Raw genomic sequence first — 288358 nt, forward strand, 5'->3', positions numbered from 1 at the left:
CAAATTGATAAAACTGCCATTTTTGCCAAATTGCCAAAACATTTACAAAAGTATTCAGACCCTTAATTCAGCACTTTGTTGAAGCCCCTTTACCTGCATTTTCAGCTTCAAGCTCTTGTGGGTAAGTCTCTACAATTTTTGCACAACTGGATTTTGGCCGTTTACCCCATTCCTCCTGACAAATCCTTTACAACTCTGTCAGACTGGATGGGAAGTGCTGTGAACTGCTATATTCAGGTCTCTCCACAGATGTTTTGTGGGGTTTTAGCCTGGGCTTTGCCAGACGGTGTTTGGAGTTCTGCCCAAAGGGTTCAATTATTCAATTTTTGAGTCATCAGATCAGAGAATCTTTTTCTTCATGCTCAGAGAGCTCTTTAAACGCCATTTAGCAAACTCTGGCTGTCATATGCTTTTACTTTAAGTGACTTTCATCTAAGTACTCTACCATAAAGGCCTAACTGATGGACTGCTGCTGAGTTGGTTGTTCTTCTGACAGGTTCCCCCATCTCTGCAGAAGACTTCTGAATCTCTAAGTGTTGGGTTCAATTTCACAATTATTGAGGCCACTGTGCTCCTAGGAACACTCAAACTCTAGAAGTGATTTTATATCCTTGTTCTGATCTGTGCCTAGCCACAGTTTGAACATGGAGGTCCACAGAGAGTTTCTCAGACTTCAAGACTTTGTTTCTTTCCTGACTGTAGTGTGAATCGTGGGACCTTATAGGCTATCGTTGTGTGCCTTTCTTAACTATGTCCAATCAATTCAATTTGCCACAGGTGGACTCCAGTCTGGTTCCAGACACATCTCAATGATAATTAAAGCAAACAGGATGCACCTGACTGCAATTTGAAGTGCCACAGCAAAGTGTCTGAATACTTCTGTGATTGTGATTTAAATATATATATATATATATATATATATTGTATATATTTTTTCAGCAACATTCCAGAGGTTAATGCAAAATAAAAATACATATGAATTGCTATTAAGTTCAGGGTTAGTGTTTAGTGACATATGGTCACCTACAGTGCAGGAAATTAGGCAAATATTTCAGTGAATGGATGTGTGAGTGGGTTGTAGAAATGTGCTTGATGAATACAAACATGTTCAATTAACTACAAAACTATTTACAGTGGAGTTTCTTGTGTAATATGTTCAGAGTCCCTCCAAAGCTTGACCACTGCTGTTCTACTTATTTTACAGGACTGGGAGTGTTATTACGTCTGGATCCTTCCAGACACTTCCACATTCTCTATGACCACACAGAAGTGCTCTGGTTTAATCCTATTACACATCAAGCACAAAGGGAGATAAGAGGTTTATGCTGGGGTTCCTCACAGACTGAGTCTCTCTCTCCCTTGAGACACCAGCAGACCTTCTCATTCGGTCATTTTGACACTGGTGCTGACACTGGTTCTTATATCTGCCACAGCATCTGTTGTGGTGTGTTGAAAATAAAGACATATTGATAATAAGATTGCCTGTGAGGACTGAGGAGACACTGATGATGAATGAAGATCAGGTGAACGATATAATCCAGAGATGGGTAAGTCAAAAATATTCTATACAATTTAGCTGTAGCAATCACACTTGTGATCAGTCATCATAATGTTTCTGTGGGGTATGACCTTTTGAAGTGTGCAGTTTTAAGAAATCAGACAAATAACACACCTACTTGGATCGATTGACATCAAAGTGAACTGCTGCTCTGTCTGCATTGTATCTTGTGCCATCCTCCTCTCTCACTATGGTAACCCATCAAAATAAAAAAGAAAACATGGTGATACCAGACAGGAGTTTTGCCTTATCTTAATTCATCTACCCTCAAATTTACATAGGATTGTCCTTTTCACAATCTGAATGATTAATGTAAGTTTTGTTACACTTTGGTGTAACATTTTCTGATTAGTCATTTGCAGATTTTTAGAATGTTAATGTTTCTCATACAGAAACACACATGAGAACTTTATTAATACTGTGTATCAGACAAAAATAAAGCAACATAATTTGATAGTTCTTAATCCTGTATTTAGAGAGATACCCCAGAAGAAGAGCTGAAGCCAGAGGACTACCAGCAGTTCAAGAACATAGGATCTGCATGTCTCAATGGGGGTGACAGTGCACGACTACTGAAATTTCTTCAGGATAAGAAAAACCAGGTATTTCTCCTCCACCACCAACACAACTGATAGAGACAGACCTGCTCTATCATTTCTCTGAACAAGCAGCAGTCACACCGTGCAGTTATGAAGTGACAGTAGATCGACAGTGTTAATCTGTCATACAGGCCTAAAAGCACGCACGCAGTGACACCACAGCCTCCTGAGTATCAGCAGCTACATACACTATCTACTGACAGGAACAGCAGCAGCCACATCCCTGCTACACAACTATGCTAAACATTAACGTGCAGCCACCACTATGTGCTCGCTGGCCTATTGACCTGGAGGTGTAGGGAGGAAACAAGCAGATATTCAGTCAGGTTTCTCGCTTCACTGATAACCCTCCTCAATACGGCATTCCTCTAAGTGCCCTTGGTTGTCCTATCTATCCATGCTTCATGCAGTTCTGTGTAGTGTACTTTTAGTAGCATCCTACTCATTCCTCTTTCTGAGGCTAAAATGGTCTCGAGGGGTTCAAATGATTGATTATCAAATGAGAAATCCCTGGCTCGCAACAAGGACGTAGAGCATAAACTCAGACATGGAGGGAGATGTAGGCAGTGCAGAGCAACACAGTTTTTCTATCAAATACTGACTGTGATGGGATTGCAACCCTACACAATTTAGGCAACCTTTTGGACACAGTGTCACAGTGTGGGCTGGTAACTTGTTATGGCCAGAGCCATATAACACCTTCTACTTTCATCTCCCCAGAGCTGCCTCTCAGGTACAGTGGCAAACATCTTGATGACGTATCATATATTAGAGTCCATATATTGTCAGCATTGAGATTCATGGCTTTGAAAAGATCTGCAGCACTTGGGGACTTACCCTCCCTCTGACAACCCACAATCATGCTTTTTTTTTGTCAGTCCGACAGATCACACTTTAAGCCTCACTTCATTCGGATGTAAAGCAAGTGTGAAACTGCAGTTGCTGTTGCATGCACCTTTTTATGCAATGACACATGCAAATGGGAAGAAAGGGCCCAGCAAACATGTTGCAACAGGGTCTTTGTTTTTCTGATTACTTATGAGGTATGTCTGTTTTCTCTTACTTTAAGGGAATTGTGAAGTCTATGGGTTGTGTCCTTGTGGCACCTCTTGTAAATGAAGTAGTAAAAAAAGAGAGGAGTCTTGATCACTGCCAGGCTGCCATCACTCATCTGACCAGGGTAGGTCCATAAAATTCACCTATATAATGAGACAGGCTCTCTTTACATTAAGTTAAATGTCTGTCCTTTTGTTTAGACTTGTAGGCCAGAAGATCTTCTGCATAGTTCGCTTGAACTAATTGAAGGCATTCATCCGGGTGCCATTTCTGAGACCATCATAGCCCTTGTTCCACATCTTCAAACAGGTGAGACAGCTCTGTGTGAAGAATTTCATAACACATACATAAAGTACAAACAGCTGGTATGTCTCTATTATATATTAGGATGTCTTACAACATTAGACAGCACTACATTGTTAATGATATACTAATTAACTATTAGTGTTACTATGAACTATTAATGTGTGTATGAAATATTAATATAAACACTGTCTATTACACAGGTGTAGCACTTTTGGTGTAGTCATGGTCATTTTACTGGTAATTAAGCATGGTATTGATTTTTTACAAAAAAGGTATTTGGCTCCCCCTGCTGTACATTGATGTTAACTAACAACAACCTTGTGTCTTGAACAGCGCTGCTTCGACTGGAGGACAGGAGAGCAGCTTGTCTGGGTTTGGTTCTGTCTGCTCTGCAGAAGCAGGTTTCCCAGCTGCCTGTGCCTTACACCAAACAGCAAGAGGAGGCTGATGAGTACGGTCTGTGTCGCTGCTGCATCGCCTTGGCCAAATTTACAAAGTCTTTCATAGTGGAAGTGAAGAGGAAAGATGGAAACTACACAGCCACTGCTGAAGATGAGGAGCTAAGGACTGAACTTCTCAAGTTGTACGCTTCTGTCTTTATTTATGTTTGTATGGTTTAAGGCTGATCAACCAGATATTAATTATAATAAATGCACATGGCCTGTGTGTTTGACTGATCAACAGAGTAACAGATTTTTCACCAATTTGTAGGCTTTACTTTATGTATCTATCCACCTATTTTTGTTATTTTCCCCTAAGAAAGAGTTTCTCTTGTAGATGTATTAGTTTGGAAAGAGTGGTTTTTGATTTTTCTTAGAATAATGCCAAATTATTTTTAAGTTTATTTGTAAATTATAGCACATCCTCCAATTTAGGAACTCAAGATTCTCTGTCTCTAAACCCTTTAAGTTTTTATTCTATTTTTGTAATTCTGTGAGACAGTAATTGGTGTTAGGGTCTTTCAGTTGATGACAATTTAGATTCAACAGGACAAAACCTTTCACTTTAGAATTAGTTTACAGTACTAGCATTGTAAGTGTAGTATTAATGATGAATGGTTTTAAAAGGCTTGCTGATGATCAGTTTTTCCTTGCAGCTGCATGAGGAGCTTGAGAGAGCCTTTGCTAGAGGCTGAACTAAACCGAAACAGGAAATCATCACTTTGGCTCTTTGCAACAGAGATTATGGTAAAAGTTAATTTAAAATCTATAGAGAAGCAATACAATATTACTAATATTAGGTTTTTTTAGAGGTTAATTTCTCTATCCAATTCTACAGGTCATTCTACCTGCTATCCAAGAGTCCCTCTCAGAGCTCCTGTTCTTCAACTCTCTGAAGAAAAGCACCCTGATGGACAACAGTCAGTCGAAGGAATCAAGAGCATGTCTGGCTTATCTGCTGTTTGTCCAGCTCATCACTATGGACAGCTTTCCAGCAGTGTTCAGGTGTGATGAGAAGCTATTATTGTATATGCATGTTCACTGACATACAAAGGTGACAGTGTTCACTGTAACTGCACTGTAGAAACGGTTTAAACTGCACTTTTTCCTGCTGTTTCAGCCCTGTATTTGTCCTCCAGTGCAACATGGAATACATCAATCAGCTTCTTAGTAGGTATGCTGCCAATGCAACATAAAGTGAATATTGTTCTATATTGTTCTAGTTTTAAAATCTTTTTTTTTCTTAAAATAATTATTCATCTTGCTTCTTTGATAGTAAAAAGGAATCCCACTTGCTTAAAGGACTGGTAAGGGCACATCAATACTATAGATACAGTAGTAATATAGTATCATCTTTCTAAAGTTGAGATTAGAACAAGTATGAAAGCTGAAAACTAAGGTAATTTTTCTTGGGTTTAATTGTGTTTTATCAATCAGGCACTATATTCAACAAGTTTGGAAAGAGTGCAGGACAACAGCCTTCCAGTGAGTCTACTGGAACTGAAGAGCTTTTATAGTGTACCACAGGTAAGACAAGGATGACATCAGCCAATACAATTTTAAAAGCTCAGTTAAGAATTTTACAGTCACATAACACAACATGACCACAGTTACATGAATACTTTTCACCAATCAGTGACTTGTGGTGCTTTGTAATCCACAGAACCTGGTGAAAGTACTCACTGACTGCCCAATGCAACATCTGGTGAGTACACAAATGACTTTAATGGGAGGAATGTATTCCACATCTGTGATACTGTTAAAACTTTGAATTGAACATTGAACAGACATTGAATTTTCCTTTTTGTGATCACTCCTTCCCCAGAGGGAATCAGGACTACAGGTTTTCCAGCTCTTTATCAATAAATTAGATGCTGAGGCAAAGCACAAGTTTTTCAGGTGAGAAACATCATCACGGGAAAAGAGAAAATATGTGGTTTTGTAAACTTGTTATGTTTCAGGCTTTCTGTGGACTAGGTAATGTGTATATAATGCACATTTTTCATAATAGTTATAGCTAAACTTACATAATTTTTTTAGTATTTTATTAGAAACATCTGTACAATCAGCTAATCGTGTGGCAGCAGTACAATTTGACATCGGCAGCATGAATCCATGGACCCAACATGCCTTGTGTCAACAGTCCAGGCTGCTATGGGGAATGTTTTCTGGGTGAATTCTGTGGCATTCAAACCAATTAATCATGGTTTGAATGCCACAGCCTATCTGAGTATTGCTGCTGACCATGTGCATCTCTTTATGGCCACAGTTTACCATCTTCAGCATGATAATGCACCATGTCACAAAAGTCATCTTAAATTGATTCAATGAATATAACAATGAGTTCAGTGCACTTCACTGACCTCCCCATACACCATATCTGAATCCAATAGCACCCTGTTGGGATGTGGTAGAACAGGAGATTGGCAGCAAGAATGTAGAGGTAATAAATCTGCCAAAATTATGTGAGGCAGTCATGTCGTCATGGTGCAGACTCTTACAGGAATGTTTCCAACATCTTGTGGAATCTGTGCAATCCATAATTTAGGCAGCTTTAAGAGCAAAGGAGGCCCTATCCAATGTTAGTACAGTGTTTCTAATAAATTGCTCAATAAATGTATAATCGTTATTTGTTCCATCCAGTAATACTCTAAACTGTTTTTTTTTTTTAATCAATATATAGTATTTGTTGTTGCCATATTGTTTCTCATACTCACCAACTAATTGAACTTTATTGACAATTTCTTTTGCAGGTGCATATTAAAAACAAGCAACCATGCAGGAGTAGAAAGTTATATAGTAAAGAACATCAGGAATCAAGTGGCATTTTCCATGAAGGTGAGATTAAAGATGACACATGTGGGCTCTCTAAAGTTTCATTACTATTTTTGAAAAGAATCTAGAAGCCTTTGTGTTTAGTCTCGATGGCTTGGACACTGTTTAATCTGATGATTTTATCTGTGGGTGTTTCATCTCTGATAACTCTTCTCTAGCCTGGTAATGCCAATAAATGGTTCCTGGGAGAGGAGTTTGTCTCATTGTTGGAACTGGTGCTGTGTTTGCCTCAAGGTGCCGAGACAGATCTGCTCAACAGTATGGACAGGTGACTAACATTAAGATGAGCTTACTTCACAGACAGGCTACACTATGCACATTCCAGTAACAACAAATTAAAGGGAAACCAATATAAAGTGGATGGATGGGAACACTCTCCTGGTTCTCTACACATTTTTCAGATTTTTCTTTTAATTTGTCACCCACCTGTGTATATAAAGATGCAAGCTCTAGATGTACATCTGCTGTAAATTTTGGCCTATGGAAAACACATTGAAAAAAATATATAAAAAATTTAAAATTAAGGATGCATTTCATGAACTATGGAGCTAAATTACTGCAGATTTACATGTAAAAATGTATGTGACATTATTAACTTCATATCTAAACAGTTATAGACCTCTGTGGCTACCAAATGCAATTTTATCAAATTTGGGTTTCCTGCAGCAATCCAAAGCTCTGTACACATAAAGTGTGAATCCAGCCCAATACATTAAGCAATGCCCTGTCTTTGTCTATCCAGGATAATGGAGAGTCTGAATCTTCTACGCTATCTCCTTATCAGAGACAAAGGACTGTGGAGCAGTGTAAGTTAGCATTCAACACTTTCACTGCTCTTCTGCAAGCCAGCCTGGTCAATGCAAAAAGCTGATGATCTACTCCTCTTTCCCTCAGACTGATGTGTGGGAGGAGCTGGGCAGGATCCAAGATGAATACCTAAAAATGCTGCGTGTGTGTATCAGCATATCAAGAGCATATTATTCTGCTGAACTGAAGGCATTGAGGGAGGATCAAAAGCTAAAAGCAAAAGGTAGGCATCAGTTGCTAATCTGTGTGACAAAATGACAATGAAATAACCTTGCACAGACTGCTAATGGAACAACAGCCTCATAGTCTTCATTCTGTAAACTATCTCTATTGTCTTTCCCCAGAAGCCAGAGATGCTGCTAGATCCACCAGATTAGTCAAAAGCATAACAGTGAAACACAAGCAAGTGTCCAATATGTCCCCAGACGTCCAGAACCAGGTATAGAAACGTTATTTCCTATGAAATATCTTTTTAACATTTTTCTTCATATTTCTTCTTATTATTATTTTTTGGTCTTGGCAGATAAGTTGACCATTCTCATGTGTCTCAGGTTTTGCAGAGTGCTTTGGTGACATTTGACCTAATGGAGAGTCTTATAGTCCGCATCGAAGAGATCACAGAGGAAAAGCTGAAGATCTCAAACTAAGCAGAGACCGCTTGTGCTCAAGTGACACTTCAGACCATTTCTTTTCTGGTTTATTTTATGACTGATAAAAAAACATGTATTCAATATAGTGTGCACTTTTCTATGCCAATGTTATTGTCAGAAATGTCAAAACATAGCAAACTGGGCTGAAACACATGTTTTACCTTTGAATTTCTATGTTCACCAAATAAAGCTCACATCAGATAAAACAACACAAGGGTTTGTGGGAACATGCTGGATTGTCCGCTGAGCTTTTATAATATGTCTCTTAGCATCTCCCACACAGGACTGCTTTCAGTGATGTGAGCCTGAGCCAGAGACATCCTGTCGTGGATATTGTCTACATGGGGCTTACTGGTGGCCTGCAGACAAAGGAGCCTTGGTTTATTTCAAAGTATCAGAAGGGAACAACAGCTAGTCTGATTTATTACTTAGCATAACTTTTGTGTACTGCCTTTATATTTACCTTGGCAATTGTCAGCATTCCTTTAACAATCTCAGCATTGCTTCGCACGGGCAGAATCCTGAGATTGCTGCCAAAGAATCTGAAAGAGAACAGGAGTTATTAGAAATATTGCTGGACAAGTAATATTAATCTTAGCATCACAATGCCTATAGTTACCAGAATCCTGGTTACATTGGTGTCAGTCAAGCAAAACAAGTGGGAAATGCACCCTGAATTTGCAGAAAACACAACAGCCATTAATCTACCTGCACTGAATCCCTGACAAGAGTTCCAGTTCCTTTTTCCCATTAAAGGGAGCATATAGAAGTACAAAGCTGTTCCGGTGTACTTGCATAAACTTCTTTATCCTCTCAATGAGTCCTGATTCCTCAAAATGCTCTGGGAAGTCTTGAGGGTCAACCAACAGAAATGCAGTGCCTAGGCAAGTAAAGTTATAAATGCCTTATATTGAACAAAACACAAAATAAGAATATTTGAAGAGTATTTATGGTCTGTGTTTTCAGGGTTACTTAAAGATCCAATAGCAGCTTAACAAATAAAGTTTCTGGCTGTGTTTGTGCAAAGTGTGTTGTATAATGGGTTAAAATGTGAGGCAAGTGTGTTGGAGAACTCAGTGGTTATAGAGTCATCTAACAACAGAAAATGCAGCAGATTTACCTGACAGAGGAAAAATAAAGGCTCCGGACTCAACAGTGACTGAAGGTCTGATTCGGTGCTGTTGTGCGCTGAGCATCCGGTTTGTTTCATGGCTCTGTTAAAAAATAAATAAATAAATAAATAAATAAATAAACAAATTAGCACCTTTAAACGTTTTAACTTAGCTTCTGAATTAGATTTAAAGGCTGACATGGTTGAATAATTCATATTTTTCCGACTGTTATTATCTTAACGCATATTTAGCAGTGCGCTAGCACTGTAGTGTGTTAGCTGGACAGCTAGCAAACTCATATTATTAGTGGTATTTATTTGACCGACATCTACAACCAAACTGTTAAAATGTGCGACAGTTCGAGGGTTGACCCTAACCTGGAGTGATGTGCTGACTATAATCGTTGTCTTCCATGGAGGAGTCGCTTCTTTGAATGCTGCCATTGTTTACTGGTCTCAAACTGATGATCGTTCGTTTGATCAGCGTTGCCCTCGCGGTGCATTACCACGACACAACTACCTGTGGCACGAGCGACAGTTTCGTCACACTGAAAGACAGCCAGACAGAGGCCGCTGCGGTGTGATCCACATTATCTGGCTGTGAAATACTATTTCGGAAAAAAGAAGGGGCAAAAGAGTGCGCGCTGGGCCCCTTCAAATTCCATCACCTCACGCTCTTTGTGCATTATGTAGGCAGTATTCCCATTCTGGCCTCAGATTTCTGTGAGGTTATTTTATTAAATGCAAAAAAAAAAAAAAAAAAAAAAAAAAAAAAAAAAATTGTGACGTTATTGGTGCTGTAGTCATAATGACTATACATTTCTGTTACTGTAATCAGTGCAGTCTCAACACACACAGCTGTACTTGAGCTGTGCCTCTCTGCTCCTCTTGTATGTGAAGTGTTATTTATTTACTTCACAAAAATGGTTTGTGTTGTGTTATCATCCTTTCAGCTAAACCCAGAGGATGAAATAAATAAAAAAGAATCGTTGTTAAAAGCATTACTTAATTTCCTACTTCAGAAACAAGTCATTATGTATAACGCATAACATTACTTCCATGTTTCTGGATGTAAATGATTGATAGGGATAAAGATCTTTGGAATCACTGCAGTAATGAGTAAGAACAGTGTACCTGGCAACTGTGAACAGCTGCTGCAATGTAATCCACTGAGCAACTGTAAGACATCAGAGTAAATCCATGTGAATGTTTATTTTTGCCACTGACAGCCTCAGACTGTTATAAGTGTGAAAAGTTATTATTCACTGTGTATAAAGTAGTTAAACTAGCTTCAACTTGCAGCTACAGCAGTAAAATGATACTTGCACATAAATGCATCAGTATTAAAATATATTAATGTAATATACTATAATAATGTAATTAAGGTCATTTTACTGTAAAACTTACTTTTAGTTTGATTGCCTTAAGTGCATTTGGTGATATTTTATTTCACGTTGTTGTTAGTTTTTTCAAGGGTCTGTATACTGTGCCCTCAACCAAGCTACACCTAAACCCTCCCACCCTCCTATTTATAAATATTTACTTTTATACACATTGTAATATTTGACATGTGATGAATCAAATGGGGAGCTGAAGTGAATGTAGCATTTTGGGAATACAGAAAAGAGACAGTGCTATAAATGGTTAAGATAAGCTTGACTATACAGACATCTATATATTGGACAGATGTTAGTTATGTTTGGCAACATTAACAAAGGCTCCACTCCTGCAAGCCAAACAAGTGAGTAAATATCAGAATCAATTAATATTATTAATTACACCTATGCTCTTCCTGCTGAGTAAGGGTCTTATTGTGTGCATTGTATAAAAAAAGCAAAAAGGTAAAACTGGTTCAAGTACAAAAAAGAGTGAAGCTGAACCCAAATCACTGTTTGTGACTCAAACAAATAATCCTCAATGACAGGACAGTGAGGAACACTTCTCATTTTTTCAGAAACACAAACCTTTATTTTCAATATCACACTAAATGCAAGCCATCAGGCCAATATTATTTTTCTTTAAGAAACGTCAGTCAACCCTATTATCAGAAGACTGAGATGAGAAAGAGATAATTTTTTTGTTTTACTCATTCTTTTCTAGAGCTTTTGAAGCAACATCAATTAAACAGTCAAACATACAAAAATGTCAGCATGCATAACAGCCCATCAAGAAACAGTCCACTGACGGCATGATGGGAAATGCAAATAAGCTGCTGCAAAGTCCAGCGTTCTGCACAGTCCAGGACAAAGACATGTCATAACGAGAGACAGAACAGGATTGTAAATTATAATAAATTAAGACAAAGTTGATGTCAAGACGTTGAAAGTTCAAAGAGACGGCGTCAACTGTCCAGTAGGCTCTCCTCTGTGCAGTCAGTGATGTGTTTCCAGTTCCACAATGGTCCACTCCCCCTGTGGAGATGCAGCGTCTTCTGGGGAGAAGCTAGTCACAGTGATGCTGGTGGAGGAGTCCTCCATGGGCGAGATGAGCTCCGCCCAGCGTTTGAAGGTCTCCTTCTCCGGGGACAGGAAAGCCTGCGAGTCCAGGCAGTCGCGTGACAGGGACAGCGTCTGCTTGATAAGGTACTGGGCCAGGTTGAGCTCCTCAGGCACAGGGTTTATGATGCCCAGATTGGACTCGTGGTCTGAGAGGAGCTGCCTGAGCAGGCTCCAGTCCCGCTCTGCAAAGTAACTGCTTTTGTCATCATCCCCTCTTAGCTTTTCTTCCTCTGCTTGCAGTTTAACATTCCTGTCCTTGTCCGAGCAGTGCTCAAAGGCTTCTCCCACATCCATCTCGTAAATGGGAGAGAGGGCTTTGGATGGTCGGCGGTCATGTTTGCAGGTTTGATCCAATCTGTCACAACCATTGTCCCCTAAAAACAATTGACAATACTGCAAAATGACAAACTGATTCACTCCTCCACAGTTCTTTTTTTCATCATTTCACTTTAGACTAGTTACTGCCTACTACAATAAAACACTGATTACTGAAAGTTTACCCTTACTGCAACTGTGTCCTTTAAAATATATTCCATAGTGAAGTCAGGTGAGGACAGCACAGTGGGGAAGCAGTGAATTGGTCACATTATGGTCAGTTAAATAGTGAAACCAATATGAATATTAATTTGAAAATTCACCAACCACTTCAAATATGGATGTCAAGGGTGGACAGTTGCCTTAAAGGTAATTGCACAGAGGAATGCTTTTCTGAATGCATCTCTTTATCCACCTGTTCAAACAAAGTAAGCCATGCACTGCCAGCACCAGTGAACTCTGCATTTGTCTTTATGTAACAGTGGTATGTTTTGAGATTTACATGCACGTCTTTGAAAGGGTCGACCCAATCAACTTAAATATTATCACATTTGACATTATTTGAATTTTCTATTTTCAGTGATTTCAAAATGGCAGAGGATGAAGTAAGTGATCGCTGTTTGATGCTGAAAACAAAATAATTTACATGTTTGCATCAGGATAGACCCTTAGTGACGGTGCAGCGGGTTTTCTTTTCCTGTTTATGATAGTGAAAAAAGAGAGACACGGCAGAACCATGACAGCTGCTCTGAGGACACATCACATACTGTACATAGGAGGCTACTGACACTACACAAAGCCTACTGAACAGAAGCTTATAGACAATGAAACATAGTTTTCTTTAAAGGTGGACATACATGTATCTAGACACAAGTCTACTGGGTATGACAAAGGTAATGGGAAAATGGAGAAAAAAAAAACAAACACAAAAATAATGGATGGCATAGGAGAATGACAAATTAATTTTAATAGCATGCATGTGTGCAGTGCAAAAACAAAAACAAAACAAAAATCAGGAACAGGTACATTCTCAAATAGAAAAAGAAAAACAACGAGGAGATGCAAGGGAAAAGTTTCCAAGTATAACACACTTTTCTGACAAGCAGTGGCAGTTTAGTGTAGTCTATCTTACACAGACATTTTGTATTTGACCTTTATGTCATGTAGTCAGTTTCCAGAAATTTGAAAAAATCATTACTTCATGGTAATTCATCTTAACACAATTTTTTAAAGGTGCTACATATAGTGTTTTAACGTAAACACATCCTTTAAAATTAATTTTGAGATGTTAATATAATTACTGTAAACAACAAGACCATCACTGAGAAGCCAAGCAGTGTCCATTTAACAATGTGAACCACAAGGTCAAGATTAGTTTGTGCTTATGGCACAAAAGACAAGCTTATGGAGCAAAGAAGTTTGTGTTTCTCAAAACTGCAGTGGTGCAGCGAATGAAAAGCTGAACACATTTATCGTTTACAATAAAGTAAAAGAAAAAGGAACACAAGGCATAGTCTAACAGCATCCTCTAAAACAAGATGTGATGGGATTTCTGGGAAATACATTTTAAGAAGCACAAACTTCAATCAATATCACTATGGCGAAAAATGATCTCATGGCTGGTCTAACTGTAATAGTAATTACAGAAACAAGTCACTATTAATTTGGTAATGATATGCTGATGTTAAAATTGTATATATTATAGTACCTTCAACTATGTCAAATGATCTATGGCTTAAAAAGGCCTGACTGCTCCACTGCATAAAAGAAATGACAAAAATAATCCAAAAATCTTATTTGTATGTACATAAAAGTGCATTGGTGTAACTATGTCACACGCCTTGTCACAAGGCAGATTCTTTTGGACAAATACAATTCTATGATCAGTCTTAGTGAAATATACACTGCTTTCCCCTTTTTTTTCAATGTAAACTGAGTTACCAAGGCCTAAATGCCTCTGACTAAAGGTAGTTCAGTTGTTTAAAATGTACAGTTTAGGTTAAGTGTTTTGATGAGGCCAATCTCCATCTTTAAAAGGATATTGACTTTGCAAATTCAAATTTACAACAGCTACACAATCCATGGGTGGAGATGAGAGCAAGCCTTCAGTCATGAAAAAATGATGACCACTGATTTCATTTGAATTTGAACTTGTATTTATAACTAGTTACTAAACTAGTGTGTTCAATAATATCCTTTTTTTCTGAAGGAGGGATGGGGGTATATTTTGGATGTAGATAAGGTCTAGGAATCAGAGCAGAGAATGAATCTTGCAGGGATAAGCTATACCTTCACTGATGGAGTTTGGGGAGATAAGATGGGTTTGGGTTTGGATTTGGGGTCTAGGAAGGATCCGTAGATCATACATTACCTGCTGGAGATTGTGCAGCATATACAGGAGAGTCCCCTGTCAGCTGAGGCTCATTTAAGTCAAGATGTAATTCAGCTTTCTTGCTTTCTGAGGGATTGGTGTGATTTTTGCGCGGCCCTCCGTTGTATTGTTCGGTGTGCCGCAGATCCAGGTGGCATGGGCGCTCCTGGGGAGGGAGGTCTTTAGTGTCTGAGTCCACGGTAAGGACACTGGACTTCATGCCGTCCACCTGGATGTGATTACTCTCCTCCCGCACAGGTTCTTGGATCTCTGTAAGGAATACTGAGGATTTTTCTTCCTGTTCCTCCTCGTGTTTCTTGTGCTTCATACCTGTATTTTCAAGATGGCTCGGCAGGTGGTTCTGCTGGTCACTGGAAGGGACACAGTTGGACTGAATAACTGTGGAGTCTGACTCAAAAACATCGCAGGGAGTCACCGCATCGTCAGGCTGTTGAGGTGGAGTTTGGACGCCACCCTCCTCTGAGCCCAACTCCTCACATTCATCAACAGAGAGCAACACCGACCGACGGAAGTTAGAAGTTGACTGGTAGTCAGGCTGGTCATTCTCCTGGTCCACACCATCGTCATCGAAAGCCAGGTTGATGATCCCCTGAAAGTGCGGTGAGGGCTCAGTGGGTGGCAGCGGAGCCTGGCCTCGGATCACCTCAACCTCCGACCTCTCATCTTCTGTCTCCTCTTCGTTATCATCTTCCTCTTCCTCCTCAGAGGAGAAGAGCTGGTGGTCAGGGACACTTTTTACAGTCACGGTGGCCTCGATCTCCGAGTGTTCCTCCTCTACATGAATCTCATCTCTCTGCAACCACGAACGAGGGCGTCGTCTCACTCCCTCCTCCTCGCTGGTAGTCTCTGCCTCTCTCCCACGCAGCCGCACCTCCACTCTCAACCCAGCCCCGCCCTCGTACATCTTTAACTCTTCCGGGGTGCTCGTGTCACTACTACTGCGGCCCAAGAAGTCATGGCAGCGCATGGTGCCGCACTTGGAGACACCTCGGTCGTTGGAGCAGTCGTCGTCTTGTGAGCCTCCTGCGTCGTAGTCCTCTGAGCGGGGCTTGATGTCATCAGAGGAAGTGGTGTGTGTGCTGCCGGTCTCAGACTCTGGGCTGACCTGGTGGTGGATGCCGCTCCAGGAGTCCTCTAAGGGGGTGTGAGTGCTTCCCATGCTGCAGGGGGTGTCTATGGGAGGTGCAGTGTCTCTCTGGGAATTTGGGGAGCTGACCTCGTGAACTTGCCCTCCACTGATGTGAGCGGGGATGACACCACTTGGAGATTGTTTCACTTTACTCCCATCGGTCTGTCTGCAAGCATCTGCATCAGCAGGTTTAATGTGCGGGATGCTGTTAGCTGCTGGTGTAACACTGGTCTCATCTCGTCCACCGTTAGCGTTTCCTGACTGTACTTCAGCCTTCTGGAGACTTGAGTCCAGTTGAAGGCAGAGTAAATCCCCTCCACCCTGGCTTGTTGACTGTGTACTGCGTTCTGCAGGCTGATCAGAGGGCACTATCTCCTTACTATCTTTATGCTCTGCAACATGACCAGTGATTTCAGAAGGACCAAGCTCAGGTTTACAGTCTGAATTTTTACCATTCACTGCCTCTTTTCCTTTAGTTCCTGATTTCTTGGTGGCAACAGCAGCTGAGGTTTTGGAAGCTCCTCCAGATTTTGGTGACGCTTTCTCAGTAGATGATTCAGTTGTACTTTTCTGCTTTGGTCCAGACTTGGGAGCTACAGCTGATGACTGTTTGGGGGGGACTGAAGAGGCTTTTGCTGATTTAGCGCTGGTTTTAGTTGATGGTCCAGTAGCTGAAACAGGTTTAGTGGTCTTCTTTTTAGGAGTTTCGCTGCCTGTCTTGTGTGCTGTTGAGGATTTCAACCCATCCTTACTGTCCTCTTTCCTGGGTGAAGCTGGCTTTTTCATGGAGGATCCATGCTTGGAGACTAAATCAAAGATAGAACAAAACATAAAATTAAGACTCTTCCAGAGTACATTCACAGACATTTGAATTTAACAGAATTTGAACATCTCACCATGATCTGGTGTGCTTCTTCCTTTGGTGTCTGTTCTTGCTGCTGTAAGTGCAGTAGCTTTCTCAGCTGCACCAGTTTTGACTTTGCCACCTTCTTTCACACTTGACTTATTGGTAGGGCTGTGATTGGCGAGACACACAGGCAAAGCAATAAAACAACAAGGTGACCACAAATGTTTTCATCACAATATCCCAATTACTGAACACCTCTGGCTCACATCATTACAAAAATATTAATGAGAAGAGCTGTAGGGACTGTTATCATGAATTCATATTTAGCACCAGCGGGTGGCAGCAAAGTTTTTTCTCCCATTTTGTCTAGGACAAGCGTCTCAGACATGAGCTGATTATCAATGCAAAATATTTCAAGTTGACACTAGTGTCCTTGTGAAGGATTCTCTTCTCTGGTCTTTAAGAAAATCTGACTTCAGAGACCACAGTTTTACACTTTGAGATTTGTTGTTGCATGAGGTCAATGGATTTTGAAATCTCTTCATCATTTGACAATTTTGAGCGAGTTTACAAGTCCAGTTTTATTGAATCTAACTTAGACATTATACTTGGCAATATTACAGGTCATGTTTAAAAAATACACATTGTACAAATGACTAGCCACATCACCTAAATTTAGGTTAGAGGGGAGTTCAATGCTAACCTCTCTTCCAGGGCACCTAATTTTTTTCTGACTTAATTATACAACTAACTTAACTAGAGCACACAATGTAGAAAAATAAAATCTGGATACTGTGTGGATGAACAGTTACCTGTACTGTCTGTTTCTTTACAAAAAAATCCACTCAAAAGATGCAACAGAGATCTGTTTTATGAGGCTATCAGCTATTTATTGGCTAACTTGCGTGGTTGCTTTCCAGGGAGTTGAGTAAATATTAATGTGCTCCCAGGACAGATGGAGTTTGGCTGATGCTGTTTGTAAAATGGATATTTTTAACATCTTTGAAGGACAGATAAGAGGCTTGTCAGAAAATGCTACAGAGCTGCTTTCATCCCCCTGACAGACACATGTGGCCTAAAAACAACCAGGTGATACTGAACAGCAACATACCGCTTATTTTTCCTACAGCTACATTACTGAACATACAGTCTTATGTATGTTTGTTTAATTTCCCAAGACCTGAATACATATATTAAATAAGCGTATAGCTTATTTCCATGTAGGTGATTGTATTATGGCCAGGAGTAAAGTATTTTTGACAATCTCTCCAGATAACAGGAACTGATCAGCTATTCTTCAGGATTTGGATTTTCAGGATAATTCTTTGGGTTACTCAATCATTTTTGTCCTTCTGTAACATCTTCAGTATTTTTGTTAACATTGGTATGTGTACAGGACCTTATCATCAACCAAAATGTTTGCTGGATTGTTGAGTTACTCCCTAAACTTAAGAAATAAATTCCAATTTTGGGAGTTATGTTTTGACTCGAGTGACATTTTTTAAGGACTTAGAATGGCAAGTCCAAGGGGAATTAGAGAGCCTTTAAATGTTACACTTTGTGTTTCATTGAACACAAAAGAAACAATGACTGATCATACTTTAAGCACCGTGATGCTAGGAGTAAAGCTCACCTGTTGGTCTTTGTCGTATCAGATTTCTGAGGAGGTTTTGTCAGTGGGGATTTGTTCACTGCCTTAGCCTGGTGTTTGGGCTTTGCACCTGAAATGCAGAACATGTACAACTGAGAACAATCAGACAAGACTACGCTTCACTTCCATACATATAACACTTGATTTACTGAGGAAGAAACCAAATATTCTTCAGCATAGCAGGCGCACATAATGCACTGTGTATGAGCTCACATCACAGATGTTTAGCTAGTCACTTTGAGGGTGGGGTAAAGGGATGCATGCTGCACTGGTCCCAGCAGGACAGACAGCTGAGGCCCACTTAAGCCTTGAACACTGGTATGAGATGGGATTACTCCACGTCCCCTAAACCAACCTTACCACTACAGTTGAAAGTGATCAGTCACAACCCCCTGTGTGACAGCTGTATAGAGCTTTGACCCCTGCTGTTAGTCTGATGTCAGCAGGCTGCCAAAGGACAGTCTCATGTGCTTTGTTTCCTGACAAATCAACATTCATACATGACACTGTCCTTGTCTTCCAAAAATGCCTCTTGGCCATCACACAGCATTCATCATACTAATTAGTCTGCAGGTCCTATCGTATTTCAACTACACTATTACTCCTGAAGCTTGCTGATACTTCAGCTTGGCTGCAGTGATGTACTACATTGTAATTGGTGTCAGTCACAGTGATGAAATGTTAAGAAGTCAATAAAGACTGTAAACCTGGAACAGAGTGGGTGTCGTTGCGAGGGCTGCTGGCACCATTCTCTGGCGAGGTGCTGCCTGATGTGGTTGTAGCGATGGGCTGTGTTTGGGCGGTGCCAGCAGTGCTGTCAGCCTTTCCTGCTGAGCTCTTCTGAGCCTTCATTACTGCTGTTTGGCTTGCAGTTGTGCAGCTTGGGGGAGAGGTTTTAGGCCTTGCACCTGGGTTTGGCTTCTTTTCTTGCTCCTTAGCCCCATGAGAGCTTCTGGGGCCGTTGGCACTGGCTACATCACGTCTGGCTCCTGCAGTTGCCGTGCCATTGACAACTGGTGTACCAGCTGATGCTGTTTTTCCTTTTGCTGCTACGCTCCGATCGCCGGGCTTCTTCACATTCTTTGCCTTGGATGTGTGACCATCTCCTGGTTTGTTAGCTGTCCCCAGTCCATCAGACTTCATGGCTGATGCAGCACTACGGGAGAAAGAAGCTGTGTATTCGGACGCCCTGTGGCTCCTTTGCACAGGAGGACTCTCAGGTGCAGATGAAGGGCATTTTACAGCCCTTTGCTGCAAGAAAAACAAACATAAAGTCACATAACTATATTAACTGGCACATAACCAGGGGACGGGGACATTAAAACAGTTTACCACTGGAGCATTCTTACTACCAGAAAAAAATGCTGTCTATCACCTGAAGAATGTTTTTTTTTCCTTTACTTGTCTAACAGCTGATCTCTTGCTCTCTGTTCTTTCAGCAGATGTTAAAGAACAAGAACAATTACATCTGTGAATTTAATCTCAGAGGTTCAGGGATTCAGCACAAAAAGCCTTAACAGAGGCAAAGCTCCTGTTCTCCTGTTCCATTAAACCACTTCCGGAGAGACCTGCAGCAGCTCCACTGCTCTCAGCCACTCATGCTTCACATCTTGGCAATCCCTATCTGGATCACTTCAGGCAGGCTTATCTCAGCTATACATCTGTTGAGAGAGGCCCTGCTGCTCATTTCATGCTATATCTCTTTACTGTGAGGGTGGGGCATTTATGACATGTGGCACTTGATGGCCATGAACTATAATCACCTGCAGGGATTACACAAACTCAAATGGATTTCTCTGAGGTAAAAATCTAAGTTCTGGAAAACAAATAAAGTGTAATGCTTTCTCACATTTGTTCCAAAAATAAAACTTTAAATCAAAAACTGTGCTGAATAATAATAATATTACCTGTGAGCTAGTGAATACTGGCTTTTTACCAAGTCTTCTATTGTCCCCTTTATCAATAGCATCTGTAAAAACAGAATAAAAGCAAGATGGAATCACCAGTAAGTCAGTTAGTATCTTGCCTGCAAAACAGATTATTCAAATCCAAGCATAACACAGATGAAAAAGGCTGTACCATTTTTTCCCAAGACACTGCTTAGGTCCTTCATTATCTGAGCTAAAGGAGCCATTTCTTTCATTCACAAATTCCCATTTCCACACCCTGGGTTTACGCTTGGACCATAAGGACACAAACATTGAATCAATGGATTGATTAGTCAGGCATGTCTGGTAAGCACAATTTCAAACAAAGCGCTGCCATTTCTATGCTTCATATATAAGAACCTAACTATTTATTGTATTTAACCAATGAAAACAAATACAGTGAAATTTCCTCCATTTTCAAAAGTGCATGTGTATGTTTGCATGTAAGACCTGACAATCTGATTACACTGCCAAGAAATGTACCAGTAATAGGCACACACTGATACCTGCTGAATAAATTATTCATGCAGTGCATTTCAGCACATTACTAGTTCAACAATGAAGAAGCAGCATATTATTAGTATTTATACATGCTTCTAATCATGCACATCCACAAAGACAGGAATCAAGCCTCTTACTTCCACCCATTAAAAACAAGCATGGCGCATTTACCACAGAGTATTTACCATGTTAGCCCCAGACAGTTGAAAAGGTAGCTCAGAAATAAAGCAGAAATGCATAAGAACAGCTCTGCACAAACAATGAATAGGTTGGTAGTGGCCAGGCAGCTGTTTAGAATGAAGCCATTAAGTATTAAATCAGCCAACAGCATATGCTCCTAGGGGTTCAGTTCATCTCTACTGATGCAGTGTCATGGCTTCAGCGCTAGGCTGGGTAAGGGAGGGAAAGGAAAAACCTCACATCCACACTGCAGTGTGAGTATCATGTATGTGTGTGTGTGTGTGTGTATGTGACTGGAGAAAAAAAGAGCTAACAAGTATCTTTTCTTACCCGCCAGTATCCTCTCTCTGTGTTTGGGTGACAGAGTTTCCCATCCCTGCGTGTGGCGAACTGCGTAAAAGGTCTGAAGCAGGAAGGTCCACAGCCGACCACGTAGCGTACAAATCTCCTGCCTGAACGGCTGGCGGTAACACAGAGGAGAGAGAGAGGGAGAGGAGAAGAATGGAAAGGGGTGCGCTACAGCACAAGCGAATCAGCAGCTGCTTGAAGAACCTTTCACCATGGCAACAAATACCCCTCCCTCCTCCATCCCTCTCTCCCTTTCTCTGTCCCTCCCTCCCCCTCTGTCGCTGTTGCAGAACCCGCTTGAGCTCCCTTGAGTGAAATCAGTGATGTCAGCGGCTGATGCCCATACTCCTGTTTCCACGCCTGATTATAAAAACAGGGCTGGAAGGTTGGGAGGAGCTACTCCTCCGCCGCACTAACCACAACACACCCCTCACCAGTAGATACACAGCCAGATTAGTGAAGGCCGTTGGCACACGTCACAGTCTCCCTCAGCCTAATCCATTCTTCCATGCTGTACAGTATTTACAGAGGTTATGCGCTTTAACTTGTGCAGCCAGGTCACTTTCCCCTGGAAGACAGTTCACAAGCTTAACCTGCCTGCTCACACAGTAGATTTTATTAGTCTGTATTCTTTTAATTGTTTTACAAAATACTGACTGATCAGACTTTTTTCACCACCAATCTTGTGCATAGCTTAGATTGCGAGCAAGATTTTAACTGTACAATTTAAAACATAGTGAACTACTTTATATCACCATTTCAATATTTCTTGATGTATCAAGTCAGTCTGAATTCACTCAGATTGTGCTGCTATTGTAAGAATAAGGCTGTTGTGCTAGTTCTGTATCTCAATACTACTCTCATTTTTCCAGCCTAGATGCCTCCAAAGATTTAAAATCTTTAAAAATGTCACTTCAATTTTTTAAAAAGGCTTTTCAAAAATGGCTCATTAGCTGGCTGGATTTTTCAGACATAAATTAGGTGCTAGTAAGCATTTACGGCAAGGATAAACTTAAATTACACTACAGTGCCCATGTTCATCATAATGAAATGACATGTCAACCAGTGCGATGGTATGGCTCACTGATGTGTTTTAATTTTTCTCCATTGTTGATGCATAATTTTTAATTTTGTATCAACAATGGAGGTCCAGAGCACAGAACAATAAGTTGCATCAGCTTTTGTTCACTTAGACAATACTTTTTTGTAAGATCGATGGTATGGGGTTTGTTGACAGTAAGAAAAAGACATATCACAAGTCATACAAAGTAGCTGTAATCAAACATCTTCTAAAAAAGGCCCACTCTAGATCCAGACATATTAGCCAATTACAGACCTATATCTAACCTCCCTTTTCTTTCCAAAATCCCAAAGAAAGCAGTTGCAAAACAGTTGTCCAACTTTCTACAGGATAATAGTTTATTTGAGGATTTTCAGTCAGGATTTAGGCTGTATCACAGCACAGAGACAGCACTTGTAAAAGTTACGAACGACCTCCTGATCGCATCAGACAACGGACTTGTTTCTGTACTTGTCTTGTTAGATCTCAGTGCTGCTTTTGATACAATTGACCATCACATCCTTTTACAGAGACTGTAGCACTTTATTGGTATTAAAGGAACTGCACTAAACTGGTTTAAGTCCTATCTATCTGATAGGCTTCAGTTTGTACATGTTAACTACTCCTCCATGTACACAAAAGTTAGACATGGAGTTCCACAAGGGTCAGTGCTTGGACCAATCCTCTTCACTCTGTATATGCTTCCCTTGGGCAATATTATCAGGAAACACTCCATAAATGTCCATTGTTATGCAGATGATACACAGCTTTATCTGTCAATGGAACCTGATGAAACCGATCAGCTAGCCAAACTCCAGGCTTGTCTTAAGGACATTAAAACTTGGATGACAAGCATTTTTTTACTACTGAACTCAGATAAAACTGAAGTCATTGTAATCGGTCCTGAACACATCAGAAATAAATTCTCTAATGATGTAGTTACATTAGACAGCATTGCCCTGGCTCCTAGCTCCACTGTAAAGAATCTTTGTTCTATCTTTGATCAGGATATGTCCTTTAGCTCACATATAAAACAAACTTCTAGGACTGGCTTCTTTCACCTGTGTAATATCGCCAAAACTAGACATTTTCTGTCTCAAAAGGATGCTGAAAAACTAGTCCATGCATTTGTTACTTCCAGGCTGGACTACTGTAATTCATTATTATCAGGCTGCCCCAACAAGTCTCTAAAGACTCTGTAGCTGATTCAAAATGCTGCAGCATGATTACTGACAGGAACTAGGAAAAGAGATCATATTTCTCCTGTGCTAGCTTCTCTACATTGACTCCCAGTCAAATCCAGAGTAGAATTCAAAATCCTCCTCCTCAATTACAAAGCCCTCAATGGTCAGACACCGTCACACCTCAAAGATCTCATAGTCCCCTACAATCCCACTAGGTCTCTGCGCTCCCAGAATGCTGGTTTACTGGTGGTTCCCAGAGTTTCCAGGAGTAGAATGGGAGGCAGAGCCTTCAGTTATCAGGCTCCTCTACTGTGGACCTTCTCCCAGTTTGGGTCTGGGAGGCAGACACCCTCTGTATCTTTAAGAGTCGGCTTAAAACTTTCCTCTTTGATCAAAGCTTATAGTTAGGGTTGGCTCAGGCTTGAACTATCCCTCAGTTATGCTGCTATAGGCCTAGACTGCTGGGAGATCTCCCATGATGCACTGAGCTTCTCTCTCTCCTCTCTCTCTCTCTCTCAGTATGGATTCATATCCCATAAATACATGTCACTAACTCAGTATCTTCCCTTTCCTGTAGTATTGTGCTCTTCCGTCTCTCTCTCCTCTTCTGTCTCTTTCTGCAGGTATTTCTGCCTCTGGAGCTGTAGAGTCTGATCTGTGATGACAAGTCTCCTGCTGCTCCTACAACTCCACTCAACACCTACTGCTACAATTAGAAATTACTAGTACTGCTTCTAGTTTTATTGCTACGTTAGCAGTTAATACTTTAATTATTACTATTATCATTACTACTACTGTATTATCAACAGGCAGATGGCCGCCCACCCTGAGTCCGGTTCTGCTCGAGGTTTCTGCTCTATATGAAAAGTGCCTTGAGATTACTTTTGTTGTGATTTGGTGCTATATAAATAAAACTGAATTAAATTGAATGATATCTAAATTGAAAATTGGAGTTGGAGGAACCTTGGCACAGTGACCTGGCACTTAAAAATTACATTTCTATAAGACCTCCTTTTCTAAGTCTGAACAATAATAACTGCTACAAGTCAAACTTTGATGAAAGGAGAGATGTTCTTTGTGCTCACTGGCCCACAGGGTGGCTAAATGTTTTGAACCATTGTGTGTCATGTGTTCTTAGACAGGAGCAAGAGGCTGTTTAATGTACAGCTTAGAGTGGATGAGCTGAAGGATGCACTAATAACACTAATTCTGTTTTTGACAGTTGTATGTGAAAGTTTGTAAGTAAATTTCACATGGCTGACAATGTGCCAAAGTGGTATATTTCTTAATTTGCTCAACTCAGCAACTTGGAGTCAACATCCAACAGTTGATTGTATCTGCTAAGAGGGCTAAAAGTCACCATTATTCCATTTATTATAGTGTTTCAGTCACACTATAGCAATGCAATAGTAATTTCAGAAACCTTATTCCACCCTTTCAACTGAAAGCTAAGCAGCATCAGATCCACATCACACCCTGGTTAGGAAACCATGTTGCAAAGCCAGGCTACACAATGCATGCTGTCCCATTCAGACCAACCTTAAACATATATTTACCCCAACGTCCTTGCTTTGGCCTGAAAAGCCAAGTAACTGAGGCGTTTGCTCATCCAAAGCTGTATGATACCCTGCATCCAGAATGAAGTAAAGTAATTAGGAAAAAGGCCAAACATTTCAAAGAGGAGGTCAAAGCTGTATTCGTACCTGTAATTCAGTTCACTTGGTCGAGACCAAAGAAAAAAAAAAAAAATCATAAGTCACACTGACTGGCAGGTCAAAATTGTCATGTTGTACTACACTACAGAATGACTTATTCTGTGTAGCCTAAATAAACTGGACTCAATGGGAAATCTTACTTTTAACTACACTACACTAGATGAGGTGTGACACAGCTTCATGGTCACAGTATGACGTCTACTGAAGAGACAAAGACAAAAGAGTCAGGAAAGAGAATCTGCTTCATTTCACCTCCTCTTGTTTTTGCCCTCTCTGCTCCAGGAGAGAGTCGTCCTCCATGTCATCTCCACACAGGGAGTTCACAGCAGTAAAAAGATCACAGCAGTTGTCCACAGTCACACCTTCCCTGATGGATGAACACAGCTTCTTCAACAGTGTGGGCTCTCGGGTAAACTCTTCCCTCTGCAATGGAGTCAAACACTGAGAAACCATAGAAACTTATGCTGAAGGAGAATGCATTAGCGTGTCAGCAGCACCATCTTACCCTGCGAAGGTCCTGGAAGGCCTGAGTTCGGATGACTCTAGGAAGGTGCTGGACAATGACACGCAGGCTCTCCTCCTGTAACTCTGTTGCGAGACTCCTCACCTGTTGAGCCCACTTAACTTCTGGGAGACTGCCAATCAACTGCTCCGTGCCACAGAGCATGGTTACTGCATTCTGCACAGTCTGAATGGAAACCTCTATTAGCTAAAGAAACTCTCTACGTGAGGACACAAAATAGAGTCAAATGAACAGAATCCTTCATGAATCACACTGTTACTCCTGCCCTGGACCCGCTGATCAGTGGAGGGAATCCCCAAATTGTTTAACAGTTCTTGGCCAGCTCTGAACCTCAGCACTTGCCAAGAGAAAACAATAGTACATTTGTCTTGCTTTACTCACAGAATGCACACCACCTCTTTTGTAGCGATGAAAGACAGACTCAAGACTCAATTATCAATTACAAGCCTGGATCACTCCCCATCTGTCTGCATCCACATCATCTTCCTAAATTAGCCTGTCTTTAATAACTGAGAATTTAATAAAGGTCATCTTGATAGATCATGTTTGAATTTCCTTCCTGTGGAAAAACACTGCAGTATTTGTACAATTACATGAATACAGTACGGCAGGGGAAAAACTCACCATGCTTTCAGTTACAGCACTTAGACAGACTCTGTGGAGCTCAGCGGACAAGAGGGAAAAGTTTCTCTCACACCAGGTCTTCACAAAATGCTCAGCAACCCACCTGAAAATACACATCATAGAGTAACTGGACAGTTCAGTTTCTGGGGAAATTTGACCATTTTGGCCAGTCAGAGTCAGAATCCTGACTCAAAATCCTGGTGACCTTTTCTACCTCTCTGCAATCTAACCTTGAGGAGTCTCAGGCTCTGAGGCTCCAAGCAGTGGTCAGCAGAGGTTTGCTTGAGGGAACAACAGAATGAGTAAGGATGAGAAGGTCAGTAACGCACCACTGCACACAGCAGCGCATCGCGGTTCACTGTCATACTCGCGTGACTCATCAGACTCAGCAGAGACAACACAGCAAGACCACATCCCCACACCCACTCACACCCCACTTCAAATCAGAGCAAGCTTACAGCCTTGCTCAACACATCCTATCCCCCTGACCTACATTCACATTCTTGCCTGCTCACTGCAGTGTGCAAGAGTTAGCTGGCAGTAGTATCAGCTACAGGAAAACTCAAAGTGAAAAATTTTGTGTGCACACAAATATAAAGGAACATGATGAAAAGTGTATATATAAACGTAGCACATTAAAATATAAAAACATGTTCAGCTTACAGATTTCTAATTAAATCTGATCCAAATGGACAAACAAGCCTCTTAATGCAATGCAATGCATACTACTGTCTATGAAACTTCTATTAACCAGCAGTCTGTGTAGACACCTTAACCTTGAAAAATGACATATTAATTTAAATGCAGCTCTTCTGTCAAGCAAAAGAAGTGAAAAATAATACCTTCTATAAAATCTTTTGCCTTTCTCGTCTTTTTACTCAAAAGAAGAGTGTTTTGAATCACATTAAAGCAATCTGCATCATAACCCTAACCCATGGCCACTTAATAACACAGTACGCCCACAGGCTGGTTACCTAGCAACAAGATGCTGATATAACTTACAGTGGCAAAAGGGGCGACAGGTTGGAATTATGCTTTTTAAAGTCAAGCTTAACAAAAATAAAAATTCTGCAGTCATTAATTAAATGCAGTGACATTTCCAAATATTTATTGTTAAATGGCAGCCATTTGTAGAAATGCAAATTGCTCAGCTAGTGCTAAGTGCAGATACTCACCTCTTACACAGCAAGTGGAGGTTTTGAAGACCTAAGGCATGTGTGAGGGACAGGCACTCTAGAACTGTTCTCTGAACTCCATCAATCGGCTGGACACGCATGGAAAAAAGCAAAAGGTGCATTTAAATTCACACAGGGATTTGATCTTCTGAGGGATCTGTGAAGTGCAGGAGCTGGAAAAGTGACATACTAACTAGCACATGGTGCTGTAAGATGGTAATGAGGGAGAAAGCCTTTAGCAGAATGAAACAACATAATTATTGACACTGGGCGTGCAGGCAAAGTACAATATCAACAAGAGTAAAGCAAAAGGGAAAACAGAGATTTGTTCTTGGTGTTTTCAGCAATGATCTCAGATACTTGTACTGCTACACGTCTTTCACTGTTGTGTTGAACTCTGGACTACGAGAGACCACTACGCTGAACACAGCAGATATTTGACAACTAAAATGATTAGTATTAAATTACTAATAATGATGGAATTAAAAATGTTTGATTTGGTGCAATATTGACACTTTGGCTCGGATTTACTAAAGCTTCTTAGTGCCATTTTTTCAGATGTGTATGTGACACTTTCTGCCGCAAATACAAGCTGTATTTACAAAACAGACACAGTCCATGTCATATGCTTTTAGGGGAAAGCCTGCAGTAATGCTGAAGTGTTATTATATAATTCTAATTCTATAATTCTTTTTGTATGTGTAATTCTTTGCACAAACCAGGTTCACTCCAGGAGCTGACTGTGTAATTATTACATTAACTGGTTTCTGCTTCATAAACTCCGCTACAACTACACGCAACACAAGTTCCAGCATAATGTCATTACAAAGTCTAATTTAATTTATGGTTTAAGCTTGGGTTAAAGCTCGCACACTGATTTGCAAAAAGCCTTATTTTGATGTAAAGATTTATACATTTAAAATGATTTTTAATACGTAAGTACAGTATGAAGGTGAAAAATGTTGTGTAAATTTCAAAAGTTAAAATTTTATTGAAATTTCAAAATGGAAGAACAATCCTGAGTAATTGTCAATACTGACAATAACTTAATATTTAATCATACTTGTGCACAACAAAATAGCAACACATATGAAACTTCTCTGCACACACATACACTACATAGAGAAATGTAATAATCCTATGATACTCTGTTCTTTAAAGCATTCAGTAGCTTTCCTCTGCATAGCTGACCTTGGGGAAGAAGCGGCAGTAGTCTCGGGTCAGAACCATCTCCACTACATCTTTCAGCCCCTCCAAACCCAACATGTCTGCCGCCAGTACCACCTGACTGTGGGACAGGAGACACCAAATGCAGGTCAGTTTGTTTTCTGGGCCTGTATTATAATTTGGGACATTTATTCACACACACAGTACCTGGCACTGGCTCCAGAGGGTAGATCCACAATGGCACCGTACATGTACTGGAGCAAGATCTCCATCTCATCTGGACCTAAGCTGAAAGGGTTAACTCAATCTCTTTACAAACCACATTTGACAGGTTATTATACAGAACTGACACCAGTCACAACAGTCTCTTTGTGAGTCCAGGCATACAGTATAAGTGAATTTTATCTGTCTACTTTGCATATATTTCTCTTAGGGCTGAAAACACAACTGAAATTGGCGTAAACAAAACCCATATATCATGCAGCAGTCCACGAGACTGCAGCCTGAGGGCCACTTCACAGGTTTCCCCTCGCACATCAACACTGCCGCTCTCCATTCTGACAGCCTCGTCTTCCCCCGTTACCCTCAGATCAGTAAAACTGAGGCAAGAGACACGTCTCTCCCCGGAGGAAAAAAAAGGTTTTTGTTCGCCTCTGCCGCTCTGAAGGGAGACTGCGGGTGGTAGTGGGGGTGACAGGGGCTCTTCAGCAGGCAGTGGATGAGAAGACATTTATGTGCCTCCTTGTTGGGTAGAAATCTGAGTGAGCCATTTGAGCTTTCAATGGCAGTGGGTGCTTGTGTGTGCGTGTTTCGGTATGTGGAGATCAAGCATGGTATTGTGAGCAAAACCTCATACTGCACAAAGCCACCTCTGTTACAAGCCATGAATATTTAATGAAGTATATACAGTAATTCAGCTGTATTATTAAGGAATGAAATGCAGAATTGTTAGACCAGAGTGGAGGTGTATTGGTGTATTGATCCCTGTGACCTGCTGCTAGATGATGCCAATGCACTGGTCTTACCCTTGCAGAGTGATGCACTGTCTGGAGCTCTCCATCCAACTCCCGCTCAGCATGGCTCGGAAGTACTGAGACCGTGCACACAGAATTGCCCTAGAAACCAAGTAAAGAAGGCAGTCGCATGTCAGATCCACCCACTATTTAAATATTTCACATCATCTGGTGGGCCAGTGTGTACTTAAGTGGCTTTGAAGTGACAAGCAGTATTCTGTAGTCTCTGAAGAGAGAGAGAAGTGATATGGAAATACAATGCCACTAAGGTGTTTAGAGCACTTAATAAGTTACATTAAAGGATACTCTGGTGATAATCTATGTTTTGTAACTGTCAACAAAACCAGTGAACTGATCCTAAAATCTGTATTTTCTGTATACACATCCTGATATATCTCATTCCTAAGTGTCATTGTTGTCCAAAAACTATTAAAAGTACATCAATGATCCACACTGTTGCACTGGATGACATGTTCCTTTATTACTAAAAACACCACTGTGGTCTATTTTGACTCCCACATACTCCATCCGCCTGCCATTAATACTCACTAAATGTGAATGTTATTTATCCAAATGTGGATTAATATCCAGCTGATAGTAGTTCCTACCAACTACAGAAAGCAAAAATACTTGAAAACTCTACAATTAAAAACCTGCAATACTATTATAACCAAGTAAACCAATAATTAATCTTACATCATCAATATTGATTTTATATCCTAGTTATTGCCTAGTTCTACTGGCAGATGTATTTGTTTCTTGAACAATTCAAAGTTGTGAGCAGCAACAACAGGTTTCTTCAACAAACCCAAATAAGGTTTTTATTTTCATGATTTGAAGTACTCTACCTTTGCAGCAAGAGGAAAATCTTCTTCAGTCCACATCTTATCTGTCCTGGATTATGGTAACTTCTTGCACATGCATGTGTCAGACTCAATGCATATGCTTGATCCTGTCTACCATTCATCTCTCTGTTTTATTTGCAATTTTGGATCATGAATGCATCACTGTAATAACCAGCTTTCAGCTCTATTACACAGATCAAGAGGGATTTTTTTCAGCATCACCGAGAATCTTGTGTGAACACTGCAAAACTGCACTTCTGTTGTGTCTGGAGTAACTTACAGGACAAACTTACTTTGGAAATGCTGCCTTCAGACCAAGCATTCAATATGCACCTTCTTTTAGGTTATGTTACTGTGCTATATTCTAGTGTTACTGGGGTTTTATGTGTATGACTATGCGTTAGCATTAACCACTGCACACTTTCATTTTAGCCATGTATCTTTTGTGAAAGGGATAATATATCTCAATTCATTGAAACAGATAGAAGCATGGGCTGGAGAGGCCCTGGTTCAGCCTCTGAATGAGAACTGCAGCAGCGAACACTGTGCTGTCATATAGATCACTGCTGCAGAGCAACCGAAAAATAGCCCAGCTTCTTCTCTCTGACGAGCTTTCGCTGCCTGGCTGCTCCCCTGAGCACGAGCTGGGAGAAACCCGTCTCCATGGTTACTAGCTGCTACTACTACCTCTGCATCACTGATTGACCACCCACCACTGCTCAACAGCAGATGTGCAACCTCTGTAGTGTTTTACATGTGGTAAATATGGCTGTGATGTACTGAAGTGAACATGTTCTCAACAGTTCAGCCACCCCTCATGACACTTTTAGGAGAACATAAAACAGACTATTTTTGGAATCCATATGTATCGATACAAGGGGCTGAGATGCAACCAGAAACTCTTTCACCTGTGGCAGGAAAAGACCTGCTCCGCTACTTGGATGGTGATGTCACACTGCTCTCCCCTTTGGTACAGATCCAGCAAGTCAGCTCCGAGACCTGAGGCTGGCTCAAGAACAACAGCTGGAGGGAGACAGAGATGTAGAGAGAAAAGGAGAGTAAATGGACATTTATCTCAATCTAAAAAGCAAGTGAAGCCTTTGGAATTATCTGTATTTAGATATAGATTTATCTTCAAAAGTGGTCAGACCCTCACCTAAGTTACAATCATGAACAAACACAATCTATTTTAATTAATAACACACATTTATAGTACTGTACCTGTCCATATTGAATACATCATTCAAACTGGAAGAGGTTACAAAACAATCAAACTGTTTAGAAAGTCATCAGCCCACAGTTAGACAAATTGGTCTACAAATGCTAAATCTATTACAGAATTGCTTCAGCCAAAGAGAATCTGCCATTAGTAGTGGCCCTGTCAAAGCCCAAACCTTAACCTAATAGAGACGCTGTGGAATAACCTCAAGAAAGCCATTAACACCAGACATCCTAAGAATATGGCTGAGCTGAAGAAGTCCAAAATGGTTCCAAAATTCCTCCTGAAACATTGTACAGGTCTGATCTGCAGCCACAGAAATCTCTTATTTGAGGTTTTTGCTGCCAAAGGAGATTTGACCACTTATTAAATCAAAGGGTTGACTCCCACCACTTTTTCCACCACTGTGAATGTTTCAAAGGGTGTGTTTGGTAAAACAAGAGAGATGAGAATAGTTTGTGTTTTATAAGCTTAAGGACACTGTGATTGTCTCTGCTTGTGACTTAGGTGTCATTTTAAAACCAGGTCATTCTACAGGGTTCACATCCTTTTCTTGTCACTGAATATTGGTATTAGTGTGTGTGAAAAAGCAGAGCCAGCTACCATTACACCACTCATTACACACCAAGTAAAATACTGTAAATACTGAAACACAGTTTGTTAAAGCAGAGCTAAATCTTCAATTATCCATAGAATGGCCATGCTACAATTAGCAGTAATAGCAACAATGATCCAAATGCGATTAGCTCTTGAGTGGATTATGACTGACGATAACATAATGTGAGGTGGGGGGTGGGGTGGGGGGGTTGTTGGCTGGACAGTAACATATCCTAGAATAATTCCTCCATGGAAAAACGTGTTGATCTGTTTACCTGAGTCGGTGGAACTCTGAAGGTCTGCCGGGTCAGGAACAGGCAGAGGTCTTTCTGGCATAGAGCCCTCCATGTCTGGGATTATTTCAGCTGAGCGCATGCTCTGGTCTGCTGTGTACACTCGCCTGCAGGGGGGAGACTCTGAAGGTTAATTAAAACTAGGTCTTTCATAACTATTTAAATTACAAACTTGTTTGATGCACTGTGACGTCAGTGACACAGTGGCCAGCCCCAGCCTGAACTATGCAGGATTCCCTGTTTTTACTCAGTAAAGCTTTTTAGAAAATGACTGGAAAACTTGTTGAATTACTCTGTGTATCTATCAGAGGCAACCTATTACAGGACTTATACCCTGACTACTTCTGAAATTTGCTGCAGCACCGTGGCTTATTCTGCCAGGATGCACTGCTGCTCACTTTCTATTCATCCATTTTTCCAAAATCCTTTCTCCCAGGAGATTGCTCCAGAAACTACAGTGGAATCCCCAAATGCTGCCAGTTGGGTGATGTAATACTTCTAGTGAGTCTGAGGTCTCCTCCCAGGCAGTTGTGCGCAGAGCACATCTGAGGGGAGCCAGCCCAGGGAAGGACTACTATATACCAAGTAAAATGTGTCTGTAAAATCATGTACTGAAATGAAATTTAGCACCTTGGTGGCCTGAGGATTAAAGAATCTGTTCACATTTTTCAAGTCTGTCTTAAAGCAAAACTCACATGAACCTGCTGTAATCATTCTTCTTGTCCACACGTCCTAATGAGATACCACTGAAAGAGTTGGGAGACAAAATCACCAGTCCTCACTCTGCAAAAATGATATTGCAAAGTTACAGAGGTAACATGTCTCTATCTCTCTCTCTGTACAGTGTTTCTGTGCTGCAGGAGTGGTAACAAAGTCTAAAAGGACAGTGCTGTGAGACAAACTTGAAAAATCATGAACTTATCCTTCATAGGGTGACAAGTCTGGGACACTGCGTGTAATTTCCCATCACCCTCTCCACCTGCTTACTGTCATGACAAAGCCAATTTTGGTATTGGTAACATATTGACACCTTTGTCAAATTTGAGATGACACCCTGGAGTCATGCTAACTTCAAGCCCAAACTTCCTCAGTGTGTTCCCTCTTATGATGTAACAGTGGGTCTAAACCAGTATGATCTTCAGTCACTGCATAATACGTAATTATGGTCACCACCCAAAGGTCCTGGCCATCCTGACCATGTGAAGCAGATGTGGGTTGTAATTTTTTCATTTAGGTTTCAAGTGTTTGAAGCAGACACCTGGAGATTTCTATTTCAATGTAGAAACTTTCTCAAATCTGTGCTCATGAATGAGATTGTACAAAACCTGACTTCTGGAACTCTAATTTTTTGAAAGTGTCATATACATAATAAGATTATTTAATTGATACTAATGCTAAGTGTCAAATAATGGCAGTACAGCTGGGTATGTCTCCTTCCTGTGATGTGACTCCAAGGTGTGATTTTCTAACTTGCTGCTGTTCTCCAGCAGAGCTGCAGCAATGATGAGTTCATAAAAAGATGAATTTAATGGAAATGTCCTGTGGTAAAAGAATCAACATAGATCTATTTCTAATTTGGATAACTGAACCCAGCAATGTTGCAATTTCCAAGTGTAAAACAAGCTCCAAAACAAACTTTTGGAATCAGCGGTAGTGCTGCCAAAATAGGTCGACTCTTTCTTCTGGTGCTAATTATAAATTGCTAATGAGACACACACACAAACCAGTGGATCAAAGACTTAAACACTCCAAGAGACCACACTGTACAGCCTTGATAAAAACTACGCAGTTGCTACACTGGAAACTTAAATGATAATTAACACTCCTAGAGTTTTTGAATTGTGTGTCTCAATGCTAACATGAAAATGAGATGTGTTATTTATTATTTAATAGATGCAGCATTTGCAGTGCTCCTTGAAACAAACATGCAAACACCAGCAAACTCTGCAGATTAAAGATGTTGTGCTTGGCGCCCTCTGTCAGTGAAACTGTAAAACGTAGAGGGAATGATAAAAGATGTCTTTTAACATCCTCTGTTGCAAAGCAGATATAGACTTATAGCCTAATGTGAAACTACTGAGTGGGCAAACAGAAGTTGTCTAAATCCTAAAACTGCCTACCTGAGGAAATCTTTCAGTCGCAGACAGCTCATAGCCAGGCAGGTGAATGATGACGGGATCTTTGTGCGTCTGTCCCCGAAGGACATGAGGAGCTCTGGCCAACAGTACGGCTCGGTGTGCTCGGAGTGAGCCTGAGCCTGCATACAGAGAAACATCAGCTTCCAACTCCTCCTGCAGCAACCTGGAGAAACATTATGACACTGCATCAGGGACAGATCCCTAAAACTCATTTCTATTAATTGATTAAAAAAACAAACAAAAAAACAAACCAACAATACACAGCAAACTTTGAATCAAGCCTATTTGGCAAAAAGTTAAATTAAATGCACATTTAAAAGCCAACCTAGAAAACAGAAAATAAAGAAAGGCTTCCATAACCAACCTCTACTGTACAGTCTGTAAGATTCAAAGATTAATCTAATGGCCTATTTTTCCACTTCAGAATAACACAAGTAGAGTCCTGAGGCAGTCCATTTCCTCTTCACCATCATTATCTCTCGTCCTGCCTCAACGACTGATCTGGGTGACCCAGAAATCAGTCGGCTTAAGGCCAGTTGGGCAGTATGAGTTCAGATGCTGGTACTGTGTCCATTTCTGTGACCCCCTGATGAGAAGTGCCTGAATGCAACACGGAGACTCACATCCCAGTCAACTCAAACCCAATGACCAGTTCAAATCCACGTGCCTTCCACTCAGCAGTGAAATATACTGACACTTCGCTCTGTCTTTTATTTTCCAAATTCACTGACTCGATTATCTGAGGAAAAACCTCGCCCTTGGCTAATCTTATACTTTTATATGAAACAAATGTGTGGCTGATTCTAGGAGGTATTCTGTGACTTTTTATCACACACACGTTTTGCTCATCTGGTTTGTCTCCTTTTACCATCATGGATCTAAAAAACTAGACGTAAACTTGCTTTTGATCAAATATGGGTAAATGGCATTTCACAGTGGATCTTTTCTGTATAACGGTTTGTTTCAAAGGAGTGAACAAGAGAGAGGTCATCACAGACAATAAAGGCTGGTTATTTCACTAACTTGCATCTGTGCTGAGAAATATCTCTGTGTGACATCAAACCTGTAATCAAGGTAATAACCTTGCAGGTTATGCTAGCTGCTGAAAGACTCAAAGTATGTGCATCTTGTTCTAACATCCCTTAAATCTACTCTACAGGATCAGGTAGTCAGAACTGCAGAGGTATCTACATTCTACAAAATAGGTTTTTACTGTGTTTAAGAGGTGGTGAGAGCTATTTTATATACCGCATGTACTCTTTTCACATTAGCATAGAAAACTTGAGTGCAAAGGTATATTCCTGACCTTGGAAAGAGTGGTTTTGACAGGAAAATCTTTGTTTAAGTAAAAATAGTAGTAGAGGTAATAATAGAATTAAAGGTAATAGGAAGTAGTAAAAGTTACTTAAAACTAAAAGTAATTTTCACAATACTTAGGCAAACTCCTTCCTCTGAGGAAGACTTCAAGATGCAGTAAAAAAGTACAATTTAGTATCATACTTCCAAAAAGCTGAAGGACTCAAGGAGAGAGATTTAAAAAGAATGGTCAAAATCAAAGCTAAAGAAACTGAGATATCTTGACTTTTAATCTTCTATGCATATTGCTCAAAAGCAAAACAAACAAACAAACAACAGTGTATTTGATTTGTTCCCCTCTGCCAGGTAAATCTGCATGAAATAAACATCAAATTACAAATCATGTTTCCATCAGGTTTTCCACTTGATTCCAGTGTTTGAGATTTGACTAGTGCTCTTTTAAAGTGTATCATTGCATTGTGTTGTTTTCTTCTGCAATGGTTTAATGACACCTGACTGGAGAATTAGCACCACCAGCAGTTTCACAATAGTGGATACTGACTGGGTGATGGCAGACCATCTGAGAAGCTACAGAGTCAGCAAGAGTTTTTTCTTTTCCATTTAACAATCCTGTATTGCTTTGACTGCAGGGAGAAAATGTCAAGATATGGGTCTTTGTAATTGACATTTGTCACAGGCCTCTGCAGCTCAGCGCCTGCTGTCACATGCCTTACCTGTGAAGGTCTGCAGACAACGCAGATGATAAACATCTCTTCAGCTGCTCTTTGTATCTGCGCTCTTTGGCCTGGAACTCTCTTGCAGCCTCAGTGGTGATCATTGTTTATTACGGTTTTCTAAGACAGAGACAAGATAGAGATCAGCCTGTGAATTTGTTACATATCTCTTGGAGCAGAGGACGAGATAAACAGGTTGTCTAACAGCTTGCAAAAGTTACACGTTGGGACAAATATGCCAGTATGCCATGTATCATACACAGCTTATGGCTGGAACGTACCGTAATACTACTGTAATGCTATCTGTTTTGTCATACGTCACCAGGCTCTTCTGGGTGACCTCATATGATCACCTCTACTGCACTGAGGGACACCATCTCATTCACTGACCTGCCACTGCAAAGAAGAGAGGCGCTGTTTTACCACTTCAAGCAAAATCAATGAAAATGGGACGCAATGACACAATTGTCACAAATTGGTTCACGCGACCAAGAAAATTAATTATCCGTATATTTAAAACAGCAGCGTTAGTTTCGACAATAGGTAACGACCGCTCCTCTTTGGCTTCCAGGAGAAAACACCAAAGAATAACCAGTTTCTCCCCATTTGACGACAAGTTTTTATTTATTATCAAGCAGCCCTTATACTAAATTAAATACACTCAGCCACAAACACACACTAATGCTGCTAGACGCATCTGCTTCCTCCTCAGCCGGACACGGTCTGTGCTATAAGCTAAATTACATTTTCACTCTCATTTTCCTGTCGCGCATAGCAAGCTAGCACTAGCTAACATGAGCTGCCGCTAGTAGTTGCTATCATCCCGAACTGTGAACCCGGAAAGCCCGGTGATAAACGGACCTGTAACAATTGACTGCAGCCGATAATTGTCTGTTAGTAAGAGGCTCGGTTACAGGCATTAATAGACTACCTTCATTTACAGGCTGACCCACTGACCGATGTTGTTGACATCACTGCTGCACGCTGTTCACCACCCACTAGGACAAGGTTTGCAAAACAGAGAAGGAGTGGACCAGTAGTAACGGCCGGAAGCTGCCGCACATGCGCTGTTTAAGTGGAGAGCTGCGCTGCACTTGAACGTTGCCTTCATGAACTCCTCCTAAGCTCAAATATCATAATAAGCATTCAACACAAACGCATTTGGTGGGGTCAGTGACAATCCTCCAAGTATCCGGGGCTACTCTTGAAAACGTGAAGGTTAAGTGATATGTTGACGCCCTCTGCTGGTGGTGTTCCTGGCTCAGCGCAGAATGGCCCATAACATGCTGCATTGTTGTAGGGTGGCGGGGCCAATACGCAGTTGATATCACACTAAACTTTGTCCATTTATTGTTGCGTACAACAAAACATCCTGATAAAAAAAAAGCCGATAATAACTAGAATATCACCTATGCTTTTAAATGTATGTAATATTCATTTAAGACTGTATGTAAAATAACAAAACCAAAAAACACATTTGCTAGTTTCTCCAGACGTAATTTACTTGCGCTCTCCTGGTAAAGTTTGTGTTTCTGATTGTACCTGAAGGCAGCAAAAGAGCCTGCCCCCGGCGTTGATGTCACAGTCCCCTCCTATATCATCACGCCTCTACTATGATGTCAGTGCAAATGTATCTATGCATGTTTAAATCAGCAGCTAAAGCCAGAAACACAGAGGATGTCAAATCTTGCTGGAGAGTGAGATTTGCTGCAGTGATTTGGTGCAATATTTGTTGCACCAAGTGGGTTTGTCAATGGTTGATAAATTATTTAGTAATGCTTTATAAATGATCAACAATAAGTTATTAATAATGATAACAATTAAGTAGCCAGGATATATTAAATGAATTAACTGTTAATAAAGGGCATGTGTACATCTGGCTAGTTTAGTCCTCTGTGCTACAATGGTCCAATTTGGTATAATTTTAAAATCCTTTTAATGTCTGGTGTGAAACTTCATGAATGTTCTCCTCCCCAACTGGAGCAGCAGTGAATGTGTGTGTGGCTGTGAGTTGGCACAGCACTAAAACTTGTTTATGTAAGACTGAGGGTCTGACAGATGAATACACACCTCGATGTGATTCTACATCAACATTTCTGTTGGCATATAACCATGTGGTAAAGTTATAAATATGAAGCTTAAAAAAAGAATATCAAAATGTTTGTTCCACAGATAGAACCAGCGTAACCACCTTCAACTGCTGTGTCACTCAGCTCTGTGCTATATTTAACAGCACATCCAATATTATTTCTGGTGTTTTTCATCTTTTTGGTGTAAAAGCATCAAGTGATTGTTGTGAGACAGCGCCGAACACATGGGGTCATTAGGTGCACTGCATAGCTTCAAACACAATACTGTTATTATTATCTTAAAACAGGCTGGAAGTTTTAAAGAGCAGTGTAGCCTATCAGATTGACATTTACTCAGTTTATTTATAAAATCAAATGGTGTAGACCTGGCTCAGTGAATTTCAAAATGCAGTGTGTAGGAAGAGATACAAAATAGTACAATAGTCAACCATCACTGACATTTCTATACAGGATGATTAAGATAACAACATTCTCTACATTTGAGCAAGTATCTTTGAGGAAGAAAATACAAAAAAGAAAACTCCTTTAGACAACACTACCTGATAAAGGGAGTGGGAGAGTTATGGCTCCCAAAGGACTGTGCCCAAAGTAGAGTGGGGCAACCCAGTGAAACATACAAGTATAGCAGACGTGCCACATCCCAGTCTCTCAGGACATCTTTACACCGCGACGACTCAAAAGTTAAAAGGCACCACACAATACAAGTCACAAGGAGATTTTGCCACACATTTGTAATGCTGTAACCGACAAACTTTAAGGCGGATGTCATGTGCAAAAAACATCTTGAATATGTGTCACATGTACTGCTCAGTGTCCTCTCTGGTGAAGTGTGCTTTGATTCTTTCCTTTACTGCTGACCTTGTTAAAAAATATTTGAAATGTGAAAGATTTAAAGAATGATTGCATTATCACTATGTTGCTTGGTATCACAGGCATATTCCAGGCTTCCAGGTGTGGCAAGTGAAGAGGGGGAGTGTTGGGAGGAGGCCGCACTGTGGATTTTAGTTCCTGTAGCTTTTCCGTCCCTCGCCCTCCTTGAGGAAGGTCCATATGAGAGTGTTCACGATATCAGGCTGGTCCTGCTGCAGCCAGTGACTGGCCCCGGAAATGATGTTGAGACGGAAATGATTCCTGATGTAAAGGCGGCATGCCTCTGCCATTTCCTGCTCCAAAAACGTGTCGCGCTCGCCCCACAGCAGCAGCACCGGAGACCTGACATGGTTCTGGCTCAGAGGGAGGGAGCTATGGAGAGAAAGGAGAAAAGAACCTCAGCTGATCAAAAAAAAAAAAAGTTGTATGAGAGACTAAAATAGAATTTACATTGTTATATAATTACTTTCTTTTTAACTCCACTGACTTTACTTTTCCTACTATGATAAGTCAGAACTTCTGCTGTGGAACAGGCCTACTGATTTCATAATCTGTCTTTCATCCCTCTCTAGATCTAAGTTGGCATTGTGTATGGAAAAAAAGGGGAAAACAAAGGAATTAATTCGTTTGGCAGATGCCTTCTGTACTTGTCTGACCCTGCTATACTTTTATCGGCTGCTAAATGATCAAAGAACAACTTATCTCTTGGTTAGGCTTTTAATCAGAACCAAGAGCCCCTTTATTCTGGCCCACTGTGCTTTAGAATTGATTTTAAGATTTTACTGATTACTTTTAAGTCTCTTCGTGGTCTCTCTCCTGCTATATCTCTGACCTTTCAGTACACGACGCGCCAGTTTGTACTTTGAGATCCTCGAGCAGAAGTCTTTTATCTGTTCCTGAAACCCAGATGAAAACTAAAGGGGACAGAGTGTCTGTAGTCAGGGCCCTGAGGCTCTGGGACAATCCGCCCGAGGAAATCAGGTCGCCTGACTCAGTAATCTCTTTTAAGTCCCCTCTTAAGACATACTTTTATCAGGGAGCCTTTCCAGATTTTACTTGTGTTTTAACATTTATATGAACTGCCTCCTTTAATCTCCTTTAAAAAACTTTCAATGCTCTAAAAATAAAGATGATTATTATTGTATTATTATGCTGATAAAGAAGTGGTCCCTTGTCAGGATTCAAACCAGGCATGTGCCGGTTACGTACACCCCTGACACCTCATCTTCATATTTTGGACTTTTGGAGTCTACAACTTTTCAATCTCTGCCAGGTGTATAAACATTTTGACATATTCCACCTCTCTCTTCCAAGTTTCTGGCATTTTCACCAACTTAAAAAAAAAATCATATATAAAAACTACATAAAAAGGAGGATGGAAATCACATACAGTATGTAAAGAATTCTCTCTTGAATAGATACTTTATGAATTGCTGATTTATGTCTGTGTGCTGGAAACTGCCCTAGTCTCTAGCACTCAGGACAGGATAGGTGGATATATATAACATAGATGGATGGATATATAACATAGATGGATGGACGGATGGATGGATGTTGCTGTGTTTTTATCTATTTTTGTGTCCCTAGTGCCTAGGTGCAGTATGCTCTTGTGGAGAGACTAATTGGGCATGGGTCAGTGATATTTCTTTTACGTAAGCATATAAAAGCTATTCTGAGACAACTCATTGCTTGAGAAGGGAGCAGTAAGGGAGCAGATGGCATGTTCAGCCATGCATGTACAGTTCACATGTCAGAAATGCATGCACTGAGATCTTCTTTGATCTGATTTGTGTTGATCACTCTCGGCCAGCTAGTTAGACTGACATGTAAGAATCAACGTGTACGTAAATACAAATATTTGACAGAGAGAGATGCTTCGTTTTCTGCTCCTTCAGAGTTCTGACAGTAGATGGCACTACTAAATTTGCATTAAATGATGTACCTGTATATGCACCAGGCTTAGAATATAACAAAGTATTTGGTACACATCACATATAACTGAAGTGATTTTGTTATTCCACTCTACAATAACCAACCAGGACCAAACACAGATACTGCCTAAGCAGCTAAAAGTGCCATAGTAACAGGGAAATGATCTCTGATGGTAACAGCATACTTCCTCCAATAACTACTTTACATTTTATATCTTATATATGACTAGTATTACTATATCATTAAATATTTTTAATATTCCCCACCTGAAGACATTCCTGTAATAGTTGAGGGCTCCAGTCAAAGCTCCCGGCTGTGAGAGTGCGTACAGATAGGCCTCCAGGTCCTCCTGCAGTAAGCCACCGGCCTTTCCTCCCAATCCCTGTGCTGCGGCTGGTGAACAAGGCCTTCAGAGCCTGCAGCAGAGACAGCAACAAATGCTGGGGTAAATTTATGTGACTGGTACAATCTGATCTAGAAAACATTCACAGGAGGACGCCCATATCATTGAAATCTGAGTCAGAAAAGGAACTTCAGTGGTGAAATCAACTCTCATGACCTTCAGCCACAGCTCTGGCTCCCTGACTTACTGCTGGCTCAACAACAATAAATACTGAGCTTCCACTTCTGGAAATTCCAGCAGAGGCATATGGGAACATTATGTAATCTTACATTCAATCAGTTTTTACATTAACTAAAATGTAAAAAATGCCTTGCAAAGCTTGATTATTACAAGAGGGGGTCATTTAGATTTAGTTAGCTTAGTTTAGTTTAGCTTAGCATAAAGACTGGAAACAGAGGGAAGCAGCTAGCCCCACTCTGTCCACATGTAACAAAATCCACATAGCAGTACCTCTAAAGCTCATTAAGTAACACATTATATCCTGTTTGTTTGATTTGTGCAAAATGTAAAATGATAAGTAATGGTTTTGCTGATTTTTTTTTTTTTGTCCTCGTTATGCTAAGCTAACTCTCTCCGGGCTGTAACCTTACATTTCATAGATAGCTTACTACATGAAAGTAATATGGCTATGATATGATCTTGTCATCTAATTCTTCATTTAGCATGAGTAAACTGACAGAAAAAAATTCTGTTTGTATCCCAGATTTAAGGGGGGTATTTGTAGTTTCTGCCACTGTACATGGTTTCTTATTAGAAACAAGGAAACAAATAAAATTGTGAATTTGGTGATTATCATTTGCGTTTCAGCCACTGGTGCGTTAACAAGGGTTTAGAATACCTGAGTCACTACTGATAAGTGATAACACTGGCCAGCAGAGCTGGGGCTAACTGGTTAGCATGCTAAGTTCAGTAGCACAAATGAATGGTGATGAAACTAAAAGTAAAACATTTCCATTTCTTTCCACTGCTGGCTACAACTCTTGGTGAGTAATGAAGTTTGCGATGGTAAAACTTACAAATAGCTCCTTTAAAGATATACTAAAACCCATAAAAATGAACTGTGCTTTTAGAAGAAAATTGTGCATTTACCTTCACATGTTAACAAAATTGATGACAAATCTTAAATATCATAAATGAGAGTACTAAATTTGAATGGCATATTTTTAAAATAAGCAACAGTAAAGCCAAGGCAATCAACAACTACTACCTCATGTTTAAAAAAAAAATAAAGAGTTAACAAAAATGTCAGCCTATGATCTGGTAATAATCTATGATTTCACATCTCCCACCAGATTAATTGCTCATCTTGTTTACAACAAATAACCTCTTTCAAAGCAGTCTGTTTTTGAGTTTGTGCTGATGCTAAGTCTAAAAATAGACTGACACTGTAATAACATGCAATATACACCAACCCGCATGCATGCCTGCACACACAACACACACAGAGACACAAACTCATGCACAACCTTGACCTTGAAACCGCTTAAGCCCACACATTAACAGACCACCTTGAAATCATTGATGGAGAGCATGAGTTCTGGGAAGCGGGGCAGCTGGAAGAAAAAGAAATGACTGGATTTCAGCAGCTGGCTCGGGTGACGCAGAGCGTAATCTGGGAAAAAGGAGAAGAGAGGAGAGGAGAGGTTAGAAAAGTTCAGTTGTTCGATAGTAATTAAAGACATAGTTTGCACACACTGCAGGGTTGTGGATGTGATAACTCTCAATGCCTCTCTGTCTGCACCAGTTAAACCAGCTGCTCCAGCTTCATATTAGCCTCCTGTAATTAGCTTCTCATCATCTCCCCCTTAAGGCAGAAGAGGACTTGCCAGATGGATGCAAACATGGAACTGAAGTAATAATACTCCCTAATTAATGATAATAATTGCAGTAATAATCCAGGAGCCAAACCAGAGACTCTCTAATTACTACAAAGAAAATTGGTTTTCCTTCACAATAAAAAGAATAATGTCTGAGGATTTGTCTGTTTGCACATAGTGAAATCACACCTGTGAATACAGAAGGATGGGGACAGTTGAGGACGATGAGTTTCGTGACCATCTCTGGGTAGTGAATGGCGAACAGCCACGCTATGGTCCCGCCCCAGTCGTGGCCCACCAGGCAGCATCTGTTGTAGCCCTTGGAAGAAAAGCAAATGCATATTAGACAGTTTTGTGATAGGAGCTGAATGTTCAGCTGATGCTTTGCTGTTTCTGAACAAAGCATGTCAGTGCTTAAAATCAATACCGTTCCCACTTGATTATTGCTGGCTTCCTCCCTTGACGACATTTACACCCATCAAGAGGATGTATTTCATGACATACAGCCAAATGCAGATCAAGGTCAGGACATCCGTCTGAGGGATTCTGATCACATTACTGCTCCAGTCCCAACAAACTAATCCCCTTACCTATGCTAGCACCATTTACACCCACTGGTATGAATCATCTCAGCACTGATATCACATTAGCTTTAACAGATTTTGTCATATAAGCTAAATCTGGGAGCCCCTTTTGGAAAATGACAGAGGACCACGACTGTTTCTGCTGCCAGTCTTACTGTGTTTGCGGTGAGCACTCATACTTGTTACCAAAATAAGAGAAGGGGAAACTTGCTTGACATGCATGGTTAAAGGCCAAACCTCTGATTGGTGTTGCACCATTAGCAGACTGTGAATGTAGACTGCAACGTAAACCATGTGGGATCTTAACAGTTGGTGTAAAATGGGCTCTGTAGTCCAATCACAGATCAGAGTACAGCAGTTATCATATGATCAGCCTCCTACTTCCACTGAAATGACTAACGTGTGAGACATTTGCACAGCAATATGCATTATTGAACGCTTAGCTCCTAAAAGCCTGTTAAGAAATAATTAACAGTGATAGCTGGAACAAGAAGCTACAAAACATCAAACTAAAAAGCACTCTGTAAGAGAATGTAAATATTTTATCACAGATGTGTTCAAAAGCTGCTTGAGAATATTTACATATTTGTATTATATTTGCTTCTGCGCTGGACTTTCACTGGGTTAACGTTATGAAACATACACCTGAGGCGTTATGTAACGTTGCACTATGGACTATTTTTCTAATAACAATGGATCAAATGAGTATGTGTAATATGAAAGGTGTTAGGTGTAGCAATGAACACCCAAAGAATCACAAATCAGTTCTATAGAGCATTTAGTGTCAGTTTCAGTTTTGGTTGTGTTTTGGTTTTATGACCCACAACTTTATTGTTCTGGTTGAGTCTCACTGCTCTCATCAACATTGTTTCTACATGCAGCAGTTAGCAGTGAAAAAGTGCTGATGAACAGATGCTCTAATGTGCCACATGTACAGCACAAAACAACTTATCAAGTTAGCAACTATCTGCTGAACACAGTGGAGCATTTAGCAGAAGAAGCAAGAAGCAGATATTTCTAAACAAAAACAGTGTTTATACTGGCATTAATATTGGACTGTCATTAGTGACAAGGCTAATATCACTCCATGTTTGCTTGCTAGGTGATAATATGTGTTCACAGCCTCTTCTCCTGCTTCCAAATTATCAAACCTTTTTTTTTTTTTGCTTCCTTATAACTGTTTATGTCTGAGAAAGATGCCAGACGAGTAATTCCACTTTATTAACTTGAGCATCTTTGTTTTCTCTGACCAGTCAGGTTTCTTGGTTCATCTGACTTAATTTTAGACCTATATCTGTGTTTCTATATCTACTCCTACAGTAAAATGTCATAAAGATGGTAAAAAAAACCCAATGATATTAAGACACATGTTATAATAACCATACTTTTCTTTAACACTGAACAAATGAGTGAGTCAGTGTCTCAGTGTTAAAACTCCTCAAAGTCTATACAGAAAAACGTGAACATCTGAATTATTTGAAGTTTCTTGTAATTAGCTGAAACAGTAACTTTAACACACATGAATATGAAGTGACAGGTGTGAAGGAGAGGACAAAGATAGAACTTCCAGACACTATCTACTGAATACAGAATCTTCACTCCCACACATTTCAATGCTAAGACAGGCTTTCATACAGTAGGTAACTATTGCTAAAATGACAGTGAGACTGTGATATTCTGGCCAGTAAAAGCATAAAACTGTCATTCTGGCCAGATAATTATTATTATTATGCTGGTGTGTGCAGACAGCCTCAGGCTAGCTTCCTGCTAGTGTTAGCATGCAGTCAGCAGGCTGTGGGCTCTGTATCTGCACAATGTCCCATGTTCAGTAAGAATGAGTCACAGGAAGTTTGTCATGCCATGCTGCAGGCCCGAGGGCTGTCCACAGCTTAAGACTGATAAACAAGTTATTTTTGACTCAAGACTGTCAAAACAGCGTCCCCTCTACAAAGTTATTTCAGATTACAGACACATAGTTCTCCTGTATTCTCTCACCTAAGTACTCCACGATATCCTTGACATCTGTAACCAGGTACTCGAAGCGGTAACTCTCAGTAGAGAGCGGCAAGTCAGACTCCCCGTAGCCCCGCATGTCGATGGCCACCACACGGAATTCACTCTTGAACTCACGCAGCTGGTAGCGCCAGGAGAACCTGAGGGACACCAACAGATGCAAAGATTACTTATTTTCCTAATTTCTTCTAATTACTGTCACACTTAAAACAGACAGTCCTCAATTTGTCCCCCTAAGTCCTACATTCCCCATAATGCTATTCAATAGTGTCTGACATCTCTGTTTAAAATTCTGAATCTCCAAGCCCAAACATAAATAACCCTGATGACATCATTAGGGGTATTTCCCTTAGAGTTATACCCAACACTTTATATAACTGTTCACTGGCTGAGTAGTATTCCCATTACAATTTAAACTGAGCTTAATATGTAAAATCGGTGGAATACCCCTTTAAAAGTGCCCTTTAGTATCCCTTAAAAGTCTTACGCTGTACAAATTTGAGGCAGTTACGAATTAACTTCACAAACTTTTTTCTAAAGCACTCAGCTTTCTTTCCAGCTGAGTGAAGGTCACTTCAGTATAATAGAAGCTGTTCTAAATTCTAATCCGTCCACTGATCATGTGGACCTAGATGACTTCCTAATTGAAGATCTTGTCTGCTGTAGAGGCTCGCCATCATGAAATTCCCCTCCTCCTCCTCCTCCTCCTCCTCCTCCTCCTCCTCACTCCTCTGCTGTGCGAGGGGGAGCAAAATGCAGAGCCCTGGCTGTGATTCTGATGAGTCAGGATAAGATCCCTGCAATGAACCTTCAGATCTTGGAATACAGATGAGGTTTAAAGCAAAGTAAGCCCCTCGGACCCCTGCACCCTCCCTATGACACATGCATACTCTCTCTTCCTGCTCATCTCTAAGAGGGAATTAGCACATTTCAAGAAGGTGTTAGGAAGTTCTTTCCAACCATCTCACTCTCAGCACAGTTCATTATTCCTGTGAAGAATGCAGCAAGTGAAGCAGAAAGAACTCCCCTCTACTATTAATCAATCCCTGTCTTGTCTGCAGCTTAGATAGTATGTTAGAGATACGGACAGGCTTACAGCTCTTGACAACCTCTTTGGCCCCAATCCAGGAGCAACGCTCAACGCCATTTTTCATTTCATATCAGGGCTAAGAGATCCTGAAGGCTTTCGACCCTTTCCCCCCCGATGGCAAATCATGTATGTGAATGAGGACTCCTTGCTGGTGTGGATTTGTTTTTGCAGCCCAGGAGCCAGGCAGCGCAGCTGAAACATTAGAGCTGAGGAATCCTCACAGTCAGGGGAAATTTTAGAGAGGTGACCGATGAAACAAACCCGCAGCAACTAAACAAAATATAATCATGTCTGGTTCTCTGCTGCTGCTGAGTGCAGTAAATGTAAATGCCCCCCACCCTGACTTCTTTTTGACCTACCAGAACTCAGGGAAGCCGTGTAAAAACAGCATGAGTGGCTTTCCTCTCTCTCCAGCAGCAACATAGTGAAATCTAAGGCCAGACTCCTGGGTGGGAAGAAAACACAGGTGTTAACACAGAAACGTCACGCTGATAGTCCCATCCAAAGTCACTTAGTGGACACAGTAGAACAAGTCAGTGTGTTTAAATGACTCAGTTGGTGGTATCATTTACACAGTGTCACTTTGACTATGCCTGTTTTGTTTGGTACAATAGGTTGACAGCTAAACATACAAATACAAATTGCAGGTGATGCTAAATATTCTATTTGTTATAATCAGTTTGGAGGTGCAGGGCAGCTGCCTGCACAGCTCAGGGGCACTGAATCATGTAGATATGAGCAGTTTTTTTCATACTGGTGTTGAAACACTCCTTCAATAAATATGAAGTTGACAAAAACAAGAGGAACTTCTGGAGACCAGGTCAGAGCTTATTTATGGAGTAAGGTGGCAGGTTACTAATGAAACTGCACTTGAGCTATTAATCTGTTTTTGTTGTATTTTAGCATATCGCTGAGGATACTCATTTTCTGGTACAGTTTGTACTGATGTAGGTTTAGTTTTAAGACCACATTGGTCAATTTTATGTCACATCCTTTATGTCTATCTTTTAACACTTGGAACCATGCTGGAAATACGTGTTCTCACTTTAACATGCTATTTGTAGAATCAGGGTAGAATCACAAGTCATCTTTATCTTAGTCTCGTAAGTGCATCATGTATGATCCCAACAAAGTCAAAAATGGGCTGGAGCTGATTCATTGCTCTCATAAAAACTCATTTAGGACTGAAAAGCAACCAAACAATAGCATAGTTCTATGATCCTACAAGAAAACATAGGGTCTGTATGTTTTAAAATGTGGTGGAATGTAACTAAGAAGATTTACTCAAGTACTCAAGTACTTGAATATAGTTTTGATGTAACAGTACATTACCTGAATATTTCCATTTTCTGTTACTTTGCGCTGCTGCTTCACAACATATCAGAGGGAAATACTGCACTTTTTAGGCCACTACTTTTACACGTCACTTACAGTTATTACTTTGGAGATAAAGATTTGACACAGAGGAGAAATGATCAATTTGTTAGACATGATGCACTGTTATAGATCAAACTGCCCAACATGCTACAAGCTACAACTTTTAAATGCTTCTGACATACTAATGCATAAGTATAATCTGGTATTATAATGTATAAAACAAACAGGGACAATGACAGTTCTGTTGCATAATGAGTGCTTCTACTTCTGATACTCGTATTTTGCTGCTACTTCTGTGCTTTTGTTAAAGTAAGACTCTATAGCCTGTGTAGTACTGCAGTACTGTACTGTAGTGTTGCTACTTTTGTGGATAATTTTCCTTCCACTGACAGTATATGCGTTGGTTAATAGACTTTTGTGACAGACATGCCTTGGTATTTAATTGCATAATCTTGAACACAGGTTGTTAGTTGGAGGCTGGCAGCCCGCCGCTGATACTCTTGCATGTGGAGACGTGAGGCGGAGGAGCTGTTCTTTCAGCACCACCTGAGCGCAGCGCCAGCAAACCGTGGTTTCACCGAAAACGTCTCAGAAAATAAACAGACGCCTCTTGATTTTGCTCAAAGATCAGGCCTGTTTGGCTTTTTTTCACGACGCGACACCAAGGAAAGGTGCTGTAGCAATTTCCATATGAACATCCTTGCATGTAAGAGAGACACTCTCTCTCTCACACATACACACAATGGGCTTTTTCCCTTACAGAGACCAGACACCTCTCATGTCCGAGTGCATGTGTGTGTGCGTGTGTGTGTCTTACCTTGATCCTAACATAACAGTGGGTTCCCAAGGACGTGTCATTCAGACAAGCCGGAGGAGTTTCACGAATCACCCATTGGAAGGTTGTTGTCGGCCTTAAGATGATGTTCCACCAAAGTTTCAGGAGGGCTACGATGGTGCAAAGAGCACAATAACCGTATATCAATGACCAATACCCCAAAACTCTGATTTTCTGCGCAAGTCTGATTAGAAATAATAGCAAGTTGTGGAGCACTCTCGCCATCTTTACATTGCCGCAGGAAATCAATCCAGATCACGTTACCTATTGATTTTGTTCTGTTAATTGGTCGTTTCTGTTTAAATACTGCTCTGACAATTCCGTTGTTTCGTTACCAGCGCATACGCACGACTGTCTGAAGGGAGGATCCCAGCAAACGGCTGAATGGGACGGTGGCAAGAGCATCACGTCAGATTTCACGCTTGCGTGTGACAGCAGTGGTTGTTTAGCAGGAGACGGTGTTGTTGACTATACAAGGCAAGTCCGAAATCAAGCCAAAAAAAAAAAAAAAAAAGCCCGTCGATGCAGAGCTTTACACTGATTTCAGCACAGCTAAGAGGCGCTGTTATGCACAGCGAAACCCTGAAAATCACTGCAAAGCACCGGAGCTTCATTCCGGTGTTATGGCAACACTGGAGCCTATTAAAAAGACAGCATGCACATGTTCACAGTTATATCACTGTTCATCAATGGAATAATTCTAGTTATTTTTAATGATCTCACCAGCCTATCCATATAATAACTAGCTGTTACGCGACTTAGTTAGCAGCGCATTGATATTTTAATAAGCTGTAATGCGGTCACAGGTGTCCATTGCCAGGTGCTGTGTGAGCCACACACTGTGGACCAGGTCAATTATATGAGGAAACACAACTCGAGCCAAGATAACACACATAATAAACCAGTTAGCCATCATCAGATTAGCCTAATCCCTCACGTGACTGCATGTAACAGATTAAAACCTTTAAACTCTTTAGAGCTGAAATATGAACGCCCAAAATGTTATTAGCCAAGTCACAAAAAATCAGTAATACTTACTTAAATATTTTTAATGGAAAGTCAAAAGAACTAAACAAAAATCAAAAACAAAATCTTTTTATTTCTTTCCCTACCACCATCTTATAAAAATAATCACGTATTAAAACTTAATTGCTGTTCTGTGCATCTTTCACTCTTCAACTCAATTTATTTTATTTGTCTTGAATCACATTATTTTGCTTTTCATCCAAACGAAGTGGAGGTGAAAGTACAGAGCATTTCTTTTCTAGTCTATTTTAATTGTTTAACCAACTGTGTTACTTATTTATGTATTTAGTTATATTTACTATATTTTGTCAGGTTTGGGGCTCTATACAGAATAAATAAATTTTACTTGCAGTAAAATTAAAATATCATGCAACCCCATAGGCTATACATCAATGTCAGTATTCGTAAACCCACTTGACATACAACAGGAGACATGCCCACTTAGAATACAATTATGATGCCAATTGTGTACCAACACGCTGTTCTATTTATAAAGCAGGAGCAGAACCAACAATTCAAAAACAATGATGGCTGTTGTGCATTAAACAACAGCTAAATGGCTGGACACAAATGAATTGCTATGACATGGAAAAATGAAAATCCACACCTTTTACTTCCAAGTGGTAAAAGTGCAAAGTCTCATATGGCCTCTGACAAAATGAGGTTGAATTTCATCTTAAAGAGTTATTTTAAACAAGTTAAACAATATTTTGCAACCATCTCAGCACCACTATTAGTGTGACAGGTTATGATGTAAATTGTTTAAGTATTGGCTTCAACAGCTTTGTATATGAAAACCAAAGCAGCTGTTAGCTATGGTTGAAATTGAGAACAGTACCACTACAGTCATCATAAATGCCCACGTCCCAAACAAATGAATGAAACCTAAAACTACATTTATCTAAAATATGAGACACACTGATGAGAAATATTTTTCACGATCCCACAAAGTTCCTCACCTTTACTTATCACCTGCTGCTGTCCTCCTCTCCCGGAGTAAGGTGTAAATTATATGGTCCCAACAGAGCCCTGATCTTAACATCACAGAGTCAGTCTAGGATTACAAAGAGACAGAAACAGTTGAGACAGCCCAAAACCACAGAACTGATTCCAAACAACCTACCTGCAAAGTACCTTGAAAAACCATGGGCAAGCGAAGGAGAATTGGTGCTCCTTTAAAGGCACAGGGTGGTCACACCAAATACTGATTTAATCTAGTTTTCTGTTTATTGCATTACATGTATGAGGTTAATTGATAAATAAAATCTATTCCTGGCATTATCTTTTAAATCCTCCTCTCTTAACAGTGACTAGTTCATTAATGCCTACAACACAGTTAAATGGTAGGCAGTTGTATATTTTTGAACCTCTAATATTCAAGCGATTAAAGCAGGGAAACAGGGCAAGCTGACATTAGAGTACTAGTGTTTTGTGTCTAAGTTACTGGGGGTTAGTACATGGGGTATGAGGCAAAGGTTCCAAGGGATGGAAACAACTAAACAATTGTATGAGCCTATAAATTAGGCTGTTCTTTCCACCAAAACCACTGACCTGAAGGATACTGCTGTAGTCTGAAAGGAGAAAAGTGCACACTCATAGGATTAGCCTCTAGGACATGCAGGAGATGGTTGCCTGGACAAAATTAGTAGCCATTATTTCCACTCTGAAGTGAAATGATCAAACTTCTTTATACATGAAATCAGTTCCACAATTCTCTAAACATGATGCACAATTCATAGTCTGCACTACACTGCAATTATAACTAGATGCAGTGATGAGGTGATGTAAATTGCTTAGTGAAAATAGCTTTATTATTTTGAGTAAAAAAGAAAAAAAGAGAGAAAGAAATTCTTATTTATACTGGCATATACAGACTGTAAAATACAGAATATGCTGATAACGTCCAAAAACAACTTTGGAACAGCCAGAACTGTATGAACAACAAAGTGCAGTGCATATCCAGTTAACACAATGTATGGCATTTTCAAGTAGTCAAGCAAATGGGGAACTGAGATTATTAAATCAGTCCCACATTGGAAACACTGGTGAGAACTACAGCTCCAATCTCTGTTCAAAACATACATTTTTCTTTTGTGCAAAAATGTTTTATAAAGAAAAAGAAGTCACAGGACTTCTGTGTGTAACTTGGACATATAAACCAGTGTTTTGTCTACATTCAACATATTTTTGAGTCAGGTTTGACTGAGGCATGGTGGTTAGGGTTTGTTAACTGGGATAATCTAAACACAAGAACAAAACAACACTGCACATTTCAGAAATCAAGACAACAGTGTAGTATTTTAACTGCAGTATGGGTGCATTAATTAGTCTGTCATACACAACTGTCAGCTGTAAGAGGACTCGACCAAATGTGAAAAGAACAGAAAAACATGCATGCTTCACATGCTTCACCCCAATCACCACAAATTTAAGAGTGCATCAGTGCAGACATTTAACAACCATTTCAAATACAATTTAAGGGCAAGACACATTCATATTTTCTTTAATGTTTTCCCCCACCATTAGCCAATGTGAAATGACACTCAGAAGTCTTGCACAAAGGACACACTTTTCAAGTAAATCCCAGTTAATTTTTAGTCCAGGTTGAGCTCAAATGAAGTCATGATGTCCCGCTGCATAGTCATGTCAATACCAGACATCTAAAAAGAGAGAGAAAAATATACACCTGTCAAAATGCCTTTTTAACAATACCACAAATGTTACACTAAAACATGGACAAAAGGTACTCACAGCCTCTCGCCTGCGACGCTCTTGTTCCTTTTTGCGGGCCACCTCTCTTTCTTTATCTACTGACAGAGGCTGTGGTTCCTTGGGAGACTTTGCCTTTTGTTGCTCATCATCTTTGAGAGCATCAAAGGTAACGTCTGTGCAAGTGTTCTCTGGTGAATCAGGATCCTCTTTAACAGGTTGTGGGTTTTGTTCTGCCAGGCTGGATGGAAAATGTCCTTGTTACTTGGAAGTTGCGCTCTTTAAATCAGTTATCAAGCTTCTGGAGAGAAATACTACTTTGGATTATCAGTTGAATCTGAATGAATCTGATTTGAACACTGAATCATGCAGTGTAGTCTTTGTATCTTTTTGTGAGGGCAGTAAATTTAGCTTGAGAAATTGAATGAAGAAAAATTCAGAAACACATTTGTTGCAGTTGCTGTTAATGTGAGAATACCTGCTCTTTTCAGGAGCCTCGCTCTCCCTATTTTCTTCAAACTGTCTCTTCTTAAGAGCTTTTTCACGTTCCTCCTTTTCTATGGCAGCCTTACGGAAATGCTGGAAGCTCTCCTTTGAGGATTTGACTGCAGTTGGAGTGAGTGACTGTCTCACCAGTCTCGCCCATGACTCAGCATTTTTCAGAATAATGTCCTAAACAGGACAAATCACTATATTAATTTACATTTACAGAAGGCAGCACCAACATGGATCAACTTTAAACCTGTGTTTCATTTTTGGCCACTAGTTGGGAGAAAAACATCAATTGCATTAGTTGTCATGGATAATACTTTGATGCCCTCTAGTGGTGGAAAGATAAATTGTATGAGGTAAGTCTGAAGTTAATCAAAATACATAGTATATGCACTATTTTCAAATTATATAATAAATTAAACATAAATAATTAGAAATATGTGGCCCAATATTTTGATTTAAAAAAAATAATATATTGCCCAATTTGCAATAAAAAATACTATATTGTAAAGTAGTGTTTTGATTTATATATATATATATATATATATATATATATATTTTTTTTTTTTTTTTTTTTCAATAGTTGCCCAATTCATTTTTTAAATGAATGATCAGTCAATTGGTCTTACTTAACTAAAGTTTAATTTCAAAAAGTGTGACAGATATAATTTAAATAAAACTCCACTTTAGTCCTAAAGTTTAACTGAATCCTTGTCAGTGTATCCTGATCTGCAGAATCATTCTTCAACAAGTCAGAAAGAATATTTCTTATCTGTAGTAGTAAACTAAATTAAAAAGTGCTAACCTTTCTGGGAATTTGGGGTTTTTCCTCTTCAGCAGTTTTACTTGCTGGGTTGGTGTAAGGCACATTAGTCAAGTGACTGTCAAGGACATCCTCTGTGTATCTGAAATCTGGGATAATCACTTTACAAATTCATGTTCTGCTAAAGTATTTTTAATGTAAAAAGAGACTGAAGTAAGGGTCTACGAGTGACTTACTGGACGTTGTCTCATCTTTGGATTGCAGTGGGCTCTCTGTCAGAGGGGACAGCACTGGGCCCTGCTGAAAGATCAGATTTAGTTTCAACATTTAAAATCACGCCTATAGAGTAATTTAACACCCCATAAAAATTTTGTTTTTGCAGACCTCTCGTGGTTTAACTTCTCACATTGCTACAGTGATGTATGGGTGCACTCTAGACCCCATGACATCACTTTTGGATGTGGGTACAGGTGCAACAGAACACCTTTCTAACTACAACCAACCACATCAATCAGTGATGCTAGGTCTGGTTAATGGGTGAAATAGGCCTGAAATAATCCAGAGGGCAGCAAAACACTGCTTTTCAAACTGGGGTTCAGAGCAACTTAAATGGTTAATACCAAAGCAGCAATTAATTGAAAATACTCCATTCCAAAGTAGCAACAATGTTATTGCTGTACAAAACATATGCATGTAAATGCCTTGACAGAAAATTGTGAGAACAGTATGGTATAATGAATTGATACAATAGACAAAATTACTTTTGGACCTTAGTTTCATTTGTTAAAAAATAATAATAAATGACTGAAACTGATGGGCTAAATTTGTTGACATTAATACATTAAAATACAATTTAATTTTTTCAAGTCATTGAAATGAAAGTAATATAATGCAATACAGTAAATATAACGTAAGATGCATGCCAATAACTAACTGACTAACTGAAAAAAATAGGAAGACTTTATTAGTCCTGCACATCTAATCCTATAGAACAGCTCAAGACAAAGATAGCCTGCATTACAAAGTGCAGGACGTAGAAAATGACAGACATGAGTGTCACAAAAACATGTTCTTGAGTTGTGTGGAAATTGTAGGATTCTGTTTTTCATGAGCTCGAGCATAAAAAGGACTAAAATTCAAGATAACTTTGCCTCTGCAGTTTTAATTATTTTTATATATCAGTAATTTGAGCATCCTCCAACACTATGGGAATGCAATACTAAACTGCCGGAGCTTCCATTTAAGCACTACTCATTTGACCAAAACCAGAAAAATAGCAGCAAGGCAGCACATGCACTTTTGATTCAGACCATTTAAATATTATACAGTATGTACAGGGTCCCTGCTTTCCTGAACTATACTCCATCTGGAAAATGCAAGATAACTGCATTAAATCTCAAGATTTCTGATGATCTAATGTAATACAGCAAAACAATGAACTGATGGGTTTTTTTTCCCAACTTTTTGTTGCTGGCTGTACTTAAGAGTCCTCTCTAAATGCAACTTGTGTGATGTTATTAATACATCCTGGCCTGTCTAATTAAAGGCACAGTTCAAAGCCAACAGTCTATAACAAGATTCATCTTAAGAAGACACCTCAAGTGTGTCACATAATATAAAAAGTTATCCTTTAACAATCAAAGCCAACAGTGTGTGTGGAGTTCTTTTCTTTTTCTCCAATCAGATGTACCTCAAATCTAGCAGCAGCCCAGTCCAGCAGAACTCCTGGAGATGCCATAGGGGACAAAAGAGCAGACAAATCTGGCAAACAGTAAATGACAGGACAGATCTTCAACACAGTTACTTGAGAGTTAAGGAACTACTGCAGGTTTATACAAACATACGGAAGGCAGTGTATAGTAAAAGCAACAGAAGGTAGCAAGAGGCAACATGACATAGAGCTTATTTGAAACACAACAAATGACATAAAACCAGGAAAAATGGAGCTACTGTTGTACTATTGTTGTATTGATGTGTTGCCATCGGCAGTGGAGATATTTGAGGCTGATGTGTCTCAAAAGGTTACTGAAGAGGCCTCTATGCAAAAATGAGCAAATAACGCAAAATAAAAAAAAAAAAATCTAAATGGACATTTGAACTTTCTCAAAGGCTTTCACTTCATCATAAAGAAATAATAGTATATTCATTTACACTAATATTAAGATGAAGCAAAGGCTGACCCAAGTTTTCCATGCCCATGGCTGACTGTCTCACATTTCCTCAATGAAAATCATAATTTTAACAGAAAGATACTTTAAATTGCTGTAAGTGAAATTAACTTACATGTTTTTGATCAATCTTAATTCTCTTAGTTGAGAGACAAAAATAATAGACATAAGAATTACCTGGAGGTGATATAGTCAGCTCATCACAGGTCTGGTCTGTAGTACGATGTGTTGGGTGGCCATTAGTTTCTGCTACAGAGGACTGCGGAGCAGGGGGAGGCTGACAAGTCTTCACCATGGCTTTTGTCAAATCTTTTGTCTCTGATATCTGCTTACTACGAGCAGCACTTGTGACCTTTGACTTAAGAAGAAATTAGTCTTACTTTTCATTATAACCTGCAAGGCTATCTCACAACGAATCTTTCCAAGCAAACAGTGAATGTATTTACCTTTGTCTTAATCTTGTGGCAAGATTCTTTGCTTTTCTGCTTCTTTGTTTTTGGCACTGAAAAACATGCACATTAATAATTCACACTCGACAGAGGAGGGCATCAGACCTCTTCCCCTCAAAACTGTGATGTAGAAGATATAAATATAACATGACAGTTAAATCTTGCAACACCTCTTCACAAAAGAACCAAATAATTTGTAATGATTAGCATTTCACAACATTTTCTAAAAATCAACTATTTACAAACACCAAAGAACATAAAAAGGTAAACGCTGATTGACAATTCCCTCAATCCTCTATTTAATATGGACTTACATGGACACTTTTGTGCATAAACCATCTGTTAATCATTTAATTTTCAGTACACCACCACTCACCTGTACACACAGCCACATCCTAACGTGACCAAAATTATGATGTCTGTTTTATGTAATTATGTTAATATCATACATTAGAGGTCTTACACAAAATATTTGAAATGCATTGCTTTCCTCCATGTTGGAACAGTTTCTATGACAAGAGCAGTGACTGCATATCAGTGGGTCACTGCACTACAATAACAGATTTTAAATGTTTTACTGGCATTGAGGGAATATAGAATAGAGGGAAAAAAGTGGTTAGAGGTAGCCATTTTGGAGGAAAGGACAGCATTAACATTCTGCGCAAAGCAAAAAAACAGTGAAATGCGTTCATAAGGAGCATGGACCATCTTCGGTAAACACTTGCTTAAGTGCAAGTAACAGTAGCTGTAAATCTTGTTTTTGATGACCTTCACTATTTAAATTTTGCATCTTGCTGTGGTGTAGAATTGTCCATAATGTGAGCACACCTCTGACCACACCCAGTCAAATCCATCTGTGATGCTGAGTGAGAAGAGGTGCAGCAAACTTGGCAGTAAAACATTACTCATCAGCCTGATACTATTATACTCATTTTTTTTTTTTTTTTGTCACATTTGTTCCACTAAATGAGGCATAAAAGAATGTCCACCACCCTGTTAAATATTTCACTATAGTAATCTCAGATGTCTTTGGGATAATCTGTCTTCCATGTAAACAGATTATAAAAAGTGTGGAAAATAAACACAAAGATCAAACACCTGATGAATGTGCAAACATATAAAACAATTTAATACTTGGTGTGCAACCAGCAGAAATAGGGTTTGAAATATAGTAGTAAGGCACCCAGGTGAATCATGCCCATAGAGAGGAGAGGAGGTAGGGGTAAAGCAAAGGTAGATGAGGGCAGAATGCTGAGGAGAGCAGCTAACCTGATTCAGAGTCACTGCTATCAGAAGTGCTAGAATGACTACTACTATTGCAGCTGCTGTCAGAGCTGGGTGACGAGCTGCTGCTGCTATCAGAGCTGCATGAGGAGCTGCTGCTGCTGCTGCTATCACTGAGGCGTGATGGACAGCTGAGGTCAGGAGATGCCATAAATTTTTCTGTTAGTGAAAAAAGGCAAATAATTTTTATGCTCAGTGCCTCACGCATGGAAGCATAATTGTGATGATTACAGTGTGAATGAATTTCAGGTCTTACCTACTGCCTTTTTTTTCTTAGTGAAGTGCTGCTCTTTACTGTCAACTGTAGGTCTTTTAGAATCCTTTAGCTCTCCAGCTTTATCTTGCTTTATAATCTTTTTCTCTGCAGGACAGAAGAGATGATAAACTTACATTCTCAAAGTAAAGGTAAATTACAAAAGCCTTAATCCTACCAACTACATCCTAAGAGTAAAAAGAGCTGTACATAGTGATGGAGGAAAGTTGTAGCAAGGCAGGACTGAGTAGTACTTACTGCTAATGTTCTTGCTGCATCTCCTCAGACATATTGCAACAAACCTCTGCAGGGCTCTCAGTGTGGAAGGCTTGAGCATCTCAAAGTCAACCTCAATCTCCTCTAGAGTGGAATCACGCAGACAAGACTCCCTGGCATGGATGATGTTCACCAACTTGCCCAGTTTGTCACCAGGCAGCTTGTCAATGTCCAATTTCAACTGCTTCTTCTCCTGGTAAGTCATTGGTATTGATGGGACATCATCCTCACATTCCATTGGCATGGTGTGAATACTGTGTCTGTTGCTGTGCCTAGACAAACAACATATTATCCACAGCGCATATTGTAGCATACTCAGTTCACCATTACTTATTATAAAATATAAACCATATGAAATGATCACTCACAAAGTAGAGCCCTTGCTGTTGATGTTTTTTTCTACAATGGTTTTGTACTTTGAAGATTTGGATTTTAGCCAAGCAATATCCTTTTCTTTAGATCTTTTTTCCTTTTTCAACTTGTCTTTTTTCTTTGGTTTCATCAGGGGGTCTTGGCTAAGTCTCTTCAGCTGATCACTGACAGCTTTTAACTGAAAAGTCAACAATTAGTGAGACAATTAGGTGAAATGAACTGAAGTGAAGTGAATAACTCCTCAAAAGCCATTTGTACCATTACTGGAAGGTACAATACCTACCCGCTCCTCTAGGTTGGCCAGCTGCATGGCCACCTCTTCTGATGAACTGTCGGCCTCAGAGGAACTTTCACTTTCAGAACTTGCTGAGGTTGACAGACTGCCAATTCTGTCTCCTTTTCCCATGATGGCTCGCTGACGAGGTATGGAGCAAACCTCTGGTTCTTGGGGAACCTTCAGGTAACGAGCCTCAAAAATGTCCTGTTGATTAAAACACAAATGTTTTTATAGCATTAATAGACATTATAATGTTAATGCTGATAGGTCAACTCAGGGATGACCCAAGTCAGCCTACATGGTACATCAGCATGTCAATCCATTTTCTAATTTTACAATATTTGTTATATAAAGCCCAAACCATTCATCATCCTCTCTTTATTATAACCCTTTGTGTTCAGGTATGCCAGCTTTACAAAAATCAAACATATAAACACCAATGACCACATTCACTTAATGACATCTAAACTGACAGAGTGCATAGATAAGCTAAGAGAACAGAGGCAGTTTCCCCATTAAAATGTAATAAAATGCTCACTACTATAAGCCAACATGGAGGTTTCAAATTCTTCCAAAAATGATTTTTGTACATGTTTTATGAGGAAGCTTCAACACGTTTAATAGCCATTATGGATACGCACAATGCATTTTTTTTTTTTTGAGAAACTGTGAGAATAAAGACAAGTGACTTGAACAAATACTGTGCAGGGTACCTCTGAGTATCGCCTTACTGATTTGGTAGGACAACAAACAAAGAAATAAATGAATAAATACATTTATACCTGGAGTTTCCTTGCCATGTAGACCACCTCATGCGAAGGTGGGTTGTATTTGTAACAGTTGGAGAACATCAGTCGTACATCAGCAGCAAATTCTTTTGCATTTGCATAGTCTCGTTGATCCATTTTTTTCTGGAGAGAAAAACAGTTTATATCAGGAAAACTGATCTGACATCTGAAAATAATATTCACGTGCGCTCCAATTGATCATCATCATAATCGTTTTACCCTGATGGTGCTCAGGTCCATAGGCTGCGCGATGACGTCATGATAGTCGTGCAAACCCAAAGCAACTGCATCAACAGGGGTATAAAAGGGCCATGCATATGCATAGTGCCTCTTTGAGAGCATCTCCTTCAGGATATCACTGCAGTACCTGAGTGGCTCAGACAGTCTGGCCTTCTTGCCCTCAAAGGCAGGCAAGTCTTTCTTAGGAGGTTTGATGGGCCTGCCGCTGCCTCTCCTGTAGAGTAATGCACAAGGTGCTGAATGCTCATCAGCAGGGGATGCCTCACTGCTGGTGATTGCTGAGGTGGTAGAGGTTGTGGGATTTGCTTTCCTCTTAAAACCTTTTTTAATCTGAATATTTAGAAAAAGGTTGAACATAAACATCTTATCAGTTTATCAGTTACTCAATGCAGTGGGATAAAGAATTCACTATTTGTTTTACATCTTGACATTTAAAAGTTGGGTTCAAGGTAATAGAATTTGCAGTGTAATTTAACATTAGTATTTATTTATGAGATACTGCCACTTTTTTCCTACACAATAGAGAAAGTTTAACATGATACAGCATTTATTGTATTGTACGGTATGAATGCAGCACAAAGTTTTCAGTCCAACCACCACAGAATTAGCTAACAATAATGCAACTCAGATGTAAAAACATTTATTTTACTTTTTAATAAAAACTGAAAAAAGGCATTTATGATAAAATACGATTTGATTTTCCTGTCAACATGCTTTGATTTTTTTCTTACTTGAATATCAAGTCAAGCCTCAGAATTGAGTCGTAAATAGTACCCAATCATAGCAACACTCTAGCCAAAATAACAAACCTCTTTTCTGTATGTTTTCACAGTCTTAGACAGTTGATTAAAGTCAGTTTGTGTAATGTGTGAGCTGCTTGCAAGCCATTCAGATACTTACTGTTGCATCAATTTGTGCAGAGAGTTGCATGGGTGGGGTGAACTGAGGCACATCAGGGGGGATGACTGTCACCGTCTGTTGAAGAACAACTTCCGACACAAGGGATCTCTGCTTTAATGAACCTGCATGACAGGAGGTATAGTGAATGCATTTTTCCAGAACTGGGTTCAATTTTAGATGCTAAATCAGCAGAGTTACTGTCCAGAAAACATGACCAGTGTTTATGGATGTTTGCAGTATTCATTTCTCATTTGTAAAAATGATAACATAGGACAAATGTATGAAAATCCACTTATATAGCCCTACAATCTAATGTACCATTTTCAAAAAATTTAATATGTAATATTAGACTGCATCTGCACAATATACCTGCATTGGTCTTTCTCACTTTCACTGGTTCCTTTGTAGTGATTTCTGTAATTTGGCACTCTTCCTTCGGCATTTGGGATACCTTTTGCAAAAAAAGCTTCTCCAGGGTCTGTGCCATAAAAACAATGTCATCTCCAGGCTATGGAAAGAAAAGCATGGTATATACTATAATAAAGTGAAAGCACTAAATGTAACATGCGCCCTAATGACAATCTTATCTAAACTACACAAAAACTTTAAAATAATCTTCAGCACCGTGATAACCTGCCAATCTGGCATTCTTGGTGGGTGAATGTGAACTACCTTATTTGCACAGAGGAATCAGTGAACATTATGTAATGCACTTTGCAGTTGTACATACGTTAGTGTGTTAACAGCACAATAAATAATGTTATCTTACCCGATTGTACACATAGCAGTTTGTAAACATGGTGTTGAAGTCTTGTATACATTCAAGTGCTTGAGAGTAATACTTGTTCTGAAGACGCTTCTTAATAGTGCCCAGATCCATAGGATTTGTAATAATTGTATAATAATCCTGAAAGACAACAAAGACACTTGCATTAATACACCAAAGTCTTTCCTACCCAGACTGTAGTCTAATGGAACTTAATCCACCAAGATAAAGTGTGTTACTGTAGTTTAACACTAAGAAGAAAACTTGTGATTAAAAACCTTAGAAAAACATTTACAGTCAGGCTGTGATTCTCCAACTGATCTGTCAGTGAGATTTTTACAACTTACAGGGAGACGCAGTGCTACTGCATCAACAGGCTGGCGAAAGGGCCAAGAAAAGTGATGCCTCCATAAAGCTTTGATCACCACCTTCTCCAGATACTGTAGCTGATTGGTTACACATCCAAGTCTCTTGGGATTTATGACCTCCGGTGGAGGAGGATTTCCACTCACTGTGGGACAGGCTTTTATGTCAGACATGGTGTCCAAAGGCCAAGAGGAAGGAAACTGACTTGAGTATGCTTTGCTGCAACTTCGTGCTCATCACATGCTTTCCTAAACAAGGAGTGAAGAGTAGTTTTCAGTGCTTCAGTAAAAACATTGAGTAATGACATGAAAAAAAAAAAACAAACAAAAACAACAGTGAGTTTCTTCTTACTACTTTAAGTGCTGAAAATTACACTGCCTTTATGCTCCTAACATCCTTAAGAATATGAACAAAAATTTAATCTTAGTGTTACTGATTTGTTAATACATTTATACTCCTGCCACTCAACATTAAACACAATATGTGGATGTGAAGCTTAGGTCTGGAGATATTCTATATTTCTTATTGTCAAAGAAAGAATCATATAAAAAGATCAAAACTCACAAGTAAGGGATCTTACTAACAAGTATTCCCTGTCCACAGCTGAAAGTAGTCCCCAACAAATCTACTGTTTAACAAGTCATTTAGCAGCAAAGTCTGATGTATAGTCTGAGCATAATTCAGTTAAAGACTGAGACTGGTGATAAGTGAGCCTGCAGGTGGGATGTGATTGGCTACATACCAATCCTCTGTTGTAATGCCCCAATTGCCTACTGATGGGTTTGCATATACTTTGAACAAATCAAATGAAGAGGGAAAAAATGTCCCAAGATGTGCAGTGTCAGTACACATCTCCACCTGTCTGACATGGCAAAAGAGCTTGGTGATTATAATGGTCAAAATTGTTTACAATGACATATTCAAAATGTCACTGGTCAAATGTCATGGGAATCAATACTGAAGAGTACAGTGGATGGACAGGAATCTCTCCAAAACTTGAATAATACTGCCACCTACAGCATATCTCAGAAACTGTACCAGTCAGCATTTTAGCTCAGCAAAATTGCACAATAAATAAATCTTTCTTAGAGACACTTAGTATTTGAAAAGTACTAAAACAGTAAGAGAGGATATATCATGCCCCACTGTGGGAGCCTACTACCCTTATAATTACATAAAAAATGGTGGACTGAGCTACAGATTTGTCTCACTGTATTTCTATATGAGCAGGGGTCATCAAACTTAAGATTGTTTGTATATATAACTTGTTGTACAGTTGCAAGGAAAAAACATAACATTTGGTAATAAACTTACACCTGCCCTTTACAAAATCAAGATCTTTGTTAAACAATGAAATATTAAAACAATTGAAATTGCCCATTGGTTTATTCTTGTAAGTGCCGTCAAAAAAGCAACTGCGCTTACACATAAGGTGGTAATAATCCAAACAGCCTAGTAGTACAACCTGCCTAGATCTGCATGTTAAAACAGTTTTTCTGTCTCACATACCAATTCTTTTCATCTGTAACCCAACCCAAATAATTTACATTGCAAGTTCTGTTTATTTTAGTTGTATTTTATTTTATTTTTTAAAAATGACAAATGAACACAACACTTTGATACATGAATAAACTTAGTGAAGTCCAGTGTATCTTACTTTGGTCCTTCTGTTGAGTGCATGTAGGTGTAAAAGTGGTGAATTTCAAGTAGTATATTGCCAGATACTGGTATGGAAAGCAAATTATTATTATTTGGGGCACTAACAACAACTGTTAAGGGATTAGACTAAATGATAAATCAGTTAATTGATAACACAATCAGTAGATAATGTATAATGAAAATAATAACCTGGTGTAGACTTTAATAAATTACAAAGTTCAGATGTGTCATGGTCCTATTGTAACAGCATGGCATGTGAAGGTGATCACAGGTTGTCTGTCTGACAAACAACTATTCATCCAGATGAACCAAATCATCCTTAGACCACTGTAAAACTCTTACTGCCTAATAATCCAAAGTATCATGGTAGTAAATACAAACAACTCCACTACCAGTCAAACCTGCTTCGACCATACAGACAAAAATACCCTTTTCAGGCAGCATGAAGGAAAATAGCCTGATAGATTAGACTGATAGAAAGGCATACATTAACATGACTGTGTGATGATGTGTGGTTTTGGCAGACTTTATGACAACATAAAATACCCTGTGTTATCAAACTGTAATGAGGGATTCTTTAGTAATTAAGATAGCTTCAGCACACTCAAAGCAGTGACTTCATCACAGATATTGGAGACATAAAAATAAGTACTGTGGACAGTGCACTAAGCAAAGAAAGTGAAAAGGTCAGCATATGTGCCATTAAATATGAATTCAAGCAAAAACGATGAAAACTTCTGTGGCAGCTGCAATGGAAGTCAACCAACAGAAAACCATTCCACAGTAAACGTTCAATTACAGACGCTCTGAATCAATTTGGTTTAAACTAAGCATGAACTGTTGCATTCTGTTATAAAATGACAAAACCTGGTCTGGAATAACATTTAAATTACAAACGAGGAGAAAGGAGCTGTTAAACACTCACACTAACAGCTACTACTAGAAACACACTGCTGTCTGACATTGTATGGCTGGCTGCATTTAAGCCTGAACAGATTTCAGTCACTCTGTCAGTCCTGTGGTTATGTTACACACCGTTTGAAAGCGACCTCTCAGCTTTACCCGCCTCCTGTTTAGTGCTTAAAAATGACGTTGATTTGGGATATCAGTATTTTAAACATTTGGCTAGCTAGTGATTACAACAATCGAGTGGTTTGTTAAACACTGAGACGACACTGCAGATTAGGCTTGTTAATTTAAAGATCAATCTGACACTCGATTTACGGATCAATCTGTTAACTCGGGAAATGTTATGTATTGTTTTGAACTGCACGCATGGCTGCACGCCGCACTGTTGACAGGACTCGGGCCAACACGTGAAGCCACCGCCACGCCCACTGGTTAGTTTAACTTAGAACGTTAGCCACTTCCAGTCTGTTCAGAGCATGGCTGTGTTGTGAAACATGATAGGACTGAGACGGCCATGAAGCTAGTTGTCTGCACTTCGCGTTCAAATTTCCGTGGCTTCAACGTATTATGTAGTTGACGCAATGATAAATTAGCACACGCAGCATCATTAGCTAACATTTTCCACTGTATGTAGCCTACCAATTTTGAAAAATGCTAGCACTGCCAGACGAGTCTGGCCGTGAGAATCTTAACCGGCTTGCTAGCTGCCGGCCAGCCGCTACTAAACAACTAACGACAGTCATTTTCACCTTTCCACCAGCTGAGCAGCTCTATCGAAACAACGTCGACACATCGTATCGTGCATTTTTCAAACACTTCACGCTAAGTTAGCTATGCTAGCGATAACACAGCTAACGCTTCATTCTGCTGTTAAATCGTGGTTGCGTTACATGTTAACATTATAAGCTCCATGTCAGCCTAAAGTCAACTTTCGCTATTGATCGATTCATTAGCTAGTCGAAACATCAGTTACCTTATCAGAAGTTTACGTTTGGCGAACATGGCATTTGGCGAGCTTTACCGTGCTAGCATTACCTTCAAAGATTTCACAGGCTCTTGCGTTCAACTCTTCAGTAGCAGACGTCTCTACGGCAACCGCCTCAAATTTATACCCCTCAGCTCAGGCCTCCAGAACTGATTGGTCAAAACATTACTTACACGTGTTACAGTTCGTTTTTCTGCAAAGCAAGGCGCTCGAAATAATTTTCTTTCATGCAAATAATGTGCCAATTGTGTCTCCTGCAAATTCTTAGCTAACTGTACCTTTAAAGAGTAAGGTAAAGATTTTTGTTAAGTTGTTCAAAACAAAATAGCAACTCGATGTCACGGAAGGATTCTAAAGAGCATTGTCAATCGACGCGAATACTGAGTGACAGATGCAACGTTACCAATCCTCTAATAAAGTCACTTGACTGAATATCCGCCTGTAAAAGAGGTTGTGGCAGCTCACAGGTAGTGGCTCTGTGACTGCTCACAGAGAGGTAATGTGTCTGTGAAGCGACGGGAGCGGAAAACTAAAAACTGGGCGGAGCGATGATTTCAAGTGCTAACACAGAAGCGGAAAACCGGCATTTATTTTACCACATAAAAGCTAGCGTTCCCTCTCCATCAGGAATACATACTATATTAGTTTTATGGTGCTGTATAGGACTATGTACCTCTTTTTCAGGTTGCAAGTACAAGTGATAGCAAGTGCAAGACCTGTGTGACATTTCATTGGTTTGAAACACTATTGCATAGAAGACGTTTTAGGGAACTGGAGAAGCTTAATGGAAATGACATTATTAACCAAATTATAAGATGCCAAAAGGTAGAATAAGAGTTTTTGTTTTGGAAAGTGTCGATATTGTTACAATGAATGGAACGAGTATGAACTTTACCAGAAGCGCTTGAACTAGACATAACTTTACTTCCTGTGAAGTGGAAATTTGAAGAACTCAGCCAGATCTAGGAGTCTGCACCTGTACTTTTATATACAGTCTATGGTCTGTATCCAGACTGTATTACTTTTATTATCTTCATGATTGAACATAATGTAAATACAAAATAAGAAGTCCTGATTAGCACTTGCATTAAACATAGTGAGATCAGTTCAAGTGTAGGACATTTGTATATACCCCAATATGACAATGTTTCAAAGGGTGGATCAAGAAACATAATTAAACCTTAATACAGTTTTACTCAAATTAGAAATATAAATATCAAACATGTTCACCCAAGGATGTTATGGAGCACATGCTCTATATAGCTACTACATGCAAGGTATGGTGAACCAGCTATAGGCTTGATGGGAAATACTGCATTCATGAGGACACATACAAATCCTCAGTCAATAAACTCTTCAAGAAGAGACATTTTAATCACAATTTAATTTGTTAATTTGTTTTTGTTTTTGATTTTAGTATTTGTCTAAGGCCCTGTAGCCTTGACATGAATAAAAACAAAATATATAAATATATTTAGGCCAGTAGTCGGGGTGTTAACATCAATGCAGAGCTCCTTAAAATGTTTAATTCTGATCTTTTAGTTTTCAATTAACTTTTATATTCTAAAATGAAAAAGACCTTTTTCAAAGATCAGCCTACGCTGCAAAAATTATTTATAGCTGTGACTGCTTCCCAATTTTTCTTTTATCACAATGAAAACATTAATGTATCAAAATTGCTTAGTTAAGTTGCACTTTAAAACAGCCAATATTTTAGCTCATGAGTTTATATTTTCTGCCCACAAGATGGAGCCATGGGCTAAAATGTAGAGTTTACTGAGGAGGAAGCCATAGTGGCAGAAATGTGAGGGAAGTTTAGTGACTTGTTCATATGACAGCCAAAAGTGATCAGCTGACTTATCTGCAGCTTTGTGTAGACGGGCACAAATATTAATCTTGACACAATGTTATTTTATTTCTCAAAGCAAACACAGGAAGTTGTGAAGACTGCGTAAGGAATGGGTTCGATGGTTTTATTAAAGAAGCAGCTGTACACCTTTGAATGTTTAAAGGACAGTATACAATTAATTCAATGGCAGGCTAAATATTTGCAAAGAAAAAGTCTATATAATGTTTGTTTATAGAGATAAAAACAAGTGATAACTTTTTACAGCCATGTCCTACATAACTGGTGTATATTTATTTTCTCTTCCATTTTGAAATGTTTAATGCAGGACTTAAAAAATCATACAACATATGTCTGCCAACTATATTTAATGTAATATTGTAGCAAGAACAGTAAATTATTTATCCAAATTTGGAGGTGGAGAGCAGTAAAGATAAATTAGAGGAGATGAGGCGCATGTATAACGTGGCAGTCTGCAATACAAGCAGTATACAAAAGACAAAGTTGAGGGAAGTTTAGAAAGGGAAAGGAATGTGTGGTCAGTCAGATTGTCAGATGTCCTAAATGAGTTTTGAATCAGACCATAAACACTGACACAGTGTCTGTTTCCCAGACAATGGCAGGAAGCTTGTTCAGAAGGGAGGAGGTCATAGAGGAAAAGGCTCTGCCCCCTGATGTTTCAAATGTGAGGAGTAACAAGGGGTATTTGTTTTTCAATGAATAAATATAAACTCCTCAAAACAAGTGAGGGAACTATAGTTTGACATATACTACCTCTGCTACTTAGTGGTGGAATGTGACTAAGTACATTTACTTGGGTACTGTACTTACATTTCAGGCACTTGTAGTTTAAGATATTTAAGAATTTCAATTTAATGTTAATACCTACCTTGCTACTTTTCAGAAGTATATTCTCTACTTTTTATACCACTACAGCCCATTTAACAGCTGTACTTGCTTGTTGCTTTTCAGATTAAGATTTTACACATAAAGCCTACAGTGATCTCATGAAATCTGATGCATTTCTGTAAATAAAAGACCCAACAGTAAATAAAGTAGTAAGAATTAGCTCCACCTTGAACAACCACAGGGAACTTTCATCCATCTATTATCTATACCACTTATCCTTAAGGTTTACGGGAGGTCTGGAGCCTATCCCAGCTGACAGTGGGCAAGAGATGGAGTACACCCTGTACAGATTGCCAGTCCATCACAGGGCCAACATATAAAAACAAACAGAGTCACCAGTTAACCTAACCTGCATGCTTTTGCAAGGGAGGAAGTTGGAGAACCTGAAGAGAACCCATGCAGGCACAGGGAGAACATGGAAACTCCACAGCAAACCTGGGCAAACTGGGGTTTGAACCTGAACCTTCTTGCTGTGAGGTGACAGTGCTAACCACTGCACCAGGAACTTGTCCCAGTAATTTTTTATACTTTCATGAGCTCCTTCCATCTCACTAAGTAAATTAATTTGCAAATACATCTTTACTTCTACTTCTGAATGCATACATATACTTGCAATGGAGTATTTTACTGTTGTGATATTGCTGCTTTTACTTATGTAAAGGATCTGAACACTTACTCTGCTGCTGCTGCAACTACTACTAATAGAATATGCTACTACTGCTATGATAACATGTATATTTATAATTGTATGAATTCTTTGATAAAGCATATGTAATAAGAGATGTGGCAGGCTTATTTGTCTGAGGATAACTGTCATTAAAAGCTTCCAAAAGAGGGCAACAGAAACCACATATTTGTGTTTACCTAATGATTAGAGTGCACTGTGTGTAGGCTGGCTGGGATAGATATCTTACAGTTTTATTATACAGTTTACTGCATGTGTACAATGCTGAATTATGAATTAAGAACTACTTTCCAGTACACATGAAGGCACTTGAAAGTGTACATACATTGAAAGCAGATGGGGATAGCACTGATAGAGATGGGTCTGACTTACAAGCTTACTCAAAATTGACTGCAATAGACACATGAATCACACAGGAATCTGTTATTGGAAGGCTTTTCACCTGCTATGTTAATGCTTAATATGCACCATATGTTGAGAGAGATGAGGAGTTTAATAACTTAGTTTAATAACTGAAGATGTTTGGAGTGGTCCAGTGGCATGTGGTTTGGTTTTTACATTCAAATGAGTTTCTGTAATGATTTAGGCCATAAAATCCAGTATTACAAAAAATGACCACTATACAACAATGAAAATCATCCTGTCTTTCCTGCTACTTGTAGGTATTTTGAAATCAAAGTGAGATTATGTGAGAAACGGTTCTGGCCCATTTAAAGTTGTGGTGAGATATCATGAGCTGACTAGCGTAAAGCTTAACACTGTTTTTTTTTTTTTTTTTTTTTTTTTTTTTAGACTTTATGTTACTCAGAAAGTATGAAGCAGCAGATCCCTCTTTGTTCTGTCCATCTGATAACTCCCTGTGACTCAAGTCAGCAGCAGTCCAATAACAATCCCTGCCCAAATCAAATATTTACAGTGTCCCAAAGACATTGTTGGAAGAGGGACAAAGCAAAGGGGAATCTTACTGTGATGAGAAATAATTCTATTTATTAGAAAAGATCACTGCAACCTGAGTCAAAGTAAAACAAGCAATAGACATTCAAAGTAAAGTAGTTTGTTACAAATTTGTATCAGGCATCAAGAGCTATGGTTATTTTAATATTTAACTACCTCATTCGAATTAAATATTTGACTCAGGTACTTCACTTAGTTGTACTTGCAAAGCTGTAAATGATAACAAGTCTGCAGAACAGCGCAGCACTATTGAATCTACTGACAGCATTTTTGTTTTACTGGTCACCACAAGATGTGCATGTAGATGATTTATTCTTTAAAGATTGTGTGGCTGCACATGTACTGCACATGAACATTATGTGATCAAGATTCTAAATGAAAAACTTTTTTGTCCATTTCATTCTGATTACATCTTTGTTATAACTCATTTTCTACAGTTACATCACTTTCAGTGGCTTTTGGATGAGACTGTGCTATACACTTGAACACACTTGAACACAACCCAGCTGACATTGGGCTGAGAGGCAAGCTACACCCTGGACATATCACTAATGCATCACAGGGCTAATTCCCTCAGAAACAATCTAACCTAATACTGAGGTCATCTGTTATTATATACGGCAACATGTGATGGTGTTTTCACTGAGACTAGCATGATATTTCTGTCAGAGCATGGCTGAACTTGACAACTAGAGAAATCAACTGGGTCAATAGAAACCCAAAGACTTGAGTTACATTAATGCAATGTGAAGATGCTGCAGATTGCACATATTTTTGATGCACTGTTATGCTTTCTATTCCCCTTCATCTCAGCTGTATTCACAACCCTAACACAGTGTAAATAAACAAAGTGGAACGCTTTAATGGAGACATGCATATGTATGAGATGTAAAATCATTTGATCCCTTTGAGCGTTTCCTTGTCAACTCTCAAAAGCAGCGCATGAGTGTGTTTTTGTGTGTTTTCCACAACAAAAGTTTCCTTCCCTCTTTTCACAGGTGCCATCTCATTAGTGGTAAATCACTAAGCTGACATTTATGTTGTACCCAGTCACACTGCATCTCTTTTTCAGTGGAAGTCTGATATCACAGCAAAGCAATGCAGTGTTTGTTCAGGAGGGTGCGAGAAATTTCACACACAGAAATCATTCTGCATACAGTTTAGTGCTTGTGACTGGGGGGTTGTGGGGTGCTGAAATAAAAAGATGTGACAAAAATGTCTTGTGAGAGCTGTAAAAAATATTTTACATCCTAATATTAGAAGCCATCTCAAATTTAAATGTGGGAATGGCTGAGACGCCAAATATTCAATTGACATTTATTGTGATAACATACCCAATATCTGTCCTCGTGCTAATATGATCATAATGAAAACTCTCTTTCTTTGCCTTTTTATTTATCACTCATGAGGTTGAGTTCACCTTTTATGGATGTTTAAATGAATTTATTGCAACTAAATACTTATTTGAACAGATGCAATAAATTTACAGTAACCTAGGCAAATGAAGCCAAACATTACCTACACATTAATTTGATCAATCTATAACAACGTGATGAGGAAATATGGCATTCCAGCTTTATTCACTGGCCACTGAAGCATTTCAAATTCATAATGTTTAAAAAATGTCATTCCAGCAATAGTGTTCTTTAAGAATTTGTTGTTGTTCTTTAGAACCTCAAAGTAGTAAATAGTACATAAGCCTATACTGTATCATTAGAAACCATCACAAGACCTCCTATGTGCTTCCTCTCACATTCCAAAGGCACTTGTTTAAGGTAGATCAAAAGAAACAGAGCTGTCTCTGTTTTAATAGCATTGGAACCACAGGGTCACAAGGTCAGTTTTGGCTAGATCATGGCATTTGTCATACAAATGCATTATATTATATAGGCATATTATATATGCATTATATTATAATCTTAAATTTATTTTATTGCATTTTCTGTTATACCTCTTTCAATACTGAACACTTTAATATTTTGTCTCTAATAATTAAACAAAAAATAAACACAGTTAACTGTTATGATAACAGATGTTTGGATTGACAACAAGGACAACCTGAGTCCAAATCCAGCAGGCTGCTGCTCTGGTCACCCTGCCTCTCATCCATAGTTGGCTGGAACAATCAAGGCTCCAATCATAAGTCCTCCAGGATAAAAACTTCAGGTCTGAGCCCTGCAGCAGTCAGCCTTTTTACATTAATTATGATTTCTACTTGTTCACACATAACACACTGGATAAAAATGTCAGTTGGGTAAAAGTGTTCAGATAATTTACTTACATATAATAAATAATAGTAGAATTACATTAACATTGTATGTAAAAGTCTTTTTGAGCAAAAGTTACAGTACTCTTCATGCATCATACACACTTTAAGAATGTTTATACATATTGTGAATTATTAACTATTATCTATTATGTGTAGAATTTGTAAGGCTAGTTGCTATTGTATCTGGTTGATGCAAATTTGTACAATTTTATGTACTTTTTAAACACTTTTTCCATTGCAGCTTATCTCACTACATTCCCATTATTTTCAAGTCTGTGTGCTGCAGCATTAGGTGCACATCACAATGTCAGTGCTTGGTGAAGCATTGAAGTGTGCAGTGATTAGTACCACCTCCTTGCTCAGCCAGACGTTTCCATAATCTGGCATCAAGGACCCCCATAAAGATAGAGATCACTCCATGGGCCCTCATGTGATAAGCTCTGGCTGGTGGCAACCTTATACAATACTAATAAGAACTGCACACCTGACTGAGTGTAAATGGGGACTGAGCGCTGACACATCTGAACTCACAGTCATGCATTCGAAGATTTGGACTAAACTGTAAATAGGTAACAGGACCTCCCTAAACCTCCAGCAGGGACTCCTGAGGAGACCGTGCACCCCGCTTTGGGAAGCTCTGCAGCAGCCCCATCTCTCGCGCGGCTCAGCCTCCTGCCCCCAAGCCCCGCCCCCAAATGAAGCTCTCACTAAAAGGGGAGACAGATAGTAGTAAACTGTTTAAACTTTTGAGCGAGAGGGGCTGTGTATCCGCACTCTGGTAAACTGTCACGTCAACTTCGTCTTCAGCTGTCTTTCCCCAAACAACGGAATGTTGTGAACGTCCAGCCGAGAGAGGAACGACTCTGATATCCACTTCCAACCGGAGCGACTTCAAACTTCTATCAAGTTTACTTGCATTTACGGGAGACTCTGCATGGTATGTCCGCTCCTTCTTAAGAGCTAATGCTATGATTAGATACCAATTCGCTTGTTTCTACCAGAGTACATTTTTATCAAAAGACTGTCATTCTATCAGACTAGACTGTGAATAGAGAAAAAATAACCGTTTGCAGCTTGTTAGTGTTTACCTTACCGCCCATAAATCCAGCTGAACATCTGTCTCTTGAATCCGTTGACATGCAGCTATCCTCCCTCTCCTTGAAGCTACAAGCTGTTAGCGTATAGTTACTCACGTTGATATCCACTTTCTACAGCCGAGGCCATGTTTTATTAGATAGAGGGAAATAAACATGAAACACAGGTAGACAGTGAGTGTATCCAGCATACAGAGGTAGCCGTCTCAGAGAGAGAACACTATGTATGCTCTCTCCTCTCTTGGCAGTACATGCGCTCCTGTGGGATGAAACGTGACTGACAGTGGAAGCATGCATGCCGTTAAAAAAACAAAACAAAACAAAACAAAACAAAACAAAACAAAACAAAAAACTCGATAATAACTGTTAATAGCTGGTGAGTTTCTGTGTATTCTGAGCGTCTAATGTTAGTCAGCGATGCCGTGAGTGTATGAGGTTTGTAATTGTTTTGGTACTCGAGAAAAACAACAGAATGAGGATGAATGTGGTTAATTAGCACAACTACCTGACCCTAAACTAAGACAGATTATTGAGGTTCATTTGAACAGTCAGTTGAGAGCTGTAACCAACTTTTAGTTTTACTATTGATTAATCTTCCAGTTACCTCCTGAATAATCAATAAATGGTTCAGTCTATATACAGTGTCAAAGAACCATGAATAAATGTCCATTATAATTTCTCAGAGCCCAAGCTGACATCTTCTCATTGCTTATTTTGTCCACAATCCAAAGATGTTCAAGTTTCAAAACAGAGAAATACAACAAAGCCTCACATCTGAAAAGTTAGAACCAGTGAATGTTGGTCATTTTTGCCTAAAACATGATGGCAGAGATGAAACAGGTATTGAAATAGCTGCAGATTAAGTTGTTGTCAGATAACTAATTGATTCATTAAGTGATATAATAATACTTGTTTGATAGAACATGTTATGTGACGGACTTACCTATGATCTTAAGTCACAAAAATGCAGTACTATGACTTCAGTGAACTGGTTTTATGTGTGCAGGATGCACAGGTATCAGGGTTTAAACTCAGACCAGGATGTTTGCAGCATGTCACAGCTGGAGGTGTTTCTGTGGATGAAATGTGTGTGGTCGCGGTGACTAGCTCTGTGAGAAATAACGCTGTGAGAGAAACTTGCCATCAGTCATTCAGAGCTGTCTTTTTGTGATGAGAGGGGTGAGAAGTTTGGTGGTTTGCCAGCTTGAGCTGACACAGATTCACACTGAGAGGGGAGAAAAGCTCATTTAGGATTATTCACCAAGTCATCTGACCACATGAACATTCTGATGACTGACTGTATGAAGCAAACTGGTGTCAGATTAATCAGTCTTTATATCTTACTCATGTAACACACAATGCAGTGTGCAAAACATACATCCTCAGCCTTTTGTGTTGCTGCTGTCTTCACTTATGGCTTAGTGATTATGGAAACATAGTATATGCCCTCTGAACTTAACAACACTCAAGTGCAGTGTATGCATACACAATGACACAGATACAAGCCAGGCCTTTAACACTGAAGTGACCACAAGTATGTAGCTTGGTTTCAGTAATGTACAGTACATTCAGTCTGGGGTCTGCATGGTCTGATGTACTTTCCAGATCTCCTTTGCTGAATTAGTTGCTCAGCTTAGACGGTCAGGGTTAAAGAGAAGTCACATGAGGTGATTTGAGTTGTTGCTGCAACAAAACCAGGACCATGGCATGGAGCTTTAGGTGTAAGACCATCACACTCAACTCATAACAAGTTTGAAAAGTGCCTGGGTAAATCTTTCAATGTAATAGGAATGTCTCTCCACCAGCTCCTTTAATCCTCTACCTCAGTCTGAACCTTGTTTCAGCCAGGGATGCATCAGAAAAGTAAAAAGCTATTCTGTTTTAGTCCTGAAGGTCACCTTACTTTGCTTTGGTCCTGGTATTGCAGCACAGTTTACCTTCAATTAGTCATGGAGAGGATGAATGTCAAAGAGGGGCATAAATCAAACAGGAGGCACTGGCTCTCCTTCACTAGCTGAAAGTGTAGTATTTGTCATGATCATCCAAAATGACTTCCCAGCCCCTGCAGCTTTGACTCAGTGAAAGGCCCTTTTGTCCCGTGCAAGCTGCTTGCACTGCAGAGCAATGCACCTTGGTGCTTTGTGCATCACTTCCCATGCACCTTCTGCATGAGTCAGATAGGTGCAGATCTCTTTCTTCCACATGGTACTTTACTAGTCACACTGGCAGCCTTTTAACTGTGAACATATGTAATTTCTGTCACAGTACTTCAACACATGGGTCTGACATTAGACATGAGTTACAGTTACAGTTTTGTTGTCATAAAGTATCAGATATCACTCAAAGAGGTAGTTTGTAAAACTTTGCCTGTGGACCGCATCTTTCTAAAATATGTTGAAGTTGTAGCTGCAGAACATGCCTGATAACAATCTAGAATTAGTGCCAGCATGCAAGCATGGTGTTAAAAATGATTCTCCTGAATAACGTGGTGCCAGCTTAAGATACAATCCACATTTAACCCCTTTGAAAAACACAGGACTGATTGCAATGGAGAAGTTGTATTATTTTGGAATTTACAGGCCTTAAATTTCTAATTAGTTTTTAATGCTTCTCAGAGAGTCAGAAGAGCTACTGTTTGTATTCCTAATCTAACTTTCCTGCTCTAAAATTGTGAACATCCTCTTCTTCTCTTGTCTGATCCTCTCAACTCACTGCTGATGCAATGGTAATAATATATTTCTATCTGATGTCCTTCCTATTTGTTGCAAAGCTTTTTGAAGTGTGATAAAGAAAAAAAAATAAATTAACATATTACTTATTTTAGGTCAATAGCTGTTTTAATCAGTTTGCCAACTGGCACATCAAGTTTTTAAAGATACATTTCTAATGGTCAAATCAAAAAATGAATGACCTGCAAATCAATCCAGTCAAAATTACTACCTGTATAGAATAGTACATAACTGGCAAATATCGACATGACCTATTGAAGCAAGATACACTGGTTAGGTGAATATATAAGCTGATAAGAGCTTGTTGCTGATATGTTGTATTAGGGTACATGTTGATCAATGTCTTCAGACAAATGTCAGTACAGAGATACTAATGATATTTTTTGGGGTAATTCAGAAACAGTGTCCTATTTTTCAACAGGGAGCACTTACGACTTTATCTTTCAACTGCAAATATCCCACTCAGTGCATATTGTGTTACTGTTACAATTTAAACAGCAAATTTCAGGGAACTTATCAAAGATACTTGTTGATGTTGGCATCGGCCTAAAAACTCCAGTATTGGTTGGGCTGTAAAACCTGTATTTTGGCTGCCAACTCATGAGAATGAAAAAACATATTAGAATCATGCACTACAGATAAAATCATATCTTGTTTTATTTTTTTGCAATTTTTATAACATCCTAGTTCTAAGAGCTCTATTTGCCACATTTCGTACTGTCACTAGAATGCAGTGCTAGCTAAACAAAACATTTGAATATTTATCTCTTCTGTTTTTGTTTAAGGAAATAGAAACTAACGCTAGCCTAGTGTATGGAAAAAGCATCTACGCATTAAGCCTCTGGGTGGGTTTTTCCCATGGCAGCAGGTGACTGACATGTGAGGGGTGGTGTTGCTAGGAGACACGCTGACAACTTCCGTGGCATGCTACTAAATGGAGCATGTCATAGCCTTAAACAGCCTACAAATGTTGATAAAAGACATTTCTTTCATTTTTTCAACATGACTCATTACACAGCTGTTCCACTTGTATTTTGCTGTAAATAAGCACTGATTCCCACTAATTACTACTTTTTCTTCATTTCATTTCAGCATCTACTCAGTTTTAGGTTTGTTCCACACTGTAGAAGAGAGGAGGTCTAGATAGTGTTAGCTGTCTCTCTTTCTTGGGTACAGATGTGATGAGGGTAAATGACCAGACTTACAAAGCTAACAGTAACCAACCCGTATTCTCGAACATCACTGTCTGCATGGCCAAACTTAAGTGGTATAACAAACAATTATTAGTGGCTGCCCCCACGCTGACATTGCTGTCAAATTACAGCACCAGCATTGTCAGTTGTTGCCAAAAATTCACGCCCGCTGGAGCACTAATGTACTAATGCCATCACTACAGAAAAATAAACCAAACTTCAGTTTCTTCTTTGTGGCGGTAACAATTTCTATCAAATAAAAATACAAGTCCAAACAAATACAGAGGACATGCTGCGTGTGCATTTCATTTTTAGTTTAATTCTTAATTATTAAAGTCACTTGAAACTGTATTATTGCATGTTCATATTGTGTTTTTGTAGATTCAGATAAACTCTGTGTGTGTAAAAATGGTGGACATCCTTAGTGTATAATCACACTTTTTTCCCCCTGTCATGGCGGTCAGTGTTTGGGGTTAGATTAATAAAGTTAAAGCTTCAGTCGAGGTCATGCTGATTAGCTTGGTGGTACTAAGCTGCTTACTCAAGACCCCACTGGTGCATCCAGTGTTTCCTCATGCTTTCAGGTAAGTGCATTAATAACCTGTGGCATGTTCCAAAGTGTTTCACACCCAGCAAGCCAGTCAGCCATCCCACACTACTCATATAGTCTGACCAGCCACGGGCATGGGAAGGTGTGTGCACCACAGTCCTCTGAAGCATAAATGACTTCCAATTAACCTTCCCAGATTAATCCTCTGGTCTCCAAACCACTGCTTCTCTTGTCTCATCTCATCACGCCCACAGAGTATATTAAGCAGAGCCTGGTTCCCTGCTGTTTGTCCATGCTCAAACACAACCTGCTTCTTCTGGTTGACTTTCTCTACTTTTGTTCATTTTGCAGCTGGAGCTTGAAGCTGACTTCCTGTGGGCCGCTTCATAGAGAAGGAAACCTTTGTGGAAAGCAGGAGAAAGGCCTGTTCACCCACCTTCCTCATACTGGAAGCTGCAGGATAATAACAAAATGGCTAGAAGATCCCCCATTCCTGTTTTACTTCTTGCAATATGTTGCCTGGCATCTGCAGGTAAGTTTCTCTCACTGCTTATCAGTATCTAAAAATAATGCATTTTTCAGATAACCATGACTATTGTTTGTTTCTAAGCATAAAAAAGATTTTTTATTGGTTTGAGTTGAATCACAGCTATTCAAATGACACTGACTATGCACCAAGGCTTGTTGTTTTGTTGGACAATCCCAACCGTGCCCATACTCTGGGATTTTCCACTCTTTCTCCCAGCATGCCTTTCTAGACAGTGCTTGTCAGAGTTGTGAGTCAGGGGGATTTACATTTAAGAAAGTGCTGACAAGTTCAATCTCAGAACACAAACACTCAGCAGGCCTAAATGTATCTGTCAGATTGATCACAATGAGACTTAGATACTGCCTAATACCCAGTAATTTACCCCCGCAAACTAAAGAGAAAGAGAGAATAACCAAGTAAACAGCTGCAAGGTGAATACAGGAAATGTCTGTGTGCTTATCAGTGTTTCAATTCATTTCATGTAGGACTATGAATGATGTCAATTACTGCCTCAACCCACCCTGTAAACCTTATCTAACTGATGAGAAATACAGAGCTGTACCTCTCACTTTGAGGAATGTGAATGTTGTTTATGACCTTTTATAGTCCAGTAATTCTTGTCAGTGTGTGCAACAGTCTCATAGAGTGCTGAGAATTTATATCTGTGACACGTAAACACTTGCTTTACTTGGTCACAATCACCTCTGTATTCTTTAGATTGCTCTCATTGTTTCTGCAGGATGCAATGACTGGCTGCAACTCTGCTAAGATTGACGACTAAAAGGGATCGTGCTTTTGCTTTTAGGGCATTTTTGCTCAAATCACTATCCCCTCATAAATCACTTATTAAAACTCAGGTTATCGGCTAGCCTTTGAATAATTTGAATGTTTTGGTGACATTGTATTATGTTTTATAAGCTGTATGTGTAGATATGTAGTTTATGTTCTGTAAAGCACTTTGTAACATTTGTTTTTACTGATTTTTGCCTTTTTATTTTATTCCTGTATTTGTGCTTTATTGTTTTTTGTGTATAAAGCACTTTGTAACATTGGTTTTGAGAGGTGCTATACAAGTAAAATGACAATGCTTGCATATTGATGTCATCAGGTAATGTTGATCATGTTGTCTCAGCATCTTAAGCATGTAAGCATGCTAACATTTGCTAATTAGCATTAAACACAAAGTACAGCCGAAGCTAATGGGAATTTCACTAGGGGAAAAGTAAAAAAAGTTATAACAGTGCATCCTGACAGTGACAGGAATATCTGTACCAGATTTCATAACAAATCTTACCTTCAACCAAAAACAAAGTCAGACTGTTGCTGGTGCCTTGAAATGTCAAAGTCATTAGATTACACCTCTTTGAACCAGTTTGAAATTATGTGCTGGAGAAATTTCACTGCATACAACTAAACTTTGACGTGCCTCTGGACCCAGAAAGGTTAAGGGAACCAAGAGGGGATCAAGTTATTAGAATTCATCTTCTGGGGATCTGGATTATGTGCACCAAACATTCGTGGAATTTCTCCAATAATTTTCACTCAAAACCTAAAAATTTTAGCCTTATTGTAGCACTAGAGTAGAAATCGGGAGATTGACAAAGTCATAAGGATTCATCCGCTGGGGACCAGTAATGTCTTTACTAAATTTGGTGCTAATCCCTCCAGTAGCTGTCGAGATATTTCAGTCTAGACCCAACTAAACTGACAGACATTGCCACAGAGCTCTGCTGACTAAAAACAATATAAATATATCAGATTCTCACTCTAATCTAATAGTCTCACAAATTTTATGTTGTCACTGTCATAGAAGTGTAATATTGCTGCCACATTTGATGTGTCAGTTAAACTCCCAATGGCATGAAAGGAGGGTGGCACCATGGCAACCACGTTGGTTTGGCCCTTGTTAAATATAATATGGGAAAAATATGGAAAAGTCTAAGACAATGGCACAATTATTAAAAAGATAATTATTTTATATATAATAAAATGGCTATATTTTATATTTTTTGATATTTCCATATAGTAGAAAAAAACACAGATTTTTTGTGTGTGGAGAGAAGTTAGGTTGTGGTCATATCTGTACTGACTAGAAGTGGGTGGAGTCTGAAGTTGTGGAGTTGGCCACTAATTAGTAATTAAAGGAACTGTCACTCCTGTAATGTCCACATTGGCTTCAAAATTCAGCAGTGGTTTTTGTTGCTTGGTAACTTGACCAAAATATTACATTTGCCCAACTAATCCTGTGGATGCTCAGAACCACAATTTGATGAAAAACCTGTCAGTTTGGCTTGAATCTGGCATGAACCACACTGAGATTGTAATGCACATTCCTCTTCTATTTTTCCAGATATGTCCTGTTTACAGAGACGGGTTTTACAATGTTCGACTTTGAATTTGAACTCACTCCAGCTTTAATTTGCAACATCCCGTGTTGTTTTTCTGTGGTAGCACAGGAATAATTACCCAGTAGGAGACATGCTACATAACTAGCACTGCAAAAAAGTGTGGTTGGCATTTTTCATGCTGTCAGTCTCATTGCCGCCATAGGTTATTATTTCAAAAGTTCTTCTCGATTCTCTGGAGGTTTGAACCGCAGTCCAGAGAACTGACTTTTACTCAAACAATAGCAGTGTAGTCAGTATGTGCTGTGGGTAGAGCAAACATAATTTCTCCCACAATGCCAGGATCTCCAACACAATGAAGTCACGTATGAAGTTTTCCTCTAAATTCTTCCTTGTACGGCAAGAGGCATTGTTGTACTGTGTCACAAGGGACAGATATTTACAGTTAGACAACCAAATGCCCTTTCCTCCAAAGTGCACTGGCAGCCAGTGTGCACTGTGATTTATGGGCAAATCTTCAGATGCTCATTAGTTATCCAAACATAATTCTGAACAGACAAAATGCAGGCCAGTTAACACGTTTTGACTAAAATTTCAAGGTCAAAAGACATTCTTCCATCTCTTTTTGGCCAAATTAGCTTAATTTCAAACTGTGAGTGGTAGGCTTGTATTTTTCTCTTCATCTTTTTTATACACCATTATTCAGGTTATCTTCTGCCTCTCTCTTTTTCTGTTGATTTCTATCATCGCACAGCATCTGTGTAAACAGTCACATCTGCCCTCTAAACTTGTCAGGAGAGCTCTTACGTAATGTTTAGATTAGTCTGCAATGACTCTCCTCTCAGTGTAATGCAATCCAGGATCTGGGCCTCCCATAACTCTTAAAAGTCAGACTGAGAGCACCTTGACGTCCATATTTCAAATCTCTGCTCTGCTGCTTCACTTTACATTTTGGTGTTTATAACTTTTTTTTCCATATCCTTACTACCATTTTGTGGTTGTCTCTCCCCAACTTGCCAAAATGGTTATTTTATGAAAGATATATTGTGGACCTTCGGGCTGACTGTTGGGTTCGTAGTGAAAAAGAGTCTTGCAGGAGCCATGCCAAATATTAATTTGAGGCACTTGCCAGAAACAGCTCGGGCAGGATGCTGGTTATTCTGGAGGCACAACGCCGGGCTGGTCGCTCACTGAAAAATACACCAGTATTATTGAGTCAAGAAGTACTTTCACCTCCCCGTACAGCCTTTCCTGATTTTACTTATGGGCAGCTTGATGAATGATGAAGCAATTAGAACAAATCTGTCTTCATCTATTCATTGTAGAACCATATAGTCTTATACAGGGGCTGTGAAACAAAACAATAACTGGAAAAAGGCATTCAGTTGTGTGCATATTCATAGTCCATATGTTTAACTTGAGCATTTTTAAATCTACATCCTTACAGTAAACAGCTTTCTTTCTGTCTGCATTTTTGTATAGTCTTGGCAGACAAGAGTCACTGTGATGCCAAAAGTGGTTGTAATGTTTTTTTCCCCCCACAGTTGAGCAAAAGGTTCGTCTCTATATCCACAGTGCTTTCTTAGGGCCAGCAAAAGGGGGACTGCCAAAATGCATTGTGCAACCACTGTAATCTGAGAGGTGGGATAGCTAGGGGGAGGAGAGAGGCAGGCGCAGGCGTGGGTCGTCTGGTCCAAATCGACACACTCCACACACGTACAGCGTGCCAAACCAACAAAGTCCCTTCCAGCATGCTAAACCAGATGTTGCCCTGTGATTCATGAGAGGAGCTTGAGCAGCGCAGCACAGAGGCTGTGTGCTGCTAGGCAGAGTGGTTGGGATGTTTACATAGCAACAGGAGTCCCGAGTGTGTCTAATTACAGGTCTGCTCTCCCCCATGGTGAGGCCTTTATCTTAACACCACTGTCAAGGAGGAGACAACCATTCTGGCCCTGTCCGTTTATATCTCTTGCTTATTAAATGAAGGTCACCCCGGTATTACCAGCTTTAATTAAAAACATTGTATAAATTGAACTTTGGAGTACTGATTAACTTAATCTTACTCACTTGCTTTGTTTGTCTCTCCCTCACACACACACACACACACACACTTACTCAACCAAGAGCACTTGAATAAACTGCAGCAGACAGATCTCGTATCTCATATCTTCGTCCAGGTTCATCATTTCTTGTCAGCTTCCCGTTACGAGGACGCTTACGCAGATCTTCAGGAGTAAATCCAGCCCACTTTCCTCTCTATCTCTCCATAGTTCCAGTAAGCAGGCGTATAAATAATTTCGTTCAGAGCCAGTAATGAGAGACAGCTGGGGTGATCGTGCGTTTTCCATTGTGTTTCACAGCCCTGTTAAAAAAAAGCCACTGGAGCTGGGGAGAGTTAGAGTAAGAGAGTTATGCGGAGTGTGACTTCATTGAAGAAAGAGTGAGTAATAATAAAAAAACGCTTCCTTCTGTTCAGTTAACCTTCGGAAGCAGCAAGCAAAAAATATGTTGTACTGTCGTGTTGTATTGGTTGAGGTGTAGGTTTTATTTCACAACCATAGGCAGTGAAAGTTTATTAGAGCCTTAGTTGCCTAATCACTTTGCAAAGGTGCCAATTTTTGAGCGTGTGACTCTTGATCTGCAAAATGGGAAGCTAGGTGAAGGCCTCCAGGTGGTGTCTTTCATCAGACCAGCCCCTCTTGGGGCCTCACCTTCCCCACTCCATTTCCACCAGATGAGTCTTGCTGAAAGACCATGTCCCAATTTTGGAATGGTCCTTTGGAAAACAGAGTGTCTGTCCAAAAAATGACAGTGGGCCCTTCTCTCCCTGTTATTTGCCTTAGATCACAAACACACACGCTTGGAAATGCTCTCATTTTCCACTTGTTTTTCAACCTTTGATTTCAGATATGTAGACAGTAGTTCATCTAGGTTGCTGTAGGAATAAAATACCCATTAGATGCAGTGGTTCACCCTTAAAAAACAGTGTTTCTAAAGAGTTTATCACTATGAGGCTGTTATGGGAGCTGGCATATGACCTTGCCCTGTCATTTTCTGATGCATCTGCTTGACCAAAAACATAGAAAACACTTCAAAATTTAGCAACACACCCTTTTATTGCAAATTTTGAAGTATTCACTCATATTATCTGCTGTCTTTGTAGTTTTTACAGAAATTCTATTCATAGTTCCACTGACCTTTTATTCATCACACTTTCCATTTGTTAACTGTCGAGTTAAGAGGCCCTCCCAGCATCTTTTGTAGGAATAAATACACAAGACAGCATGGCATTTGACAAGTCATTCTTCTTCTTTGCCCTCTCTTTTCTGAAGATGAAAAAGCCCAGTGGAATGTAGCCCCTTCCAGCTTGTGTGAAAACGCTGTCTGCCTTACCCTTTCTCACCTCTCTGACTCCTTCACACTGGGCTCACACACTGGCACAAAGGCCCAGCATTGTTTCACTCTTTGCTTTCTGTTGATGGCAACCTGCTGCTTCTCAAAGGCCCCTGTTATCACATCTGAGGGGTGATGTTTTTGTAAAATATCACAGGAACAAATACATCTTTTTGGGCTGCTTTTTGATCGATGCCAAAGAAAGAATGTGCAGTCTGACTTATCTTATGAAATGTGAGTATTCAAGTATGAGGGTTTTGTGATTTAGAGTAAGACCAAGTGAGAGAAATATTGCATTTTTTATGACCAATATTGCAATTGTGATTTTATTTGCAGTTATTTTCTTTAGCTGTATTTGTTGTCTGAAAAGTATTGAGCAAGGTAAGTTTGAATCAAGCATTTTCACAAATTTATCTTGATTCTACATCAGTAGAATTATTCAGTCAGCTCTCAAGTAAACTTATTTATTTTATTTATATAATATTATAATATTAGCTCACAATATCAGTTTACCAGATATATACTTTTTCACTTAATAATGTTAGCATGACACAATCTAAATATAAGATTCAAAAATTAATTTATACTTATTGACAATATATGTAATATAAGTTGGCCAGTTCTGTCATTCACAGGGTGTTTTCATATTTGGGACAGTTGCTCCACCGTGCCTGAATATGATTGCCCCCATCTCCACTCCCCCACTGGTCAGCTTTTGCATTAGTAACACAGTGTTCACCCTGATAAAATTAACTGAACTTTGGGGGCAAGTGTACTCTGAACAGAGCCCAGGTCCCTGATGTGAAAGCCCCCTAAGAAACTCCCGTTAAGCCATGTCTGGCAATGCAAGGTCCTAATTCCAAACCTTTCCTCTTTCAAGAGTTTCTTTTTGGTTATTTCACCAATTCACTGGTAGGAACAGTCATCAGCTTAAACTTGATACAGCCTAAGACACTTACATCCTTGGACTGTCAAGTTATTTTGACAGTCCCAGCTCTTGCAATTTGAAAATCGCATTCTTTCAAATTGTGGTTTTGTTGAAAAAAACTATAAATTGTTTAGCTTTAATTGACAGCATTGTGTAGACTCTACAAGATGTTTTCTAACCCTTTCACATCAAGTGTCCTTAAAACTCTGAAATGATGATTCCCCTCCCTCTCCACCGGAATGACTTTTCCTTACTTCTGTGGATAACATTAAATACTGTACACTGAGGAGATTCAGCAGGGCAGATGAAATGAGGTTGATTTCAAGTGGGACAAGATAAGTAACCCCAGGGCACACATCCCTGCTTCCCCTACAGAGTCTGAATCTTTGTGAATGAAGATGAAGCGTCTGCTCCTGAACCCCTACCAAGCTGCTGTCGAAACCATGGCTTTTGCAGGCATCCGTGATTGATGAATGATATGCCCTTGAAGCAGCAGGACAGACATATGTCTCCATTGCCCTATTTACTCATGAGAGGCAGCTCTGCTTGGGTACTATAACTACTGCTAAGTACCACAGTGTGCTGAGCGAGCTGATGCCTCATGCGCTTAACCTTATGATATAGTCACGTGTAGCGGAACCCTTCCAACACCACTTTTATACCCTTTCTGTCATTACCAGCCATGCTTTCACTTGTTCTGGTTTAGGTCAGGATGGTACGATAATTCATTTGTATCTGATAGTTCCCTCATAAAGAATAATCCATGTTTTAAATTCTTAACTAGTTGACTACATCTGTAGTGTTAAGTCTATACTCTTAATTATATTGGTGTACTTTACTGATACTGGACCAGTGTGTGCAAATGACTGTCAGTTGGTGTTATCCATATACTACTTTTTAGCCAGTTCTTGTTTCGTGACTGTGCTGACAACATTTTTGTTCTTTGATAATATAGGTCCAGACAGCACATGTCAGCACCCATCAGTAAAGACATACATTGGTAACACAGCCAGTGAAGTCGTTATTCATAAGCACACATTCTCGGTCTCTCCCAGCTGTCTCACTTTACACAGTGGCTCCTGTGTTCCTTTTGGGAATTAGCCTTGTCATCTATCTCTTCAAAGGCCTCTGATTTACTGTATGTCGGCATTTAGAGGTAGAGAGGAATGTACCCACTTCTTCTCTGCTTGCCTGTTGGTTCATTTGCTGCTTGTAATTTCTCATGTACTTTTTTTTTACAACTAATGCTGATGGTTTAGCAACAGGTGCCCACTCCATCTGTCAGGGCTGATGAATAATAACCATCTGATAGTAACAGAAAAGGTTTTCCCCCCACCTTTCGTTGCACAGAATAAACAAACTACTTTATCTTTGTCCAACAAAGTGGATAAGAAATAGATAAGATCAGCTAATAAAATGTTCATTTTTCTCCTCTAACAGCATCTATCATTTTCAGTTCTTTTGCCTACACTTTCTCTAATCTGTTTAAACCATCCAAAACATTGGTACAAATTGAACCATGATTGAATTTGAGCTGGACTGGGACCATCTCTTTGGTCAGATGAGATGTTGGTCCTTTGATCCAGCACTTTTCACACCTGCTAATTTGATTCGGACCAAAACAAGGTAGGTGTGAAAGCACCCTAAGAGGCACATTACAGACACAGAGTTTAAAAAGATACTCCAGTCTCCTCAGTATGTTTGTTGGGTAAAAAAAAAAGAAGTCTGTTTCCATTTTGTCTGAACATAAATCAAAGACAAGACAATAAAGCACAGTGTTCTTTTTAGAAAAAATGTGTAAAAACAACACTATTTCTCATAAAGTATCAGTAATGTGATCATACATTTAGTGCATTACCAGTGAAGCAATAGCATTTGTAATTTGTAGCCAAGCTGGTAATGTGTCTCTGGGGAAGGGAGTGTAATGAGAACCCTGACTTTTCCATTGGCTACTAGTATGGCCCAAACCTACAGCAGGCCTTTGCAAATTAGAGGTGCACTTTTCTTGGTACTTTGTTTTCCTTTGTGTTCTGTTGCTGAAGTTTTTACATCCACTGAGATGTAATTTATTGTCTGAACACCTGTTAACACACTTAGGCTTTGCCTGCATATCCATAGTTGTATGTGTCCATATCTCCCACGTAAATAAAATAGAATCCATTGAAACTCCTGTCTTTTAACTGTTTTTTTCAATTGTATGCCAGCCGACAAGATTATGGTAGATGAATCTATCAATGAAAGCTGTTTGAGTGATACTGAGTTACAGACAGGTTTGTGGGATAGCTGACTTCAGATTTCACCCTTTGATGGGGGAGTTTACAACTTCCCTAATGGAGCTCAGGTTCACCCTTGCCCTCCACCCTTCGTCCCATTCCAACTTCCTCCTCTTTTGCCTCCAATTTTACAGTCCAGAGATAAATCCTTTTCATAGGCAGGCCAATGAAGTGAACTTATACTACCCTTATGAAAGGCTTTACTCACTTCCTGTAGTAGTGGCTCAAGGTTCAGGGGTGAGTGGGCTGTGCTAATGTCAACACTGCAGAGCTAGTGGTTCTTTAGTCCAAAGCCCCTTAGGAAAACAAAAGCGGGCAGAATATTGCATTCCCTAAACTGGTTTGTGTGCTTCATGGTTCATGGGAATCATGCCCTGCAGAAAGAGACCAGAGGATTCGTGTAATCCTGTGGTTCATATGGGAACTGGGATATCATAGATAGGGAGCAGATATTTGAAAGAGGCCCCTCTGTGCTACTTTGTATTTATTGTAATTAAATTGGTCTTATTATATCTTTGCATTATTGGAGAGGAGTAATCGAAATATGTTAATTTTCATTATTGTCTTCCTCTGCTCCATTTTTTTCATACAGGGAATTGTGGCATTGTTATATGAAGCAAGTGTTGACATTTGTGAAGTTATATTCACTGCTTTGACTGTCTTATGCATATGAAGAAACTTAATCAGCCTGCTTGCTGGAGGATACTGGGAACTGAATATACGAGGATGTGTATACACATACAGGGGGAAGGCTCTGTTTGTTTATCTTCGGAAATGGCTTTGTGGGAATATCAGATTTGTCCCTAACTGGCACACAGACTGACATCACTTCCTGTACCCAAATCTTGGCTCAGTGCCACAGTGTGGAAAGCAACAAAGTGCATTCTCTGGAAACAGAGGCATTTATCTCATGCAAGATATGAGAGGGTAGTATTGATAAATGCACCCAGCAGGTTCTACTCTTGCACTCTTTCAGTTTGAAATTTAGATAGATAAATGGTCCACATGGTCCACTTTCCAGTTTTATGTCCAAAATAAGTCCATTCAATCTTGGAGTTTGACCAGAACTTTAAAAGTGACAGAAGCTTTAGTGATACAGTATAAAGGACAGATACTTCTGTCTAGATCTGAAATTATCAATTGGTTAATCAACCAAAAGAAAAGAAATAAAATAGAGTAAATTAAAATTAAACAGTAAAAATTGTTCCAGCTTTTTAACAATATGGATTTTATGTTTTTCTTGGTCTTATCTGATGCAAACTGAATATTTTTAGAGTTTGAACTATTGGTCAGACAAAACAAATTGTAATCAGAAATTTTCTATATTTTATAACATCTCATTAGCCAAACAAAACAGTTGGCACCCCAATATCAGATACTGATAGATTGTATGGGCATTCTTCAGTTCTCTTACCCCAGGGAACTAATTTCTGTTCCATCCATTGTGTTGATGGAGTAATCATAGATTCCTATTCTAAAAGATGTGATAATGTGACATCATCCTGCATGACAGTAAAGTACTCACTTTAACATGTTAGTGCTCACATGGATATATTCAGTGAAAATACAAAGACAGACTACCTTGCAGGATTATAGGCTGATTACACCATTGATCTGTTAAGGATGAAGGCCGTCTGACTTTTTAAAGTCCTTTTTTTCCATGATTGTTGTAATTCTCCTCCAATTTCTCTGGTGTTTTAGCAATTATTCGTGAGTATGAGGCTGGTTTTGTTTCTTGAAAATGACAGCCACAGACAGACAGTTTCAAGAACTGCAAGACAACCTGTAGTCCGCATAATGTCAGTTTACATAGTGATTAATTTCTTCCCTTAAAACACGGTGTGGCTGCATTTTGTAGTCTGAAAGGGTGAAAATGAAAGCATGACTTTTGATCACCTTCATTTTATTATACATTATGATAGTCTGGAATGGCAGTCTTTTGGACTTAACAGCGTAGCTGAAAGAGATATTGGTGCTTAAATCACAAAGGAGGTTATGGTCCAAAAGTAGCCTGCCAAAGACTGTGAAAAGTGTCTAGTGACATCACTGCCTGGACCTCACAGTGTTTAAATATATCAAAAGTGAGTATTTATGCAGCCTCTCCCCCTTTGATTTGGATTTACTCTGTTCACTTCTTGACTTACCTCTAAGAATATCACAGTCAAGCCTAAATGCATTTTAGGCGGTGTATAATAATTAGAGAAAATAGTTAATATCTTTTTGCAGAAAATAAATTCCTCTTGCACATGGTGTTGTAATGTCAGAGTTTCTGTTAGAAACTGTGTGTGTGTATTTGGTGCTAATCCCCAAAAAAGGCATAACTGAAGAAATAAACATTTAAGTCACGGTGGTTCAGAGAAAAAGAAACAGGTTAAGGTGCACGTTAGTCACTGGTGTTCAGTCTTTCATGTTAATATCCTTTACTCATTGTGTAGAATAAGTCACATTAACTGTGCAGGAATGGATTACTATTTAAGAAATGTAGCTGATGCATACTAAAATAAAGCACCACTGTATAGTCAAGAGGTTAAAGCTTAGAAATTTTAACTTGAAGTGAATGGCTTCAAGAGAGTTTCAACTGCTTATAGAGGTTAGAACCACTTAAACTTCAACTACTTTTAACATCTATATGTAAACTGACTTCATCTGCTTTCGTTTTACTCTTCAAATAACAATTTAACGTCTTTCATTTTACTCTTCTAATGAAATTGCAACCAATTTCAGCACGTACTGGTCAACTTGCAGTTCTCCTACTTTCATCTCTTTTCTTATTTTTTAGTTTTCAGTTAAAGAATAAGAATAAGTCTCTCTCACTTACACTTTGATGATTTTCAACTCCTCTCTGCACAGAAGAGAATCCAACTGATTCTGAGCTTTATTCAGTGCCTCTACCTAAATGGAAACTGAACTCAACATTTTATTTCTCTACATGTTTTTATTAAGATATGACATAACAGTACAGATCAATTCACCTAAGATACATTGCCTTGTTTCTTATTTAAACCCATCCCAACCCACCAGCATACTGCCTTGAAATAGTAGGAGGGAGATAAATAAATCGATAATAATAATAACAGTAATAAAATAAAAGAAAATAAACAAATCACAAATTAAGCAATGGGCTGCTGTTGTTTCTCTGTGTTAAGCACGTGTCATACATTACAAACAAAACATGTATAGTGGTTGTCAGGGCCTTGCATTGTCACCAACTCTCCTCAATCTATGGGGAGAGTCTTAAGTCATTCTTCAGAAATAGCATGAGGTTGCTAAGCCAGAGTGATATACTTGGTGATTTAGGAGATTTCCATTCCAACACTATTCTTCTACAAGCCAAGAGTTGACTTCAATACACCTCTAAACATCATCATACATGTCCATTGAAAAATTATACCACAGAGTGATGCAAATGCAAATACATTTTCCAATTTTACAATACGTGACAATAAAAACTCATGTGTCAGTACTCCAAAGATGGCTAATTCGGGGCATGGTTTTACATTTGTATCAAATACTTCATTTAATATTTTGCGAACAACACGTTGTTCCTGTTACAACACAGGAACAGTGTTTTGTGTGCATGTGAACCACAGAGCACAACAAGCTATTGGAGGGTCAATGCGTGGTACCAGTCTTGTTCATATTGCTTTGTATTTTTTTTCTCCAAATTGACAAAATCTTTAATTTCCACAGCATTGAAAATATTACACTTCAAAAAAAGGTGATGTTTATAGACCTTGACCTCTTGCTTTTAAACTTTGTATAAAGTGCTTACTTACTCAAATCATTTCAGCTGTATTATTTTGTGAAAATGACTTGACCTCACTGCAGGGCTGAAGGGAAGCACTATGGCAATGATGAGATGTTGATGTTGAGTCTGTTCAGCCAGATCAGGAACTGGGTGTTTTGTCCATGTTAGCTTTTGGTCGTGAAGCCCTGTCTCTTGCTGATTTAGCCTGGCATAGACAGTCTTCATGAGAACTAGGCTTCCATGAATGTTAGCAAAATGAACTATCAGGATTCAACATTAAAAATTGATAGAAAGAGCTCGTTTGTTTTTCATTGTTGTTCAGCTGCAGGGTCAGTTTGCCACGGTTGGCTGGATTGATAGTGATGTATGGTATCATGAAGATCATTCATCATTACACAGCGTACAATATCTAAGATATCATGGGTCCAATTTTGCCAGATCCTGGGGAAATAAAGAATCTAACCACTTTATTCCAGAATTTTCAAAGTCCCAATGGTATGTTGCAATTAGCCCGTATTTTCTAATAGGTGGTTAGGAGGTAAAATACTGTGGTGCAAAGGGATCTAGAGGGACACAACTGATTAACACAACTGCATATTTTATTGTAGGATATAGTTACGGTTACACTGTCTGATGTCATCATCTTTTATTCAGTTGCATTTCTCTGAAGAGGTTTATTACATTTTAGAGGTTACAGCTGGAATTCCAAATTTACCATCAGATTTAGTTGTATATGTTGGGCTAAGGAGGTATTTGTAGTATAGTCTGTAGAGTGTCTGGTAGGCTCAGACTGGACTTGTTTTTCTGGCAGAATGAACAACAGTTTCTCTTATTCCTCTGCTGTGGGCGTTTGGCCTGGCCAGCTAAAAGGCACTAGTAGCAGCTGGACAGGACATACTCTGTACTCCATCGATGACCGAGGAAACAGAAAAGGTGGCTAGAGTGGAGGGGAGACAGAAGCGGGGGAGAAAGGCAGGCAGACAAGGTGACAGAAGACACAAAGCTGTGGCAGGGCCAACAGATGCAGGCTTTATTTCCTCTATAATTTTTTTTCTGTCCTTGGAGGATGTGGGCTAATGGCAATGGCATATGTGATGGGATTAGAACTCAGCTGGTTTCAACTTGATAGAAGAAAAGAAAGAGTGATGAAAGCCTTTCTGTTGCTATGTATCATTTTGAAAGTTTTTTACAGACTTGCGATAGATTATCATAGTAAAACTATGTCTGTGTAGCTCATGATTGAGCTACTGAGTAACCCTGGTTAATTTAAAAGTATTAATCAATTTATTCAAAAAGATTATTTGACAATACACACAATTTCTAAAAAATTAAAGACTAAGATCTGGGGTATGAGTTGTCCAAGCACGAAGCAAAAGTGTCAGTACCTTTTCTGAATAGCCACACTTGGAGACAGAGTGGAAAGCACTTCTGATGGAGTATACTGGCACTTTAAACCTCCCATAGATGCCCATAGAGGCTGCAGTACAGAACCAATACAGAAATACAGAAATACAGACAAACACAGAAAGCTTATTAGCTGATGAACATAGTGAAGCATTTAACAACTCAAGTTCCCAATATTTTCCTCAAGAATTGGTGGAGACTAAACCAGAGTTAACAGAAGAGTGAATACTGGCCAAAAACATGACTCCAAATAAATGCTAATGTTGCTCTGTATCTGCTGGATGGGTAAATAACTGATCGGTTTGCTTTCAAGTTTACTTTACAGATGGTAAAATAACAGGATTGTGTTTATGGCTTATTCCTACTTCCCTCAAGTGGCTTCAAAAATTAGTTTAGGCTAGCACCAGAGAAATATCCATAGTCATGAAATTTAGAAGGCCATTTTACTTGCTCAGTGGTAGTCCTGGCCATCTGCCTTGGAGATTTGAAACTGTGTTGTTCTGAAATTGAATTTTGTTTCCAAGGGAGATGCTAAAAATGGAGGGAGTTCATCCTCTAAGGAGCATGAACATGCTCAGTGGACTCTCAAAATCTGCCCATTAGATTTTGTAATTTCCTGTACACTAGTGGAAACTGTGCCCTAATGGTGGCACTGGAGAAGGGGTCGGAGGATAAAATTAGCACTCATCCTCTGGGAGCCATGAATATGCACTGTATGTACTGTATGTATTCTTTGAAAAGCATTAGAAAGTCATAAAAAGTAGTGAACCTCTGGGGAATATTCCAAATTTCATCCAAATCTGGGTACTATTTGAGACTTCTTTCTCTGGAGCAAAGAGCAAAGTGACTAATATTGCCTTTCATAGGCTTGGGCAAAAACGAGAGCACGGAACTTTCAATGGCCTACTTTTCTATCCATGTGGTATCTTCTTCTCCTATGCCTCCCTTTTCTGTTTGATTTGTAAGCAATTAGAAAACCAGATCATTGCCCAACACGTATCGTAATCTTTTGACAGCCTTCCAGAAAGAACTACATTTTTCTTTGTTTGTCTGGCAGTTGTTTGTTATTCTCCATGTGTGAGGGGAAAAAGTGAGTTGGAGTGCCCTCAGACCTGTTTGTGGGAGTGAGGCGTGATGACATGGTTAGAGAGGGAATAGGCTTTGGCCCTCTGGGAGGAAAAGGGAGGTGGGGGGTTTAGGCGGGGGCTGAAATACTGATGCACCACAGGTTTTAGCCATTAAGCCCTGTGTTTTTATCACTATAGCAAGACCTTGCCATGTTTTAATATATGTTTGCCCCCAATAAGAGGTTCAACGTTAATCTCTGTGGGCTTGGAATTCACAAGCAACAAGAGGCAGTAGAAAGTCTAGGTTGGGATCTGTCAAGGACTCAGAATTTGTCTCTAGAGACAAATATGGTAACAATAAAGCATCTGTGTTTTTCTCACAACAAAGAGAGGGGAGCTATGCCATGATCTATGGCTTTATGCTGATCTAACATAGGCTTACTGGAAAGCACAGAAAGGGAAAACAATAGCTATGTGTTCTCAGAAAAAAAAGGTTCTCCCCTTAGCTGTACCCCACTGCTGAGGCACCATGTTTTTGGAGTCAGTTGGAGAGAATTTAACATTGTTATCTAGCTGTCTTTCAGTTAGACTTTAATTATTTCCAAATGTTCCATCTGATTGCTATTGGCAACCTTTGCGTCTTTAGTGTGATGTGTTTGAAATGTGAGCAGGCCTTGGCTGGCACAAGGGTGTGGGGTAAAATACGAGGTCTGACCCCGAGAAAAAACCTGGACGCAGACTTTCTCATCATGTACATGACTTTCTAATGGAAAATAGCTGTTTTGGTACGTCTCTCAAACCTCAGTGCTGTGTTTTTGTGCCACCCTGACTTCATGTGAGATGGGTGTATCTGCAAGTTACATCCTGAAAGTATTTAAGTGGGTCATACCTTTACAGTAAAATGTAAGGGAGTTTACAAACAGGAAGATCTCAGGCTGTGGTGAAACTTGTTAACCACCTGAAAGCTTGTGGCAGAAAAAAGGAAGTGCCATATCATGCAAGGGCTAATGTGTATATTAAATGCAATCTTGTAAATATTGTGTGAATAGTGAATCTGGGTTTAAGTAAAGTAGTCCAGACATTTACAAATCACTAAACTGTTCATTATGGCTGACCATGCAGTAGACACAACATAGATAAAGACCTAACAGACTGGACTTCAGTGTCCTAACATCATGCTGAGTTCTGCTCTGCTTGATTGACTGAGCTCAGTCACTGTTTTTATTGTAGTCGTGGCTGCTGTGATGTCTGTGACTGACTGAAATGAGAGCATGCCCTATAAACACCAATATGGTATTTCATGACTGATAAAGATACCTGATAATTAACAGTTCGTTATGACTGACGCACAGATACCATAAATGAACTTAACATTAAAAAAAATGTTAAGAAGCCAATATAAGTTGATAATTATATTAAACTTCATAGTTTTACATTTTAATTCCCATCATTACATGCTCTTTACAGTTCTTGAAAACATGCAGCTAACAGCCATTTTTTTTAACAGACATTGTTCTTTATCTTTTGCTCTATTAAAAGGGCATTGCCCTAACTTAGCTTTGCACTTCTAGAACATTTCTTTATCCTTTCAAGTGATACCACCTATACAGCTTTTTTCATATATGCAGTAGTGCTCGCCAACACCTGGAATCATTTTGATTTGTGATACCAATCAAACAGGTCTGCCTCAGCTATTGTGATTGTTCAGTGAGTTTCCCTATAGTATGCAGTATGAAATATGGAGAATTGGCCAGTGAGAATTGGATCACTACTATAGACCATGCTGACAGGTTTTTCACCTCAAAGTGTCCAGGAGCTTGTCACACCTCCAAGGCATCGAGCAAACGTCACTGCTAATGGTTAGTTACAGGCTTTACAAGACTTGCACTTTAAATGGAAAGTCTGCTTGAAAGTGATTAGATAAGGTCAAATTTAATCATTCAAGGAAAATAAAAACGGTTGAAGTTGCCTTAAGGAAACTTTAATTGGGACATTGTGTTGATTACATGTCTCACACCTTGTGCAGCCTACAGATGGTCAGACAAATGTAAATATTTTTAAATTCTATGTTTTGAAAAAAGGATGACTTTCAGCAACACTGACTTTTTCCCTGGAGCTTATGGCCATGCGACGTCACCGTGTGAACACAAATAAGACAAGATTATGTGAGATAGGGCATTTATACTGTTGCATACTGCCTTTGACACTATTATTTTTTTTCCATCACTGCAGGGCCTTTGTTTCGAAGCCCATGTGAGCTGCTGCCGGTTGGGGTGGGACACCCAGTGCAGGCCACACTGAAGAGCTTCACTGCCCTGTCAGGCTGTGCAAGCAGGGGCACCACCAGTCTCCCTCAGGAGGTCCACATCATCAACCTGAGAGGACATGCTCCAGAGGGACCAGACAACACCCCAGCAGAAGTGAGTCATATCTAGTAAAAGAAACTGAACATGAGTTATATTTTCTACCACTATAATTAACTCCTCCCTCACCAAAACCAGTGAAGATTCAACTTTGAGTCAAAATAGAACAGGAAACAGTCATTCAAACAAATCTCTTATTGGGGCATAGTATAGTTATATTTACTCTCGCTATATAGTGCTGAGGTATTAATGATGCTGTATAGGCAAAGTTGTTAAGCCTGATAAAGAGTGCAAGATCTATTGCACTCTGTATTCTCTCTATCCACCTTTCTGTTTTAGTCAGTGACTCTGATAATGGCTCCCAGGCATTTTCCCTTTACCTCAGAGGAAGCATCTTGGCCAGAGCAAGATAGTAAAAGCATGGTCACATCAACATGGCACAGTTTATTAAGACATCCATGTGACTACTGTAGCTGGGGAGCTACTAGCTAACATGCTAGCAAGCCAGGAACATGCTAATGTTAGCGCTAGTCGGTCACAATAGACCTTTGAGCTTTTTTCAATTTTTTACTCCATAATAACAAGCCATCAGTATGGCTTGTTATTTGTTAAAGGCACAAATTTGTGTATCAACATTCACCAAAAATGAACTGGACATGGAAAATATTGCACAGATTTACTTTGCCCCCATGAGCAAATCCAATTATTGTGGTAATTTCACTGAAATGAATTTATTTCCCCGCAGAATGTTGTTGATTAAAATGCTGGTGTGACACAGTAAATTAAGTTCCTTTAGGCTTACCCTGCCTAAAACCTAATTTTCTGGAGGGTGAGGAAAGAAGACAGTGATAAGTCATTTTAATTCTTGGCATTTTCCAACCACTTACTTGTTTTGAGCAGATCTCATTCAAACTGTCAGCACATTTCCTGATAGTGTTCCAAAAGCTGGTGTTGGTTTTAAAACCACTCCCTGTCTTCAGGTGTTCTACAGCATGTCTCATGACTCCTCAAAGTTCACCATAGTTTGAAGATGAATCATGGGCCCACGGCCCTTCTAAAAAATGCTGTGTCTGTATTTTAAACTGTCCCAAGTTCCCACCCCCTCAGTCACAGCAGTGTGAAAAGCAGCATGTATAGACTTGCCATTGCAATTTTGCTGCTGATGTAGGCTTAAGCGTTGCCAAGGCCAAATATACAGAAACACAGTGTGTGAGTGTGCTGCATCAGCAGGCAAATAGAGAAATTACTCTCTGGTTTCAATTGACTGTGCTTATTCTGAAGCTTTACTACATGAATTTAAATGGTCATTTTTGTGATCATAACAATGAGAAGGATTTGTCTTTGTTGTAATCTGTCATGTTTACGCCACACAATGTAATGTAGAGAAGTTGAAGCAGATAAAAGGTGTCTTTGACTTGAGAGATTTGTCAGATTTTTATATTACATCTAAGCTGAGCCGTAGGTTGTGTCAGCAATGACACTGCAATGGATGCATTTGCAAAAGACATATTTTTCCCTGCAAAGTTTATGTTCATGGGTAATCTTAAAAGCAAACAGAGTAATCCAGCTGATAAATTACACAATCAATATTCACTTTGTTATAGTGTGGCCTCTGGTTTTGCACGCACAGAATAATTTTAAGGAAAAAATGTTCACAAACATTTTGTGAAATACATTTATGCATCTAAATCTAAAAGGAAGAAGACAAAAGAAACTGCCTAAACAAAGAACTAATTGTAAAAAATTCTTGTATTTAGAAGTTTTTAACAAAGTTATTCAAAATGAATGAGGCTTATAATGCAAGGATTTGAGGTGGTGTACTTATCACCTCTTAAATCAAAACACATGCTCCTCTGAGTGCACTGTACTATCAGCAGACTATTAGAGTGTCCTGCCAAGTGAGAAGGTTTTGCTGTGTTTCATCTAGCTACAGATACACTTGTGTCAAGGTGGATTATGACTAGACATAGATAGATTTTCATACAAAACAAACTGAATACGGTTTTGTCCGCACCTGCTGTTAGATAAGATTGTTGGTCTCATGCATTCCAAACCTTCATGTATTTCTCAAACCAACTGTCTAAGTGGCTTTTTATGGGACAAATCATTGACTGCAAGGCAAATACAAACGCAGTAAGGATTTTTGACATTAACAACAAAGATCTGTCCAGTTTTTAAACTTGTGCAGACGAGAAGACTGTATTCATGTCATGACAGTATTTTAGCTGATATTAAAGCTGTAGCAACCCATGAGAGTGACGGACTTAATCTTGTTTTTACTTGCTCTCAAGAGACCCTTCTTCTGCTGACAGTGATGAACCAAATAGATAGAGTCCACTGACAAGCTTTGGTTGTAAAACGGATTCTTGTCTGCTTTTCTTATTTTGGCCAAAGTTAATATTTTCAGTCGTCTACAGAGTTGAGATTTAAAGCAGAGTGGTGAGTGCAACAATGAAGAAACGTTTGACTTTGTGAACTTTGACTCAAGTCTAGGAGCTAAGGACTTTATGCTTTTTCAGTGTACCGCTGGCTCGATTTTTTGTCTAAATAAGACTGAATCTTCTGTGTAAATTTGTAAATGATCACTCACAGCATTACTGTTATGAATAGCCCAACAAAAACTCTAGTTTAAGAGTCTGTAAAATCCATCTATTCACATCAATTTATCTACCTTTTAGTAAACCATCACTTGGTCAACTGAGGACTTATGCGGAGGAGGCCGAACTCTAGCTGTCTGTTTCCTTGCCGACAGCCTTGGCTGCAGAAGGTCACTTAAGCTCTGGCTAAGATTAGGTGGCCCTGCAAAAGCTCATTCTGTGAGTGCAGGATTCTGTTTGTGATTAGATAAGATCCCTAAAAGGACACTCTGCCCACTCTTTGTTCCAGTCCTTGATGACTTTTCCACCTGAGACGTGGGCACAGACTGGCCTGTTCGGACACAAGCAACCTCTTCCTAAGTGCTTAGCCTTCATCAAGACTGAGTTGGAGGACACACTGACTGCCATTTCATTGATGCAATCTGCCCCTGATCTTTTGTGACAGGAAGAGGTGATAATCCAGTGGAAAAAGGAATTATATCTTAAAATGAAGGGGATCTTAAAATGTTTAACATCCTCGCCAGATCTGGCCATGGATACTCTTACCTAAAAGGCTGTGAAAAAGGACCATGTTGCTCTTTTTATTGGAGGAAGAGGAATATATAGTATAAAACCTTTTCCTTATTTTCATGAAGCAAGTTTTACTTTCTAATAGCAAACTTTCTTTTCCAGACCATGAAACTCCACAACCTCTTCTCTTAAAGGAAAGTTCCAAAGAAAGGTGACTCTGAAAAGTTTGTAGCTTGCTCCTTTGCATAGTAAAAAACATAGTCAGTTTGGATTCACAACAGTTACAGAGGATTCTGATGGCAATCCAGTTTCATTATGAAATTAAGTATCAAAATATAAACTTCTTGAACCATTCTCACAGCATTGTCCATTTCTTGGGGCTGACGGCTGTAAATTTTAACCTCCTTGGCAGATGTAATATATTCTGGAAACTGGAACGTTTCATTTACAGTTGCCATTGAGGGCACTTTCTCAATTTTAGTGTTTTAACCCAATTTAATCCCATGATTTGGAATAGTGCAAATTGATTTCACTCTGAGTAATGGGTCTTTTCCCATGTTTGCTTTGGCACGTGTGTCCTTTGCTTATTTTCTAAGTCAGCAGAGAGGTGCCTGGTCAGTCTGTGATTATGTAGATTTTCTCTGACTTCTCCTCTTCACCTCTGTTATTGGGGGGGAGGAAGTGGTGTCTGGGCCACAGAAAAGACTGTATTTGGATGTTTTGAACGATGGCTTGTAGTACAAGAGGTGCCTGTGGCTGAGCTTTGGCTGTCTGGGTTGAGGGCCTTCTGGAGAACATGATGTGCCCCAGTGACTTTCTTACTAAGTGCCTGCAAAGAAAAGCCTTGACCCGGTAGGGAAATAAATCTGCTATTGTACATGGTGTGCAAGGACTAATATGGATAAGAGGGATCACATGGTCAGTTTCAGACACATACACACATAGGCACACACAGATCCTGCAGCTGCGATGTGTGAGGCCTGCTCCACATCTCTTTCACGTCCATATAAGAAAGTCGCGGCTTGCAGTTTGTTCATATTTTCAGCAAAGACGTGAGAGCAATGAATTGTTTCCGGCCTGCACTAGTGAACCCAATCTGCATGAGTATTAACCAAAGGGTATGAGCTGTTATCCACAGAAAGAAATGCACAGCTGGACCTGACTCAGACTACACACTTTGGCTCCTGGCCAATCTCCACACCAAAGCAGAGTTATTAAGTGCAACAGAACACCTCAGTAGTGACTGTGCATAGTGCTTTGTCTGGAATATACTCACATTTACAGGGCTTGGAGTCACCAAAGAATAACAGACCAGAAGGAGAGAGCATGATAGCCATTTATTCAAGAGGCTAGAAGTACTCACAATAATATTTTTGGTTAGTGATGTGCAAGCCATGTGTTGATATCTGCTCAGATGAGGGTATAGCTGATCTGAGCGTATGTCTGTGCTTGATTTAAAGTCATGTGATGTTGTAAGACTGAAGCTAAAAAAGAGTAAATGTCACATTTCTTCTCATTATTCTTGATGTATCAATAATAAATGTGTGATCTTTAGAATCACTTGTGCTGCTGATTTAAATTAACGAGTAACAACAGCTGTTAGGCTCTTGTATCAGCATGAAAGAATTAATGTGGAAATTGGTTCAGCCTAGCTTTGCAAGCGTTCCTTCACAGAAATTGAATGACTAAAATCAAGCACAGCTGCCTAACAACTGTGCTCAAGTGCAGTATTTAATTACTCGGTTAATGTCTATAATTTCCACCAGCGGGCAACTATTACATTTACGTTTAATTAAGTTCTTATTGTTGTGGTGAAGAGACATGATCAAAACGTGATCAATCAGAAATTCATATCATCACCTATAATTGTCATGATAGTTTCAGTCTCACGCTTGTGCTGCTTTCACAGTATATTTGCTGTTCCTCTACACTGTGATGAGAACACGTAATTTGGTGTTTCTTTTTTATATATATTTCATTTAAATTCTATGAATGTCTAACATTAAACTGCTTGACTTGATACTTCATCTTCCATCTGAAATTTGCTTTCCATTCAGTTTTTGAGCTGATACTTATTTAGGTGCAAGTTTTGAAGAAGGTTCAACTATTGGATGGATTGCAATGTAATTTGATACAATTCAGTTCAATTCAATTTTATTTATATAGCACCAAATCACAACAAACTTCATCTCATGGCACTCTTCATATTGAGCTGGTCTAGACCGTACTCTTTAGATTATGATATTTACAGAGAGAGACCCAACAAATCCCACCATGAGCAGCACTAGGTGCCAGCCACAAGGAAAAACTTCCTTTTAAGAGGCAGAAACCTTGAGCAGAACCGAACTCAACATGGGTGACCATCTGCCTCGACCAGTTGGGTTAAGAAGGAGAGAGAGAGGGGTCAAAGGGAGGAGAGGGGAGGGAGGTAGAGCATGGCGACAGAAGAACATAGCATAACATGGATTCCATGTATATGTTCCCCTGGGATAAATTATAACTGTAATTTGGTGGCCCCTTACTTTCTGTCATCATCAAGGAAAAATTCCAGTCTGTCCAATATGTTGCCTTATGACCAAATACCTGCAAAACTAATTACACTACCATCAGCCTCAGCTGTACCTTGTGTTTAGTGCTAATTAACAATCATTAGCATGCTATCATGCTAAACTGAGATGATGAATAAGGTAAACATTAATATCAACATCTTAGCATGTCAGTGAGAGTATGTTAGCATGTCAATATTAGTGTTTAGCTTATAGTGCTGCTGATGTGGCTGTTGCACCTCAGAACTGATTTCAATGGGAAGTTCAGGAGAAACTGAATGCTTCCAGATGAAGTGTTTTTCTTCTGTGTTATTATATTAAACATGATGCAGCAGCAGACAAGCCAGTGCTACATCTGTCCATTTACATAAAGAAGAATTTGTTGCTATTGCATTCATTTTATGTTTATCCTGAGATGACAACCATTCTGGACGACAACCACTGGGTATAGCCAGAACACACAGAGAGAAATTTATGAGCTGGTTTTACATGGCTAGTTTGTGATTTAAAACCAACAGTTGTTTTATTTATTTATTTATTTTTTATATCATACTCTGGCTTTTTACTCAACATTTCTTTTAGACAGTGGGCTGTTTGTTTCATAGACTCCTAGCTCTCCTTTTTCATAAATGACCAGTATGGACACTGGCTCGCCTGGATAATAATTTTTTTTCTCCTTCTAGTGTTATTCACATTTGTCTGAAATAAAGAGTGATGATTTCTTCAGCTCCAATGGCCCTGATCAAAGTAACAGAAGCCTCTCTCTCTTATACCCATGTGGGCCTCTAAAGAGAGACAGGCCAGATTGGAAAGGCAGTAACTTTGGATAGGTCTAAAGTGACTGTTGGAGCTGTTTGTAGTGCCAGGTTGAGGCTTTGTGTTTCAGAAGGTAGTGATTTCCTCAAATAATGGCAGAATAATTTTCACATTTTCTCAAAATTCAATCATGCTGTATAAAGAAGATCTAATCATCTAGAGGAAGAGAACAAATGAGAGTTACAGTCAGAGTGAACTGTGCTACAGACTAGACTTGGTGCTCATATTTCATCTAAACTTTAAACCCCTTCGGGTTTTGAGGCAAAATATCTTTTCATGGGTTGACTATTGACCTGAAGGTGTTGGTGTTTTGCCACTTAAGCTCTACCAAAACAATGACCTCATCCTGGTGTGTTCTTTGCTGTTCTCCTTGCTCTGGTTCGATGGTGTAGGTATCAGGTTTGAACATTTTTCCATATGTTCCCTCTATCACAGGCCAAAGTGGCCTTTTGCACCCTGCTAACAACCAACCGCCACATCTGTGCTGATGCAGAGCTTGACGTTGTGGTAGACACCTTGCTCCCGAATTGCTGCAAACTGTAGAGCAAAAATAAGCAGCTCAAAAAAGGAGGCCTGTCTGGGCGTATAGTCGGATGATAGGGTGGAAAATAAACAAAAGGGGCCGGTGATATCTCGAATCGGCCATCTTACTCTAATCAGTTTACCAAAGGCAAACATCAAACATGGACACTGGCTCTGAATCAGGGTGAGGCAGAGCAGAGGATTGTTTTATCAGCTGGAATTTGCAGATATCTTTGTGTGAGCGACAAGCTGGAGGACCTCACCAGGCACAAACAGCCGGCGAGAACACAGTGTCAGATATGAGTTGAGCTTGCACATAAAACAAGCTGCATACACAAACTGCTCACTAGGACTACATTTTCTTAAAGGAGTTCTCCTGATGTGAATGTATTTTATAATAATAATAATGATGATGATAGAGGAGTGTAAGGCCTTCGCCTACTTAAAGGTGAACTGAAATTTCACTTTTGAAAGAAAACAACAATAAACTATAAAGATAATATAAGAAGTGTGCATGCTTTTAAATTTTGAATATGGTTTCAGACATAGTTGTGGAGACAGCATCTATGTTTCAGTCCTCTGGGTGGATGTTTCCGTTGGCAGCTGCTGACTCATATCTGAGAGCCCACATTGGTAAGAGACTTGAGACCTCTCTATAGCCTATGTATTGTCACTATATTTTTTTCACTTTTACATGAAGCTGACATGATGTTAGTTTTCAGCTGTTAGTGATTTAAGTCAGGTTTTTTTTTCCACAACATTCAACATAGTGCATGCTAGACTAAATACTTTAGCTTTCCAGTCAGAAATCATCAACAGCTCCTGCAAATTTAGCATTATGTTTGTCCCACATCAGTCTTAGTGCTAGCATTAGCTTTTTATCTTTCATGGGTCTAGTTGTAGTGATGATAAATGACCACACTGTCAAAACTAGCAGCAGCAGGTAGTCCTGTAACCTCAGCATGATGTATGTTATGTTGTGATTCAAATAACAACATGGTGGAACATCCTGAATCACAAGTAACAGCAGGCAGTGTTTAAATCACAGATCTGACTCTGTAAGTTAGCAACAGGTAACCCCAGGCTGGCTAATTGCCTGTGCGGCTGAACTGATGTTGCAGCTATTTTCAGTACCCATCCATACACACATATTGTATCAAAAAAAGTTAGGGAACCAAGAGTTCATCCCCCCTTGAAAACACTAAATTAGGCACTACCACTGTCAAAAATAGATCAAAATGTCAAATGTCAAAATTTTGCCTTAAATATAATCAGTGTAATCTCAGTCTGTCCTCCTGACTCTCTCCTTATTGCTGTGTTATTTTCTTCAGGATGTCCTGTTGTTCCACCATATCACTCAAAGACTTCTATCCAGAGGTCCCATCTCACTTTGACGTCTTTTCAGGCTGTTTTCTTGTAGTACGGCATTTAGCTGAGTGCAGACTGATTACCATCACAGTTCAGGTAGCATCCCCATCACGCTCAAATATGTGGCACTGATAAGAGCAGTCAACAGGTTTTGGTCCGCCTCCCTTCTCGTCACTGAGCTCCTTTACTCCGGCCTCCCTTTCCTCTGTACACCCTCAGTGATCCAGAAAGAATCAAGATCCAGACAGACAAGACACACGCACATACACACACATCAGATAACACAGTGTGATTGGTCCCAGACAGTGTGCCTTTCTCCTATTGTAGTTCTCAGCCAGCTCTCTTTGTTTTTAACTTTTGCAGTGTTCCAGGATTCACCATATAGCAGTTTGTCTACCAAGTTAAGTATGTTTAGTTGCTTTATATTTTTATTTTTTATCTTAACTCATATTTATTCCTATTTTAAAAATGGATGGTGGTTGTGTTGTTAATTAGACGCTGCTCAGTATGTTTCTGTTTCATGCCATGGAATACATTGTGCTCTCTTTCTTGTGTAAGGTGATTATTATTTCCTGGGAGGGAGAGTGTGTTCCCAGATTAGTTTTACTTTTAAGCTAATTAAAGGATGTTTTGGGTTTTCTCTGAATCACTAGGGATCATCAGGCACTTAATTAGCTCTGTCAATAAAGGAAACTCCCTTTTCCTGCAAGGACACTGAGCCGTACTGATACTGAGCTCTGGCTGCAGGGTGACTGCTGCTTACATTACTGGGCACAATATTTGTCTATGAAAGTGTCACATTCCTGTGTTGATGCACAGTGTTGATGAAACACACTTGAAGGTCATGAAATTGCAACCACATGCTCAAGACAGACAAACAAATCGCCCATTACAATTACAGTGTCACAGGCATCAGCTGGATCTAAATCTAACCATGTGGCTTTGTTATACAATAAAGGCTTGTGTGTGATTTATCTTCTGGGTTTTCATTCCAGTTGGCGCTATGTTTGTTGTTGGATCTGATTTAGAGCTTAAAGTTGAAGCTGTATTGTTGTTTTTTTTGTTTTGTTTTTTTTTAACATTCCCATTGTTTACACATGCTACCACCACTAATGGTATGCTCTGTGACGGGCCGTGCTTATCCCGCTACAGCTGTCGTCCCTTGTGTGGAGTTTGATTTCAGTAATGTGATAGGTCTAGACAAGCCTCCATCCCCCGGCTGCTGGCAAATGTGCCCCTTAACTGTAATGTACACTGGACCCCCAAATCCCTGTGCCAGCCTCCTGATAATCAATCAGGCGTGGCCTCCTGTCCCCAACAGACTCTCTCTCTGTAGGTACTTTGATGCCTGGTGTTTCTGCACCTCTTCTCTCCACACCCTGGCTGTGTGACAAGGTCTGTTGCTATGCGCACCAGACTTACCAATCCTCATCACAGCAGCTCCATGGGCAGAGATACGCATCAGCTGCTGTTGAGTCCTGATCATTGAATAAATTGTGTACCCCAGTACTTATTCAGATTGATATTATTACTGTTAACCTGTGAACCCTGAAAAACACTAGTTAAAATGACCACAATTTTCCGTTTTTCACCCTCAGTGCCTCTTGGCACTTCCTCTCTTCCTCCTCTTCCTCTCTGTTTATGCGTGTGTTTGCAGGTGACTCACGTCTTCTGGAAATGTTTCTGTCTGGGTTTAAAATTCCTCAACTTTTACAACTCTCTCCCTCACTCTCATTCTTTTTCGGCCTCCCTCTTCCATCTCTCAAAGCCAGCGGCCTCAAAGCCAAGCTAGGTATGATTATATCTTGGTTGTTGTTATTCTCAGAGGAGTGATGCACACACTTTTTCCAGAGTCTCGACTACGGAGGGAAGTAAGAAAAAAAAAAGAGTCTCAGTGAGCCTCGGAGTCTCTGATGTATTTGTTTGGATCACCATCCAGTTTGCCTCATAGATAAGTGTTCAGTAATTTCTTCCATTTTCGTATCTCTGAGGGACTCTTTAATGATTTTTGCAGCACTTCCATGGACCACATCACTAAACACTCTCTTTTGTCTTGCTCTCCTCCAGGGCTTACATCTGTGGAGGTCTGATAATTAGGCTTTGATGCTTCATGTTCTCTCTGTCTGTGCTGTTGGTGTCTCTTGTTAAATGGCTTCATGCAGCATTACAGTGACAAGTCTTTGAACGCAGAGTATCTGTCAGATTATACAGAATATGAGAATCGCAGTTTCCTGGGTGGAATACATCTCTGCTAAGGGAGACAAGAGCCTAGCATGCAGATGCCTCAGTGAAGTACAGAGAATGTGTGTATCTTTCTACTGAGTTACAGTTTTAAGGAAATATCTAATTTATTTTATGAGTGTAATTGTAATCAAAATTGTGATTATTGTCTGTAAGTTAAAGCTGAAGGCCTGCATATGTGGTTTACACAGCAGTGAACAAGATAGGTTTATACAGGTTTAAAGTTCGAACAGCTCTCGAGAAAATAATCTCACCTGAAGGTCTGTTTAGGTCTGTTGTAGGAGCCTTTGATCAGATCACATGACCCTGATGAAGTTTGCCCTGTTAAAAACAAAAATAGGGGAAAAAAAACGGTTTATTATTTAATTAGGGCAATCAGTAGGTGAATCTATCCAAACACAAATCAACATTATCAAGAAACAGGAAACAACAAATCCTGTTGGTATTGCCAGGCAGGTGACTGCTGTATTTTATCGTAAAAGAGGTGGTTTCCCAAAGTATTTATTATTTGAAATAAATCCATTGGTATATGGATATGTGCCTTTTTGTCCAGTTGTGATCCAGGTGGCACTTTAAGGACTTTAGGACTTTGTTTTTGGCATAATAACAATCTTATCTTGTTTTCATACACAAGAAATCTGTTTAAAGGCTGCACTTGCTTGTGGTTTATGTCTTTCTAGGATTCCTGAACTTTTACTACAGAAAAACGGACAAATTAATATCATAACGGGAATCAGTACTGACACTATAATTACAACAAACTGATCTGACGTGGGTGGTAAGTCATGTCTGTCAGTGTCACTAAAACTCTGGATATTTGACTAGAATATACTAGACAACAGCAAGAAAAATCACAAGGTAGTAGTAGTAGTAATCAACTACATGTAACTAAATTTGCCATATGCTGGTGACAGTAGCCAGCAAAAACAAAGGTTTCCGATTAATTGTTTTCAACTCTTAACTGTTTGTTGGGATACAGTTAATGATTTGTAGTAGAGCTGATTTGAAAATAGCTCTGTTTCAAATTTCAGCTCTTCTCACAGCGTATGAAAGTAAGAGTGTAGCACGGAGACATAAGGAAAGTATCAACAGGATGAAAGTTTTTTTTTTTTTTTTTTTTTTTACTCTGTTCAGTATATAGTCTGGTCCAGACTGTTATATAAGTGGTTAACTCTGTCCTTATACAGATCAGTCTAAAAGAGAACAGAACTATTTGTAAATATGGTTTGTAGAGACAAAAATAAAGAGCATATGAACATAGCAGAAATCCAGTGCACCACTAAAATGGTAATGGTTTCCATTTACGCTAGATTTCCATCTTGGTACTGATATACACACCATAACCACATCCAAACAAATTATTGGTATGAATGTTCTCTTAAGTTTTTAATGCTTCTAACCCATTCAAACACTCCTAAACTGTCAACTCATTTTTACAATTTCCATCATTTTAATTATAGATCGTTTGTTTCATTCTTAGCGCCAATGGAATCACAAAGGCTGTATTTGTTGTTAAAAGCAAAGGCCAATATTTTTGCAAGCCTTAACTGATTAAGTTACTCAACGAGTTGTTACATGTTATAATGTGAATCCTTTTGGGTTGAATTAGTGATTTACAGGCTTTTGCTGCTGACACACAGGATGGGGCTAATATGATTAGTCTGGGAATACAAAGGGAAAGAAGTTTAAAGAAGAGTGTCAGAAAGAGCACTCTACCCTCCAGAGTATCAGTTCTTGAGAGTGCTTGAGAGACCAACTGAAGATGAACAACTCTTAAGTACTGGTACCAACTACAGAGAAGTATTCAAAAGTTAAAAGAAGATGATGGAAAGCCAGATCCCTGCCTGAGATGTATTTGGGTTTAGTGAATGATCAGGCCCTTAACCACCTGACTAGATTAGGTCCAAATGATCCAGACAAGTCTAACACAAAACAAAAAAACAACGGTGTAGGTCCCAAAACATCAAGTTTGTTTTCCCTGTCTCACCAACAGACTGTGAAAATCTATTTTAATGGCAGTCTGAGAACCAAAGGCATAGTTGCATGCTGTAGAGATGGCAACAGAGCCCCGCCACTTACTATTTTTTTCCCTCTGTTAACAAAGACTCCACTGTGTGAAAGTTCAGATCCCGCTGAGGCTACATATCAGAGCTAAGCAAGTGCCTTTTAGGGAGAACACAGCATGCCGTCTTTGTGAGTTTATCAGCAAAGTAAGTACATAAACAACCACAAAGCCTGATAAAGAAGAACAATCTACAACATGACAGAGCTGCAATTACAACAGGATTGTAAATGTGTATCACCTGATATTTTTGGATATATTTAAGTGAACATGAGAAAATCAAAGCTTTGACATTTATACTCTGTGTGAAGTGGTATCATGTGATATACTGTGACTCTTGTGGTGATTTTTTTCTCTTTACGCCCTTATCTTTTCCTCAGTTTACTGATACTGCTATACCAGTGTGTTGTTCCTTCATGTGCTTTTTTATTTATTTATTCCTTTTGCTTTATCCAGGTTGAGTTGCATTTGAAGCCCATCCAGTCTCTGCTGCGCCACCAGAAGCCCCTGGTCTTCGTGCTTAACTCCCCCCAACCACTGATCTGGAAGATCAAGACAGAGAACCTGGCCCTGGGCATCAAACGTACCTTTCATGTGAGTCCAGCATAACTAAAAGCCTTTAAATCCTACTTCCCAAAACTGTGCATTCATTTCCTCACAGGCTCAAACATATTCCCATTTCAGTAGCTCTTGCTCTCTGAGTAAAATATTTCAAGTGATGTAAATTTGTAAAGGACAGCTGTCCACACTTCAAAACAATTTCCTATGATAAAAGTTTGATCTGGATGGCAGACATGCACAGTCATTGTGGCCAGGCATTAGTCTCTATATATTCATGCATAATGTTTAATCTGCTAACTGTGTACTCTTCTCAGAACTGATGAATTCATAACATTTTCCTTTGTACCTGTATGATAAATTGGGAGGTAAATTAGAGTAAGCATCTGTTCAACTCATTCAGTGCATATCACGAAAACCTACACGGGAATGTGTGGTAGCAAACACTAAACCACTAAAGCTCGGCTGAGGAAGCAACCAGTCCATACCATCACCTACTGATAATATGCTGGTCCTGAAATTTTGTTTGTAAAGAATATGGATCTTAACAGCTGGTATTTCATCTGCACATGGAAAGAGTGATCCAAATTTGAGCAAAATTCAAAAAACATCTTCATCGCTGACTGAAAGCAAGCCTATGTAACTTTTGCTGAATAGTGGCTCGTGTGTTTCAGGACAATGGCACATGGAATTTCCCTCATTTCCCAAGATTCTTTTGCCTAGGATGCTTTAAAGACATGTTTATGTTGTTTGTGTGATATGCTAAATGTAACTTGATGACAAGTAGAGAATAGTTATAAAGTCAGCAACCTGTTCCACAATGTCTGTTTAAAGTTTGCTAACATCAGTGACCATTACTGCAAACATTACTGTTGTTAAGGCCACTGGTTATACCAGACCAAACTAAGGCTGTAGCTGCTAAATGTTTGAGTGTATTTAATTGACAAATTATGTGTTTTATTGTCCACGACTTCAGCTTTTCACATTAAGAGGAAAAATAGGTTTTGCTCTTTCTTCAAAAGTTAGTGTTACACTGTCTTGTTTTAAACTTGTCAACAATATCAAAATAGCTACATAGTTTGTATTAGTACCAGGGTACATGAGGGGGAGGAAGAGAAGGAGTTTGGTGAGGGGTATCTCAGTGTAGTTGGAGCCAGGTCCCCTGGAGAGCCAGCCATATTTAGTAAAGGTACCAGGGGGCCTCGCTGGGAAACGTAATAAAAAATGTAAAAATGGGCTGCTTCAGTGCCCTTGTTCAAAGCCTGTGAATCGCATGAGAAAATCACAGCAAAATGAGACCCAGCAGCCTCAGCTGTGGCTTAACTATGCTATATTGCTATGAAAACCTATGTCTTTGCCTTTGTAAGCTCTGTGGGCTCTTTGCTTCCCCGAAGTAATCATTTTCAATTGTATGTTAACACCACAGCAATCTGCAAGAATGCAGTATCAGGTACACAAATTATTTCCATATGTGGTCCAGTGTTTTTTCTTGCTTACTTCTCATGAGCAAAACATCCTGCTGTTGAAAGCCAATGTGATACGGAGAAGATACACATGTACTGCGAAATCCTTGCGTTATGCACAGGCTCATCTATACACACATACACACACATGCATATTATATAAAGAGCTATGTGTTCCTCTTAGAGATCCTCTGTGTTCCCGCCCTTTTGACATTTAGAACAGTCAGTTTATTAATATGTCTCCTAGACCTTGAAACCTTTTTAGGCTTATCTGACATGTGACTTTTATCAGACATATTAGTACATATATCATCACCTCTGAATCGAGAGTGATTACTCCACGCTAAAATGTTTGTATAGCTAGTGGACAGGGTGTTGGTTTTTAGTCTTTCAGCATCCAAATGAATCTTTTTTTAAGAGAAATCTTTGAAACTTTGAAAATTTGTTGTTCCAAACAAAACCTCTTCCCTACAACATTTTTGAGGTCCCTGCAAAACTGAATAAGTAATATATGAATTGAAATGGAACGCACCAAAAATTTTCTTGTGCGTGAGTGGGATCATAGCTTTCAGAGAAATACACAACATATGAGGCCTGAGTGCCAGAAAGTCCTTTTAATTATTATTTCCTGTGGCCATGGAAATGCTCTCATGTCAAAAGAAATTGTGCTTCATTTCATGGAGATGGATGTGCATCTGGCCTGCCTGTATTTTCCTAAGCTGTGATAATGTGTGGCCAGAGAGATGAGTGTTTCTGTAGAGACCAGCAGGTCAGGATCACAGTAAATGTCTCCCCTTGTCAGTGGTGGCAGACAGAAAACAGCTGACAACCATCATTAAAATGTACAGCCCAGGCAGAGCTGTTGCTATGTGACTAATGATGTTGGACATCAGTGCTTTTGCAGAGTAAGGAGAGTTCACTCTTTATCTCAAATGAAAAAAGGTCACTCTGAATTTACTTTTGAAACAATAAGATTCATGTCTGTATCAGAGGAATGTGTGTCTTCAGATTAATTTACAGTAGTTACACATACATTGCTATTCAACTGACTGCACATACAAAAAAAAATCTTTTTGGGGACAAAACTGAGGTATTTTCTTACTCTGTTCGTCTTCCAGTTTTTCAAGTGGGGTGAGGAGAGATAAAGAGAATCTTAACAGTGAAGAAGGAGGCCCCTGCAGTCATACAAAGCTGAGCTAATGGCTTTGACTGACTGTAGGAGCCCCTGCTGAATTAGGTGTTGAGTATTTTTGTGTTTGAGTGACAGCACTGAGCCCTGTAAGCTCTTGGTATCTTATCCACCAACCTGACTGCACATAGCGGTAACCTAGAGGAGTCCCAGATGCTACTCCTCTTCTCAGGTTCTCTCCACAGTGACACAAAACTCAAATACTACACAACATCCTGCCAGAAGATCAATTGCTAGCCTTTGTCTGTCAAGATTCCCTCTTTTCATAAAACTTGAAGAAATCGCTATGCCTTTAAAGCGTTCTGTTCTCACACAGCACATAATGCAGTTTATAATGACAACAGTCACAAATTAACCACTCAGGGGTGGTAAATACAGCCCGGTGGATGTCATATTTTATATGTTTTTATGTTTTTAAGTGTAACCCCACAGACTAATGTAGCTAGTTGATGATGTTCTCCTTGGCCCTAGAAGTAATGGTCTCATTATTACTTAAGGGATTAAGCTAGTTTGCTGGACATGCTAGTAATCTACGGTTACGTTAGAGTCAATAAACACACCGTTTAATGGATTCTATACACTCTTGGTTTTCTAAATGCTAGACACCACCCTTCAAACTCCTAAAGTGCTGAGTATCGTTGTTACCACAACCCCATGTGCTCCGCTCCAACATGTGGTGAAATCTGAAGCTTGGCAGGCCTGCTGTACCTAGTTATGGTTGCTATGCTATGATTGGATAATTGTTTTGGGGAGGGGTTTAGCCAACAGTCAATTAAATCAAAAACTTGGATCAGCCACAGAAGCATGCATGTATCACGACCACAGACGCAAAGAAGTCGGCGTATTGGGGACCTTGCCAATTCCTGCACTTGATCTTTGATCGGTACCTCTCAGGTGGAGATGAGAAGTTGCTGTGGTGAGTGCGAAGGGTAACAGAATCAAATGGACCTGGTTTTGGGCTTAACACTTCAGAAACAGAAACCCATTGCCAGACCTCCCTCACTCTGCCTTTCCATCGGAGAGGCTGTTTCCTAGGGCTAATTGGAGTCTGAATCAGGCCTGCCAGTCCTTATTTCCTGGTCCCAGCTCTGGGCTCCATGGACACAGATGGGCTGCCTGGAAAAGCTTCAGAGACGTTGAGCACACTGTTGCTGTTGGCCACTGGATCCTGTCGGCTTTTAAAATGCCAGAATCCAGACTTTTATTGTAAAACATGTTCTCTGCAGTACTCCTTGTCAATCAGCAGCAGGCAGGAGTCATCGTGGGTCTCAAATGACATGAAATATGAACATTGAAATCAGGCCAAATTTTATTTTACCAGGGGACACAAGGATTCGAAGTGAGACACATGTGAAGAGTGTCCTATGTTGACTTTGTGGCCAAACGTATATATTTCTTTTGGAGGGTTAGGGGAGGAGGGTTGTGATGCATCTCTGTTTGAAAGGTTTGATGTGGAACAATCATTTTATGACTCCTAATGGAACAACACTGTAAAGTTTAGCTGTTGGCTTGAGTTGCCTATTGTTTGTTTGCCAAGCATTGCCTTCTCACTCCTGTATTTCTTTCATTAGTTGAAGGCTTGTAAGTATGAGTTCTTTCGCTCTCACACACATGCACACTCTCCTCGGTGTAATTGTTGATGGAAACCATGGGTAGCCACTATTGGTTTTTATTTGGAGACGGGAATGGCAGAGGAACGCTCCAGAGTGGCGCTGAGACATATGGTATTGTTTTCTCCACAACAGAGCCTGCCAGTTCACAGGAACACATGCACATCTGCAGCAAGCAGCGTGATTAGCTCCCTGTATCTCATCAAGAGAGAGATCAATTCAGCCACACAAGCATTTATCACATTAATATCACCAGAGAATTATTGCATGCTCATATTATCTATCAACCCCTTCTGCACTTTCCATCACCCTCCTCTGTTTGCAACACCTCTGAATTTCCAAACATCCATTTCCCAGGCTCAGGGTGTTACTCAGTGAGAATGCAGTGGAGGATTACAGCTCTATGATAATTGATCTCAAACATTTGGCGTGCTTTCTCCTCTTTACTTCACATATGGCCTTAATATGTTGTTGCTTATAGGCTGAAAGGGCAGGGAACATACTGTTAGATGTTTTGGACCATGCAGAGCATTCAGCATTGGCAAATGTCCTTTTATCCCGACAGATAATGAAGAAAGCAGTATCTTACAATTTAAAAGTGCAGTAGAATAGTACTTCAAACATGTATGATACTGAACTAACACAAATTTTATATTATTGAAGTCAACAGTCACAGTCACATTAGAGTTGCAAGAGCAACATGCCTGCCTGCAAATACCATTACAAACATGAGTACATGAGTTTCTACCATTATGCACATGAAAGCATGAGTTTCAGTCCCCATGGTATGTAGCTAACCTCTCCTCTACATTCTTTGTTTGATCTCAGCTGCCAAGTCCAAGAAATTCCTATTAAGTTGACGTAATATCCAGTTTTCATGTATTTTAACTTGAAAACACATTACAAAGTTAATCAAGAGAGTGTTTTGGCAATAACTGCAACAGATTGCTTAATAAGAGATGAGCTATATTTTCATATAGTGAGGCTATGGTTTACTTGGCAGAAGGCTGCTGCTTGCTGCTCAGAAGAACACTAGATAGACATGAGACCAACATGAATCCAACACAAAGATCTTTTAGATGTTTTCTCTAGAAATTGCTGATATGAGAATAAACAAAATAGATTCAGTGGGGCACACTTTCCTCTAGTTTAATTTCAAATAAATCAGATTTTTATTATTTCTGTGTTTTACCCAAAAGTACTACGGCTTTTTCGCTTCATGCAAGTGCATTAGCAACAAAAGTAACACTATTGAGTGACAGCTTATGTAAACAGTATGCAGTATAGTATGTTTATATGTATATATTCTATTTAAGCCCATGACAGAAATTGTTCTTTGCTTTCCAGCACTTTAAGTCTTTTAGTCTGTCAACTGGGCATGTTAAAGGGGAGATGGAGAGAGGAAAAGAGAGAGAGAGTTTGTTAAAGCCCAGAGTGAGTGCCTCACTTCCCTGTTTCAAATTCCTGAGGTTTTCAGTGCTCTGGAAGGCCTGGAGCTAATTTGGCTTTCAGGCTTTCCCCTCTAATTCTTTGCGACTAATTACAGTCGTATTCCCGCAATTAAACTGATAAACTCTGCTGAGCTTGGCAGGGTTAGCGAAGAAACCCCAGCCCCTCCTCACTGCCTCAGGGCACCACACCTCTCCTCTTTGCCATTTCTTTCTCTGTGTTCTGTGTTTCCTTGTCATAGTAAACACACTAAAAATAAAATCAACGTGGATTCTTCGACAGAGTCCGTCTCCTCGGCCTCAGTATTTACTGCCTCTGGTGACAATGCCAGGAACATCAAGAGGAGCTTCCAGAGGTCAGACAGATGTTGCGCATGAGGGGATTCAAATAGTTATGTCTGAAAAACCTAAACACCCCAAAGGGATATTGTTCTATTATCATTAAAGCATGATCACAATTTAGGGACAACCTCATAACATCATCACAACGAAGTGGTCTTACGTATTCCTCTTGGATTCAAATGGATTTAATGTTTTAATTGGGCTTGCCAGCACTGTCTCAGCTCATGCGTACAGATAGGATACCTTGGGAGAAAGAAAACAAGCATGGAAATAAAATGAGGTAGGCTGTCTAGACCGTGTGTTTGGACTCATTTGGTCATTCGGTAGGTTTTCAGCACATGTGAATGTTTATCTCTCTGAAATGAAGCATATGGGCTGAGCTCCATTAAGTGCCAAAGGGGTGGTCCCTCCTAAATATGACCATGACAGTTTCCCTGTCAAATGCAAATCAGCACTTCTTTTTTGTCCATATCGTTAAAACTCTTTTGTGATTTACTGCTGGTTTCAGTACATCAACCACCAACAGTATCACTATAGTATTCAGTGATCCTAAAGGAATAGGATTAGGTATTTGCAGAAAGTTAATGTCCTCTGGCACAAGTATTCATACTATGTTTTTAGAGTGACTTAACCCTAGGAATACTAGCATGTGGTTTCAACATTTGTGTGTGAGTGACCACTTGCTTTCTTGCTGTCTGACAGTTTGTCTGTCAAGTTTTTGAGTGTTCTCTGTTAGCTCTTGTGGCCATTTTGAAGCAGACATACACATTTGTGATGACGCACTATAACACAGTACACTGTATAAACACTGGAAACCAGACACCTTATTGTGTTGGGGAACATGTGTAAAAATACGCAGAGCCTATTTGTAGAAGCTTTGGAATAACGGTTGGGATGGAGTGTGAAAGATAGGTTTTACCAGTGTTTAGAGAGTGGGTTTAATTTTGGAAGGGCTGAGCTCCTTTTTAGTCTGCCTGCAGGTTCTCCATTTTACAGTCTCAAATTTCTTGTATTAAACAAGGATACACTTCTATGTGTGTATCATTCTCAAATGAATAGTCACTCTAAGTGGAAATCTTGAAAAGTTGCTCTTAAATATTTTTTCTGTTAACGCAGATTAGTATAACTCCCTGTCTAGTATTTTTTTTTACTTAAGTAGATAACTGAAATGGATGCTGGGCATCACTAAAGCTGAATAGACAGAATAAAACATGTAGTTATCTCTCCTGTATTTTGGCATTTGCTATCACATTGCACAGAACTGAGATAACAGCTTATCACAGCTGCTCCTTTGTCCTCTAACACTCCTGCCTTTTCTCCTCCTCAAGGTATCTGAGGGCTCAGAGGTCCACTTTCAGCCGGGAAACTTCTCCCTCTCCTGCCAGATCCAGAAGGAGACCCTTCCCCACGGCAATGAGCACCTCCTCAGCTGGGCCCAGAAGAAGTACAAGGCAGTCACCTCTTTCTCTGAGCTCAGGATGACTCAAGACATCTACATCAAAGTCGGAGAAGGTGTGTGCTAGATTCCCAAAATTCCCAAACTTAGCTCTAGGCTCCAAGGCACACCTCCCCATTCCTCTTCAGTTCCCACAACTTTACTTAGCTTTTATGTTTGAGCCCTGGCTAGAGGTTCACATGCACTACTCTGGTAAAAGAATTTCCCTCCCTTGACAGGCATTTCATTTACCCTTTCACACTGTTTAACAGGCTATCTGTGGTCACAACATACTAATGAAGATTAGTTCCTATTAATAATAACATATATGATTATTTAAAGCATTAACATAATTAATTATATAATTAGGATGGATATCTGTCATTGACATTACTTGCAAGAGAATGAAAAGGTAGAGAGTTGAAAATTACACCAAATCTGGCCTTTGTTCAAGGTTACTATGAAGTTATAATCTTAAAGATTATCACTTTGAATATATAATTTATAAGATTATAACTATAAATCAGTTTGTCTATCTCTTTACACTGCAGCCAAACAAACTTGTTTCAGTAAAGAGGTCAAGTGACATATATACTGCAATTCCTGTGACTGGTTAGCAATAAAAGTGACCCTGGGTTCGACCAGTATGAACTGGCAGCAATAGGAAGTGTTAGGTTTAAATAAGCAATAACTTCAACTATAACTCTGATGCAGATGTAGGAGAGTGAGTAGTGAACAGGGTGTTATTAATGAGAATCCAACTGTTGTATCAAAAACAGTCTTTTATTTTATTAATATGATAAACTCAAACTTTTGTCATTTGTAATAATGAAATAAGAACAACAGCAAAATGTAATGTAATGTCTCACTGTGGAGGGCATACATAGTAAGTTGACCAGATGTCAGTGGAAAAAAAGCAGAGGTAAGCTCTAGATAAATCATGCCTTTCCAGTTTTTCCAATAAGTAAGATAAGGAAGGATAAGCAGTCTGAAGTGGAGAAGCACTTGGGGATTCTCAGGGGAGGCTATGATTGATCTTCACACGTTAGAACTGTAGACTTTCAATTCTTTATTCTCTACTGGCTGATCCACACAGTGAGCAGACAGCATGTCCGACTTCACAATTCGTCAGCTCCCAGACAAGACTGTTTTTAACGAGCATCTTTCACTACATGGAAATAAAGCAAAGCTCATGTCTGGAAAGACATAATGGCTCCACTACTCCTAGTGATAAGTTCTCTCTCTATGTTGTTGGTTGCTGTGGAGAGCAGAGTGGTTGCTCAGCCTTCAAGCGTTTGGCTTGTGTCATTAGGGGGCTGTGGTTTGGCAAAAGCCCAGAGTGCCATGATGTTTACTTCAAGCAAAGAGCTGTAGATTTCCACTCCTTCACAACTTCAGTAGTGTTTCATGAAGATGGACAGATTCTCACTTTGCTTCCTACCCAGGGCTGTGCTCCAGGTCTCTCTTCAGCTCTTTAAAAGTGCCACAAGAGTTCCGGAGAGGAAGGTGCCAACCTTCAGTTTACACTTTGTCCAAGGCTCTGTTTGCCAAATAAGGAAGCATCTGTCTTGTGTTGTCTTCGAGTGCTGAGAAGGAGCATAACTTTTAATGTTCTGAGAAGTTAATGAATTTTTGAACAGTTGTGAAAGTGGAGGAAAAAACACTATAAAGTTTGATTAAATGTGTTTATGAATATTATTGTCCTCTTATTGTGGATGTTTCTGGTAAAATACCTGGATTAATTTTCCCACGTAAAATGAAAAGAGAAAGATCCCTGTTGATAGGAAGACAGGTCATGCCAACCGGATCACCTCACCCAAGAAAGGAAGAAAAGGCTTGTCGTTGTTAGTAGTGCATTTTGGATGAGAGACAATGTGAATACCAGCTGCTGGGTTGCAGGGAAACTGTTCTTCAGCTGGAACAGCTGGGTCAAAGCAAACATCCACCCCACTGAAGTCTCTGTGAGCAGGACGCTGAGATCCTCTCAGAAGCAGGGGGTGCTGTTCTTTAGCTGACCTCAGACTCTGACCCCTCTGTGGTGGAGGGGGTAACAAAAATCCATATTTCTCCTTTGGGAGATCAAAATAGCCTCAGAGAACCCCCGACCAAGTAACACAAACATCTTTCTACTTTCAGACCCAGTGTTTTCTGACACCTGCAAGATTGATACCAACTTCCTGTCTCTGAACTACCTGGGCGGCTACGTGGAGCCACAGGCATCAAAGGGTTGTGTCCTGTCTGGACCTGACAAAGACCAAGAGGTCCACATCATCGAGCTCCAAGCCCCTAACTCCAGCAGGTGAGCAGCCAAAGCGGCCAAAGCCAAGAAAACATGTTGTCATAGTTTATTTCTGAGGTCAAGATGCTCTCACCAACCTCAGTGGAGTTTGTTTTGGATGGGAACTAACATGAAGACAGGGGGCCTACTTTTCACTTAGTCGTGTTCTTTTGAGAAAGATATTTCAAAACTGGGTCTCGAAGTCCAGGTTGCCAGATAATCGCCTCACTCCCCCAGTGGAGTGATTATTCTGTATACCCAAAAGACTGCAAATCTGGGAATGTGTTGGTAGCTGTGCTGTATCTCACTCTAGTGCTATCTGGTCTGTTGTGCATATGTCTGCTTTTTTTCTGGGAATGCATCCAGCTTTTTAATTAGTTGGCCAGACACTGAAGGTACGATAACACTGTGTCGACCCAACCATCCAAAATTCTTTTTCTCTCTTTCCGTCCCTGCAGCGCTTTCCAGGTGGACGTCATAGTGGACCTACGGCCTCTGGAGGACGATGCCCCCCTGCATCGTGACGTTGTCTTGCTGCTCAAGTGCGCTAAGTCTGTCAACTGGGTCATCAAGGCCCACCGTGTAATTGGCAAGCTGGATGTAGTGGTAAGCTAGTAGCATCACAACACATAAAAGCTTTCCATCCAGAGATGTCTCTTTTTTTCCCTTTACAGACTTCACTACTGAGATCTGATATAGTCTTATCACACATCACTGTGCTTGTCACAGACAGAAATGTCATCACTTTGCTCCACTGACCCAAAGAATTTGTTACACCAGAGTGTGTGTTGAATTGGCGCCTGGTCCCTGCTGCCTGAGAGGGTGGGGATAACAGGTTAGGAGGACCTGTGAAATTTCATTGCGGCAGCTCCAGGGACTGTCATCACATTCAGAGAGCCAGGGGCAGGACAATGGGGACATCACATATTTTCAGAGCCAAGACTACTGCAGTACTTTAACTGCACATAAAGTCTGAGTTGCTTCCCATCAGTCATAATGTGAATTATGAGCAGCGCTTGCCTCAGGCACTTTGTTAAGCTGTAAGCTGTTAGGATCTCCTCGCCACACACAAAAGATAAACCCTGGCTAATTACTGTAATATATCAGAGTTCCCTTTACTTCGAAAAACGGTTTTATACATATCAACGCTGAAGGTGAATATACAGATTTGATACTAAATCTTCATTAGTGTTATTCAAGTCTCTCAGGACCCTTAGGAACTATAAGAATATGACACCTATGTACACTTTGGAAGAATAGTTTAACTGTAGATCATGTTGATAGGCAATTGGCAGTTGTCCAACCACCGTGATTGCTCCAGGGATGGAATTTTAAACCCTGTTTCTGGAACAAAGAATTCAACACAGTAAAATGGGGGAAGACCAATATTCTTCGTTTCACAACACATTTCATTTTTGCTGAGTCTGGTGACATTTCATATTCACTCAATGGCTGACCCATGTTACCCATCCATTTTCTGTTGTCTTGTGCGTACCCCTCTGCTCAGCCCTTTACTCATTTCAGTGGAGGTGAGCAGGAGGTTCTGTGTTTCCTCAAAATGTAATGCTGATACTCCTACAGGGCCGCTGTAGCCATGACACAGCGCTTTTGCCAGGCACAGTGTGTTTGTACAGCTGCGTGGTCACTGCTGTACCATAAGGCAGTGTGAGTGTAATATAAGGTCAAAGCCTGTGAAACATACAGAACAGCACAAATGGATGGAAAAGCCTCTGATGGAGGTGCACAGCAGAAAACTTTATATGTTTTCTTATACCCACAACATGCAGAAATGGATAATTTGTTCCACATGGCACAACAGATTCATGGCTGTTACTAATTTGCACATAAGGCCTGCAACTAATAATTATTTTCATTGTCGATTATTCTATTGATGATATTTTTAATTAATCATTTGTCATAGAAAGAAGGTTCCAAAGCTGAACGTGAGTGTTTTTTTTCTTTTTTCAGATCAACAGTTCCAAATCCAAAGATATTAGATTTGCGACATAAAAACAGCCCATCTACATATATATAATATATATATATATATATATACTGCTCTTCGTCTATTCATCTATTCTTCTTCATCTATGTTAAACCACTGGTCACCAAGATCATTTAGGTGTTCCAAAATAGCTGACATTATGACTTTGACTTGATAACAGTGGTACACAGGACGCTGTGCTTGTGCAACCACTGTTTGGGACAATGTCAACTATGTGATATGATAGCCTCATAAAAGTGAGGCCTCGCTTCTGTCAAACTGGGTTTTCCTCAGCTTTGCTCAAGAGACTTTAAAGTGTGGGAAATGACTGTGAGAAAAAGTCAGTCCTCCCTCACACAGGGAGGGTATGCAGCAGGGCAGAACATGAATTTTAGGAGCAAATTAACATGTTGGTTTTTTCAGCATTGATCGAGCTGTGACACGCCCATTACCTCACACTCACGCACATGTCTGTGCACATGTCTGTGAATATCTGTGATAATTCCTGAACAGTAAATCATGTCCTTTGTGTCTGAAGATCTTAAAGGAAGTTTCATGTATGATCTTCTAGAAGCAATACTTTAGTTTTGGTTAAATGAATATACAGTAAGACAAATTAAATTGTACCTCTGCTTTCTTGCCCACAGGCCTCTGATACAGTGAGTGTTAGCTCAAATACAGAGAGACTGATGCACGTGTCAAAATCCCCTAAGCAGCACTTGCCATCAGGATCACAAGCCTTGATCAAGTGGGCAGAGGAGCATGGCTACAGTCCAGTCACATCTTATACAAGCACTCCTGTGGCTAACCACTTCAATATCCGACTCAGAGAGCCAGGTAAATGGAGGAAAGAGCCTCTGAATTTTCTCCCCAGTATAGATTATACTTGAACTAAAACTGTAATATTGTGTTCAATTTAATAAACATATATGGTAATGGTTAAAATATAGTGTGTTAGACAGATATTTTAGCATCTGTTCCTATTTTGTTTGTGACTAATATTGCACATTTCACTGTCCTTTTAGAGACACTAGTGTGAAATTGAGAAATGGTTTTATAGTTGTAGTCCTGTGTAATTTCCCTGCCTGTAAAATCAGCCTCATGAGACTATAACCATGTGTGACTTCCAGATGTGGTGGATCCTCTGGAGAGCATGTTGCCTCCAGAGCTGTCCATCCTGCGTGACTCCAGTCCTCATCCAGAAGCAGGAACTGCTTCACGACGCTCAGGTCTGCCCTTCCCCTTCCCACCGTCTGTGTCCGACAGCCTGCCCTACCTGCCGCTACCGTCCCCCTTCGATGACCGACCCTGGGAGAATGGAGAGCCTGAGGAGCACCAGGGCACTCTGAACGTTGGCCTCAGTGTGCAGTGTGAGGACACAAGGATGGTGGTCAGCATCGACAAAGAGAGCCTGCAAGTGAGTGGACAGCATGCCTTTACCCATCATAGATCCTGCCTAGAAACATATACAACCACAATAAAAAAAATACACACATAACACACTTTCCCCAGCACACAAAACCAGAAACACACATTCAAGAGGTCGCACATCTGAAAATTTTTCACCTGGCTTTTGTGTATTTTGCTCTTACAAGTCCTCTCATGCGACACAGACTTGATGTGACAAACTGTGACCAGAGGAATAGAAAACAACAAAGACGGAGGACACTCAAAGAGAATACCAGTGTCTGGACCAATTAAGAGGCTGAATAAATGTCATCTGCGTTAGATTAGAAAATGCCAATATAAATCTCCATATTGCGAGGCTGCTGCCTTATGAGAAGTATCCAATATGTGCAGGCATCTGTTAATACGTATTATATGTATTATACATATTACTACAATGGTCAGTGTAATGATACCAAATAAAAAAAAAAACAGTCTAAACACACACATCTAATAGTCACTTTTAGATTAATTGAAATATCAAAGTAGACTGAGAAATGCTGTTTTTGTGCTGTTTTTTGACAGTGTCGGTGGTATACACAGGCTGACACTGAAGCAAGCAGGACTGTTCCCAACATTTGGCATCTGTACACAGGGACAGCTCAGTCAGCCCACATCACAGAATGGAAACTGGCATAGACTGTAATTACGAGAAGCTGGGGCTAGAGCTAGACCACCTTGTGGCATTTGTTTATTCCTGGGAACTCACACAACCACTTTGACTTTTTTTTTTTTTTAACTATTCTGAAAATGACTTAATAAAGGATTTTTTTCTTTTGATCTTTATCGAGCTTTGCCATTTTTTGATATTTCCTCAGGCAAACGGGTTTATTCATGCCAACCTCACGCTCCAAGACCCAGAATGCAAAGCAACAGTCAATGCCACCCACTACACCCTGGAAACTCCTCTGACTGGCTGTCAGACCACCATGTATCCCATGCAAGGTAGCCAAATGGCCCTCTACATCAACTCTGTGAGTATAATACCTGTTATTACATTGTTTAAAACAAGTTGTGTCAATAGACTCCTCCTTGTTTGTAATATAAATACATAAATGTGTTTTTAAAGTTGAACTACATAAAAAATTATAAGTTCAGTTTATTTTTCTGCAGAGATAGAGCTCCTACATCAGTGCTCTTCATAGGGTCTGACATTTATTTTCCAACCAAAGATGTTCATACAGATAATTTAATGTGCAATATCTGTGTGGACAGACACCAAAAATAGTTAGTAATTCCAAGTTGATGTTGTCAGCTGTTGCTGAGTACCATCTATAATTTGAGCAAAGATGACTCCATGACTCTGTACACTTGTCTTTGGTATGATTTGAATCACAAGGTAACATACTGAGTGCAAAGGTTATCAAACTACCAGTTCATGTGAGTTTTGACATTTTGGTCAGTTGTCATCACTGCAACTTAACCCATGAAAGAGAGACAGCTAACACTTGCTAGACCCCCTCAATTGTACAATATGGGAAACACTAACTTTGGCAGAGCTATTAATGACTCAGTAGATATTAAAATAATGTGAAGCAAAAGTAACAGGAAATGTGATGAAAGAGAGTAGGGGATTGACCCACAGTAGAGTTCACTCGGCTGGGAGGCTAACTGAGAACTCTTTATTCATGTCATTTACACCCATGTGGTAGGCACCCTAACTACTAAGCTATCAGGTCACCTCTTGGTCCCTCTTTCTGACTGGAACAGTGCTTAACCAAAGCCATGTGAGCTTGTTGAAAAACAGGGAAAAGAAAACAGCTTATGTCCATAGGCTATACAGGGCCGTGATGTTCTATCAGTCAGTATCTCACCACAGAAGTTGACAGTGTGTCTTCTAGCAACCGAAGTCCTCAAATGTCAGTCACAATGTAAAATGCCCTCTCAGAAGCCTGACATCTAGATCAACCTGTTTTATCCTCTTTTGTGGATGCATGGAAATTAGAAAAGTATGTACTGCTGCTGCAGTGTCATGTTTTATATGTCTTACATGAAAAGTGAGAAAAAGAAGGGAAAGGAAAAAATGAGAAATCAAATTTCTGTTTGACTTTAAGGTACTTTTTCATGTAATGGTGAACTCTAACGTGTTTTTATGGGGTTCAGCATTCTCATCTGACATTCCCAGTTATCTTCATTATTATGGAATGCATTCGTTCAGCATGTTTGTTCTAACAAGCAAGGATGAATCACTTCCTACTCGACCTTGTGAAATCTTGTGGGGGAAATTTGGAACAACACATATTCTGTGCAGTGCATATTGAAAACTGGGGCACATGTTCAAGCCCATCCTTTGTGTTAGCATTTGCATGGAGGAAACCTCTGCTCTCTGGTCAAAAGAGATTAATTTTCATTGTCGAGGTCACCACACATCAAAGATAATCTGTCTTGGCTGTTGTTTCTCATCTTGATTTAATTCAGCAGTGGCACCAACAACAGGTCAGCTAACATTTGTTGCAGACTTTTAAAAAACACCGTTAGTGTCACTGACATTTTCTTCTTACCTCATTAAATCTAAATTTTCTTAAAGCTGCATGTACTCATCCCAGACTCTGACATACCTCTGCTCTACTGAGAAATTAAAAATATGTTTTCTGTTTTTGTCCAGTGTTAGTCCCACTGCTGAAACCACAGGACATTCCCACATTTTAAATCCAACTCATTGGTTACAGAATGTTTTGGAGACCCCTCTCAAAGATTCAAATCTGTGCCTGAATGAGGCAACACTACTTCCAACTGGATCTGTTAAAAAAAAAGTCTGGAAATGATTTTTGTGAAAGTTTTCCTTCCACTTACTAACTGATGTGGCCTTAGGTTTTGTGAGTAACAGACTCCTCTGTGGATCACAGGTCTTAATAAGTCAGGCTGAGACTAAGGATGGGAGTGGTGGGCCGCTGGGTTACGAGGATCTGGAATCGGGAGACATGCTGTTCCCGAGGGACCCGGTGGAGATAGGGAGGACTTTAACCGAGCCCACAGAGCACCAGTCTGTCATAGAGGTAAGAGAGTGCACTTAGTGTGGTTCTTTGTCAGTGAGAGCTGCACTTTATCACAGGGTGAAAGTTGACTACTGACCACTGATCATCTACATCTCTATGTAAATCATGCACAGTTGGAAAAAACTCTGTTTCCCAGAGTCCCTTGGTGCTAGTAAAGACTCATCTGGCTCCTGAAATCTCCCTATCATTCCATGATGTCTGTTTTATGAACTTGACCTGACATTTTCCATTTTGAAGTTTCTCCATCTTCTTCTCTCTACTGACTTATTTTCCTTTGTCTCATCCATTCCTAGTCTCCCTCTTATTGCTCTTGTTTGTACAGTATCTCTTAGGTTCCTTCCCTATTTTCTGGCCCATCTTGATGTGGTCAAACATTAAGACACAGTCATGAAAGGGTGAGGGCACTTAGCAATGGAATCTGAGGTCAGATCCCTGCTGATATTTGTGTTGGCCTTGTCTTATTCCCCTCCTAGTTCAACTGCACATACAGAAATAACCAGGAAACCTCAGAAACACTTCCCAGGATCGTACCGGGACCAGCCAGGCAACCAGTCAACAACATGACGTTCATTATGGAATTGTACAACACATTGTCATCCAACAACCCCTCACGCCAGGCCTTCTTCACTGTTTCACAAAATCAGAAAGTCTTTGTGGAGGTACGCTTTGTATTTCTAACAGATTAATTCTTATTTCAGTGTCATGTGTTTTGCAGATAAATGTTCTGTTGTCTTATGTAACTTTGTGTTTTTTGTCTCTAAATTGAAACTTTCATAAGAGCAGAGAAAACTGTTCTGTGTGTACTCTGTCTGGGATTTTAGCTCTTCCTGCTTTGATCTCTTAGTGCAGCAACCACAAGGTCAATTTGTATTTTGTCTGGTTGGGGCTAAAAAGCTAACAGTCACTTTCACCTCTCACATTCATCGTATCTCCCCTCTATGTGTCTATTTGGCTCAAAATCCTTGTTTCGCAACAGTAATTATGGAGGTCATGTAAGATGGCAAAGACTTGTACTCTGAGGTCCTTTGAAGGGATGATTTATGATTATATCAGCAGGAGATGCTTCAATGACAGTGTGGATGCAGAGCCAGCAGGTTACAAAGAGTTTTCTGTGTGTGAGGTTATGGCGTAAGCCTCTCCTCAGAACTCACACTGTGCTGAGACCTGACCTGAGGCCATGGCCGAAAGGTGCACAAGTGCACTTTGATGCTCATAGAGTGGCTTTTTGTTCATTCAAAACACACCTCTCACCAGCTGTGCATATATAATATATTTTAAATATATATATATAATCAAATTTCAGCTCTGTTATACATTTTAAGATTGAATTTGTGTCATTTAAATATTCAAAATGTTATAAAGTGTATGTGTGTGGTTTTCACTCTGACCAAGACCCTTCTAATGAGGATACCATTACTGACAATCCAAAAGGAGGAAAGAAGAGGAATAATAACTCAAGGGACTGTCTTGTGGTTACGGATGGAAAGATATTACTACCACCCTAACTGGAACTGAAATACAATTTGAAGAAATTTGTCTGAGTTTCTGCCTTGTGTCAGTGTCAAGGCAGAAGTCCATAGTCCAAGTCCATCCACTATTGTTTCCATAGTGACAGCTAGATTTTGGATGAACACAGTGCATATCTTTCTTTCAGTTTAGGACTGAATGAAACAATAATCTTTTTACTTATTTTGGTCTTTTCCTTAATATTAAAGTTGGGTTGTAAAACCAAAACAATAAGATAAAAGATGCTGTAGGCTGATGGGTTACACTCAGAAGATTGTTAGCTAATCTGAAACCATAAGGGAGAAATTTCTATGCTCTGGTTTCATGATGGCATCTCATAGTTTTGCATTAATTTGACAGAATACCATTCCATGACATATAGACTACAGCACCAGTCTCTCATTCCTTACAGTGAAACTGGCCTTACAGCGATACTGGCAGCCTGCCAGCTACTGTCAATCAAGAAGCACAAAGACCTTTTTCTTCCTTTTAATAATAAGAATAATTTAAAAAATACAATTCAGAAAAAACAATTCAGAATTCAAAAAAGATTTGAACTGAAATACAAAAAGGATGACTAAATGTGATTTCAGTTGGACTTTAATCTGCACAGAAAGTAAACTTGCTGTTTTGACAAAACATGGTTTATTTGCCAGACTACTTTTTGGCTAGGAGCAGTGACCTCCTGGAGTCTTGTTGACTCGCTGTTTCTCCCTGCTTCAAGTCTTTATACCAAGCTAAGTTTCCTATCTCCTGGCTGTAACTTCATTTATACAGACAAATATGTGAGCAGTGTGAGCACTGACCATTTCTTTCTTGACTAAGCAAAAAAACAAAACAAAACAAAAAGCAATGGGTTTATGAATAGACAATCATAAAGTGGGTGTAAAATTGCAGTATATTATGTGTAAAGTATTAATGTTTGTAGTGTAACAAAAAAAGCAATTCAGCTAATCTTATCAGAGCAGCATTGCAAATGAATCCTAACTCCAGTCGTGAAGTTGCATGTGAAGTAGCTTGTCACGACAAATGACAAATGATCTATGTATTTGAAGAATAAATGTTTTTCTTCTCTCTCTCATGTGCTTCAGGTCACATCAACCGCATCAGATCCGGATCTGGGGTTCACTATTATATCGTGCTTCATTTCTCCCAACTCCAATCCCAGCGTGGCCTCAGACTACACTCTCATTGAGACAGTCTGTCCGACAGATGACTCTGTCAAAATCTATCCTCAGAGGGACTTCCCTGTCCCTCACACGCAGATGGATAGGAAAAGTTTCAGTTTCACCTTCAACTCAAAGTTAAACATGTCCCTGCTTTTCCTGCACTGTGAGATGTCTCTGTGCTCCAAGAGATCTCAGATCAACCAAAGACTACCGCCGGTATGCTGCGTAATCTTCTCCAAATCACCTTTATTCTTTTGCATGTCATTGTTTAATGAGTTTACTGTACAAGCTATCAAGGCTGTTGTAGTCTCTCCAGAGCCTATATGATATTAGTGGAGTTTGTTTTAGTCAAGTCAAGTCAAGTCAGTTTTATTTATATAGCACCAATTCACAACAGAAGTTAACTCGAGGCACGTATAGAGCAGGTCTATACATCTTATAAAATTTACAGAGAGAGACCCAACAGATCCCACCATGAGCAGCAGTAGGCGACTGTGACAAGGAAAAACTTCCTTTCAGAAAAAGTCAGGCTTGTAGTGCAGTACCTTTACTCTGGCTGAGCAGTATTAACTCTGCACTCAAAGCTAGGCAGGAAATATGGATCGATGTAGAGTTTGCCAAATATCCAGCTGCAGAACAAACTAAGCATCCGTCTCAGCCATCATTTTCATTTTTCACTTACTGTGTTATCTGTCCAACTTCCAACTCATACAATCTATTGCAAGCTCTTTCCTCTACTTTTCTGACCTCTTTTCACCTGGAAAAAGTAGTGATGGAGTAGTGGTCTGTAGTTGAATTGTGACTGTGAAGCTAACTGTTATGCTGTGATAATGATCAGAGTCAAGTTGAGGCTAATGAGTTAGTCATTTGTTTAATTTCCAGTTTCATACTTTTGGTCAGTTATGACAGAGGGCACTTGCTTGAGGTTGAGAAATGTAAATGTTTGCTTTTGCTTTCACAGAACCCTTTTTTGTAGAGAATTGCTCAGAATAAATGCCTTTTTCCGTACTGTAAATTTTTTAAAGTTTTTAAGTTCTTAATTCTCTATGTTTTCTCTAATTTTATCCGCACAGTGCTTACAACCCAGTGAGACCTGTGACTCTCTTGATGTGGACAATATCATCAAGATGATGATGAATCACAGGAGGTCCACCAAGCCACTGGTTGTGGTGAACGGTCCTGGTCAAACAAACAAACCAGGTTAGTGAGTGGAAAGACCTTACACCTTGAGCTCAGTTGTGTTCTGAGGTCTGATTTCCGTGATTGTGAGTGTAAAGTGTGATTAGAAACCTGAAGTGAAGGACGATGCCGGTCTGAGGCAGAGGGAGCCAGAGAAATCTTAGTCCGGGTCAGACCACAAAACACTGCACATCACTTCCCCACATCTGGTCATCATTAAGTGTGGTGTGCGTGTTGTGTGATTGTGTATGCAGGTGTGTGTCTATGCACATTTGGTGTGGGTGCATACATGTTTCTGTTTACATTAAGCATATGTACACAAGTGTGTGCGTGTGTGTGTGTGTGTGTTTTTGGGTGTGTGCACATACTAGCATGTGGTTGACAGCAGTAAAGGGGAGTGTGCTAACGCTGAGGCCCAGTTCAGTTGCTCTGGACCAGTCCATGCTTAGGAAGAGATGCAAAAAGAGGAGTCATACAGCATCGAGCTCCAGTTGTTTTCACTTAGGACCTTCACTGTGGCCTCCCCTTTCCAGTAGAGAAGGGGGATAAGGGAGGAGTGTGTGTATGTGTGCATATGAGGGGGAGTGGTAGTCCTCTCATTGGTTTTGGGAGTCCAGCCATAGTCTAAAAGCCCCTCGATCATTTAGTCAGTCATTCATTGACTTGCTGTATCATCTCAGGGGCTGTGAGCTTGATAGGTGGGGAGGGAGCAGCCTGCAGGGAGGGCCTGAGGTCACCACCACCACATTTTACTAATTATGACCTAAACTAAGATGGGGTGATATCATGAGTGCCAAGTCTCTGATGGACTGCCAGAGCTTTTGAAATCAGCATCCCCTCTGAGCAATGACACCAACAAGAGACCTGTGGTCAGTTTGAGTCAACATTATTGACTCATGTGTTTGATATAAATCACGTCATTTTAATCCGTGTGAGCCAGAGCCCGAACGATATATACCAGTATGGCCGATTCAACCTTACTGCAGATTCGTTTATTCATTTCAAAGCATTGAGAGAAAGCAGTGGGGACTCCAGAATTTTAGAAGTGTGTATCTTGATTTGTTTATTAGCTTTACTATATCCCAACTTGAGGGATAAACCAGCACCCTCCAAGGAGGCAGATGCCAATGATGTGGAAGAAATTCTGTGGTGGCATCTTGGGTAGCCAACCAAATTCTAGGGATGACACCCTTGGATCTACCCATATTGAAGTTAATTTTTTTTGGCTATAAAATATCCCACTCAGTTAAAGCTGACACAATTTGTCAGTTCGCTGGAACAACACTGGAAACAGTTTGGATAACTGATAGATTTTTGAAACAATTTGATTTTCAAAAATACCAAAAGTGACTCTTGCTCTCAAATGTGAATATCATCCAGTTTCGTTGGTGTTTTGTGATATTAACTCAATATCTTTGACTTTTAGATTGTTGAATGAACAAAATAAGTAATTTGAGTGTGACAACTTGGACTTTACAGAATCATGAATGATGAGTATTTTTCACTATTTGTGACATGAGTCTATATGTCAAGGAAAATAACAGGTAGACTGATCAATATTGAAAATAATTGTTAGTTGCAGCCATATGCTCTGCTTGATATTGGTCACAACTCAAAGGATTTTAATCAAAATGTCTGTATATATCTTCAAGCATACAAACAGAGAATTTTCAGATTTTTTTTTTAACTCTCAGATATTGATACTGGTAACAGCCTCAAAAATCCAACATCAGTCAGGCTCTAGTGTGAGTAGTCAGAGTTGGACAAGAAAATGCTGAACACAAGTGGGCGTATTTATTACATTTTAACTGGACATTGGGTTTCACTGCTGGGCAGAGATACCTTATGGATGTAGTCACTTTTTAGCACAGAAGTGCTAGTGTTGATGTTGGAGAAGTTATTGGTGAATATATTGGTCAACAGAGACCCTAAAATTTGCAGTAATGAATGAATGAGTAAGCTAAGCTAGTCCAAAGTAGGCAGCCCACACCAAAATGCCAGTGCAGCGGGTTTACTTTCCATGGAGGAGATTAAGTAAACACTGATATGCAATAACCAGAGTGAAAAAAAACTCAATTTCAAAGTGTTTTCTAACACAAAGGCATCGCTTATGCTAGGATGGCAAACAAAACAAGCAGCCTTTTCAAGGGCCACAGTTCTGCCCTGGATAGCATCCCAAAGAGCTGAACTTGATCTACAAATCAAAGAGGGCCACTTGTGGCCAACTTGGTGCATGGAAAAACATAACAGCCTCAAAGCCCTGCCATCAAAAGTAAATTTACTGCTTCACAACATCAATAAATTATATCCCTTTTTTATGGATCTGGTAACGTTCAGGAAAAGTTGAACAGTATCATTTATTTGAGAGGCTGGCAGTTTAGATGGTTACAACAGTACTAGTGGTATTACTTTAGTGTAAGACTGCAGAGAATAGAGGAGGAAAAAAAAACATTAATATCAGGGTTATTGTATTAAAAGTTTTGGACAGGCTGAGACTCCAGAGCATGAAATATATTCTGTAAGTGAATATGTTGAATGTTCAGATTGCTTATCTTATTAAGTAGCTAATTTCTGCGAAAATATCTGTGATGATGCAACACCTTAAAATCTGGGCAAGGTTTTTTGTTGTCCAGATGGGCTGCTGCATTCATTGCCCACATCACGTAGCTTACTACTTATAACTAAAACGATAAGGATGTTTCTGGTTGTATGTAATTTATACATACATAGAAAATATTCTTTGACACATCATTTTTCGTCATCAAGTATTTTTTTGTCATCAAGTATGTACTGAAGAGGACGTGTGCAAGCAGATGTGTCATAAGAGTCTTGTTAAAGTCCTGTATATTATCTGTGGTACAGTATATGGTGCTAATGGCCTTATGGAACTCACTTGATTACAGCAACAAGCTTTGAATTGTTGAGTTCAACTGTAGTTTGTTTTATAAGTATGAAACCCCAGTGTCAGGAGTCATGCAGAGGTGACATTAGTGGCTTCTGCTCTCCATGAGGAGAGGTCAGAGTTGAACAAAAGCAAATCATTAAGCAGGGGCGCTCTCTCATTCCATAGCAAGCACACTTACATAAACAAATGACATTCATAGAGGTATCAATGCTGTTCAGCTTTGGCAGCAGCTTAAAGCTGCAAACACAAAAGTCATGAGTTTAACCTGTAGAGCACTGCCTGGTTCTGTGAAAGTAGGGAATATAAGTCAACATCTGACAGACGCCCAGCAGAGTATTCTTCCCCATAGACATGAAGGTATTATTTGAAAACCTGAGGTTTCAGCTTGATAAATTCTCAAACTGGAGTTATATACATTTTATTAGTCTAGTGTAAGTTTAGTGTTTAGTTTAGTTTAAGTTTAGTGTGCTTTTTCTCTCTCTGCTGTTTATTGGGCTGAAAGAATTGCTGGCCACTCTCTTATATTCTTAGCACAAGACATCACACAAACAGATAACAGTGGTGTGGAGGAGTAGGGGTGGAGGGTGGTAGAGAGGACGTCCTCTGGCTATCGTCCCCTCTGAAATTAAAGTCCTCTCTGATGACTTGTCATCATCCATTATACAAGATGAAAACTCAGAGGTGTTCTTTCCAAGAATAGCGCCCATTGTGCTGGAGTCTTGGACATGTACCAGGCTTGCCTCTTGAGTTCGCCCATACACAAGCGCCTTTGTATTGTTTGTTAAGACATCATTACAGCTAATTTCATTTTTGAAAGCATTCCAGATGGCTTGAAATAAATGGGTAAGAAGAACTATTCAGTGTTAGTAGGTTCATCCTCTGGGACACTGTCAGCTTACAGAATAGCTGCTCTTTCAGTTTTTCCTGGTTCACATTCCACAGAGAGTTGCTTATCAACACAGTACAATATCAGCAATCTGTTGGTCCTGTGGCTTGTGGCTGACTGGCTAACTTCTTGTGTTATTTTCTGTATGTATCATGATAGTCAACATACATTAATTAATTTATATATATATATACATATGTGCGTGTGTGTTTATTTATTTATTTATCTATTTTTTCACAGATATTTTTATTTCCAAACCACCCCCAAACCCCGAGGATACTCTTGATTCTAGTAAGTTGTCTTACAGAAGTGTCATACTATATTATTCCCATTATTTGTATTTTACTCTTCTTCTTTATATATTTTCATGTATGTCTATGTACTGTATGTGAATCCACAATTGTCAATATTCAATACATAAATAAGACATGAAATAGGCTATTCAGTAACACGAATAAATCGTATAAAATGTATAAATGAATTTATAAATAGAGAACCATTTTAGGAAATTTTAGGCAGCATGTGAAGCTATTAAGCTAAATCAAAGGAAAGGTTATTTACTATGTCTGTTAACTGTGTTTATTTATAGCAGCAGCCTTTAGCTGGTGATATCAGAATTACTTTAGCAGTGTTGTTGCCCTGGCTAACAGGAGCTAACTGACTAAATGTGGGACCATTTGTTGAGCTGGCGAGTTTAAGAGAGGCAGAGGCTATGTTCTTTTCAGGAAGGTGAAAGTGCAGTAACTGGTCACAACTCCACTGTTGTGAAAGTGACAGCATGTAATAAAAACTGTTTTTTAAAAAAGGACATCTTTAAGTAAAAATTCCTATTTCCTGACATGCTGTTGGTTATCTAATAACCCAAACCCCAAAAAACCCATGAAGACTGTTATTATGAAAATAGGAATGATAGTTCATAATATGAGATCAGTTCAAATAATTTCTTAAATTATTGTTTTTATATGTAATTCTTATATTTTACACAATTTATTCATGTGATTATTTATTTAATAACGTCTTATTTATTTGTTTAATAATGAAAGCTTTTGGGCTCCATTCAGTTTCTGTTTGAAAGGTTTTAAACATGCCCAAGTTGTCATGTCAACATGTATGAAGTGTATGCTGTTTTTTTTTTTTTTTCTTTCCCTCCAGACCCACTGTATGTGCTGGACACTCCAACAGTGGTGGGAATTGCCTTTGCAGCCTTTGTGATTGGGGCTCTGTTGACCGGAGCCCTGTGGTTTATCTACTCACACACAGGTAGGTCCTTTACCTGCTGCCCTACAGCCCGGGCTCACCTTTCCACAGTAATGAAAAGATAAAATGCAAAGGAATTTTCAAGCATGTCAGTGCCAGAAATGTGCCGCTGGGATTGCCAAACATCCTGCTGCTGACAGAGGCCATTTCACAATAACATATTGACTCCTCCACTGTAAATATATCCTGTTGGTCAGCAGCAAGAGCTCCTCTCTTTCCTGCCTTTGAATGTTTTTGGGGCTGCTGGGTGGTCAGCAAATATTCTCAGTACAATGCCTGGAGACGAGTTGGAAATTCCCCTTGTTGGGTGTAGCGGGTGCTCAGAGGAAAAGACACACAATCTGTCCATTAGATGCCAAGACTTTCCCCATCATCCCCAGCCTGCTGACCCTAGCCGACCCCTGAGAGGAAGTGCGTTCCCAGCAGCCATCTGAGTTCACCGTTGCATAGAGCTGCCCTGTTCTCGTTGGCCTTAGTGTTTGACTGGTGATATGCTATGCCACTGACCTGTTGCACCGAGGCCGATGTGTTCTCCATGGTCTTTCATAAACGCGGCCAGGATGTTTGAGTTTAGAAGTTTACAGTTTGGAAGGAGGTCACAGTTTGACAGTGTTGGTGGTTGGAGAAGTAAATCATTCTCCCAGATAGCTGTGAATTTACCAACGATACAGACACTTATCACAAAGGTGACAGTATCACAAACTGTTAAAAACTCCAGTCATGCTCAGTCATATTGAAAAGTGTTTACTGAGCAGGATTTCATTTAGCAGGAAAGATCAGCTGTCAGATTTTAGTACCCTTATCTTTATCACAATATTGGTATTGGCTCCTCTTTAGAAAGTCCCTTTATTTAAGCTTTATGGGTTTCCTCGAGTTACTAGCAATGAAAAACTGGTCAATTTTCCAAATATATTAGATGTCAAAAATGAACATCTATAAGGAACAGGTGTAGGGATAGTAGAAAAATAGATATGACCAAGACTCTAATAGAGACATGTTCCTGTTGACGTTATTTAAATAGGCCTTGGTTGTAGGGTAACTCTGGATAGACCTGTTAAGCTATCTTGGCTGAAATTACCTTATATGGCAACATTGGCAGTTCCATGTAAACCCCAAGAATGTAGATCCCCAAAACACCCACCAAAAATATCAGTTCAGAGTATATTTTAAATCAGTGCACAGTGATGAAACATAAAAACAGATCTGGGTCTATCCCCTCAGGGTCTGAGGACAATGTTCCTGGCCTCTTGAAAAACAGTTTTCCCTTTTTTTAAAGTTACATTTACTCATCAGAATTATATTTGGAGTTTTTGTATCCATTACAGAATACTCCATATAAGGCAATTAGAAGTATAAATGCTTTAAAAAGCCCCACAATATATTATTTGACATTTTGCTCATTATCTTGGCACATACAATAGGTCTGCATTCTGCCAGGGCTGTAGTTTCCTCTGCCAAGAGATCTGCTCTCCTCCTCTGCTCAGTTGGTGAAACAACATGCAAATGAAAAACTCAAACCAATTGTAAAAACAAGTTAAATCACTCACATGGGGAGAAATTTCACACATTACCTACTCTGAAATCCATGAGATTAGAAAATAATGGGGATCACACATACTACACAATAGTAAGATAAGCTATCTTGACAAAGAAAACAACACCAGCTTCCTTTTTTAAACAGGCCAGCAGCAAGGCTCTAGAGATGGTGTATTAGTATCATGTATTGGTCGGCTGGAGTTGTGTATCTCAACAACTGTTGTATGGACTGACTTCTGTTCAGGTATTCATGGTACTCAGAGCATTAATGCTAATGACTTTTAGAGATGCCCTGACTTTACTGCCAACAGGAGGTTGATATCTGTAGTTTTGGATGAAATTCTATTTTGTTACATTTGAATTGCTATGAAATTAGCTTAACACATTTATGGTTCCCTTCAGGATGGACTTTGGTGATCCATTCACTTCTAATCTAGTACCATCTTCAGGTCAGAGTTTCCATGTGTACAATACTTTGGTTCATGACCAAGACCTGCAAAAATGATGTTCCCATCAGCCTCAGCTGTATTTTGTATTCAGTGCTAGCATACTAAAAGGCTAAGATGATGATCATTGTATAATGGAAACATGGTACATATAATACAGTACCTGTTAAACATCAGCATGTTAGCATCGTTAGCTCAGGCACAGCCCCACAGCGCTGCTAGCATGGCTATATACTTTCAGTCTTGTTTTCTCCTATGTGTTTCTCATCCCCCTATCTGTCTTTTTGTCTTGCCTTGTGTGAGCTGCCACAACCTTTGTCCATAAAGATGTGATTTCTTTCTTGTAAGACAGGTTAGTTTTGGCACATTTCCTGAGCCTCCCTGTCTTTACAGCAGTCTGTCATGCCTGTAGGAGCTTAGAGGTCCTCAGAAAACTCTGCACCTCTCCTCTTAGATTAAAAAATACCTGGAGTCAGCTGAGACTTCAAACTTTAATTGGCTGGGCTGATGACAGAGACTGAGACAAGTTAGAGACAATAGATTTTTCTCTCTTTCTGTATTAGCGAGTTTCAGAAGGAGTTTTGTATTTGTAAGTTTGGAGTTTGACTGCGCTGTTGCTAATTCCCCATCCAAGGTGAAAGGAAAATTGTCACAGCGTATGTTCAGTATGTTCCTGTGACATAAAAACCTCTATCTCTCCTATCTAGAAAGATTATATTGCACTTGGGAATTTATATTTCCTCAGACATATGAGGTGAATCCAAGTCCCTTTGTTTAGTAGAGAGCTTGATCTTGTGAAAAACTGCTGGCAGCTCTGCTCTGGTAAACATTAGCAGAACTGAGGGGCCCTAAAGAGGGAGTGGGATACAGGACTGCCTGTGGACACATATGCCTATCATATATGCAAGCACTCACATACACACACTAGTTTCAGCACATACTGAAGTTTGGATAGAAAAATCTTTGTGTATAGTTTAATTTTAGTGTGTAGAGTGTAGAGAAGCTATGAAGCAACCAAGGGACAGACTGCAGGAATAACTGTGCCAAAAACTCAAATGAAACACAGACTGGGCCTTATTTCAAAAGCTGTCCATTGTCTATCAGACATTTTTGTAAACAAATGTTATTTGCCCCTTCATTTCAGCGTTGGATCCAGAGAGTCTACAAAATGACATGCTTATTTAGACATAGAACAATAAACCAGTCAGTGGTTTGAGCTCCAGTCAAAAGGTCCTATGTTGTGTTTGCCTGCCTTATCTACTAAAGCCAGCCTAATTGATTCCAGATAACAAAAGAAATGAACTCCATGAACAGGAAACCTCCTCTTCTCTTTTTGTCTAAAATATCATCTGCCACAGAGGATGTGACTGGTTGTTTTTGGGCTTTCTAAGGTGACATCTTTAGAGACCTAACAGTTGAAAACACTGTGAATCTGCAGCAGATTATGCTTTAAGATGGTTAGAGCAGATGCAGTCCAGAGTTCTTGTATGCCTGTGCGCATTTGCCATGTGATTTTACTCAGAGTGAATTTATCTACATAGGGCTGTAATAAAGAATAAAAGATTTTGTTAAACTACAGTACAGAGTAGGGACAGTCATAGTAAACAGTAGAAGATTAACAATATTCTTCCCTTCAAATATAAGAGAATGAAGGCATTTTGTAGCTTCAACTAAATCAATTTGTCATATTCCTGCCTACCTCTGGCTTTTTCTGATACAAATACATTTTTTTCTTTCTCCCTTTGGTCCAATTCCCTCCCCCTCCCCCTCCCTCTCCACTCCCTCTCCTGCTCTGTGTCTAGGTGAGACAGCTGGCACACAGCAGGTCCAGCAGAAGTCTCAACCCGCCTCTGAGAACAGCAGCGCAGCCCACAGTATTGGCAGCACACAAAGCACACCCTGCTCCAGCAGCAGCACAGCGTAGCCCAGGACACACCCCAGCAGGAGGCACAGCCCTGCCATGGCACAGGAAGGGCCCGACGGTTCACTAGGGCTGGTTTGTTGATTTCCTTCCATGAAAGAAATTATTTTTGGGGGATATGATAGGAAGGAAAAAAAAAAGATTTTAAAACAGAAGAAAACACACAATAACCCTCTTAGGTCTTGTGTAAGTCTCCTTGTGTCACTACAAGTGTGTGTAGACAAGTGTACTGTCCTGGTGATATTGGTCTGTAACAGTTCTCAGACCCAGCTTGGCAGTCTCACTTTATATCTAGTACAAAAAACCACAAGAAACAAATGTGAGTTTATACCAGGCGTTTCTTTCTAATCCAAATGCTGCTTTTTTCTGACCACAGCAGAGCCTTTTGTTTACCTTAAATGGTTTGACTTAGGCTCTTGGAACAAGCAGGTGTACTCCAAAAGCAAGAAATAGCAGTGATGTCAGTAGTAAGTGAGATGTTGATGGCTGGACTGTAACCCTCAAAGTGGCAAAGGAGCAAAGCAACCACTATTAACGTGCAAACAAAAGTGCAGTATGAACAGAAGTCATCATCTGGACCCAAAGAAAGATAATGGCTTTTAAAAGATGCAAGGTGTAGGTGATGAATGTATACAGAAGAGTCAATGCCAAAAAATGTGAAAGACAAATGTGAAAGTCGTGCTGATAAAATGTCACATTTTATAATGAACTCATTTCACTCATGCTTCCCTAATAAGGGATTTATACACACAGGCTGGTAAAACATATTTTATCAGTGCTTTCTTTACAGTAGTTGTAGTGATTCACTTCAGCAGTTGGAGGTCTGAGTCTCAGTTTCATAGATGATCCACAACTTCACAGGGGCATTATGGGTTCCCTTTTATTAGTTGTTGTTAATGGAGTAGTTCAACATTTGGGAAATACAAAGATTTTCTAATCCAAACGTTAGATAAGAGGATTGATACCTCTCTATTATCTGTGACTTAAGTATGGAGCTCAATACAGGAGGTGATTAGCCTAGCTTAGCATGAAGAATGTAAGCAGAGAGAAATGTTTTAAAGAAAAAGTTACAGAAAGAAACTTCCAATGTGTTGATTAGTGAACTTTTAAGGTTTTGGTAAGTGTATTTTATTTTGAACAGCCAGGTTTGCTAGTTTCCCTATGCTGGTTTTTAATGCTAAAGTAGGCTCATAAATCCCAAAAATACACCTACCAGCACCACCAAGACACATTAATTCACCTGTGATGAATTGTCTGTTGAATCTGTGCAGAAACAGAAAAGTAAAACAATTAGTTTGTGTTTTTTAGGGGGGAGTTTTGTACAGTAACTTTTCTTGAAAATGCTAAACTAAGTTAATCACCTCCCAACTCAAGCCCCTTTCTTATCACACAGACAATAGAGTGGTTTTGATCTTTTTATTTTGCTCTTGTGGAAGAAAACAAATTTCCCTAAAACTTTTCTTTTAAAATGTATATATTTTTGTAAATATTGTAAATACTCCAAAATATGAGGAAGAGGGTGAAAATTATGTTTTTGTACTTCTGGATTAGACAGTGAGGAAGTTTTTACCATGTCATATTTTTAGGACACAAATTCTTACTTATGGCCCAGCGTAAATGATGTAGGTTGGGTCCTCCTGCCTGCCTCTTTGCACTGAGGCTGCCACTAAACCCTACTGTCATTATTGATCAATCTTTTATAATTAATCAATCAGCAGTTTTAGTTAGTGTTAGAACAACAACAGACAACGGCCAAAATCCTCACATTTTTAGAAGCTGTAAAAAATATTTGGTGTTTCCCCTTCATAAATCACTGAAATGATGATTGATTTTCTATCAGTTTGATATTGTAGTCTCATCAGACAGATAATTATTTTATAAAGCCAAATGTACAGTGTATGGACTTCCTTCTCACAGTTATTTTTGTATAAATCTTGGCACTGACAGTATGTTAAATAAGCTGTGGCTTAAGCTCTTTGTTATGGACATACATTTTTCAGGTGTTCCTCAAACTGTAACACCACAACTACCCCACCGTCTCAGAATAATATGAATGTTTGCTGTAGTGCCTTCCTTTTTTTAACTCATATGTGTTTTTATCTGACTGTGTGTGGGACTAACTGGGGAATTTAAGAAAAGAAGTTTCCCTTTAACAATTCAACCATGTCTCTGGTAAGGAGTAACAAAAAAACAGAATGTAGGTTATCTCAAAGCTTTTGATTTTCTTTTTCTTTTCATATGTAAACATGTATAAAGCTTCTACAGAGGGAACAGAGTATAAATATATATATTTGTGTATAAAATTATATTTTGGAATATATTTACCAAGAGAATTTTATTGTCATGTATGTGTGTAAGTACTGTGAATTGTGGATGTGCTCATACAAAACACATTTGTTTGAGATTTATTATGATTATTAATTAAAGCATCATAGCATGTTTTATGACACTAACTGATGAAAATTATTCAGCTCTTTTTTTTATAATCACACTTTGAGTTTGTTTCACTAGATAAAAAAAGTGGAAAATGAACATTTTTCTCTCGAAATTTTAAATTATGGAATTCTAAATAAGACAAATCTAGTTGTTTAAAAAATCCTGTCCATTTTTCAATAATGAACGTGTCATAAAACATGTTATGAGTTATGAGAATACCACATTACCACCAGATTATTTCCTCTGTGCATGGAAGACATACTTTGTTAACTCCTAGTTTGTTCAAACATTATTTTAGTTTGTTGTCTGATATTTGGATAGAAGTTTTATTTTCCCACTTGGCAATAATGACTCATAAAGGAAGCTGTTTCATTTTGATTAGTTTTGTATATGTGTGTTTGCTAAAATATTTTCATATGAAGTAAATAAAGCAGATGTTAAATTTATATATTTGAATCTTAAATTTCATATCTTTGAAGATAAGCTGTAGCAATGGATATTGAACTATATTTTTATGATAAATATTAGATTCAGATGTCACTACATAACAAAACCTGATCCCCAACCTGTTTTCTTCCTCCCATTATCATACACAATGATATTTATGCCCTTGATATTTATCAATACTAAACCACTGATGACAGCAGGTAAACCAAATTTGGAAAAGTAGAATAAATTCTAGATGTGAATACAAAATCCAACATTCTCTTACTTCTTAGTTTCTAGAAACTCAGCTGTTTTCACTAACACTTCAGACATCATTTTCATTAAGGTATATTAGAACCACTTGGCTATGGAGCAACTTTGGAGCTTGTTTGCTTTATCGGGCCTTGTGCCAAGAGTTAACTCAGTTACACAGTAAATACACAGCAGTCATATGTTGTGTGCTGTTGCTGTGCTGTTATCAAGCAGCATTATGTGAACAACAACACTGTGTCCCACTGTATACAGAATATACTTAATGAAAGCCCCAGGTCTTACAGAGTGGAAATATAATCAGCGGTCAGTGTGGGATTAAGGCTTTCTGACATTCCTGTACTTGTGTGGTTTCTCTTATCGACTGTGGTGAATCTGTCTCCCCATATGTAATTATCCCCTCCACCCCCTCATGTCATGCTGTTAAGCACCCGAGCCTCAAGTTATGCTCTGGATCTAATCTTCTCATTTTTTTATAATTTGGAGGTATTTTTTCACTCAACCTAATGATATAATTGCTGTTCAAATATCAACATTCCTCCTCCTCAAACCACCCTTCACTTTCCCTTCATGGCCGTGAATAAAGATAAGCAGGTATATGCTGTCAATATAAAATAATGATGCTGTATCACACAAATGAGTATTGTTAGTAAGTGTAATAACAGAGATCCACTGTATGACTCATATCTAATGCTGATCTGAAAAGAGCTGTAATCGGAGCACAAATCCATGTAACTAGTTATTGATTGTATTTTTTTTTAACCATTTGACTACCTCATGTGTTTTGATGAATGTGTAATTTGTGTGTTTGTATGCGTGCGAGTGTTTTCTGTGCCTATGTTTCAACTCAAGAAAAGTTGGAAAGCAGATTATACTGCAGTTTTATGATTTAGGGGCCCCTACCTGGTTTTGTTGCAGTTCACATTGAATTTTTTCAGTCTCAACACAAACAATGAAGAGTTTAATGCTTCCAGTGTTGGCAGGATTGCCTTTTTTGGGTGTTGTAAATGTGTAAAACTTTGGTTAGCAGTTATTGTTTCCTTTGGATTTTTTAACTTTTTATACGCTGTAAATATGCATGATGTTTGTATACCCATTATGTCCAATAAATTTTCATAATAATTCACCAGACTTGTGTGATGATTTCTCTGCCATTTTTGTTCATTTTTGCACCAAGCGAGCCAGATGTGTGAGGGTACAGTGTGGATACCCCCTGTGTGGATTTGGTTTAGAACAATAAGCTGTAATAATGATGTGTGAGGCTTGGCTCTGGTGCGGTGAAGTCATGACTCGTCTCTGGTGAGCTCATAAATGATACAGACCATGTGGACCTCTGGCTGGAGGTTTTTCAGCAAGGGGGGGGAGACCACTGAGATGAGTGTAATGCACAAGTCCCCACCACCACCACCACTGGCATCTTTGCTTTTGATTAGAGCTCCTCGGAGACGGCTGTAAGCAGCGTGCCTTGGAGTAGATTGGAAAGCTCTGTGATTGTAGTACGAGAGAAAGACGCCAAAGGCAAATTGTGAAGCAGCCTCTTGTTTATGCCAGCTCAGGTTTGAGTTGACGGGTCCACATGTCCCAAATCCTTCTGACCCCTTTACGGTCTTTGTGATGTCATATCTGTATCTTTCCCCCAGGCTGCTCTCTAGTCCAACCGATGACTAATTTATTGAATTCTTATTCAATTGCTCATCCACCTCATCAAGCTGTAGACTCTGATGTAAATATTTTCATTTTCCAGCTTCCCCCCTTCGGGTACCTGGAACACAAATTTGTTGTTCTGCAGCTAATCCATTTAGTCTCTGATTGCGTATGCCCCAGACAATAGTGCATGACAAATACAGGCTCAAATTAAAAGAGGCTTTCTGTTTTTTCTTCAGCTGACAGGACTCCAAACACTGACGCTGAGGAGAGCTGGACTAATTTAGACCAGACCTTTGGGTCCTAAACATGATTACTTGAATTAAGTTAAGTGAGATGCTCTGGAACTTTTTGGCTGGTTTACAACATCAGAGGGGGATGAGACCAGATTAACAGGCCGTGTGTACCCTCCCCTCACAGCACCTCTTCCTGTCCCCTGGCAAATAAATATAATGTGTCTGGAAGAATAACAGCACGTTGACGTTGCTTCACATTCTGTCCCACAGTTTGCACACACAGAAATGTATTTTTTGTGAGAAAGGTAATCCCTCACAAATCTTCATAGAGTTCTAATGTCAGTGAAAAATGTCATTGCAATGTAGCAACTGCCTCAGCTCTGCTGCATAGTCACACCTATTATACAATTTTTTTTTATGTATCTTCCATAGTGATTAGAAATGAAAAGCAGAACAGTGCTGCATTACACTGCAATCTGTCAGCCTCGACAGAGAGCTCAAGTTTCTCAATATTGTTTGTTCACACAGTGTATAGAAATCCAGATGCTCACAATAATCCTCCATTAGCTTGAACAAGTGAAAAATAAAGTCTACATTGTAATGCAATTCAGTGAGTACCTGAATTTTAAAACTGCATTAATTGAATCCATACACAAACTAACAGAGCAGGTGACTCTCAGCTGAAGCACTTCCATGGTTCTGATGAACGAAACAGAACGTAAAATGAACAATTACACAAAGAATACCTGGTTCTAGAAAAACAAAAAGTCTGTGTACAAAAAACAAAACAAAACAAAACAAAAAAACTTGAGGTCAGAATGTAACTACACTTCCCAAGATGCAAAGGAAAGAAACATCCAATAGCCAAACTTACAGTTAGGCCCAAAAATATTTGGACAGTGACACAAGTTTTGTTATTTTAGCTGTTTATGAAAACATATTCAGGATACAATTATATATCAATATGGGCTTAAAGTGCAGACTCTCAGCTGTAATTTGAGAGTATTCACATCCAAATTGGAGCAAGGGTTTAGGAATTACAGCTCTTTAATATGTAGCCGCCTCTTTTTCAAGGGACCAAAAGTAATTGGACAATTGACTCAGAAGGCTGCAAAAAAATAACAAGGCTGCATGGGTTCTTCCCTCGTTAACCTGTCATCAATTAAGCAGTTAAAAGGTCTGGAGTTGATTCCAGGTGTGGTGTTTGCATTTGGAAGCTGTTGCTGTGAACACACAACATGTGGTCAAAGGAGCTCTCAATGGAGGTGAAACAGGCCATCCTGAGGCTGAAAAAAAGAAGAAATCCATCAGAGAGATAGCAGAAATGTTAGGAGTGGCCAAATCAACAGTTTGGAACATTCTGAGAAAAAAAGAGTGCACTGGTGAGCAAAGATGTGGAATATTCTGCAATGGCCGAGTCAATCACCAGATCTCAACCCAATCGAGCATTTCACTTGCTCAAGACAAAACTTAAGGCAGAAAGACCCTCAAACAAGCAACAACTGAAGACAGCTGCAGTAAAGGCCTGGCAAAGCATCACAAAGCGTTTGGTGATGTCCATGGGTTCCAGACTTCAGGCAGTCATTGCCTACAAAGGATTCTCAACAAAATATTGAAAAGTAACATTTTACTTAGGGTTATGTTTATTTGTCCAATTACTTTTGAGCCCCTGAAATGAGGATCGTTTGTATAAAAATAGCTACAGTACTTACATGTTTAATCATATATTTTTGTTCAACCCCTTGAATTAAACCTTAAAGTCTGCACTTGAATTCTGTTGTAGTTGTTTCATTTCAAATCCAATGTGGTGGAATGCAGAGCCCAAATCACGAAGATTGTGTCACTGTCCAAATATTGTTGGGCCTAACTGTAAATTACATGGGCTGCTGGGTGTAAGCCATGATTACACTGTTGGAAAAAGTGATAACACAATGTGCAGCTTAAATGATTTCACTTTCTGGTTCTAAGTCCACTTTTAATGAATTTGGCAACTCTGACGGCTCATGGGTATTGTAGTCCTGTGTTTGAGAACACTGAAAAATTGTAAATGGGAATCCAAAATGGGGGAAAAAATACTTAAGTTGATTCTCCCAGTGTCATACCTCATAGTTATTCAAGCCTATGTTAATATAAAACACATTGATTAATGGTGCTTTAATCATGTTTTGGATGCTACTCCGTAACATCAGGATTCCCACCAGACTCTGATGTAGAACAATATACAATATGTATTAAAACCTGTGCAGCCACACCTCTCTCTTGATCTCTGAGTCTCAACAAGCTGATCGTATTGAGCAATAAAAGTGCTTATCTGGTCCAGATACTATACTTTTCTGCAGGGGGAGTCTTTTTCAGCCATGCTGAAACTGTAGCCTCTGACTGAGGTATGCTAACTTTAGCCTCACATCACAGCTGGTTCTTATGCAGCACAAAAATATAACTATGCTACGTTTCATATTGCTGCCAGAATCCATAAAGCGGTCTCATTTTTGCTGAATTGCACACTCCGTTTTGATTGTGGCACATGGGTACTGCATGTGTGTATTTTTTTTAGAGATTTGAGGCCCTCGTACTTCTTGCTGGAAAACACTAGAGTGTTTCCAGTTGGAAGGAAAGTAAAAAGCCTCTGTAGCCTAAAATTACACTGCTCATAATGAAAAAGCTCAATCATAACTAGAGTTATGCCACAAACATCTCCCAATCAATTAATGTTAACTTCTTTTTTTTTCTCTCTAGCCTTTTTTTCTTCATTTCCAAGCACTGGACTTTTGCATGCACATGGGCAATACACATGTCCACATACACACACGCACCAAAACAGAGTCCTTCCTCAATTCATAATTTTACTGACTGATTTGCTGCCCAAGCCACAAATCCAAACCTGAAAACATAAACAAACTGGAAAAAATGAGCCAGTACTCAGTCTCCCAGTTCATATGTCTGTGCTGTTTGGACAAACTGTCTTATCGGAGAGAGCTGCCATGTTTCTGCTTTTCAAATGGAAGACTTCAGGCACCAAAATTCAAAATAAGGCTGACAACTTCCAGTGATTGCTATTACACTCATCACATAAGCCTCCTTTACCACTCATTTCATCTAGCTTCAAATGATATGTACACCTGGCCACATCTCCCTACACACAGCAGAGGTCTGATTGCATCAACTCAACAGTTTCCTGTCAAAATAACGTTTTTTTCATCTGAGGTGGTTGGGAGTTTATGTTTCCGTTGGTGTGGTTGAAGTCGTAACTTTTTAGGAGAAGCACGGCGGCGCACATGGCTTGTGCTGACACATCATTCATTTACACTTGACCAACTTGTGGCCTCAAACCCAGAGTGTCTCAAACCACTCTGGGCGGCGGTTTTTAATACATATAGCAGGTAAACAGCCTAGAATCCCAAACCGTTAATGTGTAGTGGTTTGCATTCATTCTTGGCTTTTTATGTCTCTGACAAATCCAAGAAGTGAACATGTAAATAAAACTGATAGATTTGTTCATGCTCTGTTTTGAAAACAGCAGTGATCCATAGACAGAACTGAAACTCCAGTGAGGTTTGTGACTCTTATTATTCTGAAACTCACAGAGAGAGGAGTGACCACTGCTTATTTTTAATAGAAGGAACTTTTGCTGTGCTCATTTGGATTTGGGCCAACACAAGCATATCATCTGTAGTGCAGATGACAGTCATGCAGCAGACAGTGCCTGCTTGTGTGTTTGCTGGTTCTTTGTTTAAAATCCCTTTTTTTCAATCAGCATTTGATTATACAGAGAATAGATTGTGGTATAAGGTTTTTAATCTTGAAAAAAATCTCCTCTTTACCTTAATAGTTGTAAAAGTAGTATTTATTTCTAACTAAAGAGGTAGGAATTTTTTTTCCATTGTTGTCAGTACAAGGTTCCATAAATGTCCTACATGTAAATATTGTATTTTTTTGCAATAATATAAAAGAGAAGGTGATGCACACTAAAGTGAAACAAAAATATTAGTCAGTCAAAGCAAACAGAACCATAAGCTCTACCTACTGATGTTCAGGCCTCTAACACAATATGGTCCAAAGCTCCAAGTCAATGTGATTATGACTTCAAAAATGACCAGGTAGTAGAGTTATGTAGGAGGGAACATAATGTCAATAGAATAAAGTGGAATGGGTAAAAAAAAGAAGGAAAGAGGTCAAATGTCAGCCATCACTTTTAATTAGAGACAAAGCATCAGTAAAAGCCCCCAAATCTTCCTGAAGCTGCAGGTGTTTTTCTTGTTGAACAGAGAATTTTCAGTGGAACACAGTAGGAGGTAAGTTCATAGATCCATTGTGTTTTCCATGGACAGAATCTGAAATTCCAGTTCACTAGGACACATTTTTCACAGCTGCTAAGTAGAATATAAGACTTTATGGTTTACAGTCAGTGAGCCAAGGTCACCCAGAATCCATACTCTATAGACTATAACTAAAACTGTAGAATGTTTCTTCCACTGGACTTTGCCAAATCACACGTTGAAGATCTAGTGAGATGTTGTTGAATCTATGAAACTTAGATTTGCATAGATTAGTACATACGATGTAGTGTGATGTATGCATTACAGAATAATGCACCAAACTAGTCTATGCTTTGTGGAACATTATGTTACCTTAAATTAACAGCTTTAGAATAGTGTTGATGGTACACTGACTTGTAATAGGGAGAATGGTGCCTTGGTTATTCCTGTTCTGCATGCCAAATGCCAGTTCTTTCTCTGTTTAACTTGGTGAACAGGTACTAAGTCCTGCTAACTGAGTGATAGTCACCAACTTACTGCTAAAATCAGAGAAAACAGCATCCATCTCTTATATCCAGCAAGGAAACTTTGAAAATATCAAGAATCCTAAACAAACATTTGCTGCTCTGAAAGCTGAGGATCATGAGAGATATGTACACTATTCAGCTGTGTGTCAGTTCAGTGAGTGGGACTCTGCAGTTGGAGCTCTGAAAATGTAAACAACAGAATGAATTATCCCTCATGGCTCCAGAGGGCACAGTTACTCAGCAAAAGTTACATTTTGTTGCTTTAAATTAAAATGAAAATATCTTATCAAAGCTAAGAGCATACAGTTTGTGCATATCAAACTAATATCTGGCCCTGAATCATATTATATCTTGTTTATTTAGAAGCCAAAGATATTTAGTTGCAAAACTGAAAGTTTCTCCTCTGTTTACTGAGTCCAGCAGATTCAACAATATTCAGGAGGAGACCAGCAGAGTGAGCTGTGAAATGTGAGTGGAAAATGAGTCCTATATTCTTAAATACTGCACAAATTAAGATTTAAGTGATAGAATTTTCCAAGAAGTGACTTCACAAAACCCTGAAATATTCTGGTGTGAAGAGATTCAAAGACTGGAATGGTTGGAATGCAAGTTTTTTAGCTTTGTCTCAAAATGACTGGAAAAGAAGGCAAGATAGACTGTGTACTTCTGAATGCTCTCGTATTTCTGGACTTCCATAGTTTGAATGTGTATACATAAAACTCTTCCTGCAGCTTATCTGTATGTATGGTGTCTTGTAAGTATTTTTGGGATGATTATGGCAAATATACGGTTGATGAGTAGATTTTCAGTGGTTACAGTGTCTTTTTCAGTCCAGTCTTTAGAAGTTTTGGTCACACTAATGTTTGGGAGGTGTGTTTCTAAATCTGTACTCCATGGAGTGAAATGGCATCTTGCCATAAAGTGAGGTGTTGAATATTATTGGGTTCTTGGTAATAGTACAACATTCGTCCTTGTTACCCAGGAATAGTACAACGTTCAACAGAAAGGCACTCAGTTTATGTTGTTCAGTTGCAATCCATCTGATTTCACTGTTTTCAGAATAAAGTCAAATCCATAGTCATCTGAACCAGGCTGAAAAAGCAATGATGTAGTTTCACAAAACCACAAAAACAACCACTGACTCAGAGGACAACTGCGTATCTTTTTAATTTGACCACTGAATCTGATTTCTGGTCAATTTTCCTTCCACCTTCCTGATGAAAACACAGCTATCCTTGCTGCCAGCGTCCAAGAGAAGCGACACACAGCACGAGTTGCAGGAGGGAAGGCCAGACTTCATTAAGATTTGTTTTTCCATCCAGGATCCTGTGCGGAGAGCTGCCTCGCCAGGCCTCCAGAGTTCAAATCTGCACTGCGACCAAACCAAATAAGCCAGGTCCAAGTACCCGCTCCTAAATACAACCAGATGTCTGCCCTCAACTAATAATCAGTGAAAATACACACCTTTCCTATGACGGGGCCAGTAGAAGCCCCAGCTGATCAGTGAAAGCTGTCATCCAGAAAGCAGATGTGCAGACTGTGCGTAGAAATTACGCTCGCAGCCCGAGGCAGCACTGAAAGCTGAAAGGAGCAGAGGTGTAGTTAAAGAAAATATAGCGTGGAGAGGAAAGCTGCAGTGAGTTACTCTGCAAACCTCAAAACAGAGAGGATTTGAAAGTTTGAAGTGTTAGTGTCTTAAAGTTAAGACTTTCAAATTTGGAAAATTGCTTGTACTCATGCATAGTTCATGTTCTCTAAATTTAATATTATTCTGAATTAATTACCAGAGCTGGGTGAACCCTGCCTCTCACCCAGTGTCAGCTGGGATAGGCTCCAGCCCCCTGCAACCCTTATGGATAAGTGGTATAGATAATGGATGGAAGGATGAATGGTTAGTATCCAACCATGCAGAGTGATGTCTGTGGATTATCAGACATTGTTCGTAGAAAGACACAATGTCATGTCATGATGTCATAAACACCACAAACACCACACACAGGGATGGAGAGAGAAATCTCTGAGCTGGTTAACTCAAAACACAGACAAATAAGAAGAGAAAACCTTGACTCAAGTGAATAAGATGTGGGGATTTCTTTTCTAATTCAGGTGAACCAACCCCCTTAAATTGAGCTGAGGACTTGGAGTCAAGCCAAACTCAGGAAGAACTCAAAATCAAATAAGACTCACAACTCAACTTTGACTTTAACACCACAGATCAAAAACCAGAATTATAAAATTACGATTATAAAAAAATGTGCAGAAAATTAGCTCTTCAGTTTCCTGCACAGTAACATGTAAAACGTTTGGCTCAACACTAAATTTTAAATACTGACTGTTCCTCTATGTAAAAATGTAAAATAGCATTAAATTTGGTCAACTACACATAATGACTTGCCTAGTCTTGACCTTTGATGTGTTGGTCTTGACTTGGGACTCAACTTGGGACCTCACAACTGAGATTTGAGACTTGGCATCTGAAATAAATGAGTGAGGTAATCACTGAGAGAAAAGTCTAATGAACCTGCAGCTTCAAAGGGGAAAGCTGACGTCAGTTTTTTAGGGTAGCTCAAGGACAAATGTGAAACTTTATTTTTTCCTAATGTTGGTCACGTTTCTGGCAAAGACAAAGTACAATTGAGTACAATTGTCAAAGGTATCCCTTAAAGGGGCCCTCCATCTTGGCTGGACTGAGCTAAATTCCACAGACACGTTACCATAAAGACTCCCAGAGGAGTTTTCATCTCTGCTCTCAATCTTAATAACAGACTCTTCCATAGTTAAGTCAGACCTGGCCATGGTTTGTCTCTTCTTCTCTCCTCCTCCATCTGCTCTTACAGGCCCTCCTCCTCTTTTACCAAACACTACAATTCATTTTTTTTAAATCTAGCCTGCTGCTATTTGTATTCCAGCACTGGTACACTGGATGATTCTTTGTGTTTTGAAGGGAGTCGTACAGTTCAAGAAGCTACTCGTTACAAATCTGCTCCATAGTTTATACAGTCTGACAGTTGGGCTTGACTTGCTCTTGAGTTCCCCTGAAGATCAATAATGTCCTGCAGACACCAATGGTAGTATTACATAAACAGCTCTCACGATTAGGGCCCTTTATACAGCATCATAACTTTGTAAGCCTTAGAGACAGAACACCTTTCACACCGAGATATCTGCTTCTCGTACTCTGCAGGCTGTCAGCAGTACAGGGGCAGCAGGCATGCTAATTTATTAAAAGAAGCCCTCTGATTCTTATAAAATCCTGCTTGCCTGATTGCTCTGGTGTAAACAGTGCTGTCCTGGTTCTGCAGATCCAGCCATGCTCCATTGCCCTGCAGAGTCTACACCCTATATGGTCAGCATAGTAAAAACACTCAGGGTTAGAACCCAAAACAAATTATTCACAGGGACCTCTGTTTATGGAAGTGTCACCGTCTTGACGTTTCACATTTTTGCGAAGGCTCCTGTCCTCTGCTGGAGCACAGCTGCACAAAATTTCACCCTCAAAACACGGGAAAGTGAAACATTGATCTCTGCAGCGAGCCTGCATTTGAGGGTTCAGATTAAACATCTCAATGTCATAAATCCCTTATGATCAATACGTCACATACACAGGATTAAAGCTGATGTCCTTGAAAATGCCATGTGTTCTCCGGCACCTGTGAGACCTCCTCAGGCCACCAGATGTTACTCCCCATCAGCTGTTCGGTTTATTAAACCTGCACATGTGCTTCTTTTGTTCGCAGTTTTCCAATAATAATGGGAATTTGCTGGTGTGCTAACACCTCAGTGCTGGTGTAAATCAGGCGTGGACGTGATGCAGAGCAGAGCATTATGATCTTGCCTGGCAGTGGTGAGAGCTACTAGACGTACAGACAGTGTTTGGGTTGATCTGCTAATGAGTTATCCAGCTGGCCCTCCACCTCTCTCTTATTGCAGGGCTCTTGAATGAATGCCCTTGGAAGGCTGATGTTATCAGAAATTATAAATGCTTCAGTTGTTTTCAGCTCAATTAGAATATATTAATGAGAGATATTTAGATATGTTTTGAGGGTGTGAAGTAGATAACCAAATTCACTGTGACAAAACAAGAATGCTTTTAAATATGTTGCATAGAATCATTTCATCCCATTCGGTCTGTGTTCCAGGTTCTATCCTTGGTGTTATAGGATTATTGGTTGTGTGATTATCTTTTATTTCTTGCACATTTTGCTCTTTATTTATAATTGATCTAAAGTGTTACCTGTTTGAAAACAGTGAAAATGTGATTAATTTTATCAGCTGTTCTCTTACTTCATTAAATGTAGTGCTTCCTGAATCCAGTGAGTGTTAGAGGGGGGGGATCAGAATTCTTTGAAAGCAATATCAGACTTCTTACCATAAAGGAAAACAATATCAGTAAATTGTCTCTGGGTAGACCTGTTGTCTCAGGGTGGCCCTCAAACAGAGCAGTGACTGACGATATATAGAGTGGGAACCTAACACAAATATTCAGTAAAGATGAATAAACCCAGTGACCCAAAATAAAATCTGCCAGGACACAGATGGAGCCTGTCCAAGCTGACATTGGGTGAGAGGTGGGTACACCCTGGACACATCACCAGTCCATCTCACAAAAACATCTCTCCTCTTCTCTAGCAGAAAATTTATAATCTTTCCTTGCTGCCTTGAACACTGGACACCAGCAGTGTTCATCTGGTTGTAGATTTTGGGGTGACTGCTGACCATCACTGGTTGCATCTATTATGAATCATATTTAGTTTCACTCCATAACTGTCTCCTGCCAGGTGTCTTTCATTTTACATTTTCATCCAATGGCCTTGCCTTGTCAAAGATCCAGCCTTGACTCACCTTGGTCCTTCCTCCGAACAATATTTACTCTCCAGCCTTGACAGAGTAGCCTTACTGCATGAGGGCTGCCATATTTCTGGCTGGAAGCCTCCTCTTATTTGTTGTATCCCTACTGCCCCCACTGTCTGAGTGCTGACTGACTGGGTCTCTTGTGTTCCATTTTTGCCTCACTGCTATTGTAGGCACCGTACTCATCAAGGTTAACTCTCTTGACTCTGTCAGCATTGTCTCCAGCTGTTAGCATGAACAGAATGATTTGAACTCCTACATCCTGTTGGCCAACAAACTATGTTTTCTTTTAATTTTAAGATGATTCATTATTTCTTCTTTTGCAATACACAGCAGCACTCAATCTAGTTTTTCAGATGTACTTCTGTCAGTGCTGCTCAAGGCTCAAATGCAAGATCAAGGATGAGACAGTCTTTTATACTTACTGATATTTAATTTCTTCATTCTATGTAAGCTTGGACTTAACCTCTTCAGCAAATCTGTGCATGTAAACCTTTTGTGACTTTTGTATGAAAATCAGCAGGAGTTGTTCATGTTTAATGTGCTTATTTATTTAATTACCTTTACCTTGTTAAAGCCACTATGTGATTGTTGCACACTCTCCAATGCAGTGGTATACATCAATAATCACTGTTTCCCTCTGTTTTTATGATAACAAGAATGAACACAGAACTAGAATGGCACTAGTAGAGTGCAGGCCTCTGGCAAGGCTGGACTCCTGGACTCCTTTGACCCGGTACACACCAAAATGTGATGGGCTCTTCCCTGGCCTGTCTCCCATCCCCCCACCAAGTCTGGTTCAGTATTTTTTGCATAATCCTGCTGACAAACAAACAAACAAACAAACAAACTAATTAACTAACTAACAGACATGGGTGAAACATAACCTCCTTGCAGAGGTGATAATATATAGAAAAGGTGTAATGAATAGAAAAGATGGTGGTGATTTCATGGCCAATATAAATCTCTAATAACTGATCATCAAAAAACTACCAATATAACAGATAAAATGAAAAGTTTATCATTCCAGCATATGAACCACAATGCCATCTTGGCCCACATAGTGACCTCTTCCTGACAGTGTGGGCCTCAGGATTGATGCATGTATGATGTGTACTGAGAATTCAAAGCAGACCTTTGAGGCAACACACAGAGTTGCAAATGGGGGGAACTTGTGGCCAGTGTAGCAGTGGGCTCTGTAGTCCATGTCATCTGGGACATGGACAGTCCACTTTGATTTGACAGGTTCGCTGGTATCCCGTTGGGGTGTCTGTGGTCCTTCAAGAGCTTCATCAGTGCCCTGCAGGAGCTAAATGCATCACTCCTGCTCTTCATCTCACGCCTTGCTGTTGATTCAGAGACTTCAGTGGTCAGTTACTCACAGATACAAAGTCTCTTTTATGAACAGTATCAAACATCAGCAACTGTTCCCTATATTCCCTCTAATCCACTGAACTATGAACTATGAACTCCTTTTGATCAGTCTAACACTAAAGTAAGTGTGCCCTTTAAAATTTATTTATGCAATCCAGTTACAGAGAGAAAGGTTTCTGATGTGAATGCTGTGCATAATTACTATCATTTCTTCACTGAGAGATTTGCCTACCCCCAATAATTCACCCCAAGGACTTACAACTTTTAAAAAATCTGCTGAGATGAATGGAGACTTTTTTTTTTTGTTGGGTGTGGGGAGGGGCAACAATCTTATTTGTGCCAGCTCTGTGTTATTTGCATGTCTGCAGTGTACTGAACTAAAGAAAAGATGCTATCTGTATGGGGCAGGCAGCAGATTCTGAAATGAATAGCCTGTTAGCTGGTATATTTAAATGGAACTTTGATACTGATAAAATAGATTCATGACTATTAACTGGATTTAGTACAAAGCTCTCACGTTACACTGGTTTAGTGCAGGTCTGCATTACGCACTGGAGCCTGATCACAGCATCTGATATACTGTGGTGCCACGGAAATGTAGCGTGTTTTGTAAAAATGCAGACCACATGCTCATGGTGGGCTCAAAGCAGATAGGGACCCTCTTTGCCATAAACTGCATGGTTAATGACACCGGCGTAGCTCATGTGGTAGCTAGGCACCACTAAATCTCCGTTCCCATGGGTAAACGTAATCACGTGGGCAATCATTAAAATTCAGGCTCTGTTGTGATCAAAACTTGCGGCGTACACACAAAAAGCTCCCCCTGCTCCTATAAAGCATATTTAGACCATTAGATTAGCCACAGCTGACAATTAGGTTTTTGGCTGGCTCTCCCTCACACATTATCGTGAGCCTGGTTCAAATTTTAAACGCAATCTTTGCATGGAGCGAGCGAAGGCCTTCCTTATTAAACACTTTGAGTTTTCATAGCTGCTGAAAGTGTTGATTCAGTGTAGATCTATGTAGGGAATTAATCTTTTCACGCAGTAAATTGTGCAGTTGTTGTTGGGTTTCCTTGTGTACTTTGATTTGAATGTGCACATGCAGTCCATCTTGTCTGAGCCAGATGTTTCCAGCTTAAGGCCATTTTAGCACATGTGACTTAAAGGGTGTTAAGCAAAGGAAATTACATCAACTGTCTGACAGACTACTGTCACATGTATCCTCACATTCAGTAAACAGGAAATGGCTTTGGAGGGCAACAAATCACTTAAATGAACTCCACGAGCTGCAGAAAAACTAAACAATGGTTCTTTTGTTGTTCCACAGCTCACAGGGAAAGATTAATTGTTTGAAAAAAAAGAGCTCCAAAGAAAATCACTGCAAAAGCATTTTCGGGGTATAAGATTACATATTTGTGAATGTGGCGTCTGTTACCTGTTGAGATCTTTCGTGGCTTTGAAGCAGTACATGGCATTTTCCCAGACTGCTCCTCTTCTGGAAGCTGCGGCCTACCTGCTGTCCGGCAGCCACCTGCTCTTCCCCACAGAGCAACAAAAACATCTGTGACCTGGACAGACTTGGCCGCCCGGTGTAAGCCCAGTGAGCAGACACCAAATCATACAGGGAAGAGAGGGAGAAAAAATATGGTGAAATAAAGAGCGACTCACAGATGTTGCATTGCAGATTAATGCTAATAATCCACGCAAGGACAGGGGGAAAAAAAAGTACTCAGTGATCCAGATGTGTGGAGGAAGCGACTCCTTGGGGGATACTCCTGGCAGAGGAGTTGTGTCTCCTGTAGACGGGATGGAGGGGAATAATTCATCCTTGCATGAATGCTGCAGACTCTGCTTACATTGTGTTTGGGCCAAAGGGTCGATGTGGATGTCTGGTGATCAGCTTCAGATAAACCTAGCTGTCTCCTCCATCCATCCACTGTCACCTTATCAAAGAAGCTGGGCAACAAATGATAAACCTGAATAAATGTGAGCAGAAACATGGAGGGTACAAGGGTTCACTGAATGGCTTGTTGAGTATGAAAATTATGTGAATCTAATGCTATTACCCAGTCAACTAGGCACAGAACACCTGTCAGTGTTACCAGGTGCCAAAACATACACTGCAAACAAAGAATCATACAAAGGCTTCACAATCATTGTTTTTCATGGAAATATTGAACATTCAAAAGTTTTTATGATACTGTGTGTGAATTACAGGGAGGGAGGCTCCAAGGTCTTTGTCATGGTTCACATCCATTGGTTAACAAGCTGACTGCAAAGGGCTCCAATTATGGGCCAGCCTTTCTCATGCCGGTTACAGGTAAATGTTTTTTGTAGAATAAATCATACAAAAAAAAGCTTAAAGACAATCCAACCAAACAATAGTTACACCCCTGCACACAATATGTGTCTGCACTGGCACGCACACATACACAGATATAATTCAGAGATGCAGATGTTATTGTAGGTCATCATACTTGTCTTTGAGGTTGATGTGCTAAGGTCAGTGCAGTTAAAGTATGCAACTGTGTCACCACCGCAAAAGTCAGGTGTCTGCACACACACACTGGCAGTGACCCAGTTCTTTGTAGTTGCACACACACATGCTTGCCAGATGCACATACAGTATGCCACAAAGCATATATTGCACACATTGAACCAACACACTTGTGATTGGAACATTTCTGGCTGATCCAAAGTCAGTTTTGTGCAATGTGCCATGGACATGGTCAGAGTATGGTGAATTATAAGGCTGATTCCAGATCAGCACTATGCCATCTCACCTGCACCAAATTGCAGCAAATTATTGTACTTTTTGTTAGGATGTTTGTTAGAATTATTGATAAACGACCACATTATCACACATATACAATAAGTAAGATACACCTGGCAACTCTGAAGCCTATCCACCTTTCTCCATGTCGAAATGGCACACGCCACATGGGGCTGTAAGAATTTACCATTTGGTGGTGTCTTTTAGCACAGAATCATGTAGCAATCAAGACCTCGTAGACAAGATCTGTATTTTATATCAAGTCAGCTGAAAATAACAAAGCTTCTTTAGGAGACAGTTTTTTCAAGTATTTCCTGGAGCTAATGGTAGCTTAATTAGCTAGCTTTCCACAGCTAGCTGATAAAATCTGCCAGAATCATTTCACCCGACAAAATCAACAGTCGCTGGCTGGAAATAAGAAGTCTGCTTTTGTCTGCCACTGTATTTAATCAAAAACCCCATTTCTAAAAAATTACTGAGAAATGTTTAAGTGGTAAATCTGCCAGTGACGTGCAAGACCACAGAGATTGATAGCAAAGAAAAAACTAATGGGAATGGGGCTTAGTCAAACTGTCATTTAACAGATTTTGGAGCAAAATATTTAACAGCACTTTCCAACATAATCAGGGAGCTCTGAATCTGTTATGTAAGCTTATGATGAAACTATGGATGAAAATACTTGATCAACTTTGTCACTTGAGTATCTTGTGTATCTAGGTCAGGGTTGCAGTGGTAACAAAAAAAAAGCAGCTTTCTTCTGCAGCTCTTCCTGAGGATTGCTGGGAAATGTAGTTCTTCTACTGAGTCCTGGCTCAGCACCAAGGTTTCCATCTAGTCAGTTGTGCTTGGTACACATCCAAAAGGAGGAGTGGCATCATTCAACACCTCAAATGATCTAATCAGTCTTAATAAGACTACAGCTGGTGATCACTATTCAACAGCAGAATGAAAGGTCAAAGAGGAGCATGAATGACGTTCCAACACAAACAATTAGAAATCCTGTTTATTGATCGCTTAAAGCTGTCCACTTTAAGGGGGCAGTGAAGCCATCGCATGTTCTCGCTTGCTCAGAGAAACCTACCCGCGATTACAGATGGCACAAAGTGTAGTTTTCTGCTGCAGCCTGAGATGTGTTCATTGGCACTGCAGAGGCCTGTGGTAACACACTGTCAAGGCAGAAAAGGTTTGTGTTGGATAAGAACCAGCAGAGAGGGTTGTGCAACACTATGCTGAGCTCACTCTGCGTAATATCTGGGATGGGGAGGGACAGAGGCAGAAGACAGACTGTCAGACTGAAGCTCGGAGAGGAATTGAAGTGAAGGGGAGCCAAGCTATCCCAGGGGACAACTGTTCTAATAAAAGGTGATGAGTGGAGTGTAAGTCAGACTTTGTCATAGAGCCTTTGTCAGAATAAGCCGAAAACAGGGCTCCAAGTGTGTGTCCATGTGTCACTGTGTACGAGAGAGAAAGAGCGGCAGCCAGGAGGTCAAACTGTAACAATGAGCTCAATTTCAGCACTGTCTGATGAGATAACACACTTAACATCACATTTGATGTGCTGAGGTCAGTACAGTTACACTCTTCATCTATGTCACCACCACAAACTTATGCACACCCACACTGGCAACAACCCAGTTCTTCGCACTTGCATACACACATGCTTGTCAAAAGCACATACAGTACACTTAAAGCATACACTGCATACACTGAACCAACACAGTGGTGAACAATATTCACTGATGCAGGTTTGCACAGGAATGCACACACACACAGAGATAATTTGGGGATGCAGAAGTTATTATATATTATTCACTGTCTACATAGAACATATATGTTACAAGTAATAGTTAATGCAGCATCAGTTCAAAGACAGAAATAACATTTGTCACAATGTGTTTCTTTATTTAACTTATTGCTCAGGTTACCATTAAAGGGAAGGCAGCAGAGTGAAGTTACCATCATGAATTTGCTCATCTGCAGCACCCTCTAGTGGATATAAAATGCCATTGTTGCTTGTTATAATCTTTGTCCTCCCCCACATTTCCTGTCTGAATCTGTAGCTACCTGTAAAAAAAAAAAAAAGCAATAAAGTACTGAACATTCCTAAGGATACAGACCATAAGACTGTAAAGTTAGATCTACAAAAATGTGTATACATACATGTGTATAATGAAAGCAGTTGGGCATTAGTGAATTGAAAATATTGTGAAAAAGCAAACATTGCTGATGTTACTGTCCATTACACCTCATAAATGCATATGCATTAACGCATGCAATGTAATACAGAACAATTCAGTTCAGTTAACCTTTGCCAGAATAATTCACTCAGTGTCAGTATTGCTCTTCATGGACTCCTGGGCACATATAGTATAGTAAAATAGTAACACAATTAAACTCTCACCAAACCCAGTACAGTCTTGTGATCGAGTGTTCTGGTGTCTAGAGTTAGTTTACATTTGAGAACTTGTAGAGCAGTGTGTTTCTGTGTAGATCTCATGTTTCTAAAACTTTGTGTGACCATGAAGGGTCAGTGGTGGAGCCCACCTAAACACCTGTAACAATTTAAAGACCACTGTCAGTGCAGTGACTTTAATTAGGTCCACTATACTAGTCAACATGCACACCCCACTGACTTTATTTGCCTGTATTAGCATTTCTGCTCTTTTTGTATCATTGTCTATTCTTGCCAAATATCTTCTGCAGAACCTTCAATTCAGAATTGCAATGACAATGCAATGAAATAATTAAAAGATAATTTTTTTTAAAAATTGCTGATCAACAAGGTTTTATAGTCAAAGGTTTGGACAGAAGAACAGTTAATGAGGCTGATCTTTCTGTGGAGAACTTGTTTTTTTTTTAATCCATGCACACAGTGTACCAAGCTCTCTCTGACTCCAAAAAAGTGTTGTAGCAGTACACTTTGAGATGCAGCTGAACTTGACTGAACCTCTCCGGCACAGACAGACACTTGAGCAGTGAGAGGGATGAGTGTGTAGAGGCGTGCAGACTCCGACCCTGAGCCAAAGTCTGCATTCCACAGCAGTACAGTACATTTATTTCAGCAGCTGGATGTACAGGAAGCTGCTTGGCTGGTTGAGTGTGTTCACCATGCCAAAGTGATGGGAATAACTGGCTGAGGCTGCCGAGTGAAAAAAAAAAAAAAAAACAGCACATCATACGCTGCCACACTCCCACTAAAAACAAGAAAAACTCCTGCACCACTACTGTCTGGAAAACAAAAGAATTAATTTGTGATATTGAAATTGACACAGAGTGGGCAGCTGGATGCTACCATATATATCCAACTGGGATGGGATTTCACTGAAAAGATGATGACTATGAACAATAAAATCACTCACTGTGAACCGTCATTGTGAGATCAGAGTGCGGAGAGACTCAGTTCACTGTGGATCTAACTTTTCTGGCAGGGGAATCATTAAAACAGTCCCATCGCTTGATTTCCCCTATGGCAGTGTTGCCCTTATACCCAATTGTTTCTCAATTAAATTGAAAGTGTTGCAGCATGCAAGTGCAACAGTAAATAATACAACTGCATGAAAGCTCAAAGACTGTCAATCAATTATCCCATTAGTGAAAAACTTTACAGAAGCAGGGCTTGTTTGTTTTGTGTGATTACTAACTCAAGCGGACTAGCACGTTCCAAAGGGCCACATTCTGAGGCGGACTCATCTAGTCCATTTGAGGCAGTGGCCCTGATAACAAGGCGGATGGGGGGTCCCACCGTAACCTCACTGTTACCCAAACCAGCATCTGTTATTCTTTTGTGCAAAAGCATTAACTTAACAACAGAGCCAGGGTCATCCACTATTCTCTTTATAGAGCAATCACGGGAGGCAAAATGGGCTTATTGAAATAATGAGCATGCACATACAACATCTGACACAGACTCACAAGATTTCTCGCCGCTTTGAAGAGAACAAACACATCGGTGAAACTTTAAGCATTCTCTTTATTTCTCTTCCTCAGATATGTTGTGAAGAGAAAACAAATATCATCACAGACTCCAAAGCACTTCTTGTCTCCAGTGTACAAAACTAATCAGCCTGTGTTACTCGCCCAAGGTCTTCCCATTTTTTATTAGCAACATTCAGCCCCAAAAGTGAGGCAACATGAAAGAGAAAGCGGAGCACTCAAAAGATGGCTTCGTCTTTGCAATTTATGTCAATCTCACTTGCTTTAGCGTGTTTACAGAGAGATCAATTCCCAAACTCCAAGGGCCAACACTGTCAAAAATGAATAATTTAATAATGATAACCTTAGACTTCCTGTTTTTTTCATAATTGCCCCTGTAATATTCTTCCTGATTTTTTTCTGTACCAAATAGACATGTCTAGAATCACAGCAGTGCTGCTTGTTTATTTCATAGAAGTGACAAAAACTTTTGTCACTTCTATGTTTCTTTTTTAAATGACTTTGACCTTCAGTTCTTCACAGATTTTGAAAAGAGGCTTGCAAAGCCTTTGTCTGTGAAGCCATGATGTCCTCTAATCTATCCTAATGTCTATATAGTTTTTAAATGACTTTACTGGCTGATTTTGAAGCATATTAAATGAATATAAAGTTCACTCAGATTAGTTTTCCTCGCCCTCTACTTAGCCTTTTAAATCAGTCTGAGGCACTGCTAAGGACAGCAGCCCAGCACCATACCACTCTGTTATATCAATTCCACAACTGAGAACTGTTTAAGATCTTGCATAAGCATTAGGATGTGAATATCTGCGCTCCACATGGCTCATCAATGAATTATGGCCCACTGCTTTCCAAAAGATACCACTGTGTGAGATCTGCTTAGCCGATGAAAAATTACATCAACATCAAAGAAGTCCTCTTAAAAGAGCAAGTTTAGAAGAATTAATATTTGATAATGCCGAAACCCTGCATAAGCATACAGGCAATGAGTGCCCGATAATCTCTTAAGAATATTAAAAGCTCTAATATGCCATATTTACTGATATTAAGGATTAAAACAGCATATAATATGCATTTAAAAATCGTTTTGCATATCAAAATACAATTTGTGAGCAGTGATTTAATGGTAGTTAATAAGACTCATTTAAAAAGGCATGCTAGGAATGGGCACTGCAGGCTTCCCTCTGCCACCTTGTGGTCATTTGATCCTACTGCAGGGATGAAGGGGAGTTCAAAACATCATTATACGATCATTATCTCAGTATATTCAATATATGGTGCATGTTACAGTTTCCTTTTAAAGTACATGCATGCTCGGGTATACAAAATCTGTTGTGTAAAGGTGTAAGTTAAAGGGAAAAGCTACAGATTTCACACTTAATGATCATCATGACAAGAGCTGCCTCACATGTTTTCTGTGGCTGCAGAGTCTTCATACACCTTGCAATTATCTGTTTTGAAATGTAAATTTCTGTCATCTTTTAAATCACAGATAAATCATTCAATACATGTTTTTAAGAAAGCATCAGACCTTTTTTTGGAAACACCATTTGTCACAGTAGGAAAAGCACAGGTGTAGCTAAAGTATTAATAAATGTCTGGAAAAAAGGTCATCGCCAGTGCTCAGCTGATGCAGGCATGGGACTCACGTTGGACTAAAGCTTAATTTATTATAGAAAAATGAATTTAAAATAGTGAAGAGTGGTCAGGTGTTGACCTTGAATTCCGAGTGAGGTCTGAAGCAACCTTCATTAGTGAGGCAGTTCACCTGTACAACTGCAGAGAGACAGGCTATGAAATGCTGCATCTGAGTTAGTGAACTCAGTAATTCACATACTGTCTTGTGCCCTGTGATTTTAACTGGTTTTCTGCCTCTCTTTGTTAACTAGCTTCAGTATAATGATGTAGTTTTCTGTGATGTTCCAACACCATGGCTGGAGGCAGGAGTTTAGTCAGCAGCATGCAGGATCAAGAAAAAAAAAGTGAGCCACTGAAAATGGAGAAAAATGGCTTGCAGTACCCCAAGGTAGGAAATAAATTGCAGACGATAACTAGTGAAGCGAGGCACAAACAGCATAATAAATTGTTCGAGATTTTTGCTCTCATTTTGCAGAGCAAAATCAAACTTTGGAGTACACAGTTGGCAGGCCATTAAAAGAATTACTTCATGCTCCAAAAACAGAGGGCTTGTGTCAATCCCTATATCTCACACAAAGAGACAACACACTCCTCGGAATTGCTTTGTGTTTTCTGCCATCTAGGTGGGTACGATGATAAGCTCAGATCACAGTGAGGCAAGCACAAATACAGTAAGTGACTTGGAAATAGCTTTAAAAGAAACATATCTCTGTTGAATAAGGAGCTAAACCCAGAGTTAATACACACTGGCATGGAGTAGATAAATATTTATGCACAAATATTTATGTCTTACAGTTTCTCAATATATCAATATTAATGATTAATGATCTGCATCCCACACATTTAATAATTTAGCAAAAATAAATAAGTCATATTTTGCCCACTCTATAAATATTAAACAGATATGGAGAAATTTTAGTTGTCTGCTGACTATTTTTTGTTGATAACAACAATGTACATTCAAAGATATCTTATTGGTTGGTTAATGTAATCAATATTTCATATGTTTATGAATATGAGAATCACCCTCTGCAGAAACCACACACAGACTATGTTTACCTAAATGCACTGGTCAAAGACATACTAATGTTACACACAATAAAAGGATATTATGGTTTGGAAAATCTGCTTTCATCTCACTGTGTTTTGTATAGAATAATAACAGAGTTTATGGTAGAATTTAAGTGAACTTGAGATAATGGCAACATAACTGTTACAACATACAGGCAAAAGAGACTTGGAAGCACCATGACTCTTGGTCATCCAGCCAAACTGATGACTGGTCTGAATTAGTGCGGGTGAATACTTTTATAAATAACATTTCATTTTTGATTTTTTAATAAATTTGCAAAACTTTTTGAAAACATGTTTTCACTTTGTTGTTATGGGTTATTGATTGCAGATTAATAGGAAAAAATACAATTAAATATACAACACAATTAAGTGTGTTAAAAGTGAATACTTTCTGTAGTCACTGTAATTCAATGAATGTGGCTTCCAATTTGCAGTAAGTTTAACTTTTGATAAAAATTCATCTAAACATGATCCACACACTTTGGATGTGTTTTAACGTGGAAGGGACAGAAGGAAAATTAAACATATTTATTCATCATTGTGGCAGTCAGAAATAAAATTGACCATGCTTAAAGCTTGTGTTCCTGTATTATTAAGCAAGATGAAGAAAATTTAAAAAATATTGTGATAAATAACACCTGCTCTGTTCCAAAAGACACTGGTGATGACATGATTTTTTCCCTGACTTGAGAGCTTTTCAAGTGGAAACATAAAAATCACACGAGGGCAAGAAAAACCATGCAACAGTATTAATAATGCATTTTTCCAGCATGTATTCTGCATCATTATTCTACAATTTAAATGAGGTTTAAAGCTCACTGCTTTACTTGTACAAGAGCAATTGAACATTAAATATACAACAGTAACATATTTTCACCAGTGAATCTTACAGCAGAACCATGTTGAAATTCAGCTCAGGGTCACATAAGACTAATTTAACCCTTTCTGTCCTGCCTTGCTTGATGTCCAAGTTCTTGTTATAGTGTGAATGACACTGTTGTGGTTTGTTGAACCCAACAGAGAGCAACAGAACCAACTACCAACAGCTACTCTTCCCTGTTTACAATAATACTTAATGAATACTTGATAGAAATATTGCAGTATTTTTATTTATTTATTTTTTTTTTTTCAGTTTGGTTTACCTACTGTATGAGAATCAACCTACTTAGTGGACACAGTCGTTGTGTCTGGACTTAATTTATATATATAATGTAGGATGCAGTTGATTCAAGGTCATTCACCTCAATCACAAACTTCAGAAAGTATTGTGTTGACACACTGAGTTATCCTCTAATTTCATTTGTAACCACGTGTCTCATTTTGGTTAATAAGCTGAGCTGGTCTAAATATATTGTGCCTTCAAACTGGCGGGGAACTAAAGTGGCCAGCTGGGGTTGGTGTGCAGTTTGGGTGACGCTCACTTCTCTACCTCCGCCGTGAACATCCCTCTCCCCTCGACCGGAGTGCAACCTGCGTGATTTTAAAGCAAAATGGCGACAGTCTCACAGAGGGAAGGACGAGCGACGGTGTCAAGCGCAATGACAAACTTGTGGACATGAGTCGTCGTCGTCGTCCTGAGGTGGGTGTAACGGTCTTCTCTACAGTTTGATGTGCGCAGGGATACAGTGCAGCCAGGCACGGTCATTAGTCAGTGATGTGTCGCTGTCGTAGGTCGCAGTGAATCTATGAAAACACTGCAGTGACTGTGAAAGGTGCAGCCATGTAGTCTTAGCTCAAGTTGAATTGGTTCAATAGTGCAGGCTAAAGTCTTTTTCTAAGACAATGCTGATACAGTTTTTTCTGTGACCAGCTGACTGTCGCATAGCCTGTCAAAATAAACAGCCAGAGGAGGTAGCTCTCTGCTACCTAGCTAAATTGTTTCAGTTTGTACTGATATAGTCGATTTGTGGCAACTCAGGAAAGAGCTGTTTAGTTTTAAATCGTCAGACTCGATAGCATTTGTTGTCACATTGATCATTGTTATAGGAGTTCTAACCATCTGATGCAGAGCTGCATGGCTGCATAGTAAACTTGGCTTCTCTGCCTTTCCTCTCTGACTTTAAATGGCCTATTAGAAACAGAGAGATGGTGAAGTGAATGTGATGTGTGGGGATATTATTAGACCCACATTTTATGGAAGATGTGAAAAGCCAAGTGTATTAACAGTGGCCAAAGCAAAGTGGAACTCCAGTCGACAGAAAAAGAACAGAAAAACATGAAAAGCATTTAAACACATTTTAACATTATCAAAAATGTGGAATGTGCTGTGGCCTATAGCAGTCCCCAATAACACTAAGATATATCTTTTGTAGGACTGCACACCTCTGCTCCACCCACACAGGTGTTTTCACTGAAGTTGCCCGATGAGACCTGCTTCCAGGACTGCTTGGGTGAGTACAAACTGCAGTCAATCGATATTCCCTCACTGCCTGGCTAGTTCTCTTGCACCTGGTTAGGCAAACAATTGATTATCATTCTTATTTATACAGAGAGTCTGGTAACATCACATAATTCCCAGCATAGCTTCACTCTTAACTTCTGCCTCACTATAGCTGTGTCTGAGTGCATAGTTTGTCCACTACATAGTGCCCTCAAAAATTCTCACACTGGAATGAAAAAAGCTGTGTCCATGGCATGTACTCTGTTTTATACTCTGTATTGGTCTACTTTCCACTAAGAATCAAATAATGAAATATATGCAGCACTACTACTACTACTACTATCAGTCAGTAATGGTGCAGATTGACATTGATTGGTTTATTGTTCACTATAGAGTAAGCTGTTGAGTGTCTGTTTTTCTGACACTGATGATATCACTGTTGGCAGACTGGCTGCAAATGCCCTATTGCTGACAGTTAAATCAAAATGAAATCTATTATTAACAGCAGTGCAATAAATTTAGCAAATCTACAGGCGATAGACAGTGTTTACACCTGGTTTTACTTGGTAGTCAATAGCTACAACAAGAGTAGCTATGTGGTGTGACTGCTGGTTAGCACTAGGACTAACCACACTTTGTTTCAGCAACTTTACTGGAAAATGTAATGCATGTTGCAGCTGCTTTCCATTAATTTTCAACAGTTAAATAATAATAATGTTTAAAAAGTACATATTAGCATGACACCATTGGAACAGTTTTAATAACTCCCTGATAATTATGATATTATTACTTCCAGTAAGAATGAAATTTCATTTCAGATTAATCCTCAAGCTGTCTTCAGGTTTTAGTGCAACTGGTGTTTATAATAACTGCAACAGCCTCAGAGGAGCAGGTTGAAGAGAAGTTGTGTTTTAATATAATGATATAATGATAGAGATGTTAAGATTTTAAATCCTGAGCTGTTGGGGGCAAAGCACATTTTGGAAATAAACATTGGATGGCAAGAATATTTTTGTGCTGGCTTAATAGTTTTGTTATTAAAGAACTTCCATAACATGTTTATTTTCATTGGTAGTGTGATTGTGTTAAACATTTTAGGTTATATGTGTTCTTTTGCTTTTGGAAATGTATTTTTCATGTATGGAACAACCCATGTTTCTGTCAGAAACCCAAATTAAAATCAGAAGGACTCCAATGTACCCCATCTGTTGATCACAACTGTGGGTATACCTCACAAGCACTACTCGTCATGAACTGGACAAGAGGGAGCATCTTACATCATAACTGGTTGTAAACAATAGTAAACAATTTTTACAAAGTCAAATGGTGCTTTCTAATTATATCAACAATCAGTGAAAAATAAGGTAACTCCGCTCGATTTTTTTTACGGATAGATGATGAAATCATCTTTTAAAGAAAAGAATTGACAGCTGAGATAACAAGCATCTGTGGCAAAATTAGGACACTATACTGTTTCTTCAGCAGGCAGTGAGTGTACATGATATCCCTGTTCTCTGAAATGGAGGTATGGTAAAATCAAAATGTAGCCCTACATAAGTGAGTCCATCATTCCCTGCAGGTGTGTGAGGATGAGCTTACACGGCTATAGGAAGAAGTCAGTGATAGTTTAACAGCCTAGTGTAGGTTTTACTGCATTAGTATACCACTGAGAGTAAAAGAGTCAACTGCTCGACTAAATAAATCAGATGGTTGAGGCATGTTATCTACAAATTGATTATATGTCACTTGACAAGGTCAAATATTTTAACCAAGATGCCTTAAGTCCCTGAATGCTCAGCATAGCAAACAGTTATGTGTTCTCTGTTGGTCTGGTTGGCTGCTTACACAGCTATAAATGAAGACACCTGGGACTACTTAAATGGGAGTACACTGGCCTGAATTAGCAACTCAGCTGAGGAGCAGCTGCAGAGATGAGATATTTTAGTAATCAGGTGGATATACCAAGAACATAGAGGTCTGCAGAGATATATCAGAGGTGAGGAAATAAGGGCGCCATGTTTTCTTAGAATCATACTGATAATGCAATTAAGTCATATGCTATTTCTCTTGGTAATTAACATATTAAGTTGTTCAGTTTTCTCTTTTCTTTCACATAACATGAAAACATAAATGTCGGTTCCCATTAGGATTGCAACTAAAGATGATTTTCATGACGGTGTTGAACTGTGTGAAAATAGGGAAACGTGTCTGTGACAATTTCCCAGAGGAAATGATAGATAAGGTCAGTCAATGTTTGTTGACAGTTGAATCAAATATTAAATCAATTTTCTGTTGATTGGCAAATTGATTCATTAACTAATTGTTTCAGCTCTAGTTTCCATGTTTTTACATTTGTAACATTTGAAAGTAAGTTCATGAATCGGCAACAAACCTAACTTGCTGTGACATAAATGTCTTTTGCAGCGGTGCTAATTTGTCTCTTAGGCACATGTACATACACTTGTTTTCATTATTCAGTTGGTCTGTTCTGTTGTGTTCTTATTTATTTATAATTTTTTTGTTTAGTCAGTTCAGACAGAACATTTTTTATTTGTGCTTGATAAATGATTACCTGAGCAGCTGCTTGTAAAAGCTCAAAAAAGGTATTTACCATTGCTTAATCACCTTTATATGAATGTCAGTTCAGTTCAGACCTTGATTTTTAAGCTGCAGTTTGGTTTATACTTTGTTTTTTCCTTTCATTTTGTTTATGTCGCAAGAGATAAGCAAAATGTTCCCACACTGCTTGACTTGAATGTGCATGGGGGGTCTGCAATCTGAGGGTAATTATTCATCTACTTCTACTGTTAATAACTTTTACCAACTTTAATTTTTAACAAAATATTGCATTTCTGCCCTCCCTTATCCTGATATAAGATTGTGGGCTTTCCTATCATAATTTCAGTCTTGGTTTCAGGATCATTAAACCCCTTTTCACAATGTTTTCAAATTTTATGAACATTTTTTATGATGATGATTTTGAATTTAGGACATGTTTCCAACATCCACTTCAGAAAATGACATAGTACTTATGTTTGTTGTTGTGTCCATAACAGTGGACTAACAGTGAGATTGAAATCTCTGGGGTTGAATTGACCCAAACAGACAACAAACAAACACATTAATACACATATACATGAATACATATTAATGCACAGCATATATAAAATATCAAGCATCTGGTGTAATAACAATGATTTATGGCAATTCCTATATTTTGTCACTTTTATTAACTGTAGGAGCTCAGTTTGGTGCACAGAGAAGAGATACCACTGTCAATGCTTTGCATCACATGGAGCAGTGGTGTCTGTGGGACTCCAAACAATAACAGTAAAAGTCAGTGCCAACAAAACACACAAGGGTTACTTGTTTCGACCCTGTGAAACTGTGTTTCCTTGTGTCCTTGTGTGGATATACTGTTCAGGAAATAATGTCACCAGCTTTCAGTTATGAATCCCAACACAAAGGTTGAATTTGGAGGGACAGGTTCCCTGAGGCAGGGTGTGTCAGATGTATTCTTGAAATTGTACTGAAATCTTACTGCAGTTGTTTCCCATGTGATCCGTGTAGTGTGCTGCTTGTCAGCTTTATTAACAAAATTTCAGACCATTTACCTTCTGTTTGTCTCTGTTACAGATGTGTTTTTTAAGAGCCATGTGGTGGAATCATTGTTTTCACACAGACTGGTAAGTACACATTGACTGGTTCTTTTTTCTTGTTTTATCTTGTTAAATATACTGCATGATTATACAGATACACCTTCTCAAATTTGACAAATGGAGCCAGTATTAGTAGAATATTGTGTCTTATTAGAAGTGTTATTAGCAACTCAAAATTTATGATTCAGACAAGAATCCCAACAAGGTGACACAAGATGAAGTGACACGTTTGTAACTTGTTTCAAATAGTTTCATTTCAGTTCAGTGGCTATCTGAAGAGATGAAAATGAGCTAAAAATGAGTGTTGATTGTGTTTTAATTGAAAAGTAAGAAATGTGCGTGGAGTCTAATATTCTTGTCAGTATCATCATCATTATAATCATAATGGCAGAGCATGAACCTGAAATGTGACCGTCTGTGAAGAGGTGTTATCATTCAGAGGCACAGTTGTATGTCTCCTTACCGGCTTAACACCTGAAACTGTAGCTCAGATGTGTGAAATGCTCTGAAACTATAGCTGGGTGTGATTACCAGTCAAATTAAATCTGAGATGTCAGTTACATGTGTCAGTGCCTCCACTCCTACACTTGGCAGGTTGTAGGGAGTGACAAGCTTGCTGTTGATTATTTTCCAGTGTGAAACAGAATCACTGACACGCAACTAGTGTTTACAGTACGGTTGTCTTTGTTTAATTTCCTTAAAATCTAAGCCACTACTGTGAATTTTAATGTTAAAATTCTCACCACATTGAAAATATACTAATATCATATTTTGATTATTAAATGAGTAGTTCAAGCACTGCTCAGTTCTTTCTATAGTATTTTTATAGTAAAATACCTACTAAAGTTATTCTCCTTAATTGTCTCTAGCCTCACTGGCAACCCCATGCTGGTTCTTCTCTCTTAACAACCTACCAAATACAGACTGCATACACATGCAGTCTGTATTTTAAGATATGTTTTTAATTGGTATTCAATGATATTGTCCCTAAATGAGGATCTTCATTATAGATTCTTTTTAAAACAAATGACAATCATTTCCAGCTGCTCAGTTGTGAAGATTTGATGCATTTCACCTCAGGCTTTAGAAAACTGTGATGGACATTCTTCAGTATTTTATGACATTACATTAACCAATTATTAAAATAATTGTTAATTGGTTAATTTTAACTTCATCCTTTTATATAGTGACAATTTCAATAAAGTGTCACCTTTTTGCATGCCAGTGCCTTGACAGTGATGACGTTTAATATAAAATGGATGGCATTTAGTCTTTGTACATTTGGTACATCTCACAAAGCATCCATCCTTATTAATCGATATTTTGTGAGAGGGAGGATCAGGTTTTTTAATTGTAATAAATTCAATGACAGCCAAGATTTGTACAGTTCTACAGACATCATGTTTTGACATGTTTTAATACACTTCACATTCATGCATCCTTACTTTCAACCCTCATATAGTAATTTCAGCTTAATTTGTTTGTCTTTTTCCTGGTTGTGGCAGATAGTATGAAGACATGAGAGAGCTTTTGCTCTCTTAATTTGTGACGACAGCTCTACTGTGAAGGATTTGCAGAAATGTATTTTGGATGAATTTCAAGGATAAGGGTTCATTCTCAGAATCTGGTTCTCTGACACATGATGGAGCCTGATTATATTAAAACTTTCAAACCAGCAGCTTTATAATACAGTGTACATCTTGACAACATGAAAACTCTAGTCTTTTCAGTGTCTACTTTTGGATATCATTCATGTTCATTTACATGAATTGCCTGTGGGTTTGTATTAAAGCAGAAACAAGCATAGACTACTTTAACCTTTGGTCCATCAAAGGCTGAATGAAGGTGCAGACGTCCACAGTCCAGCATGGTGCTCCCCCTCTGCAGATCAAGCCTCCTGTTATCCCGTCTCACTCAGGCTATGGACCATTTCCTTCCACTAAGGGGCAGAATATGATCACTGATACTCAAAGTCCCCACTCCAAAGGATAATACATTGAAAAGCATCACCAGTTAACGTGGCCTGTGCAATCACATTACACTGAGCAGATGACTAAAGAAGACATAATGTATAAAAGAAAAAAATCCATATCCATATCCATGCAGTTATGACTGGAGAATGTACAGAGAATGTACAGATCTGTAATGATAATAATATTTTAGCACAAGTTATATCACACTTATTTTTAAGGAAGAAGCTTATGCACTTCCATTATTGATATTTGAGTTAATTGTGGTTTTATTTGTTCTGCAGCATAACTAAATCCAAATTATGAGGCAAAGTAAAAAATATGTGCCTTTTTGCTATACTTAAGGTCTGATCCAGATCCCCTCAAGTCTGCAAGAGTGTCAAATGATCATAGTCTTGTATTTATCCTTCTGAACATTTCCCAAGTCCAAACAACATCTGTCTTTTAGGGTTCAGATTAGCGAGCTTCTATTGTACATGAGCCGTGAGATGGCTAACCCTTTCTGTGATACCTATCTAAGGTTGAGCTCACCACTTTCCTCATTAATTTCCCATTTATTCTCAGAGTTGGATGTGATATTTTAGAGATTTGAGCACGCGGGGCACAGGTTAGGTGCAATTATGCTGACGGAGGACTTTTACAGACATGCTCAATGAAATCTGGAGTATAGGATTATACATGTAGAAAGTTATATAGTGATTAACCTTCATTTCAGTCCCCTCGGTGATCTCTAGGAGGCAAATCCTCCTCCACTCAGCTGCTGTCAGGTATATTTCTCCACCCCAGTAAATGACCTTCAAAATGATACATTGAGGCATTCCTTCTCCTCCTTATGCTTTTGAAGCATAAGAAGAATAAAGAAAAGGATTTGAGCTACTATTTCAGGTAGCTCAGACAGTTTCTTAAGCTACTAGTTTTTCTTCAGTGGTAAGGCCAGGTAAGGTCAGAGGTAACTTAAAGGCATCCTGTGGAATTTTTGACCACTAGTAGTGCTGTGGAGCAGTGTTTTTGAGGGTGGGCCCATTTTGTTTTTGTTGTGCACACTGACTTAACTTGACCAAAGGTAAACATGACTAACTCTGCAGAGCACCTTTAAGGTATAACTGTAGAATGTTTTTTTATCTTTAAAGGAATATATCTGTCACCACCAACATCGTAACCTACTAAAATTCTATTAGCATGGTAAGCGATGGGAGATGGGTATTTATCCTATGCCACTTTGTAGTGTGTTTTCAGCTAGTGCAAATGCGTGTTATGGCACTGACTTTCAGGAAACAAATATGATGACCCAAACTGTATGTAAGTTGTGCATTCATCTATAAAAGTCAAATGCTTGTTTAGACACACGAAAACCAACAACTCAACAATTAACAACTCATTTTGTGTATTAAAAACTCCCAAAAAATTCCATTTGTTTTCAGTTTAAAATCTGTGGTTTGAGATTTTTTCCAGTTTCCTAAACAAACTCACTCGTTTAACAAATTAGCTAAACATGAGTAATTTGAAACAAGAAGGAATAAAACTCATTTTTTTACTAAAATCAAGAAAATGCCACTTCATTTTAAAAACGTGGAATCAGGTGAAATAATTGCAAACCCCATTAGCCAAGTTTTCACAGTTTGAAGAAAATAACATTGAAGTGGGGATTTTCACAGTGTGTGTATTTTGGTGTGTGTCTGCATGTGTGGGTATGTTTTATTTCTTCAGATTTTTGCCTTGGAGTCAGGGATACGATAACTTTCTAAAACGAATCTGGAAAATTCCTGTTAATTGGTTAATGATATAGGAAGAAAAATCAAAGCTCAAATGTTATAATTGTGATTCACCATAATTCAACATATTGATGCCCCGATTTTATTGTTGATTTTGCAGTTTTTTTAATACTATCATTGTTTAAATTTATATTATTTCGTGTTACGTCATCATAATAATTAGTAATCTTTTTTTTCCACAGATGCAATGTTACTGATCAAGCCATTTCTAACAGCTGCTATCTTTTATTTTTTGTGTTTGTACGTTGACGCTGCAGAAAGCGGGCTCTCGTAACAATAGCTGCTCCCTCCCTCGCCCCTCAAAGAAAGGACATTTTTGAGCCCCTTTGATTTGGCCCAATTTGTTTTGATGTGAGGAGTGAGTGGTTTTTAAAATCTCCTTAACTCCCCAGGCCTGGCCCAGCCTCCCACAGGCCTAATGACCGTAGCCTGGCCCGTGTTGAATAATACAGATGCTCGCGAGGTGGAAATGGGGAGGAGGGCTAGGGGTTAGACATGGGCCCTCCTTTTACAGTACACCTCCATTGATAAGATTGTATTAATTGGTATGAATAGAGGGGTTTTCTCCCTCTCCTTGTATACATTTACCATTATACTCATTAGCTTCCCGTTGCCTCCCAGCGAGTTTCTCCTTCACATCCCCCGGGCTCTCCTGGGAGGCAATTTGCATCTCTCCATGGTGTCTCTCTGGGGTTATTGAGGAAATATTAGCCCCTTTTCTTCTGTGGCCGACCCTTTGATTTATTTGGAGCTGGAGCTGATAGAGTGGCACTCACATGTTAATGACTGGCGCTGATACAGGCCCCTGGTGCAAGACGACGCATTGATCCAGGTTGAAAAGGTACAATTGACAAGCAGTACTGAATAATCGTCTTACGTGCTTGTGTGTGTGTGTGTGTGTGTGTGTGTGTGTGTGTGTGTGTGTGTGTGTGTGTGTGTGGACCTTGGGAAATGACAAGGGATTCCCAATGCTGTCAAGGCTACTGCGCTCAAGCTGTCCACTTTTCCTGATAGAGTTAAATAAATAGGCTTTTGTTGGCCTCTGCATTCCTTGTGACTTTTTGACAGCCACAGTTTTGGCGTTTTCTCTTCAGGGTCTTGTTTCTTCTTTGTTCACTGTAGGCTCCGCTATTCATGTCATCTCTTTGACCCCATGCAATCATAGTGGTGCTTATTTTAGCTGCTTCTAGGTCTCTAAACCTAATCAGAGGCTGCAAATGACACATTTGATCCAGTTTCTGTTTGGAGTTGTTTGTCCTGGACTAATAATAGAATTCAAGGTGACTACTGAGGACTCACTTTGGTTACCATTAGTGACTGCGAGGCCCCTGTTCCCTGTGTTTTTCCCCCCTGTTCCTGCCGTGGTGCACTCATATTATATTTTAAAGAAAGATAATGAGAGATTTCATCCCAATACCTGCAATGCTTGACATGCCTCCGTACCTAAGCTCACTGATGTCTGCTCTGCAATGTGGAGCCTGTCCTCAATTTGGAGAGCAGTTTGACACTGACTCCCTTTCATCTGAATGGTCACATGTCTACAGCAAAGCGGCAGCAACAAAGTTTGTTATATATTTCTTTTTTTTTTCACCTCAGCTGAAGTGGAAAGCATCTGAGCATGTCTAATCATAGCAACAACTTCTGTCTTGCTTAGTATTTATATACTTTCAGTTATATGGTAATAATAACATTTAATAAAAGTCAACATCCTAACTGCCGCTAAACAAAAATACCCTCCACTGCAATCACTGCATCTTCTCTGCATACTTATAACAGATTAGAGGTTATGTATATCAATTGCGTGGCTCATGCATATTGTTATGAAGGAGAAATGCAGGAAATGGAAATGTGCCATTTCAACGAGCCGGCACAGCTTGCCAAAAGCAGGCAAGTGGGTAGTGCTTGTGGTGATGGTCGGGTTTGTTTTCCTCTCAGTGTTGGGGGATGAGAAGTCATGTATCTAAACAGAGCAGATATGATGTTTATGAGAGCCATCTGCTTGGCAGCCCTCCTGTGCCTACTGCCCTCCTCAATGTGAGAGCAGCCTCATTAAAACGGTCACATGCCTGAGAAATTTCTAACTGCTGTTTTTTTCTCCTTCTTCCCCCCTTTAAAAGGAGTAGAGTTTAAAACTAACAAAGCCTTGGGAAATCCCCATCAGACATCCCTCCCTTAATCCATTTAATTTTGAAAGGTATTGTTTAAAGCTTTAAAGTTTATATCGTTTAATCCCCCTCCAACACTACGGGCAGCAAATGAGGCCGTGTCAGCAGCTTGAACAGATATAATCTACTCCACACAACAGAAAATCCTCCTTCAAGACAAGGTTGCATGGGTTTCCTGTGAACTCGCTGTTTGATGTTTCTACCTGCTATTGAACATGACTTCTGTCTTAACCCAACTGTCACTCGCTCCCTGTCCCCTTTTATCACTCCGAATGTTCTCGCTTCACCTTTTTTCATCAGTAAATCTACCATCACAGCCATTTCACTCATTCCCCTTTTTCAGGAGAGGGGGCAAGGAGAAGTTTGTTGTGGGCAGTTTTTTTTTTCTTTGCCAGTGTTGTACCTTGGTTAAAGAACAAGATTGTTTTTGTTTTGTGAAATTCTGACTGTCTCACCTGTGGTTCAAGGCCAGTGTGACCCTCATGTCTCTCAGATTTTTCAAAATACATTATTTTCTAAGCTACCTGTTGGTTAGTTAAAGCATTTTGAGAAATAATGCTTATTGATACCAGTCTCATATCAGTACACTTAATATGAATTTACAGGCAGCAGCTGGTTAGCTCAGCACAAAGACTGGAAATGAGGGAAAAAGCTAGTCTGGCTCTGACCCCAGGGAATGAAATACACCTACTACAACTTGCACTAAACAAACAAGATATGACATGTTAGTGAGCCACAGAGCTGCTTGTAGGTGGATTCTGTTACCTTTGGACAGAGCCATGTTAGCTGTTTACACCTGCCTCCAATCTTTATGCTAAGCTACTGTAAGCTTGCCAGCTTCTTACTGTAGCTGACATCATGACTGGGCTAGCTTCTGCTCCACTAGCTTCTGTAACTCAGTTCAATCTCTCATTCGGCATTTCTGTCATTCTTGTAAAGAAATTGAATGTGTATCTTTGGTATCACCCATATTCAAACACATATGGAGATCTACTACTACTGCTGCTATTAGAAACTGAAATGATTTTATTGGAGTCTGTGGACAAATGCTCTCCTGTAAAGTAACATTTTCAACATCCTAGTTGTTATCTCAGCTGTGTGTTGGTAATGGGCTTATGGGAAATGTTTGTAAAGGCTGCTGGAAACACAAATATCCAATAAACAACAATATTAGTATTTATTTATTTATTTAAATGGCTTACTTTTCTAGACATACGATAGTGAACCACACAGGATACTGTTGAGTAAGGTTACATTCCAAGGAGGGAGTTTTTAGTTATCAGCATTGTTCGTCTAATCTCAGTGGGATTTTGAAGGTTTTCTTTCTTGTGGAACAGAACCTGAAAGTTCCTGTTTCAATTCTGTTATGTGCCTGCATGTACCCTTTTTTTCTAACACATTATTTTCTATTCTAACATCTGATTAGTTTAAGCAATAGTTCAATGGGGAGATTTTTCCCCAAACAACAGAGCCAGCCTTTCCTCCAGTTGTCTGTCTTTATTCTAAACTAAGTTACTGATCCTCACATCTGAGTATTTCTCAAAAATACCTAACTATCAGCTTTAGGTTACTTCTTCCAGTAATGCCTACCTGTGCATCTTTTCTTATATCACTTGAATGCACACTGATATTCTTCTTGTTAAAACATGCATTAGCATTTTATATGTTCCTCGTATAGAGTGCACAATTTCTTTGCAACATACCACCTATGGCACTCATATATTTTCCTTTAGTGTATAATTTGAGTCATATATCTCTACTATATATTTTCACTCAAGCATGAAATTACATTGTTTAGTTATCAAAGGTTTTGTGTAATTACATTTGTGCAATTCAGGATGACAGGGCTGATAGTGTCTGCACAAGACGCTGGCATACATAATCACAGCCAAAATCCCATTAGGGAGAATGGAGACCATTATTATGGAAATGACCTTTGGGTGACAAGAATTCAGTGGGATAAAAGAGTATGTAATCCAGACAAAGACATCGTGTGAAGCCATTCTCTTCATTTTCTCCTGTGCAAATTTAAGAAATAGTGTGTGTTTTATGAGTCTGTCAGTGTTGTGTTTTTTAGTATCACATTCTTATGCAAAACAAGCCAGTTAGTCACATTGAGGAAAGTGAGATTTGGCTTGTGGTGTTTTAGTAATCTCTTTCTGTTGTTTGATACTCTGGTTAACTGCAGGGCTAAGATAGCAGGAGAAGAACTTAACTGTGTGTGTGTTTTTTTTTTTCTTTTTCCGCTGTGGCACCTTTGCTGAGAGAGCATGCTCACCTTGGGATTACTGGAGTGTCAAACTGAATCTCTGTCTGTTTGTTTTGAGCCATGCTTTGATACTCTCACACTAAAGAGGCAGCTTCATAAATTCACATTGTGTCAAATAAATCAATAGATCCCATTAGCTGAGGAAGTTGTGTAGTGCAGTACTTGAGGGACTTTGGCCCCCCTTGTTTAGACATTTCTTCAGCAAAGGCGATGGCAGAGGAATATAAGGTTGGCTGTTGATCCATACAGACAGCTCCAGCAGTTGAAATGGTTTGGCTGACTGGTCCCAGTTGGTCTTTAGTGCTGTCTCCACTGTGCTGCCAGCCTGGGTATTCAGTTGAACAGGAAGAAGGAATTTGCTTAGACATTCACAGCCTTACAAGCCTACAGCGCCAAACTCTTCCTGCTCAATCAGTTTGTTGTTCTGCTGGACTTAAAGTTTTGGATTTCACTGTTGGACATATTTTTTTTCTAAGTCATAATGAATGTATGTTTTGTATTTTTTTGACTCTCCATTGAAATGGCCAATAGGATTTTGCCTATTGTGATGCTACAACTAACAGTTACTTTCACTATCAGCCACTGTGTAGATTATTTACAGTTAATGGTATTGTCCAGTAAATGTCAGAAGATAGTGAAAATGAATAATAAAATTTTCAATTTAAAAATGGAAAAATAAATAGGTAGGGTTAACCTAACCTAACCTAACCCTTTGAATATCTTGTTTTGTCCATCTGTCCAAGACCCAAAGACATTCAGTATACAGATTTGCATAGATGGTTCTTGAAGTGTAGATCAGATAATTGCATAGACAGGTCTCAGAGTAACACTTGACCTCTGCACTCTGTGTCATTGTGATGGAAGCAGGTTGTGGTCTGTAGTCAGTCGCACCTGCTGTCATAATAGTATTGCCTTAAAGGAAGTCATATAAAATTATTGCTTACACAGTTACCTTTACTAATTAAATAGATAATTCAGGCAGAACTTTTTGCAGACAAATGTTATGGCATTTTCATGAAATTAGATTGTGCACAGTGGAGAATAACAGGAAGATGAAAGAGAATAGGGCATGACATGTGCTGAGGTTGTGAGGCAGACTCAAAGCCATACTCATGTGAGTACATGGCACGCTTCCCAACCCACCAACTACCATAGCATGCTGCAGGAGATCAGTTTTAACTCCATGACTTGAGTTGACTTCATTTCTGCTGTTACTAAAGTACCACTCAAAGCCTTTATTATTATAACTGTCTGGTTTCCAGGTTATCAGGTGCACCTCTACAATCTAATGCCCTCCGAAACAACAGCCTTACAATAATTCCTGTCTATTTAAGGATTGCTGTGTTGAGTATCATGTTTTTGTTGGCGCTATGATTCTGCTCTGGGCTGCATTACTGTATCCCTAGATGTGTCACTAATGTTTTGTCCACCCCATTTATATAATATGCATGAGGTAGACAGATTATTAGGAACGGCACTCTATATAAAGCACTTCAGTAAAACACCAGCACTAACAATATCTTAAATAATAAATAAGTAGTTGAATTATTGCCTCTTTGGCCGGGTGAACAAAATGAGATATTATAAGCTTTGTAAAGGTACACTAGTTTATGGCAATGCTAGTGTATTTGGTAGCATAAGATTGTACAGATGTACCTAATAAACTAGCTACTGAGTGTGACACACAGGGCAGATTATCAGAAACACTTGTTAGTATAATTTTATTGGCTCCAAAAAAGTAGGATATATTGCTTGGCTGTTGTATTAGGATTACACCAGATAGACCAGATGTACCCAAGAAACTGGTCACATCCAGAGGGTATCTATAGCATGAAACATCATTTTTTGTCACTGTTGTCCTCAAAATGCAATGAAAAATCTAAACTTTAGGTCTTGAAAGATAGAAAATTAAACTAAGACAAAAAAAAGTCAAAACAGACAGAAGTCTGCTCTGTTGTTTAACAGAGCACAATAATGATGATGCTCCTAAATCTTATTTACCAAATTGAAAAATGAGGTGAACTTCTTGGGTAAAATATGAAACCAGGATAGCAGAAGCACACAGCAGATTGGTCTGTGCATACAGCTTAACAGTATTAAAGCTCATAATCCCTGTAAATATCTTCAGGTAAGGCAAAGTCAGCCTTTTAACATTGACTAAACGAAGTAAATAGAAGCAAATATTTTTTTTTAAACTCCATTCCTCTTGAACCTCTGTTCATTATATATAGAAGTGAGTTGGTTGCTAATGAGGCTTGCACATTTTGAACCAAGATATTTTGATGGTTTTGCCACCCTGCCGTTTTGGGGTAACAGTGAGGTTCGCTTTAAATATAGAGCGTCTGTTCCCTCTTCGAACCTCTAACACCACAACAGATGGGAAGAATATGGAGCTTGGAAGGTTTTACCTCAGAGGTGGTAACAGTGAAGCCACTCATTAACACTGAATTTACCACTTCGTTAGCAACGCAACTTCCTGTAGAGAGCGACCAGCCCTGGATGTCAAATCCACTGAGCATACATTAGAAAATAAATCAGCTTTGGACAACACAGTGCAATCTGTGATAAGATGTAGCACACACATGTTTAACTGTAAGCTCATCATGATCCTATTAAATCATTCAGACATCAATTTAGTATGTTTAATGTTAAAAAAATATGAAATAAAATCAAAAAGAAATATAGAGTCTTAAATTCAACCATTCTGAAAAGAATTGGTATGTCTGTCCATGTGTATGTGCAAAGGTGTATGTTTTCTTTGTGTGGGTCTGTGTTTGTGTTTTAAGACAGATTGTGTGCCTGCCAATTTGTCAGGATTCAAGTAACAACAGTCTCATGCTGGGATCTGTGTTGGCACCATCACAGAGTGATAAGACGCAATATGATCTCATTGGAGGTGTACTTTGTTCCCATGGAAATTGGTCAATTTTAGCAGACGGCTGAGAACTTTAGGTGGAGAAGCAGGAAGGTTGTGTCCCACAAGTACGCTCACATAATTAAGCATCCTCGCCAGGGTATTCAGGGCTAACAGCAGGGTTTGTTGTGAATAGAGGTGGCGAAAGAGGGTGTTGGAAAATCATAATGCAGCACAGAATAATACCACTCTCATTTTACGGAGCAGTGGGAATAGCCCAAAAAACGATTTTTTTTAACAGTACCATATTGTCAGTGTGAATGAGAAAAAAAAGGACTAGATTTTATCATACCTGTTGTGCAACAGTGTTTTCATTTTGTAATTTACATCTGTATCATCTCATTTGTCTTCAGTTGGTTGAATTCTGCACTTCAATAAAGGACAATATGCTTGTGAGTAGGCTTGACACAGCTTGCTTGAAATGATTAGAAAAATAGAGCACTCTTAATAATTTTGTGATATTCTTTTATATTTCAGAAAATATTGCTACTATGTCTGATCTGAAGCCAAATGTACAAGAGGACAAAGATGTGGAATCAGTGTCTGCCAGCCCGGGTCGTACTCAGGAGCCATTACAGAGTCACACATTCTCTCTGAAAAACAATGCTGCAGGTCTGTCCTCAGATGAACACGAAAACCCTTTAAATGGAACCCAGCCGAATCCATTTGTATACAGCAGTGTCCCTGCTGTTCCCCACACAGGCAATTCATTGCCTTCAGGAGCACTTGTTAATGGACCTGGTTCACACCCCACCTGTGTCCTAGGTACACTGTGTCCTGAACAAAGGCACTGTTTTATCCAACAATGTCCTGGATGCCGTGTGGCAAGTGGAGAAGGACACGAGCCCCGAGGTGTTACCACCACCTAGTGAGCTTCAATCAGACGCTTGGAAGAACACAGCGGGGCCTGCTGTAAAAACACTGGCCACACAGCCAGGTGTCAACACGCCACAGTCTCACTTGGAGGAGAATGAGTCTAAACTGGCCTATTCCACACTGTCAGGTGACAGTGCAGAGCAAATGCATATTAGCCATCCTTGCACAAAACAGACAATAGAAGCAGGATCTCACCGCAGCGCTGAATGGTCAGAAAGCTCCTCTGACGATTATGATGATGTTGAAGTAATCAGATGGGATTTGGCAAGAGAGTGCTTCTTGCACAATAACAGAAGCTTGGAGACCAAAGTGATGCACCAAAGAGACATGCAGCACAATACACATGTAAAAAGCATGGCAGGCTCTCTAGAAAAGGTTAACAACAGCTTGAATCACAGAGACAGACGTTTCTGCAGTGGTAATGATGTTGAAAATATTGACCTTGCCAACAAAGACAATTCTTTGGACACAGAATCTGGTGGTAAATACTCTGTTGTGCCATTCAACAATCCTTCTAGGAACACAGCTTTAGACTCTGAGCACCATATTTATAGTGCAGCACAGGAAGGCTGTAATGAGGAAAATGACCCTGAAGATGAAGACAGTTTTAGTCCAAAAGTGGAACAGTTGAAGACAGAGCAACTTGAACAAGATCCGTCCTTCTTTTCATGCACAGTATGCAATGTTAATTTCAAGGAAAAAAGAAATTTCCATAGACATATGATGTATCATTTAGGCAAGCATAATCAGGTGAACAGTGAGAATGTTTCACAGACCTTTATATGCAGGGAGTGTGGGCGTTTGTTCTGTGATAGCAACTCCCTCATGAGGCACATCATTATTCACCGAGACAGGCTGGAAAAACTTATGGAGGAAATCAAAGGTCTCAAAAACACTGAATTTGAAGACAGAGGCACCACAGTACAGTGCCCTCAGTGTGTGTTTGAATGTAACTGCCCGAAAATCTTTGTCCAGCACGCCAAAACTCATGATAATCTGAAGCACTACTACTTCTGTGAGGAGTGTAACTACATTACACTCACACAGCAGGCACTTGAACTACACTTACATGTCGCACACCTTAACTCACACCAGCCTCAACACGAGAAAATGACTCATACTAATGATGCAGAGGAAGCAGACCATGTTCAGTTCCAGTGTAAAATGGGTTTTTTCACAAGCAGAGACAGAGCAGTATTGGAAAGACATTCTGAGATGGAGGATCAGCAATCACACTATGGTAATTATAAAAAATTTGCAGACCACCCCGAAATTGCTGGCTGTACACCAGATCTGTGTAAATCTGCTTTTGGAGAAACAGCCCATTCACCCCACTATTCCAGAAGAAAAGGGGACATTTATGTTCAAAAGTCTAATGACAAAAAAGGTAATACTCCTCAGTTAATGTGCCATGCTGGCTGCACCAAAAAAACACCGTCTTTGTGGAGGATCAACAAGAATGGAAAATTACTCCTACAGGCAGTAGAAAAATTAGATGTGGCAACTGATCTCACCTGTGTGGAAGAAGACACTGAAAGAAATGACCTCAAGGCTTTTGGCAGCTCAAAGCAGGCAAACTGTCCTGCTACTGCTGATTTTTTACTATCAGCCAGAAATCTTAAATTAGACCAGATGTTCTGTCAGGGTAGCAAGAACGACCTGGAAAGCAGGAGTTTACAAGCGCAAGCAAACCAAAATTCTCCATCAATGAGAAAAATGTCAACACCTTTGCATAACTCTATTGACAGTATGAATGGTAATATATTGCCAAGGCTTAGCCAGAGGCATAAGAAACAGTCTGCAGTTAGGGAGTTGGAGAATGGTTGTGAGGGCGGCCATAACTTCAGTGATGACACCAGCAAAGCTACAGGCAGCTTCTTGGAAAGCAGTGAGAATGAAAGCAACCCATATGCTCGGAAGTATTTCAGAAAGAGGCAGAGGTTTTCAACCATAGACCAAAGCCCCCATATACTCAAGGATGAAGATGGTGGAGATGAAGACTGCAGTGACATAGAGCAACTCATAATCAAAGAGGAGTATATCGAAACTACAGTGTGTGATAATTCCCCAGAGTCACCTTGCACGTCTACAAGTGACAGTTTTGATGTTTTCCCCTCTCAAGTGGTAGAACACAAGCCCTGTCCATACTGCCCTGCCATGTTTGAGTCTGGAGTGGGTTTGTCCAATCACGTGCGAGGGCATCTTCATCGTGTCGGCTTGAGCTACAACGCTCGGCACATGGTTTCACCAGAGCAAGTGGCACTGCGGGATCATCAGCCGCGAACCCGCAGAAGGATCCGGACTGGCTCGAGGAAAATGAGGAAAGGTATGAGTTTTAGTTCAGTTTTTGTTAGAGACAGTTAAACACTAACAACTCAACACACATGGATCACTCACTGATGAGGATGCTGACTTTTTTGGGAGAGCTTTAGCCTCAATCTTTTAGCACAATATCATGTATGTAGCCATCAAGTGAATATTTAAGACCCTTTTATAAGACAGCATTTTGCAACCAACGCAAGGAGCTACCGTTATCTTAATTAGCTGGTTACAGTTGATAAAATCTGCAAGCAAGCCGTAATTTCTTTGGTAATGCATGATGTTAAAATTCACAGCTGCCGGATACTGGGATACTGGGATACTGTAAAGAAAAGCTTGTGCAATATATAGCAATCCACAAATACTTTTGCTTGGTGTTCTGATCCTTTCAATTATTGTTACACTTTATCTCATAATACAGCTGTTAAGCCAGAAACCCAAGGAGAGCACACATGTCCCTTGTGCTGGGGTTGGTTTGATACTAAGACTGGCCTCTCCAACCATGTGAGGGGACACCTGAAACGAATAGGCAGAAGTATCACCAGCACCAGTAAGTCTCCGCTGTGCATTCTAAACGAACTGCTACAGGACAAAAAGGAACATCGGAACATCCTCCAGGTCCTCAACAAGAGCCGGTTCCCCCAACAACCTTCAGTCTCACAGAAGTTCATCAGCAGCAGTGGCCTGGTCTTGATGCGTGCTGCACTACCAGTGAAGATCCAGTATGAGATGAGGAGTCCACACCCCATAGGAGATAGATTGGTGCCAAAACAAGAGGAACATGCCTTCTCAGAGAGCAGTAAAGCACAAACAGGCATTAAGGCCTCCTCAAGCACTTTAGTTGAACTGCTCAAGACAAGAGGGGACAGTATGGAGCTTACAGCCAGAAATGACCAGGATGCCTATGCAACCAGGAAGCTCTGTGGTATGACCAAAGAATACAGGGAGGAGACACAGATCACAAGTGTGGAACCAAACTGGACTCGTGGTATGGAGTCCTATGCTTTAAGCATGATCGCAATTTCATGGCTGAATAGGTTTTGCATGTTTTAGCAGATACAGTGTACAGTAACTTACACTACTTCCAAAGTACCACAGAGAGGGTTTGAGTCTCTGCAAGCTGATTTTCAGTCTTAGGAACAGTAGTAAATGAATCTTAAACACTCTGAAATGGTCAGCATTTATGTAAATGATACTTTAACTGTAGTATATATATATATATATATATAAAATATAAAACCACTCATCAAAACAATTTCAAGACATGTCCCTCACCTATTATATCTAAGCAAATCAAAGTAAGTCCCTAGTCAGTTTAATCATTCATATGTCATTTCTATACAAATGTGCAGAACATATTTTGCTCTAGTGTAACAATGGCTAATGCTTGGGGTAACAACATGTTACTTGTTGCAGCCCTTTCATAAGTTATTTTCAGCAAATACACATATCCCTTAATAAGTTTTGGGTTTGCATATGGTCACCTGGTGTCTTTATTTGTCACTTTATCATCATAGAATAGTGTCTAGTGGAACTTGGCTTAAGAATAATACATGCATATTGTACTTGCACTGTTTATGGATATAACATCCCCTCCTTAACAAGTAGCTGAATCACATTGCTCTTTTTGTTAAGGTTCCTCTGCAATTGTTCCTAATGTCTGTACTGCTTGATTAGACTATAAACCTTTAACTACAGAAGTGAGATTAGAGTTATTTAACTGCATACTATTAATCTTCTATCTATCTGATGCATGATTTGAATTGTAGCAAGTCCAGTATATGTTATATCTTTAGCTCAACAACAGTATTTTGGGACAAGAGTTTTTTGCATCATAAGCCTCTGAAAACTGAAAGATTTGGCAGTGACAAAAGTTGACAATTCAAAAATAAGGGCAGGTAGAATCAAACTCTATCTATTTTCCCCTTATTAAGAGCTTTTTGAGCTTTGTTCGGTTGAAGAGGAGCGCACTATTTATTGTAAAGGGAATTGGATTTGTTTAATCAATATTTTATCACCAGTTTACAGTATTTCAGTGCAGATACCTGTATACTGCAGATATGTGCCTGTTAGACAATGTGAGAATGGTTCACAATCATTTGATTTGTGGGGGAAAAAACACATATTGTAGACTGAATGCAGCCAAAGTGTTTTTGAAGTTCATATTAAAAAATCATGAGATCCTCTTGATGTTGAGTTGGAAGCCCGTCATCCATGTTTGCACCATTTTTGATTAATGTCTGTCCAAATCAAACTTTCAGTCGGGTACAGGGAAAGATGTTGGTAAAGATTTAAAATCACGCTGCCCTTTGTTGAGTTTTGTTTTAAACTGAATGGCATGGTGCTTGTCATTATTATGTTGTTACAGTGGCAGCTTTCTGCTGTGTGTGCCCTGCCCTCAAAACTGCTGTGGATTATAATTTATAGTGTACCATTTTGACAAAACATTTTCACCATTGAATATATTCTTCCTACTAAGAAAATCAGTGGGACATTGTTGTTAGCTCTTCTTTAAGCTAAATTACTTACTGAAAAGTAAAATCATGTTTTTTTTAAAAAAATTTGAAAGATCTTTTGTGATAACTAGTTAACCATCCCAGTTGTGAGTGTTTATTAACAGTCAGTGGTGTGCAGCAGTATCACTGCCAGGTTTCTGTCATAGGACTAACAGATCTGTGATTTTGTGTGTGTGTGTGTGTGTGTGTGTGTGTGTGTGTGTGTGTGTGTGTGTGAGAGAGAGAGAGAGAGAGTGTGTGTAGTTTATGAATCCTCCGTGACTCTCATGAGGTGGTGTATGTGAAAATAGCCCCCCTGAAGACACAAGATTGTGTTAAACTTTACCAGTAACACTTTTCAAACAGGAGAGTGCAAATCAGATGTTTGGAATGAAGCCAGGTAGAAGAAGACTTTAGATCACACTGGGAGTAACAGTTTTGCTTGATAATAAAATTACTGCATGAACTCAAACACTATTTTACAGTGCTTTCTTCAATCAAAAATCCCATTAAAATATTAAGATTAAGCAAAGAGAAAATCTAATCATGCAATTTTAACCTAAATGTTTTGATCCATTTGCTTTATTCTCTCTCAGATTAATTTAGTTTTGTCCATGTTCTTTCTTTCAGGGGAATGTGATTCAGATAAGATTTGCATTCACTGTAACAGCAACATCCCCACTGCTGTCAATCTGTCTGGTCATCTTCAAGCCTATGCGTGCAGGAAGAGGATTGCTGTTTTTGAAGAACCAGGTGAGTTTCTGACAAAAGCAAAATGTCAACATATGTGTTTGTGGCATTAAATTAAAATTGTGTTTTAAGTGTAGACAAATGTAAGATTAATATAAATCAAGTGGCGCAATCTGTGGAGCCAAATTAAGGAGAGACAGAATATTTGTGATGACTGCTTCTGACATCATTTAAATTAGTCTGTAATCCCAACATACATCTTACTTAACTGAAAAATTGATGTTTACTAGAAAAGATTTTTGGCTTTGGGATGATTTATTTATACTGCCTGTCAGTGATAACTTAATACATCGACTCAGATAAAGTAGTGTGGTGTTTTGTATTTTAGGCTATGATTATAAACAGAAGAAGCCAAGACCAAGGCCTGGGCTAAAAAAGAAGATTTTACCCTGCTTGAATGCTCAGATTTACACACTCACCTGCAGGTAAATACAGTGGAAGGTTAGAGACAGTACGTAGGCATGGTTATCTGTCTGGAGAGTAAAGTGGGAAATCTCTCTACCCAGTTACAGATTTTGTACATACGTACATGACCAATAGCTCATCAGCCATGCAAGACACAGGGGCTGAACCGGAAGATGTATAACAGTAAATTTGTGGTTCCTGGATCTGCATAGCTACAAGGGTCCACATGGTGCAAACATAAACTGGATGCTTGTTTTCTGCACTGTATGTTTGCACTGTACTCCACAGCCTTGGTCCTGTTCTCATCAATTGGCTGCTCAGAATTTTTTCTTTTTTTATCATTCAGCAAAATACAACAAACAAAGGGGCTCTACTTCTTACTGTCAGGAGGTCACCATCTTGTTCTGTAGTGCACATGCATGGAAGGTCTCTCTGTCTGTCAGTGTAGTCAGTTGTCTTGGAAGAGACGACTGATATGTGTAGTCTACAGCGAGGAAAACCATTCAACTAGTTCTACAGTGAAAAGGGACGCCGTCAAGGCACATAAACTGCTGTTGTCTACACATACAACAGTTTCCCTCCTTTAGATTGAGTTGAAACGGCCAGTGGCATATGAACCCCTTGTCAGAGTAATACACAAGCTATCCCCTCACTAACCCAACAGTCATAGACAGAACAGGTTCCTGACCCAGGTCAGTTCCTGTATGTGTGGGATGTGTAACTGGGTGTTGGAGAGATATTGACTCAACAAGAGAGCAGCTCACATTTTCACATTGGAAGCAAATGGCTGTGCATGAAGTCTAGCAGTGACTTTTTCTTTTTTTTTACTTTACTTTTGTAGATTCTGTGACCTCGTTTTCCAGGGGCCCCTGTCTATCCAGGAGGATTGGATCAAGCACTTACAGAGGCACCTTCTGCACACCAATGTGCCTCACTCAGGGACAGGGATGGTGGAGGTTTTGGGTCTTCATCACAAAATAGAAATAAGCATGTCTCATGAGCACCCTGACTTTATGTAGAGTGGTACCTGTCAAGAACATCCAAATGCCTCTTGATTTTGCACACTATTTTATTTTAGATTAATCTGCAACTGCAACTGAAGTACATAATAGTTAATCCAGACTACTTAATAAGCATAATGTATTAATACGACTGTATATATATATTGGCAAAAACTTTATTATGGGATATTTTAATGCTATGCTTTGCCTTATCCACTTGGCTAATACAATTTATAGGACTTCTCTTTACTGGCTGCTGTTTAGGTTGGACACTGTTTAGGTTGGCAGTATGAAAAGCAAAAGGAAAATATTTTGTCAACACGAGCTGGTTTGGCAGTGTAGAACTGCCATTGTCTCATATGTTTGTCATGATAAAAAAGTGCCTTGTTATGACAAACCATTTTGTTAAAATAAGAAAATATTATCAATGTAAAAAAAGTATCTAAATAGAGTCTTGTAACTTTTTATGCCCAAGACAGAAGCCTTTCTCATTATAAAAAAGATTAAGTTGTCAATATCTTTTTGCCATAAGGACAAACATTAAAAGGATTATTGCCACTGCTATACAGACAAAATACATGAACCTGAGCATTTGAATGAAGTTCACATCTCACTTTCTTTTAGAGCACAATGTATAACAAAAATTGTGCTCTTTTTCAGCAGCATGCACAGGGCTGTCATTAGTCTGCAGATGCTTCGTAGGATTTCACCTCTCTGTGCCTGTATCAGAGAGAATCTCTCTTAATCAAAGTGACATTCAAGATGCAGCATTATGTTGGGACAGCTTGTTCTGTCATTGTTTGTTCTTCTGCTTAACCTTCAACCTTCAGTGTAATTTCTGAAATCTGGCTCCCATCATTAGCTGTGATACCAACATCTTTTTATGATGAGAAAACTAGTTATAACAAGAAAACGTTACAGTTATAATGACATATTGTTAGAACTATTGTTTCTCATTGTGGCAGTTCTGTATTTCCAAAGGCTTGGGCCCAAAATGCGTCACTGTTGTTCTCATGTGAACAAGAATGTGTTGTAATGATACATTTCTAAATTTTCATACTGAAGACAGACCATATATTGAACATATATTGAACATCCATAACCTGTCCTCTAAGCTTATCGCAGCTCTTCACAACTTGATGCTTATTTGGCCAGGTAACAGACAGTTACATACTTCCAGAGAGAAAATGGGCTATGCAATGCACAAACATAGCATATTATTTTGAACTGATGCTGCACTTAAACATATCTTTTTTTCTTCTTTTTTTGCATTTCCACTGTTCAGCTAATTCAGCAGGGAAGATAGCACTTTGTCTTTTGCACAGGACATTTATTTATTCTTGTTCTGTGTACACATCATACATGTTTTTTTTAAAGCTAGCTACTGTTCGTCATTCTGAACAACTACTGTATGAGGTCTCTGGCTGAACTCATTGCCAAAAACTCACCTCACACTTAAAAAAAATCTGCTTTTTCTTTTAAGTTCCATTTAGGAAAGAAAGTCATTATTAACTAACATTATTAACTAATGTATTCTAATATAACAGCCCTCCTCCTTCATGAAGGTTCTAATGTTCACTTTTTTATTAAACTGTGTTAAAGAGGTGTTGATTCAACTGTATGGTCATTTTGTAGGATGTACTTTATTTTGACTACCGCCCCTATTATTTAGTCCACCTCATTCAAATCAATGAGGGTAGGCTAAACAATGGACGCACCTCTTTGTATGATTCAATACAGTTCAGTGGCACAAACTGCAGCCTCCAAAATAATGAACAGAGTTGAATCAACACCTCTTTAACAGTTTCAGCTCAAACTGAACATTCTAACCAGACCATTACTTTTAGCTAGGTGTTCCTAATAAACTGACATCTGGGTGTATACTGTAGCATCGTTATTCAATGAGTATGAATGTATATATTGCTTTCAGTATTGCCTGTCCTATAATCGTTTTTCACATTTCACATTGTAAAAGCCAATGACTATAAGGAAAACAGACCTGTAGATTTAACTAAATTAAAGAAAAGTTTTGCTCTGACCAGATGTCATGTAAAGTTAGGTATTTTATGTATTTATGTATCTATCATGTTTCTCAAGGTGTTCCACTTGTAGACATGTAGTTCTCCCTAACATAAAGCACTATTACAATTTTTATCATTAGAAGTTTCAAATTATTAGATCATTTCTATGTAATAGCCTATATATCTTACTTCTCTACTCAGTTTTGACTGTTTTTAGACTTAGTATTGAACAGATTCTAATTCAGCTTTTGTAGGAAAATGTTTCTTTAGTAATCAGTGACAGTAAATAGTTTGCATGATATATAAGTGTCATTACTGTATATTTGGCGAATTATACTTAATCATCCAAATCTGACCAGCAGCAGTTCTGATAAAGTGGACAAAAGGGTTGACATGTGTGTGGACAATACAGCAAGCTGTCTGAGACTTGAAGTAGAGCAAAAGATTTCATTTGTAAGAGAGTGGTGTTAATCACATTAGGTACTGCCAATTAAAGAGAATGGCCAAATGGCTTTAAATATTTGTCAGTGAAAGCTTGATGTCTGGTGAGTGATCAGTATAAGCAAATGGACACATTTCTGATGCAAAAATACAGGAAGGACAAAAGTTTGAAGGTTTTTTCCTTTTCATATAAACAAAAGGAAGTACCATGGATTACACTAAAATTCAAGTTCAATTTCTGCAGTTATTTCATTGTATTTCAAGGGTTTATCCATGTTTGGCTCTGCTATATTTGTATTGATATTGCACTATTGTCATCATCATCACCATCACCATCATTATCATCATCATCATCAAGTGAGTACTGGTTTCACTATTGGTGTAACAAGTGATCTGTGGGAGGTACACTGCAGTAGCAGAGATCAAACTAAAAGCAAAAGATTGATTTCTGTCGGATTTTGTGGAGAACCATTTAAAATTGTCAAACGTTCATCATGAAATCTGTCCCTCTCTGTGCATAGATTAATTCACTGCCCACAGTCATTTCATAATAAGTCTCATTTCAAGAGAAAGTGTCTGATAGAGCACAGACACAGGTTTTAGCAGCAGCTGGAGTTGCCCTCTTGCAGCTGTTGAAAGGTTACAGGATAATTAACCATTCCCTGCCCACAATCCACTTTTATTTGTTATGTTTAACAAAAATTTCTTGCAAACATTTTGAGTAAAAGATGCAGATTTCAGTGTCACTTTGCACCATTATTCCCATCGGAAAGTAATGTTAGGGCTATGTACTATTTTAAACTCCAGTTTGTAGCATTACAGGCTGAGTGTTTGATGTAACCAATGCTTGATAGCCACTTCTGGGTTTTCTACTTACCAGTGGCAAAGGGGGCTAACCCTGCAGTTTATCTTGGGCAGTATTTAAAGCAGCGATCAAAGCTGTACAAACCAATTGTCATCATGCTTCTCCGGAGGGAATTTTGAAGTACATTAATGCTCCTTCTTTGGGAAATAATTGTGCCACTCTGTGACTTCATTAGGTCTCCTGGCTGTTTCAAAAGATGTTCTCTCTGGAGGTTGAAAGCCACATCGCTGGCAGACAGCATCCCAAGGGGCCGAATGAATAAAAAAGGAGAGATTATAATGAGATTGAGTTAGCCATGACCAGAATTGGGCTTTTCATTATTCCACTGGCTGGAGAAAGAGAGAGGGAGAGAGAAAGAGAAAGACAGAGAGAGAGGGGGACAAGCCTGACATAAAGAAATGTGTTGTTGCAGGACCCACACTCGCCATCTGCCACGGGGGTCCAATGGTAGGCAGCCAATGCATGCTTATCATTGCCATGGGTATCAAAGGGGCCTCCTCTCTGGAGATTGCTCCATTAAAACTGCAAATGCCAATCCCTGTACGCACAAAACAGAGAAGACCTGCATTTAATTCAGAAGTAACACTTGCTGTTGATTTAGCAAATGAAAATGGGAGGAAAGATTAGAAACCTAGAATTAATTAGTTTTTCCTATGTTTGTTTATTAGCCTGTGAATATATTTGAAACCCTGAGTTATTAAATTACAATACTAACAGTTTGTTTTTTTAATGTGTGTCACAGCATCCTGAGAAGGTGCATTAACTAACAGGGCTTTTTTGTCAGCTAGCCTTGTGTTTTTTCCCCATTCATTGTCTGTGGCAGCAGTGATCCAGAGATCAGGACCATTGATCATGACCTGTCCTTTGGCCAGTTATTCAGGAGTCCCACAGACTGCCTGTGTGAAAGAGAGAGAGAGAAAAAAGAAGAAGAAGAAGAAAAATCAATAGGTTTCCATTATCTGGTTGGGCAGTGTCACTGGCCTGTCAATGATCCTGTTACAGCGGTGGTACAAGGGTGACACAGGCCCACACTCAGTCGCTGTTGACAAGAAGAAAACATGCTGACAGGCACCGGGAACAAGTTGGAACACAGATTTGCACTTCAAGCAGCCGTCCAAGGAGGTATCGTGCGAGGCCACCACGCGGCAAGGGGCGAGCTCGGTTGGGATGGGGCGGAGGGGTTGAGTTGTGGAGTGGGTAGGTGGGGGTTCCCAGCCAGCCAGCCTCCTTCTACTGTCTGACTGTCTAGCTCTCTACTACAAATGCTTTTATCCTCCTATAAATTATTCACCTCTGGATACACCAAAGGAAACTCGGCTGCACTGATTGTAGCTGAGGGGAAATTCATAAAGCCCACGGCCCAGTCTACGTCCAACGCTCAGGCCACTCCTGCAAACTTATGCAAACCCTACCCTGTGCTGTAGGATGTGTATGTAGCATACCTAAGAATATATATGAAATACTGTGACATCACTGACCTTTTCTTATGCAAATTATCTTGTGGGGAAATTTCACATAATATGTCAATTTTATGGGAAATCATTGCTTTTATAGCTATTAACTGTCATATTAGGTCTCTGACATATTAGCTCTTCACCTACAAAGAAAATGAGTCTCCCCTCATCAGTCAGTCCAGATGGCCAGTCAGAAATTAAGGAAGACATCAACTGTCTCTTGAAAGAACATGAATCAATATATTTTGACATGGATCAAATGTGCTTCAGATGAACCTTTTGGCCCTCCCAAAACAATCTCTCTCCTCATGTCAGACCTCTTTATTTTTGTTTGACTACATGTAATGATACGATATCCCATGACTCATGATTTTTGAGATCACCTTTAGCAGTATGATACATAACACGTTTAACTCACACTATCTTCATTTGAGAGTTTATCCTTTAAAAATAGTAGTCTACATGTCAACATGTTAGTCTGCAGCTTGCACATAATGGTTTTCATTCAAGCTTTTATTGTCTAAATCAGGCCCTGGGACTTTATGAGGTCACACTCCTTGCCAATGTGCTTGAAGAAACTACCCTACAGTTTTTTTTCAATTACACTTACATATGTGTGTGTGTGTATGTGTGTGTTTTTTTTTTTTTTTTTTTTTTTTTTTTTACGACTCATGTTGGCAATTCAGTTCATAATGACTGGGGAATTCAGGTTAATATGTTGACAAGGTTTAACAACAGCGGGTCATGTTGCTCAACACGCATGGCTGGCTTCGTTCACTAAGGCAGCTGACAGGTCCTAATCATGCGCTGCCCTAAAGGCACTGGGGCAAAGAGGGTTTTAATCACTGAATTATAGACCGGCGCGAGGCTTCAAATTGAGACGTAATTAAAGTCAAAGTTGCAATAATTGTTTCGGCTAATTGGGCAGACAAGTGCGTTATGGTGCGATTAGGTTATCTGCTGTAATTACCTGAGTCAGAGGATGTTCCTGGAAGGGAGAGAGAGGGAATTGTGTGTTTTTACAGTGACAGTGGTGCTGATGATGCGTCAAGATTTTTGTTCTACAGTCTGCCAGATAAAAATGATCAGATAAACAAATGTATGAATGAGTACTTTTTATTTATGTATTTATTTTAGCATTTTTGAGGCAAAAATAAACCAAAAAAATACTAAAGAAAAGGCACTGTTGCACATGTTTTAATTTAATGAGTTGTGTTTCATCAATCTGAGGCAATTCCGTTACATACTGTATAAATATAAACAGTCTGAGCATCATCATCATCACCATCATCATCAGTGTGTCATTTACAGTAAGCACATGAATAATGCAGCCAGCAACATGTCTGGTCTTGACGTCCTCGGTAGCGACGCCGCACCTTCCAAAGCATCATTATTTCCTATTAATTACTCACAAACCAAAATGCCTTCAGAACCGGGGCTGCAGTAGGTGTGACGGGGGGAGCTGGTCAGGGAGCAGCTGCCCTGCATCCCGCCGGGCTCAGGCTGACCTCCTTCCCCACCCCCCCAACATCACTAAACTGCAGACTTGACAAGCCGCAGTATACGAGCACAGAGGGTTTTGATTTGGATGAGGGGAGAAATGTAGAATATGAGCCAGAAATGACGGGTCAGGCAGGATTTCGGTTTTTTTTCCAAAGAATAAATTGACGAGAAAAAAATCCAGATCTCTGTCTGTGTTTTTTTTTTTTTTTTTTTTTTTTTTTTTTTTTTTTTGGCGGAAGTGTCTGGAGTGATCCATCCACACTGATTCAGCCATATTTTGTCCATCTTTGTGCCCCATTCAAGAAGATTTTTAAAAAAGAATAATAAGAAGAAACATGAACATGTGCTCTGAAATCCCGCAATCATTCACACAGAAAGAATATTTACGCTTGTGATTGTGTCTCGGTAATCACTTAGAGGGTGTGAAACGGCTCTATGGGATTAAAAAGTGTACTAACCACTGGGCCCATGAGCTTTATGTGCTGGTGCCACTGTGCGGCGTCGCCGTCGGACGGTAGGGGGCGCTGCTCATTTCGTTCTGAGAGCTGCAAGGAGAAACACATCAACGGTGTTACACTGAAACTGATAACAAACCAAAACAGCAAAATACGAGAAATGAGACAAAACAAACGCAGGAAATTAAAGTGGTTAATTAACAAAATAAGAGTCTGCTGATTTTTTTTGTTTGTTTTTTTGCTTCTATTCAAGCTGTCTGAGCTATTCCTGTTCAGTTTATTGTGTTTTTTCTTTTCTTTTTTAAAAAAAAGATATTTCTGATATAATATTGTGTGAATGATCTTTCATGGTTCTTCCCAAGCTTACTGCGGCCTGGATGGGCTTCCATCCTTTTGCAGGGGAAGGACAGTGAGCTCCAAGCACTGATGCAGCAATCAAGTTGACTTCCACACCTCCATTAAGGCCTCCATTTTTTATTTTTATTTTTTTATTTTTTGCATGTAATTCCTCGTCATTTTTATTAATCTGCTGTGGCCACTGAGAGCTCACATCCCCGCCTTGCTCTCAGAGGTCTGCAGGAGCTGCACACATTCTCTCAACATCACATCTTTAATCAAACACACCTCAGAACAGAAAAAGAAAAAAAAAAGCAGCTTTTTTTGCCTTTGTCGCATTTGAGGGAGGAATTTAATTACAACCGCGGGTGTATGCAGGCATTGAAAAAAAATACCAGGCGACAAATGAATATACAGAGCAAATGACAAAACATGAGGGGGAATAACTGACAGATGAAAAGACAGAGGATGTGCAGCTAACAGGCAAAACGCGCCGGTACAAAGCCGCGCACACCTTTGAGAGCAAGAGTTTGTTTTATTGCACTTCTCCCGGGTTGCATCTCCTGTCGATTTGCAGAAAAGGAAGGGGGGATAAGCGAACATGCCCTGTTTAAGAAACAAACATGCAGATTAGATGGGATTCTGACAACACACAGCTCAGACTTCATGTCCCACAGCTCATATCTCAACAATGGAAAAAAAGAAGGTTGATAAATCCACTCAGCGCGGTTGACAACACTTACCGTCATTCTGCAGAAAGTAAATGCAAATAATGAGGTGGCATCTGGAAATAAACAGTGCAAGTTAAGACAGACTGATAACAACTCTGGTCCGCTTAAGACCCAATGGGTGCTACTAAAAATCTTTATTTAGACGCTTCAAGAGTTCACACACAAATATGAAATAATACAAGAAATCTATAATGTGCTAAATGTGAAATTGATGGATTTGGTGCAAACATTTTTTTTTTCGTTTTTATTTCCAAAATAGAAATTACACCTCCAAGAAAAAGTCTCTCTCCTTGCACACTGAAGCTCAGTGGATTTGGGCGTAGCCAGCAGGAAGCCTTTCTAAAGAAGAAGGAGAAGGAAAAAACACTCAGACCTCACAAGGCATGTGTAACATTTACTTCAAGTGCAGGGAGTTGTCACCTGTTATGTGGTACCAGGCTACATGTCAGCAGCAACACTCACAGCCTCCTCTCACTCACTCACCTTCCAGGATGCTGTTCCACTGTGGACTCCCACAGGAGGCCCACATCAGCTCCACTGACTGAACACGCCCAGACCCACCTTATACACACACCTTCTGACTGCAGCTGGACCGACACCTCAACCACTACTGAAGCCTGTATGAAGAAGTGATATTTTTTACACACATGATTAATGTTCAATATTTTGTGGGCTTTGTGCATCACTACCCAGTGTATTTACTGTATTGTTTTTGAACCTCTATTTTTCACACAATTTGAAATGTTAAAATTTCCTGTTATGTTGTACGGTCCTGGATTGACGAGTCAAATATGTAACAGAGGCTATCCAGCACTTCTCCTGTGACAGATGTGCTTCTTTTCTTCTGAGTGAATTGTGTAGGTGTAGTGGTGAACTTGTGAACTGGTGTAGGTGTTACATGGATGATTCTGCCTACTAAATCCATTATAAGTGGATTAATGAATAAATAACAAAATAAATAATCATGCAATACAATCATATCATTCCATATCATTCATACACTCTTCGTTTTTTATTTTTCATATTCAAAAATTTCAGGCTTTTTAAAAATTTAAACCTTGTCCTTAAAATGGTGTCTTAAAAAGTCACGTGATGCGTAAGTGGGTCATGACCTCGTGTGAATCCAGGAAATCCAGGTAAATAGCGCGGTTTTGGCGCCGTTTCTGCTTCCTTTGCGGCTGCGCAAATCGATTCGCCCTGCAGGTCGATTAATCCGAGTTTACGGCAATAGTTTGTGCCATTAAGTTATTAGAAAGCTTTTCGAGAACGCGCTCAGTTTGTCCGGATTTTCGATGGATTTTCTCACGAGAACGTTGACGGAGCTTCAGACTGGAAGGAGACATGTGATCTGCGGGAGGTAAAGCAGCTCTCATTCCTGACATTACACCTATCCCTGCGGCAGTGCTCTGATAGCCCGATGAAACAATATGATATAGTTATATCGTTGCTCTATGGAAGCGTTTAGTGACGCCATGGCTTGTTCATTCTGCCAACATGGCCCTTTGATCTGGTCCAGTGGTTCCCAATGTGGGGGTCAAGACCCCCAACAAGTTGCAAGATACATCTGAAGGGTCACACGCTGATTGCCTTGTTAGGAAAACACAAAGTATCCGTGTGATATTTTTGGAGATAGGCTGTATATAATCTAAACCAAAGTAGTTTTACTGCCAACAGGTCATAGTAGGCCATGCGGGTCACAGATAGACTTTGCTTAATTTTAAAGCCCCTTCCCCCAGGAAAGTGTTTTGCTTGTTACTATAGTTGTCTGTTTATACAGGAGGATGTGTGGTGTGTGTGGAGTGATGGCACTATAAGGATGTTGTCACATTCATCTGCTGGAGTGGGAAAGTTTCTTTGCTCATCATTTGTGTCAGTTGTGTTCCAATATGAAATGTTGTGTTTTTTTGTTTTTTTTTCCCCCCAAAATTCAGTTATAGCCTGTATCTCTGATATCTGTTTTACTACATTAAAAACATTGTGTCTTAGAAATGTATGACTTCCATGAAAACTGCTTCTTTAATTTGCAGTCCTGAAGCCAAGTCAAGACACAGTCAGTTACTGCACTTAGGCTGTGTCTTTGCCATAGACGGACAGCTAACTAGACAGCTAAAGAGGGCAACATCAAGTGAAAGCTAGCTTGCACAATAGCTGCAGCTAGCCTGTACTAAAACTAAAGTTTTGTTATTGATATTCCCCCAGCTTAAAGCTGCATTAGCTGTTAATGAATGATATGGAACTTGATGAACTTACATTTTGGGTATTCAGCTTGTTATTTCACATAATTAAGGCAGCAGCTAAATCATAATAGAGAAGAAAAAAGGAAGCATCTATGCTAAAGGTAACAGATCTCAGTAACTTTGTTTTGAGGAATGTTGTGAATTGGTGTGGCTAGGCTTCCTTTACATCACATGTGTACTGTATTAACTTATGAATTAAGGTAATGTATTCATTTGAATATTTATATTAATAGTAGGCTACTGAAGCATATAGAAACATAGCTAAACACAAACACCTGATTGTGTAGCTATGGACTGTCAATAATAATCATCAACGATCAAAGTTATTTCTCTTAAGCAAAGCATTTAAAATGGATAAGAAAGCAGAGAGAACACAGTTTATTGGAGGATAATTCATGTCTTCTGAACTCTCTGTGAAGATTATCCAAAGGCTGAATGCAGTGCATTTTCTAGGTATTGTATTGATTCTATGGCAATGTTTTTGAAAACTGAAAATGAAAGCAGCTTTCCTATTTGTTTTACAGTTGTGCTGTCCTGCTTGAATTCTTCAAACTATTTTCTAAGCTTCACTGCTTCTGTAGTTACTGCAGTGTACCTTTTGTAGGGCAGGATTATCATTTAGAGATTTTTTTTAACATGTCTGTGGGGACCTTTCAAGTAGTCACGTGCCAAAAAAGTTTGGGAACTACTGTTCTGTTGTGAGAGAATGAGTTGCAGCACATAATTATACATTTTAAAAACACATAGTTGTTGATTTTATAAATGTAAGAATATGTGCTTCTCTGAATTAAGACTTTTTCCTGCATGTCAGTAAAACACTAATGAAGCTCTTTGAATATCCAAAATCATTTCCTTATAACCCGTGGGCCGGTGTGAAATAATCTTTATACTACGCTTTAAGTGCTCCTCATTTTTTTGCCCAATTTCCCGCTCTGTGAACTGTAACAGTGCATAGTCACAGCGTCCCCACAGGCCTGAACATTATGGGCTGCTGTGCATCAAATCTCCCTGGTAGCCTCATTATTCCATTCTCCTCCACCATCCAAGGTTGATCTAATCAGCAGATCAACAACTGCGATGTGAGAGAGAACAAATAATGGAGACAAAATGAACAAATGATTAGTATGCTGTGAAAAGTACAATACATTTCTTATTTAGCATTTAGATAACTATCTATCCTGAGGAGCAAGCTTCAAAGTTGAACTCAGTTTAGGCGAGGGGGATTAATTCTCTCTACTGCATGCTTCATTGAATCTCTCATTACCAAACTTTGTCTGTATTGATGTTAGATTTGATTGAAGATTAGAGCATTTAGCAAATCTTGCTTTTCCGCATGTATCAGGCTTTTTCAAGCGCGGCACACTGCTCGCTGGTCAATACCCTCACTTTTATCCAGTGTCTGCTTCATTTAAACTTAATCAACTCCATCAATGAACTGGAACAGCGAAACGTCCCCTGGAACAATAGCTTTTGTTGGATAATGCTTTGGTCTTATTCCCAACCGGGTGGCGATAAACCTAAAATTACACTATGATGAACTATTTCAATCAATATGATAATGGAAATTGGCTTGGTGACTCTTTGCAGGGCTTAAGGAGGCAGGCTAAAGCCTATGTGACATTAATACATCTCCATGCTTTCTCCCTGCTGTTGCAACCCCCTGCCTCACTTTATTGTCCCATCTTTTCAGTGACATTGACTACACCATATTGCAAAGCGCCTGGTACTTTAATGATCTATCTGCACCAGGGAATGCTTGTGCTGAAATGGATGCACAAGCTGACGGTCTCATGCATTGTTCTCCAGCTAAATTATAGGCTCTATAGTTTGTTTCCTGTAGTGGCTCAGCGGGGTGTAGATCAATCATTGATGGCACCGTTGTAAAGCAGCCGCAGCACGACTTTTGCTGCTCATTTGGACGTTTTGTCCTTGTGTGGAAACCAGTGCCTGTTATAGGCTACAGTTCATCATATTTATACTGCTACCAAAAGACCAATTTCACAAGCCATAGCAAAGGAAACGCATGCTCCCCATCTGTTGCATACTAATAAATATGCCACCTTCTGGGACAATCCAAGAGTGATCATGATGATCAACTGCCAAGTGATATGACTTACCATAAACCTGTTTATTTGAAAAGTTTCCCCTCAGCCAATAATTGTCAATTTATTTCAGCATCTATTATTTTTTTCTGAAATGATTTATAAAACACACACAGAGTTGCTTTGCACCACACCACACATTTCATTATCCTCTCTGAAGCCAGTGTTGGCACACGGCATGAGATGGATGCCTTTGTGTTGTTTCACACAGAAGTGAGCATTTATTACTGGAGCTTAAAGTCACAGCTGTCATTTAGGAAGAAAGGACTTCATGATCAACCCCATCTCCTATGAGTTACATGAACTGATGGAGTCATTGGTTGTGTTTTCCCATCACAAATTTGTAATTTCATTCACACCAACAGAATTTAAAGAGAAGGAGTGTCCTCCCTAGTGGTGGAACCAAGAAAACATGCAGGTTGGCCAGTGCTTCAGTTATTCACCTTCCTGTTAAAAGAATCCAAGCCGTACCATGCACAGGTTCAACTAGCACATGTTTTGTTTATACATAGAGTGCTGCAAATGCCATGTATTTACCTGAGCTGTGTAAGAGAACTTGAACATGTTAGTAACTGTTACATTCACAACATTTGAAAGTTGACAAATGATAGGAAATCCTTTTGAAAAAAAAGAAAAAGAAAATGACAAATAACCATGATTTCTTCTGACAGAGAATGCCTCCCATCGACCGTCTTTTGAGGCCAAAAAATAAATAAAAAGGTGGGACTCCTATGTTGCTCACCGGCTCAGCTACAGTGTGTTCAGTGCTGCCACCAGTGACTAGTGGTTATATTGCAGCAATACTAGCTATCAAAACAGTTACCTTCACTTTGAAAATGTCCAGGTTACAGAGATAGCAACATAAGGACTAGACTGGCATTTTTGCATATTGTAGCCCATTCCCTACAATCATACATACTGTACGAATCTGCTGATCTCTGCCCATTTCAAATCTGTGGTGGTATTTTGAATTACTTAATGTTTAATGATACCTTTTCGGACACAATCTTTCCATTTATATCTGTGAGGAATGAAATAAGTGACTTGAAATTACACAGTATGTCACTGTCTGCTCATAACGTGGTCAGAGTTACACTGTTATTATGTGGTAATGCAGTGCAGACTTCACTTTCAATTCTTAAGTACGTATCTATGATTTGTGGTTAATTGGCTGAAACATGCAAAAAAAAGCAGTGCTGCCCTTTAATGTATTCTCTATTGAAGAGATGACCAAACCCGTCTTTCTGTCAGAGAGCAGACACTGCCTGCACATTAAGTGCTAATTAGTAATGTCATCTCTGTGTTATCACCACATAGGTGTTGTGGCGCTATATAGAATCTGTATTAAACAATACACTGGCCGAGTTGTTGGATAAAAATATCCTTATATATTTCAGCAGCCCTTGTTAACACAGTTTCGTTGGATTTAAACCACCGGTAGCTTCAACTGCTAGTTTCAGAATCAGAATCAGGCTTTACTGCTGAGTAAGCACATACAAGGAATTTGTCTTGGTATATTGGTGCTAAAAAACAGAGATAGTAAACAAAGACAGATAGAAAAGTAGAAGTAAGAGTAAAGCACAAAAAGCAAATACTATATTTACAAGGAACATAAATATACTTAGAATTTAAATGTAAAAGTGTAGAGTGCAAATGTGTGATGGTGGCAGTGATTGTTCGGAGAGATGTGTGTTAATGTAATGCATAAATGCGTTTTTAATGTTAATGTAACGTGTAATGAGTGGGGGGCAGGATTAGAGTCTGTGACAGTCTGTGTGTGGGTGGGGTTGGGGTGGGGGGGCCTAGATCTTGTTGAGGAGCCCAGATGCAGAAGTAAAGAAACTGTTCTTGTGGTGTGAGGTCTTGATTTTGATGGACCTCAACCTCCTGCCAGAAGGGAGTGTCTTGAAAGGATTGTGACCAGGGTCGGAGGGATCGGTCATGATCTTTCCTGTCCTGCAGTCATCACAACAAACCAACACAGTTTTAGCTTTGAGTCTGACTGATGCTGGTTTTTGAGACTGATAGTAATATTTGAAGATAAAATTGGAATAATTATGCACTGGATATTTAAGAATTTTAACCAAGATATGTATTGAATGAGACATTTTACACGTTGGTGGCGAGACCATGTAATGGTGAAACTGTTTCTAAGTTACCTCAAACCTATCAAACATATATGGCGTTTCTGTATTGCAGTGTCATGTTACTTAAAAGCATACATATCATATATGGCAATACCAACATTTAAGATAAAATGGGCAAATAATACTGCCTGTACTGACATATCAGACCGGCTTTGATGCTAGTACAGAACATCCTCCTCCAAACAACAGCTGACAAAATGTGGTGTCTCCTCCTTATCTCTTTTAAGATGCATAAATCAATATGTATAATGTGAAAAGTGTTACTTGTGGTGACAAGCCCATAGAAAATTATCACCTCACTTTGGAGTTCCCCTCATTTCTAAGGGCAGTTAAAAAGCACTGCTAAATTTACTGTACACTACCTGCCCAACACCAAATGGTAGACAAGCATAGTTAACAACTAGCTGGAGAACATGATGGAGCACTTAGCTGCTAAAGAGTGAGATATTTCCCTCAGGGGTTGGTGGAGACCAAGAACTGAGTCAAGAGGTGGGTGAATATCAGATTGATATTCACCAGGTGGCCAGGAACATGACTCTAAATAAATGCTTCTGTCACTCCATGTCTGCTGGATATGTAAATAAGTCACTGTTAGCTAACAAAATTGTCATTTCAACTTTACAAGGTGAGAATGTCAGTGTTGTGTTTTCACTTTGTTCAGGTGTGTCTAAATTGCCAAAAAAAAAGAATGCAGCATTAATGATATTATAAATGAGCAGTCAGTCAGTCTTTATCCTGCTTTTTAATAGTAAATTTGAAACCTTTAACTATTCATCCACAGTCTAATTAACGTTAGTTTTGCTGGAGGACTGTTCCTGACAGAGATGGATAGTCCCTGTCTCTCTAACCTCTCACCTCCTGCAGCAGCCAGTGTCAATTAGCCTGTCCTGCATCTTAACTGACTGAAGCTGCTTCTATGTCACCATCATCGAGCTAACATGAAACACCAGATGTGTCATTTGACACTTTTGAATATGTTGTTTGCCTTTGTTTCCATGTTTTTACTCTCGGTGCTGGAAATGATTTGAGAGGACAGACATGCACAACAGATACAGCACCTTGAACATCAAAGACCTGCACTGCAGTATTAGTAACGGTGTGTGTGTGTGTCTGTGTTTCTGCTGTAGCTCTGCGCCCGCTCACACACATCCGTGTAGATGCTGTGAGTTTGCTTGCACGTCAGTGCGCCTGCCGTAGGAAAGCATCCGAGACAGCCCAGAATATAAAAATTTACAGACCTTTTTCCTGCTTTGTCTGTCTTCTTTCCCATTCTCTTAGGTGAACGGGGCCTGAGTGATAGACCTAGAACCTTTCATCTCACCCAGTGAGTGTAAATAGCTGTCATGTTTGATTGACGGTCTGACGTGCACATATGATGCTCTGGAATAGGGGAAGAGAGAGTGAGAACGCAGTACATGATGGTTCTGCTGTCTTTAAACTGAAGATGTAATGAATGAGTAATTACGCAAAAACTACATCTACATTTCCTCAGATGAAATTTCTCACACTTCCCTGCAGCAAAATTTGCATAGATTCTAGAACAGCTCATACTGAACAAGATTGGATCTACATCATTGGCTTTAAATCTTATCATAATAATACAAATCTTAGTATTTCATAGAATGCTTTAAGAAACTGCCCTCCTGTTCAACATACAGTTACATTAAACAGAAAAGCATCACTTTGTTTCTGAAATTCTATCACCCAGTCACTTTCCATCGTGGAGCTGCTAAGCTTGTTGCAGCCTGTAGAGCCCCTGGAGCACAATTAAACTTATAGCTACTTATCATAATTGCCAACTATGATATGTATGCTGTAATATCGGACACATTTACATGATTATATTGTGTTGTTTTTTCATGTTCAAACTGAAGGTGATCATTCAGTCAGTGATTCTTTCTACTAATTCTGAATAGGTAAGGCACAAACAATACCAACCAAAGAGTCCTGTACTACACACCTTCACCTAGTATGGATGTGAGCACCTTCGAACACACTTTAACCTGAAAGTCAACACTTGAACTTAGTAGTCATTGTTCTGTTTCAAAGTCCAGTGTGCTGGAATATGATACCAACACAACAACCGATCACTGTCCAAATACCAGCACTTTGATGAATACTCTGTCTTTGATTTTAAAGAGTTAATGTATTGTTTAGTATACATTATGCACTGAGCATTGTGATGGCTGTGTGGCTTGACACACATTTCTTTGTTTGGCCTCAGAATGCTGATGTATTTTACAATGGGCTTTTGCTTTGATTTAATACACCAAAAAGCATATCACTCTCATCTGCACTCCAATGGGCTGGAACTGGCGAGAAGGAAACAATTTAACTAAAGAGAATATATGCATCAAATGAAAAGCAGATGAAAAAATATGCAATTATGTTTCTGATTGGGTTAAGTATTTCTCTGCCAGCACATGCCAGGAACCACTAGAACCTGTCCCAAATGGGCGGCTTCCAGTTTTGGGCGAGGCCCCAGAAAACGTCACATCAGAATGGTGCCATCTCCCGCTACATCTCCTTTTCCTCAGATCCATGGCCAGTGCGTCCCCCTTGTTCCCCTCTCCTCTTTGCTCTGCTCAGCCCCTCTCTGCGTCCCAGATAATGGAGCTGAGCTTGTCTACCAGCCAAAGGGTCCGTAGCTGCCCGGGAGTAATGACCTGAGGGGGTACTTTGTGACAACGGGGGTATAATAATGCCTCCAGCCACGGACAAAGCAGACCCTTGGGGTCAATTTTTAAATACTTTTATGTCTTTCACCGAGGATAAGAGTCATTTGTTTTTTATTGTAGGCCATATACTACATATACACTGCAGAAACAACAAATTTATTCCAAACAAGGGATTTAAAGTGTAGTTAATGTTGTTTATTTCAACAAAACGTGGTTAAGTTTTGATAGAACACCACTATAGTGCTGACCTATCGCTTTTGATGAAACATCTTCCACTTTTCAACAGAATTCATCCAGCAAATGTCTGTAGGCCGTAGTCCCTCAGATCAAAATAGTGTTATTGAGGCACGCTGGGGAATATGGAATCACCTGCGAATAAAAGGCTTCGCCTAATAGGTTAATTGTAACAAAAGCACAGGGTCTTGCCCCATTGAACAGAAGAGGATTGTCGAACACAGGCCTGTGGAAATGATGTCAAGCAATGTGCTGCCTGCTCTCCCCTGCAGGGCCAGAGTTTGTCTGTCAGCAGTTAAATGCTTACCTCCTACTCCTCCCCTAACACTCAACAATCAATTTATCTCCTCAGGGTCTATGATCCCAAAGATTTGACCTTGCAGACTTGAGCTTTGTTTCCCCCTCATCTCTCACACCTCAAAGAGTACTTATTAGAACACAGAGGAAAGGTATTCTGAAGTTGTTTTTATACATATAGAGCAGATGTAGTAAGATGTTTCTGTGGCCACATCCACATGGATTCATTTAGTAAATGAGACCAAAATTTCCATGCGAATCAGCTTTGACAAGAAACCATACAACAGCGACACTGTTATTATTTGTAAGTGCCCAGTTTCTGTTTTAGACCCAGTGAGCTGTTTTGCTTCAGTGAATATACCGTAATCAGGTGCTTGAAGGAATACTTCACCATTGTGGGAAATACGCTAATTCATTTTAATGCAGAGTGTCAGATGAGAAGACTGGAACCACTCATGTCTGTATGCTTAATATGAAGCCACAGCCAGCAGTTGGTTAACTTAGCTGGAAGCGGGGGTGGGGTGAGGGGGACAGTTAGCCTGGCTCTGTCCAAAAGCAATTCCAAAACTCATTAATTAACAATTAACATCTTGTTTGTTTAATTTATAAAAACACAAAAGTTTTATACTTCTCTGTGGACTAAACAGCTAGATAGAATGTGTTGATTAGTGAGCTTTAGAAGTATTGTCAGCAAAATGGTTTTTCCCTTTGGACAGAGACAAGCTAGCTGTTTCTCCTGTTTTCAGTCCTCATAATAAGCTAAGCTTACTGGCTGCCGGCTGTAGATTCATATGAGAAGATTGACACCACTTCTCCTTTCTCCTTGCTGAGAATAGAGCTGGAGCTGGAGGCTGTTAACTTAACTTATAAAAAATGGACGTAGGTGGACACAGCTAGCATGACTCGGTATGAAGTTTGAAAACTCCCATGAAACCACAGTTTGTCATTTTACATTTGTGTACATGTCTGTGTAAGGATTGAACAAAAATAATACTCTTTATTAATTAACAATCTTTATGAGGCTGTCCTGTAAAAAACAAAGGCTGTTTGTGCAAGCAGCTTATTACAATCGGTATTTACATTGTATTGTAAGGTGACCTTTGGTGGCTATAGAAATTATGATTGGATCACAGGAGGAAGTTGGGGACTTCAAGTGACAAAGTCCAAAAGTTGGGGTAGAAGGAAGGCTCACCAAAATAGGATTTACACACAAGAGCCTGCTGTTTGTTTCCTGTCTGAAACTGGTAGTGAATGTTGTTTCTTTTATCTATGGCGTCTCCACAAACTTAATCATGTGTGTGGTATACCTGCTGCTATAAGGGTGCTGTGTTAGGAGACACTTCCTACAGGTCGTATCAGAGGGTAGGAACAAACAACCAATGTGGTTGTTTAGGTTAAAAGAGGTTTTGCTAGGTGTATTTATGCATTTTGGAGCGAGCTAGGCTAGCATCCAGGCTTTATGCTTAACTAAGATAATCCCCTGCTGACTCTAGCTCCAGATTGAGAGTGGTATTATTCTTTTAATCTGACTTTTGTTGAGAGAGTGAATATACTCAAATTTCCCCAAAATTTGAATGCATGTAAACAAATCACATCACATGTACTTTTGTTTTTTCAGGTTGTGCTGGCCAGTGGAAACCACTCATGAAAGATTTAACTACGGAGGATTACTGGGTCCTATTGAGTCAACTGATATCAGGTACTAATGTATACAATTAAAATGCAGTATATTTTGATAGAAAAACAAAGCCAGTTTGCAAGGAATGACTGTGTTATAGGTAACTATATTGTTCTCAGGAGTTAATGTATTTCACTGACAATGTATCAGAAGTGAATAGCAGTTTTTAGTGTTTAGTTTATTTTACAGCTGATTTACTTTTATGTTGATGGGTAAACAGCCTGGGGATGTCTCTGTGTCAATCAAAGACTTAAAATCCCAAGATTTATTCAGTCCCCCTCCCATTTGTACAGTAACCAATAGAGAGAGTGCACACCCAGCAAGGTGCTAGGTAATTGGGCTTACTGAGAATAAAAAAAAAAGAGGAAAAGCAGCACCTTTTTCTCTTATGTGACACTTATTGAAACTGCTGATGGTTCACAACAAAGCTTTTGTCAGGGTGTGTGAAGAGAGGTTTTTAGTGAAGTATCATCTGTTTCATCTAAAAGATTATTTTTATGGTCTTTGCTTTTCAGTTTATGGTGTTTTAGTTTACAGAGAGGAACACAGGAAATAGTGTGTGGTGTGGTGTGGTGTGGTGGTGGGGGGCTTACCTGGCTCCAAATTAAGCTCCCTCTTAGAGTGACAAAAATGCTACTTTTTAAAATCCAGTTTGGGGTTTGGATTGATTTCACTTGTGTCATATTATATTCCCAGTTGAGTTTGAAATTAAATGAGGAATGCAAAATGGCTCATGCAGAAAGCCGCAGCATCTAGCAAAAGAATTAATTGTTTTTTTTTTTTAAAAGGAATAGTTTGGTATTTTTGGAAATGCACTTATTTGCTTTCTTGCTAAGAGTGAAATAAGAAGATTGTAACATTCTTGGGTCTGTATGATAAATATGAAGCTACAACCAGTATCCATTTAGCTTAGCGTAGCATTAAGAATGGAGATGGGAGTAAATAGCTCGCCTGTCTCTCTCCATAAATAACAGAATCCATCTAGCAGCACCTCTAAAACGCACTAATTAACACATTATATTTCATTTGTTTGATAAGCACAAAAAGTGAAGTGTAAAAAGACTGGGTTTATCATTGGTAACATGGCTGCACACCCACCACAGGCAGACACTTACATCTCAATAAATCCCAGTATTAACATCTGATGTCAATTCAGTTAATGTAAAATGACCAATGCACTGTTATTTTTCTGTCTGGTTTCACACTTTGATGAACTATTACAAATGTAGTCTCCAAATGTTGGACACTTCAATATTACTTACTCCATCATCATATGTTAATTTTGCTTATTGGTTGAAGTATGTTTGAAAGCATTTTTTTTTTGTTCTTGGATCACATTTTCAGTGGGCATTCATACTTTAATAGACATTCAGTAGCTAATACTTCAGATAGTAATTAAATACATAAGGATTTTTTTAAAATTACACTTTACCTGCCTGCGAAAAGTAGCTTTTGATCAACATACTGATGTAAAATGTACAACAGCTTCCACTGTCCATCTTGTTGGACCAGTGTTTCAGTCTGAAAGAGAAGCTTTTGAGATCATTCTCTGGCAGTCACAGTGTGCCGAGGCTTGGTTTGTTTTCATTGCCGCGTTAACCATTAAGAGAACACTGTATAGTTTGTGTTGGTGGAGTTTTCATTTGCTGAGGGGAAGGCAGACTGGTTGAGGATGTATACACGTGGGGGAAGAGCTGCAGTAATAGAACTCAGCTGGAGTAGGTTACTTGAGGGAATGCTTCAGGAGCGGGAACGGAGCCAAAAGAGCGAGGAAACATACTTCACTTTATTGATTTTGTCGATCGTCTTAAATGAGGGGCACTCCAGGCCAAGGGCTCACCTCTGCATTTTCTCTCTGTGTGCCTGTGCTGCTCAGTGGACAACAAGCTGTAGTTACAGGAACTGGGAGACAGGAATTATCTACGTGTTTGTGTTTGTGTTTGTGTTTGTGTGGGAAAGAGGTCTATGTGTGTGAGTCCATTATAATGAAGTTCAGACTAAAGTTTGTCAATTTCTGAAAGTGTTTGATATCAGCCATTTGTCGTTATCTTACAGTTTTTATATTGACTGCATGCGATGTTCACTGCCTCTTGTTTGGTTTAAATAAGCCTATTGTTTGGATCAGGCATCATTTTGAAGTCCAGAAATGAGCTGGTGTGTCCATGAAACACCTCACTACCCTTCCCCCATCATGGATCATGACCTTTTCCTTTACACTAGAGATACACACTTCTATTGTGACTTATTCATCAACTGTGACTTGGTTATAAATGACTTCTTAAGGCAAATATTGATTAAGTCAAGTGTAACATCACTTCGGCTTAAAGCAAATGTCCATAAGCAATTACGGCTGGTAGTCTCATAGTATTTTCCATTTTTGCTTTGCCTGACATACTCATTTGTTTTATATTCCCATATGTCCTGTCAGGTGGGACAGGATTTCTTCTTTGTACAATCAGTGTCAATAGTTATTCAATAACCAGTACCCTGAAGTTTTTACCTCTGACCCTAAAGACATGTTCACATCATTTCAGTCATTGAGAGTCATTGTGGAGAAAAACTCCAGACCATACTTTATAAAAATGTTCTCAAGTATTTTTTTAATGTGTTTGGTAAGTATGGATAAAATCTTTCATCAAAGTATATGTAATTGGCCAATCCAGAGAACTGAAGTCTCCCTCTGCTCAGAAACATGTTTTGCTTATTGTTACTTCACCTGGATGGTTGGCTGTTCAGAATGATGTATGTGCAGAGTTTGACATGTGAAAACTGTTTTCACATTGATCTGTTTAAAGAAAAGTTTCACCTGTGCTCACCTTTAAAAGTGTGATGTAGGAACCTCCAGTGCACATACACCAAAAATAGACCACTGTCAGTAAGAGAGTTATCTTGCATCAGCAATTAATTTTTTGAAATGAACAATATTTGCATATTTCTGGAATTTAAAATGAGACAGGATTACATATAATTTCATGAGTTTATAATATGTCTGGAAGGGATACTTAGGATAAAAATCCTGGAAATCCAGTACTACCATAAAAATACTCTGAAACAGTATGAGAAACTTTCATAACAACTGACAAATCAACCCCCCAAAAATTATTATTAAAAACTATTGTTTAGGTCATTTTTAATGATAAACTAAAAATCATTGTTTTTTAGACTCAGTGGGTTCAAAAAAATAATTCTCTCCCATTTTATAAAGGAAAAGATTAATTGGTTATTGAAAAAATAATTGGCAGATTAACTGATGATCAAAATAATGTTTTCCAGCCATAGAGCACATTACTCTCCTTTCATAAGTTGCTGCAAATGATTTGTGTTTAAATAAAATGCCCTGCTGAGCTCTCACTGTTAAGAAATTTTAACTGAATTAAATTGTTTAGCTGAAATCCCTTTTTCTGGTTTTATGTGTTACCTTCCTGTCATGGTAACCTGCAGACATGTGCTGGTGAATTTGACTGTGTGTTGTTACGCTTTGGTGCTGCTCAGAGACACCTTCGCAGTGTTGTTTTGTTGCCACTGTTGTAGATCATGACACATTTTATAGGGTAGATGTTTGGTATTTTCTTCCTAACAGCAGGCTCAACCTGCCTGAAGTACCTTTCTCTGATCTGAATGTTGTTTTTTGAATCTCTTTGTTATCCCTTATGATTACCTTTAGTGTGACAATAACAGTTTAGCTGTGCTGAGGGAATTGATATGATTTTTACAGGGTCTTCCCCTGCATCCCCACATTCTTGTCCTATAAATCATCTTCATCTGCGTCTCTGTAATAAACTACTCTAAGCTTCCTTATCTTTTGTCCCTCTCATTTCATTACACAAAATCCCACAGAAACCACTGGGCAGGATCACTTAGTCCCAGCCAGCTCAGTGGTTTTCCTGTTCTTTATTAAAGTGTAATCAAACATCGGTTTAAGTGGAAAATAAATATCCAGATCTAATAAGCTGCTCAGCCGGATCATGTAAATGCAAATTTTCAAGCTGGTTCCCATCCGTCCCACCGAGGGGAGAACAAGCCACAGCAATCGCCTCCTCCACCCGCGATTGTAAATCAAGGAAAATAATGGCTGGATAATGACCAGTTTGCGGTCTCAAGCAGATTGAATGATAACAAACTGCGCATGTTGCACACAGCTTTTCATTTAACATCCTATCATGGGGAAAGCCGGCGAACAGCTTGGTGTACCTCATTAAAGGGGTTGTCGATGCCTTGTAAATTTTGTGGAGCAAGGGGTAGAAAATTCACAAGACAAACTTCCTGATAGGGGAAGACAGGGTTTATTCCCCGCCCATAGGGGCCTCCTGCGCTGAGGCGGGGAGCCCGGAGATCTGAGACGACCAGCGAGCCGCCAACTGCATTGCAGTCGTCTGTTTTCTAATGTGAAGGAGTAAGAGTGTGAATGAAACGAGAAGAAAACCCACTTAGACAAGTGCTAAATAATAGACATATAAATTGCTTCGTTTTCTTGTTTGGGGAGATGCTGATTTAGCTGCTAATTGGTGACAGAAACTGTCAAATGGGTGGCAGATAGTGATTGTGGTGGCTTCTGTCAGGATTAGGTGAGAGGGAAGAAAAAAAAAAAGCGAGCTTTCTTCTGGTGAAGGCAAAGACAATATGACGGCAGTCCCCTCCCTCCCCTTGTCTGATATTTACCCAAAACACATTAAACAGATAAAGAAGAGAAAAGAAACAATAAGCTCGGGATTATGGACCCTGTCTCTTGCCTTCGTCTCGTGCTCTCATGCCTTCTCTTTTTTCTCTCCTCTAAGCTGTCTCTGTGATTGATTAACGTGTTTGTTTGAAGAAATTCTGAATGTTTGCTTGCACAATAAAACACACAGACGTACAAATACATGCAGGATGTACACAGACGCGAGTGCTTGCATGCACAAAGACAATGAACTGGCTGTAAGCAGAGAGACAGCGAAAGAGACGGATAAAAACTGACTGACTGATCTCTTGAGGGCATCTTCCTCTAACCCTGCCTTGACTCTCCTCCCTTTTCTCTGGAGCATTAAAATGAACAGTAATTAGGCTTTGATACTCTGGCAAATGAACAGTAATTAGAGTGTGCTACTGTGGATCCTCTGCCTGGGCTGCTCATTGAATATTCACACCATTATTGAACGTTAAGATTAGCTCGCTGCTGTCGTGCACAAACAGTGTGGCATGGCAACGGCCCTTTGCAGATGGTGTTAGGGGGATGGTGGAAGCGGTGTGTGTGTGTGTGTGTGTGTGTGTGTGTGTGTGTGTATATAGACAGGTCGCCCAAGCCCGGCGGACCCTCAGAGGGGATTTTCTGGTTATTAGATCCTTGCCAGATCATGGGCCAATTATAAAGAAAACTGTCAGTCAAGGCAAAGTGGCTATGTGATTAGCGGAAAAGGACAAAATCAGGTGAGGAGTGTGAATCTTTCTGGAGGCAGCTTTGATTTGCTAATAAGAGGGAGAGGGAAAGGACCGGGGCAGGGTCCCCAGCTGTAGTCCTGCTTTGCTCTCTTCATTTTCGCTGTGACCTTCTTAGCACTGCTGGTCTAATCTGCACTGCAGAGGAGACATAAAGAATGGCTCTCGAGGGGGTTTTCTGGGTCCAGGCACTGAATGAGGCACAAGGGGGTTAGCCACCAAAAACGAAAGCCATACCCCCTACTCTCAACCAGAGGGACATGAGTAATCAAATAGTTCCTTCGGCACGACAGGGGCCAAATGCTGCTTAATTACCCTAATAGTTTTTAAAGACTTTTTACTCCTGATAAAAAAGAAAAAGAAACACTTAAACCTATGTCACAGAGAGAAGGAGGAGTGAAAGGATAAGAGGAGGGAGGAAGAATCACTTGTCTCTGAGAGCATCCTTGGCAGACAGAAGCTCTGTCCGCTCCTCTTCCTAATTTCTAAAAGCACGACAGTGTATCCTAATTTAGTGGCTGGTGACCAGGGCTGACATTGAGGGGCGTGGTAAGGGCCTTTTTTTTTTTTTTCTCCCGGCCGTGGTTTCTGGCTGGGGAGAAGCGAACGCAGAGGGGAGACAGGCAGCACAGTGCCAGCGCTATAATGAAGCGCGGTAGACAGCAGGCCTGACAGCTTTGGCAGGTGATGCATGGGGCCCATGCTAATTCTTCAGCAAGCCAGTGATGGATCCTGAAATCTTGACCACACATCCCATTAGCCCCTGTCTGTGACAGGAGAATAAAGATATTAAAAAATCCCGGAGAAGTTGGGAGAAGGGGGTGCTGGGGGAAGTGGAGCGGGACGTGGACAGCCAGTCAAAGGACCTTACGCAAACCTCCAAGTCCTCTGCAATATTTTCAGCAGCAAAGTTATTGATGACTTAACCTCTGGGGTGCAGGTTATGGGTGATGGATACTGTGCATCCCCAGCATGGAACAGCAGAGGATAACAAGGTAGACAGTGAATCACCTGCCCACAGCTGATAAAAATAGAATATGACATGTTCTACAGCATATACACTGCATTATTCCACTGTAAATTCTAAAGAGAAGAGTGAACTGGGCTTTCCTGTAAATAGATTAGTTCATTGAATGGATTTTCTATGGTCTCAGCTGTTCTGTGCATTCCCACTGCCCTGGCTTTTGCATCTCAGCACTATGAATGGAGGGACTGTTTATTAGGCAGCCCCTGCCAACTCCTCTGCGACCTCCCCTCCTTTCAGGAATAAAAAAGACTAAGGAAATAAAAAGCAGAGGAGGGTTTGGAACTCCTCAGCTATCAAGCACTCAGATGTGTTTACCATATATCTTTTATCTTCCTGTGCAGGATAAGGCTAATATTTTTGACAAGTTTTGTGTGAAATATAAATGACCCAGTCTTGATACAAATAGGAAAACGGGTAGCGAGGCGAGCCGAATCGCAGCCAGGCCCCGAGAATCCTTCCTATTTCTCAGGGTTGACAAATAGCACTGAGGAAGTTCCAGGGGAAACTGAGAGGTTACTGTGACAGACAAGGAGCACAATTATCACACTATGATGAAAGAGCCATGGCGAGCGCGCGTCGCACCGTTAATTACCGTCCTTTTTCCACCAGCCTCTAATGTGAGGAAAAACACGCGATGACAAGTGTGTAAAAGAGCAAGCACTAAATTACTGTCAGGAAAAATAAACGGAGGATCGCACGGCCCGCACAGTGATTTACGGGGGCAATTAGTCACCGCCCCACGGAGATGCTGAGGACAGCAGTGCGGCGGGAGTGTGTCAGGGAGAGAGAGTGTGAGAGACACCCCTATGCTCCACCCACACTTCTAAAGAAATGGGATGGGAAGTAGGAGAATGTTCTCTGTGCTCTTGGCTGAGTGACCTTTGTTTGGCAGAGGGCCTTTATCCAACTTTTCACTGGTTTTAAAGAAGTTCAGAAATAATGATCAAGCAAACTACTGCATGGCGAACATCCCACTTCAAATCAGTGCCATGTTGTCATATGTATATGTATCATAATAGAATGAAAGAAGTAACATCAGTAGGAGATATGGAGCAAATTTAGGTCACCATTACTTGTTTTATGCTAGAGTAAGTTGATTACGACGTAGGTGTAAGACAAGCTAAAGCAATGTCTGTCATTACACTATCAGTCGACTACAGCCTTTTGTCTTAAGTCGAATATGTCAGCGTACTTGAAATGCTAAACGTCTAAAATGAACAGTCCCCCACTCCACCATCAAACATCAATGGGCTCTAATTGTTTCTAAACGTGACACAAGTTAAGATACTTCAGTTTAAAGCCCGTCGTCACATTTCAAAAGTGACGCTTGATTCCTTCTCTCGTCTCTGCGAGCAGCTTCTGAGACAGGAGGTTGCATCCCAGTCGTCACATGTCCCTCATATTTCATGCTCGGCTATGAAGCAAGCCTTTCATCACACATTAAAATACCTGCTGTACTTTTAAGGAAGTAAAACCACTGGGAATATGCCCAAGCGGGCGGAGAGCCCATTGATTTGTAATGGTTGATGACAGATAGTGTCACATCATCTTTGTTAATTTCACTCATTCCGAGCCATTGAACAAACATGGCGTGCCCATTTTTTCTCTGAGAGAAATTTCTGAAGTAATAGGCTATTGTTGAATAAATTTGAAGTGGGCCTTGTTAAGAAATTGTCACACCGTGTGATATCTCGCAGACGTGATGAAATAAAGTAAAGATGGAGGGGGCTGCAGTCAGAAATTTATCTTAATATATCCATCACAGCCAACTAAAGACAATTATAGTCGAGCACTTTAAAGAAAACCCTCAAACACAGACTCTTGACTTGCTAAGCTTTTGAAGCGTTCACTTCACTTAATGCTAATACTTGATGCTAACATGACAAAATGTGTTGGAGGATATTGACATTTTAATCTGCCTTGTCATGCTCATATACATATTTAGACTGAGCATTTGCACATGTGTTAGGATGTAGGACAATAATAACACTGCCAGTGAGCTGACTGTTATGGACAGTGTGATATGAGGTAGGAGAGGGCTTCACATTCTCCCGGCCATACAATTCCAGTAGGGGCTAGTGAGTGGGCTTGCAAGGTTGAGCCACGTTTCCAGGTCAGTGGCCTTGAGCATGCTTGGTTACAGCTGCCGTGCCCATTCTTATTGGCAAAGGTGCCATAAGATGGGGTTGTGAGGGGCCATAAGTGGTGAGGAGGAAGCGGTGGAGAAGCTAACCAAGAGAGGACCATATGCATGTCCACTAGACTGCTTCCCTCAGGCTCTCTTTCTCTCTCTCTCTCTCTCCACATCCTTCACTTCACTGCATTATCCACTCTTTTGCAAGGGCTATAAGTGCCAGGACATCAGACTTCCTCAAGCTGTCAGCCTCGCTTTTGCCCAGAACAGCACGATGTGAGATTGGAGAAGTAAGTAAAAACAGCTGGTGGAGCTGGAGAGCAATGGGTAAAGAAATCCGCACATTAGGGTCAAAAAAAGGTCCAATCTGTTTTAGCTTCAGCCTCTAACCCTAACCCCAATTAAAGGCATTTTTTCTTTGTGGTTGTGATGGACCTATATGTCCCGCACTTTCTTTCACCTTTCCTATTCCCTGTACAGTATTAGAGTCAGAACCATTTTCAGTTTGATGTTTCTCCAATCTACTGTCTGTTATAAATGATGTCTATGATATACAACAGTTATTCTCCAGTTGTTTACAGTTACATGATGCATTTTTATATGCACAGTGACCTGGTTAGGACCCACTCTAAACCCAAAATAATGTAGCCTGAGATTTCAAATTCAGTTGACATAGGTTTGAATTGTTCTGAAGTTTGCACATTTCATTATTATGAATAACCTTCATTCCACTGAACTACGGTGTAGCAGATCAGCTAGTTAAAATAATAAACTGACATTTTTGGGGAATACTCTTACTGGCTTTCTTGTGGAGAGTTAGATGGTAAGGTTGAGATCGAAAGGGAGGGTTAGACTCATTTCTTTATGGTAAATATGGAGCTGGAGCCAGTAGATGGTTAGCTTAACTTAGCACACAGATTGGAAACAGCTAGCCTGGCCTCTGTACAATGGTAAGACTGGTGTAGTGTGTGAATTAGTGAGCTTTAGAGGCGCCACTAGTCCACTAGTATTTTGTTAGAGTTCGACAGAACCAGGCTAGCTATTTCCAGTATCTGTGCCAAGCTAAGCTAGTAGGCTGCTGGCTAGTCCTATATTTAATGGAAAAAAAAAACATGTGGTACTGACTCTGCCAGAAGCACAAACATTAAGCAAATTTCTCTAAATTTATGCTGCCAAGAGAGCTAAATGTTTTTATGTGCCTTTTGTTTTGTAGCATTTATAGTATTTCTTTCTGGCTTATTGTTTGTAGTTCAGATTTGTAAGCTGAAAAATGTTAGCATGGCACTTTTCCTAATGTGCTTGGTTGACAAGGTTTTTAATTTTAATTATGACTTTGAAAATCACATGGAAACACATTTAACAGCAGTAAACGGTGTGTTTATATTTAAAATATTCTGTATGTAAAACAGATTGTTTTTTGAGTCATAGCCTAATGAAGGGAATGCAATGAGCTTGTTTTCCATTTGTTAGCCTAACTCTTCACAAATCTGTGTATTCTCAAAATATCCTTCACAAAACCCACACTGGGGATTTAAATGTGTAATTTTATCAATGTTAAGTTAGTTATCATCAAATTAATTTGCCACCCCTTCTACAGTCTTTGTGTTGTGTTTTTCTGGTTTATCAAGGAAAGCTATTTGAAAATGTATTGGGGCTTTTCTTCTTAAAAGAGATGCAAGCGTGAAAACACACTCTTCCACTTTTTCCATCTTTATGGCTTCTGGTGTTTTGCAAAAACAGGCTTTGAAATTAGGCTCACTAACTGGCTATGAAATAACAGACAGCCAAGGAGAAGAGGAGGTAAAAAAATAGGGTCTATGAATCAATATGGGCAATGGGGGAAGGCCAAATGTAATAAATAATACAATAACAAGCCTAACTAATGAGCTGTTGAGATGGTGCAGTTCACAGAATAGTCCCTTTGTATGAATCCTTGCTAATAATCTTGGGGAGCCGGTGGATGATGAAGTGTTGCCATAAGGCAACACCTGTGCAATTAAAGCAGCAGATTCTTTTGCACGTAACATTAATTTCAGTCCTTTATAAAGGCCCAATGAGCACACTAATAATCTAGTCTACTTGACTCCATGTCTAGCTGAAACAGAGCATCTAATTAGGTAAAGGTAATTAATTAGAGATAAACGGAGCTAATCAGGGCCCGTTAGCACTCCCACTTTCTTGGCATTAAGACACGGAGTCTCCTGCTCTCTCATTGGCCGCCATGTCATCTGTTCAGTGAACATGAAAAAGATATGTTTTTAATAACTGCTCTGTGATCTGACAGTGAACTAGCCTGCCCCCTCAAGATCACGATACTATTCTATTGTCTCTCTAATGATCTTATTAAGTGCTGAATTTCTTGGTAAATTATTGTTTTAGAAAATTCATGGCTGTTTCTCTTAAATAACCATCATGATAGTTACACATTGTCTAATTGGGGTTACCATAGGTGCATAACAAAATGGAACATAGATATAGGTGCCCTTTATTTTTATAAAAAAAAAAAAAGACTATGATAGAGCTGAATCAACCAACAGAAACAGAACTAACTATTTTGATAACTGATTAATTATTTCAGCTATTTTCATGCAAAAATGCCAGACATTCTCTAGTCTCAACCTTCTGGTGAGGATATGCTTTTTCTTTGTGTTATGTGATAGTAAACTGAGTATATTTGGGTTTTGGATAGAGCAAGGAATCTGAAGATGCCATTTTTTTAGACCAACTAACTAATTGTTCAATCAAGAAAATAATTGTCAGATTAATTAATAATGACAAGCCCTAGACTGTAAAATAATCCCACAAAGAATTCTTTAAAAATACCATGGTATCCAGGATTAGATGGGAGCTTCTCAAACCTGAAATGTTCAGTCTAATGGTGGTACACACTACAATCTTTAACAAGAAATTGTACAAGAAATACATAAAGGTGATTTTATGTTCTTTCCTCAATATTTCACCTGGGAACAGTAAGCCCCAGACAGCAAACATCCAACTTCCTATCATTTTTGTTCTAATTATAATATGAAAGGTGAAGGAGGGAACCTGAAATGTATGCACGGGGATGGAACAGTTCTCTGTGTTACACTGATGCAATAGCAACATGAAGACCCATGTGCCTCCACTCATGTACCTATCATGTCCAATTTTTTTCCAATAGATATTCCAGTCTGCGCATATGTGCAAATACTGTTTGAAAATGGAAATTTAATGGTTATTGTAATGAATGTTGACTTAGCAGATCAGAAAACAGGAGGAAGGAAATGTGAGGGATCCTGTGAGAAGGAGAGGTTTGTTTAGATGCTCGGGTGTCGTTGGGTTTCATGAGGAGGAATGATTTGGGGGAAACATGATTATTTTTTCCCTCTGCTTTTCCTCGTACACAGGGGAGTCGTCTGCTACAAGAAGGCAGGGCGCTCCCTCGACACGCATCATTAGAAGGTTTTTTACAAGCGACAAGCAGGCTATTTGGCTGTCATTGGGATTGTTTGAAGAGAATATGTTTCTGCACCATACTCCAGGGAGCCCCACATCAGGAAAAAAGTAGATCACCCTTGAGCACTTGACACTGCTGTTATGCATTTGTCAATATTAAGGCTAAGAGGTTGGGCTAGTGTGTCTAAATTGGGAGTTTGCCGCCATTGCTTGCCCCAAATGTGAATTGACCTTTAACCTGGCATGTCACTCATTCGCTAACCTTGTTTCTACTAATTGCCGCGTTCAGCCTCACCAGTACTGTTCAGTTATTCAGTTATACCAAAAATACAGAGCAATTTCTAAATAGGTTTTAAGTGTGCTTAAACCTGTACAACTAGGTTAGCCTCTGTTAATGTTAGGTATTTAGCAGCTATTATCGCAACATGCACCACATTTGCTGGCATGTGGCTGTTTTACTGCTGATAGTAATCAAATGAATACATTTTAAATTTGAAGCAGTATACACTAGAAAAGAGTCAGTGTAAAATAAACTGCGTGAGACAGCAGTGAAGAGTGAAGTGGCACATTGCGTGAACATGATGGACTGTCATATTCTGAGCGCGGCCCATAATGCAACCATCACTGGTCCAAAGTGCAGGGTGTGTGCGACGTTTACAATTGAAATGAGGCAGAGTGTAGGCATAGAGATCCTCATTATATCATTTCCCTAAGGGCTGAGGGCAGTGCTTCAGTTGGGAAGGAGGGAGACAAGTGCATCCTCGCTGTTCTGCAGAGACAGAGACGAGTAACAGTTTGGTTTCGACACCAATCTCCAAATGGCTTTTCAAAAGCGAAGAGAGACCAACACAGTGGGGAGAGATTTGTGTCGGTGTCTGCAATTCTGGTTCATTTGTCTGCTGTTCACCATGGGCGAAACAGGCAAACATGGCACACGGGTCACATCTGATTCCCCTATTGGAGACGAGATGGTGAGAGGATGGCAGCAGTGTGAGGCAGCATTGCAGCACTCTGCCATGTCCAAAAGTATCTGCATCAGTGGTGCTGATTGTGAGGCACCCGCTGGCGCTGTTTAGATAGTTTGACTACATCAAGCTCCCTTCCAGACGGCTCTTACTGGTGCGATTAGAGGAGGGTGAAGATGAAAGGTGTTCGGTGTATTTTTAAAATTGTTGATTTTCCGTGTAATGATAGCTCGTGCAATTAAGCACTGGCTTCAGGCTCTGCATGTCCTTGTGAAAAAAATCTCAATTATTTGTGTGTGTGTGTGTAAGTGAGAGTGAATGTGTGTGTGTACATGTCTGCCCATGCTTCAGATAGATTTTTTACATTAATATTAAAATTTCTTAACAAAATAACTTCATGCACCAGACTGAATTTTGTCAGTGTTTCACAGATATGGTATAATGTACATCAACTTATAGCACATTAATGCATTTAATAAAAAAGTCCAGATGTATTATGTTGTTGTTATGTTATTAAACTAACCAAAAAGCTACTATAAATACAGTTAGGTAAGAAGCAGTTTTGTAAAATACAAATTAATAGGAAATCAGAAGTGCAAAGTAATATTTAAAAAGGAAGTTGCTGTTGTTTTAGTTTATTATTTTTTTTTAAATCCTATTGATGCTGCTGAAAGTGAGAATGTGCTGTAAACATGCAGTAACAGAGTCAGCACCAGCATCCTCATGTTATTTATTGAAATGAACGTGCCTGACAGCAAATGTTTCCTCTTGGATTGAAACATAAGCCAGCATTTTCTTTGTTTTCCAATGTATAGTTTTCACGGTATGGATGACAGGACATTTTGTGTGTGTGTGTGTGTGTGTGTGTGTGTGTGTGTGTAGGATAAAAGGTGGTGGGCATGTGTGCATGCAGCAATGGGGCTGGGGTGGGGCTAACCTGTAGGGGAGATTGTCAAAAGGGCTAAATTTGCCATGAGAAGTAATTGTGCTGTTCCATGACATTCACTTCTGCTAAATGTAATCACTTTAAATAATGTCAGTGACATCTTGTGAAGTATTTGGTGGAAGAAAAGGCACTATGTAGGGCAGGCATCTTAGTGTGTGATCCCGACTGTCTGTGCGTTATCTTCTCTTTCATTAGAGATGAACAGCCTCGGGTCGGATTGGTGGTGGGGGGTGGGGGGTCGGACAGGGAGTGTTTGTGGATGCAGGGGGTGGGCAGTGGGTATGGGAGGGGGTGGCTTCACTGGAAATGGTAAATAGGATTATAAAGAGGGCTCCAGTGTTGCCTAGAAGACAAAAGTGACTGATGATTAGCTTAATATTTGTTGCACAATGCAACACTGGCTGAACATTGTGAACATTTATTGCTAGTGCCAGGCACTTTCAGCAAGCATTTCATCACACCCAACTCTGGCCCTGTGAAATCCCTTGTAATTTTACTAACAGTCAGTGTGTTAGAGAAGTAGGGAAAAAAAAGAGACAGAGCATGTTATCGGCGGCTGCCTGATGTGCCTTCTATACCTTGAGGCACGGTGCTGGAAAATTCAGCGTGAACTTTCGACACTTAAATGCTAAAATGCGACTGATTTGGGATGATAATAGGCGCCCTAATAGAAGCTGATCCTTTGCAATGGCTTGGAGTCTTATAGCACACCGCTGTAATGCAATGTGAGTCGACAGTTTGGGAAAAAAAATGGAGAAAGGCACAGATAGTGAAAGATAACACACATATCCCTTCTTGCTGGCTGAGAGGGAAACATGTCTTGTAGTGCTCTGCTATGTATCAGGGTCGGTCGGAGGTAGCAGCAGATTGGAGAGGGAGCAGGAGACGGGGCAGGAGACAGTAAGTGGAGTTGGCAGAGTGAGGATCCAGGCAAGGGGGCTTGACGGTGTAAGAACGGAGCTGACCCCTCAGCCCTCCAAGATCCACAAATGGATGGAGGCGTTGGACGGGACAGGCCTGGAGTCAGAGACCTGCTCAAGGTTGACAAGAACCGGGGTCAACCTTTGGGGAGCCCGACTGTAAACAAGCTGCTGGAAGAAACCTAAAGGGCTTGAATCAGGAGTGCTTCCATGGTAATTCTTCACTTATTGCCATGCTGAATTGGCCTTAGATATTTGAGGGCTGCCTCAAAGGAAAACCTCTTGTAAGTTTTTGTTGCAGCTACAGCAGCAGTCACAGAAATTATATAGTGGTATGCACTTTAGATAGTTTCCATTTACTGCAAGGGATCTTAAAGGTTTGGTTCACCCAAAATATGAAAACATATTTTCTGACTTGCCTCTAGTGTTATAGCTACTCAGAATAATTTAAAAATGTAATTTTTCAAGATTGTGAGCACCTCAAACACAGTTCCCCTTCACTTTCACTCTGCTTGGATTGAGACAAATACTATTCTTTTTTTTAATTTGTTGACAATAACAAATCCTATTAAAAAAAAAAACCCAGCAATCTATTAGTTTGTCTGCACTGTCTGACTTCTCTACCCTGTCTGTGTCTCAGCCCAGTGCCTATTGGTTCCCACTGGAGTTTGATCTTTAAAATTTCAAAATAAACTACAGAGCCCATATTGTTATGAGGGAACATGTTATCCAGTGCAACAGAGCAGTAGACAACAACAAACAACTCTTGTTAGTAGGATCATTAATATATATATATGTTATATATATATATATATATATATATATTTTTTTTTTTTTTTTTTTTTTTTTTTTCCTCCTGTGTAGCTAGATATCACATAGATAAGTAAATAAATTTGTAATTTTTTGTCATTTGGTGAACTGAGCCTTTACCTTTTAAGGAACAATACGAAACAGAAAAAAATGTAGATAGCGACAATGCTCCATTGTATGTGTTGACTTAGCAGCAGGTGAGCTGCTCCAGCACATTTACATGAGACTGGCTGTCCTGGCTTGTGATAAATTGAAAGAATGGCACCGAAGCAGGCTTAGTTATTGTGGAGATAAATGTAGCTGTCTCCTGACAATAGGAGGATGTGTTTTAAAAAAAAAAAAAAAAACTTCTGCTCATCTGCATTGTCCATCATCTCATCAACACGCAGGGGTCCTATGGTGACCATGTCCCAGACAGACAGACAGACAGACGGTTTGTCAGGAGTTTTAATTAGTAATGGGGCATCTCCAGGGAATGGATCTTATGGAAGAGGGGGAAATTTGTGTGTGTTGTCTGTGAATATGTGCATGTATGAAAATGTTTTCACAAAAACTGTTGTTTGCTGATTGTGAACAATACAGCATTTCATGAGTTTAAAACACTCTCCCCTCACAGTGGATAGTAACGCACACACATCTTGCCTGCTCAGAGAGAGACGGAAGCCGCCAGCAGTGACACACACGCTCACATTATTATTATTTCTGATGCATTTAATATCCTCGGTTTAAGCTTTGAAGACAATCTTTGGGGAATATTGAATCTAACCATTCTCTTTTGCCCCGGATTCCTCTCTCAGACAAAACTTTGTTAATTAGCCCCATACCTATAGGCAGAGTTTTCATTTTCTGACTTTTCCCTGATATTATTAAAGATGCTGCTGACTCTTCCCACCCTGCCTCTTCCTCCTCCTCCTCTGTTGTCTTGTTATCCGAATGTGCCATTGGCATTTCTTACATGCAAATTTGGGCCAAGCATTTTTCCAGCATCCTCCCATACCGTTAATGGTTGTGGCCCACGGTTGGCCCTCCGTGCTGGTTGAAGTGGAGTCTTCAGTTGTTTCTGATTGTCTCCTTAAGGCCCTCTTAGCCCAGTCCACACCAGGGCTGTCTTGTTAGGAGTTATCTCAGCACCCTTGTTCTGGAGTAGTTCAAAGTCTTCACAAATCCAGCTGTCAAACTAAACTTAGGCATGGGACCTTTTAGAATGTATTTTAGAAATCAATAGGCCTTCCCGAGCCCACCTCCTCCTTTTTCTTAGCTCCTCATTCTATAAATTTGCTGCAAATTCCTTCACAGTCTGACTATATTTTACTTTTTTGCCTAGAATAGCCTATCTAATCCATTCACTTTTTCAGTCATTAGTGACACTGTTAGAATACACATACTACTGTAATATGCTACCCAGATTACAGAATAATGTCATAATAGTCATCTAACTTTTATGTATTTGGGTTTGCTTGATATACAGGTGGGGTTGCAAGAAATGTTTGTTTGACATATTTTTAATCTAAAGATATGCTTGTAATATATAATAATTTCTATAAAAACAAATTGAAACCCAAAAATATGTTATTTGCCATATTGAAATGAAAGACAATCAAGTTACATGAGAATATTTGAGAACAATGAAATGACATTATGGTTCAGAAAAGGCAGAGAAACCCTGGGTTGGGCATGATGTCTAGGTGGGCAAACTTCAACACTTCATTAAAGCGATCCTATCTATCTTTCCTGACAATAGTAAATGCAAGGACTAACTATAGTCAAAGTTAAGTAGAGTAATTAAGTAAGTTAGCTGACTCAGTAATGTTCATTGTATTGGAATATTTGTCTAAAGTTTTTAGCTAACATTAGCAGTCTTAAGCTAACCCTAAGCCACCAAATAAGGCTGTAGCAGCAAAACTGAGTGCAGTGTTCATTACTGTTCATTAATTCACCTTTTCATTTGCCCGTGATAGAATGTGTTACTTTTTCTTTAAAAAGTCCTGTAGTCTTGCTTCAAGTGTAAGTAGTTTACCTTGGTGACTGCTTGGCAGTTGGTTCATTGTGTTACTGGGACCTGCATGTTGTTTCCTGAAGACTATACGTGAAAACATCAATTAACAGTAGTGAATCCACTCATTCAGAAAAAAAAGAAAAGAAAAACAAACTAACCAAAAAACAAATTAAAACAAAGCCATAATTAATTTGAATTAATGTAAATACAACCCACATAAACAACACTGTAGAACTGATGTGGTTTCTGGTACATCTGCTGCCTCACTTGAGTGAAGCAGATGATTTTCAGAAGAAGGTCAGCACTGTTGCTTTTATTCACAACTGTTCCTTGGTGTTTAATCCAAAATGCTTCCTTGCATTACTTCCCAGATGGTTTGGTGCTTTTGGATTGTCCATTCAGCATGACTGGCAAGTTTTCTCCATATTGCATTTGCAAAGAAAGAAACAAACTGATACTTAACTGTAGCAGTAGAAGCAGATGGTTCAAGTTGTGAATAAAGAGCGCCAGCTCTAATAAACAGATGATTATTAAATAACGGGGACAGCCACAAGACCAATGAAGAATGAATTTGGTTTTAAATCTGTACCTGCTAATATGGGAACTAAACATTTATTTTTCTTGGAACACAGAACAGCCACTATGCAGACTCACGAGGAACATTTTAATGAAGGAAATCCATCCTGTTTACAGAGTACACTTGCACAGCACTTCTAAGTCTCTCTGGCAAAGTAAGAACCTTGCACCTCAGCGATAAGCATTTCATAAGTAATGACATACTAATAAACTATTAAAAGCACTGCTGCAGACGAGTTCATTTGAATGTTTAGCTCGAAAAACACTTTTACAAAGTAGTTGACTGTCTTTTGAATAATTACATTTTCCTTTGATTTGACTCTGACTTTAAGAATATGAAGCGACAACCTCCGGCTATGTGATTCGCACTAAAGGACTGCTTTACATTGCCAAAGGGGCAATGCAAGGTTCTCCCCCATCACACAAACGGATGTTATTCACAACAATATGCAAAATACAATCACCTGGGACTCTCAAAAGGAAGTAGACTTGAACATTAAATCACTGGAAAGTCATTATTCAATGCAATTCTATATTTTTGTTTTCATACTACACTAAAATACATGATTTATCTACATTGAATAGGTAATATGGTATTGCATATCATAACCCTAGGCTTGTTGTATTTCACACTGAAGCAATTTGTTATATACTTGAGTGGCTGACTGACTATATTGTAGCTCTGTGAGAGGTATTTTATGTGTGTGTGTCTATTGTGTCTGTCTAATGAAGAATAAAAAGTCAAAAGGCTCTGTTGCTCACAGCTCTGAAAAATCTAGACCTTTTAAATCCAGTCTCGCCTCAGTGGCTCTGTGTATCACTTTGCAAAGTGCTGGTCAGATTGTCTTTAGGCACTTGTGTGTAGAGGAAGTGTACCATGTAACCCCTGATCAAGACATATACAGGGAGAAGCAGAGGGGAGAGCCATGTTTGAATGAGCCATTTCTTCTGATGCTGCACCAAGGCAGGCTTTAACAATGCTGTAAAGCATAATGACAGCCCCTCAGAACAGCACCATGATCATAGGCAGTAAAACTATGCAGATGGTGGCAGATGATCAGTGCCATGTGAACAGAATACAAATGACTGCAGTCAAATACAGTGAACTGTGGATCCCATTAGGACAAAGGCACAGTAATGGCCGCCTCTGGGATAATACATGGACTTCTGCTGTTGCCACTTTTATGGCAGCAAACTTTTCATTTGTGCAAAGTTATTGAAGTTATTTGCAGAAAGCTGTTAAACTGACAGTGTGCTCATGTTGCCCATTAAATCCCATATGAAGGGTAAGTGTGTTCCCATTGTATGTCTTATATCTGTTAATACAGCTGGATATTTACTGAGGCAATTCGGGTTAACTACCTTAGATACACAGCAGCGTCCCAGCTGGGATTCCAACCTTCTGGTCACAAGTCTGGTCTTTTAAACATCCCTGTTAATTGGGCTGTGGGTAGATTTCAGAAATTGTTCAGGAGACCAGCTTTCCCCTGGTTATCAGTGCCAGACACAAAGTTTTAGAACACTCCTCTGTTATAGGCGTATTATCTTTTATGTCATGGTTACAAGTGTATGAAATTTGTTAGTGGAGACTATAGAGGATTAATTGTCATTTGGCATAAATTTTCCTCTGGTTTTTTTTCATTACCTAATATTATAATCCATGAGATTTTCATTATATCAAACCCCATTTAAAAATTTCTACTTATAGCTGATATTTATTCTGCTATAGCCAAAATGTTCACACTCCTCAGTTACCTCTCAACATTGTAGTTTGCGCTGTCAGTGGTGGAGCCCACCATTCACTCACTGGATTGCAATTGCATTCATTTGCACAGAAGATTCACCGTAAACAACGTATGCACACACAATTTGAACCAGGAGCTGAGGGCACATTGAACATAATTAATGCACATGTGCCTAGTAACTACATAATCTGTAAGAGTGGAAAAGCAGGGTCCAGGGAAGTCTGAAGAGCAAGCGTATTTGCATCGGATCAAGTATAGCCACAATGTTTTATAAAGAAGACATCAACTTTTCATCACAGCTGAAAAGGAGAAACAACTTTCTGAAAGTCAAGAGTTGTCTCCCTCTGTTAAATGTCTGAAACAGTAGCCTCTCAAAGCAACTTTCCTGTCACATGTGATTATTTTGAACAGAATTCTGGTATTACCGCCAGTTACCACAGATTTCACTAAATCAACCATAACTGAAATCCTGAAAGGGTTATATCTTTAAAATCTGATATTTTTTTCTTTTTTTGTGATGTGGAGTTTGCATGTTCTCCCTCTGCCTGTGTGGGTTCCCTCAGTCAAAGACATGCAGGTTAGGTTAACTGGCAACTCTAAATTGCCCATAGGTGTGAATGTGAGCATGAATGTTTGTCTCAGGATATTGACCCTGTGGTAGACTGGCAACCTGTCCAGGGTGTACCCTACCTCTCACCCAATGTCAGCTTCAGCTGAAGCTTCGGCTTCAGCCCTCATGACTGTCAAAGGATAAGTGGTATAGATAATGTAAAAAAAACAAAACAAAACAAAACAAAAAACCCCATTATATGTATGTATATATATATATATATATATATATATATATATACACACACACACACACACACACACACACACAAAAATAAATAAATAAAACCAGCAATCTATTACTATCAATCAAGCAATATATATATATGTGTATAATATATATATGTGTGTGTGTGTGTGTGTGTGTGTATCCTCACTGGTCAGTTGTTGTTCAGTAAATTCAAACAAATTCTAAATTCTGTCACATTTTGTCACTGCTTGATCCCTGCTGTGATTGGGCATTCACAGTGTGAGTGTGTGACAACCCATGACAAAAGCATGTGGCAGAAATGGGTCACTGTATTTTAGTATCTTAAATAAAGCAATGGCCAATAAATAAAGCTGCCTTCAGTTTTTTCAGGTTTTATTAAAAATCCCACAAGGAAAAGTCAGTGTAATCATTATGTCTCATTAACAGTATGTGTTGTTTAAATGAATATTGTTTTTTATAGTTAATAATTTGTATTATAATGACAATAGACAGATTAATCTGGCATGTAGTAATCACAGTGCACCCTAATATTTCAAATGGATTCTTCCAGGAGGAGGTTGTTTCTGGCAACTGAACTTTTGTTGTCTAATTCATGTAACAAACACACTATGCATCCAGTCTAAACACATCACATTATTGTGCCACCTGATCTGAATCACTGCGCCTTCTCTGTCTCTTATGCTGCTTATGTATCTTTTGTACAGTGTAAAAGGAAGTAGGTGTGAGTTTGAATTAATGAGGTGAAAATGCACCTTTTGTGTTTTGCAGTGTATTTAGTATGTTTGTGGATGGTAGGTTTGGGGACAGTGTGTGACCTCCACAGCTGGCTCATTTGCACTGTACATTTAGATAATTTTGAAGAATGTGATGCAGCATTAGAATACCCTTTAACCTCTGAATCTCGACTGAACTGTGCATAATTGGTTGGTCAGCTCCTTTGCTAATTAGTGTAGCATTAATGTGCACAGCCCTGGGCTAGTGTGGTGCCAGAACTGCTGGGGGAGTGTTGGGGCTGGCATGGCTCTGTGGAGCAGCCACCATTAACACTGGCCCATAGGAAGCCTGCTGGGAGGTGAGAGTGCTCTAGATCCGGTCCAGTCCCGACTTGGGGTCGAGGCTTGGAGCTCCCTCTGATCCATATCTTCAATGTCCTTGTAAAGGAGCACTGATGCAGGCGCACAGAGCGCCAGTGACGTTACAGAGGCTCTTCTGCGATCCCTCGCTCTGTAAACTCGTGACAGGCATGCGACCCCTGCCACTCCTCAGCAGGCTGCCCTCACTGCCGGCAGGGCAGTGTCGAACAGTGACTGATGTTGGCATGAGATGCGCTGCCAAGTGCCCTAGCCTGTGTGTCCAATCATGGATGTTGATTTCAATTAGCTCAATCACATGCTCCAATACTGACCTCTCTCATTCAAGGGCTTTGTCTTTAGTTTCATTTTATCCTCTCTGCACATTGCCTCAACTGCCCCTCGGCACACCGGGTCAAATTGTTTGGTGTTTATGTGGCTCCTGGTAATGGTGGGTACTTGGTTATGTTGGCCAAGACATTTTAGCAGTGCCCTGCCAAGCCTTGTTGGTCATCAAGAGTTGGGGTAGAGGGGCAGGGGGGTTGGGCTAATGATGTAAAAGCTACCCTGATAATCAGTCTGAACAGTGGTTGGTCCTGATGGCTGGTGGCTGCCTGGTGCTAGGTTGATTGATGCTGGCCTGTGCTTCCATACAGAGCACTGCCATGTGGACCCCACTGTGTAAACACTGTCACTGTGGTGAATCTCTTAGTTCTTTAAAGCCTAGATCAGTGGTAAGCTTTGTAATCTGCAGCAGTGACCAAAGGAAGTGTGTAGGGGGGAACCACAAGATTGTGATCAAATACATAACCTGACAGTGTTTAAGGACTTTCATGGGCACTAAATGTAGCTTTGAAGTAAAACACCTAAGTTTTAGTTTTTACATTGAATTATTGCAACATTTTACAACTGTAATGTCTCTTACTTCTGCCCCCCCATCCCCCCCCCCCCCAAAAAAAAAAAAAAAAAAAAAAATCCTTACTGTATCTGTTGGAGTTTCAAAGAAAGATAAAAACAGAGTTGTCTCTGTTTTCCAACCTTTTATCTTACCTTAGCCATGAATTTCCTTGCTACCAGAACCCATTGTCTGAGGCCCAGTGGGGGGAGGCCATTTCTTTAAATATCCTCAATGTCACTGCGATGGAGTGTAGGTCGGCTCTGGGGCCTGCAGACCAGAGCAGTGTTCGTCTCTCCCATCCCATCCCAAATGCTGAGCTCACAGTCAGAGATAAGTGCTTCTCCAGAGATGGCCCCTCTCCCTCAAATTGCCTTCCACATCTGTGTAAGAATGTCCACGATGTGCATGTTTAACATGTGACCATTAATCACAGTGAGACAGTCAATTAAAGCCATCAGAGCCACAGGGGCCTGAGCCAGAAGCATGTGCTGGCAAATAATACACAGACACATCAGAGGACACTTTCTACCTTTAGTGTGGTTGCAGTTGATCAACAATTTCTCAAATATGTCTGTTGAGGAAGAGAAGGATGTTGTTCAGTGGAATAAGCGGTGACCTCCTAACCAGGTCCTTGTGTAATACTACAATTTTTTGAGTTCCCTAGTGCATGACTGATATATAGTTATGTCAATTGAATATTTTTTTAAGAAGGACTGTGTGATAGTAATAACATGTTATTGTGGGGTTGTCCTAAAAATTACTGTTGTCTTAAGTAAGCTTTCATTAAAAACTGTAAACATTAGTTCTTAAAGGTAGTGTTACAGTGCATTCAGAAAGTATTCAAACCCCTTCATTTTTTTTCCCATTTTGTTATGTTACAGGCATTTTTTCCCTCACCAATTCACACTCCGTATCCAAAATGAAGCCAAAAAAGAATTGAAAATGGTAAAACTTAATATCACATTGACATAAGTATTCAGACCTTTAGCTATGACACTTCAAATTAAACTCAGCTTTCTCGCATTTCTCTTCATCATCTTCAAGATTTTTATACACCTTGATTGGTGTCCACCTGTGGCAAAGTCAATTGATTGGGCATGATCTTGAAAGCAACACACTTGTCAATACAAGGTCTCACAGCTCATAGCTGATAATGCTAGCCACGAGGTCAAAAGAACTGTCTGCAGAGCTCAGAGACAGGATTGTGCCGACTAGGACTCTTCCTTCAACTAGTTCACCGGCCAAACTGAGCAAATGGTGTACACGTCCTTGATAACAGAGTTGACCAAGAACTTGATGGTCACTCTGGCTGAGCCCCAGAGATCCTGCGTGGAGATGGGACAATCTTCTGGAAGAACAGCCAATTATATGCGTCATGTCTGGTTTTCTCCAGATATGATGCTCAGAATTCAGGCCGAACAGTTCTGTCTTGGTTTCGTCAGACCAGGCAGTCTTGTTTCAAACAGTCCGTGGAGACTTTAGGTGCTTTTTCACAAAATCCAAGTGGGCTTTCATGTGTTTTTTTTTTGTCTGGCCACTCTACTCTCCACTCTACTGGTGGAGTGTTGCAGTGATGGTTTGTCCTTCTCGAAGTTCCTCACATCTTCACACACAATCTCTAGAGCTCAGCCAGAGTGACCATTGGGTTCTCGATCACTTCTGTTATCATGGCCATTTCCCCTGATTGCTCAGTTTGGCCAGGCAGCCAGCTCTAGAAAGACTCCTGGCTTTCTTAATGCACTGGACATGCATGTGATGTAATGTGTAACAGTAGAATACAGCTCATGGCTTCAAACATCAGTTAGATTCATTTTCATTGTGATTTTACATATATTTTCTATATTGTAATAAAGACTCAGTGGCCATAAATTCTATCTTTACAAAGTTTATAATGTTCAGATTTTGGTAACATTGTTGGAAATGTGTAAATTCAGTTCTGTGTTTATCAGTGAGGTCATGTTTAAATGTGGATCTCTGTACTGGATTACATTATATTGAGACATGTTTCAATTTTTTTGTCACCATATTTAAATATATTAGAGCAGCAGAATATTAGACAATATTACAACACCTGTCAGCAATGCTGTGCCCAGTGCTTAACCTTATTATTGAAAGCCTTGTCTGATGGTGTCAACACCAACTGAATATTATAGGCATCATAAAAGTACATTTTATGACAGTTATGTTGGATTGCATTAGACTGTATAGGTGTACCTAATAAAGTGGACACAGAGTATATATATTGATGTCACGATTACATCATTCAAGCATTTCACCCACCCCTGCCAGTAGTGGAGGAGGTGTCATATTGCTCACTTAAGTAAAAGTAATATGTAGTAAAAGTAAAGTCTGAAATTACTGTATCACAGGTAGAGGACCTGCACTCAAAGTGTTATTCAAGTGAAATTACAGAGGTTTTGCCAACAGAATGAACTGTAAGTATCAAGACAAAAGTACTCACTATGCAGCAGAATCACTCCTAGCTAGTCAAGGGGAGACTCATTTTAATGATGTTTTATACTGTTGGGTATGCTTCATATTTAATGAACTGATCATATTTTTGTTTTGTAAAGTAACTACTAACTGCAAAAGTTGATGATTTCACTGTTGATTACTACTTTGTTTAATGTCAAATTTAAAATGTAAACCTCCTTTTAGATAATTATATTTCAAAATAATGAGAAGTCCAGTTATATAAGTGATTTAAACATCACAAACACATATTTCATAAAACTATAGGAGTGACATTTAACCAGACAGTTATCCTCCTAGAGAACATACCTTTCAGGTCATCAGAAGTGCAGCCTGCTCTTTTATTTTCTCTTTCTATCTGTCAGCAGTGCCTTTGTCATGGACACAGGCTATAGATAGAGTTGTCAAATTGGACCTGTGGGTCACGGGGTCGGGGAACCTCTTCACTTCTGTTGACCTTCAGACAGACAGATTTATACACTGTCAAGTCTGGGCGTGAGTCTCGGCGCTCCCTCCGCAGCCTTGCCTTCTGTGATCGGAGACAACTGTAATAAAGACGTCAGGCTTTGACCCCTGTCACTCTTCATTTCACCGGTAATTGTCATGATTGCCGAATAACACCCAGATTTCAGACAAATGCATTAGCCAAATGAGGTGAGGTGAAGACTTTGATGGGTAGCCTTTCTGTCCTCTTGTCAGAGACCGGCTGTTTGAAGAAAAAAAAAAAACAACTTGACTGATTTGCCAGTATAATCACAGTAAATTACTTGTAGCTCATTTGCAGATTGTTGTCAGCGAGATGGAGCGCAGTTTACCCATTTGACAGCTTAGTTAGCAGTCCAAGGACTTGTGAAATATCACACTTCACTATTTTTCCAATTTGAGAGCCATGCAGGGAATGTGAGACTGGAAATTGTGAGACTAAGCCGAGGTTCACCTCCAGCTGCTGTACCCATTGGGCATTTGTCATATTTTTCACAATAATAAAGAATTGTGACCTTGAATTAAAGTTTTTTTTCTGTTTATTGTTGTCAATAAAACACAAAAGTATTTTCTCTATGCTCCATAAATTATACATTTTGTAAGTAAGCAAGTAACCAAAGGGCAGTAATTACAAGACCGGGGGGGCTCAGCTAACAAGCTAACAATAAAAGTGAATTATCATTGTCATGGCATCGCAGCATTTTCATCTCTTTTTGTGTTACCCCATGTGGGTAAACAAGCGGTTGACATAAGTTAATTATTAATTAAACATGAAGCAGAAGAGAGAAAAGCATGAAGCAGTCCCTAAAGAGACCTCTAAACAAACGGGGCGTGGAGCAGGTACCAACGCGACCCCGCTCCCAAGAGTGCTGTCTGTGGTGAGACTGCCGACTCACTAATGAGCTGTTTGCAGAACTGGGTACACAGTGACAATGACCCCTGACCTTCACCCACACTGTCTGGGGAGCAGGGGAGGGTTAGAGAAGGAAAACCTGCCCTATCCATGCTGCCTCTTCACTCTCTGCTCCTGGTCAAACGAGTTTTGTGACTCTGCCGTCCTGCTGCGCTTTCTCAGGTATCCTCAGAATGAATCACTGCCGCCGAAAGAGCAACATTTCTTTTCCTTCTCACTGTGTGAAATTGACCCGTGGTGCTTCATAATGTCAGCGTGTTAGGGTCTTGATAACACTGGCTGAGCTGCACAGTCACTTACATAATTACTATTGTAAAAAGGCCATAATGAGCATATCGAAACACATGACCTTCAGGCACTCTATCTCTGTTCTGTTTTTAATTATACTGATCATGCTGTTTTTTTTTTCCTCACAAGTGTTCTTTACAGTGAAAGTGTATGAAATACTAATGACCACTTTGACAGTTTGATTGGGGGGGGTTGCGTGCGTGTGTGTGTGTTTTAGGATGCCAGCGTGTCAACCACTGAGCTCAGCGACAGTAAAAATCCATCTAATTAACCCTCCTGGTATGGCATCATGTGATTAAATTAAACGACATCATCTCCCTCTGGGTTTGCCTGGAAACAAACCCTAACAACTCATTCGCTAAGCTTTAATTTTCAAACCTGTTTCAAAGGCCTGATGCAAAGATAATTACCAGCCTCATCTCGGGTGGGTTTTTGTCCAATCCACTTGTTCATTAATAATGGTAAGAGGTTGGAGGTTAAAAACTCATTTAATTGCCTTTATATTAATGGCATTATGAATAGCAGGGACTGTGGAGTCTAATTCTGTCCAGTAGTTAGTCTACATGCAGGGCCCCCTGGAGGGCCGCTCATTTTGCCAGAATTACACTACGGCAAAACTAGAATTAATGTGCACCACACTTTAACAGCGATGACAAACATGCTCTCCAGCAAGGAATTATCTTGAGAAATGGCTGCAGAGACACTCTTCCTCTCTTTCCCTCTACACACACACACACTTGCGGACGCACACACAAGCGTGAGCTGAAATTGCATCATGAATCTCCATTTTGTAAACAGAGTCCAGTCCAACTCATGTTAGATATTCTATTGCCTTTCAGGGCCGCAGTACTAATTAGAGCCTCTTTACCCTGATGTCCTGTAGAGGTGAATTCCTTCCCACCTCCAAAAAGAACTGAGTTGGGCACTGATGACTAAATTGTACTCTACTTAGGAATAATGATAATGAAAATGCCTTTCAGCCAAGCCATTTCATCCATGAATATTGCAAAGAGGTAATTTCAGCGAGGCGTTGGCATTTTAACTAATTTAAATTCCTGTTATCTCTCCGATTTTTTTTTTTTGGCTGGTTTTATGGTTACTGGAGCAGATTTAGTTGTGTATAATTATGGCCACAAGAGCCTAACCATACATCTGAATGCTAATTAAACATTTGAATAATCAGCTGAAATAGTAGCTCAACACGGGAATGCTGCTCTGTTGTATGTGATGGTGAAATCTAAGCATCTAAACCCTGATTTTCACGACAGACTGAGTTTTTTGTACCAAAAACAGTCTAGCTCAGAGCTAGTTTCTCTAACCTTTGATTACGTCTGTTTCATTTCCTCTACTGTAAACACGTCCCTCCATCTGCTTATCCCCACTCTGTATGAATTGAAGTTAAAAAGTTACAGAATTTGTAGCATAATGATCCTAACTAAATAGCACAAGGAACTTATTAGTTTACAAGTATCACCAGCCAGAAATGAGGCCAAGGGGGGATGATGAATGAGTATATTTCCCCAAGCAAAAGGCTGACCTGGATACTGCTTTCTTCCTCTGCTTCCCCAGTGCCAAGTGGGCCACCATTTTTCACTGGCCTCACACTTAGCCACGGACAGGCTTATTTGGGCCCATGCTAACGGTAGCCATGACCCCGCAGTCTGCCTCCACCGCCAGCCTCCCTCTGCACTCATCCGAAAATTGTAATCCCTTTGCCGGGGCCCTGTAATTTGATCAAATAGCATGCACCCTTCCCCACCACTTATTGGCCAATTAAGTCAAGTTCTCACGCAGGGGGTCCAGCTGGCTCGGTGTTATCTGGGGATGAATTGATTGAAGCCATTCCACATCTATGAACCCTACTTTAATGATGTAGGTGATAATACTTGTAATTCTTCTCAGTCAGGGGACTCATGGGCACAGCTGTTACTGCAGTAATCCTTGTCCTGATACACTGAAGTACCAGCAAGGCATTAATCTGTCTCTCAGATTCTCCTCCGCCAGGTTTTTCTTCACCTTTTCCTCCCTCATTCCTGCCTTTGCTTATGTCTTGTAGCTAATACTACATCTGTGAAATGTGACATTGAAAAAAAAAAAAAAGATGAGATGTAACACACGGTTGTAAGGGGATTTGGCGTTAACGATTACGCACGGCTTGCATTCCCTGGCTTGGGCCCTGACCACTTTGTTTTTAAAAAAAAAAAAAAAAAAAAAAAAAGAGACACCCACGCCTGCCCCCCACCCCCGACCCCTCCTCCAACTAAACCATGACAACTTAAGAAGGATAGATTTAGGAGTGAAAAATCAATAAATACATGCATTAGTTTCAAAGGCAGACATTAACATTCTAAAACAGACTTCTCTTATAATCCTGCCTCTAGCCATTCAGTCAAAATATCAAATTATCATAATGAGGTCTAACTGCATATAAATGCTAAGAATTAAATTCAGAGAAGGAGGTTACACATAATGTGTTACATTCTTTATTATAAACTGCACAATATCTTTATACAGGCACACATCTCTATAGGTTCTTCACTTAATATTGTAACATTAATTTGCATTGCAGAACATTTCATCGTTACTAAATCACCTCTTTGACAATAGGAATAGGTATGAGTGTGAGCGTATGCCCTCATGCCTTTGTTTTACATATTTCTTCATAAAGGTGGAATACTTTGTCAAAAATTAAAAATACAACAGATGACCTGAATTTTAGGCATATTATGCACAAAAGAGTTGAGCGTGCTTTTAAGAGTGTCGACGTTGTCTTTTAACTTGAGATCAGAGAGTGAGAATTGCATAGAAATTAGTCTGAAACCGGAGCCTCCATCCCTCTTAAGTTCCTCAGTTATAGCGATGGGAGAGGAGAGGTTATCTCCTCAGCCGCTGGGACCTCGACAGGCTCCGTTTTACTCAGTTCAAATCGCAGCACTGCAGAGCCAAACACACACATACACACACATACACACACACAAACACACACACTCACACACAAACAGTGGCTAATAACACGCTCTAAGTCACCATTAGGTCACGATTAGGGTCCTCTGGGGTTGTGTGGATGCAGTGGGGTCAGGGGTTGCCAAAGCCAGGTGGAGCCTGGGACAAATTTATCAAGGGAATGAGATCATGTAGGCTACACTTTAAAGTAGCATCAACAAGGGCAAACACATGCAGGCCAGCTGGTGCTCTGTCACACCGACAACAATCACCTGCCAATAAAGAATGAAGATATTTCCACTACGATTCATTACACCGCTTCGCTTTTGTGTGTCTCCCTTCAAATGCTTTGCTGGGCATTTACTGTCTGCAGTTATTAAAATAATTTCCACATATTAATGTTCACAAGGCAGAGTATCCATTTATCTGTGCCATTAAATTTACATTGCCAACTTCTGTGAAATGTATTTCCCTTAAAGCAATTGTGTCTTGTAGGGAAACATAAAATCTTACATTTTGTATTATGTGTGTAAACTTAAGTATACTGATAGAATTTGCAAATCACTCTGAAAATGCATTGAATAATAATGAATAATACATAACTGCTGAACAAATTAGACTGGTGTGAGCTCCGGCGTGTTAGTGTTAGCTGAATGCCATTAAGGATCTTGATATTAAGGATGAAAAACTGGGCGAGTAAGCAGCACAAGCAAGCTGGATCAGTCTCATGGTAAACAATTTAGCACGGGGGCGTGCAGTAATTACTGCTTTCAGTCTCATTTAGAAAGCTTGTTGGCGCTCGGGAGCATGATGTCACTACAATGCTGGATGCGTTTCTGGATTCATGATGTGCAGATATGAACAGTGATTTAAGTGACAGGACGTTTGAGCTGTCATGCCAGCTTTGAACACTTCCTATCCCCCCACCCCCCACCCTCTTTTTTTTTTTTTTTTTTTTGCTCCCTTTCTAGACAGTGTCACGCCTACTTTTGTCTGAACACATATTGCTCAGTTTAACTGCTACTTTTTTGTCTTACAGATGTGTGTGTGTGTGTGTGTGTGTGTGTGTGTGTGTGGGAAGGAGCAGTAAATGATCAGCAACCTTGAAGTCTGGTTACATGTTGGACTGATTTAAGGTTCATTGAAAAATCAGATGGAGAAATGCATTATGTACATTTATGTACATACATAGCGAATCAGCAAAGCAGTGCTGATTTGCATATGTGTGTGTGTGTGTGTGGCTGCAGGATAAAATAAGCAACAAGCATTTTGGGCTTGTAAACACAACCATAGAAAAGCGTCTGTTGGTTTCTGTCCTTATTATTTTTGGCAGGGTTGCATATGTTCCCTGTGCAGAGCCGAGCTTGATTATCATTCCAATCAGCAGAGGTGGAGAGAGTCACATTAATTTGTAGTAATTAATAGCACTGCTGCATCTGACAGCACATGCTAACGAGACCCTTTGATTGTTTGGATCTCTAAGTGTGCCTCTCCTTGTTTGCATCACCTCGGAGGAATTCGTAATATCAAAGCTTAGCGCTATCTGATACTTGTCAAAATGCAATTTATAAAAGTTTAATTCTTTTATTGATTTAGTTTAGGTTTGATGCCTGCAGTGTCAGCTCCCCTGGTAGAACTTAGTGGATTCAAATGCTTGTCACCAGCTCGGCCTCCTTTTTACTGAGAACAATTGCCATAGGCCAGCCCAACAGGCATGGTTTAATTGCCATTAATTAAAAGCATAAATCTTTTTCTTCAGTTGCTCTGCTCTTAAACAGGGCTTTGCGTATCTGCTTTTTTCCTGTGCTTGTCAGAATCCCTCCTGGCTAGTCAGGGTTCAGCCCCCCCCCCCCCCCCTCCACGCCCCCCTCCCCCCATCATCTTCCCCCTCTTCCCTTCTCCCTCTCTCCCCTCTTCCTCCCTCCCTCCTCTTCCCTCTCTGCTCACCAGACGTTTCTGGAATCATCTTTTTAACACACTCCTGCATGATCTGACATGAAGTGCGGGCAGCATGGTGATATTTAGTAAACCGGCTTCCTTCTTTATTGATGTATAATGAGGTCAAATGAATCCCCTCGTACGCATGCTTAGATGGCTCCTTGCCTCAAATCCTTTCTGACAGCGAGTAAAACAGCCGGCAAACACGACGCCGGCTCCCAGAGACATGGTTGTGAAAAAGCAGGAGAGAGGAAGAAAAAAAGCTCTTTTATACCTTGCATTGCTCTTCTGTTCTAAGCCTCTAATACTGCAAATACTGGATGGTAGAATTAACATTAATGCCAGGTTTATTATCAAATGACAGCTCTATTTACTCAAAAAAGAATTAAAAAAATAAAAACACAGTTTTCTTTTTTTTTTTGTCAAGCACTACATGCTTTCATACAACTTGTGTTTGAATTGTGCTACAGTGGTTGTATATTTGGCTGATATTTGGTGTCACTCAAAGCAATACGTGGTTTTAAAAGGGATCACTGGCATCTGAAATTATCAGCGGTGTCAAAGCAATTCAGTTCCCATCCATTGCCAAGCCTCGTCCCCTCGCCCTCAGCCCAGCACCCTCTGCTCCTGGGTGGCCATGTCACCGTCAGCGGCTCATCGGAGCCCTACGCCCGTTTACGCATATTAGCTTTTTGCCGCATCTGCCAGTATTCGCAGCCATTCCCCCTGCGCAGCTGCATACATAGTCAGGGCTGAGCCTTCCCAGGCCTTATTAAAGCCAAGAGAGTGTTTCAGTTCAGGGTCATTGAGAGAGTGCAGCACATAAATATGTTAGGGCAGCACTATCAGCCGGTCAGTTTACTGGGGGTGATCGATGATGGTCCCAGTACACTCACCCAACAAACATCTTAAGCGGATGCGGTTTTTGCTTAATTGGGAGCTTTGCAGCTCAGATTCCAACTTATTTGATGTTGATGATGAAGTCCCATGAAAGCTGTGAGATCCTTGTAAACTAAATGTGTATGCGTGCTGTCTTCATTCATACGCTGGTCAGAACTGTTACCTGTCAATTTGACCTGCATAGTTTCCCTCCTCTTCTCGGGGAGTATGGAGACACATGCACACACATCCATACACACATGCCCTGAGCTCATTTTTAATCCTCACAGCTCACTGTGAAGGCAGGAGGAAGTACCAATTAAAATTAAAATAAGCTCTTTTAACGGTCTCTTAAATTGACAACTGAACAATGATTTTCGAATTGGTATCTGTCAAAGGTCTCGGAAAATCCTCAGTTGATAAGGCCCAACGCATCCAATTAGTAGCAGAGTAGGGCCTCAGCCAGTAATGATTTCCAGGTCCCTTAAGATGTGGCGCGGACACTTATTGCAAATTACTGACAAAGAGCCCTGCTGTATTGATGAGGGGGAGAACAGCCAAGTCTCTGTGTTCCCATCAGGTGGACGAGCACCAAGAGGGGCCTGAAGGAGAGCCCGGGTGTCTCTCTCTCTCCCTCTCTCTCCTTCTCTGCAGCCATAATGTGGCCTCGCTGTGTAGCTCATATATAGCCCCCCTGCTGACACGGACTCTGAGAGACCAGCCTCTCTTGACATGAGCCCCAGCTCAGGGAAAATGCTAATGCTAACATGAGGGAGGTGTCAGGAGCGGATCATCAATAATGTCTGCAAGTTTACTGCCCTCTTCTAATTATAGCTCCTATCTCTCAGGGCCACAGGAGGCTGCAGGGCAGCTCCTTAATTGAGCTGAGGTAGGTTTCCTTCCCTATCATATTCGCAGCCCCATTGTTTACAGTCCTTGAAACTGATTGAAAGGAATCAAAAGATTCATGGAGATGTGATTCAGTGCAGAATATATTTGGTATGCAGGAAGAATGAATAAAGGAGGATGATTCTTGCTGGTCAGGTAGGGATTTAGATTTGAAGGCCATGCTATAGCCAGAGGTCATATCATTTATTCTAAGCATCAATGCCTCTGCAATGCTGTATGTGCTGTGTTTTGCTCTCTGTGTTATATCGCAGGCTGGTACCAGAGGGGCAAATAAGAACAGCCTCTATGACAGTCTAGCAACTAGTGCTGTTCACCTCAATTATGGGAGTTAATGAATAGGTAATCACATTCTGCATTTAGATTTGCTGCTTGTGTAGTGTTATTGTAGCGCATATTTCCTCCACGGTCTCTAGGGAGCATTGCTGCAGGTCCACAAAGCTCTCAGGCCATGTTAAGTCCCCAGATGTTTCCACGAGTCTGAGACTTCCCATCCTGCTGTAGGCTCAGTAAAGAAGGTGCTGACCCTGGTGACCTGAGCCTGCTTCCATTGGGTGAGAAAGGGCTGCTCCATACTCTGTGCTTCAGGGTCAAATGGTTTGTAGTTTGTAGTTTCCTCTAGTTAGATGTTTGTTGCAAATGACTGTTGAGAAGTGGGAGGGTTTGGGCTGATAGCTGAGTAGATACCTCCGGCAGGGAGGGGTTTGGGATGTTTTTGACGTTTTGCTCAAGGAGATGATTGTGCTTCAATCTTCATGAACGCTTCTGTTGAATACAATATGAGCCGGCTGTTGATTGGTGATTAACATTATAACACTGTTTATCGTCATTTATAATACATGCAGAAATATCTGATTTTTTGGCACCTGATCTGCATCTGTTCATTGTCTGTGTGCTGTTATAATCCCCGCTAAACCTGTAGCCCTCTGCACGTCTGTGTTCCTTTAAGATGAGAGAGGCTTTGATTTCCCCCATCTTTGTGTCACACTGACTGGCATGCTATTTGACAGGTGGAGTTAAAATAGAGAAAATTGTGGATGAAAATTCGTCAGTCTCAATCTCTTGCCCTGGGCTGTAGGCAGCAGAGACAGAAGCCCACTGCTTTGTGTCAAATGTTTATCAAAGGGCCTGATTAAATTGCTGTGTTCAGGGTAACAGCCTAATAAAAAAAAAAAACTGAACTCCCTATACCTTGGCAAGCAGTCCTTGTATGATTGTGAGCAGAATAAAGCAGGGGATATTGAGGTGCCAGAAGAAACCTCTGACCAGCCAGCTGTAAAGGAGGCTGGAATATCATATGCCCTTTGTTGTCGCACAAAAAGAGACGCAGGCTCTGAGATCTGTTGTTGTTCTCACTTTCCTCTGTCTTCTCAATCATTCTTTTTTCTCTTTATTGCTGGAGGAAATAAACCTGGCCCCTTTTGCTGAGGCCGGCTAGCTTCCCCTGGCCATTCCTCTCTGTTTTGTTTCAAAAGGGCAAGGCTCTCGAGCCTGAGCAGTTTGCCCTGCAGTCCCACGCCAGGGGCGATGCTTGCCTCAGCTGCTTCATCACCGGGGGACTGGGCTAACGTCTCCTGACTGCACTTAGCTGTGTTTCTCTGATACGGTCATATCACATCAGCATGGGCACATGTGACATTGCATCTCTTCCTAACTTTAAGCAGTTTGTTGCCATCCACGGTCGTTCTGCTTTTATCTTCCCCTTTTTGAGTGATGTTATGATTTGTTGCAATATTTTCTGGCAGCGCTGCTGCCACACGTTTGTGTCGGATAACAGGGCCTATTACAAGATCTCTCGATCTGGCCAGTTTTCCCCTACAGGAGAGACAGAGAGCTAGGCCTCCCCCTCCCAGTTTTTTCATCCTTACCCTCACATTTGAATTTCTAGATAATAGGCTTTGACTTCTGGCTGCACGTTTATGGGTCTTTTCATGTTATCAGCTTAGCTCATAGCGTGGAGCTGAAGAACACAGACTCCTAGTGACAGGCCAGCCAGTCAGCAAGGCGAGCCTGTCAGGATCTCTCATACACTAATGATTTCCCTTTAGTCTATTTTCTGTCTCATTGGCCGTTTCCTTCAAAAACAAAATTGCTCATTTAAATTCTCATGCCTGGGGCATTTTGGTCTTCAAATATTGTTGGAAAGTGAAAGGATTAGGCAAAATATGCTTTTTTAAAATGTTAATATATTTTCTGGTTCACTTTCTCCTCTGAGGCCAATTAGGGAATTTCTGCTGGCTGCATTAATGTCAAACTGACATCCCCAGCTATAATTACACTGTGCTTGAAACCTAACTTTCACTTGTGGGTAGATGAGTGTGCCTTGCAGTGACACAGAGACTCGCTCTGCCAGCTTTTGATCATTTAATCATTGCTTGCTTTCTTTCACTCTTTCCTCCCTTGCTTGCTGATGATTTCACCTTTTATTCTTTCTGTTGCAAAATGCAGTGTTGTGTTTCATTATTCACTGCCGTATTTTGTGGGGTTCATTAGTGACATCATGCCTCCACTTTGCCTGCTCACAGTAACACAAGGAGAACAGGATGGTCCCTTCAGGTGCAGATACCATATGTACATTGTTTACTCGCTTGACTCACAATTTACATTGTGTTGTTTGCGTGTTTTTGTTTTGTTTTTTTTTTTAAACAGTGCAGGGAGTGAGTGTGCTGTCAGGAAATTAAGGATGGGTAATTCGTAGCACAAATGCACCATGTCTTTGCCAGTCCCCCTTATGCTGCAGTTCTGTGTCAAGACCAGGGAGACGATTAATGATGGTTAATGCTCTCATCATGAATATGAATGCCACCACAAAGTGTATCTCAAACTGTACAGTAGATTTCACTTGTGATTTGGGCTCCTTCTGCCTTTCACTTGCTATGGAACCACTGATATTTCACACATTTTAAAAATCTATAAGGAAATAGTAGATTGACATATTACAAAACGAGTGATTAACCGAATAATTTCCACACTTTTCATAAAATTAAGCTTAAAGTCTAGTTTGCTCAGATAGCTTCATAGTGATATGTTCACTTACATGCAGCCATTTTCACAGTTATACTTTCAGAATGAGAAAAAAAATCCAACATATTTACTTTTAAGTCTGATTATTTTCCAGCAAAAATGTGGTGAAGTGCTGTAGAATTCCATGTTTTAATGAAAGCTTTTGGGGTTTGTGATTATACTCAGACAGTTATCAGGTGTCAGCACCATTTTTTTTCTTCCCAGAATATACAGTAGAGGTGAGGATGCCTGTATAGCTACGCAAACTTCACCACTGATTTGAGATTTCAAGCTGATTTCAGACACCAAATGTTGCTCTCAGATGAAAGCGGACTCTTGTGAATGAGCCGCAGCCCTCCCCATTTAGCCTCCAACAGCTTGACAATTGTGATGCCAATCAACTTAATGACCCAGTGATTGTTTTGAATTTCCATTACCCCATGTTGGACACCATCAATCTGTTACAGTATGTGCTGTTTCTGGCTCTGGGGGGAAAAGAAAAAAAAAAAATCACACAACACTGTTTGACAAAGTGCACACAAGCTACCTCGGCTATTCGTAATGTCCGTCGGCCGCCGCCTCCCCCCTCCCCAACCCCTCCCTCCGTCTTTTCTCCTCGCCTCACTCTGTTTGCATTGTTTTACCCTTTTGCTTGGACTTCAGGTAATAGGAAATGGCACTGACCCCTCCTGATCCCCCCGATTACCTTTGTGAAGCGTGAATGTGGTATGGAATCACACATCAGGAGACGAGTTGTAATTATTTTTGCAATGCCATCAGCACGGATCAATCACTCAGGGAGGCTGCTAGTGGAACGCCGCTCGCAGCCATGGATGGAGCCAGCAGCGACCCTCTTTGACTGACAGCTTTGGTAATTAAGTGATTGTATAGACCCCTCCGACTGTTATAACAACCTTGTCAGGGCCAGTCTGCATTTGGAACACACTCAAATCAATGTGTTCTCCACTCCCTGCATATTTCTGACCATGTACCTCAGAGAGAAGGAGGGAAAAAACACAATCCTATGCAGTGACATTGTTTTCCTTGAGTATTTGTCATGGCAGCATTAAAGGGAAAAAAAACACTTACACAGTGGTGCATGATTTTTAGGATATTTTATTCTCATAACAGACCAGAGATGTTAATCCTTAGTGTGCTAACCTTTGATGAATAAAAGTAGATTTACTCTCCCTCCTGTTTTATCATATTTGGAATTGTATTGCATAGAATAATACTAACCTGCACTTTAAATTGAACTTGAATGTCACATGTTTCATTATTTCATGAGTTGAAATGACGTTTAGAGGTTGGAATAATATACAGTACGTCCATCTTAAATGTCAGAGCACTCTCACGCTGCAACCTTTAATTCCAAAGCTCTTGGGATGTAATTTTGCCTTGAAATTTGATTCCCATCATCACACCATCTTCGTCTTGTTCCATCACGCTGAAATGAAAAATGTTACCTGTTTGCCAAAGGAGAAGTAACTTGTCCTGCATGTGTAATCTGATCACTAATATACTCGTCAAACAGTGTAATTGGTGTGAATGCCCCGCCCCCACCCCTCCCCACTGATGCTGCAACAGAACAGACTCTTAACTTATGATATAAAAACTACAAAAGGCTGTCGTGTCATCAAGAATTTATCAGTTTACCATTTCCTTTAAACCATGTCAGTCGTCTGCTTCATGTCCTGTTATTTAGTTGTCTGAATGACTACACTGGCTTTAGTGTTTACAATTACAGTTGTAAACATATATTAGGTCATTTTAAGGGTTATTAATGTATTTTTCAATAGTAACTCCTGTTCAGCATCCACTGGTGTATAAACACATAAAATGTAACTAACAATATAACATAATAGTAATCATATATGTCTAATATGTTTCCATATGATTACGTATGACGTATTTAGCCAATATATGTACTAATTATATTATCACAGTAATTACATATATTCATTTTGTATTTGATGAGTATTTATTTACAATTACTTCTCCACAGCATCAGCTAATGAAGACCATTAGATGCTGCTGAAAGCCCTCAAAGAAATCCATTAAGTGGAGCTTGAGCTGAGATTTTTTATGTTAAACTTCTTCTTTCTGAGGTCATGAATGAGCCCACAAGCTCAACCATGTACATAACATACAACATGTCTAATCATTAAATATGATTACAGATATGTTAAACTGTGTTATCGGTTATTCATTAACCGTTTATACTGCATTAAAGATGCTTCATAGAAGTTAGAACTCCTGTTTGTCTGATACTCTCACAATGCCCTTATGTCCCATAAATATATTATCATCTGTTATAAAGCTTTTCTCAGCGCTAAAAGGTGGAATTAAGTGTAAATAAAACTTGAAATGATTCTTGGTGAATTAAAAATATTTAATGTGATATGTTTTTTTGGTGCAGACAGTACATAACTTTGTGTTCATAGTCTTCTAAGTTTTTGTTATATTTCACAGTGTACCCAGAAAATCAGGTTGAGTCACTGCAGTTAAGACATAGAGTTAAAACATAAGTTGCCAGTTGCTGTAAAGTTATTTCACTGTTTCTTGATTGACAGCCACATCTAGAGCTTCATTTAAGTTAATCACTGTTGCTTAGTTACACCAACAATAAGTCATTTGCTAATAAATTAGAAGTTGTTTGAAGTTACATTATTAGCTTTTACCAGTAATTTCTGTGTATGGAGTGTATAGGTTCTCAGTCATTACAAGTAGATTTTTTTTTTTAAGTAACATATCTATCATGTCATTTTGACCTGTGACTGATTTGGATGAGTAAATGATGAACTGTGTAAAATGACTCATGATAAGTGCAAACAGCAAAATTAGTTTGTTGTGTTATATTGAGAGAGGAAACCTTGATCAACACTTTAACAGTGTGAGAGTAAAGAGAAATGTTGTTCTGTGTTAGGCCTGAACCTCTGAGTGCTCATCAGAAGCCTTAATTCTCTATGAACTTCTGTGTCAGTTGTTGGAATATCACTGGAGCGGGAAGTCCTGTAACCCTTACCTCTCCTCTTTTCCCCTGTTCTCCAAACCATACATTCTCTCTTGGCTTATCATGACCCCCCGGGAATGACACACACACACACACACACACACACACACACACCAAGATTAAGTGTGTGATATTTGCAGGAGTCAGATACTTCAAAACACATAAGATGTCCGTGTCCCCAGGTGTTAAAATGGTCTTGAAGTCTGGGAAGATACTACACAAAGGTTCATTTTCACTTTTTCCTCCTTACCAGCTGAAGTAAGTCATCATTGCTGAACAGACTGATTTGCACCAGCATTGTTCTAGGATTTTAAAGGATTTGATTTTTGGGATTGTGAAGAATCCAGCTGGCTGTACATTTCAGGAAAGTGAACTGCTGGAGGTTTGACAGCTACAACCAGTCATCCTATATCCTGCACAGGCACATAAAACATTTAGCCTGTTTAGACTTCAATAAATACATTTCTCCTGCTTTACCTATCGACCACCACACATAGGTAACATCTGGGTGATGTAGGTTTGAAAAGTCACAATGATCCTCTGACTTTAAAGTAACTAGAAGTCATGCATACCGTTAGTCAGGTTGTCCTTTTAAAGCTTTTAATCAATATAATCCTCTGACCATCTGTCAAAGACAGCGATGCTTGGAAGAGATGATTCTCCAGCCATTTTCATATTACAACAATATGAAGTAATAAAAGCAGTAATTTAACAAATTATTCAAACTTGCCTCACTTGTGTCTAATTTAAAATACAAATACAATTTGGTTTCAAGTTGTAAAAAACCCAAACAAAAAGAAAACCTATTAAATTGCTTCAGATTTACATGACCATTCCACAGCATGTAAGTCATGCAGTTTCAGTTTGAGCAACATGTTTTAATTACTCAGCATATTAGATCACGTGACAGGGATTTTTGTCAGTAGCTGTAATAGATAACAAACTCAGTTTTGTTCACTTCATAAGTAACTTTTGCTTTTTTACTTTTTATGATACATTTAAAGCAGGAAAGATTAAGATTGACGTCGTAAATTCATTTCTGCTGTCTCATGCGTAAAACATGCAGTTGTATCAAATTATTATATGAAAAGAAGTTATTTATATATTTTCAAAAAAATATAAAGATTTTAAAAAATCAGCTCAAAAGCACTGCACAAATATTTTTTCTATTTGCATATTTTGGACCCAACCAGTCATTAATTGTCTGTCATCTGTCCTGATTGGATCCTGCTTTTCATGACGTGTCACGATGTAATTTTAAAAACGAGACCTCTAATCCACTCTTGTCACAAGGCAGTGAACGCACCACATGTATATTTTACAGCGAGGATGCGTTTCTCTTATAAACAGCCGTAAACTTATTTTATCTTTCACCGATAAACTCTTGGAAAAACTCCTGTTTGTGTGTGTGAGCGCACCTCCGGCAGGTCCAGCCTCCTCCCCGCGGTGACTGACGGTCTAATCGCGGGGTGTCTCTCTGTAAACGCTGCAACTGTGCAACCTAAAGGTCGCCAGCGGTGAAGTGACAGCTTACACGCAAAGCCGCCAAGAGAATCAATATGGTGCCAGCCACTATTACACTGTCCCATCATCGACCATCAGCTGAGGCCAATAAGACGATAGCCTAACTGGTAGCATTCAATTTGCTCCTGCGGTGCCTTAAACCTAATAAAGCGATTGATTGTTCCTGTTTTCAGCTGATGAACAGCCCGCGTGGCTCTGCACACATTGACTGACATGTTTAAGCATCGCTTTGATCTGATCTGAGCGATTTGTAGGGAATAAGGTTTAGAGGAGGCCTGATTACAGGCTGCATGTGGACGGGGTGTTGTAATTGGCTCTGACTGTGGAGATAATGTCTTTCACATGTGTGGCATGTTGCTGTTATGATCTTGTTTCTGTGTCTGTCGCTTTTTCTCATTAATGTCTGACTGGTTAAACCTGACCTCCATATTCATTTAATATCAGGTTGTGTGAGTGAAATGTGAGGTGATTCGCAGTAAAGGGCAGCCGAGGCCTCAGTCTGCTCATGAACTTCACTCCTGCAGACTCTGGCCTCGCTTTGTCGCCGCCTTGTGCTCAGACTCTGTCTGCGTCTCAGGCGGGAGGAGAGGAGTCCTCTGCACAGACCCACGCTGTTAGACAAATACAACCTGCCCTCTCTGCTACATTTCAGTTTAAATGAACGATTAACCTTTAATTTATTATGTTTAATGTATCATACAAAACAGACTTTTTCTATTTTTTAATTCCTAAGATTACTATTAAAACAATAATAATAATAATAAGTCATTCATTCATATAAATCTGTGAGAAAAAAAAAACAATCAACAGTAAATATTTGAGCTCATGTGAATAGTCAAAATATAAAAATGTTGATGGGATTTTGCTTAAAAACGTTTGAATTATTTATAAAAGTTGAACGTTTTCGTTTCCTGGCACAGCCATGTCTGAGATTAAATCCACGAAAAACAAGTTAAAAACCAGACATACGTTATTTTGAATTAAATTAAATTAGTTTTTTTTTCCTACAATATTTAAAATACGTTTCTTGAGAATTAGTTGAATCCAAAGACCAACAAAATAAACCTAAATACATGATTAATAAATAAATAAATAAATGTATTTTAATTGACAAAGCCCCTGAATAGTAATAATAATAATAATAATAATAATAATAATAATAATACAATTAAATGAGCAATTAAATGAAGAACAAACCTACAAGTCCGGATGTCTGTGCAGCGTCAACAGCAGCATGAAATCTTCCTCCGCCTCACATCAATAATCATCATCAGCAGCATCTTCATCATCAACCTGCTGGAGGAGAAGAAAAAGAAAATAATAATAATAATAATAATAAAAGCTAAAGCCGCTCTATGATTCATCCACAGTGCGGAGGCTGATGTGGAGGAAGAAAAATCCATCTGAAAGAAATAGCACAACACACGTCCGACAAAAAATGTGGGGCACAAGCACACATTCACCTTTCTATGAGAAGTGGCGTTTCCCATCATCCGGAGAGTCTGCACACACACACACACACTCGCTCTCTCTCTCTCACACACACACACAGACCTGCAGCCTTTCTCTGCAGACACTTTGTCAGCTGAACGCACCCGCACTTTTTCCTCCAGATCCTTCAAAATCCACGTCGGCTGAGGAAAAGTGCTGAATTTTTTCCTACCTTTGAACGCTCATTAGCACCTCATAATTACTTTACTAATTAGGATGACATGGTTATTAACTAGATGCGCTGTCATGACAGTCACCACCACCACTCCTCCCCGCTCCTGGATATATCGACCTTGCGGCTCTCACATTATATCCATAAGGGTGGATGCCATCCGTGACACCGAGACCATTTCTCAGGGCGCGATCCTGGCCTGCTTTCCACCTTTTTTTATTTTCAATTCAAAATCAGGTCTGAAATTTGACAAAGCTAAAATATAGCAACAGTTGAGTCTTTTAAACTATTGCAGCTGATGAGATTTTAAGAGTTAAACAAGATCAATTCTGGAAAAAATAAATCAACTTCACTGAAATGTGGAGAGAAAGAAAAGGTTTATAATTCATCCTACCATAGTGCTGGAACTGCTGTTCTGCCACAGAGGATTTTTGCCTTTTAGTTATAGACTTTATCAAATTATTTAGAGCTCTGAAATGTTTTTTTCTCCCTTTTTTATTTCCCACTTCCTCAGTCTTTTCTGTCGCAGCTGAGATATTTCATATAAAATGTTTCCAGCGTGGCCTTAAAGCGCACGCATGTGTTTTTTTTTTTCCTCCTTTTTTTTTTAAAGAGCTGTACTAGAATTAAACTCAACTCAATGGTTGGCTTGAACTGTCTAGATAAAGAAACAACTCCCTGATTGGTGAGGTGCCGGAGCGGTCAGGATGGAAGCCAATGGCAGCAGGAGGAAGGTGGAGGTGGGGGGTGGGGTGGGGGCGTTAAGAGGGGGGAGAGAGAAAAGGCGTCGAGTGTTTATTATAAAGGAGAAAATATTAATTCCCCCTCGCCGTGGGCCGTGACGTCAGTATAGGAAGTCATTGTAGAGCAACACTGGAGCGATTAGCAGCAAAAAGGGGGAGCCTGATGTCGAGGAGTCAGCCCTATGTATATCTCTCTATACGCCTCAACTTTTAACACAAAGTTCAATATCCAAACAGAAAAAGGGACGTGGACTACGCAGACCCACACTTTGCTTTTCCGCATTTTCACTGAATGTAACATCTTGGACCATCTGAGCCGCCTCTAAACGTGGATTTTGTTTGTCTCCTGGGTTTATTCGTCAACTCTTTCTTTTTTAATCTTCCTTTTTTTCTAACTCCGAGTTCATTTAGCTGACTTTCTTCTGATTCGCACCGGAGGAGAAGCATCATCACTGTTGTTATGAAGACTTCTTCACTGCTTTCTTAATATGGAAGGATCCAGCGGGTCGAGTTTTGGAATAGACACTATTTTATCCAGCGCCTCTAACTCTGGTAACCCCGTGCTAATGAACGGAGATTTTCGGCTCGGCGACAGCAGGACAGCGGATTTCAGGAGCCAGGCGACCCCTTCACCATGCTCGGAGATAGACACTGTGGGAACAGCCCCCTCGTCCCCCATCTCGGTCACCATGGAGCACGCCGCCGATCCGCATCTGGTCCAGGACAGCCTTCAGCAGCATCACCACCATCACCACAACAACCAGCCGCAGAGTTTGCCGCTGTCGCCTCAGCAGCAGCAGCCGCTCGCCGGGGCCGGCTGCGCCCCGAGGACTGCCACCTCCTCGTTTCTAATCAAAGACATTTTGGGCGACAGTAAACCGCTGGCAGCCTGCGCACCTTACAGCACCAGTGTATCCTCACCCCATCACACGCCAAAACCAGAAAGTGCCACGGCTCCGGACGGCTTCAGGCCCAAGTTGGAACAAGACGAGGGCAGAAGCAAGTTGGACAAAAGAGACGACATTCAAAGTGAAATGAAATGCAACGGTAAGAGCAATAAAATAAATAAAAAAACATTATTTCTCATGTCATCTCCATGTAGGCTGCATGTTGTAGGTGTTTACTGAAAATGGAATTCTGTTTAATACAGTTGAGCTACAAAATGTAGCCAACAAAAAGAGCAGGGATGGAGCAAGAATAATGTAATTAACATACACGTAATAATAATAATAATAATAATAATAATAATGATAATGTTTTACAGTCTGCTTCTTTGTCTTAGTTTCAGCTTCCTTTATTAGTCTAATAGATGTGAAAACAGATGTAAGCCTGGTGATTTTCCCCGGTGCGCGCGGGGCCTCCCTAGTGGGTCAATTAGAGAGATTATTGTTCTTCCTGGAGGGGGGATCATGGTGCACTGAAAAACAGCTACAAATAGAGATGGATTGACATATTGATTTCTCGTTTTCTGAAGCAAAAGAAGAGAAAAAAAATCAGGTGACAAATAGTACAAGCACATTTCTTTTATCGCTTTGCTGTTCTGGCCACACGTGTCTGTGAGCAAGTATTTGGACAAGTTGGTGAAAGTTTGACAGGGTGCATGGAGACTCTAGGCATACACGAGTACCGGTGGTTATTATTTACTTGTTTTACTGGCTCAATATTGAAAGGAAGACTTGGTATAAAAAAAAAACATTCTGGACAGTCAGAGAAATAGTTTTCATGTAGGCCTTCGTGTTTAACCACTGGTCTAATCCCTCCGCCTTGTTCTGTGTTTATAGGGACTAAAGAAGAAGGTGACCGGGAGATCTCCAGTAGCAGAGACAGTCCACCGGTGCGCACGAAAAAACCTCGCAAAGCACGGACAGCCTTTACCGACCACCAGCTCAACCAGCTGGAGAGGAGCTTCGAGCGACAAAAATACCTCAGCGTGCAGGACCGCATGGACCTGGCCGCGGCTCTCAACCTGACAGACACACAAGTCAAGACCTGGTACCAAAACAGACGGTAGGCAACCATCATCATTATCATTGAACTGCAGACACAACAAACACAGGCAGACAGACAGACAGGACCACAACAACAACAACAACAACAACAACAACAACAACAACAACAACTACCCAGCAGAACCTTTGTTTGGTTCTGCAAAAACTACTCTGTATTAGAGCAGAATTAAATCCACACTGGACCCCCACTTTATCCTGTCCCATTCAGCAAGAACTTTATTTTACTGAAGGTGATGAATTCTAATTCTAATTCATATTTTACATTTGACAGGCCTGTGTTTTACTTAGCATTTCCGACCTGTGCAAACCCAGTGGATAAGTCTACAGAGGAAACATAAAGGGGAAAGACGTTACTGTAATTGCGGTCACGGATGCTCAACATTTGTAGTTTGAAATTAAAAAAAAAAAGAAAAAACGTATTTTATTTGCTGAATAAACTGAATCTGACATTATGACAAATTCATAATGAAGTTGTGTGTCATGTCATGTCAAGGTGCATTTTGCAGGGAAAATAACAGCCATTTCACATTTTCTGAAAACGTCAAATTTTGTTCAAATATTGTTGCTTCGGTTTCCAGCTTCATTAAGATCTACTGCTGACATTATGTTTACACAGTGCATTCATTTACATTTTTTCTCGCATTATAAACTGTTCTTCCTGTTCTCCTCGGTGTAACTGCTGAAATGTTCTTTAGTTAAAAATGACTCCTCCGCAGACCGTTATTAATTTCCTGTAACTTTTAGATTTTAGCCGCTGCTCCTTCAAAATAAAGGTTTGCCTTTATTACAGAGCGCATATATTTAGCGGCTGTTGTACAGGTGTGAGAAAAGTGGGTTCAGATAGGTTTATCATCAAGGAGACTTCAGACTTGTCTTGATATTTCCTTTTTTTGCCTAATTAAACCTTAACCATAAACTCCTGGCTGCAGTAATTAGGCCTCTGCATACCAATTAACGGGCCGTTTGGGGAATTAGTAAGAGAGCGAGGTGATTAAATAATTCATCTGTTGTATTTTGATCTGATTTCCAGGACGAAGTGGAAGAGGCAAACGGCGGTCGGATTAGAGCTCCTGGCTGAAGCAGGAAACTACTCGGCCTTACAGAGAATGTTCCCGTCGCCCTATTTCTACCACCCGAGCCTGCTGGGCACCGTGGACAGTACGACGGCAGCCGCGGCGGCCGCAGCCATGTACAGCAGTATGTACCGGACTCCTTCCACGCCGCATCCCAGCCTCCAGAGACCTCTTGTCCCGAGGGTGCTCATTCATGGCCTTGGGCCGGGGGGGCAACCGGCACTAAACCCCCTCTCTAACCCCATGCCCGGCACACCTCACCCGCGATAAGAAAATTAAAAAAAAAACAATTTAAGACGAGAAAAGACGGTGACCAGAAAACCTGGTTGAACACGTGATGTGAGTAACTGCATCGGAACCACATTGCAGGACTTTTTCTCCCCTGTCCCCCCTCCCCCCCAAAAGACCCATTTAAAGACATTTTACAGAGGTAAAGGAGGTATTTAATATAGGCCCAGATAGCCTAAACCCAGTCCTAAAGACACTGCTGTCCGGGCCGAGACAGACCACAAGGACTGCTCATGTCTGATTGTTTGTTTGTTTGTCTTTTGTACAAATACACTTACATTAGCAAATAAACTTATAAAGTTTATTAGATGGAGAAGAACGGAATGAATAAAGAAGTAATGATACTAATTGAATTGCAGATGTTTCTATTGAAACTCGAGTTTAAATTTCATTTTTGAAGCAAACTTCATGCAACAGGAAGAAAAAAAACAAAAAAACTAGAATCTGTTTTAACCAAATAATTAATCGATGACATATTATGGATTATAAATTGGGTATTGGATCAGCGCATTTATCTGAATAGTTTCATAGAGATTGTTGATTATATATTTTCTAAATTATGAAAAATGTTATTCAGTGGCTTTTTAGTAGGATTTTTGAAATATAAAAACATGCTGTATATATTTGAACCTACCATGATTTTATGGCGGCTGACACATACAATCTCAGCTCGCCATGTTTTTAGGCTGACATAATTTTTATGACATATATGGATCAACGTAAATAATTTGCTATAGGAGCATATGGTGTTTAAAGTGGAGGATATTTAATTTAGTTTTAAAATAGTGGTCACCGACCTGAGGTCAGTTTCCACGCCTTTAACATTTCTGTTTACCAGCACATATACATATGGATGCGCAGCAGCTGATTGGTGGCGGGATGAATGGTCTTGATGATGAGTCGGGGTATACTGGGAATGTGGCCTTGGCTTAGCAGCTGTTCCCTGGGAGCACAGCAGACAATAAGCCTGAATTTCTCAGCGTGAGCGATCAGGCGCAGGATCAGGAGAAGAAGCCTGAAAAAAAAAAAAAAAAAAAAAAGGAAAATAATCTGCTCGGTCTCAATAAGCAGGAGCTGTTGGTGAACTTGCTTCAGGAAGTTTTGAGGGAAAATAATCTCTTGTGATCTCAGTGCACGTTATGGTGTCTTTAGATGCCATTTAAATTTTTGCATCATTTTTTACATCATTTGCATTTTGCATCATTCCGTTTTAGCACCTTACTAAAAATCCATTTTTTATTTTTATGTTTTTTTTTTGTTTGGTTTTTTTTTTGCAGTGGGCTAAATTCTGACTCACTGTGATCCTACGCGTTTGTTTTCTCTGTAGATGCTTATGTGTTGCGGCGAGATGCTGGTGCAGGAGCAAAACTGAACAAACACAGCCCCGGACTGAAATTAAATGTTATCAAAATACTTTGATTTTATTTAGCCTCCTATAAGCGCGCACCCCGGAGAATATGCCGAGGAGGCGCTTCGTGTGAATTAGTGCCTCGGGGCTCGTTTGTTTGGGTTTCTTTTCTTTGAACCAATTTCTTATTACACTGAGCTAAGCTGACCTTTGCTGGTTTACAGAAAATGAGGAGTGCATACAAACCCTCGGTAGCCATGCATATTTAATTTTTTTTTATAGATATAAAATTCTGAGATCTCCGATTGTTTTTGATTTTTTGGTTACTTTTTTTTTTTTTTTTTTAACTCTGGTCATATTAGGGCAGGATACAGATTTTCTTCCAAGCAAAGCGGACATGTGCACATATACAGAGCCCGCAGACAGCCAGAAACATATGACAGCGGTGTCACTTTGCCAGCAGAAGCAGCAAACACAGGCTTAAGTTTAACTGCGTCTTAATACTGTGTGCACATGTTAATGTAGCCTGTTTAAGCCGCCTGCTTGTCATTCACTGCATGGTCACTTCTCTCAGTGATTTAGTGCAGAACAGCCCCGCTGCTCTCACTTTCTGCAGCCTGCATTCAGCTCCCTGGACCGAGCCTTTAAGGACATATAAAGTCAGTCAGTGCGTTTTTCCCATTTAACCAAACTGCTAAAACAGCGCCGGGATTATTGTTGGACTCGAGTGTTCGCAGCACAATTATGGCGCGCTCCTCATACAGTATGGTTCAGAGTAATTATACTAAATACAATATCCACTCTCATTAAAGCTCGTTGTTTATGGATAATTGAGCGATACCACATCAGGGTGCAGAGGAAGCGTTTGGAGAGCGGGGCAGTTGGAGGATGAATCGTTCTCTTCTTGGCCTTGTACGCAATGGGAGATGATTGCGAAAACAGCCGTGGCCTATATCGCCACTGTTGAAAAATATTAGCCTACCATATTGACCCTACAGCTTCTGCCCATTACTGCAGTATAGCGCCGACGCATGTTGTTCATATGCATGACTTCTGCAGCATTATTTATTTATTGCACTCTGCGGGTGGGAGGGGTGGGGGTGCCGGCGGTTGTGCGGGCTGTTCCAATTCATTAATAATAGCCTAAGCCATACAGCAGCACTGAATTAATAGGCTGCTACCATCTCATGCTACCTGCTAATTTTGGGGCGTTTACTACAGTCAGATTTTTGTATTATTATTCAGTAAATTCGTAAATTTATAGCACAAACAAAAGCAGCTGAGATCTCTCAGTCAGTTTAAACTGGGCCACACTGAGTCTGAGTTAAAGTGGCACCGTGAGGCTGACTGGCATGATTTGCATATGTGATGGACTCAGTCAATGGCAGTAGAAATGTGAAATTATTATTATTAATATTATTATACTTTTGATTCGTTTTGATGAGGAAAAAAATTATAATGCGAGAATATTTTTGAGCGATAAAATATCTTCAAAACCCTGTCCTGATAGAAATGAAACCTGATGATATTATTATTAGTGTTATTAACAACTATCTCTGAATTCGCTGCTGAGGCCAGTTTTGGTGAAGATGAGCAATACTTGAGAAAACACAATCACTGGTGGAAAAAGGGCAGCAGACTTGAATAAAGAGGATTAGGCCTTTCTTTTACATGGCGCATATTATCCAGAACAGATGGGCTTCAGAGAGTCGTTTTCTTCTTCTTCTTGCCTCGAGGAACCTTGTTGGGCTCTTTAATTGCCACTTTTTCCAACTGATGTAATGGTGGGATATCTTTTTCATTACAATAATGAGGTAACACTTGCTCTCCTTGGCCTCTCATTATCACATCTCCTACATCACTCACTAAACACAAATTTAACCCCCCCACCCCCCACTCCCGTTCCCCCCAAAATCTTCGCGCTAACTTCTCCTATACATCTTGCACACTATTATCAACAGCTGCTGTCCAGCGTTCCCATGCCTGACTGTGTGTTGATGCGCGTCGCAGCGGTCCTTTTCATTAGGGAGCATACAGGAGAATTTAAAGCTCTGCATAATGAGGCTTTGACCAGCAGCGTTTATTAGCCAGATCACATTTTCAAATTGTAAATTATAGCTCCTGTTGGAAATAAACATCAGATGGATACATTAGGGTCAGGCGCTGTGCTGCTTATTTGCCACCAAAACACGTGCAGGCATCAAGGTAGTGCAGACTGATCTTAGCCTAAAACACGTAAAAGGATGTGCTTCCAGTTTTTCCAATTTCAAAACCCTAAATATACAGTAAGTGTTAGCGTCTGCCTGCAAGACAATGTAAAGATATGCATATATCTAAACTATTATTGTAGGAAATAAATACACTACACATTGTTCCATTTTCAGCCAAATAGCACGGACACTTTCGGGAGCAACCTCTTAAAAATAATGAAAAAAAGGGAAACTCTTTTGGCATTAATTAGCATTTATTTTAGTATTAATGTATATGCTGAAACATTTACAGGTCTGATGCAATTTTACACTTGCTTATAGAGGCATTATGGGTCATTAGAGGCTGATGTTTAAGCTTTACCCTGCTTGAACATTACACATATTAAATGTTTAATTCTTTATATGGTTCTTATTTTTAGGTATTAAAGCTAAACTTGTTAGAGCTCATTAAAATAAATCACTTATCATTCCTGACAGCTTCTAAGCACAGACTGATGAATTATGCCAAAAATGCATTTTACTCTGAGATATCTTATTTGTTTATATTACATGTCAAATCACATACAATTGAGCTAAAATTAATTTTCTTTTTAATTATTGTATCACTAATATTAACATATTTTAACTATGGGCTGTTATAAATTTATAACAGTTTATCCACTGTTGTTTTGTTATCTAAGATATTGAAATGTGCACAGATACTGAGCAACTGAATCACAGTTTTACTTATGTGCACAGAGTTGCCATTTCCTCTGACCTGGCAACATGTTACCTCCAGTCTCTCTGTGCTGATGTGGACAAACAAATTAGTAGCAGGAAGTATTTGTGATAAAAAGTGTGTTTTAGCTTTCTCTAACTAAAGTTTGGTTGTTAAGAGCAGTGAGTAACCAGTGAACAGACTTGTTGACATGGAGGCTGTAAGCCATCCACTCGTCATCTCATAAACACCCACCTCACAGCTAAGCCTAGACTAGTACGGACATCTGCAACAGTCCCACTGAATGATGCCATATAGCTGCGACATATCATAGTTTAAATGGCCTCATCATTTCAGCAAATCCAGCCAGTTTCCCTCTCTCTTTTTGTCAAGTGACAGGACAGCTGATGGCAGAGAAGCTCCGCTACCTTTCAAGTTTCAACCAGGCGCCGTCACATGCGACCGCACAACCAAGAAGAAAAAAGTCTGTCAGCAGTGATGTCAAAAGCTTCAATTTTTACAGAGCAATTAGGGGTTTCATCACAGCGGAGTGATGTCAGGATTCATTACGGCTCAGCAACAGCTAATTGCTTCAAGGTTAAAGTAACAGATCTGACGGCATTATATTTTAAGTGACAGACTCAAATTCTGGTGGTGTTTCACAGAGCACAGCGCTGACATTAAGGGAGTGTGCTGGAGAGGATGGGGCTGAGAAGCCACTGAAATTATTGCACATTAGGATTGTGATTGGTTGGAGCAGCAGTAACTCTAAGGAACACACATAGGTATTGGTGTTAGGGTCTACCTGTGTGAGGGGAAACAAAGGACAATGTAACATGCACTTTGCAAACATCCTTTCAAGTACTTCATTCTTGGATTGTTTCTTAGCTCTTGTGGTTGTTAAGTATTGAGCTAACAAGGAAAACTATGGTTTCCTGCTTGTATCACTAAAAGCTACGTACACAATCTACAGCACTAACTGGTTTTGCTTGTGACCCCTTATTATGAGGCCTTATCTGCTTGCACCCACTCATTGTAGGTTGCACATCTACAATTTGGGAGCTGTTCTACAGAGCAGTGATTGTCATTTCTCCAACTGTCTCAATAATTTTAAAAAGCCTGAAAGGTCAGTTACAGTATTTCACAATAAAGAAGGAAAGATAGAGCAAAAAGTCAAAATAATAAACAGAATTTAGGCTTTTCTTATTTCCCATTTGGCCAGCCATCTCGCAACCACTTGTAGGTGGTCCTTGCTCACAGGATTTGCAATGTCTGGGCGTGCAGTACGCCTGTCTGAGCACCAGCAATAATTCATATTTTGACCACTTGGGGACAAGGGAAACGTGTTGTGAACACAACACTGGCATATTATTAGTTACGTTGATGTGGCTAGCAACTTAGCAGACAGTTTATTTTTATTTAAATGTCTGCAGACATGAAGCAACATTAGCATTTGGGCTTGTGTTCCAATGGCCACTTAGCAAATGTAGTGTCCAAAATTCACTCTGATTTTGTTTCCATTATTGGACTCCGCTAACTCCTAAGGAGAGTATCTGCCTCTTTAGTTGCTAAAAGCACCACTTGATCAACCAGTAAGCAGCTAACATTGTCTGGTCATTTGCCCATTTTGTGTTGGGCAGCTAGCTTTAGCGTGGTTTTAGAGCTTTTTCACTGAAAACAGCTTTCATAGTGCTGTGGCCGAAGAACAGCTCTATGAGAGCCGTGAGACACAACCAAAACAGTACAGTTGCGGGCCTGACAATCAAAACAACGAGCTGAAAACAAAATACTGTGGGACTCAGGGCAACTGCAGGCATTTTCTGTGGGTTCATTAGTACAAGCAACCCTTTTCACATATGTAGTGTTATCTGATCCATTAATATAATATAAAATATTGAATATAGCAGCTTTAAGACAAAAGTGAGCAAAGTCAGCAGAGAACTCCAGCTTTAGTCAGGGCTAAACTAGCACCCTTGTATTTAGTCCTTTTTTATATAACTTAATGACCCAATTTAAGGGAGAAATCGAATGTATTTGAGCAAAATGAATTATAGATTGGGGCATCCATGCCAGAGAGCTTCTGGAGTCATCTCTTTTCAAATGAGCAGTTGTTTACCCTTGGCTTTTTTTCTCCTCTTAAAGTAGAATACCTGATCCTTTGAACTGATTGTTTGTTTAACTGCTGCTGGGAATCAAGAATCCCTGAGGTCTGAGTAAGTGTTGATCTAAGGTTGGATTTGAAATAGCCTAATGAGGAACTCTTTGGATAATTAGTGATAGCTGGAATGCTTGTGGATAATTTGAGTGCTTCGCCACCCTGTATGAGCAAGACGACGGGGAGGAGGGCGGATGATGAAAGAACCGAAAGATCAGGGTTAATGAAAATTAGCATGTCAAGTTAGTCCCTACCTCTGTGTTTTTTTTTTTCATTTTCTTTTTTTTTTAATCTTTTGTTCTTCTTAAGATGCGTTATTGTTGATGTAATGGAACAATTAGCAGTGTAGTTCATTGCAGGGATAAGGTGCTGCTGGGGAGGACGGCTGCTGCTGCTGCTGCTGCTGCTGCTGGAACTGAAACTAACGCTGTGGTAATTAGAGTCAGGGAGGTGTCTAGTGGTGAGGTCCAGCAGGAAATGAGGAGGTGACAGTGGGCCTATGGGGAGGAAAAGGCTGTCCCCCTTCTGTGCCCACTCGGTAGTCAGTGGGAGACCACAAACAAGAGCTGTGCCCAGTTCAGACAATCATACAAGTTTGGACTGGTCTGGACTAAACCACCAGTAATTCAGCTTTTGATAGTTTTCACGGTTGATCCATCATGTACGGGTGTTATTGTGTGTGCAAAGACACATAGCCTTGATTGGTGTTAGTAAAGATTTCATCTTTTATAAGGCAAGAGTTCTCATTTGTTGTCATTTGTCATTATTAGAGAAAACAACACATTTATTAAAGGCCAACTGTGTTATATAAGTAATTAAGATAAAATTAGTGATAGCTCCAGAAACAGTGATCTGTTATATGTTATTGTTTGGGAGTACTGTGTAAATAACAATCAACTTCATAGTTGAAATGGTCAATAATATATACAGAAACAGCAAAAGAACTCTTGTCTAAACTGGATTTGATTTGACAATATGGCAAAGCAAGGGTGACATTAACCTCATTTCCATCACATTGTTTGTTTTTGTTTTGAATCACAAGAATAAGCAGTGAGCACTTGCTGGAGGTTGTGCTATGGCACAGTTAATTACATTTTTAAATTAAGGCTGTCTCCAGATCAACTTGGTGAAGAGTGACATTGAGAGCAACATTGGGTGTGAAGAGAAGGACTGATAGGAGTTTACAAGTACCTGCAACGTGCAAGCACAGGCCTGCCGAGTGGTGAAATGTGATTAGGAGCTTGTGCTAAGCACTGTCTGGCCCTCTCACCACGTTACTGCTGTGGGCTTCAGGCCAGAATGCAAGTTGTTGATTGGCGCTGTGTTTCTAGTTATTTCACAACCATCATCCCCTGCAAGAATTGGAATGACTATTTCTAACACATGCATATTCAGACATATGTCTGCATCTCATACACATAAAGTGGTGAGAAACTTTGACATATGCGTGTGCATAAACAGTTAGAATTGCTAACAGTGCTGCTAAATGGATAAGGAAGGATCAGATCGCCAAGGGAGTCAGCGTGGTACACTGAGACAATAGTTGTGTTTTTCACTGGCAGTTGGAAATAAACAGAGCTTTTTCAGGGACAAAACTGGTCTTTCTCAGCATTAACTATGGGTATGGGCTTTTTATAAGGTTATTTTCCCCATAGCCACACAAAGCAGCTACCCCCCTAGTTGAAGCGATTTGCTGTTCACAATGCCTCAGCTTAACCAGCTAGGTCAGGTCAAGTTGACTCAGACAATAGGGACTTTAGTGTCTCACCCACAGCACAGAGTGTCGCAGAAACAAAGCAGTTCACTGCAAGTGGAGCAAACATTTCATAAAGTCGTGGCCCCAGTCTATAAATGTCCTGTCTAATCTGTTATTTCTCATCAGGCAGACCTTTTATCCATTTTTGGACTCTACTTTTTAAAAATTTCAATATTTGGCCAAATATTGTACCATATTATTCTTTTATGCCAGATCCTTTTTATGATTTTGATGCACATTTCTACAGAAATTTTTTTTTACTGCCATTTTTACACACACACACATATATATATATATGTACACACACATACAAAACATCAGGTCCTATTGTTAGTTTTGCCATTAAAATGTAAGAGTACAATAAGGATACAATGAAAGATAGGGCTGCGTGGTAATTCCATATTATTGTTAAGCTTTAACTGCGATCACACTATGGTGATGATGATATTGTCATTGTTTTACAATTTTCTGTTGACCAAATCAAGGACTTCATGCAAATTGTAATTAAAAATGAACAAAAAAGAGTTTATGTTTTGTCTGCTGGAAAAATATTCTTTTGTATGTTGAATTTTGTGATACTGCTTTCAACCATCCAGCCCAATCCCTTTAATTAACATAAATGCAAAGAGGATCAGAGGGAAGATGATTGGCTGATTAATTGATCTGTTATTTTTTAATGAAATTATGTGCAACAATAACAATCAATAAGTTGAGGTTGGTTGGACAAATCATGAAAATGAATGACTCTGGGGAACTTAAATTGGCATTTTTAGTTATTTTCTGTCACTCAGTTAATTAAGAAATTACTTGGCAATTTATTCAGTAATGAAAATAATGACTAGTTTCATCCCTAAAGAGGATAAATGTCATGAGTTTTCTGAACCTACACAGTCAGAAATGGTGTCTTTATCGCCTGACCTTTAGGTTTTCTCTGCACATATAGACAATGTAATATCATTGGAGGTTGCCATTGACTGTCACTGATCCACTCCTCTGAAATGACTGGGGGAGAGGCCCAATTATAACAAAACATATGTGTGATAATAGGGAGATAATTGCAGGGTGTTCACAATACCCATTTTAAGACCCAGTCCCTGTTCAGCTGCTCTATGAAAAATACATTCAAGTCTCCAAATACTGCAAAGCCAGTCTCTAGTTACCATTACAGTATAAAGCATGTGATCTCAGGTGTATAATATAAACTAAAAGCACTCAAGTATTACTATGGTGCCTGAATCTAGACATTCAAAGAGAATTCCCTGAATATATCATAATCTGATGCTGTATACGTTGTCCATGCTTTATGGATGTGCACATCAACACCTACGGGAATTCATATACAAAGGTCTCCAAGCAGCGTACACAGTGGCTGCATATAGCAAGAGATGAACATCTGATTTGTCACATTTGAAACGCTAATGTTTAAACCAAAAGGAAGAGCACACAGTAATGTGTTCATTCATCTGCATAAACACCACCTGTCCCGGCACAGACAACTCCTCAAGCAGCGAAAGTTTAGTGGCAGCCTGTGTGCAAGCCAATCAGTGGGGGCCCAGCTGTGGTTTCACGAACCCGTAGCGTTTTCAAGTGTCAGAAAGCGCTCTGAGTACTGTTGGTGGTGCTAGAGAGAGAATACTTTCATTTCATGTCATCCGCCAGCGAGACGAATAGGCGACACGATAACAAAAAGAAAACAGGGTGTGCTATCACGATTGACATCCAAAGGTAATTTATGCTGGCCCTTTATTTACTCACGCAGCTTCCATATACACACTGAGAGTTGTTCTTGAAGGCTAATTTGGAGCATATTTGGCATATTGCAGGCCCTCTCTCCTTAAGAATTTCCATCATTTGTCTCAGGCATGAGCAATGTGTTATCAAAATCCAGAACAGCATTGATCACCTTGCCTCTTTTTTTTTTTTTATCGTTATCATCCCTGGAACAGCTCCTTAGTGCCAAAGCTTTTGTTTGTTTTTCCTGTTATTTTTTTCTACACTGATACTAGAACAATACTGTCAGTTTCTGTCTTGACTTCTTTCCAAAAGTGGAATATGGCATGTTCCTCAAATCGTATCTGTAATGAAAAGGAAAGCTTGCCTCACATGACACCTCTTCAGCTGCATGGGAGGGACAAAGCTTGTAGTTTGTTTTGATGGTTAAAGAGGGGATGGCATCTGGCATCGTAATTATTTGAATAAATTACCACGGCTCACTGATAAATGAAACCGAGGTGCTGTCAGATCTTGATCAGATTCTATTTTTTTTAATGCAATGTTCTTTTAGAAATACAACCACAATTCTCCAAAGCCTGTTTTTCTTAATTATATGTCATCTGCTCTCTTTGAATACAATAATTTTTCTTATTTGATAAATGCGATTCAGTTATGTGCTGTGTTTTTATGCATGTAATTCAGCGAATAGAAATCTTTTTTTTCTTGACTTAAGGTTAGAGTTTTTTATTCACAATTGTACTTTAGGTAATGGTCACTTCTTTCAAGTAGTCCACTTTCAAGAGAAGCTTTTAAAGGTAGAATTGTGGGTAAGTCGACCACCAAAATCATACGACTGATCCACAAGGAAGAAAGGGCCAATTAGAGATCATTTGGCAAAATAGCTTTCGATTGCTTTCACTCTGGTATTATTTGGTCTTTTGTTGACCTCTGTTGAGAGCAAAGGCGGATTCTCTGACAACCAGAAGCTGCCATGCTGCTCTTTCATCTAGCATTGTGAGAGCACAAGTGCCTGTGTCCGCCAACCACTTTAATCAACTTAATGCAACTGATACTGGCTGTTGTTATGAGCCTCTGGTCCAATTCAAAGAGGCCCACACCACATGGACGATTCTGTGGAGGCTTTTCAGCAGACCTCTATGGCCAACAAGTGCTGTGTGGGTTAGAGATGGAGGCACAGATAAGATGGGGGTCATGGGACATGCAGACAACACTCAGACAACCTGTCTGCAAGGGCATGCTGGTTCCTCTCTGCTATCCTTCCATATCCACATCTTTACAAGGGCTACACAGCGCATCTGATATGAAATATGGGTGATGGACCTTTGTTTAGTTCAAAGGTTCATACCTCTTTATTCCTAAGTCCCTTTGTGGATTCTTGGGCCTTGAAATATGTATAACTGTCCTTTTCATTCCAGCCATCTGAGGGGGAAATCAAAGCCAGAAGATTCTGTGAGAATCAGTTTGAAATGGAGTGTCCATACGGTGTCATCATTTCTTAACCTGCTACCTAGCACAGAGCCCTTCATGACCTCCAGAACATGAACATCCACTATAGGCTTCACATTTTCACTGATCATAAAGATAGTATCAAAATACATAATCATGTGTTTCAGATCAGAAGCTGTGAATAATTTCAGGTAAAACAGGAGCAGAGGGGTGAGATAAAGGCATGTTATGTCTCTTAACATCCTGGTTTTAGCTAATTTTGTATTAATGGGAGGCACTGTCACTGACAGTATTCATTTACATGTAGATATACTGTACTGTTTGTATATTTTTTGATATGTAGTTATATGTCTAATAAGTTGTCGTAATAAGTCTAATAAATTGCCATAATTCTAACAGATGCAACATTAATTCCCAAATATACATACTAAATTTATACATTTAATATTTTAGTTATGTTTAAGAACTTGATAATAAGCTGCAACTGATATTTATCAACTTTCAGCAAACTAAAGAAACGTGATATGAACAAATCAAGTAAACTTACTGACCGCTACTTCATGGCAAAAAAGTTAAATCACTTGAGTTGGACATATTGTGTTAACCTGAGTCCTAGATTTTTTTGCCCACAACCAACCCAATCCTTAATTTAATAGGAAGTTTAAAATCATAAAAACCTAAATTTCATATATTAAATTCTAATTTAGATACATGCAGTTCCCAGTTTATCATTGTAGGAGAAAGACAACTAACTTTAGAAAATCTTAAATTTCAATTTAATCTCAAATTGTTATTTGGGTAAGCTATGGCATGAAGCAACAATGACCCTTAAGGTACTTTCAGACTGTGAGCCACTGCCTATATGACTTTCAGTGTCAACAGGACTCTAACCCCATTGCCTTGGCTACATGATAAGATTGGAGTGGTAGATACCATGAGTTGTGAGCGTATGGTACAGGTTGTTGGGATGAGATGTATCTGGAAGTTGTGGTAGAGGTATTGTACCCTGCTGCCACCCATAAAAAATATAGATGATGTTTAACTTGCCCGGCAACAGTGGTAACCACCCACTGTTTGAAAGCGCCTTTAGAGTTTCGTTAACTAGCTAGCATTAATATAGCAACAGATCTTAAAACCTACATTCAAGGACTTTGAGGGTTTGTATGAATACCAGCAGGCATATAGTTCATACTTTCATCTTCATTTTAAAAAGAGTTTATACCTTTTTCAAAATAAGATAGCTTGGCAAGCTATGCTACTATCAAAAGTGTGCAATGTAAATGACTTTCGCAACGAAAGTGAAACTGAACCACACACAGCTAGATAAAGCTTTTTGACTTGTAAGTGATTTATAATTTGTCTTTGGTGCTTTAATATTTCACTATCATAGAAATTTTACTGTAGAGGAATTAGGCTATTAAGCTATCTAACTACTGAACTAGACTAAGACACTGTATATACATAGAGACAACTAACTTGATTTCTGTCAAAACCCAGATTAAGGCCATAGCTTGAATATGAACACAACTGAATACTCCACGCTACAGGCTAATGGGAACAACAAGAAACTAGAGGGATTACGATGTTTGCATTGTTGAATATTAACCTTATAGGTTTTGTAACATGAGGTGTGAGGAAAACCATTACTATGCTTTATTTTTTCAAACATTTTGCTTTGGCTTACTGGTTTTGTGGTTTAAAATCATTGTAAAATGGAAAGGAAATCAATGAAGGTGTGTATGTGACAAGAGTAATTAGAGAGACTGACAAGTAAGGTGTGATTAAGGTTTCAAAATTTGCATCACTAAAATTATTATACATAAAAATGATGATAGAAAACAGGAATTGTCTGACAACACCTGTGTCTATTGTCTGCTGTATGTAGGAAATTTAATTGAGTAGTGCAGAAGCCTTACAAAAGGACAGAGAGAGACACACAGCCCTCCAAGGCATGACATTGTTTTTGACTTGGCAAAGTGCTGAGCTCAACAGCAGACCACTAACAAGGAGACAATCACCCCTGAAGGAAGGATGCATACAGAGAATGGCAGGAGGACTCTTCTTTAAAGGGAAAGTGGTGAGCACTCACTGTCTGATACTCCTGTGGTTAGTTCCTCAGTCATAACAAAGATCTACTGGACGGTGATTTTCATACCCTCCGTTCCTCATGTTTTATTTTATATATTTGCACTGTGGCTCAGCATCGACATCAACATTAAGATTTCTCTTGAATATCAATAATTTAGCTTTTGCTTGGAGTTCATTTTCAAAGCACTCAGTCAGATGAAGAAAAACTGTATCAACTTGCTTTTATCTAACATTGAGAACAAACCAATCTAAGGCATTGATGTTATTTCTCTGCTTTGTTGTCTGAATTGGAGTGCTGATCCCCGAGACACAGTAGAGGTTTTGTTTTTATCTTTGGATTAAGGAAGCATAGGTCTTTTTTAGATTGGGGAGTGCTCTCACAGGGGTCAAATAACAGATTAATAGGTCCAGTAATGAGCTCCCTGGAGTGTCCAAGTCTCTCTGACTTCCCCAACCTCCATTATGTCTTTTTATGATGGATGGTGGCAAAAAACATCATTCACACATCTCAAAGAAAAATGACTAGGATGCCATTTGTGTGAAGGAGAAACATCAGCTGTAGTGATATATTGTTCTGTTATGATGTTCTCTTTTGTATCTTTGTTTGTCATCCATGCTTAAACTGTCACTGCTGTCTCCTTTTGTTTGGCCTCCTCACAGCAACAGGAATGTTAACACGCCACTCTGTGTGTCTTGAAGGTGCTTAAAGGAACTTCGGTTTTAGATCTGGTGAATTCGTCTGCTTTGATCCAATCACACCCTTGATGCTCAGACCACACACTTGAAAATATGAATGACACGACAGCAAAGCTGCCCAATCTTTCTTCACAACAGGCCACTTACTGCTGTATCAGCACAAATCAAAATTCAAGCAGTGCACTGATGAGGTGAATTCAGATTTCTGACTTTTAAATCTAACTTGTGCTATTTTGAAATTACATCCTTTTTTCTTTTTGGCAATCATGGTAACAGATAGGGATTTTTGTGTTATCAATCAAATAGAGAAAAACAGTATTCTGTATTCTGACAGTTCCACATTAAAAGGTGAAACATAGCTATTTCCCCCTGTGGTATTATGGTAAAAGAAGCTGTCCATCAGAATGCATAGCATGAGGTTGAGATCTTAACTAAGGATTCTCATAATGACTTATGTTTTTGTCACACCAGAGAACATGGATATACTCATAATTTGTAGTTCAGCGTGGCTTGTTGGTCACTGGAATCTGATTTCCTCACATGGGTCCATGTCATGGTAATGATGCAGTATGACAGTCGCCAAAAACTGTTCGGGGAATGAGTTGTCTGTCAGTTCTGTATGACTTTGTCCACCTCATTAGACTAGCTGTGTGTGTGTTTCCCTGAGTTTTTCAAAAAGGTTCAAAAAATATTTCGTCAAGATTAGGGAAAGACTGTGGTCATAGTTAATACAAAGGTGTGTTACATGCAAGTCTGTGATGGGGTGTGAATTTTACTCTGCTTTTAGACTTGTGCAATCCCATAGTCTGTTAATGGCTACACCATCTTGCTACATATTTTGCCCACTACTCCTTGCGTCGGCGCTGAACTTTGGACATAAATCATGAGGTGTGGAATCATCTAATACAGATGTAATTCCTAGTGATATTGGGCTGTGTGATCACTTCAGTGCCATGTTTTTGCTCCCCCATTATAACAGATTCATTAAATTGGGCCATTATCAGATTAATAAATTGGGATAAAATTAACAGCCACAGTTTTACATAAAAAATAATCCGGTAATGGCACGTCTATGTTCTGGTATGCTGAGACATTGTTCATTAAGCCCTCTTGAAGGCTGAAATGTTGCAGGTAAACCATTTTTTGACACCTACCCGCTCAATCCCAATTTACGGTCAGGCTGCTCTGATCACAAAATCTTTGATGAGCAGCAGGAATGTTTAAAATCCTTAACAGTGTCTGCCTTGTCATCTCATGGCTGATTAATAGGCGCGGGGAGCAGAGCATAATCAGCTGCCAGAGCAGCTCCCCCGGTCAGATATCTCTGTCCACCATCATTAACTGACCTTACATGTGTAGAGAATAACCACAGGGGGAGGACAGACAGTACAGCAGTCACAGGAGACAGATCTCAGGAGGTGATTACTTTATGCTACACCATGGAGAGATGCTAATGACCTCTGTGCTCTTGCATTAATGGCCTTTGCTGTCACATTATCATGTGGCAGAGGTGTATGAAGAGGTCCTCACCTCATGGAGACAGTTTAATCAGAAAAGGCTCTACTGATTCAGAATAAGGTTTGATGTTTAGGATGTTCAATGATGACCAACTTTGGTGGTGGCATTGAATAAAAAACTTCCGTAGTCACCTACAACAGAGTCATATGGTGATATTCTTTCGGACCACACTCTTCGCTTACAATGACTTATTATTCCTATAAGATATCCTATATAATGTGCCTGAAATAAGCAGCTTTAACTCGCGGCTGTGGCTCAGGAGGCAGAGAGCAATCGCCTACCAATCAGAAGGTTGGTGGTTCGATTCCCGGCTCCTCCAGTCTGTACGCCGAAGTATCCTTGGGCGAGATACTGAATCCCAAGTTGCCTCCGATGTGTGTCATTGGTGTCCAAATGTGCGTGTCTATGTTAGAAAGCACTTACATTGTATAGAACAAGTGCTGTATGAATGGGTGAATGTGACATGTAGTGTGAAGTGCTTTGAGTGGTCAAAAACACTAGAAAAGTGCTATATAAGTTAAATCCAGCAGCTCCTGTGTTCTGCTCTGTAAAACTGCTGTTTTTGTCAAAGGAGTCTGGTAGCAATATATAGAGATGTTTCTGCTTAAACAAAAATGAACTTACTCTGTAATAAAAAAAAGTCATCCTCCATGTGAATCCTATCCATAATGTTGTCAGACACTTAAAATAACAAGCTGAGCCTTTCAGTGGCAAAAACAAGCCCTTTAGTTGATGCACTTTGACTTGAAAAATTGCCCAGTTGGATTACATTGCAGCAGCTGTTTGTGGTTGCCAGGTACACTGTTCTTGCTAAATACTGCACTGATTACAAATCCATCATATCATGTTTTTGGGAAATGTGCTAATTTGATTTCTTTCCAATACATGAACACATGTTACATGAAAAGATCAATATCAACTTATGTCTGTGTGTTAAGTAGAGAGCTGGAGTCAGGGTGCGGTTTAGCCTAGCTTAGCATAAAGCCTGAGGCAGACAGAAATAAATAGCCTGGCTCTGTCCAACAGATGACAGTTTCACTACCTTGGTGGAGGAGGACTGTGTCATTCCAAATTCAGCAACAGTTTCTATTACAGCCTCAGTACATCTCATACAGAGAGGCAAAGCTTTATGTATCCTAGGACCCAATTTCAGAGTGAAAAGAGCTGATTGACTTAGGGGCCCAACTTTTTTTTTCTTTCAGTGAACCTCAGCTAGAGTGAATGCAAATCAAGGTAGGTGTATTAATGGACATCTCTCTCACTGTATGAGACTGGGACTTAACGTCATGCTAAATTGTTTGTCTTGTGCGCTGGGTTGAGCTCTTCATTATATGGCTCTTGGAGGATTACTCCAGGATTTGGGTGATTCTTTTGACTCATAATGTGAATGGTGAAAACAACGCTGAGGTGCATATTCAAGTGGCATGTGGGGAAATGAAGCAGGGGGACAATATTAAATAATTGGATTTTTAAAGCCACATGTCCCTTTTATCTATTTTTGTTAATATGATGTTTAAAGTTGTGTCTATGAGAAAGATTTTTACAACTCCTAGTGACATTTTGCATCCTTATTCAGTTTAACCCCTTTATCTCAGTGACAGCACAACATCTCTGCTCTTACTCAGTCTGAGTTACATATTATTTCCTCTGTTGTGGCTCACTATTCTTGTGTCAAGTGGGGCCATAACTTGTGCGTTTGCGTTACCCCACCGATACTGATGTCAACACGCTTTGTCCCCTCTGTGCAGAACCAAGCCCTGGAGGCGAATGTGCTCATTCACAAGGTCGAGTGGACAACGCTCTTTGGGCTCATAGATGTAACATACAGAGCGTATCACTTTTTTGCTGGCCTCTTCTTCAACTGCTATGTCTTGTTGATGTTGTTTACATTGCCAGTTTTTGCTTCAAATCTGTGATTCGGAATATGTTTTAATTCATGGGCTAAAAGAGGTTAAAGCCTCAATGAATCCTTACTTTTTTCCTTGACCAGCCAAAACAGAGGACATTGCTCCTCATTCTCCATTTCTCTATAGCAGACAGCGGTGGTTAAATGGCTGCCGTGTGATTCCTGCATCTTCAGCAGACCCAGGCCTGAAGGAAAAGTGTCGTCTTTGAATTCACTGCAGAGACACACAGCTCCGGCCTCTTTCCCCTCTCTCAACTTCCCCCTTGAAGTTTTTTTTTCTTGTAGCTGAAAAGAGAGCAGGATTGTGCTTAAAAAAAAAAAAAAAAAAGAACGAGGGGGTTTTTAATCTGGGGAATGAGTGCTTTGCCATGCAGCCCAGCTCTAGAGAGAGTGCCAAGCAGGGCCAGGCAGTGTATTAATATTTAAATTCCAGTCCAGATAATCAATAGAAGGGGGTACTTCTGTGCGCTGTTACCCTCAGATGGGAAACGATAATAGGGAGAAAACCTGCTGATTAGCCTCCTTAGAAGCTCTCTTCTCTGTGTAGTGCTCAATACTTTAGGAGTGATTATAACCTATTGAGGCAGAAAACCTGATCGAATATAACCTCTTTTGAATTCCTTGTTCCCTTTTCCGTGTGTCAAAAAGAGCATTCAGTGGTTCGTGTTCGTCTTCGTGCCTTTCTAAGTTATTCTCATTTCTTCTTTGCATATGGTGCACAAGAAAATTTTCAGGCAGCCTTTATGTCCTAACATAATGCTTTAATATGGGTGCCACTGCCATAACAGGCACCAAAAGGGAACTTATATTTTATTCTTCTTTTCAGTGTACATAAAAAAATCCCAGCTTAGTCCTTTTTGTCTTTTGAATGCTTTGAACTCCTTTCAGCCTTTAGGGGGACTTTTTGTGCTGTGGACTGTGGTGTGCATTCACTGTAAAGGCACTCAATACCGCAATAAGACCACAAGCAAAACTGAGTGTCTTAAGCGGGACCACACATCTAAGGCATTTGCATAATTTAAGGAGGGGGGGAAAAAGAAAAGGCAAAAAACCAACCCTCTTCATTTAAGATGAGAATCGAGGCAATGCATACCTCTCTCGACCTATTGGGTTACTGCATGTTTTGGTCAAAATGGCCCAACAACAGCTGAAACACAAAGTCTTCGAGTTTAAGCCTTTCGGGGCGAGATTCGTCTTTTTGTGGAGTTAAGGTTTTAGTCACTTTACCATTTCTACATAACACAGTGTGTCTGAAAATCTGAATGTATAAGAGAGGTCAGGATTTTTTGCCATTGTCCTCACTTAGTTAAAGCATCAGAGATAAAGAAAGGGGGTGTGGGGATGAGGAGGTGGGGGGCGGTTGCCAATGCTTTTCCTGAGGATAATATCTCGTTTGAAGAGCCAGCAGAAAGAAAAGCAGAAGGAGTTGAAGTAGTGGTGGTGAGTATCTTGAAAGAGAGCAAGGCCAAAGCTGAACTGCTCAGTTCATTTTCCACCTCACTGGCTGTCGTAATCCATCTTGGCCAGCTGCTAACAAGATTGAGTCTGAAGTTTACCTCCACAATGAGATAATCAGATTAAGATGCACAAAGATCAAATAATGACCCGGCTTTAGGGCAAGTTCAGCAGGCCCTTGATTGCGATGTGTGGTCCTTCAGATATATTAAAGAATTTAAATTGTCTCGCCATAACGTGCATGTATTATCAGAGAAATACATCTGAATGGATTGGACTGAGATTGACTAGGATGCTTATTTCATGCTGTATTGAAATCATCACCAACTTTTTCCTTCTTTGCTAGGAGGATAAACGTGCAATGCGTGAATTAAAAAAAACACACTCAGCAATGTTAGAGACTGTTATGGTTTTCAAAGTGATATATAATTGAGAAGTTTTGCATTTTCTACCCAGACTCCTCTTTGCTTATATACTGCTTTTGCTTTAATAGAGTAACGGGATTATTCAGAGAGGCATACAAATGTGATTGTCTCACAGCAGATGGTGCGCACTGCTTCACCTTTGAGAGAAGTTAATTAAGCCCACCATATTGTGCCTATCCAGGGGAAAAAATGTAGATGAATATTGAGCAATCGAACCCTTGTCTCTTTCTCAGTCCTCGGTGCAGGAACAGAGGAGGCCACTGACACAGAATTATGTACAGAGTTCAATTAATTCACATCCACTTTCCAGCTCTCTCTTCCCACGTTTCCACAGACCTCCTGAAAGTTTGACCCTCGCTAAATGCGCCGCATCACGACGGCTGCCAAATTCTCAAACAGTCGCTGTTGTGTGATATCAAATGGGTCAGTGGGAGGGGACTTTCCTAATTCCCCTACTCTCTCACCATCGACAAATTACCTTCCTTGACCTCACAAAAAAGTAGTTTTCATGCTTATGTTCTTCTAGTTATATTTTCGCGGTGGTTAGAAAGTAATGAAAACTTAAAGTCTTTATTAAAATGTTTTCTGCTGTGATGTTTTTCAGAGTTAACCCGTCAAAAGCCAACTGACTAAAGTGGGTAGCGTGTATTCCAAAAACATCAAAGACCTGTGAGGTAAACCCCCCCCCCCCCCAAAAAAAAAAAAAAACAGGGAACTGCGGATTATTAAACCAAGTGAAGTCAGAATAACAAAATAGTGTTCAAAGTGCCCAACATGGAGGGGGAAACCTGCTGAGTGCAATATAAAAGTAGGGGTTAAGCTTATTGTAAACTGCCTCCGCTACGTTCCAAAGGTAGATGTTACATATGATTAGAGGAACTCTGCTGTGGCAGTCACGGCAAGCTACTTCCGTTCCAGTTGAGCATTGCTAATTTTTTAAACCCTTGACCACATGTGTGGCACTACTGTGTAGCTCCTTTTTTCCTCTCTTTTTGATGTTTTTTCAGGGGGGTGACTGCAATTTTATGGTAAAATGCCTACTTGAGCCCTATCCTCTAATGTTAAATCATGCTTAGTGTTTCCTAAATTATGTGATGAAATAACTTAGATTGGCTATAAAAAAGGGTCCTCTATAAATTGTCATAATGCAGAGATTATTTCATGTCTATCCCCTGTCCAGGTCAGGTCATTGGCCAAACGATTAAGCTTATTTATTGAAATTGTCATACAATAATTTTTCTCTAGCAAATCTCCATGAGTTGTGTTGTTTACCAAGACTGATTGGCAATGCAATATTATACAGTGCTGTTGTTATTTATATGAATTTAATCACTACATTAAATCACTACATTAATCAGAGAGACACCCCCCCCACCCCCCACAATATCTGTTCATAACAACTATAATGGTTTCATTTAGACATTCAGCACTTAATGTTTGGGGAAAACTGTTCTTGGATAATTGTCTTAAAACTTTACAGTGACTGGATACATGAAACACCCCAACCAAAGAAATCTAGCTATACATAGCACTCGGGATGTGAACTATAGTCTCCACTATCATGGTGCAGTGTCATGGATTCCTCCCTAAGTAAATGGTACAAAACAATAGCAGGTCTTTATCGATAAGCTGTTCCCACTGAACATATTACACATAAAATCATGTTTACCCTATTTGGCAAAGACTTCCAATATTGTGCCAATGGTATGTGCATGACTAATATTTCTATAAGAGAATTCTACATATTTTATGTGTACACGCTTTAGCTTTCAGCCATGGTGGCAGCCACTCTTATTTTGAAATGGCTATTTTTCTTTTGTTGTTAAAAATAGTGCTCACTGTTCACTGAGGTGGTGGAAATTTTACACTAAGTCTACATGCATGAAATGACAATGAGTAAGACATAAACTTTTCATTTAGATCCTATTAGACCATGGCATCACACCAGCTGTTAGTCTAGAAAATCCTCCACAGCTTCTGAACTGCTTTTTATTGCTGTCCTATACTTGTGCAATGAACATATACAGCTACAATATCTCATTCAAATTTATTTACAATGTAAGTCATATTAAACAAATGACTTACAAGTAGCAATACATGAAAGTGGCAAGATGTGCAGTAGGTAATTTCTAACAGTAAGTAATATCATGTGTACCATCAGCAGTGACCATCTCTGTGAGTATACCTCTGTTCAGGCTGACACTCATTAAAAACAGGCATGACGCTGCAGGGTGGAGGGTCATATTACAAGGTTGGGGATAATGCAGCTCTATCACTTTTAAATTGACAACACAAGTTACCCAGATCTATAATTATACTTCTCTTATCTGCTGTTACATTGGCTAATGATGGAGGAAACTTGAAGTCTTGTCTGGGTTAGTTTTAATGAGTCCCCTTTCTTTAAAGACCACAAAATGCCACCAATTTAAGTCCTGCCAATGCTCTCCATTTCAAGTTGAGAAACACCCGTGGAGAGGAAAAAACTCATCTCGTTGACCAGCAGTGTCAGCAGTTAAGAAGCCAGCATGAGGCTGCTCATTCTCTGTGGCAGGGATCAGATTAGAATTCATGAAATAAAAGTTTTCTGGCATGAGATGATCATGGTGTCACTCAAACCTTTAATTAAAATAAAAATAGTCTGTCCTGCAGAAGGACTGTATGATTTTAAAGGGAAACGTCAGTGACAACAACAATCCAGATGTTCTTGGTCATTACTAAGACTGTTATAATTGTGTGGAACTCCTATAATAAATATAAATGACTCTTTTCCAAAGCTTGAAACCAGGAAGGTAATAAAGTACAGAATTTAATTAAAACAAATGGAGTAAATCAGACTGGACTGGTATGGGTGTTGAGATTTCATGCTTTTTAGAACTCATCATTTGATTCTCCTGTAGAAGTTATAGTTTCCTTGTCAACGTCAGCATCACCAAGTAATTTAACTGCTAAAAAACTGTTGTTTTCAAAGTTTTGTTTCATATCAGCCCTTTCTCTTCAGTCTGCATACAAACACACTTGAAAAATGAGTGCAGTGCATTTCATCTTTTAAAGTTATAAGGTGATATTTGGCGAACTATGAGGAGGTGGGTATTGGGATTGGGTGGCTGGTGACTTTGAGTAGTGACATTGCATAACCAGCAGGTGAACACTGTTCCATACCAGTAACCAGACACCATCACGCTGGGTGTTTTAACCCAGGCCATGACCCTTATCTAACCGTGTGGTTTTTGTGCCCAGACCTAACCATTGTAACCCAAACAACATGGAAAGGATTGTCATGATGCAATACCATGATATGTGCAGTAGGCAACCTAGGCTCTAGCAATGAATGCTGTTTCATTAGCATCAAAAACTTCCAATCATCTAGCAGTTTTCAGCTCTAATAGCCTCAGCCTAGTTTTTGTTGATACATTTATTGATACATTTGCCAGCAAAAAATGACATTTTGTAATTTATACCCAGTGCTGACCTTGATTCCTGACAAACATGCATGATACAACTGTGGCAACAATGTATTTTTCCATATACAGATCTATTTTTGTTTTGTTTCATGTTGCTTCACAGTTTTCCTTCCGTGGTTTGCAAGTATTAAGTAGTAGTAGGAGTAGACTGACTTTAGCATGAAAGACACACCTTAGTGCAATGCACTTAAGCATTCTTTGGTTATGAAAACATAGAGTTAGATGCCAAATCTCAGTAAAACCAGGATTACATGAATTATGCTAGGTTATTTTTCAAAGTAAACTTTGGAAACCCCCAAACCTGAATGTTGGCCTAAATTGTGGATTTGTCTCTGTGCAGTTATCCATTTAACTTGATGATTCTGATTTTTGAGACAGGCCCCAAGTTTGAGAATATGTAAAATGAGGGTATAAACAGCGTTTTCTAGATTTCTTTCATAGGTCCTCCTCTAATTACAGTCAATTAAGTGTTATTATCAGCTGATGTCTTCCTAAAACGATTTGAAACCAAGCTTTAAGCTTCAGTTGAAAGTCCAATGAATGTGCTACTTTTTAAAGCAAAGTATGTAACTTCTGCTGTTGGCCCATGTGACAACAGTAACAGATACAGGAATATGATAAATGGTAAAACATGGTATAACATTGCCACAAAAAGAATGGTAATAACATCAGCAAACTGACTCAGTAATATAAGTAACACATATGAGTAACACAGCAATATGAGGTGCAGTGAGACTTCTGAGACTGGTTCTGTTGCAGACAGACAGAACATGGCATGGTAATGTGTATGTAGCAGGTGCAAGCAATAACTTCTGTCAGTCAGTATTCCACAGTCTTCACCATGGAAGATCCCACAGTCTGTAGGTCTGAAGAAGGGGTGTCAGGTCAGGAGTGCGACTAAGAGCATGCTTGTCATTTTCTTTGACATTCATAGTATTGAGTTCTACTGCACTGCTCTGAGGTGTCTGAGGGAGGACATTTGGTTAAAGTGACCTAAGCTGTGGCATGATGGCAGTTGGGTGGCTCATCATGACAACACGCCCGCCTATAGCACATTGAAAATTGGCTGCACCAACACAGTTTTTGTTCCCCAACTGCTTGATTCTCTAGATTTTGCTCCATGCGACTTTCCCATCTGCCCCAAAATGAAATTCCAGATGAAGGGTTGACATTTAGATACAGTAAAGAAGTGCTGAGAGTGGTGTATTGCTGCACAAGGTGACTACTTTGAAGGGAATGGTTGCCAAATTTAAATCAAGTACATTTTTTTTTCATGTTATAGAGTCCATCTCTGAACGTTTTGATCACACCTCCTATATATCTTAAGTTCTCTAACAGTAGTCATAATATGTGAGTGGTCACATATTAAGGCTTTAATTGTAAAAGTATACTGAGTTCAGCATGATTTTTTATGAATTCATAAGAACTTGTACATTTAAAACTGCACACACCACCTAGAACAATGTTAGAGCCATTTCAGTTGTGCCTAATGGCAAAGCACATGTGTATAAAATGGTGTGGTCTGCATATAGGTACATTAGCATTTGAAAAATTTGGGGTTCTTCATAGCTGTGAATTCAATTCAAACCAATTTGGGGTTTTCAGTTATGGCTAAACCATGTGACTGAATGATTGTCCTTAACATTCAATGTGGTTATTAACATGATACGAATTTAAATTATCTCATTTGCTCATAGTTTCTACAAAGTTTAATAATCTATCATATATTTTGCCATCAAACTTCTTCTTAAATCTTTATCGTATAGCAAGTCTTCAGCACTACAGCATTTAATTCCATTCACCACAACTAACATAATTTATGTTATAAGCAGATATTTAAACCAGGGAAAAAATATAACTGCAATTATTACAATTAAAAGTGAAAGCACTGCACAAACCCAAACTAAACCCAGCTGAAGCTTTAGCTAATTTAAATTATAAGGACCAGTTCATTTCATTCCACCTGCCTTGAGAGAAAGAAAGAGTGTAATTAACAACTGAAATTAGAAAGAAATAACATTGTAGTTTTGCTAATTATTGAGATGAAATGGTCGAGAAGATGCTCTGAGCTGAGTGCAGCAAACTATACAGGCAAACAGACAGAAGCATCATTTTAAAAGTAGAGTGAAAATACCTGCATGAAATTATCCACCTGGACCCTTCATTTCTGTTTAATTTAAGAGAGCAGTAAAAACTGATTTACTACACACTTAATTATATTCTTATGAATGCAATTTTTTTCTGATGTATTTTTCTCTTCTGATTTAGTTTAGTGATCTTAAATGCTTATTTTGAAATAAATAAGTCATTTCAATTTGGGATTTAGCCTTGCTGCATTTCCTTTCGGAGGTTGTATTGGTATGCAGCCATAACACCTGTTCATCCAGCCAAGGCTCTTCTGCAGAAACTAGGTATATTCGCTCTCCTTCCTCATGCCCATTTGATTTGCTGCAGTGTCACATAATGACTGCATACTGAATGAGAAGAAGTTGAAAAAAATTGTTTATCCACAAACTTAAGTCAACTGGCAGGTGTTGGGACTACCAAAAAAGATTCTGATTTTCAGTGTGACTCATATTGCACTTAAAGCTGGAGTGGTATGATTGGTTAGGGAATGATTTCATTTGCAGGCACAGTTGGTGTCCAGTTCGCTCAGTGACAGTGAATTACACTGTTGAGCAATATCACAAACTGACCTGAAACCTTTTTGGGTAATTGTCAGGAAGATTTTAGTAAACACATCACTCATTTAAAATGTGACAAATTCAAAATCTTCGTTCTCAGATACAAACTCTAAACACCCTATGCTCAGACAACTAACACACACACACACACACACATATATATATACATGCATATAATACTTATACTTTATAACTCATGTACTTATAATGTGATATTGCTCAATCAGCTATTGTAGCTGTAGCTGCATTTTTAACCATAGACACTTGAGATCTTCTCTACATTTTATACTTGTATGTTTGTTTATTTATGAAAAATAATTCAAGATTCCTGTTGTATGTCCACAGTACAGTGAGACCAGTAAGAGTTACACAGCTTCTATTTACACTCAGTTTAGATTTGTGTAGGTTTTTTGTTGTTGTTGTTTAGGATACAATATGATGTTATTTGTATTTTTGTTGGTAGGTAAATCTGTGCAGATACTGTATGTATGAGGGGTATAATTATCAGCAGTTAAAACAATTTAATACAGAATATAAATAAACAACTTCCAGTGTAAGGCCATCCACTTCAGGGACGAATCCACCTACACAAATAATTATCTTTGTGAAATGAGAAGATACAGATACATATAGTAGCTTTGCATTACATTTGTAGTACATAATAAACTTGCAACTGAGTGTAGAACAAAAAAATGTTGATGACATCCTACAACTGGTATGCAATCAAACTGCAGCCTTTAAAGACTTTGGTGACACCAGCAAAAAGACTCAAGTATCACTGAGGTATGGATTTGTTTATCATGCATTACAATAGATAACACAGAAGCACTAGAAATTACATCAGCAAGAAACAATTCATGCTGTTTCTCTTCAGCCAAAAAGCACATAGAGAAAGTGATGCATAAGCTCTGTGTTAGAGGGAGTGCTGGTGACAGTTGCCTTTAGAGCTATGAAATAAATTTTTGAAATATTTTCATTTCAAAATAGATCATAATTCATGAGAATTCCCTGGTATTTTGCAACACCTACATGATAAAATCCTAAAATCCAGAATCCTTTTAGTATTCAGGTGTGATAATGTGCCAGATAACAAACAGGTTGTGAAGACTGTAGGTTTTGAAGTCAACAAAATGTCAGCACATCCTGCATGACAGTGTTTCTTCAAGACATGTATGTGTCCCTGGATCATTTTTGCACTAATTTGTGCAGCACACAGGTCAGCACCAGCAGCTTTTCTAAATTTCAAAAACTATTCAAGCCCTTCAATGCAAATGTTAAGTGCTATTCCTCACTACTATATTTGCATAAAAGCAGTCATGATGGAAATGTAGTCCAGGGGCATCATTCTGGTAGAAAACATACATGAATGGTTATGTTTTCAAATCACAGCATTTCTTTTTCTCCCAGATTCAAACAATGTAGGCTAGACAAAAACAAACAATGCAAAGCTATTTGGTTTTTAGCTCCCGACCCCCCACACCCCCACCCCTTATCTGTCTCTACAGAAATGACAGGAGAAGTGCACATTTGTAGCTTGCAGGTAGTGGTTGGGGTACAGATTGAAGCTATGATATATGACATGTGTTGCAAGCAGTCTCTGTGTATCTCCCAAGGACCTGTCACGGCTCCAGCACAGGCAGTTAAAGGCTCTGTTATACACAGTTTAATCCTCCATTTAGGTCACAATTCAGTGGTAAAAACATGGTTTATTTCCAGAAGTCTCTTAATTTAAGATTTTGAATCAGCACCATTAGCCTTGATCATTTAAAAGTGAGCTTTTGTCTGCTTTAGATTTTACTATTTCCTTGTTTCTTGGCAATTCCTGCACCAAGCACCTCAGCATTTATAATGGCTGAGGAGCAGAAGCTTCTCTCTGCTGCACTTTGTTTTATTGGAGTACATATTAATATAGCTGCTAAATTTTTCCATGCTCTTTGATTCTTTCCAAAATGTTTTTTTTCCAGACATAATACACATTTCCCCTAAATATAGTCAATTATATGTTAGCCCTGCGCAAATATGTAATTGTTCTCGTTACATTTAAAGGCTGCTGATTTCCCCCTCAGGTTTTTAGCCCCAGATTATCTGCTGATTAGGACTGCATTATTCACTCAAGGTTGTGTCATTGCTAGAAGCTAAACCAAGCGCAAGCCTTGTCCAATAGACTTTATTTCAGTTGTTAAATGTGCATGCGCACATGGTAAATTGCACTTTAAGCAGCATATGAACACATTTTGAATGAGCATGTTTTGTAGCCACACATACATAAATATGAGTTTAAGAAGAAGCCTGATGAGAAAATGGGATGAAAAAGTAAATAAAATAAATTAGTAAATGGGAGCAAGATGAGCTGAAGGAATTGATCTGCTTGTGGTTTGTTTTTAAAAAATCTAATCAGGTCAAATTTCTTTGAACACCCCTACCCTGTCCTTTGAACAAATATGATGCCCTACATGAAAAGCGGGAATAGTCAAAGAGCAGATACTAGCAGTTAGGTCTTAATAGATGTGTTTTTGTGTTGCTTTACCCTCTGGAAATTGCCGTGATGCTTAGCCAGATAATAGTCATAGTTTGACCAGAAATAGATCTCACACTAAGCAAACTGGGTTGATATTTTCCTCTAAGTGGAGCACTAAAGAAATGTGGGATTTTCTCTGTTGTGACATGGGATGATGAGGGAGGCACATCCCCTGAAATGCAGTCTGAAGGTGTCTCTGTGCTTAGAGGACACAACCTGTATATATGACATTCCACCAGGCTATATCTCTGCGTTTTGCTGTTGTGACCTATGGGTTGGGGGTTGTGTGCCTCCGATCACAGCAACAGTCTGAGGGGGAATCTGCTAAGAGTACAGTAAAGGGAGCATGTCTTTCTCCAGAGCCTGCGGCCCGCTGGTGCTGAGTAAGCCCATGCAGCAGAGGATGCCTGTGAATTAATACTCCTTGACAGTAAATGTCAACAGAATTTAAATTACACTGCCTGCTCTCTCTCATAAGCATGAGAATGTCTTTAACTTATATTGGGTGCCATGAACACGGCCACAGGAGCCTTTGGGGGGAATCTTTTTTTGCACTTCAAGATGTCTCCACGTTTGAAACCACCAGCTCAGTGTTTCTTGTCGCGTATCCGAAACCAGCAGCAAATTCAGCAGGCATGCATGTGGCTAATTAGTTGAATTTAACCGCAATGATCATTAGCGTTGTAGACAGATCTGCTGCGATCTCAAACCAGCGCCCTCCCCTCTCCTGGTCAATGGAGCGTTTCACTGTTCATTAGAGGAAGACGTTGTGATGGAGCAGGCCTGGCTGCCTGCGTTAGTGTTAAATCCCATTGCAAGAGCAGCACAACAACATCTATATTAAGATGACATCTTCCTAAAAAACCCAGTTTTTCTGCTGAACACTGGAGGAACAGAAACATGCTGGACTTCTTTGTTATTTTTGTAAAATAACAAAAATTAGTAACATTATTTTTTGTTATTTTGCTAAAATTGTGAACACAGAACAAGAATAAGATAAGATAAACTTTTTTTTTAATTTCGTAATGGGAAATTGAAGTTTCATAAAAGCAAAATTAAGTAGTAACACAGCATATTATAATGTTTTCTGAAATAAATGAAGCATAAGTGATGTAGAGTATGCAAGTATCCAAGTTTAAATCAAATGTGCATTTGAAGACCTGTAATCATGTGAATTTCCCTGCTGTGAGACTAATAAAGGATTATATTATCATGGCCATAATAATGATAAAATAATAATAATAAAAACAGAGGAAGGATTTAGTTTAAGGCTAAAATTGTCTCAAGTCTGTGTTCCGGGTTCTAGTGTTGAAAAGTAACACAAATGTTGGTGGGCAGTGGCTACCCTGCAGTGACCCCTGAGACTGGACTTGTTTCAAAAAGAACACAGTTGACAGGCCAGCAGTATCAATGAGCTGACCTCTCTGCAGCCCATGCCAGCAGGTATTTTTCCAATTGTGTGTTTTTTCTTCTTTTCTTCACCCTGCCACAAGTTATTCCCGGTGTGTTAGAAGCTGTTGAGGTATGAACTGCAGATTTCAGTGGTTGTCCCACTGGTACTGGGGTGAACAGGGAAATAATACTACATATGGTCTATCTATCTATCTATCTATCTATCTATCTATCTATCTATCTATCTATCTATCTAATATATCTTTGATTTAAGTGACCTGGGAATCAAGCTACTTAACTTGCAGTCTTAGCTCTTTGCATTTACATTGTTACAAAGAAGTGTCTTATTTCTATCTATCTATCTGCCCGCTAGACTGCAGGTTTCACATGTACTTTTAGTGTAAATTGCAAATGTTACTGAATGTAAGCAGAAAGTCAAATCAGAGATGGTGAAGGAATATTACATGTCAACAGCATGAAATCACCTTCACCTGAATAGGCCCTAATTAGCTAATTGACCTTTTCCCATCACTGGCTCTCTCTCACTGCTGTCTTAAGCTGAGAGGAAATGTTGAGAAGCGAGTGTGTCTCCGTTTTAGAGAATACATGTGAAAGAACTTTGTTTCTCAGCTTTTTAAAGATTTGAGTTTAATGAGCAGACTTTCTCCCATCTGGGTGTTCAGGTTTCTTTCATCTTTAACCTTCCATATTAGATGCAAGCATACCTAGCTACTAACAACTCTCTTTTCTTTGTGTGCTGAGGAGACAGAGGGCTAATGTCTCCTTTCATTTATTTCCAGAGTAATAGTATTGTGGTGCGGGAGAGCATAACATTTATTAAGCTATTTATAAATTGTAGTTGGAATATATACATGTCAGATGTGATTCCATTCCAGTTGTTGTGCCATGTGTTCAAGCAACATCCCAGACTGTTCAACAAGGAGGCCACATTATAACCTATAAACATCAAAATTTTTACTGAGTCTCCCACTGCGGTCGTTTCAGGAAATGCATTTGTGACACCCTTTGGTTTGAATTCCAAAGTGTATTTGTTTAATGCTCTTTAAAGCTTGTCTCTGTAAGTATTCACATCTGTCTTTGAATTCTCTATCCTACAGAATTGTGGTGCAAGAAATGTCAAGACAGATCTTGACTCCACCTCCATCCCTACCCCCTCTAAAACCACTTAGCCATGCTGAAGTGCACTTTGTCCGTAACTAGATATAAAGGCCGTTGTTTTGCTCCATTTGGAGAAGCCGCGGTGTCCAAAGCATTGAGTGTAAAGCGCACATCTCCTTGTATATGTAATTTTCTGTGCAAATATGTGTTTTGTTTACAGAGGGGGAAAAGGTTCATTGGCAAACCAAGCATGAAGTGGAAAAAATATGATTCTGATGGAGCATGAGTGGTCAGTTAGAGATGTGTGCTTTCTTTTCTGTCTTGACTATCCTAAGGTCATTTCTTTTGTTCTGTTAGCTCCACTTTCTACCCCATCCAGCCCTCAAACCCGATTTTATCTCTTTAATTACAGTCCTCACGAGCAGACACATAAGTTATAGAATTGGGTGTAAACAGGGGAATCATGCCTGCAGTTTTGCATAATCTTTGACATTGGTCCTATGCATGCTGAAGCAAGATCAGTGTCTGATGTTTGCCGTCCTTAAGACTGGAGGGCAAGAAAAAGATCCATACTTTGGAGAGTGCTGCAATTGGAACGCCGAGGGCCAGACTGGCTCCTTCATGTTGGGAGGCAATAGCGTGCCCATGGACAGATGACTGCTGAGACAAATTAGAGCACAATTTTCCAACTATGTTACCATCATGAAGACAAACATAATAACTACAGCTGGAGTTGGGATGAATGTATTAGACAAATGTGACTTACCGCCCTTGCTGACAATAAACGGGGGGGAAACTTGTTCAAACAAAGCCGTCTACACTTTTATTATATCAGCTATTAATATTTTCATTAATTTTGATGTTTTAAAGCATTAGAAGTTGTAATTATAAAGAAACATTTAGACTTGAAGTAGAACTGGAGTCTTCCCTTTAGGCCATGTGGCATAACCATTTTATTCACAGTAATTAAACTTGCTCTGCTCTTAAGCAGACACACATATCTCTTATAGCCTGTGGTGTTTTTGCTCAAAGGTTTATCCAGAGGGGAAAGCAGCCAACTTTCACACAACTGTGTTGCTACTCCTCTGTTGTCTTTTTTCCATTGAAAACTATAATATCAACCTTCAGTTCAGTTATTATTGGCCAAGGCATTTTCAAGGTTTCTGTCATCTGTGAAGGATGATAAAGACTTTGTCAAAGGTTATGTTGGAGAATTAGCATTCGCTGTCTGTACTGATGTTAACTGTGCTGCTCAGCATCCTGGTTGTCTCTTGTTTCATTACAGAGACCCCCTCTTTGTGGGTTTTCCTTTCCACTCTGTGGAGGCCTCATGGCTCAGACAAGAGAAATAAAGAGAGCAAACATGCTGTGACAATCGTGTCCTCCTTTTTATTCAGGAGCTTTCACCATTGGCACGATGGTTGGCCAGGTTAATGTCTCCATACAGCATGTCAGCAGAGGCATCCTCTCCACTAGATGTGCACAGTGGTGTGACGGCTAGCTCAGACCTGTTTGCTTGGAATATTCCACTGCAGCAAAACTACAGGAAATGTATGCTTTTCTAATTTTGACACCATAATGTGAGGTATATGCTTATACATGAAGGTGAGAAAATGAGTGTTGTTTGTCTTGTGTTTACAACAACAAGAGCAAAATGGAATGCAAAGACATGTTCTTAAAGCAGTTATTTCAGAGCTGTTTAATATACTCGCCAACTATCTGTGGTCAGCTAATTTTTATCACTCTTGTCTTTATGCAGGCCATGATAAATTCACATCAGCATCGCATGGATGAGTCACATTTCTTATCTTCACAGCAAATGTGTGAATCATGGTGTGGCAAACCTTGTTAATCTGCCTGTTTACAGTTTGATGAGTGGTATCACAGTATTCAGGGCACATGGGGAGCAGTGGAGCCTCTCCAGAGTTCTGTACAGTCCTGTGTCATTTACTCCCTGCATGACAGAATACGTACACCCTGCTTACTGGAGGGAGTGACGACTTCTGTCAGACTTGAGTGCATTTGGCCATTTTGGACGGATGGTTTGACAAAGGCCAGCCACTTCTCAAGCTTGCTGCACAAATATTCCCATTTAGGTATTTGGTTGACTTTAAAGGCACAAGGCTCGCTTTACTTCTAAGCAAATCTGGCGTGACTGTGTGCCGCAAAGTGTCCATTTGCCTCGACCACTGCGCTTTCGCCTAACCATGCGCCTGACATGAAGGGACATTTAGACTACATATGGAACAGAGCTGTTGTCACATAGAATTGTTGTTCATATGCTTTGTTGAATGTGAAATTGCATCCAATTTGTTTGCTGTTGTTCTGCACTTTAGAGTGAGAAA

The 288358-nt window shown here is 39.6% G+C and overlaps 8 protein-coding genes across 12 annotated transcripts; 4 read left to right on the top strand and 4 right to left on the bottom strand.

Moving 5' to 3' along the window:
* Window positions 1-1212: 1212 nt before the first annotated feature.
* Window positions 1213-8294, top strand: LOC108878831 (glomulin). The gene is made up of 18 exons (XM_018669812.2): window positions 1213-1547; window positions 2035-2160; window positions 3227-3337; window positions 3414-3522; window positions 3853-4102; window positions 4616-4706; window positions 4798-4964; window positions 5080-5133; window positions 5236-5266; window positions 5397-5486; window positions 5623-5664; window positions 5785-5858; window positions 6713-6797; window positions 6953-7062; window positions 7537-7600; window positions 7689-7824; window positions 7946-8040; window positions 8153-8294. The coding sequence occupies exons 1-18, from the start codon at window positions 1506-1508 to the stop codon at window positions 8246-8248; spliced, it is 1773 nt and encodes a 590-aa protein (XP_018525328.1). The 5' UTR covers window positions 1213-1505; the 3' UTR covers window positions 8249-8294.
* Window positions 8276-9990, bottom strand: LOC108878830 (protein SPO16 homolog). Its single transcript, XM_018669809.2, has 5 exons — window positions 9741-9990; window positions 9372-9465; window positions 8960-9131; window positions 8715-8793; window positions 8276-8610 (listed from the first exon to the last, which is right to left on the bottom strand). Exons 1-5 carry the CDS (start codon window positions 9804-9806, stop codon window positions 8503-8505), a joined length of 519 nt encoding a protein of 172 aa, XP_018525325.1. The 5' UTR covers window positions 9807-9990; the 3' UTR covers window positions 8276-8502.
* A 1257-nt stretch (window positions 9991-11247) lies between these two features.
* btbd8 (BTB domain containing 8) lies at window positions 11248-37782 on the bottom strand. The gene is given in 21 exon segments (XM_018669977.2): window positions 11248-12234; window positions 14547-16502; window positions 16593-16711; window positions 18177-18264; window positions 18902-19445; window positions 20102-20163; window positions 21134-21263; window positions 25363-25533; window positions 25616-25798; window positions 26258-26360; window positions 27433-27521; window positions 28624-28720; window positions 28807-28887; window positions 29625-29714; window positions 31366-31480; window positions 32549-32673; window positions 34687-34703; window positions 34705-34867; window positions 36735-36854; window positions 37016-37130; window positions 37666-37782. Coding segments are annotated over 19 exon segments (4737 nt in total). The 5' UTR covers window positions 36839-36854; window positions 37016-37130; window positions 37666-37782; the 3' UTR covers window positions 11248-11734.
* Window positions 37783-39146: 1364 nt separating this feature from the next.
* On the bottom strand, window positions 39147-50229 carry ephx4 (epoxide hydrolase 4). The gene is given in 8 exon segments (XM_051077314.1): window positions 39147-40066; window positions 41893-41975; window positions 41977-42042; window positions 43538-43641; window positions 44036-44165; window positions 46403-46583; window positions 47893-47978; window positions 49728-50229. Coding segments are annotated over 8 exon segments (1134 nt in total). The 5' UTR covers window positions 49971-50229; the 3' UTR covers window positions 39147-39825.
* A 2317-nt stretch (window positions 50230-52546) lies between these two features.
* Window positions 52547-66927, bottom strand: brdt (bromodomain, testis-specific). Of its 5 annotated transcripts, none has more exons than XM_018670004.2 (20): window positions 66478-66927; window positions 62856-63122; window positions 62512-62649; window positions 62112-62250; window positions 61743-61864; window positions 60822-61172; window positions 60597-60725; window positions 59821-60018; window positions 59534-59715; window positions 59148-59437; window positions 58893-58997; window positions 58622-58795; window positions 57350-57405; window positions 57081-57261; window positions 56426-56460; window positions 54972-55032; window positions 54778-54884; window positions 53959-54152; window positions 53523-53721; window positions 52547-53431 (listed from the first exon to the last, which is right to left on the bottom strand). In XM_018670004.2, exons 2-20 carry the CDS (start codon window positions 63045-63047, stop codon window positions 53366-53368), a joined length of 2919 nt encoding a protein of 972 aa, XP_018525520.1. In that variant the 5' UTR covers window positions 63048-63122; window positions 66478-66927; the 3' UTR covers window positions 52547-53365. The 5 variants fall into 5 exon arrangements, with proteins under 5 accessions (XP_018525520.1, XP_018525519.1, XP_018525518.1 ...); XM_018670003.2 differs by having other exon boundaries at window positions 54972-55035; XM_018670002.2 differs by having other exon boundaries at window positions 56426-56496.
* A 6864-nt stretch (window positions 66928-73791) lies between these two features.
* Window positions 73792-143180, top strand: tgfbr3 (transforming growth factor, beta receptor III). Its single transcript, XM_018669936.2, has 17 exons — window positions 73792-74027; window positions 79008-79188; window positions 96576-96763; window positions 109825-109962; window positions 117307-117490; window positions 119550-119712; window positions 120150-120297; window positions 122323-122512; window positions 122806-123092; window positions 123940-124095; window positions 125968-126117; window positions 126591-126776; window positions 128715-129008; window positions 129866-129992; window positions 134003-134053; window positions 134915-135022; window positions 138804-143180. The coding sequence occupies exons 2-17, from the start codon at window positions 79128-79130 to the stop codon at window positions 138923-138925; spliced, it is 2553 nt and encodes an 850-aa protein (XP_018525452.1). The 5' UTR covers window positions 73792-74027; window positions 79008-79127; the 3' UTR covers window positions 138926-143180.
* Window positions 143181-165755: 22575 nt separating this feature from the next.
* znf644b (zinc finger protein 644b) lies at window positions 165756-191877 on the top strand. Its single transcript, XM_018670085.2, is given in 9 exon segments — window positions 165756-165938; window positions 166672-166749; window positions 170376-170425; window positions 181966-182249; window positions 182251-184690; window positions 185105-185671; window positions 187809-187931; window positions 188257-188353; window positions 189175-191877. Coding segments are annotated over 6 exon segments (3675 nt in total). The 5' UTR covers window positions 165756-165938; window positions 166672-166749; window positions 170376-170425; window positions 181966-181979; the 3' UTR covers window positions 189353-191877.
* Window positions 191878-252135: 60258 nt separating this feature from the next.
* Window positions 252136-255744, top strand: barhl2 (BarH-like homeobox 2). Its single transcript, XM_018669822.2, has 3 exons — window positions 252136-253082; window positions 253817-254042; window positions 255075-255744. The coding sequence occupies exons 1-3, from the start codon at window positions 252524-252526 to the stop codon at window positions 255385-255387; spliced, it is 1098 nt and encodes a 365-aa protein (XP_018525338.1). The 5' UTR covers window positions 252136-252523; the 3' UTR covers window positions 255388-255744.
* Window positions 255745-288358: the final 32614 nt, after the last annotated feature.

This window comes from Lates calcarifer, linkage group LG17 (assembly GCF_001640805.2).
Source record: "Lates calcarifer isolate ASB-BC8 linkage group LG17, TLL_Latcal_v3, whole genome shotgun sequence".
Classification (NCBI taxonomy): Eukaryota; Metazoa; Chordata; class Actinopteri; family Centropomidae; genus Lates; species Lates calcarifer.

Coding starts and splice junctions, on each gene's coding strand:
- LOC108878831 (XM_018669812.2), top strand. CDS start 1,506: ATGATGAATGAAGATCAGGTGAACGATATAATCCAGAGATGG. Junction 3,338..3,413: donor CCATCACTCATCTGACCAGG/GTAGGTCCATAA, acceptor CCTTTTGTTTAG/ACTTGTAGGCCAGAAGATCT. Junction 4,707..4,797: donor TCTTTGCAACAGAGATTATG/GTAAAAGTTAAT, acceptor CCAATTCTACAG/GTCATTCTACCTGCTATCCA.
- LOC108878830 (XM_018669809.2), bottom strand. CDS start 9,806: ATGGCAGCATTCAAAGAAGCGACTCCTCCATGGAAGACAACGATTATA. Junction 9,466..9,740: donor TAGTCAGCACATCACTCCAG/GTTAGGGTCAAC, acceptor ATTTTTTAACAG/AGCCATGAAACAAACCGGAT. Junction 8,611..8,714: donor GAATGCTGACAATTGCCAAG/GTAAATATAAAG, acceptor CTTTGTCTGCAG/GCCACCAGTAAGCCCCATGT.
- brdt (XM_018670000.2), bottom strand. CDS start 63,047: ATGTCTGACATAAAAGCCTGTCCCACAGTGAGTGGAAATCCTCCTCCA. Junction 58,796..58,892: donor TAAGAAAAAAAAGGCAGTAG/GTAAGACCTGAA, acceptor TTTCACTAACAG/AAAAATTTATGGCATCTCCT. Junction 56,497..57,080: donor GCTGACTATATCACCTCCAG/GTAATTCTTATG, acceptor ACTGTTTGCCAG/ATTTGTCTGCTCTTTTGTCC.
- tgfbr3 (XM_018669936.2), top strand. CDS start 79,128: ATGGCTAGAAGATCCCCCATTCCTGTTTTACTTCTTGCAATATGTTGC. Junction 117,491..119,549: donor CTACATCAAAGTCGGAGAAG/GTGTGTGCTAGA, acceptor TTCTACTTTCAG/ACCCAGTGTTTTCTGACACC. Junction 122,513..122,805: donor TATCCGACTCAGAGAGCCAG/GTAAATGGAGGA, acceptor TGTGACTTCCAG/ATGTGGTGGATCCTCTGGAG.
- barhl2 (XM_018669822.2), top strand. CDS start 252,524: ATGGAAGGATCCAGCGGGTCGAGTTTTGGAATAGACACTATTTTATCC. Junction 253,083..253,816: donor AAGTGAAATGAAATGCAACG/GTAAGAGCAATA, acceptor CTGTGTTTATAG/GGACTAAAGAAGAAGGTGAC. Junction 254,043..255,074: donor ACCTGGTACCAAAACAGACG/GTAGGCAACCAT, acceptor TCTGATTTCCAG/GACGAAGTGGAAGAGGCAAA.